The 288,358-nt window shown below is 41.2% G+C and overlaps 2 protein-coding genes across 5 annotated transcripts; one reads left to right on the top strand and one right to left on the bottom strand.

Moving 5' to 3' along the window:
• Positions 1 to 66,489: 66,489 nt before the first annotated feature.
• Positions 66,490 to 259,456, bottom strand: CWC27 (CWC27 spliceosome associated cyclophilin). Of its 2 annotated transcripts, none has more exons than XM_061619114.1 (14): positions 259,256 to 259,456; positions 254,396 to 254,492; positions 252,823 to 252,935; positions 251,788 to 251,931; positions 248,456 to 248,554; positions 246,708 to 246,811; positions 246,371 to 246,440; positions 244,440 to 244,519; positions 243,259 to 243,292; positions 238,405 to 238,565; positions 123,852 to 123,955; positions 104,551 to 104,660; positions 102,163 to 102,266; positions 66,490 to 66,892 (listed from the first exon to the last, which is right to left on the bottom strand). In XM_061619114.1, the coding sequence occupies exons 1-14, from the start codon at positions 259,295 to 259,297 to the stop codon at positions 66,730 to 66,732; spliced, it is 1,425 nt and encodes a 474-aa protein (XP_061475098.1). In that variant the 5' UTR covers positions 259,298 to 259,456; the 3' UTR covers positions 66,490 to 66,729. The 2 variants fall into 2 exon arrangements, with proteins under 2 accessions (XP_061475098.1, XP_061475107.1); XM_061619123.1 differs by lacking the exon at positions 259,256 to 259,456 and adding an exon at positions 258,885 to 258,970.
• On the top strand, positions 253,710 to 281,467 carry SREK1IP1 (SREK1 interacting protein 1). 3 transcript variants are annotated; one of them, XM_061619134.1, is made up of 6 exons: positions 253,710 to 253,735; positions 263,188 to 263,301; positions 269,493 to 269,540; positions 273,649 to 273,789; positions 274,374 to 274,452; positions 281,162 to 281,467. In XM_061619134.1, exons 2-6 carry the CDS (start codon positions 263,289 to 263,291, stop codon positions 281,346 to 281,348), a joined length of 468 nt encoding a protein of 155 aa, XP_061475118.1. In that variant the 5' UTR covers positions 253,710 to 253,735; positions 263,188 to 263,288; the 3' UTR covers positions 281,349 to 281,467. The 3 variants fall into 3 exon arrangements, with proteins under 3 accessions (XP_061475118.1, XP_061475126.1, XP_061475134.1); XM_061619142.1 differs by lacking the exon at positions 253,710 to 253,735 and adding an exon at positions 259,380 to 259,538; XM_061619150.1 differs by lacking the exon at positions 253,710 to 253,735 and adding an exon at positions 259,690 to 259,821.
• Positions 281,468 to 288,358: the final 6,891 nt, after the last annotated feature.

Below are 288,358 nucleotides of genomic sequence, written 5' to 3'. Positions count from 1 at the left end.
ATAAGATGCGATTTCACAATGAACCTTTATCAGATCAATTAGGCCATTCTTATCTTCCAGAATGCAACATAACAATACATTCATTTCAAGTTGAATGTTGAAACCCTTTCTTACAGGTCTGCTGCTCATTTTGTCATTAGATCTGTGGATTAATATTTTCTGCAAGTAGTGTTTTTTATTTGATTAACTGGGTTGTTAACATATGAAATATGTTCCCTGCTGTTACATTTCTAAGTACATATATGCTGTAGTTGTTACAGGATTCCTATGGATCTCCCAATCCTCAGGAATGGCTTTTTGGAGGACTGGGTATGTATGTGTGCAATGGGTTCTCTGTCTTGCTTGCATGAGCTGAAATGAATTTTACTAGCACAAAGCCACCACTGGGTACAACCCAATATATTTTGCATTAAGGAACCATAAACTTGCTCTTCCACCCTCTTTCCCTTGCGGGATTAGGGTGTAGGAATCGTAAATTGTAAACAAAAGTGTGTGTGTGTATATATATACACATATAAGGTTATAAATTGGTAAATTTTAATGAGTAACATTTGAAGGACCCAGTGGCTCCTCTTTTATATTGGTGTTTGTGAATATACATAGTAACTGATAAAACATTCAAAGAATAGTAATCTGGCATAGTAGAAAAGAAAAGAAAAGCCTGTACTTACAGCAACTTTGGCTGATCAGATAATCCACTCCTACTCCAGTGCACAAATCTGATTTACAGCACATTTCAAAATATTTATATTTTTTTCAGGGTTTCCATCATTCCCTCAGCCAGTATCCTGCTGTGTTTGAAAATGTCTGGACAGTAATTGTCATTGTTTGCAAAGCTATTTTGGAAAATAGTAAGCAGTGTGGCATTTAGCAGAGTCAGGAATGCAATTACCAAATTTGTATACATGATCCAAGTGACCTCCTGGCTTCAGAAGATCAAGACCCATAGGAAGAGAGTTTAACAGCAGGAAAAAATAAAACAAAAAACAAAAAAACTGTTTAATTTTTGTCTGTAGTTGTAGGTGACTTATGCTTTGGCCAAGTTGGCAAAAACACAATCAGTTTAATAATTCCTTATATGTACATAACAATGCTAAGACAACCATATACCCCAGGATTTCTCTGGAAGGATATTCTGTTCCATTTTTGTGCATCAATATATATGGAAACTCTCCAAATGCAAACATTTTTTTAAAATGCAAGACACTTTTTTAAAAAGTTGTAGAAAAGTTCATCCTTTACTGCTTTGGGAATTCTTTAAAGATTGCAACCAAGAACAGAATAACATCTGAATGTTTTTAAAGGGTTAACCTCCATCCACCCAAACCCATGTTTTTACCCAAAACATAATATATGTTTCATACGATGGCTAGGGTAGGACTAATACAAACTGCAGAACTGCAGCTTAACTTGGCAACAACTAGCCATTTTCAAGGATTCATTCCACAGGTAGATTGAAAACACATGGGAGTGGGGACAGACTCTGACACAGACCCATATGTGTTCTATCAACCACCTTAACAGAGCCTTGATGCTTACAGGTGTACATAACAAGTGGCTCTGCACAAATGGAATGCAAAGTCATGGGAAGAGAGAGCCCACAGTCAGCACAGCTGCCTGCATGGGGGCTCTGATCAAATAAATGCTTGTAAGCAGGTTGTAGAGTCTGCCCCTTCCCCCATTCATTAATTCTACATGTGGAATGTACTAAGGGACTACCTTCAGTCAAAGAACCGGGTGTGTACATGTAGGGAATCACAGTGTCATAGAATAGCCTGTAAGGCCATCGAATCCAACTCCTTGCTCAGTGCAGGAATCCAGCTCAAAGCATACCTGACAGGCGGCTGTCCAGCTGCCTCTTGAATGCCTCCATGTTGGAGAGCCCACCATCTCCCTCAGTAATTGATTTAATTGTTGTGCTGCTGTAACACTTAGGAAGTTTTCTCTGAGGCTCAACAGAGACCTGGCTTCCTGTAACTTGAGCCCATTATTCCGTGTTCTACACTCTGGGATGATTGAGAAGAGAGCCTGGCCCTCCTCTGTGTGACAATCTTTCAAGGTCTTGAAGAATATTGTCATATCTCCCCTCAGTCTTCTCTTCTCAGGGCTAAACATGCCCAGTTCTTTGAGTCTCGCCTCATAGGGTTTTGTTTCCAGTCCCCTGATCATCCTTGTTGCCTTCCTCTGAACCTGTTCCAGTTTGTCTGCACTCTTCTTAAAGTGCAGTCTCCAGGACTGGATGCGATGCTCAAGGTGAGGCTAACCAATGCCGAATGGAGAGAAACAGGTACTTCACGCCATTATACCTCTGTTAATGCAGCCTAAAATACAAATTGACTTATTTGTAGCCACCTTGCACAGTTGGCTCATATTCAACCAGCAGCTGAATACACCAGCGATGGAATATGCCCAGTAACAGAAGATGCTTGATGTACATTTGACGTACAATCCTCTGCAGCATTGGAAAAGTACATCTCTAGGATTGGGCAGCATCATGTGTTTGGAACCCTACAGGTGGAGGAAATGCTGATGGGGAGTGATCTAGCAGCAGGTAGCAAAGGGGTTAAACAAACCCAGCTTCCTCTCTGCTGCAAATTGCCCCTTTCTAAAGCAGCTTTTCTCTTCTGAAAACAGTTGTCTGGATTTTGTTATGCATACTTGCATATAACTTTTAGTTAGGTCCCAACCTGCTAAGATCCAGGCGATTTCACATTCCTAGGACTTTTCATTCTTCTCTTCCCCAGAGATGTCTCCAGATCCACCCATAAACAGTGAGAAATGTCCTCAGGAAGCAGCATGGAAACTGATGCTGTCCCAGCACCAACTATTGTCTGGCCAGTACCAGCACCAATGTTGGGGGTCTGCCCGATGGGTCAGGCTCCTGTGCTCTTACTTAGCTATGGTCAATTTCCAACTGCTTGATTTCACCCAAAATACATTATTTCCTTGTGCTTTCTCAATTTTCACCACTGTTGTATTCCTGCCCCCCCCCCTTAAACTCTGTGACAGAAGCAAACCAGTTAAAAGTCGGCTTGGAAACTAACAGTAACCTTGAGACATGTAATCAAGAACAATCTTTTAAAAGCTTGTGCTTTTTATTACGCAATGTTAAGTGCGGAGAGCATTATATCTGAAATCTCCTAGGGCTGTATAGATTAGATTGTCACTCAGCAGCATCATAAAAACATTACTTGGACTTGTTGACAGCAGGAAACTTGGTGTGTGCTTTGCAGCATTTCAGATGAGTCTTGTGCTTCTCCTTCATAACTTAGAAACATGGGAAGCTGCCTTATACTGAGTCAGATCGTTGGTCCATCTTGTACAGGATTGCCTACGCTGACTGGCAGCAACTTGTCGGGATTTCAGATAAGCAGCCTTCCCCAGTCCCAGTTAGAAATATGAGGGAATGAACGTGTGATGTTCTGCATCTGATCCAGATGTTCTTCCACTGAGCCACTGCCCTTCTCTTATGGCCCTTTACACAGATGTGAGTTAGATGTTGCAGAATTGACCTTCATTAGCCAATCTAATGGATTAAATAACCATTAAAATGATTATTTGTTCACTGGGGAGTGAGAGAACAATTAGTTGGAGGAGAAAAGGGTTCTGTTGGACATTTAGTCTAACTTTCTGCTTGACGCAGAAAATCCCAAACTAGAGAATCCCCAACATATGGTTATCTAGCCTCTGACTGAAGAAGCAAGGTATTTAGAGTCCACCCTTTCATGGTCCTGGGATGAAACCACAGGTCAGTAGCAGAGGAAATGCACTGCATGCACAGTGTCCCTGACTGATTCCCTGGAATTGCCTGCACCCTGCAGGTAACTATACAGACCTCCACCCAAGGCCTTGGACGGCTGTTGCTGCTAGTCAGAGTTGGGAACAGGAGGGGTAGCTTGACCAACGGCCTCATTTAAGATAAGGCAGGTTCATAGGCTCAAAGATCATAGATTGTATTATGTTCTGCCCCCTGGCTTTCTGAGCGTTTCCTAAATAGTCTGGGTTCTGGTTACCTGAAGAAATCCTCTTTCTGCATAGTTCCTGTCCTGTCTTAAGTTGTGCAGAAGACCCTGTGAAACAGGTGCCCTTGCTACCTGCTTCCTGGAACCTTTCATATATAGCAGCCTGGCTGGTTTCCCCCTTCCCCTGTCTTTTAAGTACGGAGCATATGGATCAGAAGCAGAACTTAAGAACAGCCCTTCGTATGTTAGATCAGACCAAAGGCTCAACTAGTTCAGCATTCTGTTCTCACAGTGGCCAACTACATGCCTATGGGAAGCCCACAATCAAGACTTGAGTGCAGTAGCACTCTCCCCACTTGCAATTCCCAGCACACAGTATTTAGAGGCATTCTGTCTCCAATAGTGAAGGTAGTACATAGCTGGTAAGTACTGATAGCCTTATCCTTCAATGAATTTGTCTAATCCCATTTTAAAATCATCCAAGTCTAATCTCTGTGCAAGCTTTCTACAAGCAAATCAGGATGAATGCTCAATAAATATGATCAGATTCATTCTCAGATATTCCAACTAAAACACCAACTGGCTAACTAAAAAGGGCCTGCAATCTCCCTCCCATTGGATCAAGGCTGTGATGCTGTGGGAAGGTTTTTAAAAATCCTTTCTCCTCATGCCATTTTCCCTGATTGAAACTACCTGCCTGCAAGGCGTCGGGGATGGGGTGGAGACACAAGGAAGATACCTGTATTTTTGTTTGCTCTGAGGCATTTGTGTGGGTGATATAGCTTGACAGGAAAAGTATGAAATCCTCTTCCTTAGTATAGTAGCCCCAATATTTAGATACATTTTAGTCTAAAAAAATTTAAACAAGCAGGAGATCCAATATCTCACATTGTGGGCAATTTGGTTCTGTGAACTGCTGCTCAAATTAATTCAGAAAACCAGAATTTTCATGTTTGCATATGAGAGAGTAGAAATGAGCGAATCTGTTAATTTCAGTTACTCTTAATTTCTCATTTTCTCAGTCTTAAATTCAGTTCTCTACATTTCCGCATCAGTTTGTGGTGTTTTTTTAAAAAGTCCTCATGAAAATGCACTAGCATTTTAATGCAAATTTCTCCTTATATACACATCTTCGTATTCCTAATATAAGCATTTTTTGCAAAGCATTTTTGTATGTTGTTTTCATTAATGTATGCATTTTTATATACACTTTACCCTATTATATACATGTTTTTATACATTAGTATTTCGGTTTTTCCATTGTTTCAAAACATGTAAGTTAGGTAGGTTTGCCTTTAAATGCAACCTGAATTGAATTTCTCCTCCATCGCTACAAGTGTGCAAAGTCTCTTGTACCTCATACAGAGGCCCCAGATTCTTTTACATACAATTGCCCATCCAAAGAGGCATATACCTCTTCTATAGTCCATAGCTGGATCTGGGCATCTACCTAATTCCTAGGTATGCACTTTCTTCTAAAAGCAGCACTTCCTTAATGGCATTGTCTAGGCAGAGTATCTGTGTTGAAAATTAAGCTAAACGTCATAAGAAAACTTTGCAAAAGCAGTAGAACCCACCAAGTGCTCTGGATGAGAGAGCTCTGCAGCCTCTAAGAAGCTGTTTGGCAAACTAGGTCTGCATAAGGATGTTTAGAAAGCGCAAAATTAAGTTGTCTCCTCTGTTTCCAATTATTTCTTTATCTCTCTTCTATCCTCCTAGTTACCTCAGTGTTTTCTTAGCTGACAGCCATTATGGTTTAGGCTTGTGAGGATAAATGCAAAACTTAACAAACTATAAATATTGTATTTCAAGATGTGTTATCACTCACTGAAAAGAAACCGACTGCAGCTTGAGATTTTTGACAGCAATTTTCTGCGTGTTGTCTGTTTGGAAGTTTGGTTTATTTTCAGGAAATATTACATGACCAAGAGTTAGAGATTATGTTGGCAAAGGCCGAAATTTCCTTTCAGGAACCCTGCCCTTCAGAGTGAAGTGAAAGCTGAAGTGGAAAGCCATCTGAAGAGGAGAATCTCACATGAATAACAGGAGGAAGGAAAGCAGAACCTGGAAACAGCAGATAACAACTGCCTACATGTTCCTTGGGTTTTGTTTGTTCTCTAGAGCAGTGGTTCCCAATCTTATGGGACCCCCTTTGTAAGCTCAAAAACTTTTGTGACACCCTCCCATGCTAATTGTAATTTTAGTCTCTGTTAATTGAAAAAATGGTGTGTGGCAAAATCTCCAAATATCCTTTTCCATAAAAAGCACCCTGCAGACAGGAAGGTGTTGCCTTCTTTTCTTAATGCAAAGGATCATCAAACTGATATCCCTCTCCCCACACACATAGTTTAAAGAAGTACAGTTCTGTCTCCCAACACAAGTGGGTGGGTGACAGTGTTGAACTAAGATCCAGGTTCAAATCCCCATCCAGCCGTGAAGCCCACTGGGTGACCTTGGACCAGACACAGTCTCTCAGCCTGACCTTTCTCACAGGGTTGGTGTAAGGATAAAATGGTAGGGGGGGATCCTATGCACCATCTTGAGCAACTTGGAGGAAAAGTGGGATATAAATGCAATAATTAAATAAATACATTTCAGCTGCAGTATGTGGACTCTAGCTTCAGCTAACCTGCTGAGCCTTTAAATCATCATCATCATCAAGAAGCAGCCATGTGATAGTGGTGGGGATGCTAGTTTGTGAAGACAAAAGGGTGGATAGATTGAGGAGGGGGGGGTTAGTGTTTTTAAGCCTTGGGATGATCATCAGAACTGATGACATGGTTAGCATGCACTTGGGGAATGAGAGTGGAGGAGAAGACAGATCACACACACACCTGCCCTCCTGCAAGCATCTGCAGGTGTGCATACATTTGGGCATGTAGGAGGGGGGAAGCCCTCAATTACTGCAGCATCTTGAAGAGAGAGTTTGGGGGGATGGAGTGTAGGTAGAAGAAAGAGGGAACGCTGGCACACACACATTGCCTCAGAGATGGGGAACAAGCAAGTCCTGAGCTTTCTCTCTTTCGCTCCACCTGGGCTGAAGGCGAGATCTAGATAGCCGCACAAATAATAATTTTTAAAAGGAGGTGGCAGCGAAACAGGAGCCAAAAATGGCAGGCAGGCTGGCTGCCATGAAGGAAGGGGTAAAGCAGCCTTTCCTTGCAACCTTGCTTCATGAAAAGCCCTCTCCTCTCGTTCTCAGTAAGGACATCAGCAGCAGCAGCAGTGCGAGGAGATGGGAGTCGGCAACAGTAATCCCCTCTTCTTCCTGGTGGCTCCACCCTCAGCCTTCTTTGGTGTCTGTCATGTGTTTTATAAGCAGATGCCTGCCCTCGGAGCACCTGAAAGATGCTCTGGAGCTTCACAAATGTCCTCCCCTCTCGTTTGTAGCAAGGGGGAGGTCTCATCTGCAGTGGCAGTGAGGAGCAGACGGCATCCAGGGAGTGAAGACTTTTTAAAAATTCATTTCTTTACTGTTAGTGGCCCCCTCTGGATTACTTCATCCCCCCCTGGGGATTACAGCCCCCAGGTTGGGAACCACTCCTCTGACTGACTGGCACAGGAGCGCATGCAGAATTAAGAGACAGAAGAACAGGGGTGTAGCTGTCCAGTGTGTGTGTCTTACACCTCTTACATTTTGGGGAGCCAGGTCCCAGCAGGGCTCTTATGTCTCCAGGATCCCACAAGCCAATCATAATGAAAGGGGAATGTGTTAGCCACTGAGAAGGGTCCCACTGAGTGTCATTTGCAAGCAAACCTTTATTAGTTCCTACTTCAAAAAGCCAAGACAAGTTGTGGAGAGTGAGAATTCTGTAACTGCAGAAGAAGAGACAGTGAATCATGATGATAGCATCCCATCTACATCATCAAGCTGTTTGGTAGCAGCAGGAGATAAATGTGTAGACACTGAATTCAGTAATTCAAGCAATTTCTATAACAGTGCAAGAGGACAGTCAAATGGTGGCAGTGTTAGAGAAGCCGAAAGCAGTATTCAAGCCTGGCCAGTTTATTCTATAATTTTAGAAGGTTGCATCATCTTAGAAGGGGTATGGCTGTGAGGGGCATGTGTGTGACTATCATGAAGGGACCCTGCACTTCTGAATTTGCCACTGCACTATTGCAGAAGGGAGCAAATAAACAGAACCTGAACTAAATCAAAAGTTAAGTCATACCATTTTTAAGACTTAAAAATGGTATCAAGCAAATTTAGATTGTATAAAAGACATAATCATGGAGCACTGAATTAAATTATATATAGAAAATTGTCACAGACTGCATTTATATCACTATTTCCAAGTAAAAGATGCATTCACATGTTTATTCCGGAAATACAGGCCACTAAGGGAAGAGACTGAGTTTGAAAATATGTTAAATTCAGGGAAAAACAAAGGTCTAATAGGAAACATTTATTCTATAATTATGAAACTTAATATGAAAGAAGCATTTATGAAGAAATAGGAAAAATGGGGAAAAGATATTCAACGAGAAATAAATCTGGTGGAATGGGCATGGATTAGGTAAAAAAAAACCTTCTTGATTAATATCAACTGATTTAAAAGAAAATTTCTATAAAGTACAATAACAATGGTACTTGACATCGTACAGGCTTTCAAGAATATATCCTGTGGTGCAGAGTCTATGTTGGAGATGTGATAATAATCAAGCAGATTGTCTACATGTATTTTGGAGCTGCCCTGTGATACAAGTATATTGGACCAATGTGTGCAATATAATCTCAGACATGACTGGATATTCTTTACCAAATGACTCTAAAGTATTATTGTTAAATTTTCTTGATAGTATAATTCTGGAATTATAATCAGGAAAGAATGCAAAAAGACAACACTTCTAATTAAAAAGAGAGAAAGACCTCAATGGATGACTGACGAAACTCTTAAAATGGTTAAAGACAGAAGGAAAGCAAAAGCAAAAGGAGAAACGCAGTTAGAACCCTAAATGCAATAATATAGTGACTAGTATGTAGGGACAAAGAGAACTACTACAATAATTATTGTACAGAAATAGAAGAGGATAATAAAAAAGGTGGAACAAGAGCCCTATTCAAAAAGATTACAGAAATCAAAGGGAAATTTAAAACAAGAGTAGGGATGTTGAATAATCAACAGGGGAACACACTGACTGACCGAGATGAAATAAAAGGAAAATGGAAGCAATACACTGCAGAACTCTATAAAAGAGATGCAAGCATGACAGATTCATTCACAGAGGAACCATATGAAGAAGAACCAGAAATTTTAGAATGTGAAAGCTGCACTTAAAATAATTGGAAGAAACAAACCACCAGGAATAGATGGCATACCAACAGAGTTGCTACAAGTTACTGAGATGGAGTCTTCCAAATTTTGACAAAAATTTGTCAACAAATATGGAAAATGAAACAATGGCCCACAGACTGGAAGTGCTCAATATACATCCCAATTCCAAAGAAAGGGAATCCCACGGAATGCCGTAATTATCAAACTATTGCCTTAATATCCCATGCAAGTAAAATAATGCTCAAGATTCTACAACAAAGGCTCTTACCATATATAGAACAAAAAATGCCAGATGTCCAAGATGGATTTAGAAAGGGGAGAGGCATCATATTGCAAACATACGTTGGATAATGGAATGGACCAAGGAATTTCAGAAGAAAATCACCCTGTGTTTTACAGATTACAGCAAAGTCTTTGATTGTGTAGATCATGAAAATTATGGAATGCTTTAAAAGAAATGGGGGTGCCACAGCGTCTGATTGTTCTGATGTGCAACCTATACTCTCGACAAGAGGCTACTATAAGGACAGAATATGGAGAAACCGACTGGTTCCTCATCGGAAAGGGTGTGAGACAGGGGTGTATTTTATCACCCTAATTGTTTAATTTATATGCAGAACATATACGGAAAGTGGGATTAGAGCAAGATGAAGGAGGTGTGAAAATTGGAGGGAGAAATATCAATAATTTAAGATATGCAGATGATACCATACTACTAGCAGAAACCAGTAATGATCTGAAACGAATGCTGATGAAGGTTAAAGAGTAAAGCACAAAAGGAGGACTACAGCTGAATGTCAAGACTAAAGTAATGACAACAGAAGATTTATGTAACTTCAAAGCTGATAATGAGGATATTGAACTTGTCAAGGATTATCAATACCTTGGCACAGTCATTAACCAAAATGGAGACAATCGTCAAGAAATTAGAAGAAGGCTAAGACTGGGGAGGGCAGCTATGAGAGAACTAGAAAAGGTTCTCAAATGCAAAGATGTATCACTAAACACCAAAGTCAGGACCATTCAGACCACGGTATTCCCAATCTTTATGTATGGATGTGAAAGTTGGACAGTGAAAAAAGTGGATAAGAGAAAAATCAACTCATTTGAAATGTGCTGGAGGAGAGTTTTGTGGATACCATGGACCGTGAAAAAGACAAATAATTGGGTGTTAGAACAAATTAAACCAGAACTATCACTTGAAGCTAAAATAATGAAACTGAGGTTAACATACCTTGGACACATAATGAGAATACATGATTCTCTAGAAAAGACAATAATGCTGAGAAAAACAGAAGGGAGTAGAAAAAGAGGAAGATGAAACAAGAGTTGGATTGATTTCATAAAGAAAGCCACAGACCTGAACTTACAAGATAGGAACAGGGTGTTTACAACAGATGCTATTGGAGGTCACTGGTTCATAGGGTCACCATAAGTCATAATAGCCTTGAAGGCACATAACACACATACATAATTCTAGAATCTGATTTGGAAATTATTTCAAATCTCTTGACAGTAACAAAGATAACTATTGCTAAGGTATGGAAAAAGAAAAATGCCCCATTAATTTTGGCCTGGTTTTAAAAAGTCTGGGAGTCAATATGAATGTTAAAACTGATATACCTTAAAAGAGAAAAAAATGGACAAGTAAATAGGTTTGTAGACCGATGGTATTTATTTATCATGCTTTGGAACAGCAAGATTTAAGACAATATTTACCCATATTCTTTATATACATTATTATAAGGGAATAGGAAAACTATATGAAAAGAGAAATACACTTTGCTCATTGATTGTACCTTTTAAGTACGTATTACACTATGGAAAATTATGTTAATTTTGTTAACTATATGTTAATAATAATAAATAAATAAATAAATAAATAAAAGGGTTCAAGTTAGGCTTGATTTAAGCTTTTCTCTCTCAAGGAACAGTAAAAAAAGGATACTGTGAGATGTGAAATATTGTTTAGATGATACATTTAGAGAGCTGCATTCAGAAAATGTGCCTCTACAAAAGCTATGATAGTAGTAAGTAACAGAATAGTGTTAATGGAGGGGGGAATAGTTCTCTAGGGCAGACAAGATTTGCTTGTGGTATTGCATAGAAAGGAAATATAATTGAGGATGAAGAGCATGCCCATGTCCATGAACATATGTGACAAGCTGACGTGTGTATTTTCCTGTGTGTTCATGATCTAGAAAGTTATGATTGCCTTCCAGGTACACATACAATATGTACAATTATTTTACACAGTATTTCCTACACTGACTTAAGGAATAATCGGTCTATAGAACAGTATTATGATGGAATTAAAGGATTGAAATGACCCTGAAGACCACCTAGTTCAAGCTTTTCTCTTAAGAAAGTGTCATCTAAGGTTAAGCACTGAAACATTTCAACACCATCCATCAACTGCCCTATGTACTGGCCGGCATCATCCTGAATATATTGTGCCACAAGTGGAAGGTAAGACCAAACAAAGTATCCAGGCCTGATGTACCACCAAATGCATTTTTATGTTGTTTTGCTTTTATGGCATGAGCTCATATGATGGGACTGCCTTCTCTCATTGAAGGTGATGATGGGACAACATTGAGTCAAATTAAAGTATTCTGGCTTAATTTTACTGATCACGCTTTAAGGAATAAACTCTAGCAAAGAGAAATAGATTGCTTCTACAAGTTTGAGCTATTTAGCTCAAGGGCTACTCCTTGATCCATCCTTTTTGTAACCAGTGTTTGTTTAAATACTGTGGTGATATTTTTGACAGCCAATGGGAGACACACAGACAGTTGTTTCATGAGCATTAATCACCTGTGGAACTGCAACCTCAGGGTATGTCCATCAAACTGGGCCACACAAGTTTAATCTTGACTTCCTGATTATGATCATCACACAGTAAACAGAGAAAGTTTGAAGAAGGTACATCAAGATCAAACGGGCCACTCACTGAATATTTGCATGTACTGCAATCCGCTCAATTTAATCTTTGGTTTTGCAAATAAAAGATTGATAAATTAAAAGATTGATAAATAAAACAATGAGCTTTTAACTGTAAAAGCAAAGTCAATGTTCCATCCCATGTCATCACCATATACCCTCCTTAAATCACATTAATCCCAAAGATATTGCCGTTTCTGATGGAAAAAGACATCCAGCACGTTTTTTAAAAGATCAAAATTGGTGTTGTCTTTTTTTTTTAATGTAAGCATCTTAGTTGTATTGAATTAAAATGAATTAAAATGGTAGCTCCCAGACTTCCACTCGGGGACCACTACGTGCTCATCTAAGGTAGGCAATTCTAGGGTCCAACAGCTGCCCAAAGATGCCACATGCTTACCCTGGGCTTGGGTAGACAGGACACCTACTTGAAACAAACAAAGTAGTGGTAGAACCTCAGTTCTCTTATGTTTTCCTTACTTGCCATGTTGTTAAAGGAAACGGTAAACCACTGTCTTTACCATATCAGCTAGTGAATGCAGGGTGTGTGTTTTAAAAAAAACAACAACACCCCTGGTCTATTTTCATCTTATTTCAGCTTAGGGATACTATATTGTACTACATCTAGAATGGGCATGGGAACCTTTGGCCTCCAGATGTTGATGGACTACAGCTCCAATCAACCCTGATCTAAAGGGAAAGATACAAATAGGATATGGATTCTTAAACACATAAAACCATTTTTCTAAAATAAAAAATAAAATAGCTACAGCTACCATATCATGTTAAAAGCTGACATTCCTGATATTTTAGCCCAGCTTGCACCAATATGGTACCCTCCAGATATTTTGAACTACAACTCCCATCAGCCCCAACCAGCATTTCCATGCTGGTTGGGACTGGTTTGAGTTGCAGATCAAACATCAGAAGGGCACCAAGTTGGTGAAGGCTGACTTAACCTTTCAAGTCCCATTCCCCACCTCTGTTTATATATGCAGCAAATAAATGGGGAATTTCTTCTGCTTTTGGAAAATGAACAGTTAGTCTGAAGTCATCCTCAGCACCTTTACACAAATCAATTCATTTTTTTTAGAAGTAGAAAACTATTCTTCAGCAATTGCCCCTTGATTTTTAATATGCAGGATTACTGCATTTGAAGCCCCAAGCAAAACATGATTGTAGGTTTATATATGGCATCACATATATAAAGCATTTTGCACCTGTGACTACCTATATACCCTCTTTCTTAAGTACAGCTTTGTTTTGAAGTTGCATTCCCTCCCCCTCCCCCCCCCCGCCGCTACCTTCTACCCCTAGGCTCAGATGACCCCTAGATGACATGGCCTGACCTTGGAGAATGTGAGAAGTCAAGAAACTGTGAGAAGTGAATAGATCAAAACAAAGAGTATTAGCAAAATGAATCTAAAGATAGGATCTAAATGAATACCTGTCTTAATAGTTATGCTAAAGTGCTGCTTACACCTGGATGCTGCCTTCGAAAACAATGGCATTGGTATCCGTTTGTTTAAGTCAGTGAAAGAGTTGCCTAAGTAAGAAACCAAAACACATGCTCAAAAGTTAACATAAACTTTATGTTATGTTTAATGCATCACTTCTTTTCTTTAATTAATTACAGCCGTGAGTCCCCCCAATTGTTATCATTATTGCAATGGGTGGAAAAAGAGGTTTATCCTTTTTGTCTACAAATACGTATAGAATACTTTACACTAATGCCAACCCTTTAAAAAACCTGTAAGGCTTACAGGCTTATTAAAGGGTTAGCATTAATATAAATTATTCTAAAATAAAATGTAGAGGGACTACTAATTCAAACTATTGTGAGTAGCAGAACACCAAATGTTGTGAAGAACTCACAGTAGATGGGACAATGGATATCTAGCAGATGCTCATATTAAAACACATAGGAAATGCTTTATTACCTCTCTCTCACACACACACCATTATTAAGATTCTCTTATTTCCTTTTGCAACATGGTCCTCTTGATGTGCATGTATCACAAAATAGGCCCAGATGTACTTATTTTTTATTTTTTCAAAAAATCTTTATTTCAACTGTTTATTTCTTGCATCATCTCAAACATATAAGGTCCCCAGTTCATCTTGATATTTCCCCCTACACCTCGGAGATGTATTTGGTGGCTCCTTCATTCTGTTTTTATTAAAGATCAAAAGCAGCATCGGTATCTCTCCAGCCATGTTTTATTAATAAGTTGTCACAAATATTTGGGGCAAGATGCACTTTGCTGTTCGCCTACTCTCATGATTTGGTGATTTAAATCTTCTGGCTGCAGTACTTTGTTAGCTTTCAGTAGTTCTAATTGCCTCCTTATCTGTTGTAGCATGAAGGGAAAGCCTTTCAACAATTCACTCCCTAAAGCTTAGGAAAACAAGCCAGAGTTACCAGGCCTCTTATCTTCTTTCCTTTTGTGTGTTCTGACATGAGGAAATCATTCAGACTCTCAACAAAATATCCATCTATCACTAAGTAAGTTCCCACTTTGATCTTTTCACTGCATCCTTGCTTTGGGGTCTTGTGTCTCTGCTTGATTCCGTCCTGAGCTATTTGTTCATTTTCCAAGCTACTCAGTTCTCTAAATGTGTGCCGTTGTCTGTTCGGATAGTATTGTTTTAGCTCTTTCTATGTGGAACCTTAGATTTTGTTTCAATTAGTTTCTTCCTTTCAGTTTTATTCCCAGTCCTAAACAGCTGGCTTTATCTTCATATTTGCATAATTACCAGCAGCTAACCAGTTAACATGAGGATTAATGATTCTGGCAAAAATCGCAGGTAGCTTGTCTTAGTCAGTAAGAGAAAATTGAAAAAGTAATAGTACAAGTAATGTCTCCATTAGGTCCAAGTAAAAGGTCACAAAGAAAAAGTAAAGGTTTCAAGTTCAACAAAACCATTCAACAAGCTGGATATTAACATAAACGTAACGTGGGAGTCAGCACGGGCCCATCACCATTTTAGTGCAATCTTTTCCTAATATACGCATCTTTGAATGCAATTTTGCTAAATGTACACATTTTTGCAAAGCATATTTCCATAATATTTATATTTTCCCTAATATAATGCATTTTTGCATGCTATCTTCACTAATATATGCATTTTCATACATATTTGCCTTACATACATTTTTGTGCATATTACTTGGCTGGGGAACTGCATTACAAAGTTCAGAGAAATGCAAATTTTGAAGGATGGCTGTGTTTCAGTTCACATACTGTTTCAGAAAGTGCAATTTTTATTTATTTATTTATATCCTGCCCTTCCTCCCAGCAGAAGCCCAGGGTGGCAAACAAAGCACTAAAACACTTTAACGTCATAAAAGCAGACATTAAAATACATTAAAACAAAACAACTTTAAAAACATTTTTTTAAAAAAAACTTTGAAGACTTTTTTTAAAAAGTTAAAAAACATACTGGTTTTCAAAAAAAAAGGTTTAAAAGCATATTAAAAAGCAATTCCAACACAGAAGCAGACTGGGATAGAAATTAGGGCAATTCACCTTTAAATGCCAACTGAATCAAATTTCTCCTGCATCCCTACTTTTCACTTTGTTTTTATTTCCTATCCACTGACATGCAATCTGGTCTTCCAGTAAGAGCAACCACTCTATTCAACCATTGGCTCCGTTACATACTGGCCTGGTATCTGTACTGCTAGACCACAGTATACACACTTTTGCATTTTAAACTTCCTTGAATCATAGCACCATCATAATTACAGGAATAAAAAGGGGTTTGTTTCTGCTGTCCTGATGCCAAACACACCTGTAATGATGCACATCTCTGTTTGTTTGTTTGTTTATTTAAACTAAATAAGCAGAAAGGATTCTATGGTGAGTAGCATCAGTCCCAGTGTACCCTAGCATGTTCATGCCACCTCAGGTGCTGACGCTGGTCCTGTTTGCCACTGGCTTGAACATCTGGAGCTCTCTGGGTCATCATTTGAGGGCACCCCTGGGCTGCAGGGCCTTCGATTTCAGTCCTAAGGTCCAGCCCTAACTACACTAATGAAAGCACATGTGAACCTGCAGGGATACTCTTATCTGGCTGCCCATTAGCTACCAGGCTAAGTTCAAGGTTCTGGTTTTAGTGTACAGAGCCTTATACAGGTTGGGACCAGGATACCTGAAAGACCATCTTATCCCTTATATACCCAGTCGATCACTGTGCTCTGCAGGTGAGGGCCTCCTGCAGATACCACCTTATCAGGAGGTCAGTTCCACACAACATAGGAAATGGACCTTTAGTGAAGTGGCACCTACCCTTTGGAATTCCCTCTCCTTGAATATTAGACAGGCTGTCTGTGTTATATTTTCAGTGCCTACTGAAGACCTTCCTCTTTCAACAAGCCTTTTAAGTAGAGACCTTATCCCAGTTTACCTCTGGGTTGGATTTGCTTTTCAAGATGTTCTTAAACCTTTTTTTTACAAAAATATGTTTTTAAAGATGTTTTGTTTTAGTATATCTTAATGTCTGTTTTTATGGTGTTTTATAGTATTTTTGTTTGCCGCCCTGGGCTTCTACTGAGAGGAAGGGTGGGATATTGTTGTTGTTGTTGTTGTTGTTAATCATCATCATCATCATCATCTCCAAACTAAGGGTTAGGGTTATGTGTGGGCTGAGCCACCCTTCCCTTGCAACTTTCCCCGAACTGATAGGATATGAACATGGACTTATTTGAAGATAAAAATGTGTTGGAGTTATACAAAAAGAAACTATATGGGCCTCCATCTGTGAATGCTTTCATGGTTAAAAGCAGCCTCTTGAACATGGTTGCACTTTCCCCCATTTCTCTGCTGTCACAGGGCATCCATCAGGGTAACCGAAGCTGTTTCAGTGCTCAAACCATGTCTGAAGCAAGGTTGAAATGGGTCAAGATAATCAGTTCCCTCCAAGTATGTCTGAAGTTGGAGAGCCACCACTCTATTAAGCACCTCACCCCAGAAGGGAATATTTGTGACTGGACAATAGTTGTTACAACCTTTGGGGTACGGAAAGGGTGTGTTGAGGAGAGGGACATACTACTACCTCTTTTAATGCATTTCATGCAATCCTCTCTTGCAAATAAGCATTCATCACTCCCTGGACCCACCCAGTCAACCCTTCCCACCATGGCCAAACTTACCAGCCAAGAAGGGCCAGGGATGAGAGCATAAATGGTAGCATAAACACCTTCCAAGCATCTTGTCCACAACCCCAGGCTTCATGAACTGAAAAAGATACCAAACCAAACTAGAGACCTGCACCGGACCTGCAATAATTAGGGTCTGCATAGATGTGAGTGACTATCCTCAAAGGTCTTTGCAAATTTGTCACAGCACGATTTCCAGGGCTCCAGCTATCCCCCTTAATGAGGTTCTGACAAACTTTCATCACTTAGAAAAGCTCGACTGAGCTGCTACTTGAGGATGTAATAGCAGCAGAGAAATATGCCTTCTTCACCACCATCACTGTCACATGGTAAGCACAATGATGCACTCTTAATTGTGCTTGGTCACATTCATGATGATTCTTTCACTACCTTTCCTCTAGCCATCATCTGGGGGTCCACATTGCCAGAGAGGGTGTTCAGGAGCAACCAAGTCTATGGTTCTTCTCATCTCGCTGTACCACATTGAGACTAGGGCCATGATGGGGGGTGGAGGTTAGATACGATAGTCAGAAAATCCTCAAGAGCATTTAGGAATCTTTCAGATCCTGTAAGTCTCCAGCATTGGACCATTTTAGGGCATTTCCATATTGTCGCTATTTTCAGGTGGGATTAAATCACATTCTTGCAAATTCAGGTCATGATATTAAAGTTGATTGACGATCTGGTGCAACAAACCCGTTTCTCCAAAAGAATGGATTTTTTGGCTACAAGGAAAGTGGCAGGGAAATGTACTGGAAATTGTGGGATAACCTTTGGTTTGATGCAACCGCCTCTAACCTTTCCGCAAACAAATCAGAATGAGTGCTCATTAAATAGCCAACATCATCTAATCTCCCTGCAAACAAATAAGGATGAATGCCCAATAAACAGGTGATCTGGAAGCACCCTTAGTCAACCACCCCTTGCAGGGGAAGCTGCCTCTGGTAGACCAAACATTACTAGGAAATAGTTGATCCATGACAATGATGTGATAACAGCCCCGCCCAGCAAACAATCAACCAATCACTCAGCGGAATAAAAAAACAGATCCAGGATCTGTCCCATCTTATGTGTCAGGGCAGTGATGAGCTGAATGTTGAAATCCCCAAGACCCCATCTTCAGGTTTCCCAACACTACCTAGAGACCATCATCTCTGCTAGCTCAGCGAGGGAGATTGTTGGGCAGCATGGTTGGTGGTACATCAGCAGAAACCCCACTCTGTCTCTCTGGCAGACCACCAGGTACAAACCCTCTGTTCCAGCTCCAAGGGAAACTGTTATCTTAGGAAGGGAAATCAAACCTATGGATGATGGCAATCTCCTCTGCTCTGCCCCACAGCCTGTGCTGCTAATGTTTAGGGTTGCCATATTGCCCGGTTAGCTGGGTTTTACCCGGATTGTATGCATGCCACCCGGTGCCCGGCTAGCCCCTTAGGTGGCCCGGATTCTCAGCTTTAGTTTTTTTAAAAAAATTAAGTTCCTAGGTGGTCCGGTTCTTGAGATATACATAAAAACGTCAGCCGCCCACCCGACTGTTAAATCTTTCTTTAAACAGTAGTACTATAGCACTTCGTAGCTTTAACCCCGCCCGTTCAGCATTGCAGCTAATCAGGGATTGTGTTTTAGTTTCATTCACCTGAGGCAGTGTCTAGGAAACAAAATGGTGGTTTCCCCCCCTGTTTATCTGAAATCTCATAAATTAGGTAAGTATATACATTTCAGTTTCTTTTCCTCTTGTGTGCAGGAGTCAGATCCTGGGCAGTGTTTTCAAAACCTTCCCAATACTTGCTTTTGTGGGGGTAAAACCATGCTAATCCCATATGCCCAGAGTAAATCCCATTGAATTCAATAGGACTTACTTTTGAGTAGACATGGTTATGAATGTGCTCAAAATCAATGGGACTTTGGAGTGAATGTAAAAAAGAATTGTGTTTGTGTTCTAACTCTTTCTGCCCCCTTCTCCAGTCCTATTTTAAAGCAAGTAGGTAGGGCTTACTTAGGTATTACAGTTTTTATTCTGTAGGAAAGTAATACTGATTTTTTAAAAAACTAATACTGATTTTTCTGCAATGACCAACTGGTTTGACAATAAACTATTATATGGGCTGTATGTATTTATACATCTGCAGTGTGTGCGTGTGCGTGTATGGAGTCTTTCCAACACCCCTGTGAGGTAGGGTTGGAAGCCAAGGCAGCTCACAACAAGAAATAAAGCCATTTAAAATCCAATAACCATAAAAACAAGTATAAACAGTTGCAAAACAGCGTAAAGTGGCATGATTCGGAATTTTGGGTTGTGTGAATGAAGTTGCTTATCACTTGAGGTGCACACTCTAGACCTTGTTTTTGCTACTGAGCATGGGGAAAGTGATCTGGATGTGGGGAGTTTTACAACACTCCCTTTGTCATGGACAGACCACTGCTTGCTGAAGTTTAGACTTTCAGTAACCTCTTCTCTCTGCGAGGGTGGGGGACTTATTAAAATGGTCCGCCCCCGGAGACTAATGGATCCTGAAGGTTTTCAAAGGGCTCTGGGGGATTTTCCGGCTGATAGGACTGGCGCTCCTGCTGAAGCCCTGGTCGCTCTGTGGAATACGGAGATGACCCGGGCTGTAAACACGATCGCTCCTGCACGCCCTGTCCTGTGTAGAGCTCATACAGCTCCATGGTATACTCCGGAGCTGAGAGCGATGAAGCAAGATAGGAGGAGGCTTGAGCGGAAATGGAGACGAACTCCCGATGGATACAATTATGCGCTGGTTAGTGCTTCGACTAAGCTCTATGTAGGAGCAGTGAAGGCAGCTAAAAAACATCATTTTGCTGCCACTATTAAATCATCTCTTTGCCGCCCAGCGGAGCTCTTTCGAGTTGTCCGGGGGCTTCTCCATTCAAACCCTCCGGACACGGTGGAATCATCGGAGGCCCGCTGTAATCAGTTTGCCGATCACTTCCAGAATAAGATCTCATGTATCCGCCGGGACCTAGACTCTCAAGTTATAGCAGTAGATCCTAGTGAGGTGTCCGGAGCACAGTCTTGTCCTGTTTTGTTGGATGAGCTTCAGTTGGTTCAACTCGAGGACGTGGACAAGGTGCTTGGACAGGTACGTGCAACCACTTCGGTACTGGATCCTTGCCCCTCCTGGCTGATAAAAACTAGCAGGAATGGAACAGGTAGCTGGGCCAAGGAAGTGATAAATGCCTCTTTACGAGAGGGAGTGGTCCCGGGCTGTCTGAAAGAGGCAGTGGTGAGACCACTCCTGAAAAAGCCTTCCTTGGACCCAGACAATTTTAACAGCTACAGGCCAGTGGCGAATGTTCCATTCCTGGGCAAGGTCTTGGAACGGGTGGTTGCTGGCCAGCTCCAGGCGCTATTGGATGAAACTGATTATCTAGATCCATTTCAATCGGGTTTTAGGCCCGGTTTTGGCACTGAGACAGCCTTGGTCGCCCTGTACGATGACCTATGTCGGGAAAGAGACAGAGGGAGTGTAACTCTGTTGATTCTCCTTGATCTCTCAGCGGCTTTTGATACCATCGACCATGGTATCCTTCTGGAGAGGCTCGCGGAGTTGGGAGTTGGAGGTACTGCTTGGCAGTGGTTCCGCTCCTACTTGGCGGGTCGTCTCCAGAAGGTAGTGCTTGGGGAACATTGCTCGACACCGCGGGCTCTCCAATATGGGGTCCCGCAGGGGTCAGTTTTGTCCCCCCTGCTTTTTAATATCTACATGAAGCCGTTGGGAGAGGTCATCAGGAGTTTTGGAGTGCGTTGTCATCAGTATGCTGATGACACGCAGCTCTACTTCTCCTTTTCATCTTCTTCAGGTGAGGCTGTCGATTTGCTGAACCGTTGCCTGGCCTCGACAATGGACTGGATGAGAGTTAACAAACTGAAGCTCAATCCAGACAAGACTGAGATGCTGTTGGTGGACGGGTTCTCTGATCGGATGGTGGATATATACCCTGTCCTGGACGGGGTTACACTCCCCCTAAAGGACCGGGTTCGTAGTCTGGGAGTCTTTTTAGACTCTTCCCTCTCACTTGAGGCTCAAGTAGCCTCGGTGGTTAGGAATGCGTTTTACCAACTTCGGTTGGTAGCCCAGCTACGTCCCTATTTGAGTAAAGAGGACCTTACATCAGTGGTACATGCTCTGGTAACCTCACGTTTGGATTACTGTAATGCGCTTTACGTAGGGCTACCTTTGAAGACAGTTCGGAAGCTACAACTAGTGCAAAATGCGGCGGCCAGATTGCTGACAAGGACCAAGCGGTCCGAGCATATAACACCTGTTCTGGCCAGCTTGCACTGGTTGCCAATATGTTTCCGGGCTAGATTCAAAGTGTTGGTATTAACCTATAAAGCCTTATACGGTGCGGGACCACGATACCTTGCGGAACGCCTCTTCCGATATGAACCGGCCCGTGCACTACGTTCTGCTACGAAGGCCCTCCTCCGGGTTCCAACTCACAGGGAGGCCCGGAGGGTGATGACAAGATCTAGGGCCTTCTCAGTGGTGGCCCCCGAACTATGGAACAGTCTCCCTGAGGAAGTACGCCTGGCGCCGACTCTGCTTTCCTTCCGGCGCCAGGTCAAAACCTTCCTATTCTCTGAAGCATTTTAAGTTACATTGATCTAATTTTAAAAATGTTTATTGTATTGTTGATTGTATTTTAATATTATTTTGTTATTCATTGTATTTTTATACTATTTTATGTTCACCGCCCAGAGAGCTATCGCTAGTCGGGCGGTATATAAATTTAATAAATAAATAATAATAAAATAAATAAATAAATAAATTGAGGTTGCATTTCTGTCCCTGTTTGAGTAAGCCCCACTGAATATGCTGGGATTTGCTTCTGAATAAATAAACCTAGGATTGCACTATAAATATCTTTACAGTTTGTGTAAATAATAAATATATTTGATAGTCATGCTTATATAAATATTTCTTCATTTATCATATTTTTGGTTTTTGGTTAGGAATCCTGACTGGTTGTGAGATGCTTAGTTTTTTGCCTTACTCATAGGAATCTTGTTGTGGTTGGTATGGTATTACATTTAGGAAAGTGTTACTGCCTTCTGTGTTTTTTTTTCCTATTTGCATTTCACTTATCTTTAACCTCACTCCGTTACAGCTATAGAAGCAACAGCAGCATATGCAAGATAATTAACTCCCATTAGTGATAAGAACAAGAATTTATAATTATTATTTCAATTAAAACAAGAGGCTTGTTTTACTTTGAAGAGGACCAGATATTTATTTTCTTTCTGAGCCCAGGACTGGGTCTTTCATGATGCCCGGGGGGGGGGGGGGAAGCAGGAGAGTAGTCGATAAGACAGACATCCTGGCATTGGTAATCTAATTAGCAAGGTATGTGTGGGGTTGTTGCACACTTCCAGGCCCAGTTTCATTTTGAGTATGGAGGTGGAACCTGTGTAGATGTGGTTGATCAAAGGGAAAAGAAATTTTGAGTTAAGCAAAGCTCTGCTTTTATAAAACCTAAGAAACATACAAATACTTTGAATGTCTGAGTGCCTGCACCAGTGGAATACTGGAGGAACTTGTAAAACTTGCTGCAACAGTATTTAGAACTGAGCATGTGGTGTGAAAGACTCCTTTTCCTAACATTTTGGCTTCTTGTTTTTCTCTACCCACCACATCTTTGAAATATATCGTATATGGTTAACCATACTGCTGCCCTGACTTACTTTATGTTTGTTGCTATTTTGTGTTTTTATTATGTTTTTATATTGATTGTGTATTTTTATTGTTTTTATTATATTTGTAAGCTGCGCTGAGCTCTGTTTTTAACAGCAAAAGGGCAGGATATAAATTCTCTTAATCAATCAATAAATACTCTCTAGTGTTGGAATCTAGAGTCTAGGCATTTAAGGCTGAAAATGTTGCTTTTAAAAAAAAGATTTCTCACATCTTTCCCCAGTTTTTGGTGGTAATTCCTAGGCACAAAAACAAAACAACTGGACAATCCAAATTTTAATATGCAAATAATATGCATAATATGCAAATAATATGCAAATACTTTGCATAATATGCAAATTAGCCTGCCCGGATTTGTGGAACTGGAATATGGCAACCCTACTAATGTTGCACCATACACCAAAGGGGATACAGCTGGGAGGTCATATCTGGCCCACCCAGGATGAAGTCCCATTGCCTCTGCTGAAAAGATTCAGCTGCCAATCTGGTTGACTCTGCATATGGAAAGGGGGAAGGACCGTCTTGTCCTTTGCCTCAGGCAGCAAAATGTTGTGGTTTGGCCCTACAAGATTCATAAAGAGGCAGCTGGCCATGTTCCCACTAGCTGAATGTTCTGCGTTATCTTCAAGTGCAGCCCTATATAGTGTATGTTTCAGTAGTCAGGCTTGGGAGTTATAAAAGCATGGCCAAAAAAAGATTATTCCCAGCTAGGGACATTTGCTCACACTGTGCACACTGAAAAGGTGAAGATGAATCTTTTTACTACTCTTTCAACATCTTTGTCGCTCTTATAAGAAGTAAATAAACCATGTATTTATTTGTTAAAATATTTCCATTTCCAACATTTTAGTAAATGTTCCAAAATATTTCCAATAACAAGCTGGTGGGCGTAAGGACAATAAAATTACAATTCAGAATAAAACGACAGCTGCTAGATCAGCAGCAGTTGAATTAAAAAAGAAGCCAGCTAGTATTAGGGGCAAGTAAAGGCCTCAAAAAATAAATGGGTTTTCAGCAACTGCTGAAATTGTATCAGTTTAATTCAGCATGGCCCACGTCAAGGCCTTGAGTCCTTTATTACACTATTTTCGTTTGTTTCAGACACGCCTCATGATATTTCAGCCAGGTCATGTTGAACTGCTGTTTGTCTGGGACTCTTACACGTTTGAACTATGTGTCCATCCTTCTTTCCAGCTTGTGAGGTCTCATCTTATGCTTCTGTTTATCCAAGTCCTGTTTGCAGTAGCCCAATAAATCTGCAGACATCAGGGTCACTTGGAAGCTAGATTCTGAAAGAATTCCCCTGAGAATAGTAACATCCGGTAGCATATGGGAGTGCTTTGCTGCTGTGTGGACATTGGAATCACCTTCACTTTAGTCACAGACTAAAATCCAGCTCCTTGTTCTTGGCTCAGAGCAAGAACCTTCTGCAACAGGGACCCGCATGTCTCCCATAATCAGTTAAACCAGCATCTTTAGTCAGTACTAGTAGCGAAACATATTTTTATTATGTCCTTTTAACAAATAAGATTTATAGTGTCTGCTGAACATTCATATGGAAAACAAATACTTGATTAATGTTGTTTCCTGAGCTAGGCTTTTACTTCTTGTCTACCTCAATTTTAAGACAGATTTTAAAATAAAGGATTATATATTTGGAGGGTAGCCTTACACCTACTGATCTTACACTGCAGACACTTCTAAAATGGATGACAGGCATGTTAATAAATGTGAAACATCATGTTTCTGTTTAATCTGTTTTTAGTGTATTTTTAATTCTTTGTAAGCTGCTCTGGAAACTTGTTGAAGGACAAGGTATTAACCCCAAATAAATAAATGCAAATGGTTTTGTAATTTTTTAATGAGGTGTTATTGTTTAATAGAAATGTTGCTAGTCTTCTGAACCAGCACAGAAAGTGTAAGATAAAAATATTTTAATCAAATCAATAATTTCATATTATATTTTCTGTGGGGGAAAAGAGGTAGGCCAAATAGCTCAAAATTAAGGTATACTGTGATTTAATAGGTAGGCCACATAGCTAAAAAGTTAAGGTAGACTTTCATCCATCACAGTGGTTCCCAACCTTTATGAGTATGGGACCCATTTTGTAAGCTCAAAAAATTCCATGACCCCCCTCCTAATTGTAATATTAGTCTCTTTAATTGAAAAAATGGTGTGTGGCAAAATCACATCTCCAAATATCCCTTTCCAAAAAAGCTCCCTGCAAACAGGGAGATGTTGCTTTCTTTTCTTAATGCAAAAGTCCAATCAAATTGGGATACCCCTCTTCCCCCACAGTCTGAAGATGTACAGTCCTGTCTCCCAACACCAGTGGGTTACAAACGTTGGGCTACGATCCAGGTTTAAGTCCCCACCCAGTCATGAAGCCCACTGGGTGACCTTGGACCAAACACAGTCTCTCAGCCTGACCTATCTCACAGGGTTGGTGTAAGGATAAAATGGAAAGGGGGAGGGGACCATGTGCACCACCATGAGCAACGTGGAGGAAAGGTGGGATATAAATGCAATAAAAAACAAACAAACAAATAAATAAATAAATGTATTTCAGCTGCAGTATGTGGACCCCAGCTGTAGCCAACTTTCTGAGCTTTTTTTAAAATCATCATCATTATCATCAAGAAGCAGAAATGTGGTAGTGGTGGGGATGCTAGATTGTGAAGACTGTGGAATTCCCTCCCCTTAAATATTAGGCAGGCGCCATCTCTGCTATCTTTTTGGTGCCTTTTGAAGACTTTCCTCTTTCAACAAGACTTTTAAGTTGAGACCTATCCTAGTCTGCATCTGTGTTAGAATTGCTTTTAATAATATTTTAGTAATATGTTTTAACCCTTTTTTGTTTGTTTTTAAATATGTTTTTAAAGCTTTTTAAAAATGTTTTTAACGTTGTTTTGTTTTAATGTATTTTAAGGTCTTTTTATGATGTTTTAAAGTGTTTTTAGCATTTCTGTTTGCCGCCCCGGGCTCCTGCTGGGAGGAAGGGCGGGATATAAATCAAATAATAAATAAAAATAAATAAGACAAAAGGGTGGATAAATTGAGGAGGGAGGTTAGTGCTTTTAAGCCTTGGGATGATCATCAAAACTGATATCTTGGTTACCATGCACTTGGGGAATGAGAGTGAAGCAGAAGACAGATCAGGGCACACACATACACAAACACAACTGCCGCAAGCATCTGTAGGCTTGCATGCATTTGGGCAGGTGGGAGGGGAGGAAACCCTAAATTCCTGCAGCATCTTAGAGAGAGAGGTTGGGGGGCGGAATGTAGGTGGAAGAAAGGGGGGACGCTGGCACACACACTTAGCCTCAGAGATGGGGGGCAAGCAAGTCCAGAGCATCCTCACTGCTCCTTGGCTCCATCTGAGCCAAAGGCAAGATTTGGGTGGCCTTCCAAATAAGAATAATTTTTAAAAGGAGGTGGTAGTGAAGCAGGAACCAAGAAAGGCAGGCAGACTGGCTGCCAGGAAGGAAGGGGGAAAGCAGCCTTTCCTTGCAGCCTTGCTTCTTTTTGCTTCACGAAAAGCCCTCTCCTCTCATTCTGAGCAAGGGTGTCCTCAGCAGCTGCCATGCAAGGAGATGGGAATCGGTGTTAGTAATCCCCTCTTCCTGGTAGCTCCACCCTCAGCCTCCTTTGGCATCTGCCATGTGTGATATAAGCAGATGCCTGCCCTCAGTGCGTCTGAAAGATATTCTGGCGCTTCAGCAAAATCCTCCCCTCTTGTTTGGAGCAAGGGGGAGGTGTCATCTGCAGTAGCAGTGGGGAGCAGACAATGTACAAGTAGCGAAGACTTAAAAAATAATAATAAATACTTCATTTCTTTACTGTTCATGGCCCCCTCTGGATTACTTCGCGGCCCCCCTGAGGCCCCCAGGTTGGGAACCACTGATCTATCACATAGGTCGTGTCTGCACATAAAGCTTTTACATGGGCAAAGGACTTTCACATTCATTGCAGTGATATCGGTATGAAGCTGCCCTCTCCATTGAAGTGACTGAAGAAGCTCACACTATCTAGGAACTCTGGAATAGCATACTGATGTACTACATTATCAGTTAGACCTACCATAGATTTAATCAACCAGCATAACTTTAATATTCTTTTGATATATTAGAAACATAGAAAACTGTCTTATATTGAGTCAGACCACAGATCCACCTGAGTATTGTTTACAATGACTGGCAGAAGCTCTCCAGAGTTTCAGATGGGAGTCTTTCCCAAGTCTGTCTAGTGATGCCAGAGACTGAACTTGTGTTTTTTTACATGTACAGCATGTGCTTTATCACTCAGCTATGGCTCTACCCTGCAGTCCACAGCACGTTCTTTAGGCTAAAGAAAAATCCAAACATATTGGGAAAATTGAAACAGTGCACACATACTAAAATTATGTAATTTCAAAATGTTAATGCACTTCATAATACATATGCTAAGTATAAATGATATCATTACATTTTTTTCAAGATGGATGAAAAAACATAGAAGGTAGCTCATGGAAATTTGGGAACAATATGTAAAGGCACTAATGAACCGGCGAACACTTCAAATGATTTGTGAAGCATCACCAGGTGCTGTCCAGATTATTTCCTACTTTTGACTAGAAAAGACTTAACAATGTGTATTTTTTAAAAAAGAGCTAAGTATTCCAGGATGCCAAACTTTGGACCACTTACCAGATTGCATGCTTATGTGGCAAAGCACACCACTCCAACCAGAGCATATGTTTGATAAGAAACTGCTCCAGAAAAGCATTATCTAGCTGGGTGGCCTTGGACAAGTCACTAGTTCTCAGTCTAACCTACTTTACAGGTGTGTAAAACTTTGTTCTGTGTTCCCTGGAGAAAAAATAATACACATATAAATATATATCTACACCACATGTACACACAGATCCTCTATTTTCTGTGGACTTATTTGAACAAGTCTGAGGTACAGCTGTATTTCATTCACAAGTGGTGCCCCTCAGCCACATTTTCCTGTGCTTCAACTTCAACAAAAATATAAGTGAATATAGAAGCACACCGGGAGTTGCTGAGTGAAGGATTGTAGCTCAATGGTAGAGCACATACTTTGCACGTAGAGGGTCCCAGAGTCAATACTTGAATCTTCTGGCGAAAAAAAGACTCCTATCTGTAGATAATATTGAGCTCAGACCATTGGATCTGATGCAGTAGAAGGCAGTATCTTATGTTCAGAATCAAATGCCTCATTTTCCCTGCCTCAGTCTCTTTCCTCATTTCCCATCCCACCCCAATTGGGCATCCTGTAATTTCTACAACTGAGCCCGTTCTCTGTAGAAGACACTGATTGTCGCAGGACAGAATCCTTGTTTGCAACTCCACTGTCTCGTCATGAACTGTCTCCCAAAGAGGCACCACCTACAGCACTTTTAGCAGAACAGGAGAAAGCCTGGACATGCTTGCCCTCCAGCCTCTGGTCTTTGTCCTACATACTTAATTCCCCACTTTCCTGGGCTGTGGAGTTGGGTGATGGAAGGATAAAGGTTTATCACCAATAGGTTGTATCCAGCTAAGCCCTACTCAGAGTAGACCTAATTAAATCAATTGACCTAAGTTAGCCATGGCCATTGATTTCAATTGGTCTAGTCTAAATAGGACTAACACTGGAGACAACCTGTTGTATGAAAACAGATTTGATGCCTGAAATATTGAGCAGATACCTTTGAGCCTCTTCCATAAAGGTCACTTTAAGGGCATCCAAGACAGGCGGAGAAGCAGCTTAAATAGGGTTGCCATATTGCCCGGTTAGCCGGATTTTACCCGGATTCTTTGCATGACACCCGGTGCCTGGTTAGCCCCTTAGGTGGCCCGGATTCTCAGCTTTAATTTAAAAAAAATATTAAGTTTCTAGTTGGTCCGGTTCTCGAGATATACATAAAAACGTCAGCCGCCCCCCCCTGTTAAATCTTTCTTTAAACAGTATTGTAGCACTTTGTAGCTTTAACCCCACCCGTTCAGCATTGCAGCCAATCAGGGATTGTGTTTCAGTTTCATTGACCTGAGGCAGTGTCTAGAAAACAAAATGGTGCCCCCCCATTTATCTGAAAATCTCATAAATTGGGTAAGTATATACATTTCAGTTTCTTTTCCTCTTGTGTGCAGGAGTCAGACCTTGGGCAGTGTTTTGAAAACCTTCCCAATACTTGCTTTTTGTAAAAGCAATGCTAATCCCATATGCCCAGAGTAAATCCCATTGAATTCAATAGGACTTTTGAGTAGACATGGTTTTGAATGTGCTGAAAATCAATGGGACTTTGGAGTGAATGTAAAAAAGAATTGTGTTTGTGTTCTAACTCTTTCTGTTCTACCCCCCTCTCCAGTCCTATTTTAAAGCAAGTAGGCAGGGCTTACATAGGTATTACAGTTTTTATTCTGTAGGAAAGTAATACTAACTTTTTAAAAACTAATACTGATTTTTCTGCAATGACCAACTGGTTTGACAATAAACTATTATTATATGGGCTATATGTATTTATACATCTGCAGTGTGTGCGTGTGCGTGTATGGAGTCTTTCTAACAACCCTGTAAGGTAGGGTTGGAAACCAAGGCAGCTCACAACAAGAAATAAAGCCATTTAAAATCCAATAACCATAAAAACAAGTATAAACAGTTGCAAAACAGCATAAAGTGGCATGATTCGGAATTTTGGGTTGTGTGAATGAAGTTGCTTATCACTTGAGGTTGCATTTCTGCCCCTGTTTGAGTTAGCCCCACTGAATACACTGGGACTTGCTTCTGAATAAATAAACCTAGGATTGCACTATAAATATCTTTACAGTTTGTGTGAATAATAAATATATTTGATAGTCATGCTTATATAAATATTTATTCATTTATCATATTTTTGGTTTTTGGTTAGGAATCCTGACTGGTTGTGAGATGCTTAGTTTTCTGCCTTACTCATAGGAATCTTGTTGTGGTTGATATGGTGTTGCATTTAAGAAATCATGGTACGAAATGGCCTGAATCAGTATAAGGCAGATTCCTTGGTTCCTAAAAGTGGGAAGAGACTCAAGGGCCACAGTGACTCCAACATTTATTTATTTTTATTTACAACATTTATATACCGCTTTATTGTAAAAAATCTCAAAGCGGTTTACAGAAAGAATTAAAACAATAAAATTATTGGCAAAAGCGTTAAGGACAGATACTTAAAAACATTCAAAATAATAAAACGAACAATGAATTAAAAACAGATTTTAAAACACAATAGCTTCCACATGCCTGGAGAGGCTTGCCTCAAGAAAACTGATTTTAGCAGGTGCTGAAAAGAGGCATCTGCCTAATGTCAATAGGCAAGGATTTCCAAAGCGTAGGTGCTGCCATTTAACAGGACTGATTTCTTTCAAGAGCAGAACAAGTACTATGTGGCACCCATTACATGGAAAGCACAGCTTGAACTTGGCCTGGTAGCAAATCAGCAACCAATGCAGATTTCAGAGCAGAGGTATTATGTGCTGATAGGGTCTCACTCACGTCAGCAATTGTGCTGCAACATTCTGCATTAACTGCAGTCCCCAGGTCAGGTTGTGGTGCATGGGGATTTCTGTGACCTTGGCTGACTGCTAGGATTTTTTTAGTTTGGGTTTTTTGGTTATGAATCCTGACTGGTTGTGGGATGCTGAGTTTTCTGCCTTACTCATAGGAATCTTGTTGTGGTTGGTATGGTGTTGCATTTAAGAAATCATGGTACGAAATGGCCTGAATCAGTATAAGGCAGATTCCTTGGTTCCTAAAAGTGGGAAGAGACTCAAGGGCCACAGTGACTCCAACATTTATTTATTTTTATTTACAACATTTATATACCGCTTTATTGTAAAAAATCTCAAAGCGGTTTACAGAAAGAATTAAAACAATAAAATTATTGGCAAAAGCGTTAAGGACAGATACTTAAAAACATTCAAAATAATAAAACGAACAATGAATTAAAAACAGATTTTAAAACACAATAGCTTCCACATGCCTGGAGAGGCTTGCCTCAAGAAAACTGATTTTAGCAGGTGCTGAAAAGAGGCATCTGCCTAATGTCAATAGGCAAGGATTTCCAAAGCGTAGGTGCTGCCATTTAACAGGACTGATTTCTTTCAAGAGCAGAACAAGTACTATGTGGCACCCATAACATGGAAAGCACAGCTTGAACTTCGCCTGGTAGCAAATCAGCAACCAATGCAGATTTCAGAGCAGAGGTATTATGTGCTGATAGGATCTCACTCATGTCAGCAATTGTACTGCAGCATTCCTCATTAACTGCAGTCCCCAGGTCAGGTTGTGGTGCATGGGGATTTCTGTGACCTTGGCTGACTGCTAGGATTTTTTTAGTTTGGGTTTTTTGGTTATGAATCCTGACTGGTTGTGGGATGCTGAGTTTTCTGCCTTACTCATAGGAATCTTGTTGTGGTTGGTATGGTATTACATTTAAGGAAGTGATACTGTCTTTTGTGTTGTTTTTTTCCTATTTGCATTTCACTTATCTTTAACCTCACTCTGTTACAGCCATAGAAGCAACAGCAGCATATGCAAGATAATTAACTCCCATTAGTGATAAGAGTAAGAATTTATAATTATTATTTCAATTAAACCAAGAGGCTTATGAGTACTTTGAAGAGCACCAGATATTTATTTTCTTTCTGAGCCCAGGACTGGGTCTTTCATGATGCCCGGGGGGGGTCAGGAGAGTAGTTGATAAGACAGACATCCTGGCATTGGTAATCTAATTAGCAGGTATGTGTGGGGTTGTTGCACACTTCCAGGCCCAGTTTCATTTTGAGTATGGAGGTGGAACCTGTGTAGATGTGGTTGATCAAAGGGAGAAGAAATTTTGAGTTAAGCAAAGCTCTGCTTTTATAAAACCTAAGAAACATACAGATACTTTGAATGTCTGAGTGCCTGCACCAGTGGAATAGTGGAGGAACTTATAAAACTTGCTGCAACAGTATTTAGAACTGAGCATGTGGTGTAAAAGACTCCTTTTCCTAACATTTTGGCGGCTTGTTTTTCTCCACCCACCACATCTTTGAAATATGTCATATATGGTTAACCATACTGCTGCCCTGACTTACTTTATGTTTGTTGCTATTTTGTGTTTTTATTATGTTTTTATATTGATTGTGTATTTTTATTGTTTTTATTATATTTGTAAGCTGCGCTGAGCTCTGTTTTTAACAGCAGAAGGGCAGGATATAAATCCTCTTAATCAATCAATCAATACTCCATAGTGTTGGAAACTAGAGTCTAGGCATTTAAGGCTGAAAATGTTGCTTTTAAAAAAAAGATTTCTCACATCTTTCCCCAGTTTTTGGTGGTAATTCCTAGGCACAAAAACAAAACAACTGGACAATCCAAATATTTATATGCAAATATTTGAATAACATGCAAATAATATGCATAATATGCAAATTAGCCTGCCCGGATTTGTGGGACTGGAATATGGCAATCCTAAGCTTAAAGCAATTTCAACCTCTTCATCAAAGGGAAATCTACCACCTCTTAGCCTCAGTCATCTCTTTTAGGAAAGCTGAGAGACTGAGGGAAGCTTTGTTTTTGTAAAATTTCTCATTGACCTAGGAAAATGCAAAAAAGTAGTCTAGAGAGAATATGGTTTTTATGACAAGAAGTTTAGTAGGAAACAATTATTTAAACTGAGGCCTACCAAAATCTTCCTTGGTTGCCTGGCTGGGTCTAGGTGTGTGTACTGTATAGTATGCTAGAAGTGGTAGGAAAACATGGAGTTAATGTCTGTGCTTCAACTCTGGGCAATATCAAAGTAGCCACCTTGCAGGTAACATTTTGCACATATCTGCATTTGTACCATGAGGCTATCTCAAGATCCTGCAAGTCATCTGTAACTATTACACACATCTTTAAAAAAGTTTTATGCATGACATCATAAAACCTTTTTCATCAGTGGCCATTCATCTAGCCTATAGCTATGCTCTGGTAACCTCTAGGTTAGACTACAGCAATACTCTGTCTGTGGGGCTGCCTCTGAAAACTTTTCAGAAACTGCAGTAAATGAAGAATGTGCCTGCTAGATTTTTAACAGGCATTTATGACCATATGGTGCCTGTGCTATGCTATTTTCACCAGTTCCCACTCCATTTCAGGGCCTAATTCAAAGTGAGTTGATGTTTAAAGCCCTTAACGCTTAGGACCAGGAATGTGAAGAACCTGGGTACTTAATAGGTTACATTAAACTTTCAGTGGCCTGCGGTTGTTCCCACCATTTGACGTGAGGCAGGTGGCTACTACAGAAAGGGCTTTTTCAGTGGTAGCACCCCAGTCATGGCACACTCTCTTTTTGCACCATGCAAAAAGCTTTTAATTTTCCTGAGCTTTGTAGATGCAATTTTGCTGTTTGATGCTGCTGTTATAACCTTTGGCTTTTACTCACATTTTAAGTGTTTTGCTCTTTTTGTGCATGACCCTTGGAATGTGATTAAAGGCCAGTGTAAAAATGCTTGATAAATACTTTTTTAAAAAAAAAATAATAACACTTGTAAGATCCTCTCTCCTTCAGTCTTCCAGTCACAAGTGCGCAGAGTGGCTCAGGTCCCATAATTCTGTCTAGTTCAATTTGGAGAATGGGATGGGGTGGAGTGGACACACAGGGGCCAAGCTACACATTACACATTAATGCAGGGGTAGCCAAGGTGGTGCCCTCCAAATGCCATGCAGTACAACTCTCATCAGTCCTAACAGCGTGAACACTGATCAGGGATGATGGGAGATGTAGTCCAAAACACCTGGAGGATACTAGATTGTCTACCCTTGCATCAATGTGTCTAACTGCACCCTGACAGACCACTTTTCTAGTAAAAGACATTTCAGGTGAGGGCAATTTGGACCAGAGAAGCGGGAGGGGTGCTTTCTCTCACCAGTCACTTCTCCAGTCTGTTGTTCCCCCCTTTCCCCTTTTTGCTTTTCCCTTTCCAAACACATGTTTGTGAGGCATAGGAGGCCAGGAAGTCTGAGAGAGCGACAGGCTGAACAGCTGAATTTCACATACTGATTCGAAATAGCCAGTTACATCTTTGGCTGCCAGCCTCTGTCCTTTAATATTCAGATAACCATCATATTCAGAAGTGTTTCTAAGCTGTGCATTCATATTTCTGGTTAAGATTAAATCTTCCAAAAATAATACTGGATAGAGAAACTCAGAAACTCATTGCTTTTGTGGCTTTTCTAGCTGGGGCCTGTGTTAGGCCACGTTTCCAATAATCAGTCTGTGGTCCTTAATTATGCACTATATATATAACAGTTTCTGCTACAAATTATGTTTTCTTAGCCAGACCATTTCGCCCATTAAACTGCACAGTAGCTGGAATATTTCCATCTCAAAAGAGAAACCTTTGGCTTAAAAAATATTGTCATTTGGGTAAGCTAGACATACTTCTGCAAAGTGACCTTATAAAAATATTATCTGAGGTATGACTGAGGCTAAATTATATGACAGTAAGCTGGTCCCCTCCAGCAAATGAATTCTTGGAGCAATGGGATAATTTGAAAGCAAACACATAATGCACGAAGGAATGCAATGAACTCTCCAGCCTGCGCAATATAAATCTCTTACTGTAATGCCTATACAGAGCTCATTAACTTTTCGGTTTTGGTGAGTTCTTGAGGTCAAAGTATTTGAAGTGGCAGAAAGTTGCTTAATTGTGCAGTTTAAATTGCTTGTTTAGACCTTTCAGACTGAAAAAAACAAAGATTGGGGAAAAGTGGGAAATCATAGCTGAATTACTTACTCCATTTTCCTCCCTCTCCCCAGATATATAACGCAGGGAATTAATTGTACATATCTGTCGGGTGGGTGAGTGGAGAAGCAAACGTCTGTTATTTTATTTATTTACTTATTTAGAAAATTATTTATATACCACACTCTCACAAGATATCAGGGTGGTGTACAGCAAATAAAAAAAACTAAAAGCAGTTCAGAATAATCTTTAAAATGACTGGCTACTCAAGAAAATTTTAAACAAACTGCATAGGCCTGTTAACATAAAAAAAGTCTTCAAGAGACACCTGAAAGTCAAAAGTGAGAATGCCTGCCAAATCTCTGCTGGAAGAAAGTTCCACAGTATGGGACCAGAAACACTAAATGCCTGGCCTCTCGTCGAGGCCAGTCAGGCCTCTGTGACACAGGGGAGAGCTAACTAAACAGCACTCTCCTTGATGATCTCAGTGATTGGAATGGGATATAAGGGGTCAGGCGGTCCTTAAGGTATCCTGGACCCAAGTTGTTCAGGACTTTGTATATCAACACGAGAACCTTGAACATGGCCTGGGAACATATGGGTAGCCAGTAGATGTCTTAGCAAAGGTGTCACATGCTGTCATCTGTCTGCCCCCATCAGCAGTCTAGCTGCTGCATTCTGCACCAGCTGGAGCTTCCGGACCAGGCCCAAGGGCAGCCCCACATAGGACACATTGCAGTTAGTCTCAAAGTTACCAGTGCATGGACTACAGTGGCTAAGTTATCCTGATCCAGATATGGCTGTAGCTGGTGTACCAGAAGAAGCTGGTAAAAGACATTTTAGCATTATTCCATTAAAACAAGTTGTAGTTTGGGGGGAGGTGTTGAAGGAAATGGCTCATTTGTTACCTTGATGCAAGGGTGACATTTAAAGGGGGATAGTTGTCCCCTCTCTGTTGCAGCATGGACTAGAGTCTGCTTCATCTGTGAAGTGCAATCCTGTGTTGCAGACACACACACACACATGCGGGGGCAGAGAGAATTGGAAGCGGTAGGGTCAGAGGCAAATGAAATGCAAAAAGTACAGACAACAACCCTTTACACCAGCAGAGATAAGTGATAAACAGCTTGGTAATGTTGAGTTAATTGATATTTGCAGTGGGACAGGAAAGCATTGTCTCTATTCAGACCCAAATTAATAGAAGTGAACTTGATGATGAATTGTGATTCAGTATTTTAATATTGGACACACACACACCCAATTGCTTTGCTCAAGTATGGGCACCATCAGATGAGTAGCATGGTATTCTGATAGGCTGAAATGTTCTCTTGCTCAATATTGCCATGTCTGATATTAAGATTTGCGCCAATTCACTCCTTTTTGTATGGACCGGCCTGTTTATAGCTATCCCTCTATAAATCTAACAGTAGGCTGTAAACGTGCTATGACTCAGGCTTCCTCTCTTCAAAATCTGTCCCTCTGCAGAAATCTGCCAAACTGTTTCTGGCTTGATCATGGGAAGCAAAACTATGGCTTACTGTTGGGGTTGCCAATTTGGTGCCCATGAAGGCCTTCATTCACACCCGCAGAAAGGGGACCCAGATTCTGAGTTTGTTTTTTTAAGTAAGTCTCTACCCCTCCTAGAAAAAAGAGTTATGAAGCAAAATGTGAAGGTACCATTCTAAGCAATTTTTTGTGAAATGAGACACCCTGGCTGCTCCCGCCTGTCAATGTTTTCATCCAATGAGTGAAGTCAGAGCTGTGATTGCTAAGTGAGTTGTTTGGACACCAGCCAATAAGAATCCATGGGGTCCTAAAGAGCTTCTGTTTTTCCCTTCCCTTTAGTGCACTTTTCCTGCTTCTGTTGTATTTTGCAGCAGTCCTTGGAATCTCCATAGTTTGCCCTTGCTATTTTCCTAGCAACCAGGATGCATCTTTCCTGTGGTGGGTTATTCTGAGGTCAGGTACTCCCTAGAAGTTATTTTCTGCAAATACTATTTTACAATAAGTGCAGATAGATGTTAAAGAATCTGCTCCCCAAATGGCAAACGCAAAATGTGAAAACTTTATAGAGGCTTAAGCATGTTTCCTGCTGTGTAAAAGCTGATGTCCAGGCACCCTTTAAGAATTCAGTGTATAATTAACTTACAGTACAATGGTATACATGTCTACTTCAGAGGTAAGTCTCTTTGTGTGTAGATGGGGTTTACTCCCAGATAAGTGGGTAGAGGATGACAGCCTAGGCTTTAGTTTAGGACTGGCATTGGGGAAAATAGGGTTTTTGTGTTTTTATTATTTATTTATTTGATTTATACCTCTCCTTCCTCCCAGTAGGAGCCCAGGGCAGCAAACAAAAGCACTAAAAACACCCTAAAACATCATAAAAACAGACTTTAAAATATATTACAACAAAACATTCTTAAAAACGTATTAAAACAAAACATATCTTAAAATATATTTTTAAAAGGTTTGAAAACATCTTAAAAAAAACTTTAAAAATATATTAAAAAGCAGTTTCAGCACAGATGCAGACTGGGATAAGGTCTTTACTTAAAAGGCTTGTTGAAAGAGGAAGGTCTTCAGTAGGTGCCGAAAAGATAACAGAGATGATGCCTGTCTTATATTTAGGGAGAGGGAATTCCAGAGGGTAGGTGCCATTACACTAAAAGTCTGCTTCCTATGTTGTGCAGAACAGAGCACCTGATAAGATGGTATTTGCAGGAGGCCCTCACAGCACAGTGATCGACTGGGTATATAAGGGTATCTTGATCCCAAGCTGTATAGTGCTTTGTACACCAAAACCAGCACCTTAAACTTAGCCCAGTAGCTAACAGGTAGCCTTCAGCAGCAGGGTGACATGTTAGCGATACCCTGCCCCAGTGAGCAGTCTTGCTGCTGCATTTTGCACCAGCTGCAGCTTTCAGACCAAACCTCAAGGGCAGCGCCACATAGGGTGCATTACTGTAATCCAGCCTGCAGGTTACCAGTGCATGGACAACAGTGATCAGGCTATCATTGTCCAGAAATGGCCACAGCTGTCTTACCAGCCAAAGCTGGTAAAAGGCACTCCTAGCCACTGATGTCACCTGGGCCTCCAGTGACAAAGATGGATCCAGGAGCACACCCAGACTACGGCCCTGCTGAGTACGATCCCATCCAAAGCAGGCAACTGACCAATTATCCGAACTCGGGAACCCACACCGCCTTTGTCTTGCTAGGATACAGAGTTAGTTTATTGGCCCTCATCCAGCCCACCACTGTCCAGGCAGCAGTCCAGGGCAGTCCAAGGCTTTCACAGCCTCTCCCAATTCAGATGTTACAGAGAAATAGAGCTGGGTATCATCAGCATACTGCTGACACCTCACCCCAAATCTCCTGATGACCGCTCCCAAGGGCTTCATATAGATGTTAAACAGCATGGAGGACAAGATGGTACCCTGCAGCACCCCACAGCACAACTGCTAGAGGGCTGAGAGACAATAACCCAATGCTATTGTCTGAAAATGACCCTGGAGATAGTATCAGAACTGCTCTAAAACAGTGCCTCCGATACCTATGCCACCAAGTCAGCCCAGAAGGATATAATGGTCAATGGTATCAAAAGCCACCAAGTGATCAAGTAAGAGTAACAGGGTCGCACTCCCCCTGTCCTCCTGATAAAGGTAGTAGAGAAATGTGCCTTCTTCACCTTCCTCATCGCCACACAGTAGGTATGGTTATGATGTTTTACTTGTGCCCAATCAGCTTCACAGCACGTCTTTCTCCACTTGTGCTCTAGCCGTCATCCAGCCTGTTTCATTGCCCTTAGCTCATTGGTGTACCAAGGTGCAAACCAGGCTCCACAATGCCGGAGAGGGCACTCAGGAACAACCGTGTCAAGAGCCTGACACACCTTGCATGACAAGGGCTTCAATAGGGTCACCTGCTCTATCTACTGGGAGCTCCCCAGGACATTCAGGAATCCTATGGATTCCATTAGTTTCCGGGGCAGACCATCTTAATCTGTCCACCACCCTTGCAGGGGAGGATCGGAGCCATAAGTCTAAACTTCACCAGGAAGTGGTCTGACCATGACAATGAGATAACATTCATCCCCCTATCTCCAGATCACCCCTTCCTCCAACTGGAGCAAAACCAAAATTAAGGGTGTGCCCTGCCATATGCATCTGGCTGGTGACAACTTGAGACAGCCCCATGGTCGTCATGGAGGCCATGAAGTCCCGAGCCAGAACACTAGAGGGAGCCTCAGCATGGACATAGAAATTTACCAGGACTATTGTTTCTGGGCTCCTCCAATACCACAGCTGAGACGGCTTCCAGCAGCTCAGTCAGAGAAGCTGCTGGGCAGCAGGGTGGACATTATACCAGTGGCAACCCTAGACAGAGATGAAAGTTCTGTAGACCACAACAACTCCTGCCCTACATCCCTGCATCCTATGCTGGTGTCGCACTGAATATCCAGGTGGGCAAAGCTGGGTCAGCTCAGCTCCTCCCAGCTCACCCACCCAGGTCTTTTAACAGCTGTATCTCCACAATCAGGACATAGCTGATTTCCCATGGTAAACATGAGGTTGTTTGGAGTGAGAGGGGAAGCAGCAATGACTGTAACCTCTTTAATTGTGTGTTATGCCCTCTAATGACAGCCATTTTGTGACTGGTGCCTTCGGTACTCTCAAAATTTGAAATGGTCCAAAAAGGTTGGTGACCCTATGGTGCTTCTTATTTTAAAAGGCAATACCGTGTCCTTCCAGGCCTTTACCATAACAGGCAATAGCTTCTAACCCATACTGTATTTTGCAGCCACTTACACACTTCAAGATGTGATGATATGTGAGAACATTAATGTTATACTGTATAACTCTCACTCTCTTCAATAACTGAGCATTAAACATGGAATGATGAAAACAAGATTTTTTAAAAAACATTTGATAAATATAACACAATAAGTCACAATTCTAACTGAACTTAACTCTACACAGCCATGTTGACAGTATTCCTGATGAGGTGGGGCAACCACATTTCTAGGTGGGATTTTTTTGGGGGGGGGGAGGCACATAGCACCAGCCAATCCCCTCTCTTAAACACACTCACTGGGGGAGAGGATGTGATGGCCAGGCCAAGGGAAGGGAAAGGCACTGACCTTCCTCCTCACTCCTCCTCCTTCATGCAGAGTGTTTTAACTTACATAATGGGCTATGTAAAAGTCAAGTTAACAGAAAAGTTAGTAAGAACAGGCATATTATTTGTTTCATAAGAAAAAAAGGATGTTAAGGATGCAGTGCAAGCGTTTACAAAAGGAGTTAACTTCTTCTTGAGAATCTGTCCTTCTAGTCTTGTACTTGATCTTTAGATTTTCCTTCCTGTTATACAATCAAGGGAAAACCTTTTAACTGGTTGCTAACTAAATGTCTGGAAACTAATTGTGGGAAACAATTGGATATTTTTTTTACTGGTTACTGGATTGATTTTTTCTGTCCAGAAACCCTAAAAAGGCCTTATGCTGAAATGCACACATTGGAAAAATGAGAAATTAGGCCTGAGTTGCAGCCTATGTGGCTAGCCAGTCAGCTAACTATAGAGTGCACAGCAGTTTTTCTACTCCTCTAGGGCTGTTATCATCCTTTGCCATCAAGTACTCAAGAAAACAAAGAAAAAATAGCCACCATGATTGTGACTATAGTGAGAGCTTTAAAAGAGTAACTTAAGGTAGGTATATTTTTCAGATCACTTTAAGTTATCTCTTTATTTCATCCTTTAGCAGTAAGCACCCAGTCCTGCTCTATTCATCATAATTGCAGAATAAACAAACTCTTACATGTTACTGCAGGCAAACAAACATGCTTCTTTATTGTTGGCTGGGTAGAGAACACAACTGAAACTGAAAAACAGAGCAAAGAAAAGTCCAAGGGATGGAGTCTAACTCTAGCACATAATACAAAATTCTAATATTTTGAATCTTCAAGGATCATGTTACTATACCTGCTGTTTTTTCAGAATCACTGAAGAAATTATAGGGGGATTGTGATCATGAATAATCCACCCTCAGTTAAGGAAAGTCTTAAGTAAGTAGACTTTTGGAGACTCTTCCAGATGAGGCTTTTGTTGTGCACTCACCCTGCCTTATTCACTAAATTTTTCAGAGTCCTATTTTTAAATTGCTTCTGTTCTTAAAACAATCTATTATTATTTAAATGGAGGCTGTCGTATTCTGTTGTGACACAAATTAAAGACAATTTCCCCCCTTCCCAAACCTTGTGGTGGGTGGGTGGGTGAAGCACAGCTCTAGAGGGGGCGGTACGCCCAAATGTCCCACCCTCATTAGACCCTGGCTACATTAACTCAATCTATCTCTGTCCACCAATCTCTAAACCAGACCCTAGCTTTCTCTTACTGTCACTAAGCTCTTTCATTAAGACCGTCCTTATCTCCTGTCAAATCCTAAATCTAAACCTTATTTCTCTCTAAATCCTGTCTGAATCCTTATGTGCACACACACTCTCTCTCTATATCACACTGTTCCTCCACCCCACTTTCCATTCATATGCAAATACTCACTCCCTCACTCCCTCAGTCAACCAAACATTACTTACCCCTCCCCCATCTCTTTTAGTCCTACACTACATTGAGCTAAACCAGGGCTGCATTCAGATAGCATTGTATTTCATGTCTCCGTTTCCTTTCCTGATAATTTCCGCATTTCATTTTATCTTCCACATGATGTAAAAGCAGCTTATGGAAATCTAGTGGAATATAATGGAAGTTCAGAGCTTGGAAAAGTTACTTTTTTAAACTACAACTCCCATCAGCCCCAGCCAGCATGGCCACTGGATTGGGCTGATGGGAGCTGTAGTTCAAAAAAGTAACTTTTCCAAGCTCTGTGAAGTTTAGCACTCATTTCCATGTTAATTGCTTCCAGAAAAAAATCCATTGGCAACCACATTAACCCAGAAAATTGTGGGAGTAAAGACACAAAATTTGGGGCGTTATACTGGCATACAGTTCTTTCCCACCATTTTCATGGGGGAATCATGGTATGCATGTGTCGAAAGGGTGGGGGAGTAACAACATGTCCAGTCAAGTTCACTTGTTGTGTCACACCACGCCCATTGGGGTGAATGAAATTTAGCACAACATGGCAGTATATTGGTCAAAAAGCCACATAATGCAACAGGTACTGCCATGTGAAAGGAATGTTAGAAATTGGGACAGAATACTACCATTACAATCAGTAAATCTAATGCAATAAACCTCATATGTTAATGCAGCCCAAGATTTGACTTAACATGTCGTCCAAATCTGGGCTTGTGGTTAAGATCTTTTCTTGCTTTAAGTATAGATGGAGCCCACACATTTATGTGGTCCTGGAAAGCCATAGTTTGGCTTACTGTGATGTCTAAACCAGGCCTCTGGCGTGGGTTACATAAGGCAGTAAAAAATGAGTGCAAGATGCTATCTGGATCATGCAGCTACTTCCCATACCAGCGCTGCACTTTCACCAGGGGCCATTGAAGCTGGTACAAGAACTTCCCATGTGATCCAGGTGACCCACTAGGTTGCTGCTTACATATGTCAATCACCATGACTCTGTGATTTTGTGTGTTTGGGAAGGGGTAAATATCTGCCTTACTTTTCAGCCATTCCAAACTCAGTTTACAGAGACAACTGTTAAGTCACATCTGTGCTATACATTTAAAGTCGTATCATATCACTTTAAACAGTCATGGTTCCCCCCCCCAAAAAAAAATCCTGGGACATGTAGTTTGCTAAGGGTAAGGATACTGAGAGTTATGAAGAAACCCTGTTCCCCCCCTCACAGAGCTACAATTCCAGGTATGGTTTAATGATCTCCCTCTTCCCAGAGAACTGTGGGAATTGTAGATCTGTGAGGGGAATAGGGGTCTCCTAATAACTGTCAGTGAGACCCAGTGTGGTGTAGTGGTTTAAGGTGTTGGACTATGACCTGGGAGACCAGAGTCTTATCCCCACACAGCCATGAAGCTCACTGGGTGACCTTGGGCCAGTCACTGCCTCTCAGCCTCAGAGGAAGGCAATGGTAAACCACCTCTGAATACCTCTTACCATGAAAACCCTAAGAAACAACTTGAAGGCAGTCCAGGATTCTTTGGGGGAAGCCATGACTGTTTAAAGTGGTATAATACTGCTTTAAATGTATAGCTTGGATGGGGCTTCAGTTTCTCCCCCCACCTTGACCCTCTCCTAATAGAGGCTCTTGATACACAGCTAAGCCTCAGAGTCCCAATAATGAGTTCGCATCTCTACTGCGAGTCCATGCATTGTTGGTTGCAGGTTTTGGAGGGCTCTTCAGCAAGGCACCCTCCATGGATTGCCCCCCCCAAGTGATTTTACCTCCTCATTGCAGCAGGTCTGCACTCCAGGACTGTTGGATATAACCACTTTATGCTGCTCTGAGTCCTTGGAGGAAAGTTGGGAAATGAATGTGTGATGTTCCTATATTAATGTATATATGGTAAGTGTTGGTTGTTTAGAAGATACATGGTAAGTGGAGTGAAAGAGGAGGGGGAGTGAATGGGCAGTAGAATGCTAGATGATTGGCTGAGTGTTTAAAATGGCTGAACGTATAAAAGGAAGAGTGAGAGTGGAATCTAGGTGGTGGATGAGGTGAAACTGAGTGGGTTGCTTGGTGGGGTTTAGAGAGTTGTTTGCCAGGAGAGAGTGGAGAAGGAGGGGGGTGGAGTTCGGATTAGTATTGAGTAAAACCATATGCTTATGTGCCTTAAGAAGAAATCTTGTTAATCTTGTTAGCTTTGTTATCTGTAATAAATACTTAATTTGGTTTACCAAAGGCCTGATCCTTGGCTGGGGTTTCACAGACCAGAAGGGAGGGTAAGGTAATGACCAAGGCTGAAGGGAAACTGTAACAAATGGTAGCAGCGGTGAAGAGAATAACAATACCAGTATTCAGAGTCTCTGGGAATACTAGTATTAGGACGTGACTGGTGGCTGCCTAGCAGGGGGATCTGTTGAGATCTGTGCTAGAGCGGGGAGAGAAACCATAAAAAAGGACAGTCCGGACTGGTGGAGTCCCTGGTGGTGCCTAGTGACAGGCAGTAGCCACGCGCAGGTAGGAACCTGACAGGGAGAGCCAGGGAAGGGCGTCACAGAGTGCAATAAATAAATAAAACAATACAATAGCAGGCAGTGTAACGAGGAGGACTGGAGTGCTGAAAACTGAAATTCTACATCTATTTTTTCACAAAACACTAAAAAGACCTTTGAACCGCTCTTGTGCCATGTGTTAATGTTAATGTAGGAAGAAATATGAAATTCAATGTGTTCTCTTGCCAATGCAGGTTTTATATTAATATTACAGATTGCTTTAAGAAAATCCAATAGGAGCTTCATGTATTGCTGAAGATCTCTTGTTCATTAAAAAAAACCCCAAAATAGTTCTCATGCACACTAAAATTCCTATCGAGGCTAAAGGAAACTGAGCCAAGCACCTCGGATAGGAACATAAAAGGTGTTGAAAACTCACAGCGCTACATCAAAGAAGAGGTTTATGATTGAAACTACACGTCTGTGGTGTACCATGTATGTCTTATCTCTGACTCCTTCCCTCTGTAGTTCAGTATGATAATTATGCTTTGCCAAATGCCTGGTTTCTCCGTGACACACACTTCATAAATTGACTTATCAAAAACAATGCTGTTTGAAGAGTTTAAAATAATCCCATCTGATTGTTCTTTTCAAGAAAGAAGAGAAATACAATGAAGAACAAACTTCGAATGGAAACTGCTTCTTTGTTTAATGTTGGATTCCAACATGAATTTCATAGGGTATGTCCATGATGGGTGATTACATATATTTTTTGATTATTTTACTGGGATTTATATTACATTTGTAATTTATTCCAGTCAGATGAAAACAAGGTTACTATTTCAGTATTAAATCTGTTCATTTTCTCTCTCTCTACCCCCACTGCCATAATTAGTGTGTCTGAAAAGGGAATCTTTCATTTTTATGTTAATTTGATAGGCTATACAGTGTTTCTTGCCCTGTGTTTTTATTGGCTTAGCAAAAAACTCTGCACTTATCACCCATCAAACAGTCACTAATTTTTATTACTGCCTTAAGGGACCCTAGTCCTCTTCAGGAAAACTTATTTTCAACTGATAGTGACTTTCATTTTGTCAGCCTCCCAGATTAAAGGCCCCTACAGACTCTGTGTATTTTATTGTGGGCATATTCTGCAACATATTCTTCTTGACACAATAACAGTGGTAGATTTATTCTGCTTTAGTTTATTCTCTGATGCTTCCCCAATGCCACCATGTTATTGCTGTCCAGAGGATCTATAGCGCAACAAAAGCAGAACAAAAATAAGCCAGACATTTGTAGTATAAATTTTTACAGGATTTCAGCAGGAAGTTAAGGATGTGGACTGATTGGAAATGAAGCAGTAGAACCACTTCAGATCTTTTGCAGGTGCAAACAGTATTGAAAGCGGAATCCATGTGACCACCCTGATAGCCTCATGCACAAATAATTATGAGTGTGCAATAAAAAGGGCTTCTGGAGGGGCCCTAAATGCATAGCTAGCTAAGTTATCGGAACATCCCATTGTGAGCCCAGATTTATTTAGCTTATTTTATTCATTTATTGCAACAATTATATCCTAACTTTCCATGTTTACACAAATCCTCAAGGTAGCAAACAGTAATCAACAGACAAAATATAAAAATAAGAGATAAAAATATTCCAGTACGAGGGGGACTCTGCCCCCCAAAAGGACCCTCTAGGCACTCGCAAATGCCCTCCCAGACACCCCATTCCCCTTGCCTCTGTGCACTGCCCCAGTGCCTCTGTGCACTGCCATGCACCGGCTGCCATGGGCCTGCTAACACTCCTTGAATGTTCCTGCACAGTGTTGCTGCCCACCGCTTCCCCACACCCACTCAACAAATGGCCCTGCCATGCAGCTCCATGCAGTGCACCTAGGCCACCTCCACACCTAGGCCATTTACCTGCATACCAGCCAGGCTGCCGCTGCTGCCTCTTGCCTCCTGGCCGCTCACCCCCTCCGGCCACTTGCCTGTTCACTCCCCACCCACCCATTTGCCTTGCTTGCTTGCCCGCCCCACAGCTTCCCACTTGCCTCACTTTCCCTACACCCAGCCACCCAGCTTGCTCAGTCGCCCTATCCTCCGCCAGCCATCCTTGCTTCCCTTATGCCCTTGCCTTGCTTACACCCTGCCACCCGACTGCACCCCAAGCCCACGTAACTCTGTGTGATGGCATGATGGCTTGGGAAAATATGATATAGTTAGATAGATATAAAAATAGCAATGAGTGGCCAGATTTTACACTCCTGCCAGGTTCATACCAGATTCAGTGTTGTGTCAGACAAGAGCTCCTTGGCACAGCACAATGTTAGCTATTGAACTTAGACCTGTTGGGGAAAGAATGAAGTGCAGGTCTCTGAGGAGAAAGTGCTGTAGGAAATTGCACCAAAAGCTTCCAAAGATCACATGTGGTAGGAAAGTGGTAAAATAAGGGCCCTCAATTCCTGGCCAAGTCCTCAGATGTCTGAAAGTGGTGAAGAAGTGGAGATAGTTCTCCTCTATGAATTGGTCAGCCAAAGGAATAAAGGTGCTTACCTGGAAGAGCTTTCACTAGTAATTTCGCTGATTTAATAAATCTTTCAGTGTTTTAAGATTAGCGAGAAGGACTCTGAAAATTGTAGCTTTGTGAGGGTAACAGGGGGGTGTCCTAACAAATTTCAGCACCTTTAAGAAACTACAGTTCCCAGGATTATTTGGGGGAAGTCATGACTGTTTAAAGTGGTATGATACTGCTTTAAATGTATAGTGAGATGGAACCTAAGAGTTGTCTCTGTAAACTGAGTTGGAATGGCTGAAGACGTAAGGAAGATATTTACAAACCACCAAATAAAGTTGTTTTTTCAAAGTATTACAGTAATTAGATAAAAGTACTTTGCATTAGACTATGCTGCTAATTTTTTTAAAATGTTGCATCCTGAAAGGATCTAGAAAAACCACAGTTCAAACAGAAATCATGAACAATCAAATAGCTAAAACATTAAATATACAAAAAATGTTTGGTAAGTTTATCCTGTTTTGCCCAGTCTAAGTTTACAGATTTACCATATTGGGCAGCAAGAGGATTTTTAGGATATTTAGATTAGGGACTTTGGGAAATAAGGATTTTAGGCTTTGGCTTTGGCAAAGAGATATATATGTCTGATGGTTATTAGTATAAGCTAAGAGCATAATGGTTTGACCTTTTCCCCATGTTAACCTGTTTTTTTTAAGAGAGTGTTAAATCCTAACAGTACGTACTTTTCAGAAATTTAGACTGGTGGGCAACAGTGGTGTAGTCTGGGGTCTCAGGGGGTCTTAGACCCCTTACTTTTTTGGGAGCAGGGTCACAGCAGGGTCCGTATGTCTCCAGCATCATAAGAGTCAGCATGAAAGGAAGTGTGTTAGCCATGTCCATCTTTCATATAGATTTCCAGCTAGAACCTACTAGGTTACATTTTAGAGGTTCCATATTTGCTTAGAGGTTTTATTTACAATTAAGCAGCATATAAAGTTTGCATGTATATTCCTGTCTGCATGGCAATTTCCATTGAGATCCCAGCAACCTATGGGATGTACCTGTGAGGTCCTAACAACCTGTGGTACTGAAAAGATATCAAAGAAGGGACAAGATGAGCCTCTTTGGGGAGGGTATTCCAGAATCGGAGCACCATCACTGAAAAGGCCCTACTAATGGTAGGGAGCCAGTGTGGTCAGAGTTCTGGACTAGGACCAACAAGATTCAGGTTCAAATCTTCATTCAGCCATGAAGCTCACTGGGTAATGTTGGAATTCCCTCCCCTTAAATATTAGACAGATATCATCTCTTTTATTTTTTTGGTGCCTCTTTCAACAAGCCTTTTAAGTAGAGAGCTTATCCCACTCTGCATCTGAATTACTTTTTTTGAAGTTTTTAAAGCTTTTTTAAAAAATATGTTTTTGAAGCTGCTTTGTTTTAATGTTATAAAGTCTTTTGTTTTTAAGATGTTTTAGAGTGTTTTTGGTGGTTTTTTTTGCTGCCCTGGGCTCTTTCTAGGAGGAAGGGTGTAATATAAATGAAATAAATATATAAATAAATAAAAGTTGGGTCAGTTACTATCAGTTGCTGTCTCTTAGCCTAACCTACCTCATAGGCTTGTTGGTTAAAAGAGGTGGATGAGAAACATTATGCCTAATTGTGGGATGAAAATTTCTTAAATAAGTAATAGCAAATTATGTAATTGATCTCATCTTTGTATTCATATCTGCGGTCCTCTAAAATTTCTTCTTGCCCATTACAGAAGGACTTTCCCCAGTCTCTGGCAATCTAATTTTTGTTTCCTACTCCAAGTTTGTCAATGAAGCTTACACCCCCCCCCCGGCCTGAAGAGGAATTCTTCCCAAGCATATACTATGCTTTTGTGAAAGTGTACCACAGCTTTGTGATGCAATGGCTTCTGCCATTATTCTGAAAATAGTTATAAAAAAAAGTGTTCCCTCGGCTGGAATGTAGTTCTTTGGCAGATATTTTTCTATGCCACCCTTCCCTAAACTGGTGATTTTGAGATGTAGTTGTGACTCCAACTCCCATCAGCCCAAGCCAGCATGGCCAATGGTCAAGGATAATGGGAATTGTAGTCCAAGGCATCTAGAGGGCACCAAGTTATGGAAGAATGCTGTACACTCTCTTAGGGAGGCTCTATTGGAATATATTAGATTATTGGGAGTGGGGGTTTAATCTGAATGATGCTGGTTTAGGAGAAGCTACTAGAGAAAGGTCAGGCCTTTTGCTAGTACAATAATGGTAAATGAAAAGCCAAGCAGCAAAATACAGTATGGTTTATTTTTATTTGCAGCATTTCATACCCTGTCTCTAAGGTCTCCCAAGACAGCTTACAAACAAACAAAATATAAAATGTAGAAAAAATAGCAGTATCAAAAAGCAGGTGAGTTGCACGAACATAAAAAATGTATAGCAGTGGCAACATAAGATCAACTTGCCCCAAGGCCTTCATAAAAAAGCCATGTTTTTACCATTCGTCAAATGCAAGCAGTGTTTGAGCCATATGGACCTCCATCACAAATGCATTGTGGTGCTATGTCCCCGCCTCTTCTATAGTAGGAGAACATCGAGCAGGGCCTGCCTGAGCACATGGGGAGAGATGAACAGGTTGAGGCACATGGTCATTCTCTAAGTCGCAGACTAACAGTACAATCCTATACACATTGGCTTAGAAGTAAGTTCTATTTTATACTCACTCATCTGGCTGCAATTCCAATTTAATGGGGCTTACTTTTGAGCAGACATGTATAGCATTACACCATTAGTCAATGAATAGAACTTTTTCTGGGATTGTGAAATGGTACATTTTATATATATTAAATAGGGTGAAACAGGGAGGGAGAAGGGAAAAACCAAGGAGTTATGGTAGTGGAATTCCATGCTTCAGGACACCTTATATTCATCTTGCTGTTGTGGTTAAAGTGGCAGGTAAGGTGCTTCCTGCAAAACATCATTCTGATGTCATGTCCTTTTCCAGAAAAGGGTTTAGTCAATGGCACCTCATTTAAGATATCCACATGCCAATTACATACACTGTGCTGTCAGACCTGTCTTGCATATTTAAAATGAAGCACTCTGCAGATGTTCCTGGTTAGTTTAACTTTCTATACAGTGATAAGAAAGTTAAAGAAACATAAAGAAACAATAGGATCAGGTCAGGAAACACAGTCAATGGTTTCAAGGGACTTTTTCTGTGCTGTAGCTTTTTCACAGCAAGGAAGTATGTAAATAAACAGACACTGGATAGCTAGTCAGTCATGAACAATAATACATTGGGTTTTATCCAACTAAGTTATAGTCAGAGCAGACCTATTGAAATTAATGAACCAAAGTTAGTCATGTCCATTAATATCAATGGATCTACTTTGAGTAAGACTAGCATCGCACACAGCCCATCTTTGGACTGATGAATACTGTGCATGTTTACATGTGTGCAGGAATATACACATGGAGGCAGAGAAGAGGTAGCCAATGTGTTGCTCTGCAGGTGTTGTTTCAGCAGCCCCAGAATGTGTGATCGATAGTTAGGGATAATGGGAGTTGGAGTCCAACATCTGCAGGGTACCACTTTGGCTTACTCCTAGATACCCACATTCCTTTTTGTCCTCAGGTTCTGAAGGCACACACCACTTTGTTAACGCTAAGCTGGTCTGGATCTGTCAATGCCTGGATGGATAAATGCTGGCTCAGCTGATGGGAGTTGTAGTTGAACAACATTTGGAGGGCACCAGGTTCATGAAGCTGATCTAGCTAGAGTCATCTTCCCCAACCTGGTACCCTTCAGATGGCTGATGGGAACTGGAGTCCAACAACATACAGAGGGCACCCTATTGGCTACCCTTGAATAGAGACTGATTCAAATATATAAAAGAATGCTGCAGAGTGATAGTAAGAGTATCACGGCTGAGTGATTGCTAATATACTGACCTCCTAAGAAACTACTGTCTGAAAAGCTGAGGCAAGGTAGATAGCAATTTTGGCTATAAAGATCATTTCCTCTTCAAATTGCTTATCACGGAGGTCCCCCAGTAAAGCAAACCATGACTTTCACATTATTCTTTATTCATTTGGTGCCAAATTGTCTGGAGTTCCTACTTTTATTTCCTCCCTCAAAAATCTGCAGCATATTAAGAAAATGAGAACTTTTACTACAGGACTGTCAGACTAGTTTCAAAGATCACAAATATTCCATTATGCTGCCAGAATTCGGGGCCACTGAGCAAAGGAGAAACAATGAGCACTCGTTTTTATCACTCGGTCTTGGGAGTGTGCAACTCTCCTGCCAGACTATAACATATTTTCTCCAATTCAGACAGTAGTAAGTAGCACCAGTATACATTATGAATGGCAAAAGAAAGCAAAGATTTAAAAGTCCTGCTATTTCTCCCTGCCATTCCAGAACAGCTACTGTATGTATTGCCAAGCCGTCTGGAAAAACATATTTCTTTCTATAAGAGGACCGAGAAGTTAGCCCAAAAATCTATTTTATTTTTCATCTTGTCCCTGACTATCCTGGCTGTAGTTACAGACCACATTTTAGGCTTCTAGTGTGATCCTAAAACTGATGGAGTAAATGTACATTATACCCAAAACCCCAATAAACAATTTTTATTTGTCAGATGTAATAGAAGAATCCCTTCAACTGTGCTTCTGCTAGACTGCTTTTTGGAAGAGATCATTCCACACTTAGCAGGGAATCAGGCATAATGCCAGATCCCTTGAGCTATGCTTCATTGAAACATAAAAGACGGTGGCGGCGATGAGTGCAATTCTGCATGCATATTTGATGGCCTCAACAAGGTAAACTTCATAGGGTGTCACTTTCCATGGATATAAGGAACCACCTTACTCTGGGTCAGGCTATGGTTCATACAGCTGCCTACTCTCACTGGTAGCATCTCTCAAGCAAATGCCCTGTTGCCAGAGTCTTTAATTAGAAATGCCACAGACTACCGATAGAGTGTTCTGTATGCAAGCCTGTTCTGCCATGGAGCTCTAGCCCCTTTACTTGATCCAAGCAATCAGCAGGGGATGGCTATGCTGGTATCCCTCAGTTGCAATCTCCAAGAGGCACCTGGATGGCAGTTGGAACAGAACAGTAGACAAGAAGGTGCTTCACTTCATCCAGGAAGCAGTGGCAGCCAGTGGATCCATGTCAATGGAGCAATGGAATCCACTCCAGATTTTAGTCCAAACTTTCAAGGACCTGTCCAAGGTGCTCCTGTTCTGCATAATGTTTGTTTAATGCTGCCTTTCCCAGCCTGGTGCCCTCCAGATGTTTTGGACTATAACTCCCATCAGCCTGTGGTTTGTATAGTTGTCAATGTGTTTTCTGTAGTCAATGTACAAAAACACATCAACCACTAAACAAATTCTATCGTGGTTTCTTTGGTTCACAAACTAGTTTCCTGTTCTGAAGGAATGTTATAGGGGCAAAACATAGCACTTTAATTCCAATATATCCAAGGTCAATGATGTGAGGGGCAAGACACTTTGGAAGCATTGCAAAAGCATGATGTGTGTCAGCCTTCTTAAACGTAAAACTTGAACGTTTGTTCCAGCTTAGTTAGCTGTGAAGGCCATGCCATAGTTACCTAGCATAAAGATGCCGCTAATATAATTACTCCCTTTATCTTTCCTTTTATTCCTTGGGGAGAAATGGGTTTAAGAGGGAGAAAGCCAAATATAAGGGGATGAACATATAAGCCTGACATTAAAAAAACCCAACACACCCACTTAGACCTGTACCAGAACAGAAATGCAGAAAAAGTTGTAAAAAGTAATTAGCTATGTAGGCTCCGATCCTGAGAATCGCTGGTGGAAGGGGCAGGGTGGAAGGGGACTTTTCCACCCTTTTGTTACCCTCAAAAAGCCTCTTTGGATGGTTGAGGGAGTCTCTGGAATGGAGCGGACCGTAGCATTGGGAACTGAGAGGGATCCCTGTGCACACATCATTCAGGGGAGTCCCCCAACCATTTGGAGAGGCTTTCCGGGAGGCTTGGGTGCTGCAAGGGGGAGGTGGGGAGGAAAACCATTTTCTTACCAACCCCCTGCTACATTGGCTTCTTTGGATTCAAACCATTATACTTAGGCACTGGCAGAGATTCATGTTATAAATGCAAAACAATGTCCGTATTATGCCGAAGAAGAAAACCAGGTTGTTGTTAAATTTATATCCTGTCCTTCCTCCCAAGGGATCCCAGGGCAGCAAGTGACGAATCAATGTAAACATATTTAAAACAATTCCAATACAGATGCAGACTAGGATGAAGGTTCACCTGAACAGAACATATACAAGCTTATACTACAAGCTTTTCATTTGCTATTCAGGTTCCATTTTGGCATGAAGAGGTTGGTACTGATAAATGTGATGCTTACAAGACTTCTTGAAAGGCCAACACAGTGAATTTATGGAATATTTCCTTCAGGGTGTCTCTCCACTAAACGTGCATGGCTTTTGTTAAGGGAGATCTGGGAAGATAGGTTTTAGTAAACAGGGCTGGCACCAGAGGGCGGCCAGGTGGGGCTCTGGCTGATGGCCCCTGTGGCCAGAGGCCCCCTGAAGGGCCCCTCCTTAGGGTGGGAGGGTGGTGCTCCCATTCCATGATCCGCAGTGTTGGGTCCTGGAACCCGACCCTGCTGCACATCGCGGAGAGGGAGCTCCCAGGCAGTCCCCCAATACAGACACCCACACGCCCCATCTACCTCTCCTGTCAATGTGAATGTTATGCACACTGTGCATGCCTGCCTGCCATCACCCAAGATGGTGGCGGGGGCTTCCTTAAGGCGCTGACGCCCCTGCTACCATCTGGTTTATGGCAAGCATGCATGCTATGCATGCACATCATTCATACAACATGAGAGGTAGGTGGGGTGCGTGGGCAGGCTTATTAGCCCTGTGACACCTTGTATGGGAGATGCTGGGCTACGGTGCTGCAGGCCTGAGGCAGGCTAGTGTCCAAAGGCCCAGTCATGCCTGGGGCCGGCCCTGTTAGTAAAGGCAGGTAAATGTCAACTAGGGGTGTGCATGTTTTGTTGGTGGGTCTGCCTCTGAAATGATAGAAAGGCATTGCTTCTATTCCTTGCAAGATGTGAACATGTTGAAACTGCATTGTTTGCAGCAGCTACCAATCCTGTTATGAGAGTTGACAGAGCATCTTATGAGGATTTTTGTCCCATTGAGCCTTAACAGCTTCCACCAGCCTTATCTTAAAACACGCACAACTTTTAGGAGAGACGTGTGTGTGTGTGTTGGAGGGAGGTCCCTGGTAGTGAGCAGAATAGTGCTCTGTCTACCTGCTTGGGAAAATGCCATAGCGCATCTGCTGTGCATTGAGAAGGTCCCAGGTTCAGTTCCTAGCACTCCAGGTAGGGCTGGAAGAGACCTTTGTCTGAAACTCTGGAGAGCCACTGCCAGCTTCTTCTTCTTTTTAAAACAACTGTATATCTCATCTTTCCTCTCAAAGGAGCCCAGGGCAGTTTGCATGGTACTGAACTGGATAGATCAATAATCTGACTTCATATAAAGCACCTTATTCCTAAATCAGAGATGGCCTATAGCATTGTTACATCCAGAGCTTGGAAAAGTTACTTTTTTAAACTACAACTCCCATCAGCCCCAGCCAGCGTGGCCATTGGATTCGGCTGATGGGAGTTGTAGTTAAAAAAAGTAACTTTTCCAAGCTCTGTCCATCTAAGAAACTGTTCATGGCCATAGCCCGTAAGAGCAGCAATTGAATTTATCTTTAGGCAAATTAATGTCACTGAATTTATCTCTAGCAGATAGAGATTACTATCTCTATCTATTAGACTACTGCAATGCGCTTTACGTAGGGCTACCTTTGAAGACGATTCGGAAGCTACAGCTAGTGCAAAATGCGGCAGCCAGACTGCTAACAAGAACTAAGCGGTCTGAGCATATAACACCTGTGCTAGCCCGTTTGCACTGGCTTCCAATATGCTTCCGGGCCAGATTCAAAGTGTTAGTACTTACCTATAAAGCCTTATACGGCGCGGGACCACGATATCTGTCGGAACGCCTCTCCCGATATGAACCGGCCCGTACACTACGGTCTACTACGAAGGCCCTCCTCCGGGTTCCGACTCATAGGGAAGCCCGGAGAGTGGTGACAAGATCTAGGGCCTTCTCAGTGGTGGTCCCCGAACTATGGAATGGTCTGCCCGAGGAGGTGCGCCTGGCGCCGACACTATCATCTTTTCGGCGCCAGGTTAAAACCTTTCTCTTCTCTGAGGCATTTTAATTCCTGTTAATTGTAAATTATTATATTTTGATTTTAGACTGTACAGTTTTGTGTACAGTTTTGTGTTATTTTTATTGTATTTTTAATGTTCACCGCCCAGAGAGCTGTTGCTAGTCGGGCGGTATATAAGCTTAATTAATTAATTAAATAAATAAATAAATCTTTACAACTGCAGTGTTATGGATTTGTATTTTTGTGTGATTAAGTGTTTTGTGGGGGTGGAATTATTCAATAATATTTCTAGAAAATTGTTCTTTTATATTTGTAAGGAAGAAAATACATTAAAGGTGTGCCAGCTTGTGGATGGAAAGCTGTTTTTAAAAGAGTTTTTATATAAACAGAAAGCAAATAGTAAATTAGAACATGATTTTTGTCTACTTGTGAAAGACAATTCAAGAACACACTTCCTGTTAACTCCTTTGTATCCTCACATATAAGATGGGGACAGTGACAACCTCTTACAAGGACTCTCTTCACACCTCAATTTCTCTTTCTTGTTATCTTAGAGAGATTACATAGTACATTTAAATAATATTCAGCACTAAACTAACCCACACCACTTGGACCGTATTAACATGATGAGACAGTTTTATGTACATCACACGTCAGACCCTATCAAGAAACATAGTTGTCTTAGCTTGATAAGGATACGATACCTCATTGAACTCACTCTAAAAACAACATCAGCAAAGTTGTACTTCAGCTTTTAAAATGACCTTGGTTGATGCATCTTAATAAATAAGCATTAATGACTATTGGACTTTATGCATGTGCAATTTATGTTGGGCACAATCCATCAGGATATTTTTCTGCACAAGCCCCATTAACAAGAACCGGAAATACAACACACAAGGACTCTACCAAGTTCTTGCTCAGCTACCATTAATTTCATTGGAAAATTTCTGATAGACTATGTCCATGGTAAAACAATAAAAAATTATAACTCTGTGTTAATTATAGAAAAGACTATCAGCTGAAAACTATATATCTGTTTGGTTTATGTTGAACTCAGAACATGGGGCAGTACCCATTGTCCTTGTTCCATTATGCAAGAATTTACGCTTTCACCATGGAACTTTCTACTCTCTCCTCCCCTTGCATGTGCTCTGTGTCCTCCCCAAATTTGCTCTGGGGGGTTGGGCGAAACCCCAGAAGAGATTTAGGGGATGTGCAGGAAGACAAGGGGGGGGGGTTGCTGCACAAACGTAAATCCTTGTACAGATGGAATGAGATTTGTAGCGCTACTTTGGATACAAGCTGTGGTCTGAAGGCACATGGTGCAGCAACCTTGCTGAAGTTAGCTATTCCAGGTCTAATTAGTGGAGATTATCTGCTGACCCTCAGCACAGCCACTGTGACTTCCACAGAAGATTAAACAGGATATAACATGCAATTAAGTGGTAAAAGCAGTAGTGCTAAGCAATAAAAAGATTTACAGCTGAAATGATGTCCATAAAACAGGTTCCATTTATTATTATTATTATTATTATTAATATTATTATTAATATTAATATTACTTTACCATATATTTCTGGGATGATAGTAGAGTAGTAGTAGTAGTAGTAATAATAAAATTATTTTAGTAAAGGTACCTAAATTCCAGTGCAGGGAATGTATATTGTGTCTTGTGCCTTCATCTATAGATGTGTGGACATTAGGACGTAAGGATGAATTGAACAGTTAATTTTGCCATGTTTCAGTCCTACTGGCACCAAACACAGGACTGTTCTGTCCCTTTTTGTGTAGATTTTTTGAAAGAATGCAAAAAAAAATGCATTTAAATTGTATGCATTTCTGTACACACTTTTTACATAAAATCCAGTTTTTAAGATATAAAATATACACTTTTCATTGCATTTATCTGCTCTGGAGGTCAGGAGAAGGAGAGGAAGGTGAAATCCTGTTATAGTGGAAGTCTGCTTGAGTGAAGTTGGATTCTGGCTACTGTTTCTAAGGTTGTTGTTTTATTTTACTGTCTAGGGCAGTAGACCAAGTGGCTCCGAAACGTCCTCTCCCCCTGAATAGAACTCAGATAGCTCCCTGGTATACACCACGGTTGCGAGGTCTGAGACAGGAGGTGAGACGACTAGAGCGCCGGTGGCAGAAATCTCGCTCTGAAGATGATCGGACACTGGTTACAGCAGCAATAGCTACCTACCAAGTGGCAACAAAGGCAACAAAGAGGGAATTCTTTGCTGCCTCTATTGCGTCTGCAGAGTGTTGTCCCAGGAGGTTGTTCCAAGTGGTCCGAAGCCTGGTCGGTCCAGTTGCCCAGGAACCGATGGAGCATTCTAAAGCCTCCTGTGACGTATTTGCAAAACACTTTGCTGATAAAATCGAGCATCTGAAGAGCACGATTCCGTGCGCCGTGGATACAGGAAGTGAGCCAAAGTTGGGCAGTTGCATTCTGGTTCAATGGGATCGGTTTCAGCCTCTTCCTTCTGAGGAAGTGGACAAGGTGCTCTCTACTGTGAAGCCAACCACCTGTCTACTGGATCCTTGCCCATCATGGCTCATTATGAGCTGTAAAGAGAGGCTGAACGAAAGGATCAAGGCAGTGGTAAATGCATCCTTGGAAGAGGGTGCATTGCCATTAGCCCTCAAGGAGGCAGTAATAAAGCCTATTCTGAAAAAGCCCTCCTTGGATCCACAAGAACTAAATAATTTTCGTCCAGTCTCTAATTTACCATTCTTGGGCAAGGTGATCGAGCGAGTGGTGGCCAAACAGTTACAGACACACTTGGAGGAAGAAGATTATCTAGACCCATTCCGATCGGGCTTCAGGACTGGACATGGAACTGAAACAGCCTTGGTCGCCCTGGTGGATGATATGAGGAGGGCGTTGGATAGGGGAGAACACACCTTCCTCGTCCTCCTGGATCTCTCAGCGGCTTTTGATACCGTCGACCACGGTATCCTTTTAGATCGCCTGGAGGGATTAGGAATAGGGGGCACTGTTTTACGGTGGCTCCGTTCCTATCTCTCAGACAGGCACCAACAGGTGGCATTGGGGGATGAGGTTTCAGACCCTTGGCCTCTCAATTGTGGAGTACCACAGGGTTCTATCCTCTCCCCCATGCTATTCAACATCTATGTAAAGCCGCTGGGGGCTATCATCAGGAGGTTTGGGCTGCAGTGTCACCAATATGCAGATGATACTCAGCTCTACCTCTCGTTTAAATCTTCACCAGAGTTGGCTGTAGATACTGTGTCCAAGTGCCTGGAGGCCGTTAGTGGATGGATGGGACGGAATAGGCTGAAACTGAACCCTGATAAGACCGAGGTGTTGCTCGTGGGAGATAAGAGAAGGCTGGGAGATATAAACCTGGTGTTTAATGGGGTAAGATTGCCCCTGAAGGACCAGGTCTGCAGCCTCGGGGTCATTCTTGACTCACAGCTGTCTATGGAGGCTCAAATATCAGCAGTGAGCCGGGCAGCTTGGTATCAACTCCATCTGATACGGAGGCTGCAACCCTACCTTCCTGTCCATCTTCTCCCACGAGTGATACATGCCCTGGTCTCTTCTCGCTTAGACTACTGTAATGCGCTCTACGTGGGGCTGCCCTTGAAAACGGTCCGGAAACTACAGCTGGTACAGAATGCGGCGGCACGTTTGATAAAGAACAGCCGTCACCATGATCACATCACTCCAGTATTAGTAGATCTTCACTGGTTACCAGTTGTTTACCGGGCCCAATTCAAAGTGCTGGTATTAACCTTTAAAGCCCTATACGATTTTGGCCCAGTTTATCTGAAGGAGCGCCTCCAGCATCACCAATTATGCCGCCTGACAAGATCAGCCATACAAGACCTTCTCTCGGTCCCACCAGTTAAAATAGCTAGGCTGGTGCAGACCAGAGAGAGGGCATTTTCGATTGTGGCCCCCACCCTCTGGAATTCCCTTCCTTTAGATCTCCGCCATGCCCCTTCCTTGATGGCTTTCCGCCGATCTTTGAAGACCTGGCTGTTCAGGCAGGCCTATGGGATCTCTGGGGTAATTAGCTTTTAATGCTGTTATTAACTGGAAGGGTGGTGTTTAGATTAATTATTGATTGTGGTCTTCATTGGTTTTATATTGTATTTTATTGTGCTGTTGTACGTCGCCTAGAGTGGCCTTTAATTCGGCCAGATAGGCGACTCAAAAATAAAATTTTATTATTATTATTATTATTATTTTATTGTAACATTTGTTGGACTATAAATAGTTTTGAGAGCCTAACAGTAAAACAGGGCATACATTTTTAAATGCACTTAGAAAACTGAATCATGATTGGCATTTTGTAATCTGTAAACATTCTAAAATAGATTCTAGTGATATGCTGATTTTTTCACCCTTAAGAAATTGCTATTGCTTGTTTTTTCCTCCACAGAATGCCGTTCTTAAAATTTCTCTTGAAAAATATTAGTTATTATCATGTCCTTCCAATTAGTTTGGACCTTCACTTAAATTTAACCACGCCCTCACATTTTGATTTGAGTTTTGATTGACTTTCAAGAGCTGGGAATAAGTTAAACTTTGCGCTTAGAAGTTTGGCATGTTGCATGTAGATGTTCTTAATAATAATAATAATTTAATTTATGTGTCGCCTATCTGGCCAATAGCCACTCTAGGCGACGTACAAATCAGTTGCAGTAAATGCAGCACAATAAAATACACATAAAATACAATATAACAAGGAAACTATAAATAGGAATGATAACAGTTCAGAGTAATAGGCAGTTAGTCCTGAAAATTAACCCTCCCCGGAAGTCCCAAAGGCCTGTCTGAAAAGCCAGGTCTTCAAGGCTTTGCGGAATACATTCAGGGAAGGGGCATGCCGAAGATCGTATGGGAGGGAGTTCCAGAGAGTGGGGGCCGCCACTGAAAATGCCCTCTCTCTAGTCCCCACCAACCTAGCTGTTTTAGTTGGTGGGACTGAGAGAAGGCCCTGAGTGGCTGATCTTGTCGGGCGGCATAATTGGTGATGCTGGAGGCGCTCCATCAGGTAAACTGGTCCGAAACCGTGTAGGGATTTAAAGGTTAGTACCAACACCTTGAATTGAGCCCGGAAAATAACTGGAAGCCAGTGTAGATCAAATAACACTGGAGTGATGTGTTCCCGGCGCCGACAATTTGTAAGTAGTCGAGCCGCAGCATTTTGTATAAGTTGTAATTTCCGGACCGTTTTCAAGGGTAACCCCACGTAGAGCGCATTGCAGTAGTCTAAACAAGAGGTGACCAGGGCATGTACTACCAGTGGGAGCTGATGAGCAGGGAGGTAGGGTTGCAACCTACGAATGAGGTGTAATTGATACCAGGCTGCCCGGCTCACTGCCGAAATCTGAGCCTCCATGGACAGCCTGGAATCAAGAACAACCCCAAGGCTGCGGACCTGGTCTTTTAGGGGCAATCTTACCCCATTGAACATCAGGTCAACATCTCCCAACCTTCCCTTGTCTCCCACAAGCAGCACCTCAGTCTTATCGGGATTCAACTTCAACCTGTTCCTTCCCATCCATCCACTCACGGATTCCAGGCACTTGGACATGGCCTCCACAGCCAACTCTGGCGAAGATTTAAATGAGAGATAGAGCTGAGTGTCATCCGCATATTGGTGACACTGCAGCCCAAATCTCCTAATGATTGTCCCCAGCGGCTTCATATAGATATTAAATAGCATGGGAGAGAGGATAGAGCCCTGTGGCACACCACAATTGAGAGGCCAAGGGTCTGAAACCTCCTCCCCCAATGCTACCTGTTGATGCCTATCGGAGAGAAAGGAACGGAACCACCGTAATACAGTGCCTCCTATTCCCAATCCCTCCAGGCGATGTAAAAGGATACTGTGGTCAACAGTATCAAAAGCCACTGAAAGATCGAGGAGGACAAGAAAGGTGAATTCTCCCCTATCTATCTGGATCCATCAGGCGTCTGGGGCGGACCATTCTAATAGGTCTTTTTCCCCTGCAGAGGGTGTGAGGCATCGAGAAGTCTATATTTACCAGGTAGTGATTTGACCATGACACAGGGGTGGAAGAAGCAACCCCCAACTTCAGAGCACTTCCCTCCCCTCTCAGGACAAACATAAGGTCGAGACCATGACCGGCTACATGGGTGGGCCCAGTATTACTAAGGTGCAGTTCCCAGGAAGCCATGGTTTCCAGGAAATCCCGAGGGGCCCCAGTGAGAGTGGTCTCGGCATGCACGTTGAAGTCACCCAGCACCAATAATTCTGGGGACAACGCCCGTACAGCCGAGACCACCTCAAGCACCTCGGCCAGGGAGTCTGCTGTGCAGCAGGGTGGGCGGTACACCAGCAGGATCCCCAAACTGCCCTTCGGGCCCAACCTCCAGTACATGCAATCAACAAACTTAGTCCTATGTAGAGGAGGTCTGGTAAAAACTAAAGACTCTCGGTAGATGACTGCCACACCCCCTCCCCACCTTCCCACCCTCGGCTGCTGTGCATAACGGAAACCCGGTGGACACATGGCCTCAAGAATGGGAGCTGCGGCCTCATCCAACCAGGTCTCCGTAATACATGCCAGGTCTGCCTGTCCATCCAAGATTGTATCATGGATGTGTGATGTTTTTTGTACTACAGACCTGGCATTACACAACAACAGTCGAAGGTTGGTAGGAAACCTGCATCCCCCAGTTATCGTCTGGTTTTGGACAGACCCGGAACATGGGATGGGTACTAAGCATCTATCCCGCGTTCCCCTAATCTGGCATGGTCTGCCCTCAGTACCACTCCGGCGTCTGCCGCCCACTCTTTCTATAATTTGGCCCCTCACCCTCCCTGTCACATCCCCCCCTGACTTACACATGCCCCTATCCCAGACCGCCAGTCAGACAGGCCACCCACCCCAAAGCAATAGTAAACCGGAGACCCGCCTCTAAACACTCTGATAACTGTTAAATTAATTAAAATTAAAATTAAAAATTAAAATCAATATCAATACAATATCCATCACATCCATACATCTACACATCCATGCATCCCCACAGTCACAGTTAGATGATGATGATGATCTGCCCTTTACCTAAAGGTTCCAGGGTGGGTCAAAACAGGGTCAAATGTCAGGGTGAAGAGATGTGCCTTCGGCATAGACAGAAGCTGTATAATGAAGGCGCAAGAAGAACCTCTGTAGGGAGGGAATTCCATAAGACAGTGGCTGCTATGAAAAATATCCTCTCCTGGGCCGACACCACCCTGATCAGTAGAACGGTAGAACTATCATGAGGGTCCTCTCTGTTGATCTCATCACCCAAGAGATCTATAGGGAACGGGGCAGTGTTTCAGATATTTGGGACCCAAATCTCGTTTAGGGCTTTAAACACTAATGTGAGCAACCTTGAATTGGGCCCAGAAATGAACTGGCAACTAATTCAGCTGCCTCTGGGGTGCCTGGCAGGCTTGGCTTATATCCTCCCATTCCCCAGCACCAACACAAGGTATGCTGATTTGGGGAGTGCCCTGGGCAGCTGCAGCCACTAAGGGAGATAGTATACAGCCTTAGTGGTGCCTAATTCTGATGTTAAACGTCTTATAAAAACAACAGCCTCTTGACAACATTCTGTACCTCTCCCCACATTCCCTATCTCTCAGCTACCTGCCCCTTCCCACTCATCTTCTGCCGCTGACTGCAACTCCTATCAGTTCCGGCCAGTATGGCCAACGGCCAGAGATGATGGGAGTTGTAGTCCAGCACCATCTGGAGGGTATCACGTTGCTGTTGTTATTTGACTTACTTCTTGCCTTAAGGCTCAAGGCAACTTACAATAAAAAGTATGAAAATACGATTTGGCAACAGTACATTATGTATAACATTTATAAAAGATAAAATTTATAATAATGTATATTGATAAAAGCTGGCTACAATCAGCTAAATCACTACAAGTGACCACACAACCATCAAAACCCCATCTCCCCCAATGATTCAAGCATTTCACCATAAATGGTTTTGGGGAAAGAATTCCATAAACAGGGGGCACTGCTGAGAAGGCTCTTTACCTCTTAATGTGTATGTAGTAAATTTTGAAGGCTGTTATGCCGTGTTGCTTGTAATCATTAATGAGGTAATGTATGCAAAGGATTACAGCCTTCAAAATTAACCATATGCACACTAAGGACATTTAAACTAAGGATATTTAATGCACATCCCATGCACATGTCAAGCAGATGACTTTCCCCAGAGAATCGGAGGAACTATGGTTTCCCCCTAACAGAGCTACTAATTCCCAGCACCCTTAACAAACAACAGTCCCCATGTTTCTTGGGGGGAAGTCATGAGCTTTACATGCACGTGGGATGCACTTTAAATGTATGGTGTGGATCTTTAATTATGAATTATCACAACTGAAATGCTCAACCATCATGGGAACGTGCATAGAGTAGCAATGCTGGATGTTGTGCACCTCTGGATATACACATTAATTCTTGACTGCTTGCTTCTCAGAGCATTAAGGATAGCAACCTTTTCCTCAGTGTAAGGTGTGTTGGTTTCTAGGCATGTAAACAGATCTGAGATGAGAGCAGGTAGTATTGTCTATTGATGTCATAAGTGTTTATCACTAAAGCAGCAGAAAATGGTAATATCTCCCTGTGCTGTTTGAAAGGGAGGGCATGGTGGGCACTTCTCTCCTAGATGAATGGTTAAAACAGCTTTTATGAACCTGGTCCCCTGCAGATGTTTTAGATGACAACTTCCATCAGCCCCAGCTAGCGTGGCTGTGCTGGCTGCGATTTTTGGGAATTGTAGTCCAAGGTTCGCGAAAGATGGGTTAAAGGTTTCCCAAGCACAGTCCTGCCCAAACTGGCAAATGGGTTCAGAAAGAGAACATGGAACAGCAAACATACAGGACACTATTATAATTTATTATTATCGATGTGACTTACTTCTAAGTAAGTGTGATTAAGAACACAGAATGACTAAACTGAGAAATGATCAAGAACAAACATAACTTTAGATTACAAATTCTAGCAAACAGAATGTGAAAATCTAATAGTAAACGAACACAACTTTTGAGTAAAACATATGATATTATTAGGAGCTTGGATACAATGAGAAAAACTTACCGAATTACTAGGATAAAGAACTGAGACAAATATTCCAAAGGAAGTGTGAAAATGAATTTGCAACATAATCAATGACAGGTTATTGGCACAAATCTAAAAGAAAGGTCTTATAAATTAATTATTTTGCTGGTATTTAATATTTACAGTAGAGCTGTTAATTTTAATAATTTTAATAATTAATAATTTTAGAGATGTGGAACACTGAATTCTGACATGCTCATAGTTTTTGGCCCTGCTCAAAAGTAATGACATTTTTGAAGATTATAATAAATGAAATCAAACTATACTATAGTATACTAACTATACTATTTAGATATGTCAAGGATCTCATTTTACCAGTGGACAGAAAATTGATAAAACATTTGTTAACAGCCCCTCGTATAGCAATATGTTATTATTGGGGGAAAACATATTTATACCTATGTTAGAACATTGGATAGCAAGAGTATGGTAACTGACTAATATAGCAAAAATCACTAATATTGTAAGAGTGAAGGCAGGCAGACAACTTGATCATTTAAGTTATTGAAATGTATAACAGCTTTGTCATTTATTCGTGTAATAAGACTCATAGGATCATAGAATCGTAGAGTGGGGACCTTTAAGGCCATCAAGCCCAACCCCCCTGCTCAATGCAGGAATACAAATTAAAAAACATACCAAAGAGGTGCCTGTCCAGCTGCTTCTTGAATGCCTCCAGTGTTGGAGAGCCCACCACCTCCCTAGGTGATTGGTTCCATTAACTGCTAACAGCTAGGAAGTTTTTCCTGATGTTCAGTCAAAATCTGGCTTTCTGCAATTTAAGCCCATTATTCCATGTCCTGTGCTCTGGGATGATTGAGAAGAGATCCTGACCTCCTCTTTGTGGCAACCTTTCAAGTACTTGAAGGCTGCTATCATATCTCCCCAGTCTTCTCTTCTCAGAGCTAAACATGCCCAGTTCTTTCCATCTCTCCTCACAGGGCTTTGTTTCTAGTCCCCTGACAATCCTTGTTGCCCTCCTCTGAACCTGTTCTACTTTGTCTGCATCCTTCTTAAAGTACAGTATCCAGAACTGGATGCAGTACTCAAGATGAAGCCTAACCAGCGCCAAATAGAGGGGAACCAATACTTCATGCGATTTGGAAACTATACTTCTATTAATACAGCCTAAAATAGTATTTGCCTTTTTTGCAGCCACATCACACTATTTGCTCATATTCAGCTTGTGATCAACAACAATTCCAAGATCCTTCTCACATGTAGTATCGCTGAGCCAAGTATCCCCCATCTTATAACTGCATTTGGTTTCTTTTTCCTAGGTGTAGAACTTTATACTTATCCCTGTTGAATTTCATTCTGTTGTTTTCAGCCCAATGCTCCAGCCTATCAAGATCACTTTGACTTTTGTTTCTGGCCTCCTGGGTATTTTTTTATTTATTTCTCCAGGGTATTAGCTATCCCTCCCAATTTTGTATATCTGCAATTCCCTGCACCTCCTCATCCAAGTCATTAATAAAAATGTTGAAGAGCACTGGGCCAAGGACTGAGCTCTGTGACAACCTGCTTGTAACTTCCCCCGTTTGAGAAGGAAGCATTGATAAGCACTCTTTGAGTATGATTCTGTAGCCAATTGTGGATCCACCTGATAGTTGTTCCATCCAACTTTGCTGAAGTCGAGATATGTTATGTCCACAGCCTATGAGGGAGGTTACCCGATCAAAACATGAGATAAGATTAGTCTGCCAGGATTTGTTCTTGATAAATCTATGTTGCCTTTTAGTACTCACTGTTTTCAAGGTGCTTACAGGCTGTTTTATAATCCGCTCCAGAATTCTACCAGGGATTGATGTCAGGCTGACTGGTCTGTAATTCTCAGGTTCCTCCTTTTTGAAGATAGGGACAATGTTAGCCCTCCTCCAGTCATCCGGCACTTCACCCATCCTCCACGATTTCGTGAAGATAATAGACAGTGGTTCCGAGAGTTCTTCAGCCAGTTCCTTCAACACTCTAGGATGCAGTTCATCGGGCCCTGTGGATTTGAACTCATTCAAAGTGATTAGAATGTTTGACCACATGTATTATTGGCAACAAATTAAATAATAATTGGTATACTTATAGGTTGTGTGTGTGTGAGAGAGAGAGAGCAAGAGCGAGAGCTGCTAATTCTTTTTATTATGTATTTTTATGTGGTAAAAATAGAAAAAAGCCTACTATGAGAACAGGATGCTGGACTAGATATGCCATTGGCCTGATCCAACAGGCTGTTCTTAAATTGCAGTGTATTCTCATCTCCCAACAGGGGTGCTTCTGTTCCGAGTGCCATCCAGCTATGCCCTTCTCCAGGATACTATGAGCTAAAAGGAGCTCAACAAAGGCATTGCATTCCCTCCTCCATTTTTCTTTTACAACTGATACTCAATCTTCTGTGGCTATAGAGCATGGCCAATCCTCATTGGGCTTTTTTTGGGGGGGGGAGAGGGGGGAGTAATGTTAATTTTTATTTTATTTTATTTTGTACTTCTGCAAACTTCAAAGTTTCCCTGAGCATGCCTTACTTCCCTCTCATTTCTCAGTTGTCCAGTTTTGGCTCCATTTCTGTTTGCACTCACCTCCTGAGTTTGTTATTAGAGTGAGCTATAACAACATTATCCCCATCTAGTACTGGCAAAACCTTTTGTTCCATATTCTGAAAAGAGACTTTTCAGTATGCTAGAGATCATAAATGTAGAACTCTTTACTCCAACAGTACAAATATATAAAAAGAAACTGAGAATGAAAAATGAATTATTTATTAACAATCATGGTTAAGAATGGTTTCAGGGGGTTTGCTGAGAACACATGCTTGTTTTACATCAGAATTCACAAAACAAAGCAGATAGCACTGTTTCCAAATTAGACACTAGATTCCTTTTCACACCTTGTAAGTGATATATTTTGGGACACCAGCTATTACAGAGCCAGAACATTTGTGCAGTCATTTTCCAAGTTGGCTCTGGCTAGTTTTACATTCATTTCATCTCCGTGCCTTTTTTTCTCTCAGAATCTTTTTGCTTTCTTCTCTTCTTCTCTTATTAACTGGGTTCCGAGGATCATAAATTTCAAAAGTATCTTCATCTTGCACACTTGCATCTTTTACCTTTCTGGTTTTATCTTCAAAATGGAGAATATGTGACATCCTGTTAGGAAAAATAGACACACTCAAAATAGTTGGCTAGGTGGATCTTACATTTTCTTTGTTCTCAGAATAGGCCTTTAAAAAAAAAAGGAATGATTCCAAAATAAGCAGCAATAAACAATTTGCACAGTCATGAAGCTCACTGGGTGAGCTTGGGCCAGTCAGTCTCTCAGCCTGACAGGATTGTTATAAGGATAAAACGGAGAGGGAGGAGAACCATGTACGCCGCCTTGAGCTCCTTGGAGAAAAGGTGGGATATAAACATAATAAATAAATACATTCTTTACCTTAACTATAGTGAAATTGTTAAATTCACATGTACAAATAAATGGGCTTGGAAAATAAAACACTGCTAGCAATAGAAAAGGTCATTGGCTAGTGTCAATCAAGTTTTAGCAGCAATGTTGCTTTACTAGAAATATTTAATGAAATTAATTCTTGTGCTCTTGAGGAAGATTTCCACCAAAATAACCTGAGCATTTTTTCATTTTGAGACTGGCGCCTTGTTTTTTGCCCAATAAGCAGCCATACTACTTCACAAATAAAGCCCATGTTTTATTGTCATATATGAACATACAAGATTACAAAAGGCATTCACATTAAAGACATGACTAACTTAAGTCCCATTCATTGCAAAAGGCCTACTTTAAGCATGACTAAGTCCAGATCCAACCCAAGGTTTAAATTAATGTATACACCATTTAAAAAGCACAATAAAATGAACTAGAACTGTTATGGTAGGCCATCATATCTATTATTTTCCTCAGTCATAATAGATTCTCAGTCTTTGACCTTTGACTTGACATCTGAACATCCTTCTGGGTGTATTCTTGCTTACAGTCAGACCCCTGTGTTCTGATTCTTCCTGCACTTGTGTCTGCCCATGACCTATTTACAGCATACGGCAGTCAGGTTGTTGAGGGTTAAGGCCCAGGCCACCAAAGCCTGCTTGGATAGGTAAAAAATATGCCCAGTGACTAAATCACCTCTGGCACACTTCCTGCTCCTTGAATTGGACCAAGGAGTTCCTCTGCACTACTACTGTTTCAGATCTTATGGCCACGTTTGCCACTGCATATGCAAAAGAGAAGACAGCCACAATGGAGTCTTGATTCCCTTGTGTATGTAACCTGTGCAAGTAGATTTAACTCTGTTGGACTCTTGCCATAACATTATTAGGAGTGAAAATAAAATGCTTTGATCTGCCTTCCCTTGAATTTTCTCCCAAAAATCTCAGAAATAGTGACACACTTTTATCAACTGGGAATGTTTATTAACTTTCCTATTAATCACATAGTGATACCCCGATATCCCTGAAGACTTGGCTAATTATATCTCCCACTCCATTCTTTACTGTTAATAATGCTTCCTGCAGTAACTCTCCATTGTTAATTAATGGGACACTTTGCATAAATTCTGGTGACTGATTGCTTCACGTGGGATCTGTTTGGCTGTGGAAGCCATGATTCAGCAAATAGCGCACTGACTATGGGTTCACTTGTAATTGCCTAGCTAATGGATAGAAGGATTTTGCTTTTTTCCCATGGATCCTCTAGATTGTATTATTAACCTAAACCAGTGATTCCCAAACATTTTTTCTTACAGACCACTTGAAAATTGCTGATGGTCTTGGTGGACCACTTAATGACTTTTCTGCCTGTTGTAGCAATTGTAATGTGTTGTGCTAGATGCTATATGAGGGTTTTTTTTTGCTTCTTTTATATCCAATATTGCATTTTATTTTATTACAATTTGCATTCCATAGAATAAACAACAATATAGGAAGTAAAAGAAGCAAAAATACAGTTTAAAATCGATGTGAATATTTAATGTGGGCATGCTGCGGAACACCTGAATGAAGCTTCTAGAACACTGGTAGTCCACGGACCACAGTTTGGGAACCCCTGCCCTAAACTAAACAGCTCAAGATCTAAGCTAAGTCAGTAAACTAGGGTAGAATTCTACTTTATGGGGTTTTTTAATGTATGTAAACATGTCTGAATTTATATTGTTTTCCTAAATACATTTATTTTTGTTTTATGATTCTTTATTTCAATGTGGATTTTCAGAAGCACTTACTTAACCTTACAAAAAACTTCAAGTTACCTGAAAAGATATTACTTTTGATATAATATAAAGATGAATAATACAGTTAGAAATCCAATAAAGTATCAGAGGCAAGGTGTATGCTGCATGCAGACTGGTTACAATTACCCAGGAATCTGTTTGCCTGGGTATTACAAAAGATGTGTGGTGCGGAATGGCAATCATTCACATTCAGGATACATTTGTTTTAAAGGGACCCTAAGGCACTGAGAGTGACAAGACACCAAGTCTCCCAAAAATCTCAGAAATAGGAACATCCTTTTATCAATTGGGAACGCTTATTACTTTCCTATTAATCACACTGTACTTTTCCAAGAGTTATGTATTCAGTATGGGTGGTACAGTAAAAACTCCGCTAACTCTGAAAATTCCTCTTGTTGGCAGAAAGGAGCTTTTATGATCAATCTGAATGAATAAGCCCAGGTTGTTCCAAAAACATATTTTATTCTATGAATATGATTAAGCACTAACACTGTCTCTGACAATTCTTTCTTTCTTGCATTATTTACTTATCCTTTACCATGTTGTATTAACTCCAATTAATCAAATTCCCAATGATATGGAGACTATCAACATGGGCGGGAGTTTTAACTATCTTGTTTGGCTTTAAGTGGCAGGAAAGCCTGGAATGGATCAACATATCAACTCTGGCCTTATTAGAAGGTGAAACGCATATACTGGGCAGAACGTTCCATTCTTTTACCCCACTGAAAAGGATACTCCTCCCCTTCCCCTTGCACACTAATGACAGGTTTAAGAATGGCATGTCAGGGTTTTTTCCTGATTGAGAAATCAAACACTTTCCCACAACACAGCAAGTTGAACTGGATGTGGCTTTCCTTAATGCCTCCAGGATTAATAGTTTTCACCAGAGTAATATAATTTATATTTTAAAAACTCACTTTATTTCTGCCCTTTGGAAGAGATATTTTTTTCCTTCTTTGCAGTTCTTTTCAGCAGCTATTTCTGAATTGGTAAACATAAAACCAGAGTTGTTTGGTGCTTTAGTTGTTTCCTGCTGTGTATTTGTGTGTTTTTAAAATTATGAATGGATTACATTGCTACGTTTCAATATTGTAAGCTGTCTTGAAGATAGTGGAAAAACAGGGCACAAATGTTTGAATGAATGAATGAAATCCTGCCGTTCCCTAGGGATAGGATTATATTAGCTACCTGACTGATGTTACTAGGCCAGCCTTACCCCTGTGTGAGTGCCCTCCAGATGTTTTGGCCTACAGTGCCTATCAACCCCAGCCAGGACATTAACCCTTCCAGGGTTAGGCTCTTCTAATGTACCAGAAGTTGAATGATGGCATGCCAGGTTCTGGGGAGCTGATGGGAGTTGTAGCCCCAAACATCTGGAGGGCATCGGCTTCAGGAAGTCTGCACTAGACTATTCTGTCAACTCAAAAAAGACTAGGGTGCAAACAGAGAGCATTTGTGATGCTGTATTACATGTTATTTTCCTCAACATCCCTAACCAAGAACAATGAAATCGTACATGAAATATTAAGACACGCTGTATACAAATTTTGATTTTTGTTCTGATTTCTGCAGCTTCCACGTTTGTAATTTTTGTTTTTGGTAGTATGATTTACTAATGACTACTAATGACTGTTTTTATTATGATTTTATTATTCTAGTGTAAGCCATTCTGAACACCTTTTGTAAGACAGAAAAAGAGCCTATATATTTAAATATAATTTTAAAGACATAATAGGGCTTGGAGTCTGATCCTCTGCAAGGTTACTTAGAGGAAAGTCCTACTGTGAAGAATGAGGCTTTCTACCAAGTAACCGTGCGTTAGTAAAATAGGGAAGAACACGCAAGATAATGGAACAATTAACAAGTATGGCAGCTCTGTGATCACGTAAATTTCTTGTTTTATCTGAAAGCAAAAGTACAGTACAAATGATTACAAAAATACTTCCATCTGTTTTTCTTTCATCCTTCTTAAATCTCCTTTCCTAGAGAACAGTAAGAGATCTGAACAACAGGCCTCTTGTGATTCCCAGCACCATAAATTCCTGAGCCATGTGCTTCCATAAATCACTAATTGTAGTGAACTGAAAGCATGCTGAAATTTTACAATCTCCTATGAGATTACATATCCAGATTTGTTATAGAGTTGTTTCCAGTATATAAAGCCTGAATATTTTAGTATATTGATTATTGGTGGATGAACAGTTTTAGTACCATGTATTGAATTATTGCTTTGGTCTATTTTATGGTATCTTTGCATTTTTACCTTGTTGTAAGTCACTTTGAGCCTTTTTTATATGTAAAAAGTGATGGATAATTAAATAAATAAAAAGTGATGGATAAATAAATAATACACCAGTTTCCTAAATATTTTATTTTATCAATTACATCCAACATTCAGTAACCATTTTGTGCACTGTGTTTGATCTATTGTGACTTAGAAAGGCATACAAAATATATAAAAAAGTGTACTGGTGCAATGCCACAATAAACCTGAACCTCTTTTAAGTTCCCCAGGTAAGCAAAACTGCTCAGACAAGGAAGAAAATGATTTCACTGAGGAAAGAATCAGCTCCCTCTGTCACTTTGGTTACAATACGGGGGAAAGCAGAAATTCCATCTTCTGCATCCTAACCCAACGAGGGGTCAACAAATCTAGGATCTGGGAGATGAAAATGTACATGCCTTCCTTAGCAAATTCCTGGGCTTCATGTTTTGGGAACCTTGCCTTAAATTAAACTGATCTAATAAGCAAAAGATTAGTTCAGAATGAAAGCAGGCTTCTAATACTGATTTAATTCTCCGTAACCATGGGGCGGGGGAGGGAGGAGATGTCATTATCAGATTGCTTTATAGTTGTGCTTTATTAATGGATTATTTAAAACAGAGATGGGAAATCTCTGCCCTGCAGACCCTTCCCTCCACCACACAGGTCAGCTTTGACAGATGGGTGGGACTGATGATTGACTGATGGGTGGCCCCATAAGGTGGAGGGAGATCAAGACCTGGTCTGCCAGGCCACAAAATGTTTCCCAATCCTGATTTAAAACAAAAACAGCAACAGTTGCCTTGATCCAGAGAACTGGAAAATGGGCTCTATATGCCCAAGGGAGCTTTGCGCTTGGGTCACCTGAAGAGCAACTCTGTTCCGAAACTGAGAGGAATTTCAAAAATAGTTTATGATAGTGTGCATGGATCTGCCAAAATAAAAACAAAAGCAAACTTATGGGACCACTTGGATACACCTAAGGTAGCTCTTTGGATTCTGGACAGTACATATTCCATTAAAACTGTTTGAGATTAAGCAAATGCTTAGAAGCATGGGCAAACTTTTTAAAAAGTGGGGGGAGAGTTCTCCAGCTTGCCTGTCCTTTTTCAGGGTTTTTAATGCAACTTTACACTATTCATAAAATTCGTTTGTTGTTAGTGTGCTGATAGTTCCACATTTTCCTCTACAGAATTTTTAAAAAACCCTGCCGTGCAACTTGTACTTGACAGTTCATGCTTCAATTTTACAACATACAAAATTCTGAACTATAAAGTATGCTAGGTATTTTGTTTTGTGCTTCAGTAGAGGAAGGGTCTGCTTCTGTAGAGCAGGGGTGGGGAATATTTGGCCTGCCAGACTCCAATCATCCCTGATTATTTGTTATGCTGCTTATTAGCTGATTTGAATTGGAGTCCAACAATATCTGGAGGACCACCAGGGCCAGCCCTATCAGTAGGCACAGTGAGGCAGCAGCCTCATGGAACAGATGCTCCAGGGCAGGGAGCGGACGCAGCTGTGTGTGCCAAATGGCTTGAGCTGTCCCCCTGTGCTAGCCTGTTGCTTTCAGAATAGTACAGTAGAGGATGCTGTTCCAATGTCAGTGTCGAAGTAGGATCCAATTGCCAGTTTGATCAGCTTTTGTACATGGAATGGAGGAAGGCAGCATCTTGTTCTTTGCCTTTGGTAGCAAAATGTTTTGGTCCAGCCCCGTTTCCCTTCCCTACTCTAGAAGTTCTTATGAAACAGCGATCCACAGTTGACTCTTGAGCTTTCATGGATGTCTCGCTCAAACAATTTAAAAAACTGTTAAGAGCCCAGATGCTAGCATTTTTTATTCAAATAATTTATATCCTGACTTTAAACATATTTTTCTAAGCAGCTTAAAAGTAAAAAGAAAAGAAAAGAAAAGAAAAGAAAAAGACAATTAAAAACCAAACCTCAGGTTGGTAGACCTTCCTAGGACCCACCACTGAAAAGGTCCTGTTCCTGGGACCTGCCAATTGGATCTAATGACAGGCCAGAGAGCAGGGCCTTTGATATCAATTTTAAGGCTTGAGTAGGTCTATATGGCTGCATGTGTTCTTAAGATAGTGTTGACAATTCTTGGCTAGATTGACTATTGAAATAAGCTCAGAATCACAGAGGCAGAATGGGCAGCCGGATGGGAGGGAGAGGGCATAATAAGGAAAGCAACACAACAATTCATTCCAGTGATTTGGCACAATCAGTACAAGTGATAGAGCCCCAAGTTATCTACATTGTCTGTATGTAGAGATGGATCATTCTTAAGTTACCGTCCCAAATAGAGATACTGAGAGCAGACAGGATGAATTAATACCTCCCTGAGCATTTGTCAATGAATTTCATAACTTATTCTGTTGTATGCTTTGAGAATGACTGTTGTATACCACCCCTCCTTTATGTTTTTAAATATACAGGAGAGACAGGTTGCTTAAGGCTTCACAGAAATCAGTTATGGATATAGCTGCCGAGGCTTTAGATCTGGTCACCCTCAGGATATTCATGACCTCAGCTTGCACTCGCTTACTTATTCCTGGGCTCTGCCTCAACATTAAGCACACATGGATGACAGCACAGAATCCAGTGCAGTCTTGCATATCTGAGGCCCTTAAAAAGGAAATTAATTAGCTGCCCTCCATCGTCTAATTTTGAAATATTTCAGAAAAGACATCAACAAAGCCCTTCAATTTCAGTAGAACCCTGTTTCCTGACCCCAGGCCAGGCCAGTCTAAGCATGTGAGAGCCCTCCCCTTGCCGGATACTATTGTGATCATAGCACCAGGAGGAGGCAGAACCTTAGCCAACTGACTGCTCTATGGAAACTACAAAGAGGGTCTACAACTGAAGAACAAAAGTTTTGCCCCATTCTATTTTGTTTGCCCTCAAAGTGTATTAAAGCTGAAGGCACAACTGCAAGTGTTGCCTAAACAAACTGACACATGCACAAAGCAAAGGCTGGTTAGAAATATGCCCCTTGTACAATGCCAGGATAAACATCACAGGACAAAGAGATAGTGAAGAAAACTTACAAATCACTTCCATATTTGAAATCAAATTAGTTAAGAATGATTAATCATATTGCAAAGCACACCAAAGACATGACTATTGTAAATAATCACCACTGTATTTTATATGGTATGTGGGGTTCACCCAGTCAGTATAGCTGAAAGAGGAAACAGCTGGCTTTTTAAACTTTCTGACAGCTGTTGCAGTGACTTCCAAAATACATTAGAAGGATTTCCAAGAGTTGACTTTCAAAGCTTTATTTGTAAGGTAGAGCTTAACTATGTCACAGGGGCTTTCATTTTTTTCCCACTACTAACGTTTCATCTGTACAACGTGGATTGTAAGTAATGTGTTACTTTCTTTACAAATTCTGAGCATTACACCCCAATTCTATACATCTATTATTGGGACTGAGTCCCAGTCATTTCAGAGAAATCTATTTTCCAATAAGCAAAAGGTGACAATCTATAACCCTAAGTCTAGGAAAGGAACTTATTTCTAACGGAGGCAGTTCTCTCCTTGTTTCTCAGACAAATTTTTGGCGTTCCCAGGTGCGTTCCTGCGGCGGTCCTTAGGTTAGAATCTGGCCTAGTCTCACTTGAGTCTCAAGCGTGGTTGGCCGCCCTAAATTTCTGGTTTAAAATGTCTTATGAAAAATCTACTGGCTATCTCCCTTTACTCTGGGAAGACTCTTTTACCTCGAAATGGGCCCGTACGTTTACAAATTACCTTGCAAGTATTGGCCTCTCAATTGAACATCTGATGTCCCTCGCTCCAGAGACAGTTAAACATTCTATCCGGACTCGTATCAACGATATGGACTTCCAACGCTCCATAACTGCAGCCACCTCGACCTGCTCTCCTATACACTTTGGTCTGAGCTTTGTGCCTATGCTCAGTGCCCCTTATCTGGAAACTCTTACGATCCCCAAATATCGTCTAGCCTTTACAAAGGCTAGATTTAACTGTCTTATCTCTGCCTTACTTGAAGGGAGATTTAAACGTATCCCGTATGCAAACCGATTATGCCTTTGTGGTGTCAGCGCCATAGAAACTCTCTCTCATGTCATCTTTGAGTGCGCCCTATATGACGATATTCGCTCCAAATTCATAACCCCCATCATAAATAAATACCCCTACAAACCGCTTAACTGTTTACTTTTACATCTTTTGTCAGCAGCTAATAAGGATACTATCTTGTCAGTTGCTAAATTTATTTTTGCGGCTCAATCAATTCGGAAGGCATCTATCCTTTCAGAAGCTTCCGCCACCCAACTGTAACTGTTTTCCTTGTTGTTTTATTGTTTTACTGTTTTAACATGACTGCAACTTTGTAACCTTTTATTATAAATGTATGTAGTTTTATTTATAAATGTCTTTTGGTCTATGACCGTATCAATAAAGATTGATTGATTGATTGATTGACTTATTTCTAACTGTGCATAAACTGAAGTGTGTCTGTTTCCTATGCACCCTCACCCATGACAATTTTAAAAATCTGGATGAATTTAAAACTGTTTTGGATATTTGGTGCATGTACATCAGAGCTTCGAAGATTACTTTTAAAAAGTACAGTTATAATTACATGGCCCAAAAAAGTAGTAATTACTGTTACAATTACAATTGCTCTGAAAGTAACTGATTACTTTACTTTTTCTCAAAAGCAATCTCTACATTTCAGTTACTTAAAAAAACCCGCCTACAAGGTGCTGGCCTTGGCTGCTGAACATCTAAATAGCCTAAAACAACATTAAAAGTAAACACACATACAGAGGTAGTAGAATAATTCATTTTATCCGTAAGATAGCAATGGTGGTCTCTCTGCTGGTAAAGGAGATGGAGAGGGAGCAGAGCCTGGAAAAGTTACTTTTTTGAACTACAACTCCCATCAGCCCAATCCAGTGGCCATGCTGGCTAGGGCTGATGGGAGTTGTAGTTCAAAAAAAGTAACTTTTCTAAGCTTTGAGAGGGAGGCAGAGGCCACTACTCAGATCTTTGCACGTCAAACCAAGTGCAACCCCCCCTCTCTGCCAGCAAGCATAATCTCTCTCACTTAACCACCTCTCGGACCCTGCCCTGCCACCAACTAAGGGACACTCACCCAAGCAAACATTTTTGTTAGTTAAAATAAAGTTAAAAAACTGCAAATACAGCACAATAGCCAGAGAGGGTGGTGGAGGCCACTTTGTGTACCAAGTGCAAAGACAGTATTTTCATTCTCTCTCTCTCTCTCTCTCTCTCTCTCTCTCTCACACACACACACACACACACACACACACACACACACACACACACACACACACACACAGAGCATCTTTCACCTCCAGTTCTTTATCTCCATTTTGCTGCTGCCTCCTTCTCCTTCTTTATCCATGTTCTTGCCCTCTGCCTCCTTTTTCCCTTCACTCCATTCTTCACCATCACCATCCATTTTTTAAAACAATTGTTTTCTCCACTCCACCCTGCCTCACTCTCCACCTCCTCCCTCGTTGCCTCCTATCCACCCACAGAGCATGAGGGAAGAGCGACGCTGCACAGAAGCCCAGTTTGAGGCACATGATTTTCATCCATAAATCAGAGCAGCAGAAGACTTCCTCTGCTTCCCCCCCCCCAAAGTAAAGCCCCAAAGTAATGCTGGAAACATTACAATTACTCCACAAAAGTAATAAAATTACTCCTAGTTCTATCACAATCAAAATGTTAAGGAATTACCCATTCGTTCCTCAAAAAAGTAATGAATTACAAGTAATATGTTACTTGTAACGAAATACTTCCAAGATCTGATGTACATTATTGCAGAGTGTCAGATGCCATGGGGATCTAATAAGGAGCTTTGTGGATCAAGCATCAATGTTCCTTCATCCAGCATCGGCAGGGCTGCCTAGTCAGAGGAGGGAACTTTAGGTCAGCCTTCCCCAGCCTGAAGCTCTTCGCATGCATTGGACTACAAATGCAGTCTACATTTGCATTTGCTCTTCGCATGCATTGGACTACAAATCCTAACAGTCCCAGCTAGCATGGCCAATGGACAGGAATGATGGGAGTTCTAAGTCCAAAATATCTGCAGGACACCAGGCTGAGGAAGGTTGCTCTTAGTTCTTGCCATTGCTTAGACTTGATCACTTGACATAGTCATTGCGTTTAACACTGTGGGACATGTAAATACATAAAGGGAGCAATGCAAGTGAGTTCTTTGTTTTATACAGTAGGGCCCCACTTCTAGGCGTCCCGCTTTTCAGCGTTCCACTAATACAATGCCAGTGGGGCGATCAGCTGGAGGGGGGGCTGGAGCTCCCAGCACTCTAGCTGATCTCACAGGAAGAGGGGAAGATCTACAGCTGATTTTCTCCTCCTCAAGGGCAATCAGACTCCCGCACTCCAGCTGATTGTGCCCAAGGAGGGGAAGATCAGCTGTAGTACAGCTGATCTTCTCCTCCTCTGGCGCGACCAGCGGGTTAGGTTCCAGCCCCCCGTGCTACAGCTGATCCACTTTTCGGTGGTTTTCGCTTTTTGGCGGGGGTCTGGAACCTAACTTGCTGTATGAGTGGGGCCCTACTGTAATGCCCTTAATCTGGGGCATATTGCCCGAAAAGGGGCAAGAAAAGGAGGAAAGTGTGCCTTTAAACCATAAAACATTCCAGCAAATACTGTGAATCATATTTTTGAAAACTCAGCACCACAAACAACAGAGAGAAAATGTTGCAACCACTTCTCCATTTGTCCTAGAACTGTAGCACACACAGAGGGCAGGCAGACAAAACAGATGAGTGAATCTACAGATCAAAGCAATGAAGGTCTCCTTCCCCAGGAAAAGAAGTGTTAGCTGTTCTGGAAGAATGAACTCACTGGCACTCTTTTCATTTCCAGCAGAGTAGCGGGTGGCACAGGAAGAGGAGAAAGAGAGACAGATGAGAAACAGAAGAATCCAAGAAGAAAAATAAATTGAGGAAGAAATGCAAAGAATGGAAAATGAGAGCGAGAAATGACCAAACAGCAAATAAAAGATGTACAGAAAATAAAAACAAGAAAATGTCTGATCTTATACTAAGTTAGGCATGTCTAAACCTGCTAAAATTGGCTTCGTTTGCCCTGCTCTGCATAGTATCAGGTTGCAAAAGGCACCCCAAAAACCAAGAGAATGTAGTAAGTCAGCAACATCTGGAGTCCAAGAGAACCATTATGAATTACCAATAAAAGGTTAGTCTTAATTACATCCTTCACTTTTATCCATTTACCCTGTTCTGTGCACATTAGAAAAACAACTATGATCTTTCTGTTGAATGAATTAGTAGGTTTGGATTAAACTCCAGTAAAAACTATATTGAGTGAGATTGCTACTACCTCGGCTGCTTCAAAATGCAGCTGCTTCATAGGGAAGAGGAATCCAAGGTATTGGCACTCCTACTGGATTTGACTGAAATCTTGAAATCCAGATCCTCGTTTGCCACTGACTTACTTACTTAGTGGAGCAGCTCATAGGATTGGGTCTGGAAAGTACTAGGGTACAATTCAGCAATGTTGTTGTAGTGTAGCACCTCTACTGCCACTGCACTTCCTCCTTTCCATTTCAGTTGGCTTCCTAAAGGGCGCCTCACTGAAATTAAAGACGGCTTTGCAATGGCAGTGTTTGGTGGCTTCCAACTGTAATCTCCAAGTGCAAGCCTTGCAAATCTTAAAGTGTACTTTAAAAGCCTAGTGGGAATATTTAATCAATCACAAGAGAGGGAGACTTTGGAACAAAACTGCGATAAAAAAGGCTAATTAGTAGAAGCAATGGAAGAAAGATGGATGTACTGTCTCCAAATTCCAAACAATAAAACTAATTACTGGAGAGAATTTATAAACAAATCTTTCAAGCTCTAAATGAGGTCCGCCATAAGGTAAGAGATGTCATTAACTCTGAAGCAATGGAAGTAGATAAATACACTACTGATTTACAAATGTATTAAAATACTGCACTGTAGACTAGAAAGGAGGTTCCAGATGGGAAAACGATGGACCACCTGAGGGGAAAGAAGTGCTACATCCTTGATGAACCGTTTATAACGAAGATGGGATGAAAGAGTATTTTCCCCTAAGGCTCGAGAAGATACTACTCAGTGCAGCCACATGCCTCTTGATAGTATGTGTGCTCAGGCCCTTGTCTAGTCCGACCTGCAAAAAACCAAGTAAGTCAGACACCTCCTGAGACAAGGGGTCGACTTGTTCCCTGGAACACCATGTCAGAAATGCTCTCCATGTGGAACAATACACTGTTCGTGGATGCCCACCTGAGAGTAGTGTTTCCAGAACTTTACCAGAGAACCCCAACTGGGTTAGCCATAGCCTTTCACCAGCCAGGCTGTCAACTGGAAGAGCTCCAACTTCGGATGCACGACTGGGCCCTGAATCAAGAGATCTGGGCATACTGGCAGACTCCATGGTTCTTCCTCCGACAAATGGAGATTGAGGAACCACGGCCTCTGAGACCAATATGGAGCTACCAGAACCACCCTCGCCCTGTTCTGAGTGACCCTCTGCAAGGTTTGTTGAATCAGCCTGAAGGGAGGAAAGGCATCAAGGAGGCTTGGAGGCCAAGCTGCCTCCAGGGCATCCATACCCCAGGCAGCCGGACAGAGAAGTCGGGACAAGAACACCAGTAACTGCGCATTGACCACTGAGGTGAACGGGTCCAATCTTGGCTTGCCAAAACGGTCCACAATCATCCTGAACACCCGTGGATTCAACCACCATTCCACCTCCTATATGGCTGTCTGACTCAACCAGTCTGCTGTTACATTCTCCAGACCCGCTAAGTGTTCGGCCTTCAGTGAATGCAAGTTGAACTATGTCCAGTGAAGGAGTCTGCCCTTTTTCTTTTTAATTACTCCCAAAGAGAAGGGGAAATAATGCGTGCTCTCCACTCAAGAACAATGAGGGAGTCTGCTCTTTGTTTTATTTATTTACTCCCTGGGCACAGAGCCAAGGAAACAGGGAAAAACTGGGTAAACAGATGAATCCCCTGGTTTCCAGAGGGTGCAGAAAAACCTGCCCCCACACTGGCCAGTCTAAGGAGAAAAAACAGCTGCAGCTGCTAGAGGGTGTTCAGGCTGCTAAACATAAAATGGCACTCCCACTTTTTTCAGTGGGGACTAATAGTGATCCGCTCAGCACTACAGACCAAATGAAGGGAAAAAAACCACACATTCTAAACACCTAGAAGTGGCTGGAACCACCAGAGCGAGCGCCCTCTGTAAAACAAAGCCCGATCTTTTTAGCCCTCTTGCCAGTGTTGAAATAAGTTCGCGCGCCAGCAAACTTAAACTTGACAGGCCGGCCACTCGCCTAGCACAGGGCGGATCCTGGTGGGAAGTGCGTCAGTCAGATGACTCTGCCTCAGGGAAAAAATACTTGGCAGTTCCGCAGCCACAAAAACTGCCCAGACAAACAGTAAAATTGAGCAAAAAAAACCCAGGGCGAACCCCGGCAACCGCTCTCTTCTCCCTTCACAACTCTCTATTAGGTAATATAACCAACATAAAAAAAGAGAGAGAGACATGAATAGAGAGAAACACATGTGCCAAGGAAAAAGGAAAACAAACACATGAAAAGGAGAATGGCAAAGAGGGATCTAAGGGTAATTTAGAAGAATAAAGGACCCTACTGTCCACAACCACAGGCACGGTCGAAACTGGGGGGCGGTATGACTCCTCTTCCTGGAAGAGGAGGCAAAGGATTCTGGACCCTGCCTGTCAGTCTAGTGGGAGGAGTCATCCCTACAAGAGAAAGTCCTCCACTGCCAAAAGGTAAACAAAGGTTATGTGAGTTTTAAATGGAATCCCAACCAGTAATTAGCATGTAAGCTAAGTGTGGGGAAATTCAAGCTTGCCTGAAAGTTTCCAGTTTGTGGAAGAAGCATCTGACTCAAGCTAGCACCAGAAAGACAGATGACCCTCCCTGACACAGCACTACCTCTGCAGGGGAAGTGAGTCAGCAGCGGTTGTCAACATTGGTCACATCCACATCATACATTTAAAGCACTATTATGCCACTTTACTAGTCATGGAGAATCCTGGGAACTGTAGTTTATTAAGGGTGCTGAGTACTGTAGGTCTGTGAGGTCAGCATTCTTTACAGACTACAGTTCCCAGGATTCTCCATGTCTGTTAAAGTGGTGTAACAGGTCCTTAACTAAACATATGGTGTGGATGTGACCAATGTAGAATGACAATGACTGGGTACTTTAAATGAAGCCCAGCACCATCAACCACATCTTTTGCACCCCTCATATGGCCCAGTTAATTAATGACCCCCTTGCATTCCCCCCCCCGATCATCAGCATATACCTACATAAACGTATAGAAAATATATCCCAAAAGCAGTTGGCTATATACAGAATTCTGCAGTAAGAGATGCAATCCATACTGTCATCAGATTAAAGCATGAAAGTTCTTTCAGTCTCACACTGGCAAGCCAAATCAGTTATAATTCACATTGATGCAGTTAGGTGCCAAGTGCCATCACCGAAAAAGACAAAGGCCTTTGGCGAATGTCAGCTTGAAAAACCAACACAAAAGGGGCATGAAAGCATGACTTCCAAAAGTAATGAAGTTTTCTCACAAATCTGGCATATCTTCCCCAGATTGTTTGGAATGTCAATTCTAAGCTTCCTAAAAAACAGGCCTATTATAATTAAGCATACAGATTCCATTAACAAAGAGAGTAGGTTTGAAAGCAGAAACATACATCTCACTCACGAAGGTGTGGCCACTGGAATTCACAGAAAGCTTTTTTCAGCCACTACTAGGAGGAACAGAACCACCAATTAAATTGATCAAAGACTTTCTTGGCAGGGAGGAACATTCTGAGAGGTGCATAAAGCTTTGAAGATTACATTTCTATAAGAAGGACTTGGTTAGAAGATGCATTCTGGAGAGCAGGACTTGTAATTTGCATGATACAAGGACCTCTCTGCAATTTAATGGAGTAGCTGGCCATTTAGAATAGACTGGAATGTACTTACAGTGAAGCTCCACAGGTCAGACAGGATTGCAAAACACACTTTTGAAACAGTCACTGACTACAACTCTGTGTCTGACTAGAGCAAAGGAAAGGGCCAGTCTGGAGGCAGAATATGTGCTCTTACTATTTAACAGTAGTGCCATCCTTTTCTGAAATATGCATATGTGAAGGAGCAGCAGAAGTATATTTTAATACTCTCACCATATTCAGCTGAGCAGGGTTGATGAGTGAACTTCAGAATGCAGCAACACTAATTCTTCTGCCTGTCTTTTCTGATGTAAACACCCACACATGCACTCTCTGCTGCATTATTACACCCTATGGGCTAAGGGGATAAGCAGCTGAGCCCTCGATTCATCTATAATCTCCAGGGAGTTGCTCCATTTGTTGCAGAAATCAGGTTGATGATAACTTAAAATTTTCCTTTGTAAAGCTGTTTCCATGTATTTATCTCCCCCCTCCCTGAAAAAAATCTTTAAGAAGGCCTAATATGGCCTTAAAACTTTCTGAACAACTTGTCTAGTGGGATATTAATGTGTCTATGAAAAGCCAGGCTATCAGAACTCACAGCACAGTGCTACTTAAAGAAAAGGTGACTGGGTTTTGCAATAGCATGAGAACCACAGATATATAAAATTGTTATGATTTATGCTTCCAGTGTTTCCACGGTGCAAGGCAAAGGAACGATGCCTTTGTTCTATTGTTTACAGGAACATTTCTCACATACACTGTATTTAAAACAATTCCCAAAACTGTTTCAGAAACATACTTCAAATGTTTTGATAAAGACGATTGACCAAGTGCTTTAAAAAGAGAACATACCACTAGTGCAAATGGATATGAGACATGATAATGTGAAGGCCAGATGTCATCCCAGACAGCATAATGATGTACACAATGTTACAAAGGAGGCCTTATAAGATAAAGAAACTTTCTTACCAAAGCAGATCAGTAATTCAATTAGTCAACCATCCTAGCTGTGGCTCACATTGCTAAGGTACTCTGAGCACTACAGATCTCTTACTAGGTTTACACAGTAGGTGAGCACACAGAGGATCAGAGTAGCTCGCAAAACCTAAATATTATAAAGGATACATTGAAAGCCCCTTCTCACAGACCCAGACAATTATGAAGACACCCAAAGTCCTTCAATCAAACCTTACCTAGTGTAGTCTGCTCTGGCTTTTATGTCTACGTTGGGAAAATCCTAGATGCCTCGCAGAGCTTGGAAAAGTTACTTTTTTGAACTACAGCTCCCATCAGCCCAATCTAGTGGTCATGCTGGCTGGGGCTGATGGGAGCTGTAGTTCAAAAAAGTAACTTTTCCGAGCTCTGGATGCCTGCATATGTGATGCTGAGGCCTACAGTTTTAAATTATTTTTCCAGTTCTGTTACTACCCAAAGGATTTCTTAGAGAACACCCACATTACTGTATAAGGATCAAGTCACATTTCTTGCATGTCACAGAGGGGACTCGGCACAAAGGCATATCGTACCTGACAAGAGCTCAAAAACCAGGGGTGTAATCTGACAACCACTGCTTTCATTCCAGTCTTATTTATTTCATAGAATCTGTACAAGAGAAATGCTTGGTCAATTTTCCTCTAGAGGTACTTCCCAGTGATGCAGTGGGGACTGGAAGCACTACTCCAGCGATTCATGAAGTGGAAGTCCTTTGTGGGATAATATGACTGATAGGAATGAGTGCAGGTCTGGCATGGCCACTGTAGTCTACATGTGGGGTGTGGAACTTGTGGTCCTCCAAATGTTGTTGGTCTCCCACAGCCAGCATGGCCAATGGTCAGGGATGATGGGAAATGTAGTCCAGCAACATCAGGAGGGCCATTAATTCCCCATGCCCAGCCTGTACAGTTAACTTCCTAAAATGTGAAGGTGTACGTGCCCATGTAAAAAAGGCTAATTGCCCAAGTCTGGCCTATTTTCCACAATCCCACTTTGAGCATTTCTTTGCACAACTGGGACGTTGCTTTCTGGATTCACCTTGAGAGACAAAGCCAATATTCCTTCATTATTACCTCAAAGACATTAAGATTTCTACTTAGTATACAAACTGTTACACATTTCTAGATTATCTAGAGCTTGATCTCCGCATGTGCTAAGCAGAGAAATAGCAGAACCCAAAAGTTCAGTTGTCTGGCTCAAACAAACACAGACCAAGAAAAATTTAAGGGGAACACCACTTCTTCTGACACATGAAACTTCTCAACATTTTAACAATAACAATTACAACTCTGACAGAAGCTACTGCCATTCCCTCTCCCTCCATCCCCCGGGAGAAGAATTAGCCAATCAAGGCTTGACTACGGCACAGAAATGTGATCAAGAAAGTTACTTATTGCGTACTTTTAATTAACCTGAGTGGCACGACCAAGACCTAAAACATAGTGCCAAAATGCTAAAAAGAAAAAAAAACAATGAAGGTGTTTCACTTCAATTTTTGTTCTTGGAGCTTGGTCTGGGAAATCTTAGCCTTGACCCTCCAGGTCTCTCTATTTGGGCCTGGGGACTCTGCCCAGGCCACACCCTTTGCTGGCCCTGCTGTGCACCCTTCTCTAGTGATTTTACTTGTCTGGAATGTATCCTTGAACTGTGATAATATATCTTGCTTACTTGGATGGAGGATAAAGAGTGCTGTGTGTCTGGCGCTCCCACCACTGGTATGTGACTACTGGAAAGTTGTCTATGAGGAAATGTGGTCCTTAGGCTGGAAAAGGTTCCCACCCCTGACATTCAGTCAAACACATGGTGACAGCCTGTGTCTCATCATGAGGCAGAAAACTCATAGCCAACCTCCTGCTCTTGTGTGTGTGTGTGTATGGGGAGACTGCCTTTCCATTTGTTCAAATTCTTAACTGTTTGTGCAACCAGAAGAGAAATAAAAAACATGGGGAGGATATGGCTCACTCTTGGAGAAGAACAGTTGACTTCTTCAAGCGAGCCTGTACTGCAATCATGCCCATTGAAAATAGATGGCAAAAGGCAAGATGGGAAGGATCAATATGTTCCTTATTCTAACTCTACAGCATACATTAGATCAGCAAGACAACAATTCACAATGTAGACCTGATCCGTGCTGTTTGATAACATGTCGTCCCCAGAACTAAGAATAGAAATTAAGAACAGAAGAATAGAAATGAAGTTAATAATTAAATGTACAAAACTGATTTGAAAGTAGAGATAACACATTTGCACAACTGTCACAACATGAGAAAACTGGGGGAAGGGGGAGAGAATGCCTTACTGCAAAAGAGTTGTTGTAGGTATAGGAATAATGATTGTCTAATTATGAGAAGTTCTTCCAATCCTATTTGTTTCAATAGGGGAAATTCTAAGCAAGGGGGACAATGAAGAAAAGAAAGTTTGTGGCAGAGTGCTCTGTTAGAAGCCTCGCTTCGGTATGTGGAAATAGCAGAAGGTGAAGCTCTCCCAGCATAAAAGCAAAATTACATACAAGAAGATGTAATTTATCTTGGGTAAATGTAACCTCATTCATTCATTCATTCATTCATTCATTCATTTATTTAAAACATTTCTATGCCGCTCTATCTTCCTGGAAAGCTCAGAGCGGCGGACAACTCTATAATAAAAGAACATAGACAGAGAATACTTTATAAAAACAAGACATACACCATAGATACAAACTTATAAGATAAGATTAAAATAGTAAAAACTGTATACAATACAATAAACACATAATTACTCCATAATCTCTCATGGTCAAGAGATTTCCTATTCCTCAGTCCAGGTTAAATGCAAGACGGAAAAGGAACGTCTTGACCTGGCGACGGAATGCCGGAAGCGAGGAGGCCGACCGGACCTCTATTGGCAGGGAATTCCAGAGTCTAGGGGCAATAACAGAGAACGCCCTATCTCTGGTTCCTGAAAGATGAACTTGTGAGGTTGAAGGTATCCTAAGGAGCGAATTATCGGAGGACCTGAGAGAACGGGGGGGTTCATAAGAAGACAACCGATCGGACAGATAGACAGGGCCAGGCCGTGAAGGGCTTTAAAGGACAACACCAGCACCTTGAATTGAGTCCGGAAGCAAATCGGCAACCAGTGGAGCTGTTGCAACAGGGGGGTTGTATGGGCACGAATGTCAGCCCCTGTCAGCATTCTTACTGCTGCACGTTGAACCAATTTAAGCTTCCGAACTGTCTTCAAAGGCAGCCCCACGTAGAGTGCGTTGCAGTAGTCAAGCCGGGATGTAACTAGGGCGTGAGTTACCTTCGTCAGATCAGACATCTCTAAAAACGGGCGCAGCTGGCGAACCAGTCTTAACTGGGCAAAAGCGCTCCTGGACACAGCAGAAACCTGAGCTTCCAGGTTCAAAGCCGAGTCCAGAAGCACACCCAAGCTGCGGACTTGAGTCTTCAGGGGGAGTTCTAGTGCATTGAGGAAATGCATCCATTAGTATGCATGGTTGGGAGTACCTTCTGTTCTCTAAAGCTGCAGTGTCATGGTCGGGACTGTCCCAAGACACTTTGCTGCCCAGAATAGCAGTTGAATCTTGCTTCAGCACTGCCAGTGGGACAGCATCCATCACTATGCCTGAGGGAAGCAGGCTTGCTTAGGGGGTGCAGGGCAGGCTATGCAGCACATATAGTTCTGTCCTCCAACACCTCCCTGCCCCTAGCATCTGCTGCCTAAGGTAGTTGCTTCATACTACCCAATGGTAGGGTTGGCTCTGCCGAGAGTTGTGACCAGGTGTGAGAGGACAGAGGATCAAACACACAAGGTGAGAGCTAATTAGTAAAATTGTAGCACTACTGAAGATTATCAGGCATTTATAATGTATCAGAGTAACTTTCAGTAAATTGTGTGATGTACAAAAATGGTATTCAAATCCAGTTTGGGATCTTGGATAGAACATTATATTTGGACAGGAAGACCTGCATTCAAATCCCACTTCAGATATAGATGCATTAGGTGGACTTGGGAAATCACAATTTTTCCTTGTCAGTTTTCTTCATCTTCTTTAAAAAGGTGAATAACAGTAATCATACTGCAGATGAAATGTTATTTGTTTCCATGCCTGTAGATATTTTTTACTGTCATTTTATTAATCTTTTATAGCGCCTACTCCTATTTCAACCTGTCTCAATTCTGCTGAGGCCCTTTTCTATGTACCTCTTCTATCAGAGATAAGAAGATCATCTAAAACATTGGTCTTCAACTGGTGGGTTGGAAGGAACCCACTACTGGGTTGCAGCCTGATCTAACATGGGTTGCAACAGCACCACCATCACCATACAATTACATGGTAATTTTTTTTAAAGGGTTCTCAAATGAATGTTTGGATTAAAGGTGGATCCCAGGTCTGAAAAGGCTGAAGAATTCTGATCCAAAAGACTTCTGACTTCCTCACCACTGGTGTCCTAGTTATGGAATGTTCTCTCCACATTGAATGCCTGGTGCCAACACTATCATTTAGGTGCCAGGCAAAAACATTTTTATTTAACTCAGGCATTCTGATATATGTCATTAATTTAACAGAGCTAGATTTAGTTTATTTTAAAGTTTATCTGCTGTTTTCATGTCTTAAAGTTTTTTTGTTTTGTTTTATGCTGTACACAATCTGGGAATCTGATATAAAGAAGCATGGTATAAAAATGTTTTAAATCAACCAAATAATAAAGAAAATTGTGCCCACCCAAGGCAGCATAAAAATCGGTATGAATGAAGTAGTTAGACTGTTCCTACTTATTATCCATTTTAAAGAAGACTGACACACTGGAGAAATGTTCATAAAGCAGCTAAGAAGAAGACTGAAGATTTGGAATGCCAGACTTATGAGGCAAGGATGAAGGTATGAGCGATGTTTAGTCTATAGGGAAGAAGGGAAAGGAAAAAGAAACAGAAAAACTTAATTATACTAGAAAATAATGGTCAAGATTATTATTCATGATGAAATTCAAATACAGTGTGTTAATCAGTTTCATCAATTGCTAAAGTGTGCACATAGAAAGGTAACTTTGTAGCAAAATTGCTGGCAGAGTAGTTTAGTTTATATCACGGAACACTAAAGTCAGGATCATTCAGACTATGGTATTCCTGATCTCTATGTATGGATGTGAAAGGTGACGATGTATGGACAATGAAAAAAGCAGATAAGAGAAAAATCAACTCATTTGAAATATGGTGTTGGAGGAGAGCTTTGTGCATACCACAGACTGTGAAAAAGACAAATAATTGGGTGACAGAACAAATTAAACCAGAATCAATATATTAAAATTAGTTAAAAACAAACACAACAAATCAATTATCTCTCTGGGCTGCCAAATTCTCATGGACTCACATGCTTGTATGTTCAATATCCAATGACTTTTCATTAGTTGTTATGCTTGTACCCCATTCTTCCAAGGAATTCAGATCAGTATGCATGGGATCTATTTTATTATTTGCTCATGTAACAGAGCCATCAGTTTTGTTGCCCTCTTTCTGAATCATGTTTTGATGCCTTGAAAATGAAATGGACTGCCTTCAAGTTGATCCGGAGACCCTATGAATAGGGTTTTCATGGTAAGCGGTATTCAGAGGGGGTTTACCATTGCCTCCCTCTGAGGCTGAGAGGCAGTGACTGGCCAAGGTCACCCAGTGAGCTTCATGGCTGTGTGGGGATTCGAACCCTGGTCTCCCAGGACATAGTCCAACACCTTAACCACTACACACTAAGTGATGCCTTAGTGGGGAATAAAATTTTTAGTTTGTCACCACTTCTCCAAGATTTTGTCAGAACTGAAAATATATTCTTAATCTGACGTTTCATGCACAGTTTACCTTATAATTATTATAACATTTATGAGCCCTTGAAAAATTTCATTCTAGCCAGAAGCAAGGTTCTTAGCATGTAAATGCTTTAGGAAGCATTCAAAACTCAAGCACTTCTAGGTTTGGAATGCTGACATTGAACAGCCTGATGTTATACACTGGAAGAATGGCAAGGGAATGCATTTTACTATCTTGCTTTAAATATTAACTCAGGTTGTGCAAGCCTTTGTAATTGCTGGAGTAATCACTTCCAGAGTAGAATATGTTTATATAACAATCACCCAAACCAACTTAATCTGGCTCTAAACATAAAATTAATCCCCATAATCAAAAATATTTAACCACCTAGCAGACAAGAACTAAATCCATTGCATTAAATTGTCAAATTGGGGTAAGGCTGTGCTGGATGAAAGCTGTGCTCTCTCCTCATAATGGAGAAAGAAGGAATGTTGATATTCACCAACTGCATATATTTTTTTCTTTGCAAAAAGGCAAGGAAGATATATATAAGGAACAGAGCTTGGAAGTAACTCGTTAGAATTAACGAGTTACTTGTAATTTATTACTTTTTTGCATAACGACTGGGTAACTTCGTTACAATTTGCTTGTAAGAGAACGAGTGGTAATTTCATTACTTTTCAGCTGCAACTCTAACGTTTTCCGCGTTACTTTGGACGTTACTGGGAGGGGGGAAGTCTGCTGCTGTGATTGGTGGACAAATACATGTGCCTTATACTGCGCTTCTGCGCAGAGCTACTCTTCCCTCCTGCTCTGTGTTAGAGGCACGAGGGAGGAAGTGGAGAAAAAGAGAAAAAATTCTTCAAGACTGGATGATGTTGGAGAAGAAAGGAGCAGAGGGAGAAAGCCTGAGGGCAAGGATGGAGGAGGCAGCAGCGGAATGGAGGTGAGGAGCTCTGTGTGTGTGTGAGGGTTATGATAACGTCCCTACCCCCACTCTCTTGCCCACGCTCACTCAGCTGCCTCCTCTTGCACACTCTGTCACTCATCCCAACACCCTCACCCTCATCCCCATTCTCTTCCCCTCACTTGCTCTGCCATCCCCTCTTGATGGCATTGGGCCGATATGGCCCAGAAGAGCTGGTTTAAAAAATTTTTTTTGCCTGCGCTGGCAGAGAAGGGGTTAATTTTTCACCAGCCGGCTTTTTTTTGCTATCGCTGAGAGGTAAGGAGGGGCAAGCGCACAAGCTGGCTTGCCCGCCGCATGGAATCCTGAGTGCGAGCTGGGTCCCCTCCCCTCCAAGAAACGTCCAAAAGCCGCCTCAGCCTTGCTCGTGCTTTCCCCAGAGCGTTCCATCTCTATTCTATTTCTGTTGCGTTTGTCTTCGCCTTTAAATTTGACTCTGTTTCTTCGCATCTAACAAAGGGTTAAACCAGAGTCTTCCTGAAACATTTAAAACACGCGGACACATACACACACACACACACACACCTGTTCTTCCCTTTTACTTTAACTGCTGCATTTTAAGGAGGGCGCGATGTGATGGTAGATCTTCAAGATGATTTGGATTTGGGAGAGGAAACGTTTACAAAGAATAGATTTGGTCGGTGAGAGAAGGTGGCAATGTTGGTTGTTGCAGAGGTTCCTGTGTGTGCAAGCAGTAAGTGCCTAGTCCCAGTGGCTGCCAAAAGAGAGCAGTAGTAAAGGTCCTGGTTTGACTTTAAAGGCAAGCAATTTGCAAATTTAAGGTATGCCAGAGCCATGGGTTCCTGTAGTTCTCTCCACTGTGCTCCAGGGCAGAGTTGCCCTCCTCTGCTTCCTAGATTTGGCTGCTTTTTGCATATTTCTATGTCAGCCTACCTAAAATATTTGTCTGTGGGCAGCATGTTTTTATGTCAAATCTATAGTGAAGCAAAGGTTAAATTCTATTAATCTGTGTTAATTTTTGAACACAGGAAGCTGAGAGGTTTGTCTTCTAGGGAGACACTGGATTCATTTCATGGAAAACATCAATTCTAACCTGGTGTTCTCAAAATTATGAAACAAAATCACAAATTGTTTCCAAAGTGGTGAATAAAGTTTGGTGTTGCCAACCCTGCAGTCTTTTGATCAAAACAGCTCAGCAGTTTTTTTGCTTCATTTCAGGAAATAAATAACAGCACATGTTTGGGAATTACTGTAAACCGCCCAGAGAGCTTTGGCTATGGGGTGGTATATAAATACAATAAATAAATAAATAAATCCTAACACCCCCACCCCATTCTCTTGCCCGCACTTGCTCAGCCATCCCCTCTTGCACACTCTGTCACTCTCTCTACCACCCCCTCACCCCCTGCTTGCTCACTTTATATATATTTTTAAAAAATATGTGGTCTTTTGTTGTAGTTGCGTTGCAAGAGTGCTTAGAGAGGGCTACTGTTGCAAACTCAGGGAAGTAATTTTCATATCTATCTCACCCTTTTTAGTGTGTTGCATAGATCGTCAAATGTATGTCAGTATTTATTTGGCTGCTGTAGAGATGGGGGGGTGTGTGGAAATGGAACCAGAGGAACAGTACCCTTTATGGTACTAATTTGAAGGGTCAGATCTCTTTGAGAGCCTGTAATTACAAAGAGCTTTGTTTGATCTTCCATCAGAAGCGAAGCTGACCACTTAACAAAGTGAGAGAACTGTAGCCAGAGCTGGTCAGTTTTGGATTTAGTTGGCTTGATTTATTTATTTCATTAAACTTCATTAAACTTGATCTTGTACGCAGAGCTAGCTTCTTTTGCTTTAATTTCCACTTTCTTCTCTAATCATTTATTTCCCTTCTTGGAAAGTCAGTGTTGATGCTGCTGTGTTTTCTGCACATTTTTGTTTAACTTAAAAAAAAGAACATTTTTTGTTTTGTTCTACAAGGATGTAATGATGCTGTATAAGCTGTCTCGCTCCCTTTAAGAAGGAAAGATTTTGTGTGTGTGTAAAATAACTGGGCATTTATCAGTCTTGCTGTAGAGGAATGAAAGGTAGCATAATACCCCAAACCATAATATGTCCTTGGCAGCAAACTCTTGAATTACAGAAAATTTATTTATTTATTTATTTGATTTATATCCTGCCCTTCCTCCCAGCAAGAGCCCAAACGGCAGAGACAGGGTTTTTTTTCTCTCTGTTTTTATATCATGGTGGCATAAAACCTCCCTGGCAAAACATTATTGGATTGTAGGCCTTGAAATGACTTTTTCTGGATTTTTTTATGACTTCATATAACATGAGAAACAATAACTCCTGAAAGACTGCATGTGTATTTCCTTTTGTCCTCATTTATATCCATCCCTCTTCAGAGACCTGTGGTGAATGCTTTAATAATTATGTTAAAATAACAGATGATGTACTAATTTCAAGTGTTTGGAAACATAGTTCAGTTTAAACAGGATTACTTTTATCTAACATTAATTTAAAGTGTTTTCTGATCTGAAATATTTAACATGAAATTATTAAATTCATATAGTTTATTAGTTTACCATTAGATAGGCATAAGGTTACTTCACATAGCTAGGCTATCACTAAATAGTAACTGTCATAGGCAGCGTGAACAGATGTACTCATCAATGAAGCTTTTCAAGGTTTAAGCTGGCAGCATGGGCCTGTAGGTAGTAAAACAGATCCAGATCTTCAGGGGATGCTACCTTATAATAAGTCAGGCTATTAGTCAGCTATCATATCACACTGACTACCAGTGTATCTCCAGGATCTTAGGCAGAGGTCTTTCTCAATCCTACCTGGAGATGCTGGGTATTGAACCTAGGACCTTTCATATGCAAAACATGTGCTTGACCACTGAGCTATAGTCCAGACAGTGCTCTTGTTAGAGAGCTTCAGAAGTCATTATTCAAGATTTAACAGACAAAGTAGTTCCTAAGTACAAAGAACATATTCTGTCTGTGTCACATTTGAATTGTATAGGTACATATAGTTCAACCACCTTTCTCTGGGCTGGTAATGGTTGTGGTAATCAACATCTGCTGCACCTCAAGAGCAGCAGCCTGTTGGAGAAGCCAACATTCCATCTTTTACTGGTAAGTCTGGCTAGTTCTCATTCCGCTGCCCCTCTCCAATCTCTCAGCTAGGAGCAAATTCATCCACAGCCAATGATCCACATGAGGTTCCCTCACTCTCATCACACCCTCAAGGAACAAATCAAAGGAGTGACACTCTCCTTTGGTGTTTCCCTGGGCTGGGGCTGACCTGCTGGCTACTGCCAAATAGGCTTGCCCCTTGGAAACCAGCTATAGCTGCGGCAACAGGTTGCTGTTCTTGAGATGCAACAGAAAAAGGTTAGGGAGGTTACGGTTGGTGTCTACCTCCCAGCCAGCAGTAGTCCTATAGATGTTTATGTTGTGAGTGACATTGTTAGGTCCTGCAATAGTGTTGCTAGATAAAACACCACTGAGGTCACAACTCGCATCTGGGTCTGTCACAGGATCTGATCCCTCCATTTGTATCTCTGTTATATGGCCTGTTGTTGCTGGTAAGTAGCTGTTTAAGGTTACAGGGCTGTTTCTAAGCAAGGACAGGTGTAGCACCCAGGGCCTGCAGGAGGGGTGTATTGTTGTCCAGAATAGGCTGTAAATCATTGATGATATGTAGAAGTGGTTTTATGGTCATGCTGACTTCTAGCTGCCTTTAGTAAGAGGGGAACATTTTACTGTGAAGTGCTGAAGGGATTACATTCACTACTCTTCTAATTTTCTGACTGATGAGCTGTACATAAAAGCAATAATAAAAAATAATGTTCTGAAAGTAAATATTTGTCTTTGGTTTTAGCTTGTGTTTAAAGAGGTTTGATCCTAACTAAAGTTGTGTGTGCCTCCACATTCTTTGCAACATTTTGAATTAATTGTAAGAGCACACTGAGCAATGCAAATTCATATGTGTATAGTATAGAGCTCTGAAGTTAGGTCAGGAATGACCTATGATTCCATAGCTGAGATTAATTGGCTATTTTTTGCTTAGCATCTTAGTTATTACCCCTGAACTACTGATAAGTTAATATAGGACACTGTCGGAATTAACAGGCTTTGTTCTGCGTTTGGGCAGTAAAGACATAGTAGCTGCCTAAAAACTTTAAATAAGAGTTTAAAGAGTCATCTTTCTGAATATAACCTTTACACAAGGACATACAGTTCTGTTAGACTGTGACAAAGTTCCCTTCATTAATTGTCAGCTTAAGCTCAGACTTGCCAGCACTAATACTTTGGGCCTGGTTTAGAATAAAATGGGAGCTGCAAATGTTCTAGGATACCATGAAATTGAGTTTTGAAGAATTTGTAAAAGTATTATTGTACTACCTTCTGTGTGTGTGTTTATTTTTAATGTTGTTTTAGGCTACTAGATGTGCAGCAGCCAAGGTCAGCACCTTCTAGGCATTTTTTTAAAAAAGTAACTGAAATGTAACTGTAGTGATTACTTTTGAGAAAAAGTAATCAGTTACTTTCAGAGCAATTGCAATTGTAACAGTAATTACTACTTTTTGGGGCCAAGTAATTGTAACTGTAATTTATTACTTTTTAAAAGTAATCTTCCAAGCTCTGATAAGGAATCTTTCTGGCCTTCTTTATGCAATGGATCTTAGGTGAGCAGAGTAGCGCGTTTTGGTTTAATGTATGCTATCAGGCATTATTTTCTATGTGCCATTTGTAGAATAGGCTTTTCACTCCATGTCTATATAGATAACCACTTTCTCCTGTAGGTTTCCTTGGAATTTCCAATTTCTTTCTATTTACTCATCTCTGCTAAACACATCATAAAGCAGCAGCAGAAATCTGCAGCCTACAAGAAATGTTTTTTTGTCCTGTAAGTCAGAATTTGAATACAAGCTGATATGATTTCAAAACTGAAATACACATGCAATGCTATTAATTACTGTTCTGTGCTGCTGTTTGTTATTCTGATATCGGTTGCTTTGTAGTTTTTATTTTATTATTTTAATTGTATGGTGTTTTAATTGTGATATTGCTGTAATCTCCGCCCTTGGAACCATTAATTATTCCAAATACTAAAGAAATAAATATATTAAAAATGTCTTTATGACAGACAGGGCATCCCTAATGCCAGTGTGGTGTAGTGGTTAGAGTGTTGGACTACAACCTGGGAGACCAGGGTTCAAATCCCCACACAGCCATGAAGCTCACTGGGTGACCTTGGGCCAGTCACTGCCTCTCAGCCTCAGAGGAGGGCAATGGTAAACCCCCTCTGAATACCGCTTACCACGAAAACCCTATTCATAGGGTCACTATAAGTCGGAATCAACTTGAAGACAGTACATTTACATTTAATGATTGAGGAAGAGTGACCAGCTAGCAAGGATGATGGATTATAACACTGCCCTCAAGTGCAGTGTAGTACTTTCCTGAATACAGATATACGGAATTCAGCTTTTGGACACTATTGGGATAAAGGTTAAATATCTAATTCTGCTCTTGGTGACTCCAGTGTCTGGGATGAAGGATAGGACAAATGTGCCTGCTTGCTTTGTTCCACAGAACTCAATGTGGGGCTTTGAACACTGAGCCAGATTCTATCTGGATAAAATCAACCGCCCTGGGTTGGACAGAATTCAGGGAACTGACTTATGATACATATGGCTATGCCAAAGCAGAGGATTTCAAAAATCACAGCAAGCGAGTTCTAGTGAAGGAATAAATGGGCCTCATCCTCCTCAGTAGGAGGAGAAACCAGCAGTGAAGTGAAAGGCAGGAGTTTGCTCCTGGATGCTCTCTGTCCCTGCATAAATGCACGTCTACCACCACCATCACCTATGACACATATGTGAGTCTGCAATGCTCTTTGGTCTGTACTTTTTCACTGAATCTGCCAAACCATGAAACATGCTGTTCAGGAGCCAATGAAATGGAACCTCAAAAGCACACACACACACACACACACCCCGCTGGAAGCTATTTGGGAAACTGAGCAACTGTCCTTACTTTATCCCCTGGGATGTGTCAAAAAAGAAAAGAAAACAATTGAAGCTTTGAAACAAAAATCCAAAGGCAAGTCAAGAGCACCTCATTAATAACGGTCATGAAAATAGTTGGTGTCAAATTTATCAACAGTGAACACCTCAACTTCAGCTGCTGCCAAGAAAAGATGAGTAAATGTGGTAACTGCCATTTCTGTGCCAGATCTAGGTTTGTCATGTAGAAGTGGGTTGTGTAGGTTTGCATGGGGCTCCATCAAGAGCCCTACAAGTGTCCCGTCAGCATTTATGACCTGCTTTGTATATGAACTCTACATTCTATAGCTCTGTATTGTGGAGGCAAGAGGACAGACGGAACTGTTGCTGAGTTTCAGACAACAGAAGTATGTCCCAAGAAGAGTTTCTAAACTTTAAAATGAAACTCTATACTATCATGCGCACTTTAGATCTTTTAACCATGCTTCCCCAAATGCCTTGTAAAACAGTAAAATCTGGTAGTAATTATCAAACACCATACACACACTGTTTACAGTAGAGTTGTAATATTTTAAAAATGTTTTTGCACAGAGAAGTAAAATACTTCTGAAAAGTACCCAAATGTCTGCTGTATTCCATGCCAGCAGGGCAATTCAGCCAAAAATGCAGAGGGAAGAGACTGCCAAATAAAAGAAAATATAACAAATTGGTAATAGCTTCTATCTTGACAAAAAATGAAAATTATATCTCAATGTGTGGCCACTCATGTGGACACATAAGGATGTCCTACAGGCAATCATTTTACTTCAGATAACACACCCTGACAGTAGCGGACGGCATCCTGGCTGGCTTTCACTTTCCATAAAAGTAGTAACCGTAACCTACAAAATGGTCTAGAAATCATATAATTTAAGCATATCACACATGCATGCACACTCACACAATATTTATAATACATCATCTCAAGCGCACTGCTGTATTTTGAGGAGTGGGTTGGAAGTCAGCACTAAAAATTCCTTCCAAGTTGCCACAATTGGATCCAGCCACCCAATCTAGTTGCGGGCATTGAAAAAGGGGAAAAAAGGAATTTGAATACAAAAATATTTTTTTATCCTCCAAACCAATCCCACAACCATAAGATTATTTGCACTTTTTGTAGTCTTATGGTTATTGAGATTGTGAATGTTATAGTCTGCAAGCCACTTACTCCAATGTAGTCAGCATGAAGTTGAAGAATGGTTTCTACTTTTACCATTTATACATAAAATTGCTGTGGTTTATATCAGGCTCCGGGCTGGTTCAGACTACCCTTGAACACAGTTTTGGTGCTACATGAATGAGCCTTTAAAAATGATCCTCAGTCTTTCATCCTGACCATCCCTCCAACTGTGATTGAATTTCTACCTTTTTTGGTCAGCTGAAACTATTAATGTGTTTGCCCTGCTAAACCAGTATTGGAAATTATGGTTGATCCTGGTTTCCAAGATAAGGCTAAACCATTGGTCTGGTGGTTTGGACAAAGGGAGGGAACTGTGGTGTGTTAACTGAGAGTTCGTCAATTAAGGTCCTCCAAAACGTATCTTCAAAAGTTTCATCTCATGGGAAAGTGCAGCAATAACAAAGGACAGATGTGTGCCCTCCAGGGTGATTGGAGACTGCAGTTTATGGATCATTTTATCTACATTGCACCATGGAAATCAGTGATAAACTCCTGCAGTCTTAATAGCATATGGAAAAGTCCCACGCTATTACAAATGTTCTAGAGTTAATATTCTTGAAAAATAACCATGGTCTTTACACATTAACTGCCCTGACCTAACCTAAACAAACATACAACTTTATAACTAATGCAGGACCTCCAAGAAAGTAACAAAATGCTATCGTGGTTTCCAGAATAGTATATAATCTAGGATTCTTAACACTGTAGATCAAAAGCTTAGCTAACTAACCACGCTGCTGTTTTACCTAGCTCAAGTAAAAAAGCGGCAACAATATAATTGGGGAAACATGCAAAATCTGTCTTTAGTGTCTGTAGTTTAACAACTGTTGCGTATTGTTAATGGCAGAACTTTAAAGGGAAAGAATAAAAGGTCCATGGTTCAAATACAGAATAGGTGTGCACACATTATCTGTTTAAGAGATGGATTGATTCCATAAAGGAAGCCACAGACCTGAACTTACAAGATCTGAACAGGGTGGTTTATAACAGATGCTATTGGAGGTCACTGACTCATAGGGTCGCCATAAGTCGTAATCAACTTGAAGGCATATAACAACAACAAATGATGACGGCTGAGGAATGCTCTCCAGCCCTCAAATTTTCTGCTTACTGCTTTCATTTTAACCATTTGAAAACCACATTTGTTAAAGAAAGGAGAAAAGTAATTCATATTAAAAATGAGGTATCATTGTACTATTCATGGGAGAGCAAATGTTGGTTCAGCAACAAGCAGCCTTGTGACCTTCCTTTTCTTTATCATCACAGAGTAAAAACAGAACATGAGATGAAGTCTGCTATATAACCCCAGGATCCTTAACAGCAGAAAATGCAAACACAGTGAAGATTTCCACAGTAGCTGCAAATAATTTATTCTCTTCCTTACTGTTACCTCAAAAAAATGTTACAACTCAAGTATTTAACAAAAAAAGATACAAGTTGAGTAGAACATTTAGCTCCATACCTATTTACATTAAGTTTTCTCATTTCTCTCACCAGCCAGTAATGTAGGCATCAGCTGGCAAGCAAAGTCTTGAGAACTGGGAGGAATTCTGTGTCCTTTACACATGGAAGAGGACAAAGAGGCAAGAATTGTTATTCTTAATGTGTCAGCTCAAGGCCTTATGTCTCCAGCATCACCTACATGTTTTTGTCTTCCAATAAATATTTAACACTATTTTCTTTTGACTTTTAAGTAAGATTGGGGGAGGATCTTGTTAGCACAAACTGTAGCCCATTAAACTAGCAAACAGACATTTCTCATGTTACAGTACATGATTATGAAGAATGAGTTATTTGTTATATATTTATTCCTGAAATTAGGAGTCTTGACTTTCCAGTGATAGGAACAACTCCCTTGCTTGGTTCGCATGTAGCAGTCCACCCATTGTTTTGTTATCATGGCTGTTTGTCTAGACTGGATTCTTTACTCTGGATACTCCAATTCCCTCCCTTATTTCTGGTTCAGGCTAACCATAATTTGCTGTGACTCTGGAATGGACAAACTGGTTCATGCAAGCCACAGCATGCCTCCAAACCAGTACTGAAAACCCACTTCAAACAGTAGGAGAAGGGATTACAGTTCAATGATAGAGGACATGTCTGTCATGCAGGAGGTCCCTGTTCAATCCCTTGCATCTCCAGTTAAAACAGAATCAAATAGCAGATGATTTGAAAGACCTCTGTCTGAGACCCTTGAAAGGCACTGCTAGTCAGAGTAGCCAGTTCTGGGCAAGATGGACAAACAATCTGACCTGATATAATTTATGAGGAATATTTGAATGCAGGTTCATATATTCCTAGTAATTTCAAATTCTAATTTGAAAGTAAACTATGGTTTATCCAGTCTGAACATCATGGAAACTACAGTTTGTCCAAATCAGAAAGTGAGGAGGGAATCAGAGTATTTATGGAGGAAGAGGGATGGGAAGGTTGATCAACACAGCACACAATCCCAAGGCATAGCCTTGATGGGCAGCCCCTTATTTCATTCTATGTACACTGAGCCACAGTGTCAGAAAAGACTACAGTAAGAAAGAAGGCTATCACTTAAACTGCAGACTACACCCCGGTTGAACTTGGGTATTTTGGGATTAAGATGACTAACATCTTAATCAAACACAAGGGCTTGGATTCAGACGAAGTTGGTTACATTTTATTCCCATTGATTTCATTGACTGACCTTTCCCACTGATTTAATGGGACCTAACTGCAAGTAATTTAGTCTGGATTCAGCTTGCATACTTGCAAGTTGACTTCTACTAACGTCAATGATCCCCCCCCCCAAATTTAGGATGAAAGTTTTATTATCTCAGTCTGAACCTATCTAAATAAAGTAAGCAATTGAAACCCAATGGGATGTGCATTTTAGTCACTGGTTATTGCACTTCATTTGCAAGTGCGTTTTAGTAATTACTTGTTTATCAATTTACAGAATCCCCAAACTGCTTTTAAAACTGATGCTGGGAATTTTATTTGGGAAAAAACAGCATGATGTGGAAGAACTACTGCTTGTAGCACATGCATGCATGTCACCTTGCTGGAGTGTGGGAGTCTTCTGAAACAAAGTTCCCCAGAAACGCATGTAACTTATTTCCAAGCTTATTTCTTATTTTAAAGGCCTGCTGCAGCAAAAAGAAAAGGCAACCCAAACCCCTCGGCTAGTAAACCTCTTCCATTAATAAATCCTAAGAAGAGATGTACCTCTCTTTTATCAGATTTGGGTGGAAGTGCCTGGAATCAGTAAATGGGCTGGATGAGGTCCGAATCCTGACAAGACAGAGGTGCAGTATATAGATGGTCTGTTCTGAGGGATGGGTTTACATTCCCCCAAAAGAATCAAGTTTGTAGTTTGGGGGTTATTCCTGAGTCAGCTTTGTCACCTGAGGCACTGGTCCTGGACTTGAACAGCCTCTCCTGATTCAGATGGTACAGAGAAACAGCAGTGTGTCATCAGCATACTGATGACATCTCGCCACAAATCTCCTAATGACCTCTCCCAATGGCTTCATGTAGTATTAAATAGCATTGGGGACAGGAAGGTAAACTGTGGCACCACACAGCTCAAGTGCCAGGGTGCCAAGAGATAATCACTCAGTGCTATTCTCTGAACCCGACCCTGAAGATAGGATTGGAAACACTGTAAACAGTGCCACCAATACCCATCTCACAGAGCCGGTTAAGGAGATTACCATGATCAATGGTATCTGAAGCTGCTGAGAGATCAATTAAGAATAACAAGGTTATACTCCCCCTGTCCTTTTCTTGATAAAGTTCATCTAACAGAGTGACCAACGCCAATTCAGGCCCATAACGGGTCCTGAATCCCAACTGGAAAAGGTCAAAATAATTGGTTTTATCCCAGAGTCCTCGCAACTGTTGTACCACAACCCTCTCTATCACCTTTCCCAGAAAGGGGGTATTTGCGACTGGGCGGTAGTTGTCACAAACCAGTAAGTCCAGGGTGGGCTTTTCCAGGACTGGTCAAATCACCACTTATTTCAGGATGACTGGGGCCACTCCTTCCTGCAAGGATGTGTTGACCACACCCTGGATCCACCCAGTCATATTCCCTCGGCAACCTTTAATCAGGCAAGAAAGAAGGGTTGAGGGAACATGTGGCTGTCTGCATTGTCGCTGGTACCTTGCCCACAACATCAGGCTGCAACAACTGAAAACTGATCTTATCATGTTACGGCAGACATTGAGCTGGACATCTCACTAGAGACTGCAGTAAATGTGGATGTGGTGTCACAAAGGTGAGTGACTTTATCTTCAAAGTGCCTTGCAAACAAGTCACAGTGGGAGTGGATCTTAACAAACCCTGGACAAAACAGAAAAGCTCTGGTAGGTGGCTACTTGAGGATGCAATAGAAGCAGAGAAGTGGGGCTTCTTCGCTACACTCACTGCCACACACTAGGCACAATTATGCATGCTCACTTGTGTTCGGCTGGCTTCGCAATAGGTCTTTTGCCACTTGCAATTTAGCCATCCTCCAGCCTGTTTCATTGACTGTAAGTCTCTGATATACCAAGGTGCAGAATGGATTCCACAATGCCAGAGGGGGTGCTTGGGGTGACTGTGTCAAGAGCCCAATGCATCTCACTATTCCATAGTGTAGCAAGGGCTTCAACGGGGTCACCTGCTCTACCCACTGAACCCCCACCCCCAGGACATTCAGGAATCCTCCACCAGCTTGGTCAGAGAAGCTGCTGGGCAACAGGCTGGACGGTACACCAGCAGCAACCCTAGCTTACTGTTTCCTCGACCAAACACCAGGTGCAGGCTCTCACAGCCAGCTCTAAGATGATTTAAAAGATGATTTAGCAGCTGAAACTGTTAATCAGAAATGACACTCTACCAGAATCTTGTACACAAGTCTCTAGACAGTGACCATTGAAGTGTACTGTTTTTAAAGATGGATAACCCCTTTGATCATATTTTCCCCTAAGCAAACATTTCAAGTCAAAAAGTTTCTTACCATCCTTCATCATCCTCCACTTCAGGTTCAGACACCTCATTTTCAGGAGTTTCTGCAATTGCCTGGTTCAGCTTTGATTTGAATCTGTCCAGCAGTGCCAATGTCTGGAATTAAAACGTGATTGCTGAAAACTTGCACAGTTCACCATACCTTTTGGTCCTAATTACACAACTACTCAAAGTGATCAAGCATACAATTGCATTGGTAATGACATATATTGTGAAATATGCTGAGCAGATGCATTGTGCATGTGTTTTTAAAGTTGTACTTATAAATATATGTAGCAAACCATAAACTAATTATCTAAATTGTGTAAAAGATCAAATATGCCAGCTCATTTGCCTCAATCCAATTCCATGTGCCTCAATTCATGCAGCTTCAGTGAACCTGCCTGTCCTCTAACGGGCAGAGAGATCTCTGTGCAAGTGGAACTGCCTTGTTATCTTCTAAGCTGGAAAATGCTTCTCATTCCCATTGAAGGGAATGGAGCAGCTCACCTTCTTGCAAAGGTCTGTGTGCAATTCAAATCTCTTCAGTACTTTATGCTGCAGTTATACATCCACTAGAAAGTTACAAACATATGTAATAAAACATATGCCATTATCACAGGCCTTTCAGCAGGCACTGAAATCATATTTGTTTATTGCTGCCTTTTCATAATTATAAGATTTTTAATTAGGCTACTTTGATTGTGGTGGTGCTTTATTTTGTGCTCTCTGATATTTTATTTAGTTTATTCATTATTTGGTTTATATCCTGCCTTTCCTCCCAGCAGGAGCCCTCAGTCGTTATTAATGGACTGAGTGCTACTTTAAAGTTATTGCTGGCTGTGGCTGTTTAATTTTACTGTGTTTGTGTGTTTTAATTTTAACTATTATGTTTTTATATTGTAATAAGTTAGTTTAATTTATGTTATTGTATGTCACCTTGTAAGGAAGCTTTTCTAAAAGATGGGATATTAATTTATTAAATAAAAAGCTCACACACATAAATGCACGGAGATAATTCTATATATTATGCCTTCAGGGAACTCTTTCCTCACTGACTTGTTTGCCACATGCCTCTTGTACGAGGCAGAGGATTATGGAACATGGATGAGGGTGCACGGCCAATTCATCTAGTCGCTGCTTGTCATAGGATTACTACGCCTCAAAACAGGTTGCTCATCTGTAAGCTCTAGATTTTTAGAGTTTAGAAAGCTCTCAGTGTTGCTCTGTGCAGTTGCAGAATCCCTATGTGGGACTGCACAGAACTCCAGCATTTTCCCCTAAACCATTTGAAGACCACTGGTTTATTGGAACACTTTCAAATTAAGCAAAACTTTCAGCCCATGACTAGTATGCACAATTAAACATTAATAAAATTAAAGATAAACCTTATGAACCTAAGAAGAGTCCGGCTGGATCAGGCCAATGGCCAATCTAGTCCAGCATTCTGTTCTCACAGTGGCCGATCAGATGCCTATGGGAAACCTGCAAGCGGGACCTGAGTGCAATAGCATTCTCTCCACTCATGATTTCCAGCAACTGATATTTAGAGGCTTAGTGCCTCCGACAGTGAAAATAGGCATAACTATTGCAGCTAGTACCAGGGCTGGCACCTTAGTTAGTTGGCTATACCAATGAGACAGCAGAGAAAGACTTCCATTAGATTGCCCTTGATAAAAGGTTCTTTCCACCTGAAATGTGTCAGGCAGCAATAAAAACACTTTTGTTTCCACCTTTGGCTTTTCACTGGCAAGGTACTTTGAGGGTTCCCCCTCTCCTTGTTTGTGGTACCCTTGGGCACCAGCCTGCCCTGGATCCACAGCACCCCACCTAATTCTCCACCCACACACCCCACCTACCTTTCAGTTGGTCCTTAGGAAGGATCCCTGCACAAGGCTGCCATCAACCAAGATGGTAGCGGGGGCTTCCCTAAGGGGCTGATGCCCCTGCCTCCATCTTGGTTGATGGCATGCATGCAAGCTACACTACGCATGCGCACATACGTTCCATCAACGAAGAAGACGGTGGGGCATCAGCTCCTTAGAGAAGCTTCCACTGCTGTCTTGGTTGATGGCAGGTATGCTTGCACAGCATGCATAGCATTCATGGCAAGGGAGAGGTAAGTGGAGCATGAGGACAGGTGTTGTGGGCCCATGCAGTCTGCAGGGGGGGCTGGGAGCTCCCTCTCTGCGATCTGCAGCAGGGTCAGCAGTCGACCCTGCCTTGGATTGTGGAAGGGGAGCGCTACCCTCCCACCCTAAGGAGGGGTCCTTAGCCAGGGCCTGACCTGGCCGCCCTCTGCCACCGGCCCTGCTAGTAGCCATTGATACTTGAACTTTCTAGCTTCCTTAATTACAGTTCCAACAAGAAGATCCTGGTTTCATCACCTTCAATTATTTACCTGATCTTCACGGGAGGGCCCTTTCTTTGGCTGCTGCTTCCTCAATTGTTCATATTTCTTTTTCTCTTCCAGATACTCTGCAACAATGCTGTTTGGGGCAGCTTCAACCTCTGTATTAAGAAACCAATGAAACATGCATTTAGCTCAAGGACGACTATGATACCATCATAAGGCAAGAAAGACAAACAGACTACATAAACCATCTCTAATGCCTCATACTGTCTAATTAGGCTTTTGCCTAATTAAAATTAATTAAAGTGGGATTGGACCAAGATGAAGGACGTGTGAAAACTGGAGGGAGAAATATCGATAATTTAAGATATGCAGACTTTACCATACTCTTGGCAGAAACCAGTAATGATTTGAAACAAATGCTGATGAAAGTTAAAGAGCAAAGCACAAAAGCAGGACTACAGCTGAACGTCAAAAAGACTAAAGTAGTAACAGAAGATTTATGTAACTTTAAAGTTGACAATGAGGACCTTGAACTTGTCAAGGATTATCAATACCCTGGCACAGACATTAACCAAAATGGAGACAATAGTCAAGAAATTAGAAGAAGGCTAAGACTGGAGAGGGCAGCTATGAAAGAATTAGAAAAGGTTCTCAAGTGCAAAGTCAGGATCATTCAGACTATGGTATTCCCAATTTCTATGTATGGATGTGAAAGTTGGACAGTGAAAAAAGCAGATAAGAGAAAATCAACTCATTTGAAATGTGGTGTTGGAGGAGAGCTTTGCGCATACCATGGACTGTGAAAAAGACAAATAATTGGGTGTTAGAACAAATTAAACCAGAATTATCATTAGAAGCTAAAATGACGAAACTGAGGTTATCATACTTTGGACACATCATGAGAAGACATAATTCACTAGAAAAGACCATAATGCTGGGAAAAACAGAAGGGAGTAGAAAAAGAGGAAGGCCAAACAAGAGATGGATTGATTCCATAAAGGGAGCCACAGACCTGACCTTACAAGTTCTGAACAGGGTGGTTTACGACAGATGCTACTTGAGGTCACTGATTCATAGGGTTGCCATAAGTCGAAATTGACTTGAAGGCACATAACAACAGGCATTTGAAGTCATTGGAAAATACAATTCGCTGAGATAACTTAGAGTGTAATCCTCTACAGCAGTGGTTCCCAAACCTCCCCCCCCCCCATGGGCCACTTGAAAATTGCTATGGGTTTTGGCGGGCCACTGAATGATTTTTCTGCCTGTTGTAGCAACTGTCATGCGCTGTGCTAGACATTGTATGTTTTTTAATTGCATCCTTATTGCTTCTTTGGTTTCTTATTTTGTATTTTATCATATTACAATCTACATTCCACTGAATTCAAATTGTAATACAATAAAATGCAAACTAAGAAATAAAAGAAACAATAAAAATACAGTTAAAAATCAAAATGACTACTTAATGCAGTCATGTTGTGGACCCCCTGAATAAAGCTTGTGGACCACTGGTGGTCCACGGACCACAGTTCTGGAACCCCTGCTCTACATGTCTGGTTAGAAATAAGGCCTATAGAGTTCAGTGTGTATGTCTTGTTCCAAAAGTAAGTGAGTATATGACTGCAGCCTTAGTTTGGCAAATTAAAAATTCATTGAATGAAGACTTGGTAAACTATGGTTGATATCCAAACTCCGTGGATTTCAATTGGTCTACTCTGAGTATGGCTGACATTACATATTATTCGGTATCAGCTTTTCTTGTTGCAAAGGAAATGGAAATAGTTTGAGAATAGTAATTTGTACCTGGATTTGGAATAATATCCCAAGAAAAAATAAAATCTATAACAGTCAAGAAAGCTTTGTTAAAAATACAATTTCAACGGCACCTGACTCAATACAGACCCAAGACATATATATGGTAAGCTTTAAGTTAACTGCTGGTGGTACAGTGGTTTGGCCCTGGGGTGAGCGACAATATGAATAGTTGTATAATAATCAGCAATGGGTTGAATCCAGACTAAGGGTGCAATCCAATCCCAGCTCAGCCAGAGATACACTGGCTTAAGTTCTCCAACCTGGCTGAACTGAGGAAATTCCCCCCCAAAAGGGACATTCCGGGGGAGTGGTGGGGCAGGGGGAGATTTACCCCTATTCCAAACTCCGTCCAGCTCAGTCCTGTGAACTACCAACTCAGTGGAAGTTACACTGGAAAAAGGGATGGTGTACGTCAAACTCTATTTTAAAGGCTTGACTTCCCTCTGCCAGGCTTATGCCAGCAGTAGCTCTGCTCCTGAGTGGAGTTTGGAACAGGTGTGAGTTACATCGGAATCATTTATCCTGGCATAAATTACGCTGGCTTCCTATACTTTGGATTGCTTGGCTAGTCATGCATAGAGTGGTAAACCCACTGATTTCAAAGGGTCTACTTTAAACAAGACTAAGTCCAGATTTAGTTGAATGTGTTTTCTATGAGTTTTGCATTTTGAGACTGGCTTTGCTGTCCATCAGCCATGTGTAATTGGCACTGGTAGTGGAGCCTGGGCCTATAATGGGGGGAAAAAAAGTAACCCCAGCAAGTATGGTCTGCTTTGCTGTCACTGCACAGGACATGCATCTACTATATATTTTGAAGAGATGTTTGTTTGCTATTCATCTGAACATCTTTTAAGATATCGTGCGTGATGGTTCCTGAAATCAAGGAGCAGTTTTTTGTTTATGTTTGGATACAACTGGACAGCATTTTGAATCAAGCTGAACGTTTCAAAACTGCCCTGATTTTAACAACATTTTGCATGATGGTTCATGAAATTAGATTTTCATCTATGTTTGGATACATCTGGATGCTGTTTTGAATCAAGACAGTGGAGAACCTTTCAAAATTGCCCTGATTTTAACCACTGATTCCAGTCTGCACTGATTTTTTGGTTTCTTAGAATGCCTTAGCATCACCAGATATAAGGCTGCTAGTTCTTAGACAAAAGTTAATATTAGATTTCCACAGCGCCAAGTAGACAAGAAATGGTGTACTCCCATTTTTATCCTATGCCACTGTAGCACTAGCATATGTAGAGGATAAAACACTGGAAGAAACGGAGATGTTCAGCCAATTTGGTTCATCTATCCTTGTTATGTTGCATCTGTGCAACTGCATGCAATATTCTTTGTTTCCAACATTTATTACAGTCTGAATAATGATTACATGGAAATAGAATGCTATCCATGTTTTGTTTTGGGTGGGTTCAAGTATTCTTAAGTATTATTATTTAAGTATTGGGTGCTTAAGTATTCTACCTTATAATATCATGCCCCATTGCACTGTACAAAAAGTATGATAGGCTGCAAAAATACGTGTTTGGGATTCAGTTTTTACTTTGACCTGTATCAGTTTTGTTTTTAAATATTTTGCAGCGAGTCACTGCCAAAAATAGCACCATCATCTAAAATAATTTCCTCAGGTTAAAACTTGTACACCTAATAATTACAAACTTAGTCCTGCATTATAAAGAATTTAACATCAATAATTTACTATAAATGCATTTGTGTTCGAAGATGAACCACCAGTTTTTGTTATTCAAGTAATCAAGTCTGAAGACAAATTTTGGTTTTTTTGGTACCCTCAATTATAGCATATTAATATTTAACAATATTGAACCTCATCCATCGAAATTTTGGTGAAACTCCTTCTAAAAAACAGTTATATCCCCAAACCTGGAACCAAAATCATCCCTGAGATCCATACCCTGCAACGTAAAATTTGTTGAAAATGCATTAAAAGCATTACAATTTATCAAATTTTAATATGGCTGTATCTCCAGGTTTTGGCACATCCAAGATCTTCTAGAAATTGTACTCACTACAGCTGAAAACTTACCTGCCACTTCATATCTAGGTTTTTCAATTCTTGACATTAATATTTGTAGATGAACTATAAACATGAGAAGTTCTGCTGCTTTCCATTTATACAACAAATTTTAATATGCAAGATACTACACAATCCTATTATTCATACTCAAATTGTCTGGCAACAGAGGATACTTGCCATTCCCATTTGAAGATAGTTGTAAAAGTGAGGGCTAATAGCGACTTACTGTGGGCCTTTGTCTTCTTAGCAGTGAGCTAAGATTTCAGGCCACATCTCCTAGAATCATGCTCCTAGAGCCAATACTGACAGACAATGCTATTTTATGTATTTTATTCAGACATACGTCCTTAGTATGTATTTGATGGGGTTAACTCCTAGTATGGGATAGGTATGACTATGTCAAATAGGCAAACTGTTAGCCAATCTGATCAGGGAGGACATATACATGTTTCTACATCTGAATCTGCTCTTTGAGTAGTGGTAGCCATGTTAGAGATGCTTTTAACAGCTGCATTTGGTGCAGAGACTGCATCTTTCCAAAACAAGGCTGACCTTGCCATGCTTGACTATTGTACACACTCTATTTGGGGCTGCCCTTGAAGGAAGCAATCTGCTCACCTTCTGAAGGGAAGAACCCTCGTATATAACCTGTGCTGTATCAATCCCAGTTGCTTGCTGTGTGCTTCTGGGTTAAATTCAAGGTCTTGATTTTTTACCTTTAAAGGACTATGCCGGACTGGATTTCCCTACCATCAGTTGTGGTTGAGAAGTCAGCCCCTATCCCGTATGCTTACTTTATAAATTAGAATGGCAGGTCCTTTACCTCTGAAGGCCCTGGGCTCTGGAATGCTCTGTTCATTCAAGTGAAAATATATTCTTCTTTGCCCATTTTTCACAAGGGCTATCAAAAATTTTATTTCAAATGGTGTTTGCCTGATTTTTCTGGTACACGTGGTTGTTTTCACCATTTTAATGACATTTTATTTGCTTTTATTTGAATTATATTTTTCATTTTGTTTTTCTAAAAGTAACCTGCTGTGAGCATTTTGGGAAAGCACCTTAGATATTTCCCCTCAAACTAATATCCATGAATAACATTGTATGCAACAGAGTGATTTTTCCCCTGTAAGTGCATACATATGGAATTACTGACTAGAAATTAGGAGATGCTAAACAAACAAACAAACAAACAAAAGGTAGCCCCTGGTTTTCAAGTGAAGTTTTCTAGTGATGCAACTGATGCTACTACTCAATACATGCATGGCACTGAGTAAACATTAGGAGTGTATTCAATGTAGCATTAAGCAGATTGTTCTGTTAATGCAAGGATTTGTCCTTGCGCAATGAAATGTTCTCACCTTCTCCTACCCTCACGTACGTACCCCCTAAATCTGTTCTGGGTTTTCCTCCAACTTTCTGGAGCAGATTTTGGGATGGCATGCAGGGGGAGAAATCTCATTATGTTAGTGCTGCTAATCCTTGATGCTACTGCAACTATTTAGTTGAATATCACTCTAGTTATAGACCCCAAACTAAATGTTAAATGAGAATCTGGGGGTGATTAATGTATTTTTTTCATCTGCTTGACTGTGTGCTTAAGAGTTCACAGAAGCAAACTACACTACAGTGTGATTGAGTCCCCTTCCTATGGAGGGTGAATTATGGTATTGTGCAAATCCCTTCATCCACCATTAGTACTACTCACCCTAGGAGAGATTATTTACATACCAAGTAAGAGAGCAATCCAACGTACCCTTCCGCTGGGCTGGGGTGCGTTGGATGCTGCAGGCCCCTGGCAATGCTGGGAAGCTCCCGGCTGCACTGGCCTCTGCTGGCAACAGCTCTCTGCCGTGGCGGAGATGGGAATCTGCCAGGAGCCTCCTGGTGCTGTCAGGGATGGCCAGCCCAGCAAATGGAGGCCAGGGGGAAGCTGGCGAAAGGCCTGAAAATGGGGCATTCTGGAGGCGTGGTGAGGGAACTTACACGAGATCCTTCTCACGTTCAGACTCCTCCCCTGGGTCCTAAATCCCCTTTTGAACTCTGCCAGAGGGGAAAAAAATTAAATCCCATTCAGGTCTATGGAGAGTGCTTACTCCCTGGGAGGCATGTTGGCCAAACCTAGTGCCTTCCGGCCAGCTCTTGTGTACGGCTCCTAATGGAGCCATCATTCAACCGGGCCGGTGTCTCCCAAACAGGAGGAGGATCCTGCTGAGCTTTCCGCCAGCTCCTCTGCCGCTGCCCCCACTCTGCCGGCTGCCTGGCAGCTGCATTGCTCCCTAAGTGTCTAAAAACACACACAAGGAATTGGCCAGCTGCTTTGATTTTATCATGGAAAGGCAAGTTAAAAATGGCAAAAATCAATCATGCTATCAAACATTCTTCTTGCAAACATGCAGTCATCTGCCAACTTAAAAGGAAGGGTTGTAACCCAGTGGTAGAGCATCTGATTTGCATGAAGAAGGTCCCTAGTTCAATCCCTGGCATCTCCAGGTATGGCTAGCAGACAATCCTGCCTGGAATCCTTGACGGCCACTGCCATTCAGTGAGGACAATACTGAGCTAGCTGGATCAATGGTCTGATTTGGTATAAGGCAGCTTCCTATGTTCCTAACTTTAGCCTTGTTCTTCAGTCCTCAGACTTTGCCCCTCACATAGCTTCACTTTGGCCAACCAATCCAGGTCATCCTCGCTATACAATCCCATTCTTTGCTGCCCTCCCTCTCCAAGACTCAGCGCTGCCACCCAGCTGACTGGAAGATAAGAAAATGTGACAAATTACTCTGCCTAGTGTTAGTAAAATAAATTGAAAAAATAAAAATGTAATACAGGAGTACAATGCACTCACCAAAGGTGAAAAGTAATTGAAAATAATTAGGGTTAAAATCATATGGTTCAGACTAGCACAGGATCAGGAGATTATGTAAACTACTGGTGAGACTATAACAGAGAATTGTTTCCTTCATTTGCAAGGATGGATTCAGGTTTCCAGCAGCTTTCAGCAATACTTTGTCTTAATCTATTTTGCTCTTTTATTTAGTGCCCAAGACTAGCCATACAGGATACTGAATGATGCTGCCTCCAGGCACAAGCCTCTCCAGCTGTTATAACTGGCTGCTGTTCTTACATTTAATGGTAACTATTGACAGCTTCCTTGTTTTGTCCTGTCTTTTTGGCTAAGGAAACCACAAATCACTGCAACATGGAAAAGCTAAAAAACTGTAAACAGATTTCACCTTGCTAATAAGAAAAAAAGTGTAACAAAATAGGAAAAACACATTTAAGTATTTGTTGTACCAGTGTCAAATATGGTGGAGTTGTTCATCCACTCAGTTAATTTGGATGCAAATAGTTCAGGTCATATTATGAATAACAGGCCAAATACAGATGTGGACCTTTATTATTTTTAGATGTTTTGAGAGATCCTTGGAGTTATGAGTTTATTTATTATGGAATATTCTAATTGCAGCAAAAATGGTTTGTGATTGGCCCTGGTAGCTTTTTTTTTTTTTTTGGTATTCCAACAAATGTGGAATGACTTCTTAGCTTTAGGAACGGCTGAGATGGACAAACTGAAGTTCATCAATGTAATGGAATATTTGCCTCAGAAAACTAAGGGGATAAATGGACACCTTTTATTTCATATCAAAACTCTTGGGTCTAGACAGACCAGTTCATACATAACAATTGTTTCAATAAACCATGGTCTGATATTCTGGTTTGTAAGAAGTCCTTAAAGTGGTACAAGTTTTGCTACAAAGCTGACCAAACACTTGTAAGCGCACACAATCATGTCTACCATGTGGCAGCACAGGCTGCAAAAAAGACAATTTCACAGCTTGCATTGTATTCTCCAGTAGCCAGCCAGCTGAGTTATAATAATAATAATAATAAAAAATCTTTATTTTTACCCCGCCCTTTTTCCAAAACGGGAACTCAGGGCGGCTTACAAATAAAAACTACACATAGGTAAACATACAAAAATATACAATTAAAATAGAATTAAACTATTTGTGACATTAAAACCATGAAACATACACTTAAGATACTAAGACAATTTAAAACATTAAGAATAGGACCATAGAACCATACAACAGACCTTATGAGGCCCTATCTTAAACATCTTCTAGTCCAAAAGCCTGTCGGAATAAAAAAGTCTTTGCCTGCCGACAGAAGGATAGCAAGGAAGGGGCCATTCGTGCTTCCCTAGGAAGAAAGTTATTGCAAATGGTCTGGAGGTTATTGACCTCCACTTGTTGCAGTTTCACAAGTACCCAGTGCTTGAGTCGGTGATGTGTTGTGGGATCAGTTTCATCTTATGCAGTCAGCTAGGTGCTGGCAGCTACACATCTGACCACATGCCCTCTAGACCCCTGTCCCTCCTGGCTTATTAAATCTTGCAGAGGGAGTTTGACTGGTTGGGTTCAGAATGTGGTTAATGCTTCATTGTGTGAGAGGGTAGTCCCTGCGGCCTTGAAAGAGGTGGTGGTGAGGCCACTCCTAAAGAAACCAGCCCTGGGCCTCTTGGACTGGAGTAACTATTGACCAGTTGCAAATACCCCCTTTTGGGGAAAGGTAGTGCAGACAACAGTGGTGGGGCAGCTGCAAGCATTCTTGGATGACATGGATTATTTAGATTCGTTCTAATCTGGGTTCAGGCCAGGGCACTGGACTGAATCAGCCTTGGTTGCCCTGATGGATGAGAGCGGGACAGGGGGAGTGCAATCTTGCTCCTGCTTCTCAATCTCTCTGTGGCTTTCGATACCATGGACCACAGTATCCTCCTGGAGTCCAGAGAGTAGCATTGGGTGATTGTTTTTCAGCCCTCTGGCAGTTGTGCTGTGGGGTGCTGCAGAGTACCATCTTACTCCTGATGCTATTTCATATCTATATGAAGCCACTGAGAGCAGTCATTAGGGGTTTTCGGACAAGGTGTCATCAATATGCTGATGACAGTCAGCTCTACTTTTCCATAGCATCTGAAACAGGAGAGGTTGTGCAGGCCCTGGACCAGTGCCTGGATGCAGTGGTGGGATGAATGACGGAAAATATACTGAGCTTGAATCCTGGCAAGACGGAGGCATTGTGGGTGAGTGGTTACTTTGAGAAACTGATCAACTGCCTGCCCTAGACAGGGTTGTACTCCCCCTGAAGGAGCAGGTACACAATTTGGGCGTGCTTCTGGACCCAGCTCTGTCACTGGTGGCCCAGGTAGTTTCAGTGGTTAGAAGTGCCTTTTATCAGCTGCACCTGGTAAGACAACTATAACCATTCCTGGACCAGGAGAATCTGGCCACTGTATTTCAGGTACTGATGACTTCAGTATTGGATTATTGCAATGCATTCTATACGGTGCTTCAATTGCACTTGACCCAGAAACCGCAATTAGTGCAGAATGCTGCAGCCAGAATGCTGATGGAAGTGAGACCTGTCAGCAGATAACACCTTTGCTCAGGGATCTGCACTGGTTGCTAATTTGCTACCGCACCAAGTTCAAGATGTTACTTTAAAAAAATGTTTTTAAAAATGTTTTGTTTTAATGTATTTTAAAGTCTGTTTTTATGATGTTTTAAAGTGTTTTTAGTGCTTTTGTTTGCCGCCCTAGTCTACTGCTGGGAGGAAGGGTGGGATATAAATCAAATAATACATACATACATACATACTATTGGTATATAAAGCCCTTGACAGCTTGGGACCAGTTTACTTGTGGGACGGCCTTACTCCACAGGTGCCTGCTCAAGCACTTCAATCTGCAGAACAGGCACTGTTACAAGTGCCACATAATACTCATTCTGCACTTGCAAGAAATCATTCTTTGACTGTAGCAGCACCTCTTCTTTCTGCCAACTGACATCAAGCAGGAGCCTTCATTGTATTCCTTTCCACACCTGTTTAAAACCTTTTTTGTTTAAGCAAGCCTATCAAGACACATAGATACTGATGTGTTGTAATTTTTTTAGCTAGTTGTTGTTTTAATTGTTTTTTAAATGTTTTTAATTATTTGCTTTTAACGGTTTTATTGATGATTTCTAATGTTTTTTATAAATTACTTAAGCCTTTTTTTTACCATCGAGCAGCATATAAATGTTGTTAAATAGATAAATAAAATAAATAAAATGACAGTTCCCAGTTCAGATGTCATCAGAAACTGGTTTAAGAAATCAGGAAGACTTCAGGAAAGTTGGGTGTACAAAGGGAGAAAGGAAGGGACAGGGAAGAGTGTACTTGCATATGGCTCATTCCCAATCCAACAAACCATGTTCATTATGTCTAAACCAGGCTTTATTGTACAAATATAACATTGGGAAGACATTTGCTTTTGTGATTTGTATCTCTGAAAAAAAATTGCAAAAAATATATATCACAATCTTGAATTAATGTTTAATCAGAGAGTTATAATATTGAATAATAAATGCTTTCATAGTGTGATAATCAATTTTCTCAATTTTGTAACCCGCTAATCTACATTTTAAAAAGAAAACTAATTATTCTGAGACGGAAGACATACAATGCCTTTGAAATATCTATAACGTAGACAAGGATACTTCAGGTATGGTGTTTAAATGATTATGGGGCACAGAAAGTTGAAGAGCAAAATTACACTAGCGGAAGATCAAACAACAGATAATTATGGGGGAAAGCAATGCACCAAGTTTTAGATTAGTAAATATATACTGAGCCCAGATCTCAGTTCTGTTTTTAAATGGCTAGCACAAGACTTAAGGCTGACAGGACTTTGGAGAGAAAACTGCTTGCCCCAAATAGAAAAGGTAAGAAAACACACAAATACACAGAGCTCTATTTCATATTTACAAAGTCTCCACTGACATGTGCTATAATGAAGCAGACCTTTTCCCCTTGGGACAGCAAGGGCGAAAAAAGTCTTAACTGAGAATCTAACAAAAAAAAAGCCGTAAAAATTAAGACACTTTACATTGCACACTGAAAAAACTCTAGAGTGTCTCATATAATAAAACTCAACAGTCATTTCAAGCATGATAAGAATAAACTAGATTTTAGACAAAGTGGAGAAAACTTTTCTATTTATATATAGAAAACTGTCCATCACTGCTTAAAAAAAATCACACTGAAATTATTTGTCAAAACCTAGATGAAATGACAAAAACTGTTTTTAAAAAATCAGGTGCTATTCAATCCATACGTATCCAAATACTATGAACTATCAGGGCCTAAAACAACTGCGCTATGGAGAAAGGAAGCAGAAGCAACTGGGACAAACTGCGTATTTATTACCTAATTTCTATAAAAGATTACCACAACGTGTTTTGAGGATCTTTATTTCTTGAGGAGTAATCTAAAACAACTGCTACATAATGCCATTAAAAGTGGGTGCAAGTGTTATTTAATAAAAAAATCCCTATCTTCCTGTGAACTATGGTATAATCCTAGGCTTTAACTATGCTGACTGGAACACTTCAGGCTTGAATGTCGATTAAGACCAGGGAGACATAGATTCAAATTCCTATTCAGACATGAAACCCACTGGGTGACCTTGAGCCAGTCACTGTTTCTCAGCCTAACTTACAGGATAAAAGGAGGGACCAGGAAAAACCATTTATGTCCCCTTGAATTCCTGTGAGGAAAAGCAATATACACACATGATAAATAAATAAATAATATATAAAGGGACAGAACAGATCACAAAAACCTTGTATCCTGACTACTGGTCCTATAAGGGCACTCAAGGTTGCTCAAAATAGGATTTAGTATCAGAAGACCATCAGTATCAGAAGACGAACCCTATTAAGGTGCTTCTCATTAAAAAAAGAAGAAACGACTAGGACAGCCAATCAACAATCAAAGCAACTACCAGGAACAGGTCTGATAATTAATCAAAGGCCTGTCTAACCAAAAAGATCTAAGCAACTTACAAGGGATAGTGAGTGGGCAAATCTGGTGGGATCTCCTTAGGCAAGGAGTTAGATAAAGGTGCTGCCACTAAAATGGCCCTATCTAAACTCAAAAGGAGTAGGCATTCTGAAAAGGACCTCCTCATATAACCTCAGAGTTCATAGAGTTCTCGAAAACAGTTAAGACCAATATTTATAATGCTTCTTACTGTTCTAGGGGATGAAGAGGGGGTCCATGTTCTATGCAACAGACATGTATTTGCCAGGAAGAGCATTGTTGCTGGGATTAAGGTGGATCAAGAATGATGAAAAAGTAGTGGCATGAACATGTAAACTGGCACCAACTACAGAACAATGATTCTGATCAGCCCCACAGCATTTGGTTTCCTCATATACACATCCCATTCTGTTGTAATCTGATGGAACAGCGTTGACAAACCTTGAAACAATGCCAGTCCCTTTTTACAAGAACGTGAAATCATTGTTGGCCCCCAGGGTATTTTCTTTCTTTAAAAGAAGGAAGAGATGTAGTGTAATGCGCAAAGCAGTTGCTGGAAAAAACTACCACCATAGGTACTTTCAAGGTAAACATCAGAGGTTTTGATTTCAAGAGACTGGCATAAAACTCAACATAAATGGACCAACCTTTAGAAGGTGTGGAAGAATATAGCCATAAAAAACCAGGGGCTGGAAACAACCAGTCCACTGATGGACTTGATGGCTTGAAGAATTTGATTTCTGTGAATTCCAGTGAGAATTCACCTCATCTACACTTCCTGGACTTGTGTGTGGCTCAGAATATAATTATCCTTCAGACCTCATGCTTCTAATCTGGTAGGACATTTCTTGGCTAAAAAAAGCCCCTACCAACATTCTTTAAAAATGTTTATTTTGGAATAAAATACATTTTGAAATATGTACACTGAAATAAAATTATTTAAATACAAATTTTCATGCTGATAAAAAAGATGTAATTTTCAGATTAATATGGAAATTGAACAAACATCTGAATGAAGTCATGTAAAATTGATGCAGTCAGAAATAGACTGATCTGTACATGCCTACCTTCTGATTATATTAAAAGAAGATAATCCAGGTGATCATGCAGTCCAGCTAAATCTCCAAACATGAGACGAGCACATATAAACCAGATGACAGCATTGTGCCACAATAGGAAGCCATGAGAAAGCAAACTCCATCACACCAAGGCTCCAGCTGTGCAATTAGTATCAGCAGACTCAAGCAAATATGTAGCTTGCAGGTGGATTTGGGTCCAGACACCTATCGTTTTAGCTTTGGCTATATTGGTATTAGGAATCCACTCTAAGATTCTGCTGCTACTGCTCTGAAACATAGCAGAGGCGTTGCTACTCCTTGCCAACAAGTAAACCCTTGAGGGCCTTGTTAGGGAGAACGGTGACATTAAAATATCTAATAAATATTAGTAAAGAGTAAGGAGAAAGAAATAATTTTCCTGTCTTTCTCTTTTAATGAATCTTCCTGGCCAGTAGTCATCCTTTTTTGCACTGATTAGGACAGCCTTCATCAACCTGGCACTCTCCGGGTTTCTTGGACTAACAGCTCCCAACAACCCCAGCTTCCTAGGGCCATGCTGTCTGCAGCTAATGGGAGTTGTAGACCAAAACATCTGCTGGGCATCATGTTGGCGAAGGCTACATCAAGGTAAGACAAATCAACCAAAAGTACTGCTCAGAGAAAATTCAAATATAAGAATAGGACTTATATCTTGTTTCTACAGATTATTTCTTTAAAAAAAAAAAAAACAGCTGTGAAGGCAAGAGGGAACACAGCAGTTCCTAACTTCAACTTGCCTAAATTTAACAAGTCTACAGTTGAAAGGCATCCCATTATTCCAGCCTGCAATAGTTTATGAAATTGAGTCCCAAGAGATGTCAAGTGGGTATTCAGTTTGTGCACTCCAACAAAAAGAAGGAACTGCAGGGTAATCAAACAGACCAGCCAGATATTTCAGACGGCAGCTCCTATAAGCCCCAGCCAGCATGGCCATTAGTCAGAGATGATGAGACAGTAGCCCCAAACATCTGCAAGGCACCAGGTTGGGGAAGGCTGAGGCAAACCACCAAGGAAGCTTCTTTGCAGCAGTAGGAGAAAAACAGTCAGGTTTTAAAAGGTTTTCTATGCCAGCCTTGCTTACTAGGTATGAGCAGCTAAGTATCTTGTTGTTTCTTCTGGCTACAGACTGATTCCCCATTCTTGTTTTAATTTTAATCTTGTTCTTCCATGAATGCGTTCTGGACAGCTATAATACTCTCCCTCCCTCATCCTCTATTATCTTCACAGCAAGTCTGTGAGGAAAGTTAGGCCGAGTGAAAATGATGGGCCCAAGATAATTCAGTGCATTTCATTGCTGAGCAGGGATTTGATCTCCTCAGATCTTCCCAGTCCTAGTCCAACACATTAACCCAGGGGCAGCCAATTTGGTGCCCTCCAGATGCTGCTGGACCACGACTACCATCATACCAAACCATTGGCTGTGTTTGCTGAGGCTGATAGGAGTAGGTGCCCTCCAGATGTGTTGGATTCCAAGTTAGCTACCTCTGCTCTAACCGCTACACCATACTGTTTTCTTCATCTCTCGCTCTACCTACCCACAACTTGATAGGAACTGGGATTGACACTTAGTCCCGTACAGTACTATCTTAGTTAATGGATCCTCCATGAACAAAGCTTCTTTTAATGAAGGCTTTTCTATAAAGAAACTTTCAAACCTGTAAGTTTGCTTTCAGGTGAAACTGACCAGCCTGTGTCTTTGCTTTGCTATGGATACACTTTCAAGCCTATGCCTTTGCTTTAAGGTGAAACTGACCAGCTTGTGTCTTTGCTTTGTTATCAATAAACTGATAAGCCTCTGCCTTTGCTTTGCTAGGGTGAAACTGACATGCCAGTGTGTTTGAGTTGCATTCAAGAGTCCTCTTGCTTTCTCCCAGAGCTGGAGAGGGAGAGAGAAGAATATAGTATGATTCAGAGGGAGAGTGGGAGGGTGTCACGTAGGAACCCTTTAAAGCCCATGTTGAAGCTGCACCTACTGTCCATGAGCGGGTGTAGGAACCTATTCCTATTCTTTCCACGTTATTCCTTCCTCTGGTAGCAAAGTTTTTATTAAAGAAGCAATGTCCAGGAACACATCTACTTTGTTAATTGAGGTATTACTGTAATCTATATCGATATTACGCTGCTGGCAGGGATGGACATACTGATTGATCACTCACACTCACACACGCACACCATTTATTTGTAAAAGTATTTATATACCAATGTCTTGTCTTGGTAATGGACTGGATGACAGCCAATAAACTGAAGCTTAATTCAAATGAATCTGAGGAGCTGTTATTGGGTGGTTCCTTAGATCAGATGAATCGGATCTGGCCTACTCTGAATGTGGTTACACTCCCTCTGAAGGAGCAGGTGCACAGCTTGGGGGTACTTACAGATCCATTACTGCTGCTGGAGACTCAAGCGCCTTGATGGTAGCTTCGAGGTCCAGCTGTGCCCCTATCTGGACAGAGATAACCTAGCTTCTGTTGTCTATGTGCTGGTAACCTCTAGATCAGGTTACTGCAATGTATTATATGTGGGGCTACTTTTAAAAATGGTTTGAAAAGTGCAGCTGGTGCAGAATTCAGTAACCAGATTGCTGACCGGGGTAAGAGGGTCTGAACATACAAAACCAATTCTGGCACAACTGCACCAGCTACCATATGTTTCTGGGCATTTTCAAAGTGCTGATTTGGACCTATAAACCCCTTATGTGCCTCAGCCCCTCAAGGACTGTCTCTCCCCATATGAACCAATCTGGGCCCAGTGTTCAGCATCTGAGGCTCTCCTCCATGTACTCTCTCTGAGGGTGGCAACACAAGAACAAACCTTTTCTGCAGTGGCTCCCTGCGTGTGGAACACTCACCCACAGAGGCATGCCTGGCACCATTGTTATCCACTTTTAGGTGCTGGAAAACACAGCTGATATAGCACAGTGGGGAAGAGAGCCTGGCGCTAGGCAAAAATATTTCCATTTACCCAAGCTTTTGGTCCTTAATCAACTGGTTATGAAGTATATTTGTGGCCTATTTTTCTCACCTTTGCGGTAAGGTGCGTTAAGTTAGATCTGCCCTTTCAAATATGTTACAGGTGTGTTTTTTAGGTATTTATTTTATTCTGGTTTTTATATTTGGTTTTAATGTTTGTTTCACTTTGTATGTCGGGGCACTTTCTGTGAAAAAGTGACTAATAAATGTGAATAATAATAATATACTGTCTCATAACATAGCAGGGCGGCCTACAGCAATATATGTATACAATAAAACACCATTAAAACAGTACAAAATTAAAATTAAAAAAAAAATAAAAAGTAAAAAAGTAAAAATTAAAGTGACTGGTTAATAAAAACTGCAAAGGCCTGTCAGCATAAAAAAGACATAGCTGAAGGCTATCAGTGAAGATAACTGCTGCATCTCTGCTGGAAGAGTGTTCCACAGCATTCAAGTTGCATCACTAAATGCCCGAATTCTAGTTTGAAGGCAACTGAGCCACTGTAACACAAGAGGCAAAGAACAGAGCTCCTCTGGATCATCTTAGTGATTGAGCTGGGATATAAGGGCTTAATGTGGAGCCAGGTTGTTCAGGGCTTTGCAAATTAACACAAGAGCCTCGAACCTGGCTTGGGAGCCTATGGACAGCCAGTGCAAATGTTTTAGCAGAAGGGTCATAAGCTGTCGGCCATCGGCCTCCATCAGCAGTTGAGCCCCTGCACTGTGCACTAGCTGGAGCTTCTGGACCAGGCCCGACAGCAGCCCCACATAGAGTGCATTGAGTTTAATATCTGAGGTAGTGACCAGATAGAAGGAAATTACTGCTAATTTGTAAAAAGCCATATCCTTTTGCTCAAGCATATTTCCACCCACTTGACAGTACCTGAAATATATATTACCTTTAACAGATGTGATAACACATCTTTTAAGACTTAAAATTAACTTTTCATTTCAATTTTCTAATTAAAAACATGCATTTTTTAAAAAAATAGTGGTCCATTAAATGCATAAATATGGGTGAAGGCATCTTAATTTATCCATATTATCATAGCACTGTTATTGATTTCATCCAATCTTAAAATGGCTCTTTAAAACTTCTAAATGATTGAATGTGACCTCCAAGTTGCTTTGGGTGTATCTCAAATAACCACTGTTTTTAATTCTCTCTTTATTTTCAAAGCTCAGGTTGCCTTTTCTAGTCAGTTGTCAGTTCACAACTGAGGCATTGTTTTGATAATGCACCAGAAAGAAACTGACACCTTATCTTTCTAAAGCAGATTAGAAGATTTGCCTAAACCTACCTCTGTATAGGGCTCACCTTTATTGGCTGCCAATTTGAAGGGAAAAAATTCAAAGACACTAGAGAGGGATTTAGAAATATAATGTATGCAACAGAAAACAAAAACAAAACAAAAGGAAGACAGACAGCCTACATAACACTGGATAAATCAGACCTGGAAAGAGATGAAAACCTTTACGGGGTGGGGAGGTGGGTATGCCATCACCACTGTCCTTTAATGGTAAAAAAAGATGAGCTGTTGAATGTCAGTCGGACAATATCACTTGATATCTTCCTAGTTGAAATGTATGCATGAGGCTGTTAATATTTCAGCTGAGGAGCCAAAACTATTAGTGCCATCCACACACTCAGGGACTTTCCTCTTCTATCTTGCCTGCTCTTGTAGTGAAATGGTGATCCTTTCCCATTGCTTCACCTGACAGCTATCTCATTCCTCAGCCCCCTACTTTAGATTCTGAGAGTTCAGTCATGAATGGGTTCCTGCTCATGCCCTTTCCTTTTTACCTCCATTGGCCATCACAGACTCTGCCTACATTTACTGGAATCCTTTGTCAGCTGCCTGCCTCTTCTTTGACTCCCTATAGTGCAGTGGCTCTCTAGATACTGCTGGATTACTCCCCTGATCATCCTTGACGACTGGCCATACTGGCTAGGGCTGGTGAAATCTGGAGTCCAACAATATCTGAAGAGCCATAGGGACCCAACTCCTGCTACAGTGTAAGCGCTCCCATCTCCCCCCCCCCATTTTCCACCACATTAGGCAGCGTGTTGGCTGTGCTATGGCAAGTATCTTCTTTCCTCCTTAGAATAAGTATTACTGATACAGCTGACAAAGGATGTTCTGGCCCACAAAAGCTTATGACACAATATGTTTGTTAGTCTCTAATATTCCACAAGGCTCTTTGTTGTTTTTATTTCAGATGGAATAGCATCAGCAATAATGCCATTGTTTAAAATAGGTTTATGAAGTCTGGCTCTTGCAAGCTTTCCACACCATGCAGCCAAAGGTATTTTAATGCATTTTTAAATCCTGGGCTGTTTTAGCAGCCAGACAACAAAAGAAAGATTGAAAGAGGGATGACAGTTGTATTTTGGTGGCTTTTGTTGCTTCAGCAGAAGAAGATGCTGGCAGGGAGCACAGGAGTTAACACAATGGGGTCAAATTACAAGGAACAAAGAAGTTATCAATTAAGTCCTACCGTTTCTGTAAGCGCAATACACTAAATCAGAATTTAATGCTCACCTGAGGGGTTGAGAGCCTACCTATGTCAATGAGCACTGATCCAGTGAACTGATACCGGTTTTAGATGCTGCTTAGCAAACTGAGATTGAACCACGGTTTCCTGATTTGGGTGTAATGACAAACTGTAGTTTAAACTAACCATGACAGAAAGACCCAAGAGAAGGGTGTGCATTCATAGCTCTGACCAGGTTCTTGCCTTAATAAATCTATGGTTTATTAAGCCAAGTTTCTTACATCTGAATCAGCCCTATATAAGACAGCTGATCTAAACTTGATATGAAATCTATCAGTAGCTGCTAAAATATGTACAGCAACTTACTGCTACAAATCACACATGCTGCCCAGCTTTGAAAAAAATTGGTACATTGCTTTCTTAATGAAGGTGGCATTTTTCAAGATGCTATTTTAGGAATCAGAATGATAAGTGTGTTGAAATATGGTCTGCCTTTATTATGTTTTGGAACAAATATTGTCAAGATAAATTTACAGCCTTACTTCCCTTGCTCCACCCCAATGCTGTACTTTTTTGGGGGGGGAGAGATGTTCTATGTTTATTACAAAAAAAAAATACTGAAGAAAGAAATGTAACCCAGAGCAGATCATGTAGATGAAGAGGGGAAGCTACACAGGTGGGCTTGATTCTTAATTATCCTTAATTCTTACATATAAGTGGACTTGATTCTAAATGCCTCCCCTTACCTTTTGTTGGACAAAGAAAATGGGATGCAATCAGCAAAACTTCAGGGAAGGAATAAAAATTTAAGAAATGTTTCTGTAAAAGGTATTAGGAAAAACACCATAAATTTAAATCAGCAGACTATCAAGGGAAGGTTAAATATGGGATGATAACTGGCTGGGGAATTAGCATCAAGTTTTCTTTTCTAAACAAAGGCTGAACCAAGTATTTGGATATTTTGAGGATATCTGGTGCCATGTCCTCCTGAGAAAGTTATCCTATTGCTTTGGTATATATGTGTAAACCCATGTTACCTTTATTAACACTTACCTTCAATTTTATTCTCCTCTAGTGTGGAGGCATTTTCTTCTTTCCTTTGCTTCGCTGCTAAGAGTTCACGTTTCAGCTGGCGCACTTCCTTCCGTAGCTCCTCACTGCAGAGAACAATGTTTAGATAAATTTGATCTTCTTAGAAAGTAAAGCCACCCAGAGACAAAGATAAGAGCCAGTCTGCATCTGTGTTGGAATTGCTTTTTAATATGTTCTTAAACCTTTTTTAAAAATGTTTTTAATCTTAGATGTTTTGAAAGCTTTTTTAAAGTAACGTTTTGAAGAAGTTTGTTTTAATGTGTTTTAAAGTTTGTTTTAATGTTTTAATGTTTTTAGTGCTTTTGTTTGCTGTCCTGGGCTCCTGCGGGGAGGAAGGGCAGGATATAATAATAATAATAATAATAATAATAATAAAAACTGTGATAAAACATACAGAGTACAGTGATTCATTTCTGCCAATTTTGGCCTAATAGTTTCTGTTCATTTTAACATTTTCTATCATGCCTAATTTCAAAACTCTTGATTCAGCTAACAAAATAACATGCACACCAGTTGAATTACAAGTGAAAACTCAAGTTAAAACAAGCATCCTAACCAGATATTCTAACAAGAAGTTCTGAAACTGTATTAAGAAACCTAAGCAGTAAGGCTTTGCAGCCTTATTTCTAGGTCTAACCCTCAACAATTGAAGCACTGGGTTCAGACAGGAATGAACAGGCAACTATTCTAGCAGGTAGAGGTCATGACCAGAAGACCTCCCACACTGTGTTCCCAACCAACATGTGCTCACATGGGGACCATTTCACACATTACTCAGAGGCAAACTTAAGGTCATCATCAAATGAATTCCCAACGGACAGATACAGCTCCCTGCTGAATGTACTGGTTTACAGACATGTACATGTTTACAGACATGCCTCTTCACATGCATCTTGTGTTTTGAGGTGTATACATACCCATGAGTTCCCTCCTCTTCCTTAGCACAAACTCACCTTCCCTTCCCTTGTTGCCTCTTAACCAAGATTTAGTGTTATATCAGCACCAAATGCTACAGAATGTTAATACCAATCACATTCCCTCTTTGTTTGTTACCAGGTCTCTTACAGTACCAGTGCACACATTCCCATGAACACATGGAGATCTTAAAGGTAAAGGTGTCCCCACACTTGTAGTGCGAGTCGTTTCCGACTCTTAGGGTGATGTCTTGCGACGTTTACTAGGCAGACCGTATATATGGGGTTGGATTGCAAGTTCCTTCCCCGGCCTTTCTTTACCCCCAGCATATGCTGGGTACTCATTTTACTGACCACGGATGGATGGAAGGCTGAGTGGACCTCAACCCCTTTTACCGGAGATTCGACTTCCTCCTTCCGTTGGAATCGAACTCCGGCCGTGAGCAGAGCTTCAGCTGCGTTACCGCTGCTTACCACTCTGCGCCACGGAGGGTCATATTACATCTTACATACTGAGAATTAGCAATGCTTGTCTTGGGATTTTTACAAGAGACAATTGTGAGCACACAAACAGAACTGTATTGGCTTTGATTACCTTGCTGATTTGGGAGGAATTTAGCCTTGACCAATATTAGTGTGCTTGCTCCAAATTATACAGCCACAAGAGTGGTTGTGTACTATAGTCAGCATGGATTTTTCACATTCCGCAATGTTAAATTGAAAATACCCTCCATGCCATTCTGATGCTTCCCATAAGCTCATTTTAAAACAAAACCTTACAAAACTTATCATCCTGAACTCAGAAACACTTGCTTAACAACCCTCTAAATGTTCATGGCGATACACAAAACAGTCAGAGAGAAATGAGAGTTCAAAGTGTAAAAAGAGAGAAAAATCCACACCCGTTTTGGACTTTTTTCTGTCAGAGTTCTCATAATTTGTTGAAATAAATTAAAAATCAGCTATGTTCACAGAGTACCTGTAATTCCATTATTGACCTTGCCCCATACTCTGACCTTTATCTTCTGCAGTTTAAAAGTTTAAAAAAATGTCTGGTTGATTTTTAATTAATTTAAGATATTTAGCATTGAACTCAATGATAAGGCCGGGCATGCTCAGTAAGAACCAACCGTCAGTGTTCTAAAAGACAGACTCACAGCTGCTGGGCTTGCCTAATCAGGGGGCTACACCCATACCAGACCTTTATTTCACTTTAGACAGTCTAAGCCCAACCCAAATTGTGTTTGCATTTTGACAAATTTGTAGGGCAGTACAATTTCTCAGAGAGGCGGTCAGGTCTCCTGCTCCCCTGGTGCATTCACTATAGTTGCCCAATTTCCCTGCTTTTTAAAGTTTGATAGAAATATCTGTTGGCTATAGGTATGTTCTTAAACAACAAGGTTTTTTGCCTATTAGTGAATACTCTCATATATACACAAATACTATCATATATGAGTATTTGGAGCAAGCATACTAATATATATGAAGGTTTAAGGATGATATGCCACTACAAAATGGTTTAGAGGCAACAAAATGGCTTTACGGTTTCAAAATGCTACTACAGAAACATACAGAATAGAGAGGGTTAATAATGCATTATACAGGCAAGCCCACCTAATTCTAGCCTGGATCATATAGTTTTGCAGAGATAGAGGGGAGAGACTGGGACTTTTAAAGACCCAGCTCTGGTTCTGATGCAAGTAAGAAATCCAGGAAATGTTAGATGCAAAGCTGTAGTTTCCCTCTCTCATGAGGGACAGATTACAGAGTTACTTGGAAATGAGAAAAATAGAGAGAAGTAGGAAAATTGCAAACAATGCCTGTCCTGCCATAAAAGGAAACTGGGAAGGAAAAAAGCTGGGTTTCTTCACTGTAGCTTAAAAGCACACCACCATAAACAGGTTAGTGGTTAACAATGGAGCTCGTTATATTTATAAAACCAGAGAACATAGTCTGTTGTTCTATAGTTAGGATGGCGAGTTATCGAACACTTCCTCTACCACCTAGAGTCTCCAGGTTCCTTCTGAACCCACAAAAATGTTGTATTAAAAATAGTAAGATTCGCTCCTTAGAAGGGCACTGTTGAGTGCTTCTCTACAATGGAGTCCTCACTAGTCCTGAATCAAAATATCTAATACATGCCAGTGGCAAGGAGACAGGAGGATAGTGAAGGTAAGGAAGGGGTCTAGCTAAAGTTTATGTGGATAAAAGAAAGAAGCAAACTCCTGCTGTCACAGGGTACATCATTTGAAAGAGTGGTGTGGAACAGTTTCCTGGTAGTACCCTCAGAAGTTGAACAAATTGGGTAAGCATGGCACACTCAGTTACAGGAAAAATTTCTCATACCATCCCACCCTGAATTTGAAAGTGCTTTTTCACAAAGGGTCTGGGTTTAAACATGAATAACATTACATAATAAATGATACCAGGGAGTTCCTGAGACATCCTGAGTTGAGTTAATTGTCATACCACAGAGTGAAATCCAAGCCATAGGAGTGTCTCCATCTGTTATTGTTGTTATATGCTTTCAAATCGATTACGATTTATGGCGACCCTATGAATCTTTTGGATATATTCATAGGGTTTTCATGGTATTCAGAACCAGGCCTGACTCTGCTTAGCTTCCGAGATCAGACGAGATCGGGCGTGTTCGGGGTAGTATGGCTGTAGAAGTCTCCATCTGTACAAAGTGATTTTTAGCAAGCAGTTCTTGCCTTTGATAAAAGGAGTGAACTTGGAAATTCTCAGGAAATGCAAAAAGGGGCACTTAATTAATGTAGCACGTGCTTGCTGGTTGGGAACCATTTACTCACAATGGGAGATCATGGCCTGAATTGTAGGTGTTGGCCAGATTCCTGAGTTAATTGGGTCAAAGTACAACCCCCTGAATGTGACTTCATGTGCTGGAATCAGTGCTAACTCATGCAATGAAGGCTTTCCATTATGACAACAATGATGCTCTCATTGCTCAAAGTAAAGCCAAATCACACATATACTCTAAGGCAGCCTTTCCCAACCAGTGTGCCTCCAGATGTTGCTGGACTACAATTCCCATCTTTCCTGACCATTGGCAATGCTGGCTGAGGCTGATGGGAGTTGTGGTCCAACAACATCTGGAGGCACACTGGTTGGGAAAGGCTGCTCTAAGGAAATGTACAAAGTTCTAGCTGAACTGAGCTTTTGGGTAATATCTTAATGTGCCACCTGTGATAGAAACTGATTTGGTGAGTGTGATGCCATCAGCCTACTCAGAGCAACCCAGAGCCTATTTGGTCCATTCCCTTGCCAACTGAAGGGAGGATGTTTTGCCTGTGGAAGAAGGGGAGGGAGACAAGGCAAGAACTGCTCTAGGTGGGGTCCAATTTGCTCAAGGGAGGCCTCCTCAGCGGAAACAAGCTCCAGGTGGTAAAGGAACAGATTTCATGCATACCTGGAGAAAGTGGGAGGAACAATGATCAGAGTGTTGGATTAGGGAATCACAAGTTCCAATCTCCACTCAGCCATCTTGTGGAACGCCTCTCCCGCTATGAACCGACCCGGTCACTTCGCTCAGCATCTAAGGCCCTCCTCCGGGTACCAACCCATCAGGAAGCCCGGAGGACAGTTACTCGATCTAGGGCCTTTTCTGTAGTGGCTCCCGAACTGTGGAACAGCCTCCCCGAAGAAGTACGCCTGGCGCCGACGCTTCTATCTTTTTGGCGCCAGGTTAAGACCTGGATATGCTCCCAGGCATTTTAAGCGTTTAATGTTATAATTTTAAATCTTTTTTTGTTTGCTGTTTATGTTTACTGTTGGTAGGTTGATTTTATTGTGATATTCTGTATTTTAATCTTTTGTACACCGCCCAGAGAGCCACTCGCTATGGGCGGTTTAAAAATGAAACAAATAAATAAAATAAATAAAAATGGACTTTGCTGAGTGGACTTGGGTCTTGCTATCTCTCAGCCTAACAGAAGGATAACAGAGGTGGGGGCAGCCTGCATGTCACTTTGAGCTACTTGGAGAAAAGCAGGATATACATGTGAATTGATGATAATAATAATGCTGAAACATGCACTACTAGGTACAACTCAGGACAATGGGACGTCACTGGAATCATGCAAATAGCACTTTATCATAGAAAATCAATTTGATTCTCATTGCAGAACTTTGGCATCTTCTGATAGGGCAAACTATGCTTTCCAATAGAAGTGAAGGATTATACAGGCAGAGGGAGGGAAAGCTTTCTGTCAACCCCAAGTTATTTTGTTGGATAGTGTGGGGAGGTTTCAGTATGGCTGTCTACTGAGTACCTGTGTATTATAGGGATAAAGCCAATGACTTCATATTCCAGGATTATCAGTCTGGCACTTTTCATAAGTACCCCATTCACAGTTCACCACCACAGAGTTAAAGATCATCAGTCAAGAGCAAGCAGCCAAGTCCAGAATAATAGACGAATTAAAGGGCATTGACAGAGCTGTGGGGTGATGCTTGCACAGCACATTCCTGCATTATGTCCAACTGTAGCTATTTTCTCCAAACGTTCATCACAGTAATTCAGCGTCGTGTTAACACACAAGAAAGCAGGGTGACAAAAGGAGCCTCAAGCAAAGGAGACTTTTTTTTTCCAGTTGGAAAGGAATGTTCTTATTTCTTGTAGTGGAGCAACTAGTCTATATTATTCTTATGTGACATTTGTATCAAATTTTTATTAATGGTGAACAAGACAAAAGAATAACTTGTTGACATAAAAACAAATCACTGACTTGTCTTGGCGGGAATTGCAGGAGAGCAATCTAAGGCTGCAATCCTGTAGATACCTACCTACCTGGGAGTAAGTTCCATTGAACTCAGTTGGATTTACTTTAGAGTAAACAAGCATGTGACTGCATATACATGACTGCAGTGCATATTTCTTTGCACAGATGTGAAAAAGCACACAGACTTAAATGATCATCACATCACCCTAAGAAACCATGGAAACTATTTCTATAAGGAAGCGCAGAAGTATCCTCTGAACTACAAATCCCCAAGATTCGTTTAGAGATGTAAGATAGTTAATTTGGTATAAATTTCATAAGTTGGATATAATATTAGCAAGTACATTAGTCTAAATCATATGGAAAAGATTTGGGCAAAAGTTTATCAATATCCAAGGACCCACCCCAACCAGAGTTTATCCAATCTACAGCTAACAGCATCGGGCAGAAAGTAGACACTGGCCAGTTTTCAGTGGACCACATAACAATAACAACAGCTCCCAGGGCAGGTTACAACAATTTAAAATTCAATATTAAAAACAATTAAAACAAATTAAAATCACAGGAATATGATGGGTCCTGAAAACACATATCTCAGGTATCAAAGGCCAGGGCAAAGAGGCATGTCTTCAGCCTATGTCAGAAACTATACAATGAAGGTGCCACATGGACCTCTGTGGGGAGGGAATTCTACAACCTAGAAGCTGCCCCAGAGAATGCTCTCTCCCTGGCCATGAGCCCTCAAATTTTTGAGGGTACTGGAACTACCAAGAGGGCCCCCTCTACCGATCTTAACACTTGAGAAGGTCTGGAAGAAAGGAGACGGTCTTTCAGATATTTGGGGCCTAAGCTGTTTAGGGGTTTAAACACTGATGTGAGTGCCTTGACCTGGGCAACCAAAGAAGCCATTTTAAAACAGGGCCTATATGAGTTCTAAAGGGAACCCCAGCTGGAAATCTGGCTGCTGGATTTTGGACCAGTTGACGTTCCCGCATTGTCTTCAATAACAGCCCCATGTGTAGTGCTTTGCAATAATTCAGTCTAGAAGTTACCAGAGCATGGAGTACCATGGTCAAGTAATCTCCGTCCAAAAGGGACCATAGATGGGAAACCAGCCAGGGCTGGAAATAAGTACTCCTAGCCACCAAGGCCATCAGAGTCTCAAATGACAATGGTAAATTCAGCAGTACCTCCAAACTACAAATTTACTCTTTCCAGGACAGTGCAACTCTGTCCAGGGCAGGCAGTTTCCCCACCTCCTGGACTCAAGACAAGTCCTCTGTCTTTTCAGGACTCAGCTTCAATTTGATGGCCCACATCCAGCCCATCTCTGCTTCCAAACACCTGTCCAGCACCTCAGCAACCTCTCCTGATTCAGATTAAACTGAGAGGTAGAACTGGGTGCCATCCACATATTAGTGACACTTCACTCCAAAGCTCCTGATGACAACTTCCAGTGGCTTCATATAGATGCTTAATAGCATGGGGAACAAGATGGAACCCTGAGGGACACCACAGGAAAGCTCCCACTGTGTCAAACAGTGGGTCCCCACCACTATTTTCAGGTAACAGCCCTGGAAGTAGGTGCAGAACCACTAAGCACAGTGCCCCCAACCCCCACCTCCCTGAGCTGCTCCAGAAGGATACCATGGTTAATGGAGGCCCTGGGCTCCTGCTGGGAGGAAGGGCGGGATATAAATCAAATAATAAATCAAATGTTATCAAAAGCCACTGACAAGTCAAGGAGAATGAACAGTGTTGCATTCCTCCCTCCGACAAATGTCATCAGTCGAGGCAACCAAAGCAGTTTCACTGCCATGACCAGGCCTGAAGCCAGATTGAAATGAATCAGATATTCAGTTTCCTGCAAGCATGCCTGAAGCTGCACTGCCACCACCTTCTCGAACACTTTGCCCCCAAAGGGGATATTTGCCACAGGACGATAGCTGTTTAACACTTCTCGGTCCAGTAAGGTCCTCTTAAGAAGGGGGCCTTCAAAGCAGATGGTACCTCCCGCTCCTCCAGTGAAACATTAATCACTCCATGGATCCTCCCAGTCAATCCCCTATAGCTAGTTTTAAGAAGCCAAGATGGCCAAGGCTCAAGGGGGCAGGTGGCCACACTTCCTCAAACAGCATATCTACATCCTCAGGACACAATACAAGCTGAGGCACGAGCTGAATGTGAAACCAAAACATCAACAGAACTAGAAAACAACTGTATGTACAAATACATAATTTATGAAATATGGAGATCACAGAACAAACGATGAATTAATACTTAGAAAAAGCTGATGAAATACACACGTACAAAAATTAAAATATGTTGTATACAATTGTGTTGAACACCTTATTCATAAACATGCTGTACACAGAGATGTATATGTGAATCCTGATATGAATGTAGATCTTTGCAGGACCCTGGTATAATCCTGTTTCACAACACACCTTCTTCAGAAATTTCTTTATAATACAATCTCAATAACTTTAAAGAGATAATATATGCCCCATATGAGGTTACACATTTCCAGTACACCGTAGTATAGTTCAGAAGTGCAGGGTCCCTTCATGATAGTCACAGCCCCACCCCGCCTTTTTGCTGCTGGGTTGAGAATGAGATCCTTGTTAGTGGTTTCTCCCATAACAACCAATAAGCCAATAAGCATGAAAGCGAGGAGTGTAAGCTACTGAAAAGAGTCTTCTCACTGGCTGACTCACCTCCTTCCACACTGATTAGCTCCAATCAGCAGAAAAAGACAAGGAAGCACGTCAGAAGACTCTTCTCAGTGGCTAACACACTCCCCTTTCATGCTGATTGGTTCATAGGATGCTGGATGCTGGAGACATAGGGACTCTGCTGGGACCCTGCTCCCAAAACATTAAGGGGTCTAAGACCCCCCAAGACCCCCGGCAATTACATCCCTGCCAATACAACCCTGTCTTATAACATTTAGACTTTTACACCACCTGCGCTCTGGCTGTCTACCCTCCTGTTTCATTAAACACAGGTCACTAGAGTACCAAGGGAACCTATGTGCTCCACAGCGATGGCAAGGACACCCACGAGCGATCATGCTGATGTCCCTACACATCTCACCACTCCAGTGTGATGAGTGCTTCAATAGAAGCGCCAGCCATGTCAGCTGGAAAATCCCCCAGAGCATTCAGGAATACCTGAATGGACAAATGGAATAACTATTTAAAAGTTTTGTAAACATTTTGTTTGTATTGGAAATAATGAAAACTGATCTAGTACAGATGAAACAGACAGTGCACTGGATGCCTTCATTGGCTCTAACTATGGCATCCATCTCTGTCCAAATCTGAATGATTTTGTCCTTAAAGTGCCTTACAAAGTGTTAACAGTAGGCTGCTGAAGGTGTCAGAGCAATGCTCTCTTGGCCAGATAACAAAAGCCCATTCACCACTTGGAAAAGCTCTTCCAGACGGCTACTTGTGGACGCAGTGGTGGAGGAAAAGTAAGCTTTCTTTCCTGCTGCCACCACCACATGGCACACGCGGTAATGCCACTCCACACACATTTAGTTAGGCTTAGATTTTTACACTACCTGCACTCTGGCTGTCAAATTGTGGATTACAGATGTTTTATTCTGGACAGAACTGACATTTAGCAGCAGCACTACCAGGCCAGGAAGGCTGGCAGACTAGCATCTCCAGATTCTGAGATATGATGGGCAAAGCAAAGGGGGCAAGACCTTTGATGTAACTAGCCCTCCCCCCCCCTGTATACTTTCGGCCACCTTTATACCTTCCCCTACCTACCATCACAGGGATAGCAGCCTCACTCCCCTCCTCCTCCTGTCCGTGGCCCATTCAGATAATTCCTTTAACCTACCTCTGATCACAGTGAAAGAACAAGACAAACAGATCCAACCATCCCTAGCCAGAAACCATGGTGTTAGGATTCATGCAGAGAATGTTAGGCAGACCTTAAGTCTGATCAATCAAGTCACTCATGTTCATAAGCAAGAATGCGTACTCATGATAAGTTAACACAGCTAGATGGGCCATTGGGCTGATTCTGCAGTCTCTTGTTATGTTCTTCATTATGCCTTAAAACAAAGATGGGGGAAGCTGTAGCCTTCTGGATGTAGGACTACAACCTCCATCATCCCTAACAATTGGCTATGCTGCTTGGGGCTGATGGGAGGTGGAGTCCGACAATATCTGGAGGACCATAAGTTCCCTATCCTTGCCTTAAGAGCTTGATCTTGGGAATGTACTCTTAATTGTTAAAATACACTGCTAGACTACAGCAATTCTACTATAAAAGAAAAAGTAGGCCATGCAAGACTGAAGTTAACCCACCCCATGTTAAAGTTAGCTGGAGAGCTTTCAAATCTTTGGCTCCAAAGAAGTTATAAATATCTTTTGGCTCCAAAGAAGTAATAAATATCTTATCTCACATTAGAGAAGTTGGGGAATTACATTCCTGAGTCATTCTTGCCAAATAGAGTGCAATCAAACCAGATTGCAACTGACTTCTAGAACCCTTGCACTGCTCCCATCCTGAGACTTGTTTCAGCCAGATCTACGATGGCTGACAAATTAGCCATCACTTCCTCCTTGGCCTGCCACATGATTGCTTCCATCACTAATGCATTAGGAGACAAATGCATTAAGTCCTCTTTTCTTTTCCTGTATGGTTGTTCTGTAGATGCTGTTGTAGCTCAGTGGTAGAGCATACGCTTCATATAAAAAAATCCTGTCATCTCCAGGTAGGGCTGGGAAAGACCTGAAACCCTGGAGAGCTGCTGACAGTGTCGACAATACTGAGCTAGGTGGATCAGTGGTCTGACTCAATATAAGCCAGCTTCCTGTGTTCCTCCCTCCTTCCCTTTCCCACAATTAAACACATGGCAAGGCCAAACTTGTTCTGTTTCCCTGATCCTACCACCCAAGAAGACTGTTGTACCATGAAAATGGGGCAATGTGATCTGAATGCGTCAGGAACAAAATACCTATTTATCTCTTAATATATTAATCTGTTTAAACAAGTTGTGATTAAGAGAAATACCTTTTCCCCTTGCTTCTTCAAAAGAAAATTTGACATCAAGCTATTTTTTACACCTTCTAAATATGTGTGGGAAAGGAATTATCTTGTTGGCATAAATGAATGCCTCATGGACTATTGGATGCCTCAGAGGCAATGGGAAAAGGTCTCTCACATACACTGGTAGCCATCTTGCATAGTCATGATGATCAACAGCAAGGAAGTAGCGAATGAAATGCCTGTGTCTCAACACACCATTCATAGTCTGCTAGACCACGTACGCAGACACAGAAAAGCACCAGGATTTGGAGACTGAGGCAAATGCTCCAGTATTTGAATATGCACACTTCTGAGAGAATTCTGTACTTTATGTGGGCGTGATATGAGTTTTCCTTTGATGTTCCTGGAAAAGCCTGAATATGGAAAATATCTCATCCTCAGAAAGACATACCAGTACTCTGACTGGTGGAACCTTTTGTTTTCCTCTGTTACTCTGCAACAGGTAACTCAATGATTGTGAATGAAGCACAAAAAGAACTTCCATAGGTCAGTGAATATAGGAAGATGCCTTATACTGAGTCTGAGCATTGTTTCATCTTGCTTAGCATTGTCTACACTGACTGGCAGTGCTTCTCCGAGGTTTCAGGCTCCCTGCCCTACCTGAAGATACCAGGGACTGAATCTGGGACCTTCTGCATGCAAAGCGGATGCTCTACCACAGAGACATGCCCTTCTCCATTTGAACAGCCTCTACTAAGAAAGTGGCCACATGTGGGTCAAGTTATTTCACCTCACACTGAATACTCAGTGGTCTTTAACGGAGGAGACATGTCTTCCAGTCAGTGGTATAGTTGTCTGGGGTCTCAAATCCCTTATTTTGGGGAGCAGGGTCCCTATGTCTCCAGAACTCTATGAGTCAATCAGCATGAAAGGGGAGTGTGTTACCCACTGAGAAGAATCTTCTAACAGGCTTCATATTCCTGCTGATTGGAGCCAATCAGAATGAAAGGAGGTGAGTCAGCTGCTGAGAAGACTTTCTCCAGTAGCTAACACTCTCCCCTTTCATGCTTATTGGCTCCTACAGGCATCTGCTGTTGTGGGAGAAGGCATTAACAAGAAACCAGGCATTCTCGACAAGATGGCGGAGGTGCAACAGCTACGGACGAGGGAGCTCCACCACTGACGGCTTCTATGGGGTAATTTTCTACTTAAATTCCCCTTGCCAGAGGCTACAACATATTGGAAATACGGGGCAACCTCCCCCCTCTTTATGCCGTCTCCCTCGTACCTGACCGGGATGCAGCTTGGTGCTTACATCTGCACCAGGCTGCCGCTGCCGCTACCTTCACAGGTCTGATGCCCTGGCCTGTCCCTGGGAACACCACACTGTTGCGATGATCTTTCGGTGAATGCTGAGGGCGGGGGAACGCCCCTGCAGCCGCCACTATCTTACCATCTGACCTCTGTCTGCTTGCCCTTAATATCGGCCGTGCTTACATCTTAGTACCTTTGTTTTTGGCTTCTGAAGAGAACTTCCCTGTTAGTCGCGACTTTAAGGGGTTTGTTTGCTGCCCCCCCCGCTGAATGTACTGGATGCTGGATGCTGAGATCAAGAGGAAGTGTTGTTTTTCGGTCTAGCATATGGACTATCACCCACACCGGTCTTTGTGCTAGGGTGGGAAGATTCACATCAGGAGTTTCCATCTGAAGGCGCACTTTTTGGACTATACAGACGAGAAGCCTTATTGTAACTGAGTTAGTCTCTATGTTATTGTTTAGCTTTCTTGCTTAGTGTTTTGGTGTTTTTGATGTTTTATATGTTTTTTGCTTTGTACGTCACTCAGAGTGGCTGGATAGCCAGCCAGATGAGCGACTAAGAAATTGAATAAATAAATAAATAAATCTCATTCTCAACCCACAGCAAAAAAAGAGGGGTCATGGCTGTGACTATTATGAAAGGACCCTGCATTTCTGAATTTGCCACTACACTGCTGCTTCCAGTGGTGTCACATGCTGTTCAACGGGGGAACAGCAAAAGTCTGGGGCAGGCGAAGTACACAGAACAGATCTTACAGAGTGATAAATCTAAGATAATTCTGCACTACAGGAGCACAAGAAGCTTTAGGCAAGGTCCAAAAAATGCCAGCAATATAGATGTGCTATGCCTGTATGTGTTAAGTGTCCACTGTTCTTAAAATAAAGTTGGCAGCAGGGCTATGCCTTGGGGTTGGCCCCAGCAAGCAGAGGCAGGAAACCTCTCCATGACCCAACCCTCCCTACATTCATAGTTTCCGTCTATATCACCTCTACCAGCTGCACACTGACAGAATGTCTTACTCAACAGGTCTCGACTCTGACTAGTTTAGATTCATTTGGCAGGCTAAGGAAGATGAGTTACTTACAACCTGGAACACAGCCAAACCTTTGCTCTTTGTCAAGTACTTAGTATTTATTTTGTCCTTTTCATCGTCAAGTGCTTTACAAATATTACCTAAGACTTATAACAACCCTTGGAGGCAGGCATTCTTCCCACTTAAATTAGGAAACGGATACATATGTAAAGTTAAATTATTTTTACAAACATTGCCTATGACAATGATGGTGTAGGTTTAAATATGTCATGTGGGTCATGGCAATTTTATTGATTTTTGCCACGATATTAAGTCCAGGGAACAGTTACTTTGAAAATGCATCTGTCCAGATTATTGAGCAGGAATTTCTGGCTCGGTATGTGGACTAGTTGGGGGCAGGGAGGATGTACCTCTCCAGAGCCTTGTCTCTGCTTATTGATAAAAGACAAAGCATTCAATATGAGAAACAAAAATTATCTGGATTAAAAGAAAATGTATTGACCAACTGTAACTTTTCCTATATTCCTTATGAGACAAATTTTATCTGAATTTGCACGAAATGTTTCTGCCTTAAAATGTAAATGAGAAACAGCAAATTGAAGCCAAAACTGAAAAGCTCTTCTGAAAAGGTATTCTGCTCTTCATCCTGGATTTGCCATGGAAAGTCATTTCACTTTTATGCATCTAAGTTTCCCTATTTGTAAATTAAGAAGGTTGCTGTCTGGATTAGTTAATATTAGTACTCTCAAGATGTAAAAATACTTTTAGTACTAATAGCTTAGGGTGGGTCAATCATTAGGCACTGTAGCTTACATGTTGTACTTGGCAGACTGAAGTCACTTCCATTTAGGATAAAAACCTTCCTTGTTAGGATCCTGAGCTCACAAAAACCCAAATGATTCAAAAGGAAGTTTCATCAGCTTCGTAAGGAATAACATATTAATATCCCATGACATGCTGGATGTGCATTTGTGGGACACTTAGCCAGTCTCAGTTTGGGAGTGAAGTTGGTGTAACCTTGCCTGAGAAACCTGGACAGTGTGGCTGTTGAAAATCATCAGTGCGTGAAAACTAATGAAATACTAAGCTAAAGTAATAGAAGCTCATCCATCACCATTTTAATTTTACCTGAATACTGGAGATCACATCCCATTAATTTTTTTTCCTGGAGCATTTTTATGTCTTAGAAATGCAACATCAATTGCTATGATGCTTTTACTAACGTAGCATCTATAAAATATACTATGGTGTTTTCAGACGTAAGGCTTGCAGTTAAGGTATGACAGCATCTTCCAATTATCAGAGGTAAAGTTTTAATAGTTTATGTATGTGCCTTGTGATTTCTCATGTTGTATATCTCATCACCTAAACCTGAGAACATCACACACTTAATTCAATTTAGGCTACAATCTTTAAACATTCTCATTTACTTTTAGTCACACTGAACATAGGAAGCTGCCTTATTGTACCAGGTCAAACATATTCTCTATCTAGTCCAGTATTGTCTGACTTGCAGTGACTCTCCAGGGTCTCAGGGATAGGCCTTTCACATTACCTGCTACCATCCTTTTCACCTGGAAATGGCGGATACTGGACCTGGGCCTTTCTGCATGCAAAGTATGTACTCTAACATGGAACGATGGTTCCTTCTGACCAACTGCTCTCTCTCTGTATTTTTAATCTGTTGATACAATTCCTGCTTCACCATTTAACCTAAAGTTTAGTAGGTTATTTTGAAGGCTACTGTATGCATACAAGAGCTTAATACACACTGAGAGTTATGGGAAATGTGTGATTTTTAAATTTCGGAGATAACCCCTGAAGAAGGTGTTTCTCAAGATATAGAATGCGTCACTGTGTTTTTCTCTCATGATGTCTTTCTTTACCATTTTGAGGGCCACTTTACACTTGCAATACAGCCAATTTATCTCCAAGACGATTTTTCTCCTGTGTACAGAACTACACACTGTGAACTGGGCTGTAAACAGGGAGACATTTCCATAACTGGTTCACACTGAATGTTCTCCATACAATCCTATACATAGAAGGGATAAAATGAACACAGTGGTGCAAGTTAGGTAGTTTTAGACTTTTAGACTTAATATTCTTACAAGGGCCCCTGCTCTTTTGATAGTAATGTGCATTACTTCACTTTCTTCTGTTTGGGGTAAGCCAGGCCTGCCATGTTTGGAGAGCTTTGCTAATAGTTCTGCTGAATAGAGCCCTGGACTTCTGCTCTGACACCAACATTGGATGGAGAAAAAAGCAGCCAGATCACACATTGTTCTTAGAATTAGCAAAAAAACCCAACAAACAAAAAAACAGAGCCCCCCCCAAATAAAAGTAATGAAAAGACAAAGTCACAGAAACCCAGGTGACAATAAAATGATATCAAAAATAGTGATTATTTAACCATGAACAACTATGCATGTAAACATATGTGAGTATATGTGTGCAGAATGCAGAATTACAAAATACAAGTTATCTAAGTGATAGCCACTAAAATCTATATATAAATATATAAAAGTGTCTGTATATATATATATGTACTGTACACACATACACATACACACACACACTGAAGTTCTCCAAATAATAATACAAATATGGGACGAAGGGTGGGATATAAAATAAATAAATAAATAAATGAATGAATGAATGACAAGATATCCAAGCTTATATCTCATTTCATGCTTTATTATTATTATTATTATTTCAATTTATATCCCACCCTTCCTCCCAAAGGGAGTCCAGGGTGGCAAACAAGTGATGAAACACTAAAACCATATTTTAAGAAACATCTTCACATAAAAAATCTTTAAAAGCATCTTAAAAACAAAACCATTCTTCAGAATCAAATTGAAGAATCCCCATATCACTTCAGTTCTTTCCTTTCTTTCAGGAATATGTTGTTCCTGTTAATTTAAATTATTTTATATGCTCTTAGTCATTTGAGTTTAACCTAAACGGTCTTTACACCAAGAACTGTAATCCAAAAGTGAAATTTTCAGATTGTAAGCAAAGAGTGAGTATGCTGATACGCATGTCCTACTTATCTAGGGTTGCCAGCAGAGAGGCCTACTATGGAGACAAGGGAAGGCATGAAGGCACTTCCACGTGTGCTTGAAACACCTCTGACAGACCACCTACAAAAGTCCAACCACAAAAATATGCACAATAACAACACACATGCAAAAGCAGCTGTAGAGATGCAACAAAGATCAGGAAAACCATCACAAGAAGAGCAGAAGCGTTACATATAATTTAACCCAGGATCTCCTGGGCTGGCTTTGCAAGCACTGTGCATGATGTTTTGCATGTGCTGACTGTCAGGGCTTTGCCTGCTTGGTTTGATTTCAAACCAGGGAGGCAAAAATGGCTCATCTGGTGTCATTATGATGCCAGGTGACTGACAGGTGGATAGCTCTACTTGTCATATTTGGCCTGCGGGGTGGCGGCGGTGCCATAATGGGTGCTGTTGTATTCTGAACTGTAATTTTATTGTGCTTCTTTTTCTGTGTGTACCACCCTGATATTGTCTATGAAACTGTGGCATAGACATATTTTAATAAATAAATAAACTTAAACCATAGGTTGAAACTAGAGTTGAAAGCATATTGGCAAACCCAGGTGAAGAAGTTAGTGCTAATGCTTGCTAAGCCATGGTTAAAGGCAGGGAAGGGCAACTGACAGGAAACATGATCTTGTGTGAACTGTTCCCAGTTTATAAATAATAATTCCCCCCTCCATTTCTGTTGTTATCTGCCCCTACTGAAAGGTGGGGATAGAAATGTTTTCAAATAAACAAGCAAATACACTGCAGTAATAATAGCAGTTCTACAATGACCACACAGATAAGTATTCAGACTCACAAACATTAGAACCTCAAACTTCCTTGGTGAAACAGAAAAATATTACTATACTAAACTTAGCTTATAAAAAGCTGGATCATACAGAAGCGGCTGGCTCAACATCCCAAAAATAAGATCTCTGAAAATAAGACCATAAATGGCTTATTCATAAAAGTGTTCAAAATAAAGTATAAATGGAAGTTTGTGACACAAGCAGAATGGAAACCAAGCCTTTGACTGATGGTAACAGACTTCACAGACACAAGTGCATCCTTCCTGTCTACTGTTTCCACCCTCTGCAAGGGTTTTGCAGCATACTGTGTTTCTGAAAAACAAAGTTATTTCCACCCTGACAGCTGGAGCCTTTCCCCCTCAGAGCTCTACGCAAATATCAACAAGAGTGTAAGCATCGCTGTAAGCTCAAAGGAAGTCCTCTATGCATTGTGCAGCAACAGCAAATAACTAATTAGGAAGGAAATATCAGAATGAAAAACAACGATCATGGCTGTATAAACTGCTTGGACACTCAAATGCCTAACAACCCCTCCCCCTTGCAAATCCTTATGCTGGGACCCAGGAATTTGAGTAACTTTTCTAGACCTGGATAATAAAGAAATTAGTGGAACATCATGCTTGTGCTTCATCCCTGCAATGTACAAACATGTTACCAGTCTGTTCTTCTGTTCTTGCCTGTATGTCATAGGGCTGTTGCAAATTGGACCAAGCAAAGATTGAAAGGAACAATTATTCACCTGGATAGAAAGTAACTTAACAGGAACTTTGTTTGCACACCATCTGAGGAGTACTTTACATGTGATGATATGCTTCACAATACCCTCCAAGTAAGCAAAAGCCTATGCACTTGTCACTGAGGAAGTGCTGTGTGAGTACTCAGATACGCCTTCCCAATCCATGATATCACATGGCAAAATAAACCCTTGTGACCCAATTCTGAAGTGACAATTTATATAATTTGTTCCTATGCACAGATTTTCTTGGTGTAGGAAGAATGAACCTTGATGTAACCACGTACATTTTCACAGTTCCCAAAGATGGCAGCGATATGTCCAGCTGGTACTTGCCCAAATTAATACCTGATCAGCACAGTCAATATTTTACTTTCTCTGCTACTTCACTAGATTTATTTATTTTATTTATTAGAGTTATATCCTGCCCTTCCTCCCGGTAGGAGCCCAGATGTACAGAGATGGAGTTCCAAAGGAAATGCTGGCTTTGAGGCTCAGAACAAAGAGAGCACATGTTCTTCTCAGTGGTGAAAACTAACCCTAAGGAGCCAAGGGGAGGGACTGTGGCTCAGTGGTTGAACACATGTTTTCATACAGACCATCCTAGGTTCAAACTCTGGCATTTTTAGTTAAAAGAAACAGGTAGCAGGTAATGTGAAATATCATTTTTCCTAAGCCTCTGATAGAATAGAATTTATTGGATTAGCTGGACAAATAAGAGAGCTTCATATAAAAGAGATAACCCATGGAACATTGTTTTTCTTCCCAGAGATTTGGGGAGACAGTAATTTATTTATTATAACAGTTATGCCCCAGATTTCCTCTAAAGAGCTCAAGGTGGCGTAGATGGCTCTCTTCCCTCTCCATTTTAACCCCATAACAACTTTGTAAGTTAGGCTGAAAGACAGTGACTGGCCCAAGGTCACCCAGCAAGCTTCATGGCTGAGTGGGGATTTGAACCCTGGTCTCTCAGGTTGTAGTCCAACACTCTAGCCACTACACCACACTGGCTCTTGACAGGACTTACACTGCTTTTAAACCACAGTGGTAGGCTACGTACTGTAGTTTTATGTTTTTCTTTCCAATCAATATTCCTTCATCTCTTAGGAAGCTGCCTTACACCAATTCATCCTTGCTTCACTTAGCTCAGTATTGTCAGTGCTGACTGGCAGTTGCTTTCAAGGGTTTCAGACAGGAATATTTCCTAGCCCTAGCTGGGGATGCCAGGGTATCAAACCTGGGACCTTTTGTATGCAAAGTATCTGCTTGAGCACTGAGCAGTGGCCTTTCTGCTTCTCTATAATTAGTTTAAAACATTTAGGGAGCAATCCAAACCCGGATCTACTAGGATGAGCACAATATGGAATAGGCAGATCTCCAGCTGAGCTCTGCCGACTGAAGTTCCTCTCCATGCCTCCACCAGAGGTACGCTGGCCTAAATCCTTCATTCCAGCTGAGCGAAGGCTGGGGTGAGTCCCCAAAAAGGGGTGTTCTGGAGGAGTGGCAGGGGTGTGACAGAGCAGGAGACTTATTCCTATTCCATACTCTGTTCAGTAACCCAGTGAAAGTTACACTGGCAAAAAGGGTGGTGTAAGTCAAGCTCTATTTTCAAGGCTTGTTTTCCTCTGTCAGCCTCAGGCTGGCTCAGCCAGCCATAGTCCCATTCCTGAACAGAGTTTGGAATAAGGGTAAATTACACTGGCATAATTTCCTCCAGCATAAATTACATTGGCTTCCTGCTGGTTCGATTGGTCTGCCAGCTGCTTGTTCTGTCATTTTGATTCTATGAACCGAGTGCTTTAAAACAGGAGCAGTCAAAATGGTGCCCTCCAGATACTGTTCTACAAATCCCAACAGCCTCAGCCAGCATGGCCAATGATCAGGGATGGTGTGAACTGCTGTAGAGAGAACAGCCATGGCTTCCTCTACTTTAAGGAATCCCTGAATGAGGTGTATTAGTACTCCCAAGTACCTTGGATCCAAAGAGTCAATAAATCTGGACATATTTCTGACAGATCCCCATGATCTTGGAATTTGTGCTCTGCTTTGGTGGGAAATTGAGGCACAGATGCTGTTAGACGGAAGAAAGTGTATATGAAGTCCAGGAAAAATGCAAGTGGGATTTGCACATGCTAGTTTCAGATGTTCAGATGCTGGGGAACGTGTTGCAACAACATTCATGTGAGGAATTTATGGTGGCCAATCACTAGGTTCCTAGGATGTGGAAACAAAATGTATCTGAACTTTATGGAAACTTGTTAATCTGAGGACAGAATTCTTAGAATAGGGCAACAGTTGGCCAAATCTCACTCCCTAAGGAATACCATCTGGTCCTACAGTTGCCAATGAAAACAGATACATTCAGCAAATTGTTTGACAAAATTATATCCTTGGGCATAAATACGAGAATGACAGTTCAAATCTCCAATGTGTATAATGAATGATCATTCTCATTGCCAAATGCATTTCAGCCTTATGGTCTTCTTCAGTGACACGGATGTTAAAAATGATAAATTAGCTTCTCAAGAGTTTGATGAGGCAATTCAGACTTGCAATGTTTATGTATTTATTTATTGTTTATTTATTGAATTTATATCCTGCCCTTCCTCCCAAGGGAGTCCAGATTTGCAAACATAAAAACCAACCAATTTAAGAAGGGGGGGAAAGCATTTAAAGCATTCTGAAATCATTTTAAACACAGTTACAATTAAAAATATTCTAAACATTCTAAAACACAGTTAAAGCACGCTTTAAAAAGTTTAAAATATTCTCAAAGCACAGTTAAAAACATTCTTCCACCAGAGACCTCCAAATTGCCAGGAGTAGTCCTTGACAGCCATCAAATGCTTGGACAAACAGGAATAGTTTCAAATTCCTTCTAAAAGTCAAAAGTCATGGAGACAGACACACCTCACTGGGGAAGGCATGCCACCAATGGGGAGCCACCAATGAGGAAGCTCTGTCATGAGTCAACACCAACCAGGCACTGCTTGGTGGTGGTACCACCAAGGCTTCTCCTGCCAATCATACGGTCCAAAATGGTGGATACTGGGGGAGGCACTCTTTTAGATACTTGGATCCCAAAACCATTTAGGGCTTTGTTTGCTAAAACTAACACCTTGAAATGGACCCGGTAGCTCACTAGCAACCAGTGCATTGATCTATGATCCCATCAGGCAACCCCACTTACCAGCCGAGTAGCCACATACTGTACCAGCTGCAGCCTCTGCACCATCTTCAAAGGGAGACTCATATACAGCACATTATGATAGTCTTGACAGAAGGTCATGACATCATGGACAACTGAGGCCAGGTTATCCTGGTCCACGAACAGCCATAACTGGCAGAGCAGACTAAGCTGGGCATAATCACTCCCAGGCACCAAAGCTACTTGGGATTTTAGTGACAAGTTAGAATCCAGGAATACTCTCAGACTATGAATCTATTCCTTCAGAGGGAATGTAACCCCTCCCTGAAAAGGTCATAATCTAATTCCTGGACACAGGAACCACCCACCCACAGCACTTCTGTCTCATCAGGATTCAGCCTCAGTTTGTTGCCCCCCATCCAGACCATCACTGCCTCCAGACACTGGTCCAACACCTTCACAGCCTCTCCTCATTCAGATGGAATGGAGAGACAGATCTGCACATCATCAGCATACTGATGATACCATGCTTCAAATCCCCAGATGACAGCTCCCAACAGCTTCATATATATGTTAAATAGCATAAAAGAATGCACCCTTGTGGGACCCCACAGACCCAAAGCCACAGACCCAAGCAATAGTCTAGCACTACTTTCTGGAAGCAGTCCTGCAGGTAGGAGCAGAACCACTGCAATACAGTACCTCCAACTTCCACCCCCTTGAGCCACTCCAAAAGGACACCATGGTCAATAGAGTTAAATAGAGTTAAAAGTGTCTGAGAGATCAAGAGGGACCAACAGGGTTGCATTGCCCGTCTCTCTTCCGATAAAGGTCATAAATCAGGGCCACCAAGGCTGTTTTTGTGCGTTAAAAGTCATGTTCATATACAAATATATTACATTTCCGTTACTGATACAGAGTGCTCCCAGATCTTCTCAGGACGCATCCTGCGGAGGGTCAGGGAGACAGCTGGTATAAAAACATCCTAATATGCACATGTATGAACAAATAATCAGCAACAGTACAAAAGACTTTCCACTTGCTTGTGCAAATGTTTAGTGTAAGAGATTGTAATTCCATATGCTTTTGGTTGCTGCACTGAAAAATTAATTCCAAGAATAAGGCACCACTAGCTTTACAGTTCTTTTTTAGAACCCACAGTACTTCTATCATCACCTTTTGCTGGAACTCTTTGCCTCCAGCTCTATGTCTTCTCCCATGTCATTCTCTATAACAATACTTAGTATTACGTTCTGAATGTTCCAAGCGCTTCACATACAGGCACAGTTCAATGGTAATAGGAAACCATGATTTTCCATTATGCAAAAACCATGCCAAACCTTGGACTCATACACTCCCCTTGCCTCCTCATTTGCGCCATAAAGAGAAGATTGAAAGCTTTAATCTCTGATTTTAAATAAACTACAGTGCCCCATGATGTTCAAACTCAGGTGTACAGTGTACAGTTCTGCTCACCTCACCCCCAAAAGGATATTGTAGGGCTAGAAAAAGTTCAGGAAAGGGCAAGCAAAATGATCAAGGGGATGGAGCAACTCCCCTGTGAGAAAAAGGTGCAACATTTAGGGTTTTTTCTAGTTTAGAGAAAAGGCAGAACATGATAGAGTCGTATAAAATTATGCATGGGGTAGAGAAAGTGGATAGCCAAAAGTGCTTCTCCTCACATAATATGAGAACCTGTAGACACTGAATGAAACTAAATGTTGGAAGATTCAGGACAGACAAAAGACAATACTTCTTCACACAGCACACAGTGAAATTATGGAATTTGCTCGCAACAAGAGACAGTGATGGCCACCAACTTAGATGGCTTTAAAAGAGGATTAGACAAATTCACGGGGGATACGGCTATCAATGCTACATGATGGCTAGGTTCTATCTCTACTGTTGGTGGCAGTAAGCTTCTGAATTCCACTTGCTGGGAATCACAAGTGGAAACAGCGCTGTTGTGTTCAACTTCTGCTTGTTAGCTTCCCATAGGGATCTGGTTGGCCACTTCCCATAGACCACTATGACTGGCCCATAAATTCCATTGGCTTGATCCAGCAGGTTCTTATGTTTGTTCAATAACTAGAGTTTTAAACAATCCACTATTGTTTTCACTTACCATAACTTAAGTAAACCATGGTTTTGATGTTATAGGAAACTATGAAAATGGACTGCCTTCAAGTCGATTCCGACTTATGGCGACCCTATGAATAGGGTTTTCATGGTAAGCGGTATTCAGAGGGGGTTTACCATTGCCTTCCTCTGAGGCTGAGAGGCAGTGACTGGCCCAAGGTCACCCAGTGAGCTTCATGGCTGTGTGGGGATTCAAACTCTGGTCTACCAGGTTGTAGTCCAACACACTAACCACTACTCCACACTAGCTCTCACAGGAAACTATGGTTAGCCTAAAATTCAAAGTGGATACTTCCAATCACCTTCTCTGGGTTGAGAAAGAAAAAAAGAGGGGAGGGGAGAGGGCATAAGATTGAGGCTTGCTGCAATTCATACATGGTTTCTTGCTACATCTGAACTGGGCCACATTATCTCAGTAATCCTTTCGACAACTCTGTAAATTAGGTCAGCGTTATCACTGGAAACAAAAGCAACAATTCATGGGGCAGACAAGAAAAAGGTTTGCTAATCCAACAATTAATTAAAGATCAATTAAAAAATACAAAGTTACAGAACTGAATGTTATATTATATAGAAATGATAAAAAATCTCTTTAAAGAAAATTGCAAACTAGAAAAAGAGCAGTTTGTTCCCTGCACTCAAAACACAATTTGAGAATAAAATATATATCTTTCAAATATGAGATCTTAAGTAAAACCTTTATAATAGAACAATAAAAAACTCCAGTTCTTAAAACGTCTGTACTCAATTATTATCTTACTTATTATCATTCATAATAATGCACTCATAATACAGACAATGGGGGGAGGGGAAGACAAAGAGATAATGGAAGAAGTGAGATTTCAACTGGGGAACTAAGTTCACAACTGAATCTCTGCCCCACCACACTACACCCCACCACACTACACTAGGTCTTTATAGGTATGGAGCTGGTTTACCAGATATTGGGACACAATGGGTGAAATGCAACATCATGCCAGAAGAGGTGATGAGAAGTTCCATTTTCCTCCTTTCGCCTGCGAATGCATGTGCCCCTCAGTCTGCTCCAGAGGGTTTCCCCAGCCCTCCATAGATTATTGGGTACACAGGGAAGAAGAGAGAAAGGCAAAGCTCCATTTACATTAGTGGAAGTCCATTGTGCAGGGCGGATGCATCAGCTGGATATCATCCCATGGCCTCAATCAGCCATAATGGTAAACCACGGCTTAATGTTATGGGAATGGAGCTGCAGTGTGTCTTGGGCTCACATGCTCCGCTCTTTCTCCTCCAGTGCAGCCAGTAGGAGATGAGCAGTGTTCACTTCCATTTTAGACTAACTACAACTGATATGTTTGAATCTCAACAAGCAATAATTAACCTATGGTGAGTTAAAACAAACCAATAAGCCATAAAACTATTATTTTATTACTCTGGTGGCTTATTTCAACTACCCATAGTGAAGATTAACCACTGTCTAGGGTTGGGATACAATGCTAAACTGTGATTAATTGAAATCAGAAACAGAAACTTCTACTTCTCTTCTTGTGACTGCATCAAGAGCACATGAACCCAAGGACTGTGCACATCCAAGCTGAGCCAATGTGGATGAGCAAAATTTCACAAGTTTTGGTTCCACGGGGTGCTTCTCTTCTGAAACTTATAATGAATGCTGTTTTTCCTTCACAATCTTTTTGGAATTCAACTCTAGTCACACACAAAAACTAAATCCCACTCCACCAGCCTTTAAAAAGAATGTTCCTAATATGCAACTTGAGTCTATACTTATTTTAGTGCTAATACTGTATCCTGATAGTAGGAGATAGCAGTAGCCACATAAGGGTGGGGAATAAACAAATAATAATATAAATATAGATCTTCCTTTTCTGGGATCTCTCTTTCTTTTATAGTCATCTGCCCTTCCTTTACTGAGGGGATTGTCGCAATTTGCATTGTTCTGTGTTTGAGTTCCAAAATGGAAAATGCTTTAAAAAGGCTTCTTTAGAAGCTACTCCAATTATTTTAGCTTTAATTACTGTTAGTATCTAGTCATTTGAAGCAGTATCTCCAGCCCTCCCTTTAGGTGCACTTAGTGGTCCTTTTGAGTTCTTCCTTTGCAGGGCAGCCCCACAGCCACAAAGCAGCATTGTAAGCTGCTTTTCGAAACTCTCCAAATTTAAAAATGGCTTGCTGGGAGCCATTGCGGGAAGCTGCTGTTCGGCAAGACACAAGCCCAAAGCTCTGCTGGATGCACAGCTAGTTGTGCAGTTAGTTCTCCAGATTGTGGCCCAAATAAATGAGCACAATGAAAAACAAGAAAATACATTAACTTAATTAAGAGCAGAATATAAGCCGATACAACTCCTTGGAACATGGATGGAACACTTGCTATTAGCTTTTGCCTGCTGTTTTCCCAACATCTGACAAGAATTTACAACAGATGGAAGTGATTCTACACTGAACAGCACACCCTTCATGTTCGCCAGTCAGCGGACTTAATCACAAACATACCGAATCTGCTGAAACAATAGCCTTGGAAAAGGTATAGGCTCAGCCTTTTTGTGGTCCCGAAATACTGGAAAAGACACTACATCTTCACTACCAGCATGAACATCTTGGTTTAATGTCAAGCCACATTACAGTCTAATTCCAGATATTCTGTAATACGAGGGACAAAAAGGGGCAAGGCATCTGTCCTTCCCACTGCTTTATTCAGCTTGAAGTCCTACTGTGAGAGTTTCTTATGTATAATTCTTATGTTTTACAATATTAGTCAGCTGGCAGTAGAGAGCCTGCTTTTTGCTGTTTTAACTGTAGTTTTAGATGTTGCTATTGTTTAAAGGGGTTTTATGTATATTGTATGTTTATGTAATTGTATGTTTTTGTGCCTTAGACCCTGCAACTAGGATCTACTGGGATGATAGGCAGATGATGATGATGATGATGATGATTAGTAGTAGTAGTAGTAATGATGATAACAATACTATCTGATCTTTTACTAGATAAATTGTGGTAAGACAAACTACTACTACTACTACTTATTTATTATTAAAATCTATGTTCTGCTTGATTGTAAAAAAACTGTAAGTGGTTTACAAAAGTTGTTTGCTGCTGCTGTTGCTACTACTACTACTACTACTACATCATGGGGGTAAGACAAGCCTATGACATACAAAATAAGATAAAGCACAAATTAAGCACACACAATTATTGGAAATCCAACACAGAAGTGCCTTACCTCACACCTCAACACATACACCAAATGCAACAGTTTTTACAATGAAGTTCAAATCCCAGCAAAGTTCACTGAATGGCCTTGGGCTGGTCACCATTTCTCAGACTCATACCTCAAAAAGGTGTTGGGAGATGGAAATGAGAGGATGGGGCAAGGCAGGATAAAATGTGCTTTTAAAAATGAATAAAATCACAGACATATGATCTGACACTTTAAAATATCATTTGTCTCAAGATTCACACATTGAATCTTGAAAGTCATCTCCCATTAAACATAATGGAAAAATCAATTGGAGCTCTTCTGCATCCATTGAGATTTGGTATTCATTTGAGTGCTGGGTGTATGTCTTGAAACTATTTTGCTTATCTTGCTGTAGTAACGTATTCTTTAAAGCCAACAGCACATGCTTTGTTCATACTGGACAGTAAATGAGATACAAGTAACTGAGTAAGATTTGCCATACATTTTCAAAGCTGCAGTTATATAAAGGAAGCGATATTTTGGACTTCTATGCCTAAATATTGTCTCCTATAAAGATGCTTTATGAGATACTCTTATTGCAATTTTGGTTCTTATTTTCTTTTGGCTTGGATACATAAATACTATCACCAGATTTTGTAACACTGAGGACCATACAACAAAATAAAGCACACACTGCATCATCAAAACTTTTGTTATGGAATATGTGATCAGATTCACTCCCTAATTAGACCATTTCCTACCCTATCAGAGTAACTACAACATTCTTGTCTTTATCTGTTTTACATTCCATTACTATCTGGAAAAAGAACACCATTAACATGCACCTTGTTTCTCATCATGTCACTGCAATACATCAAGACAACATAGTTTACTTGTGACCTAGAACATGATGACCCTATCCAAAACCCACATGTTCTCCAGAAAACACAATTAATAAATATTTCTGTTTCATTAACTTTCTTTTCTAAGTGGCCTTTCCCTTGACTGGGCTGCAACTACCTTCCCCTGAAGCAGGCAGAGTGCAAAGCCCCATCCAAGCATGCTTCATGGGATGCATATATGCAGTACCTCTGATTTAGCCCTCACTTGTCCTTTTCTTACTCATTGCTAAAGCTGCAGCAACAACATGGGACAAAAACCAGAAGGAAAGTATGACCATGGCAATGTGGCAGAAAGAACACGGTTCCAAGGCGGTATAAGGAGGGGCTGTGGGACAGGGTTCACAGTTGTGCAGTATACCCATTGAGCACCTCCAAAGTATAGTGCAGTGCAACTGCCGGGGACAATCCCCCGCTCAGGTGAAAATGCCAGGAGGGAGACCGGGGTTTGTGATGCTCGTTAGAAGATGTAATACTCATAATGCCAGGTGCATTTAGCATTGATTCATAAACGCATGAATACATTTAGAATGGAATTGCAAAAGTCACAAGTTAATTGGCTGAAGGGTGATCTTTGTTTTATTTTTTAAAACTAAGTATCACAAGGATACACATTTTGTCAGGCTGCTAGGAAGGCAGATGTCATTGAAGTTGTTCTTCCTGTTTATTTATCTGTAATATTTATATACTGCCCCATTAACAAAACGTTCTCAGGGTTTACCGTAAAAATTAAAAAGTGTGAAGTATACAAATAAAATATAAACAGCATGACAACAGCAGCAGAATAAAACCAAAGTAAAGCCAGGAAAAAAGGCAAAATATAAAGAGTGCAACACCTTCCAAAACAGGTTGAATGGCACTCAGTTGGACAGACAAACCATTCACTAATGGTACCACCTGATTTGTTGGACTAGCTTATTTGCAAGACTAAAAGACAAATTTGCATCAAGGAAGCATTCTTCCTTCTTTGGGTTGTGTGTTGATGAGAATGGAATATGGTTTTAAGCGGGAGACTTGTCTTGTAACTATAGTAATTATTATGGAATATATTCACTAATAGGCAAAAAACCTTGCAGTTTAAGAACGTACCTATAGCCCACAGATATTTCTTTCAAACTCTGAAAAGCAGGGAAATTGGGCAGCTATAGTTAATGTACCAGGGGAGCAGGAGATCTGACCTCCTCTCTGAGATATTGGACTGCCCTACAAATTTGTCAAAATGCAAACACCATTTGGGTTGGTCTTTCACAGTCCAATCCACTTGCTGTGTAGCTTCGAAAAATTTGGTAACATGTCCCTCTGAGCATATGGTGAGTGGTGGCAACACCTGCAATCAGCCCAAATAATAGAAAGAAGACATGTGCTGTGCTGATCTTGTTTTAGCAGGGAGAAAGCAACATTATTAAGACAGTTGATATAGTTCAGATGGTCACTTTGAATGTGTCTGATTTCAATTGCAATTTTAGTGAAGTTTCCTATAGGAAATCATTTTTTTCTATTTCTGTGTATATGTGAAGTACAGCAACACTTTGCAAAATTTACACTAAAAAAACTCCAAACATAATTGTGGAATAATGGCACTTACTTCTGCAGAATAGTCTCGGACCTCAGGAGTGTCTCAATTTGCACAAGATAGAACAGTGGGAGGTGAAATATATTCTAGCAAAATGCTAGGTGTGCTCTATGTTTTTAATTGATTGCGCCCACCTTGCCTTAAATAAAGTGGTTTAAACATAGCAGGCTGAAAACATGCATCCTCTTTTTTCCAACAGCTAGAGTCGTTGCTGAAGTAGCAACATATCGGAATCAGTCTGATTTTACATCAAGCTGCAGTTTCAGATTCCACTGTTAATGCACCCAAAATAGAAATAAAACATAATCTCCAAATTGAAACACAAAAAATGCTGTCTTCACCATCATATGACACTGACCAATAAAAAGGCTTTGAACTGAGCATGCCCCACGTTATCATAGGCTGCCAGCCAAAATTTATTAAATTAATTAAAAATCAGCCAGGCATTTTTTAAAACTTTTAAGCTGAAGAAGATGAAGGTGAGAGTATGGGGCAAGGTCAGCATTAGGATTACAGGTACAATCAATCAATCATTTATTACGGTCAATGACCAGCACTCCAGGCGCTATTGGATGAAACCGATTATCTAGATCCATTTCAATCGGGTTTCAGGCCTGGTTTCGGCACTGAGACGGCCTTGGTCGCCCTGTTTGATGACCTATGTCGGGAGAGAGACAGAGGGAGTGTAACTCTGTTGATTCTCCTCGATCTCTCAGCGGCTTTTGATACCATCGACCATGGTATCCTTCTGGAGAGCCTCGCGGAGTTGGGAGTTGGAGGCACTGCTTGGCAGTGGTTCTGCTCCTACTTGGCGGGTCGTCTCCAGAAGGTAGTGCTTGGGGAACACTGCTCGACACCATGGGCTCTCCAATGTGGGGTCCCGCAGGGTTCAGTTTTGTCTCCCATGCTTTTTAACATCTACATGAAGCCGTTAGGCGCGGTCATCAGGAGTTTTGGAGTGCATTGTCATCAGTACGCTGATGACACGCAACTCTACTTCTCCTTTTCATCTTCTTCAGGTGAGGCTGTTGATGTGCTGAACCGGTGCCTGGCCGCGACAATGGACTGGATGAGAACTAACAAACTGAGGCTCAATCCTGACAAGACCGAGATGCTGTTGGTGGATGGTTTCTCTGATCGGATGGTGGATATATATCCTGTCCTGGATGGGGTTACACTCCCCCTAAAGGAGCAGGTTTGTAGTCTGGGAGTCGTTTTAGACTCGTCCCTCTCACTTGAGGCTCATGTAGCCTCGGTGGCACGGAATGCGTTCTACCAACTTCGGTTGGTAGCCCAACTACGTCCCTATTTGAGTAATGAGGACCTCACATCAGTGGTACATGCTCTGGTAACCTTGCGTTTGGACTACTGCAACGCGCTCTACGTAGAGCTACCTTTGAAGACAGTTCGGAAGCTTCAGCTAGTGCAAAATGCGGCGGCCAGATTGCTAACAAGGACCAAGCGGTCCGAGCATATAACACCTGTTCTGGCTCGCCTGCACTGGCTTCCAATATGCTTCCGGGCCAGATTCAAAGTGTTGGTATTAACCTATAAAGCCTTATACGGCACGGGACCACAATACCTGTTGGATCGCCTCTCCCGATATGAACCCGCCCGTACACTACGGTCTACTACGAAGGCCCTCCTCCGGGTTCCGACTCATAGGGAGGCCCAGAGGGTGGCAACAAGATCTAGGGCCTCAGTGGTGGCCCCCGAACTGTGGAATAGTCTCCCCGAGGAGGTGTGCTTGGCGCCGACATTATTATCTTTCCGGCGCCAAGTTAAAACCTTCCTCTTCTCCGAGGCATTTTAATTTAAGTTAATTTAATTTTAAATGTGTTGAATTTTGATTTTAGATTTTGTACTTTTTATATGCTCTGTTATATTACTGTGTAATTTTATTGTATTTTTTTGTTGTTCACCGCCCAGAGAGCTATTGCTAGTCGGGCGGTATATAAGTTTAATAAATAATAATAAAATGTTAAAACAGCAAACAATAAAACATGTCAATATTATACAATGAAGGAAACAAACGGCAACAGCCTGAGATAATATGGAACTGTGGTATTAAAATTAGGGCAGCAATGGGGAATGGCCCACCCGAGGTTATCCATTATTGTTGTTTGCCGTCATCACTCTCCTACAGGTAACAGCCGAAGCACAAAATCTTGCCACATTGGCTGTCACTTGCTGGCTCCTATCTGAGAGTAAATGATCTAAATAGAATGCATCAGACCTCCCTGGGATTTTTTGGAGAATTGGGTTGATGAAATCAGACCGGGAGTCTCAATAGAACGGACAGTACAACAATACATGTGCAGCAGTTTCCACACTTCCCATATCACAGGGGCATAAGCAGTCCTGTACTGACACCTTATTACAGGTACTCTGTGAATATGGCTGATTTTTAATGAATTTCAACAGATTATGAAAACTCTCAGAGAAAAAAGTCCAAAAGGGCTCTGGGTTTTTTCTCTCTCTTTTTAGACTTTGAACTCTCTATTCTCTCTGTTTTGTGTATCACCATGAAAATTAAGAAGGTTGTTAAGCAAGCGTTTCTGAGTTCAGGACTATAAGTTTTGTAAGGTTTTGTTTTGAAATGAGCTTATGGGAAGCATCAGAATGGCATGGGGGGTATTTTCAATTTAACATTGCGGAATGTGAAAAACCCACGCTGGCTATAGTATACAGCCACTCTCATGGCTGTATAATTATGAGTAAATGTATTTTCATTGTTTTGTCTATTTCCTTTTAAATTGTACTGTGAGTTTTTTATCTTAAACATTTAGAACCCATATTCATGAGAAACGACAAGAAAAAAATCACTACTATTATGCCACTGTCATAATGATCTCCAGTTACTTGATCATAGTTATACTAACACCAAATCTTACTACAGTTGCATTTTGGTCTCATTTTTAAGGACATTTTATTGAATGCTGTTTTTAAATTGTTTTTATGTAAACTGCTTAGAGCAGAGGTTCCTAAACTTTCCCCGCACAGACTAGTTGAAAACTGCTGATGGACTTGGTGGACCACTTAACGTTTTTTCTGTCTGTTGCAATAATTGCAATGTGCTGTACTAGATGCTGTATGATTTTAAATTACTTTTATTACTTCTTTCATTTCTTATATTGTATCTACAATTTGCATTCCATAGAATTAAAATACAGTAGGGCCCCACTCATACAGTGGGTTATGTTCCGGACCCCCGCTGTAAAGTGAAAACCGCTGTAAAGCGGATCCCATTGACTTACATTGACCAAAATGGCGCCCAGCAGCAAAAAACCGCCGTAAAAGCAGAACAAGCACTGTAAAGCGGGGCCTTTCTACAATTCACAACCGCTGTATTAGCGGAACGCTGTAAAGCGAAGCGCTGTAAAGCGGGGCCCTACTGTACCTATAAAATAAAATACAAGAAACAAAAGAAGCAATAAAAATACAATTAAAATCAATATGAATATTCAGTATGGACATACTGTGGACTACCTGGATGAAGTTTGCAGACCACTGGTGGTCCATGAGCCACAGTTTGGGAATTTCTGGCTTAGAGATTTTTTTTATTATATTAAGTGGTATAAAAAAACATACTATCAGACCAGATACATCGGCACTGAAAATAAATCCATAAAAGTAACTAGACCACAAATGCTCTTATTTGCCAGCATGCACACTCATGCCAAACTTAATTATTTGTGGCCTAAATATACCTGCCTGTTGCCACAAGCAGGCTTGACAAGCAGCAATCTACTTGCCTGATTTACACAGGAACATAATCCTATAGCAAGAGCCTGCTATTTCTAATAGTAATATATTTCTATTACCATTATCAGTGTGATGGCATTCATGCTGAGTTAGTAGATATTTTGAGAGAATAAGAAAAACTTCACATTTCACTTCTCAAGAACTACTGGATTTTTTTTATTTTAAAGAGGGGCATTAAAATAAATAAGGCAAATATACTAACTTTCCTTATAAGGGCTCAGAGAAAATTGGTATTCTACACCTCCTTTTAGTGTTATGGTAAATTTTCACAAAACTTTAGATTCTACTAAAAGGGGGGGGGGAGCTGTGGAAAACCACAAAATGTTTCCAAATACTTGCAATGTTTTTGTATTATGAGGCTGTTATGATTTCTTAATCCAGGAACTTTGAGCCACATTATCTGTGTATTTAATCAAAAGGTGCAAGTGGCTCATTTTACAGGAAGGATGCCCAAAAAACTGTTCAAAGTGACAAAAAAATACTGAGGGGAGGGGAACTATCCAATTTTGTTAATTTAACATGGCTTAATCATTCCTTCTCTTTTGCTAAATATATTACAAAAATATGTTTATATATAGACTGACAAACTTATTTTCACTGTTTTTGTTACTGCCTGGTCGTATCCTACAGGTAAGTGGCCAAGTCTCGGCCACATGCCCAGAACTTCTGAAGAATTTTGCCATGAAACAATCCAGTCTTTGTTGAATGCAGCAGCCTGCTAGCAGAATTCTTTAAAATCAAATCATTGTGTTGGTTTATTGAACTTGTAGAATTGCACTGAACTTCTACAAAGAGAATTTCATTTCAGGACAGACTAAATAAGAGTTATGTAAAATGGGTTTCATTCCATATCATGACTTCGCTGTAGGATATTGGTCAGCCACAGAAAACCAGACAGGAGCTTTTGTATCCCCAAAGGTGCTATAAATCACACAGCTAACCATTTTCTGTGGTTTGGTTTTGTTCTTTCAATGTTGCTACACTGAACTCATCAGCACATCTTAAGAGTGCAAGCCAAATTTTAAAGTGCCTTTAAACAGCCTGACTATTTGTGCCTTAGGGATCTTTGGGCAAGTGATATAAGCAGAAAAAAACTCCTAAAACTATAGCTGGTCTTGTTGGCATCCCATGGATTCCTGCATTGAGCAGGTGGTTGGACTCAGTGGCCTTATAGGCTCCTTCCAACTCTACAGTTCTACGATTCTGTTATCCTGTAGCAAGGGTGACTAACTTGGAGCCCTCCAGAAGTTGTTGGACTACAATTCCCATCATCGCTGACCAGTGGCCATACTGGCTTGGAATTGTAGTCCAGAAGTATCTGGAAGGCCACATCCGGTTAGCCATTCCTATCTTATAGCCATTCCCATTTAGCACCACTCTTTTCATCTATGGCTGAGCCATTTTTAAGAAGAAACAGATATGAACTAATATTATATTAAAAATAATATAGTGGTCCGAAATCCAGCACCTCTACTTTTAGATAATAAGCACTACTGGCACGAATCACAACATAGAGAACAACATCCATTCATTTGAGTCAAAATTAGTTTATTAGGGTACTTCCATTCCACAGTTAAAAAAAACATTATTTTGCTGACTGAACCTGCTCACTTTTACCACTAGCTCAAGCCAGTCACCGACAAGAGAAAGATGGTTCTGAATTATAAGTAAAAGCGGATGAAGAGCTGTGCACACTGGTGAGTCCAACAAAGGAAGAGGGATTCATCACTGGTGACATGTAAGCTATGTCAAGTCCAATTTTATCTGGGATCTACAGCCCCAGATTTTTTACAAAATTTCCACAGAAGGGAAGATTTCTATCATGGCTACTTGTCCTGGGCAATGTGCTCAACACTTGGCACAGTACACTAAGCATTCTGTTCTTTCTGCACTGACTGAGAGGAAGGACAACCAAGAACTTGGAAGGGGAAGTTTTAGGATGGTGTGTTTCTTTGCCTCTGTTCTTCCTTCCTGTTCAATCTGTCATTTACATATGGGGGGACAGAGAGGTAAAGAGAATAGACAGCTGAAGACACTTGGGTACACACAGTCATTTCAGTGTTGCATGAGGAGAAATATACAACACAATGAGAGAAAAATAGAAAAAATAGAAACATTTGCTTAATGAAAAAAGAAACCTGCTCTAACTGACATTAGGCTAACATTGCAATAGCGGTTTAAAAGTCAACAGGCATACAACTTCAAAACCTTATTATGCCAACTCTAAAGTTAAACTTTTTTTTTAAATGCAAGAGTTTATATAATATGTTGTGTAGGAAGTATCAGCACTCCATTGACATTTTCTTGTCATTCCCTCTGCGGCTACTTCTTGCACACCTCCAAATACTGATGCTGAAATAAAAACATGTTAACCTTCAATGGTTGCACCCCCCCATGGTTGTTTTCTAGATCTTACTACATGATGGCATTTTTCAAAGACCTACTAACTGCAGCAGAATGATGCCTTCTTATGATGCCATTTTCCCAGTCCAATCCAATCCAATCCGACTATATTATAATTTTTGGTTCACTGAGATATAAGAATGTACAAGAATATTTCACACTTCCTCAAACAATTCTTTCAAATTAATTCCTAAACTTTGGACATGGGAAGCAAATTGAATAGATCTTCCCAAATGTATTTCTAATTGCATAAGATGTAGTTCTAATTGCTTACTTTGTTTCCACTCTCTTTTGAGAATTTAGTCCAAGGTGTTCTGAACGTACCAAACAGAACTTCCAGCATTTCCGCCCAGACATTTTACAACATATGAATACAATTATAATTAAGAAGGTTATGGTATCTAGCTTCAGTTTCCTGCTTTCTTAATTTTGATTTCTTAAATGATATTTAATATAAGTACCATAATAAACACATTCCTTGTAAAGGTTTGTTAACAGTGAAAACTCTGGGGAATTCACTCAAGACCCTTAAAACTTTGTTCAGTTAGTATTAAAAGAGGCTCAATCACTCCCTCCCTCCACCCCGAAGTATCAAGATGCTGTCTGAGACACAAAATTTGGCTGTAACTACCTTTTGGCTCAAAGTAAAGTACATTGAGCATACAGCAGACAGACAGTATAAGCAGAGCCCTGGACACTCTCGGAAAAAAAAATCAGAACCTCTTTTTTTCTTTTCCTTTTAGTGGGACTTACACGTGCCTAATTTTCTCTTGGCTATGCTCACTAAATGCAATCCAGCACAGTTCAGCATGCTAAAGAACTACTGAAATAAAATCTTAAGCATGCACATGATTGTGTTCACTACACTTACTGGAGTCTAGAGAAAAATGAAGATAATTCACAGGTACTCAGTTCTCCTTCATTTCTTTGATATTTTCAAAAATATTGTCCAAAAAAAGAAAAGGGGGTCAGTGGTAATCCTTTATATTCCTGAACTGACCCAAAGCAGGAAGTATTGCAAATCACATGAGAAATATTTCTGCCCAATATCTAGACCAAATGTTTTGGCTAGATTTTGAACATTCATTCAAAATTAAACACTGGACTTTTGAAGTTCATGCAGGAGAAATTGCTGTGATGTTTTAAGAATATAAAAATAGAGTAGTCAGAACCTCACACTATATTTTGTTACTGGAAATTTTTGTATGCGAGTTGTTCTTTTTGTGGCAGAATAAAATTACTGCCATTTTTATAGTAAATAAATATAGCAGGAAAAGTTCATGAAGCCACTATAATGAAACAGCAGTAAATGCCTCAAAGATATATTTAACAATTCCAAAAATTAGCAGCCTAAACATCAGGCATTCAGGAAACAACTTCAACTCCAATTTAACCAAAGGCTGCAATCCAATGCACACTCATCTGGAAGAAAGCCCCACCAAATATACTAGACTTACTTCCAATAAAACATACATAGAACTGTGCTGCAAATGTTCAGACTGATCAGGCAAGGCAAACTAATCTAAAGCTACAATCCTATACAAGTAATGACAACAGAAGATTTATGTAACTTTAAAGTTGACAACGAGGACATTGAACTTGTCAAGGATTATCAATACCTTGGCACAATCATTAACCAAAATGGAGACAACAGTCAAGAAATCAGAAGAAGGCTAGGACTGGGGAGGGCAGCTGTGAGAGAACTAGAAAAGGTCCTCAAATGTAAAGATGTATCACTGAACACTAAAGTCAGGATCATTCAGACCATGGTATTCCCAATCTCTATGTATGGATGTGAAAGTTGGACAATGAAAAAAATGGATAAGAGAAAAATCAACTCCTTTGAAATGTGGTGTTGGAGGAGAGCTTTGCGGATACCATGGACTGTGAAAAAGACAAATAATTGGGTGTTAGAACAAATCAAACCAGAACTGTCACTAGAAGCTAAAATGATGAAACTGAGGTTATCATACTTTGGACACATCATGAGAAGACTTGATTCGTTAGCAAAGACAATAATGGTGGGAAAAACAGAAGGGAGTAGAAAAAGAGGAAGGCCAAACAAGACATGGATTGATTCCATAAAGGAAGCCACAGACCTGAATATACAAGATCTGAGCAGGGTGGTTCATGACAGATGCTCTTGGAGGTCGCTGATTCATACGGTCGCCATAAGTCATAGTCGACTTGAAGGCACATACCAACAACAAGAAGTAACTTGTGTAAATAGATTTCCAAGGCTGTATTCACTTCCTTTCTTTTCTTTTTTTTTAGTTTGAATCGCTTTTGCCTAAATGCAAATGTCAGGGCTTGTACATGTTAGAGAGGCTTCTATGCACAAGTTATTTAAATAAAAAAATGGACACCCAGTAACAATTCCTTAAAAAATGTCCTGACCTGCTCTGGTCTATTGCAATCCCAGAGACATTTTTGTTCATTACTTGCTGCAAAGGCTGAATCCCAGGTTGACATCTCTCAGGTTTAAACTACCCAGAGCAAAACTAAAATACCATTGTGCGGCACCTGCTTATATTCTTACTGTGCAAGGAGCAGCATCCACTTGGGAAGCCAGTCATCTGAGGTGACTGTCTGCTCACTAAGAATATAAGCACCACCACACACTTTTGCATTGTTGGATGGTATCTGGAGATTGGCCTGCTAGCTTCTTAAGAGGCCTGTGCATATGTCATTTTCTGAAAGAAAAGAAAAAGCCACTCCAACCAACCAATTATGGATTTTGAACTGAAAACCTGACTTCCAAAAGTACAGAAGCCTCACCCGAAGATCTTGGAAAACTTTATGGAAATTGGCAACACTTGTTCCATACATGTCAATGGAGTATGTATGAGAAAAGGGAATCATCTGTTCACTTATGTGGGAGGGGTGGGGCTCACATGGCCTTCCAACCTCTATTGCCTCTGAGGACAATACGGCCGGCTAGAGCAAGGAGCCAGTGTGTTCTTTTCCATTATGGGTATTTCAGATTACATTATTTATTTATTTATTATTTGATTTATATCCTGCTCTTCCTCCCAGCAGGAGCCCAGGGCGGCATACATACCTTTTCTTTGTTCACATAAGTCAATGGAGAATATATAAATAAATGACTACAGGCAAAAAAGGTCCACACTGTACATTTAAAGCACATCCAATGTACATTTAAACCACATGACTTCCTCCAAAGAATCACAGGAACTGGAGCTTGTTAAGGGTGCTGGGAATTTGTAGCTCTGTTAAGGGAAAACCACAGTTCCCAGGATGCTCTGGGGGAAGGCATGTGCTTTAAATGTGCATTGGACGTGTTTTAAATGTATGGTGTGGATCTGCCCTGTATCTGGTGGAAAATGTGCCCCCTGCCAAGTTTTCCAGATTGCTACCCCATAAGCTAATTCCTAATAAATTTCCGCTTAGAATTTCTGGGAAAACAAACAGACAAACTAAGTTTTTCTCAGAGGAATTTCTGCAACTCTATTTTAGCATTGAATACAATGCCACCGGTCTCTCAAACAACTTGTACTTGTTAAAAACCAATAAAAATATAATTTTTAAAAATAAAATAAAAAAACAGGCAAGAGTGAAGTGTGCAAGAGCAGTCTTCCCCAAGATGGTACCTTCCAGATGTTTTGGACTACAGCTTTCAGTAGTCCCAGCCAGCATGGCCAATGGCCAAGGATGCTGGAGAATGTAGTCCAAAACATCTGGAGAACACCAGGTTGGGGAAGTACAATGAAACTGTTTATTTACTAGAAGGTTCCAGGGACTATCCTATTGATTGGTTGTGACTAATAGAATCCAGGATCAAGCTGGTAAGGATTGTGGAACCTGGACTAGGAAATGGACCAAGAATGTTTCAGACATGCAAATTGGATCAAAACCACACAAACTCTAAAAGGTCTGCAGTAGTCTGTACCTAGGGGGCCAGGACCATGAGAGTGAACTGCCCTCGAGAGACAAAGTTTTGGCATCAAGTCACGTCTTTAAGCTACGTGTATGTAATTTCAGAATTCATCAACAGTCCAGAGCCATAATAGAATTTGGTTTAAAATAAATACATCTGGAATAAAACACAGAAAAAAAGGGAGTTGTTATTGTTGGCATTTAATCTGGAGGGAAAATTCTGGTGCAGGATAAATATTACCTGAAAAAAATCTATTTTAATTCACTGTTGCAAATATTTCAGTATAGGTAATGAGTGACCACTGCAAGTATTAAAGACTGCCAAAGGCTACACCCTTGCAATTTGATAAAACACTAGAGAGTGCTCACAGTAGGTCTGGTAGCGTTCTTATACTAAAATTAAAAAACACACAAAAGCAGGCAATGCAAACTGCACTAGTACAGGTATAAGGATCTGCAAAAGCAGTAATCATACAATAGCATATTATTATCTATTACAGAAAAATAAGCTTCTGATTTGAGCAAAACCTCTGATAGTTTGGCAAAGGAATTGATTTCCTAAAATGTTTAAAGTTCACACCAGAATATATGAGTCTTCTTCCATGCCTGTACTGTGGCCACATGTCAATGGCCACAGCATTACTTTCCAGCATATTCCAACGTCATTTTTTATCTCCAAAATGCATTCCCCCCCCCCCAATAAAACCTTTACTGTGATTGTTGTGGGCCTTCTCTTCTTCTGAGAAAATAAAATGCCTTTTTCCACTTAAAGAGAAATCTTGATTCTCCTGAGCAAGTCTTGACCCAGCCTGTCTCCAAGTCAGCTTGCTTGAACATGGGCCTTCCTATTTTCTAGACTGGTAATTCACTTTCCTTACCAGCATTTGGTTCAACTGCTGAACAGTTGGCGCTGTCTGTGGTAGTATTTTGGCACGGAGAATCAGCAGCAAATAAATCAATAAAGCCATTGCCTCCCACTCCTATGGGTAAACCAGACCATGCTGATTGCAATCCTGAACTTGCCCAATCCCATTTGAGGCATCCTCTCTCAAACACAATAACCATCCTAACTTGGATGGTTTTAAAAGAAGATCACAGCACAATCCAAACCCAAGATCCACCAGGATGAGCAAGTTTGGGCTGTTAGGGGCTCAGCCTGGCCTACACTGGCATAACTCCCACATCCTGCCTCAGCCAGGGATACATCAGCATAACTCCCTTAACTTGCCTGAGCCAGGGCTATGCTGGCTTGGCTGCATCTCAACGGGTGGAACTTAAGTCAGCATTTAGTCCCCAAAAAGGGGTGTTGCAGTGGTGTGGTGGGGGCAGCACAGGACAAGAAGAGACTTACACCTCTTCCAAATCACCTTGAGCCAAGTCACGTACACTGGAAACTTGGGGGAGCACTATTTGAAAGGCTTGTTTTTCCTCTGCCAGGTTCAAATTGCATCAGCTCAGCTCAGCTAGCAGTAGCCCTGCTCTGAACAGAGTTTGGAATAGGGGTAACTTACACCAGCATAAGTTCTACTGGCTTCCTATACTTAGGTTTGCTCTGTCTGACTCTTATCCATGGAGGACAAGGTTATCAATGGCTATGTTCTACCTCTGTTGTCTGAGGCAGTATGCCTTTGAATACCAGTTGCCGAGAAACTCAGTGAGGTTCTGCTAGCGGGCTTCCCATAGGCATCTGGTTGGCCACTGTGAGAACAGTATGCTGGACTAGATGGGCCTTTGGGGAAGGGCCATCACTCAGTGGTAGAGTATGTGCTTTGCATGCAGAAGGTCCCAGGTTCAATCCTTGGCATCTCCAGGTAGGGCTGCCCTCTCTAAAGCCCTGCAGATCCATCAGTGTAGACAATATTGAGCTAGATGGACCAAGGGTCTGACTCAGTATAAGGCAGCTGCTTATGTTCCTATGATCCAGCAGGACTCTTTTTATGATAACCTTGAGCAAAATTTCCTTACAGTCAATTTCTCACATACAAACGAAAAGGTGGAATCCTGGAGGACAGCTCTCTCTCTTTTGTACCAAATTGTTACTAAGCTATTTATGTTAAAACACCCATTTGAGGGAGCTACCTGCAGCTGAAAGTGGTGTAGCCCAGACAGAGGTTTACCCTCTCATCTTCTTGTGGGGAAACCAGGCCTTTGTTAACGGTTATTTGCTGTAAAACTTGTCTCCTGGTTGCACTAGGCTCACAATAAACATGGCTTTGTCTGCTTTGGATAAAATGCTGTCTAATGTCATACATAGCAATATGGAATTCTTTCTATAGCACAAGCACATATATTTATTTATTTTATTTATTACATTTATATCCCACTGTATATATATACAGTATATACCTGGCAGGTAGTGAGCTTGTTGGACAAATGGTTTGAGCAGCCACTTTTGCAAAGAAATGCAAAAGGGAGTCTGAAACAGGAGGCTGTGGGCCACCATACAGGAAAAAACTCCTATCCCTGTCTTTTAGAGGAATGGCACAGTGGAAACTCCTGTTATGACTAGCACTAACAAAAACCCAAAAAACAAAACCAGAACAGAACAGAACAGAAGTAGTAGTATTTCAGATCCTCCCCTCCTGCCAAATAGTGGTTCAATGTGTGCAGCAGGACATAAAACAGCAGAAGTAGTCAGCAGCTCTCCTAAAATATAGTCACTGATCTTTCTGCCAGGCCCTTTTCTTCCTTTTCTTGAAAACTAAGCAGACATTTTGTAAATCTCTAGTGAGAAAAAAGAATGTCTGTAACTGGGAAGGGGGAGTGATGAGGAGCAATAGTAACATTGCTTTAGATTGCAACAGGGACAATACAAATTATGTAAGAGACATTGATGTTTCAAGGAGGTGTGTGTGTGTGTGTTGGGAAGTCTTCAAGGAACAAAAGTAGCACAAGAATTTACCAGAGCAGTATTTATTTATTGTATTTATTGTATTTGTATACCGCCCCATAGCCGAAGCTCTCTGGGCGGTTTACAGCAACTAAAAACATCAAAAACAAACATACAAATTTAAAACACATCTTTTAACAACAATTTAAAACACACTTTAAATTTTTTTAAACAATTTAAAAAACATATGCTAAAATGCCTGGGAGAAGAGGAAAGTCTTGACCTGGTGCCGAAAAGATAACAGTGATGGTGCTAGGTGCAGCTCGTCAAAAAGATCATTCCATAATTTGGGGGCCACCACTGAGAAGGCCCTCTCCCTTGTTGCCACCCACCAAGCTTCCCTCGGAGTAGGCACCCGGAGGAGGGCCTTAGATGTTGAGTGTAGTGTACGGGTGGGTTCGTATTGGGAGAGGCGTTCCATCAGGTATTGTGGTCCCAAGCCATGTAAGGCTTTATAGGTTAAAACCAGCACCTTGAATCGAGCTCGGAAACATACAGGCAGCCAATGCAAGCGGGCCAGAATCGGTTATATATGTTCGGACCATCTGGTCCCTGTGACCAATCTGGCTGCTGCATTTTGCACAAGCTGCAGTTTCCGAACCATCTTCAAAGGCAGCCCCACGTAGAGTGCATTGCAGTAATCTAATCTGGAGGTTACCAGAGCATGGACAACTGAAGCCAGGTTATCCCTGTCCAGATAGGGACGTAGTTGGGCCACCAACTGAAGTTGGTAGAAGGAACTCCGTGCCACTGAGGCTACCTGAGCCTCAAGTGACAGAGATGGTTCTAGGAGAACCACCAAGCTATGAACCTGCTCCTTCAGGGGAAGTGCAACCCCATCTAGGACAGGTTGGACATCCACCATCCGGTCAGAAGAACCACCCACTAGCAGCATCTCAGTCTTGTCTGGATTGAGCCTCAGTTTATTAGCCCTCATCCAGTCCATTGTCGCAGCCAGGCACCGGTTCAGCACATTGACAGCCTCACCTGAAGAAGATGAAAAGGAGAAATAGAGCTTCGTGTCATCAGCATACTGATGGCAACGCACTCCAAAGCTCCGGATGACAGAACCCAACGGTTTCATATAGATGTTGAACAGCATGGGGGACAGAACTGACCTGTGGAACCCCAATAGCAAAAGAAAGAATATTTCTTGCCCCAGATACGATGTTGTTGTTTTAAACTATCCATCTGAATTTCGGCCCATATACAGAGCTCCTGTAAACATCAAGGTCCTATTCATTTCAAAGGATGGAGCCAAACTATGTACACAAAACAATGTGCAGATCAGTTATCACCTTTGAAGCTCTGGGAGAGCTGATTTAGGCTGGGGAGCTCCAAGCATGCATCTATTTGCTCGCACCAGAACAGGTAAGTGATTCAGGATGCAGGTATGCAACCTTGCTATTGTCAGCTTATGGCAGACAGCTGTCTGTAAGTGAATGTGGCACTGCTTTGAAAGATTCAAGATGGAGGTTCCAAGGATGCCAAGAACTTTGTAGAACCGACTCTAACAGCTGCCATCACCTACTGATTCCCAGGATCCTAGAATATTAATTGCTTATATGTTGATTATTTATGTGTTTGCCACCCTGGGCTCCTATGGGGAAGAAAGGCAGGATATAAATCAAATAAATAAATAAATAAATCCCACTTTTACTTCTAAAGGTACCCAAGGGTAGCAAAAACAAACATTCAAACAATTAAAACTTCTAAAAGCAATTCTAGTATAGATGCACACTGGGAAATATCTCTTAAAATACCTTCTATGAAAGAGAGAAAATAAGCACCCAAACTACAGGGAGGCCAGAGCCCTTGGGGACAGTTCAAACCTCTCAGTCACATCAGCCAAGCAAAAGTGGCATGTATGAATGAACCCTGGGCACAAAATATAATGTTACACTTGCCCTACTTTCCCAAAAGATGAGATGTTACAGAGGTACAGTGCTTACCTGAGTTTGGTTTCCCTCAGAAGGATCAATGAAAAAACTTAAGGAATTCTACAATATTTGCAATTATTTATTTAAAGCATTTAGATCCAGCCCTTTAGCACAAAAGGCTCCCACAACAGTTTACAAGATTAGGAGTCAGACAGTCCTTGCTCTATCATGCTTACAGTCCAAAAGGCATAACGCACAAGAAAAAAGGGAGGGAGGAAGCAACTTCAGGCACTAGTTCTTGAAGTTACAATAATTAGAATGACCAGTTATGATGGAAACAGTTTGGGTAACCTGATATCTACAAACATACAGGCTGAGAAAAGGTGGAGGCAAACTTAACTCCAACAAATGGCAAATGCCACTGCCTAAATATCTGAAAGATATCTGAAAGACCATCTCCATCCCTACCAACCTTCTCAGTTGGAAAGATCTGCACAGGGATACATATCTTGCCCTCCCTCCCAGCAGGAGCCCAGGGCTGGAATTAAGCATGCAGGTGTAGAAGTTACTGTCCTTCATGTCAATACATGACCTAACATGCGGACAATGGTTTCATGCATTTCTTGTAGATTCCTCTTCTACAAGAAAAAGGGCATGCTTGCACACCTACTAGGTGACAAGCAGCTACCAGTAGGAAAAGGATTTGGCATTAATGTTAATTCATACAGGGGGGGAAATCAAGCATGCACACAATCCAGGAAACTAGGCTGTTTCCAAATAAGATCTTGGGCCACAGATATGGAGTGACCAAGCTTTAAAAATACAGTGAATTTCTGTCACAACCATGGAGACATAGCAGAAGTCATTTTCCCTTGAAAGTGTGCAAAGAGGACTTTGATATTTTGACAAAATGATGTGCTGTAAAGAGCAGTGTACTTAAGTAAGCAAAAACTATGTGGGCTCTGAAACTTTTATATCAAAAGCACCTTAAACATCTATTCAAAAAAGGGAAATTAACACACTTGCCTTAAAACAAGGAGGGAGGAAGAGGAATCTTATTTCAATGTTTGGAAAAGTTTAATCAAGACAAGTATTTTTCTTTATGTCTAATGATACATATACATTCAGTTTTATGTTTCAGCTGCCTCAATTGGCAGAAATATTTAAACAAAATAATAATGGAAGTGCTTTGTCATATGCAAGAGAACCAATTATATTAGCTCACATCCATTTTTCACTAAAACATTTCCTGAAATCATTCAGGATAATGGACTTCCAATCAAAAAGAAAAACTGAGACTTCATTCATTTTCCTGCTTATAAATCTTTATACATATGTCTTTATACTTCAGCTAACCAGTACAATTTGGTTCCAAATTAACACAGAACAAAGAAAGAACTTAGAACTAGGTGCCCACACCTGTACCTATACATGCCACCGCATTATTTAGTGCTTTGACAGCATTATATCATTGCTTAAATTAATGTTCCATTTCCAGGAAGGTACTAACTTCTCTTTATAAAAACATTCTGCCTTCAGGGCAGGTAATACATGCCATTTGCTCAAAATAATGTGACAGCAGCATGCCAGTTTTTCTTAAATCAAAACTGGCATATATATTCACTATATATTTGTTTGCCCAATAGATTATCAGTACTATGTCAAATATACCAGTCAGAGAAGGGCTGATGCCCAATCAGACAACGCAGCCAAAACTGGTCTTTTTAAAATAAAACAACTGATTTCAGATGCGATTGTATATATTAGGGGTTGCCAACCTTTTTGGACCAGTGGGCAAATTTTGAGAGAGTACCTCGGGGGCATGGCATAACACACAATTTGAGAGAATACAGTCACTGCTGCTCTCTCTCTCCCCTGGCAACAACCTCATGTTTACCATGGGAAGGCAGCTGTGTCCCCCTGGTCCTGACTGAGGAGATGTAGCTGTTAAAGGCACAAGAACTGTGTTTCCCTCAAAGCCAATTGTAAACCAAAAACAAAATTTGAGCAGTCCTGGAGTACTATAAATATGTGCAAGAATAAGAAGAGCATAAAATGTTTATATTCAGTATACAGTATATTAATTTCTTTCCCAAGTAAAGACTTTTATAGACATTAGTAGACTATTCATCCATCCATCCATCCACCCAGATTATACTCAAATATCCATCCATCCATCCATCCATCCATCCATCCATCCATCCAGATTATACTCAAATAACCATGCAATCTTCAGTTGTTTGCTTCACTCCAGAGTAAAAGTAGGAGAGGATGGATTGGATATTCAAGTGCATAAACCCAAGGCCCATTCCCAGTATCTCCCTGGGAAGACCTGTTTCGAACCTCCTTAAAAAAAATGGTCCAAAAGACTGCCTTTAAACAAAACCTTTCCCACTAGATAAAAATAATTGCTTATCTATATTATGGAAATCTTTTGCAGCTGATGGTTCACTCATGAGTGCTCATCACTTGCTGACTGTAGCAGAAGGAGATAACCTGTAACAGCTCAGTTCTGTGTTCAAATCAAATGCCACAAGATAATGCTTTCACATTACGTGACAACAAGTCAAACAGAATGCTTTTCGGCGGAGCCAGCTGATGCATTCAGCTGCAAGTCATCAACGTTGAGTAATCAAGTGATGTGCATGTGTGGGTGTGTACCATTACAAAGTGTTCCAATATTATGTATAAAACTAAATGCAGCACATAGCACAGCTGTGAAAGAAGCCAGGATTCAGTGGCAAGGATGAACACTTGGCTTCAAACTGCTGCATCCTCTTCCAGTTACGTTCACCTAGAATAATCTTAAGAGTTGCAGTTCAGCATAATTTATTAGAAAATAAAGTATTCCAAGTCTTGCAGCTGCTACACAGTAATCAAAGTTCCCTCTTGTAAGTTAACAGTGATTGCTTTACCAATTCCATAGCAAATGAGATGTATACATTGGGAACCTGTGGCATTCCAGATATTGTTGGACTATCTGCCATCATGTCTAACTATTAACCATGCTGGCTCGAGCTGACGGGAGATGTAGCCCAACAACACTAGGACAGCCACAGGTTCCCTATCCCTGGCCTATAGAGTATTGTATCTGTTATACTCCAGGGAGTGCCTTCAGGGGCTAGGGTCTCAGTCCAAGAAGGTAAGATCCCTTTGGCAAAACAGCTGCCCAAGAGAGTTGGGGTCATGGTGCAGAATAGATTCAACAAGCCAAGGTCAATATCACAGGGAGTTCAGCAAATAGCAGGAACTAGAATCATAAGGAAGGATCCAAAGAACAAGGAGCCAGATACCTCTATTATCTGCAGCAACTGGAAGGTGCAAGAGAAAGACCTTATATACAACAGCCTTGTAGACCATACCCTAACCCCAGCTACTGGTAGTAAAGGAGCTCCAGGGATTTCCTAGTAATGAGTAGTAGACCCCTTACTCATGAGCCACATGATGATTCCGGGCCCACAGACGCTTTGTCATTGCTCTTTAGCCAGGGCTTGGGCGTTTTGACACTGACATTTGCAAGGGCTAGGGGGTGGCCCTACTTCCTCCTCTGAGAGCTCCAAGGGCTCTTCAGCAAGCTCCCACCAGAGGGCCCCTCAGCACTGGTTCTAGGAGACCGTGCCTGCTTTCCAAGGTCCTTGACTTGTGGAGCATCTGGTTCATTTTGTGAGGACTCAGTGTCTGACACTGGGTGTAGGCTAGGCAGGACAGTATCTTACTTGTCCAGTGCCTATATAGCAGTGGTAGTAACATGTGACACTCCAGATGTTGTGGGACTCAGCTCCCATCAACCAATGCAGCATAGCCAATGGTCAGGGATGATAGTAGCTAAAGTACACTGGAGGGTAGCAGGTTGGCCATGCCAGTTGTATAGGCAACTACCATGGCAAGGTGATCAAAAGGGTAGTATTTGACCAACTGCAGTGTTCTTGGATGAAACAGATTATCTAGGCTGCTTTCAGTCTGGCTTCAGGCCCAGGTAAGGCACTGAAACAGCCTTGGTCACCCTCATTGATGACCTTTTTTGGGAAAGAGATCAGAATGAGATCAGATTCCCCTGCACTATGTTCATTCAGCTGGCAGCTTAAAGCATATTTGTTCCAGTAGGCCTTTGGAACATAACAGGAGCAATACCATTTGTGTAATGTAATGTTGATGATTATTGTCTGTTATATTTAATAATTTATCATTTATTGTCTCCCTAAAGAGGAATTAAGCTAAAATCCAAGTTGTAGCCCTTTTTGTCTTACTGTGTAACACAATGCTTTCGACAGATTTCCAAGAATGATCAAAACCAAAATTATTTTTATTTACTGTAATTTGATTTACCAAATAACCCATATATCCTAAAACCAAGGCAACTAAAAACTCCTTATTTAAATAGTATCAAATCTTTATTTAGTCAACTGATCACAAATACAGAACATAATATTAGATGTTATGAAATAAAAGACTACATAATAACACAAACTGCAGCATACAAGATTATAAAATTAGATTATTTTAAAATAGTTCCAAGTAGCATTTTGCCACACCGATAAAAACTGCTATGCAGTTATACAGCGTGTAACTAGTGATCATTGTGATGTGCCTTTTGGTCCTTTATTCATCCAAGGACCCCAAAACATTTAAGAACACTGAAGGTAGACTGTATACACATGGGAAAGATAACAGCAGCACTTTGCCAGTGTCACGGGGCATTAAGTTTAAACTTCTGTATCTCACCCTGAACAAACAGTTAACATCAATAACTATAAATGTATTCACTGTTCTTAACGGCTATCAAATATCAGAACCATGCATTTTAAAGATGAAGGTAGAGTTTACAGTCAATGTAGAACTGACTGACATATCTTATTTCTGAATATATTTTAAGTACAACATTCTGTAGTATACATGTTATGAGAAAGTCACTATTGAGAGTCAAGAATCTACTATGGCCTTCCCCCACTTGACACCTCCAGATGTTGCTGGGCTCCAATTCCCATCAGCCCCAGCCAGCATAGAATAATGAGAGCTGTGGTCCAAAACATCTTGAGAGCACCATACAGAGGAAAGGCTAGTCTAATATTTAAGCCACATATAATGTTATATATGAAAACAAACAGTGAGGTGTAGAAATGGAGTGGCCAGTCCTCCAGATGTTCTTGGACTACAATTCCCATCATCTGTGACCAGTGGCTGTGTTGGCTGTGGCTGATGCGAGTTAAGATTCCAACAATATCTTGAAGGCACCACATTGGTTACGTTGGTGTTGAACGTCCTGAGAATTTCATCTTTGGAATATTCAGGGTAAAATAGGGATAGGCAACTGATAGTTCAATCCAACTGAAATCTTCCAGCTGACCCAAACATAGTGCCTAATCTCAAAAGGATGTACCCTTTTATTATAAACCTCAGGTGCTTTCTCTACTGAACTAAAAAGAAAGCAAAGGGACACCTCATGAATCAGAGGCTTTGTCTGAAGCAAACAGGAATCTAAGCAAACAGGTAGCCTCGGTGGCACGGAATGCTTTTTACCAACTCCGGTTGGTGGCCCAGCTACACCCCTATCTGGATAGAGAGAACCTCACTTCGGTTGTCCATGCTCTGGTAACCTCAAAGTTGGATTACTGCAATGCGCTCTACGTGGGGCTGCCTTTGAAGACGGTCTGGAAACTGCAGCTTGTACAAAATGCAGCGGCCAGATTGATAACAGGGACTAGGCATTCCGATCATATAACACCGATCCTGGCTCACTTGCATTGGCTGCCTATTTGTTTCCGGGCCAGGTTCAAAGTGCTGGTTTTAACCTATAAACCCTTATACGGCGCGGGACCACAATACCTGGTGGAACGCCTCCCCCGATATGAACCTACCCATACACTACGCTCTACCTCGAAGACCCTCCTCCGGGTACCTACCCATAGGGAAGCTCGGAGGGTGACAACAAGAAAAAGGGCCTTCTCAGTGGTGGCCCGCGAATTATGGAACAATCTCCCAGATGAGGTACGCCTGGCGCCAACATTACTATCTTTTCGGCGCCAGGTTAAAACTTTCCTCTTTTCCCAGGCATTTTAATATTTTAGTATGTGTTGAAAACTGTCCTGATTCTTCTGGAGAATTTTTATAATTTTAAAGTTTTAAAAAGTTTTTAAATTTGTTTATATGTGGCTTATTGTATTTTGATGTTTGATTGTTGTACACCGCCCAGAGAGCTTCGGCTATGGGGCGGTATAGAAATTTAATAAAATAAATAAATAAATAAATAATAAATAACGAGGTATGTAATTAGAGAACTCCTTAAAAATTTCCATGCTAGGGATTATTAGGAAAAGGATTGGAAATAAAACTGTCAATACCATACCATTATAAAAATCTATGGCACAACCACACTTGGGATACTGTGTACAGGCCTAGTAGCCTCACCATAAGAAGGATATTATAGAGCTGGACCCAAAATGATCAACAGGTTGGAGCAACTCCCCTGTGTGGAATTATTAAAACATTTGCGGCCTTTTAGTTTGGATAAAAGGGAGGTAAGAGGAGATATGACAGAGTATAAAACTACGCATGGTGAGGAGAAAGCAGTTAGAAAGAAGTTTTTCTGTCTCTCTCATAATACTAGAACCCGGGGCCATTCAGTAAAGCTGAATGTTGGAATATTCAGGACAAGTGAAAGTACTTCACACAGTGCATAGTGAAACTGGGATTCACTCCCAAGAGATGTTGTGATGGCGACTTCCGGGAAGGGTGACTTAGCCTGTGCCTGCTTTTGAGACGGGCTCCTGCCTCAAAAGAAGCTTATTCAGATATATCAGTCAGTTTTTTCTTTTTTTTTTGACTGATTAAACTTCTCCCGGGTAGGGAGAAACGAAGAGATTAACCTCAAAGCCTATTTTTGTTGGGACGACCAGATCTCATTAATTTATGGGACGAGGTCCAGCCGACGAAGGTGGGACGGATTTTTAACAGCAAGCTCTATCTGATAAAGCGAACGTTCACCTTATCTTCTAAGAGAGAACGCACTAACAGGCAAGCACCCTTCTTTCTATATTTTTCTTTTACTTGACTTAAATTGTTGCTGTTTAAAAGAGATTTGCCAGATTGATCAGTTTTTGACATCTCACTGGGGAGCCATAACTTCTCTCTGCTACGCACTAATTAATAGCTTATCTCTGTTTTTGTTGCAAAAAGCTGTCCTGGATTTGCATTCTAAAGATATACACAGAAGAGGGATTTCTATTCCAGATTTTTATTTTGAAAAATATTATACTGTTTTGAGACTACTCTCTTTTTGGTCTATTTTATTTTGACGAATCTGTTTCTTGACGATTGCCATTAATTGTTTCGATCCTGGGAACTGCATTTTGTTTACTTAACTATTGGAGAGATAAGGCTGTCTGCTCTGTTTATACTGTGATGTCACCAAGTTTGGAGTATTAACCCAATTGTTGCTGAAATAAGAAGTGGTTTTCCTATATTTTTCTTTTAAAATGGCAATTAAGAAAGTGGCTGAAAATCTGGAAATAACTATGTTTCAGAAAATAATGGATGAGATTGAGATAATGAAAATTGAATTGAGTAAAATGAAGCAGGAGATTAAAGATATAAGGGTCCCTGTGAGAGAGGTGACCCTGGAAGGGGTCCCTGTGAGAGAGGAGATCCCGGAGATTGGAACAGGGGTCCCTGTGAGAGAGGTGACCCTGGAGACTGGAATAGGGGTCCCTGTGAGAGAGGAGATCCCGGAGATTGGAACCAACATGGAACAGGAACAAGATTTGGAGTCTATGGACTTTAGAAATAAAATCTATTGTTTGGAACTCAATGTTATCTCTGAAGAAATGAATGAAGATTCTAGAGATAAAGTTATCAATGGCATGGATAATCTTCTGGACTGGAATGATGTGATGGAGCCCAATATAGAGAAAATCTATGGAATTAACTGCAGCCATGTGACAATGGAAAAACTTTTAAGAGATGACCCAGTGTATTTTGAAAAAAAGAACAGAGATATGATTTTACAGCAGTATTTCAGCAACCTATTCAGAATGGATGGCAAGAAAATATTTGGGATAGAGGTAATCCCCATCAGACTCTTACTATATGACTATGGCTTTGACAGCAAGATTATTATGGAATACTGATAATGGAAGATTGGATATTGAAATTACTGGACTTAACAAGACTACTGAAGATGGAAGATGGAAAATGGAACTAATAGAGATAATAGAACAATGGCTACTGAAATTATTGAACCTAACAGATTCTGATGTGATGGATTAATTGAAATGTTTATTTTGACTATGGTTATGACAATAAGATTATCATAATTAGTAATGAGATGGATTAATCGATATGCTTATCTGGAAAAAAAAATTGATAGATATATTTCTTAAAGAATTGAAACCTCTCTTTGACTTTTTGTGGAAAGAATAAAGTAATGTTTATGAGATTTGATGATTAAGTAAGATAACTACTGGAGGAAAGTGATTTTATAATATGACTTAAGAGACAGGATTGTTATATATTATAGACTTATAACTGATTTGATCTTTGACAAATGGGAAGTCAATATTTTACTCTTTATTTTTTATTTTTGTTTTTTTTTTCTTTTTTTCTTTTTGTTTAACTATTTTTGATTTTGTTTTTTGTCTTTGAATGTTTTATGATTTTGTCTTGTATGTTTTATGAAAATCTGAATAAAAATTATTGAAAAAAAAAAAAAAAGAGATGTTGTGATGGCCACCAACTTGACTTTAAAAGAGGATTAGATAATTCAAAGTGCTGGTGATGACCTGTAAAGCCCTACACAGCTTAGGTCCAGGCTACCTGCCAGACCGTATCTCCCTATATGAGCCTGCCCAGGCCCTGAGATCCTCAGAAGAGGCCCTTCTCTCAATACCCATGTCCTCACAAGCACGACTAGTGTGGACGCGAGATAGGGCCTTTTTGGTGGCTGCCCTGAGGCTTTGGAATTCCCTTCCTAGGGAGGCAAGAATGGCCCCCTACTTGCAGTCCTTCCGTCGGCAAGCAAAGACTTTTTTATTCCAACAAGCCTTTGGAACTGAAGGCTGTTAAGGACAGGGCTTGAAGGGTGCTGCATTGCCATTGTCTAATTGTATTATTTTAAACTGAGTTTGACTTATTTTAACTGTATGTATGAATGGTTTTAATACTGTAAATAGTTTAATTCTATTTTAATCTAGACTTTTGTATGTTTTTAATTATATGTGTTCTTTTATCTGGAAGCCGCCGTGAGTTCCAGTTATGGAAAAAGGGCGGGGTAAAAATAATGATAATAAATAAATAAATAAATAAATTCGTAGAGGATAGGACTACCAATGCTACCAGCCATGAAGACTATGTCCTACCTTCACTGTTGGAGAAAATGTTCCTCTGAATACCAATTGCTGTGATTCACCAGTGGGAAGAGTGCTATCACACTCATGTCCTGCATGCAGACTTCCCAGAGGCATCTGACTGACTAGTGTGAGAAAATGGTGCTGGACTAGATGGGCTAATGGCCTGATCCAGCAAAGCTCTTTTTAAGTTTGTAACAGACCTCTGTTGCTCTTTGCAGAAAAGGAAAGAGGAAATTAATAAGCCTTGCCTGTATCCTGGGGTTAAACTGGACATGATGTGGGAGAAATTGTGCAGTGCCTTTTTCTTCTATAAACAGCAGGAGGATTTGGATTGGCCAGAGAAGTTGGATTGGGGTCACTGCATTGTGAGAGAGGTGCTGCAACCTTCCCCCACTCTGTTCACACCTCCGCTCTAAAACTATATTAGCTAATGAGGATATAAAAGGAAGGTCCTTCAGGCAGCTGGTTAAGAACATTTCTGATCTGCCAGGCCCCTCATATTTAATTCATGATTCCTGTTCTATTGTCTGTGTTATTGCTGCAATGTTTATCTTGATGCTTAAATGTCTGGAAGGGAAAGGCATGCTCATGATTGCACTCAGGCTCTGAAAATTGTCTGCTACTTCTCACTTTTCACTGTTGTAACACTATTGTTGTTGTTTCGTTTTATATTGATTTGTGCACGGTTCTTTCATGAAAAAATAGTATATATCCTTTTTTTTAACAACAACAAACCCCCTAACCCTTCTATTGCTGGATGTTTTTGAAACTCTCCAAACTTTAAATGTGATTCTTTACTTTCATTACTCACAGCACATACTTGACTGTACTTGAATATTTATAATTAAAACCAACTGTAGACGTTAACATGTTGATTGGGGCTTTTTTGCTGTTTATAAAGTCATAAGCTTGTATAAAAAGGTCAGAAATTCTGGCTGCCTTGAAAAAATACAAATCCACCAACTAAATTTTGTATGCAGAGAAATCTATTTATGTATTTAACATGAAAAATAAGGGAATGTATTTTGCTGATCGTAGACTGATTAGAATGAATTAGTTGTCATAAAAATATTCATGAACTACACACTCCATCTTTTAAATTTTACAACCCAAGAAGAAGGAAAAACATTAATTATTCCCTGAAGAAAAAAAGTAGTCAGGAAACCTGGTCCTGATTTTCAGTTAAGTGCATTTGCTGAACCCATGCAGCTCTGGTCATGACAGCTAGGAAATTTCTTAAGAATGATTTGAACTGTTTGGTATCATATCTTACCATTCAAAACACACCAAAATGCCACAAGTTTTTTCTTTAAAAGAAAACTAAATGAATGTATAAAAATGCTGACTTAGCTGTGAATTACTAGAAGTTAGGCACTGAATTGAAGGATGCAACATTCTTCTCTCATTTTAGAAATTAAGGATACAAAACTTTTGAAGGATGTCCTCTTTAAATGGGGGAAAATAAAAATCATAATTAAGTATCTTTGTGGATTATGACCGTAGGTAGTAGTTATTGGCTGAATCATTATCTAATGCAGCGTGTGCCAACCTAGTACCCTCCAGATGCTTTGGACTGCTGCTCCCATCACCCCAGGCAACACAACTGGGACTGATGGGAACTGTACTCCAGAACTTCTGGGTGGCACCAGGTTGCCAAAACCTGCTCTAATGTAACATCCGGTCTTGATGTATCCTATATCACATAGACAATTGTGTGTGTGGGTACATCACCAGAACCACTCTCAGGAGCATCTACAAAAATGGCTTGGATAATGTTCATTTGTTCAACAGACGGATGCTATGCCTCTGCAGATTGACAGTACCGAGGTTATGCTGATGCAGGCTGGCAGTACAGAGTCCTAAATCAATCTTGAAAAATGAAGGTATGTTAAGTTTCCAAATGTGGCTTCAGTAATGAGGCAGGATCAATTCCTAGCTAGACATTCTAGTGTAACTTTGCAGAGAACTCTACAAAATAGTTACAAGCCTGTCTATCCACCAATACCAGTGCTGTGTCATCAGTGGCATTTACATGTGCCATTCTGAAGCCATTTTGAGAATCTGGTTTCTTTATAAAGCAAAGCAAAGGAAAAAGTTCTAGTTATTTCATCTTAAGATTGATCCTTGAGGTACTCCATGTGAGGCTCCAACAGGGCAGGGCCCACGCATGAGGAATTGGATAATGTCTGAGCATGCTGCCCTCTGGGAGGCTGGTGCTATCTCTGGGCTCACCAGACATATTGTTCATGTAAGCCTATCAATGGCTAGTAGCTATGATGGCTATATTTTAACTTCCACTGTCAGAGAAGTATGCCTCTGTATACCAGTTGCTTGGAATCACACGTAAAGAGAGTATTCCTGATTGTGGGCTTTCCATAGGCATTTGGTTGGCCACTGTGATAGCAAGATGCTGGACTAGATGGACCGTTGGCCTAATGCAGCAGGGCTCTTCTTATGCCTATTCATATGGAGTCCAGTGAGTATAGGAGTGATTGACACAAGCATTAACCCTTGGAAAAAATGTAAGTAACAATTAAGTGATTCAGGCCTAGGCATACAAGACTATTAAGCAAACACTGCATCTCCTGGGCATATGCCTGATGAGCCAGGAGGTGGCACAGTCACGGTTGATGGATGAGCACAACCCCACATCTACATAAAGCATAACTCTGCATGGCCAGAGCCTTATGCGAACAGCCCTGCAACGTGAACAGAACCTCTCATAGATGAGGCAACTTGCTCCATTATCATGAAAAAAAGAGAGGAAGAGTAGCAGTTGGGATTCTAGTTCTGCTCTTGGCCTTTTTATTTCTTTTAGTAAAACAGGAAACATGTTGTAAGGTTGAGTGGAAATTTCCACTTTTTTGCCTGAGGTAATGAGGGAGAAAAGTGCATTCTTTTCAGTGACAAAGGCAGTCAACCAAGTAGGGTAGATAACTAACTTATTTTGTAATACACTGTCAGGAAACCTCCAACCCGTATGGTAGTTAATTTTACCATTTGCTATAAATGTTATACAGAAATATAAATTTTATTTAATATTTGAAAAGAGAGGGAAGTGTGGCTCAAAATGTTCTCACAGTGTAGAATGGTTGTGAAGAAGAAAGTGCATTTGTGACTCACTCACAAAGAAATTTTAAAATTTTTTGAGAAACTAATGGGACTTGCACCTGTAAATCTGTATCAGCTAGGAGTTTTAAATAATGTTTGTTCCAGCTATTGAAAACTGACATCAGCATCCCAAGGGTGGTTTATGTTCCTTCTGTTTAGAGTAAAATATGGTATCTTTATCTGATTAAATGGCCCTCCGTGGCGCAGAGTGGTAAGTGGCGGTTATGCAGCCGAAGCTCTGCTCACGGCCGGAGTTTGATTCCAACGGAAGGAGGAAGTCGAATCTCGGGTAAAAGGGGTCGAGGTCCACTCAGCCTTCCATCCATCCGTGGTCAGTAAAATGAGTACCCGGCATATGCTGGGGGGTAAAGAAAGGCCGGGGAAGGAACTGGCAATCCCACCCCATATATACGGTCTGCCTAGTAAACATCTCAAGACATCACCCTAAGAGTCAGAAACGACTCACACTACAAGTGCGGGGACACCTTTACCTTTATCTGATTAAAGATAGCAATCATACACACTATATCCTTTGAAAGTAAACATATAGACAATTTAGAGTTCTAATTACAAACTTAGTTGCATTACGTTTCAAAAATACAGTTGATGCCAGAACTTGAGGAGAGGAACTTTTAATGGAATAAAAATATACAGATTATATATTTTTCCCTTCAAACATAGGATATATTCACTAATAGGCAAAAAATCTTGTGGTTTAAGAACATACCTACAGCCCACAGATATTTCTTTCCAACTTTGAAAAGCAGGGAAATTGGGCAGCTATAGTGAATGCACCAGGGGAGCAGGAGACCTGACCTCCTACCTGAGATATTGGACTGCCCTACAAAGTTGTCAAAATGCAAACACAATTTGGGTTGGTCTTTCACAGTCCAATCCACTTCCTGTGTAGCTTGGAAGAAGTGGGTAACATGTGCCTCTGAGCATATGGTGAGTGGTGGCAACACTTGCCATCTCCAAAGATGGAGAATTATATTTTTGTATGTTTGTTGTTCTTGTTACTTTGCTTCTTTCCTGTGTTACTAATGTTTCTACAGAGAATCTAAACTAGAAAATTTTATTTCCCTCATTATTCATCCCAGAAAACTGTGTCAAATTTATTTTTATTAATTTCAAAGTATTTTTATTGGTCAATGTCATATGATGGTGAAGACAGCCTTCTGTGTTTCAAATTGGAGGTTCTATTTCTATTTTGGGTGCATTAACAGTGGAATCTGAAACTGCAGTTTGATGTAAAATCAGATAGATTACAATATGTTGCTACTTAAGCAATGACTCTAGCTGTTGGGGAAAAAAGGATGCATGTTTTTAGCCTGCTATGTTTAAACCATTTAAGGCAAGGTGGACACGGTCAATTAAAAACATAAGGCACACCTAGCATTTTACTAGAATATATTTCACCTCCCACTGTTTTATCTTGTGCAAACTGAGACACTCCTGAGGTCCACTGGAGACGATTCTGCAGAATAATCAGTGCCATTATTCCACAGTTATTTTTGCATTTTTTTTAGTGTAAATTTTGCAAAGTGTTGCTGTACTTCACATATTCACAGAAATAGAAGCAAAAGAAAATAATTTTCTACAGGAAACTACGCTAAAATTGCAAAGTAAATCAGACATATCTAAATTGACCATCTGAACTATGTCAACTGTCTTAATAATGTTGCTTCTTCCTTCCTGCTAAAACAAGATCAGCATGGCACATGTCTTGTTTCTATTAGTTGGACTGACTGCAGGTGCTCAGAGGCACATGTTACCAAATTCTTCCAAGCTACACAGGAAATGGATTGGACTGTGAAAGACCAACCCAAATTGTGTTTGCATTTTGACAAATTTGTAGGGCAGTCCAATATCTCAGAGAGGAGGTCAGGTCTCCCACTCCCCTGGTACATTCACTATAGCTGCCCAATTTCCCTGCTTTTCAAAGTTTGATAGAAATACTTGTGGGCTATAGGTATGTTCTGCAAGGTTATTTGCCTATTAGTAAATTTCTCTGCTTTTTAATCCGGGAGGTAAGAAATGGGTTCCTGTGCAAGTTTGCTGAGAATAGATTGATCATTTGCATGCTTATTGAGTCCAGTGGGATTTACTCCCCTGCAATCATGCTTAAGATAGGTGAAACTGACCACAGAGGATGGGGAGGGGAGGAGGGGCAGAGGGGAGAAGAGGGATGGGAGCAGGCAGGAGGGGGAGGAGAAGGACAGGTTTGCTCATTTGCATGTTTATTGAGTTCAGTGGGATTTACTTCTGTGCAATCATGCTTAGCAGGGCCGGCTCCAGGCATGCAGGGGCCCTTGGGCATCAGCTTGCCCTGGCCGCCTGGTGGGTGGTTGTACACGTGCGCGTGCCCTCCCAGCCTCCTACCTGTCTAGTCTTTACCATTGCCCTTAATGAAGATGGCGGCCGCGGTTTCCCTAAGGGGAATGGAGCCTCCGCCACCATCTTTGTTGATGGCACACATGCGTGCTATGCGCGCACATCTCTGCCATCAACTAAGATGGCAGCAGTGGCTTCAGTACCTTAGGGAAGCTGCAGCCACCATCTTCATTAAGGGCAATGCTAAAAAGCTGGCTGACAGGTAAGTGGGGGGCATGGGGGGGCGGATCACGGAAGGGGAGCGGAGGGTCCCTCAGGGGCCCTTCAGGGGCTCTTGTAGCTCTGGGGCCCTCGGGCCAGTGCCCAACCTGGCCGCCCTTTAGAAACGGCCCTGATGCTTAGGATATGTAAAACTGACCGGGGGAGGGAGGGAGGGCTGGAATGGGCAGGGAAGAGGGGAGGGGAGGAGGGAGAGGAGAGGAGGGAGAGGAGAGGGGGAGGAGGGAGAGGAGAGGGGGAGGAGGGAGAGGAGAGGGGGAGGAGGGGAAAGGCAGGTCTGATCATTTGCATGCTTATTGAATTCAATGGGATTTACTCCTATGCAATCATGGTTAGGATAGATAAAACTGGCCATGGGGGAGGAGGAGGGGGAGGGGAAACAGGAAGGAGCAGATTGGAGGGGGCAAAGGAAGAGGGAGGGGAGTGCAGGTATGATCATTTGCATGCTTATAGAGTTCAGTGGTATTTACTCCCATGCTATCATGCTTTAGGTAAAACTGACCATGGGGAGGGGGAAGGAGGGGATTGGAAGGGGATGGGGATGGGGAGGGAGGGGCAAAGCAAGGGGAAGGGGCAAGAGGGAGGGAATAGGAGGGAGAAGAAGGGAGGGTGGGTTTGATCATTTGCGTACTTTTTGAGTTCAATAGGATTTATTTCTGTGCAATCATGTTTGAATATGGAAATGGACTGCCTTCAAGTTGATCCTGACTTATGGCAACCCTATGAATAGGGTTTTCATGGTAAACGGTATTGAGGTGGTTTTACCATTGCCTTCCTGTAAGGCTGAGAGGCAGTGACCTGCGCAAGGTTCCCCAGTGAGCTTCATGGCTGTGTGGGGATTTGAACCCTGGTCTCCCAGGTTGTAGTCCAACACTGACCCAGGGGACGGGCAGGGAGAGTAGGAGGAGGGGAAGAGATTGGGTGGGTGGGCACTGGGCAGAGGGGAAGCCCCTTTCCTTTCCAAAAGGAAAACATTATGAACAGTATCATTGCTTTTCAGTGTTTTCCCCACCTTTTTGTTCTACAGCAGGTACATGTAGCCGCCCACCCAAATGTAAACCAAAACTGTCCCTGGCCACATCCACACCAGACCTTTATTTCACTTTAGACAGCCCAAAGAATCCTGGAAAGTGTAGTTAGTGAAGGGTGCAGAGTTGCTAGGAGACTCCCTGTTCCCCTCACAGACCTTCAGTCAGAGTGGCTGACTGTTAAACCAGTCTGGCCACTGGAGCTTTGTCAGTGGAATAGGAGTCTCCTCTCAGCACCCTTCACAAACTACACTTCCTTGGATTCTCTGGGGGAAGCCACGGCTGTCTCAAGTGAAATCAAAGCCGGGTGTGGGTGTGGGCTCCTGATTAACCAAGCCAAGCAGCTGTGAGTCTGGATTTTAGAACACTGACAGTTGGTTCTTACTGAGCATGCCCAACACTATCATTCAGTTCAATGCAAAATTTCTTAAATTAATTAAAAATCAGCCAGGCATTTTTTTAACTTTTAAACTGCAGAAGATGAAGGTCAGCGTATGGGACAAGGTCAGTAATAGGATTACAGGTACTCTGTGAACATGGCTGATTTTTAGTGAATTTTAACAGATTATGAGAACTCTGACAGAAAAGAGTCCAAAAGGGCTCTGGGGTTTTTCTCTCTCTTTTTATACTTTGAACTCTCAAATCTGTCTGTTTTGTGTATCGCCATGAAAACTGAAGAGGGTTGTTAAGCAAGCGTTTCTGAGTTCAGGACTATAAGTTTTGTAAGGTTTTGTTTTGAAACAAGCTTATGGGAAGCATCAGAATGGCATGGGGGTATTTTCAATTTAACATTGCGGAATGTGAAAAATCCACACTGGCTATAGTATACAGCCACTCTTGTGGCTGTATAATTTCCTCTATCATACTTTTTCGCCCCTCCCCATCACTCCACATAAAGCCTGGACCATCGGTGTCATGGCCACAGCAGGGCATTTTTTAGACAGGGCTGGCGTCAGGCATGATTGGGTCCCTGAGCACAAGCCTGCCTCGGGTTTGTGATGCAATAGACCAACTCCCCCTACAGGCAGCGTAGGGCTAATATGCCTGCCTCCACATCCCATCTACCTCTCCTGTACCTGTGAATGACGTGCGCGCTGTGTGTGTATGCCTGCCACCAATCAAGATGGGGGGGGAATCAGCCCCTTAGGGAAGCCCCTGCTGCTATCTTGCTTCATGGTAGGCATGTGCATGCAGTGTGCATGTCATTCACAGGATAGGAGAGGTAGGTATGGTGTGCATGTGGGCTCATTGAAGCCCATGCTGACTATATGGGTGTGTGTGTCTGGGAACTCCCTCTCTGCGATCCATGGCAGGGTCAGGTGTGGTACCCTTCCACCCTAAGGAGGGCCCTGACCTGTCCATCCTCTGGCATCAGCCCTGAAGCCAGAGGTTAAAGACAAAAGAAATGCTTGGTCACCCTTGTATGGCTGGAAACCAACAAAGTTTGATTTGTGACAATTTGATGACTTAGCACCACAAAAGAACAAGAAGAGGAACTCTGCTCAGTGTCATAGCACTTGGCACATATGTGAGTCAAAGATATGTCTCTAGGAACTATGTCAATTTTTGTTACTAATACCGAACTGTAGGAATCTAGCATTTGTATTTATGCTTTACTTGATGTGACCTTTATTAGCATATGTGTAAGGCTCTTTTTAAACCACAGGACCACATAGTGCTAGTTCCAAATATTCTTATTTTGAGTCTTCCAGAACTCAACAGTGAATAAATGCACTTTGGATTGCAATTCAGGAAATACTTATTGGATGATATAGATTAGCTATAATATGAACATCAAAGAAGAATACATTCTTAAACAAAATTATGTACTTTAGATTTTGAAGTAACATTTATTGACTAATGTGCCATTGTACCTGTAAATGTTACTAACAGACACAGAACCTTCAAAGCCTCCCATAATAGCTCTATGCTGGATTTAAACTCACAAAATCAGACATTTTGACCACATGTACTATTAAACGATTCTGTCTTTGAGCAAGCATCATACTTTAATCATGACAGCAATAACAAGCAACACAATGAATGCAACACTGGATTACAATGTAAATGAAGGCAGAACTACCATGTGTCAAAATAGCCTTGCTATGCTTGAGGGTAAAAGAACACAATTTCCTGTGGAGAAAAAGTAGTAGGCACTTAACCCTTCTGCTTTCCCCAGTTCCAGGGGTGCAGCTGTCTGGGGTCCTGGGAGGGTCTTAGATCCCTTACGTTTTTGGGAGCCAGGTCCCAGCAGGGTCTCTAAGTCTCTAGTGTCCTATAAGCCAATCAGCATGAAAGGGGAGCGTATTAGCCTCTGGGAAGAGTCCCAATGACTGTCCATTGCAAGCAAGCCTTTATTAGTTCCTACTCTGAAAAGCCAAGACTAGTTGTGGAGAATGAGAATTCTGTAACTGCAGAAGAGACAGTGAATCCTAATGATAACATCCCATCTACATCATCAAGCAGTGTGCTAGCAGCAGGAAACACTGCATTCAGTAATTCAAGCAATATTTCTGACAGTAAGAGAAGACAGTCAAATGGAAATGGTGACAGAAATGCAGAAAACAGAATTCAAGCCTGGCCAGATTATTCTATAATTTTAGAAGGCTGTATAATCTTAGAAGAGGTGTGGCTGTGAGGGGGAATGTGACTATCATGAAGGAACCATGCACTACTGAATTTGCCACTACACTACTGGTCAGCTCCCCAGATATTTCCCCCCTTGCCTGGATTCCAGACCCATGCTTGTGATGAAAACATGAGTCTGGAATACCAGTTGGGAGGAGGGGTGTGGAGCTGGAGCAAAAAAGTGTCAGGTGAGGGAAAGTTCAAGCACCCACTTTTTTCTGCCAATTCTTTGCCAGAAATTGAACTTTTCTGGTCCCCATTTTGCAAAGAAGTGTCAGCAAGGCAATAGAGACACATGGTAGTAGCAGCAAAGACTGAGTTTAAAGACACATAGTAGAAGAGTCATGTGCAGTTCTACCCTGAAGAGTGTCATATGATTATAAGAAAGTCCAGTTAACATGTTGCAACCATTTCTAAAAACAAGGGCAAGAAGAATGAAGGCCGGGGTGGGGGGAGGAGAAGGAAAATTATTTTGCTTGCTCAGTGGTAAATAGACAAACATTCTCCAGGAACGCTCCAATATTTCCATACCATGAACACGCTAGCAGGGTGTTATTTTCATCCACATGAAACTTCATTCTGAGTTTGATGAATTTTCAAAAGTCACACTGCGCATGCTCTTTACAGAAAGGTGGTTAAATTAAAATATATAAATAGAATGGCAAACCTCAATATGAAGGAAATTCAATGAAATAGACTGTTTGCATGGACTTTGTTTTTATGGACTACAGACACTGAGAAACAAATGTTTGCCAATACATTTATTAATTACAGTCACATCAAATGTATTATATGAACTTGTAAACTCTTGCCTATCTGTTGGTTTGGGGATTATAGGGTTAACTTGCTATAACTGCCCTGTGCTGGGGTCAAATGGGAAGTGGGAACTCTGTTGAGAATGTGAAAGAATGTCATGTCTTTTGTCTGAGTGCTGGGAATTAAAAGCTCCAATACTTCTTGGTGCCTGTAACCAGCTCCAGCAGAGTTTGTCACCTTATGTCAGGGCTTTAAAAGACATCTAGAAATGTAAATAGAGTTTCCCTCTAGAGTTCATTTGTTGAATAATGGCGACCTTCAAGTCAGCAGCCTTGGAAGAACCTATTCTGGAAATCTCCTGCCACCTAAATAATGAAAGACTTTCCCCCTTCGTGATTCAGGCTGGTCATCATTTTAACAAAGTACAATGAGAAAATAATGCATGTTTAGAATCAGTGATATTTCCTAAAAGTTTTTGGGAAGAGTGAAGCTACTTCCTGATTTAAAATTAGGAATACACCAAGGAGTAACATGGTTCCCCCACAACACCCCTCCCCCCACGTCCCACCCCTGCCTTCTGGCTTTTTTTATAGCTATAATTTAGGAGCTAGCTATTCCCATTATCGAAAGACAACATTAACACTTTGTATTAACAGGCATTCTTGCTGATTCTGTAGCATCGAGAGAACAATAGCCACCATTCAAAACTGTTCTTCTCTGCCAACAGACAGGAACTATCATTTCAGCAATCGCTGAAGAAAAAACAATGCAGTAAAGCCAAAGGGATTGGAACAGTGAATTTGTAAATATATACTCTGAATGAGCACAGCGACAAAGAAACAAATGTTTGCCAATACATTTATTAATTACAGTCACATCAAATCAGCTACTTAACCTTCAGAACTCTGCAGGAAGAAACAGTAGTTACAACTTTAAAAGGTCCCTTAGGCCAATCCTGTATTTCATTGGCTGCAGCACTCTTAAGAGCCATATGCACAATAATAATCCTCCATTTATGTAAAGCAGTTGTGTAAACCTTTCCCAAAGGATTCTCAGCAGTTCAGGATTACAACACAAAATACAACCAAGCCATAGTACATAAGCATATAAACAATAGTCTATCATGTAAACAAAATGTTAAATTAATTAACTCAACTGATTGAAGATCTATGGCTTGAATAAAAATAAGAGTGCTGATTAAATCAGGAACTACTCCCAAAGCCCACCTTCTGTTGCTCTGGAATATTTTGAGAGTTGACTATACTCATACACAAGTTTATGTAAATTTAACTATTAAATTGACAGATATTTGATGACTGATTTTGAGATACAGAATTGTCATGAAAGAGCAATTAAACCAAGTACCTCCACAGGGAGCAAATTCCATAATTGTGATGCCACCACTAAGAAGGTCCTGCCCTGGACAGTTATCATCCTTACCCCTATAGTGAAGGCATATAGATTTTAATAAGTGGGCGTGGTTCATAAAAGAGCAAATGCATGAGATATGAAAAATGCAGAAGAAGGTATCCTTAAGCCTGGCTGGAACCAGACATTCCTAGCTTTATATGACAGAAGTTCTCCTACTAAATGTTCTTCAACTTGAAGGAAAGGAAGAACATGATGATCACTAAGTATTAGTATATCAGTAGCAAAGAGAAACAAAATGATGCCATAAGAACACTGACTATATATTTTCTAGAAATGGGTAGGGAACCCTTCTAGCCCTGCAGACCAGACTGTTCTCTTCCTCAACCCTCATAGGCCAAGTATGGCAGGTGGACAGAGCTGCCCAACTGTCAATTGCCTGGCATCATGATGTCAGGTGATCTTTTTTTGCCTACTATGTTCCACAATGCTTCTGGGGCTTCTGAAGATCTGACAATCAGCTTGTGGAAAACAGCATTCTGAGAGGGGCTTCTGAAGACTTCTTCAGAAGCCTCTCTCAAAGCACTACTTTGTCTTACACTTTGAAAGAGGCTTTGCAGGTACCGCCAGTCAGCTGATTGGCAGCGCCTGCAAGCACCCTTTCGGTTAAGGCTTGCCCTTAGCTGTCCCAAACCTGATGTCATATATGACAAAATGGCTTTGCGGGCCTAATTTGGCCCTCAGGCTGGAGGTTCCCCACCCCTGTTCTATGAGTATCTAATTCATAGATTAGAATTAAAAAGTCACACTTTATCAGAAAAGAGTTGTTATAAATAACAGAAGAAGTTGCTTTCTACTAGGCCAGACCATTTGTCCATATAGCCCAATATTCTGCCTGGCAGTAAGTCTCTAGGGGTCTCAGGAGGATCAGCTACTCAGCTACCAGAGTGGCAAGAAGATCCATCTACTGGTTCTGTACTGAGGACCAACCCAGCTTCCGTCTTCAAAATATTTCAAATCTAAATTATTTTAAGAATAATGTGAAAAATTAAGATTTAAAATGTAAATTGTAAGAGTAATAAATACTGTGAACTGGGGAGGAAAATCAGTATAACTAACTTAATCTTTATTATCTCCAATGCTTTTGTGTGGGAAGTAGACATTATGATTTAAAAATGACAATTTGAACCTAACAAGCACAACAGGCAGCCAAGCTAGAACACCTAATAATTTTCCCTGAGTAAACTGAGCTCTTTCCTGATCCTTCTGACCTTTCAACAAGTGGTTTAGAGACTATTGGATTATGGCAGTTAACAAGTGACAGGTGCAGTCAATTAGCCAAGCAATGACGTAGCTGTGACTTTGTCTTAACAAGAGTTTCCTTGAGAAAATGATGCTTTACCATCCATGAGCTCAGTATGGCTGCTTATCAGTACAATCCTAAGAACTTCAAAAGCTCTGTACTGCTGATATACTTCTCATTAAAAAGTTATTTTGTTGTAAAATTATCCAACTGTGACTGCTTTGCTATTCCTTAATTTGAAAAGTTGTCAAAACAGTATGATTTAACTCATTTGGTACCAGGACATCCAAATCAAAAGCAGTAAGTGCCTACAACCTTGTTCCATAAAGCAACCCTGTGGCAAAATGGCACAGAGGAGGAGGCTTGAGTGCAGATGGAGGCGAACTCCTGACGAATGCAATTATGCCTTGGTGAGTGCCTCTTCTAAGCGGTATATAGTAGCGGTGAGGGCAGCCAAAAAGAGATATTTTGCTGCCACAATTAAGGCATCTCTCTCCCGCCCGGCGGAGCTCTTTAAAATCGTACAAGGGCTTTTACATTCTGGCCCTCGGGACATTATAGATTCATCTGTAGCCCGCTGTGATGAGTTCACGAGGCACTTCCAGGATAACATCGCATGCATTCGCCGAAACTTAGACTCCAATATTATGGCAGTGGGATCTAATGAAGCATCCAGAACACGGTCTTGTCCTTGTTTATTGGATGAGTTTCAGTCTGTACAGCTTGAGGATGTTGACAAGATCCTTGGACTGGTGCGGGCAACCACATCTGTGCTGGACCCTTGCCCCTCTTGGCTGGTGAAAGCTGGCAGGACCGGAACCGCTGGCTGGGCCAAGGAGATAATAAATGCCTCTTTGAGAGAGGGAGTGGTCCCTGACTGCCTAAAACAGGCGGTTGTGAGACCGCTCCTGAAGAAACCCTCTTTGGACCCAGATAATCTGAACAACTATAGACCTGTGGCGAATGTTCCGTTCCTGGGCAAGGTGCTGGAACGGGTGGTTGCCGGCCAGCTCCAGGGGCTCTTGGATGACACTGATTATCTTGATCCATTTCAATCCGGTTTTAGGCCCGGTTTTGGCACTGAAACAGCCTTGGTCGCCCTGTATGATGACCTTTGTCGGGAGAGGGACAGGGGGAGTGTGACTCTGTTGATTCTCCTTGATCTCTCAGCTGCTTTTGATACCATCAACCATGGTATCCTTCTGGGAAGACTCACGGAGTTGGGAGTTGGGGGTACTGCTTGGCAGTGGCTCCACTCCTACTTGGTGGGTCGCCACCAGAAGGTAGTGCTTGGGGAACATTGCTCGATGCCCTGGACTCTCCATTGTGGAGTCCCGCAGGGATCGGTACTGTCCCCCATGCTTTTCAACATCTACATGAAGCCGCTGGGTGCGGTCATCAGGAGTTTTGGGGTGCGTTGCCATCAGTACGCTGATGACACGCAGCTCTATTTCTCCTTTTCATCCTCTTCAGGTGAGGCTGTTAACATGCTAAACCGTTGCCTGGCCGCGATAATGGACTGGATGGGAGCTAACAGACTGAAGCTCAATCCAGACAAGACCGAGACGTTGTTGGTGAGTGCCTTCTCTGCCCAGATGGAGGATGTTCATCCTGTTCTTGATGGGGTTACACTCCCCTTGAAGGAACAGGTGCGTAGCTTGGGGGTTCTTTTTGATCCTTCCTTGTCACTTGAGGCCCAGGTGGCCTCGGTGGCACAGAATGCTTTCTACCATCTTCGCTTGGTAGCCCAGCTACGTCCCTATCTGGACAGTGACAACCTCGCCTCAGTTGTTCATGCTCTGGTAACTTCTAGACTGGACTACTGCAATGCGCTCTACGTTGGGCTGCCCTTGAAGACTGTTCGGAAACTACAACTAGTCCAGAATGCAGCGGCCAGATTGCTGACGCGGACCAGAAGGTCTGCTCATATAACACCTGTTCTGGCCCGTCTGCACTGGCTTCCTGTTTGTTTCCGGGCTAGATTCAAAGTGCTGGTTTTGACCTATAAAGCCCTACACGGCATGGGACCGCAATACCTGGTGGAACGCCTCTCCCAATATGAACCTACCCGGACACTGCGCTCAACATCTAAGGCCCTCCTCCGAGTGCCATCCCATCGAGAAGCTCGGAGGGTGGTGACTAGAACCAGGGCCTTTTCCGTGGTGGCCCCCGAACTGTGGAACAGCCTCCCCGATGAGGTGTGCCTGGCGCCGACGTTACTATCTTTTCGGCACCAGGTGAAAACCTTTTTATACTCCCAGGCATTTTAAAGTGTGTTTTAATAGCATTTTCATCATTATTTTGTATTTTGGATGTTGTTTGGTTCTTTTATTGTTTGTTTGTTTTGTTTTCTTGATTTATTGTATTTATTGTATTTATACATTGCTTGTTTTTATCTTTTTGTACACCGCCCAGAGAGCCTTCGGGCTTAGGGCGGTATATAAATTAAATTAAATAAATAAAAATAAATAAATAAAGGAGAAATAACAACTCTCAACAATTATTCAGATTAGGAATTTGTGAAGGAAAAGAGTCATTCATGCAAACCTGTCATGCAACCATCCTGTGCAATATGGATGGCAGTTTATTTGAAGGGGTCCAGGGTCAGGTTAGCTGAACCCATAGGAACCCGAGGAAGGGCTGTAGACCAGTGGCATCTGCTTTGCATGCATAATGTTTCAGGCTCAATCCCCTGCATCTCCAGGAAAGGCTGGGACAGGCTCCCTGTCTAAACCCCAGGGAGCTGCTACCAGTCAGTGTGGACAATACTGAGCTAGATGGACCAATAATGCAGCTTCCTAAGTTCCTAACCTATGCAGGCCCCATAATTGGCACTGGTGGTCCTGTTCTCTGGCCCATCAATAGCTAAGATCAGATTGTTGTGTACCAAGAATAAGGCCTTCTCACTGGTGGCACCTTGACTGTGGCTGGGGAAATCTGCCAACCCTCCTGTTTTCAAGTTGGCTTTGAAAGCCTTTTTATCCCATCAGAGTTTTTATGATGGATTTTATTATTCTAGCTGGATCTTAGATTTTTGCTTATATTATATTTAGTATTACAAGGATGAGCTGTAATGGCTTGGGCTTATGTAATCCTTCCTACCTATCATCCTCTGGTGTAGCTTTGAGCAGGTTGTTATGGCATCAAAACCTGGTTTATTTTAACTAATGTTTGTTGAAACAAGCTAGCTTCATAACTCAATGTCTGCATCTGCATGTAGTGGTAATCCATGGTTTAGTACTACATTCAAACTGGAACAAGTCAGAGCAAAGTCTCGTGCTTATATAGTCCCTGCCCTTTGCTACTTCCTGCATAGCTACGAGGCCTTGCTAGAAATTTAGTTGTTACATTCAAACCAAGATCATGGTTTAAAACAAACTCTGGTTAATTTAAACAAGCCAATTTCATAATCCATGGCTTAAAGTTGGCTTATTTAGAAACTAACCAGAGTTTGTTTTAAACTATGACTTCTGGTTTATATGTAACAGGAAGCCAGGATTTTGTGAAATCAAAAGTAAAAGCTAGTGAAGCCCTTCTCCTGGCCATGCAGAAGGACAGGAGCTAAGAGTGCAAGCTTGGTCTCATTCCAGCTCATGTAAGTAGTCCTAAAACCACAGTTTAGTGTTACACACAAAGTAGGCCAATATGAAGGGGTTATATTGTTTCACTTTCTCCTTTTCTTGTGAGATACCTTGGAAATGTTTTATTCTTAATATGTAAAATAAATGTTTTTGCACACCTCTGACCACTTTAACTTCAAGCACCACTTTTACAACAACCTATCACTGGACTATGAACTGGGAGACCAGGGTTCAAACCCACACACAGCCACGAAGCTCACTGGGTGACCTTCGGCCAGTCACTGCCTCTCAGCCTCAGAGGAAGGCAATGGTAACCCCCTTCTGAATACCACTTACCATTAAAACCCTATTCATAGGGTCACCATAAGTTGGGATCAACTTGAAGACAGTACAACCAACCAATCACTGCCAGAGCTTGCTACAAAATTGGGCACAACTACAACAGAATGATGCTGCTGTCCCCCCAGAGAAAGCATTTCAGAATTTAATTTAGCTTTTGTCACAGCTAGAGTTGGCTACAGGGCTATTCAAAATAAGGTGAATTTATATCAGAGTGCCTTCTCCTACTCCATCCTTTGCCTGGATGGAAGATGGAGTCTTCTTCCAAGTCTCAGTTTGTGTGTTTGTCTAAGACTGCAATCCTATACATACGTACTTTGGAGTAATTCCTATTAACTCAACAGGAGTTTCCAATTTGTCAGTATGTTTTGGAGTTACAACAGTATGTGAGTTCTGTGTCTGAGCTTGTATGCATGTTTGTATGAGTTGCTGGCTAGCTAATGGTCTCCAAAGTTACCTGAACATTCTATCTGCCACTCAATTTGTCAATATGAATGCTAGATCGTGGCAAATTGCATTGGACTGCAGCTCAATGGCATAGCATATGCTTTGCGTGCAGTACACCCCTAATTCAATTCCTTTAAAAAAAAAACCCTGGAGATGCCAGATCAGATATCAGGTGACGGAGAAATCCTTTGTCCAAAAGCTGCAGCCAGTCAGAGTAGACAGCATTAGTTTAGATGGACAAATAAACTGACATATATGGCAACGTCATTGGCTTAGTTTAGGTTTATTTACAGTTTTATCCCTGTCACTCACCTGAAAGCAGGCTTGAACCAAAAGTTTGTATTTGTACAACATTTGGCTACAGTCAGTTATTGAGTGCCAAGTCTAACTTGCACTCCTTGGAGCTCTTGCACCTAATGGTTATTTTCCGTTCCCAAAATAATAAGTGAAGTAAAGTTTCCCTGTTACATGGCTTTCCTTTGGGCTATTTGGCTGAGCAATACCCATTCAAAGTAATTTCAACCTGGCAGCAACACAGTGCTCCGAGTCTGAGAGCAGTTAGAAACACTTGGTCACTTTCAAGCTTCCTAGTTACCCAATCATGGTGCAAGAAGTATGGGGGGAAATACTGAAAAATGATCAGCCTACAACAGAGGAAAAAGGCACACATTTGCTTGCCGAGACAGAGAAAAGAGGATAGGACCCTGCCCCCAAGGTGCTTGCAATCTATGCTTTGAGACAGGAGAGGCAGAGGAAGGGGAGGGAAATGGAAGCACATGGTAAACAGGAAAAGTATGAGCATTTTATTCAGTTACACATACTCAGGTGCTGGTAGGTAAGCTCAGTCCCTGCTTGTCACCTTCTCTTTCAAATATGGGTCAGGGGCTTCAACCATTTGCTAGACTGAATTATTTTGAGGTACGTGCCCTTAGGGACTGGCATGAATGGGGAGAGAGATAAAATGTGTGTGTATTGCCTGGTGATCAGACCGTGTGTAGTGATGATGCCTTAGTGACCAGCTAATCTCTGCCTCCTTTAAACTCCCAAGTTTCAGTTAGATTTCACCTTCTTGACATCTAGTCTAGGGGGTAGAAGAAGCAATGATATGTGGACTCACTATCCCTTTTCATTAAAAATATCTGAGGTTTGGACTCGATGACCTCATTGGCCCCTTCCAACTCTGCTATGCTATGATTTTGCTGCTCCACTGTCTTGGTGTACCCTCAGACAGTAAAATCTATCTGTTGGCTAAATTTTGACCTTAAGCTGAAGCCCAAACACCACTCCTGTAGTCCAGCCAGCATCCCTTAAATTGGGTTGGGAACCGTGGTCTTCCAGATGTTGTTGGAACACAACTCCCATCATCCCTGATCATTGGCCTGTCTGCTTGGGCTGATGGGAACTGGAGTCCAACAACATCTGGAAAGCCACAGGCCCCCCACCCATGTCTTAACTACTGAATTCTGCCTGCTATACTGATTAAAAGCTAATTACAGCCTCTGCCATCTTCCCTGTATTTTCAACCAGAGCTGACTATGAATTCTGCCAAGTCCTAAATTTCATCCTGTAAAGGTATTTTCTAGCCCTACTTATGATTATGAGCCTGACCAGTAACTGATATCATTCCCCCCTCAAACAATTGTGCTGACAACTGGAACAGATATATATTTAGGCTATTATCCTGTAGCCGTACTAATCTGCAGTGCAAAAAGCACAATAGCAAAACTAAGGGAGGAGACAACTCATTAGAACAGTCATAAGCTTTTGACGGTCAGAATGAATATACAATACTTTGCATCTTGGCACAGATAAAGATTAACTAAATCAAAAAGCACTGTCCACATTTCTGGAGCTCTATCCATAACTAGAGCTGTAGAAACCCAAACATGCATACTTCCCATAATGAAACACTGAAACAGGCGCACGAAAGAGAATATAAGTTTGGTACTTAAGTAGTGCACGGCAACACTCCTGCTAAATCCTTCCAGCTATACTACAGAAACTGAGTATACAGCTAAACAATCAAGAGGGTTGTAGTGCTTTGGAATGATATATTTCCCCTCCATACCGTGTTAACAATCTACTGTGTAAAAAGGATTACACATTCTCACCTTCCACCACACTAGCTGCGTTTTCACGGGTCAGCTAAGTATCCTTTTTTCCAGGTGACAAGTACACACACAAATTTCACTTGAAAAGTACACTGGCTTTTGCCAAGTAGCAGCGGGATGAAATATACCCCTGTAACAATCGAGCCTTTGTCTCAGGCCAAGACTATACCTATTAACATGCTTTGAAGCTGAGCCAATAAAAATCTCAGTGCTGGGATACAGTTTTTGCGCCTAAACAATCTGTGCTTGTGTTTAATATACTATAGTCTATTTTCAAGGCCCTGCCAATCATGCACTCTACATGAAGAGCATAGCTGAGATTTGTTTTATAATAATGGAGGGGAAAGAGATTTAGAAAAATGTATAGCACTGTGAAAGTATACATCATGCACTTAAGTTCATATTCAAGTACAAAGTATAGTCATGTATTTTAGCTAGCAGCTAAACTGAAACAAATTGTTCTTCTAAACTTCTTGACAATATGTTTTCGGTATAAGGGATTCCTGGAACAATATGATGTTTTAAAGGGAACAGACTCAGCAGCTAAAAAGGTAGAGCATGTCTAAAGAGCAACAATGACCATTGGAAACTAACTCGCTCCGTCTCCCAGGTCACTCCTACTCTCCCAGATGTTCAGCAACACAGGCCACTCATGTTAATTTGTAGCAGACCTTAGAGCCTTAACAAGGGGAAGTGGATGTGTTTTGGAGGGTAAAGCAAACATCACAACTGTTTCGTTTTCATAATGAAATAAGCTTCGCAGTAAAACACAGGTGTTCCTTCTGCACGCCATCATCAAACCAAAACTCTTTTTAAAAAGTAAGCTTAATGGCAACATCATTAGGACATACTAGAAAGGTCTCGGAAGAAGTAAAGATTGGGGGGAATCAGCTTGCGGAAAACCAGCTGGATGGCTAAATATTTGTAACACAGTATAGTTACTTCATTTATTGAATCCACTTGTACCCTACTCTTCTTTTAAAGAGTGCAGAATGACTTGCATGTGGTTTCTAGGTTGTCACTCATCTAGGCAATACCCAGGGGCAGACTCACTTAATTTCAGTAGCAGAATGGCACATTTATCAGCAGCAATGGCAATCCCCAAGTCTTTATATCTGTTTCTACTAGTGAGTCAGTCACAAATATTCTGAACTACTTCCAGCTTTGTACAATACTAATATCTATTTCTTCAATGAACAAACCTTTCTAACATTATGATCAAAAGAGTTATGTGAGCAAGCAAATTAACTTTGGAAGCAATCCTCTTCTTTTTTTTTTGTTCCATCAGTTTTCATCCCATCTTTTGACAGTCTTCAGGTGGCTTACAACATTAAAACCAACAATACAATCAAAGCTGTAGTATCCAAAAACCAACCCAGTAAAACTTAGCAACACCTCAGCTGACCCCAAATCTTTGAAAAAGAGAGGCACTGCTTTTTTTAAAAAAATAAAGGAATAAAACTGTATCTCCTCCAGGTCATTCTACAGTCTTGAGACAACCATAAGTAAATTACTCATCTTTGGCTCTTTCCAAACATTTGTTAGTTTCCCAAGAACTACCATCGGCACACCCAATGAAGATTTATTTACTTTTTCTGAGGGATTATCAAGAAACATTGAAAATGAAACTGACAGTATTACATTACCCTAAAACAAATTATGGTGTAGTGGTGTACTGTTGCAGTTGCTCCTTCTAGAGCTGGAAAAGGTGCAGAAGGAGGAAGCCAGATTGATAAAGGCTGAATTCAATACATGTCTACTCAGAGTAAGCTGCACTGGATTCAATAGGACTTACTCCCATGTAAATGTGTATTGGATTGCAGCCAAAGGCACTTGAACAATTAAAAGAAAATGGATAGAGAAGAAAAAGCACTTTTTTCTTTTTTTTACAATAATTTTTTATTCAAATTTTCATAAAACAAACAAAACAAAATCAAAAACATAACACAATAAAAATAAAAATAAAAAAATTTGACTTCCGACTTGTCACAGATCAGCTATAAATATATAACATATATCAAACCTGTCCCTTAATACATACAAAATCATTTTTCTCCATAGTCTATCTTAATTAATCGTCAAATCCCATTATCATCATTTCATTTTTATCTTTCAACAAAAAGTCTAAGAGAGGCTTCCATTCCTTGAGAAATGTATCTGTCGATTTTTCTCTAAGTAAACATGTCAATTTATCCATCTCTACTAAGTCCATTAATTTCAATAGCCATTCTTCCATTGTTGGTGTTGATTCCATTTTCCACTTTGTGCATATAGTAATCTTGCTGCCGTAATCATATATAATATTATTCTTCCATATTTCTTTTTGAAAGTCAATATCACTGGATTGTGACCCGAAAAGGTTTTTGGTAATATATCCATTTTGGAAATGTCTTTCACTAGGTTTTTAGACATCCAAATCATATCAATCCTCGAGAATGTTTTATGTCTTTCTGAAAAATAAGTAAATTCCTTTGCATTGTCATTTATATAACTCCAAGCATCCACCAATTCTAGATTTTCCATCAACTCAAAACAAATCTTCGGTAATTTACCCTGTGTTTCTACCACTATCGTCCAATAATATCAATTTGGGAAACAATTGTGGATTAATATAAAGAACAACACCATTTTTTTTTTGATCCAGCCGAAATAAATTCTTCACCCAAATTTTTACAAATCAAATATTTGGAATCTTTCTTCTTGATATGAGTTTCTTGTAAACAAATTATATCCAATTTTAATTTTTTCAAATAATGAAACACTCCCTTTAATCCATCATCTTCCTTTCCCTCCTCTTCATGTTCCTGTTGACTTTGTTTCTCAGGAATTATATCCATGTCTTTGAATTTATCTTCTTCCATGTCTTTTGATGCTTTTCTCAGAAAGTCCCTTGCTTTTTGAACAGTATTCAATCAATATTTTTGTTGTCTGAATGTAAAAATCACTCCTTCTGGAACATCCCACCTAAATTGAATTTTACATTAAGTTTTTCTGTAAAGAAAGCATATTTCTTTCATCACCAGTATTTCCTTGCCATCAATTTTAAAGATATTATTGAAGTGTTGTTGTAATACCATATCTCTGGTTCTCTTTTTTACAAAATGCACAAGCACATCTCGTGGGATTTTTTTCATTGTTGCATATCTTGAATTAATTCTATAAACTTTATCTATTTCAAATTCCATCAGATCTTCATTCCAATCCAAAACTTTTAACCATTTTATCTCTGATATCTTCACCTGTTTCTTCAGGAATTGCATGAAATCTCAAACAATATTCTTTATCTCTCAATTCCATCACAGCGATATGGTCCAAGTTTTTTTCCAATTCCAGATTTAATATATCTGTTCTATTCTCCAAGATTTCCAATTCTGTTTTGATATAATCTTTTGTATCATTCAATTCCATCTTCATTTTATCAAATTCATCTTTTATTTCTTGTCTATCCTGTTTCATCTCTTGTTTGAGATCTTGTTTAAGATCATTAATCCCATCCATTATTTTCTGGAACATGTCTGGGGAGACAGCCCCTTCCTGTGCATCAGTTGAACCTCTTCGCTCCAGGGCCTTAGCTGCTTTCCTAGTTGTCATTCTTGAAAAAAAACCCCTTTAGTTTCTGCTATTAACCAATGTTCCCAAACCTAGAGGCAGTCTGTTTCTTTTTTTCCCCCAACAACAAAAGAGTTAATATTCCAGGCCTGTTAATATGATCTAGCCAGCAACAGTTCTTATCTCCTGCACGTCCAGGAATGCAAAACAAGTTTGGTTCACAGCGTCCAGCCGTCAGTAACATACACGAACAGCAGATTCATCCAAAGAGAATAGTCCAAAAAAAAAAAATAGTCCCAGATATATTTCCTTCAAATAATCAAATCATCTTATCGGATAAGTTGCCTCTCATCCGTTGTAATCTTTATAATTCCAAATTCAAGCCAGCTTTTTGTCATTAAGCTAAAAATTAAGTTCTTTAAATTTTCTTTCTTTAATTTTATATAAAAGGAAAAAAGTGTGACTCACCCAGGCTTCTCAATTGCTGATTCGTAGACAAGTCTCTTTTACTGTAGTAATTTAAACCAAATGATAAGCCCCAGCTGATAGCCATCAGCCTCAAGTAACACATCATTGGCTGGCAGCAGTAGCTGGGAGGAACCAGCCACACATATAAAGTCAGAGCACCCTAGCGAGGGAGCCTGCTCCACGAGCTAGAGGTAGCCCCAGCTGACAAAGCATCAAGGCGAGTTAAGCAGCAGAGCGAGTTCGGCAGCAGGGCGAGGAGGCCAGGGCCCCCCACTCTGCCCGTCTGTTCCCTGACCTCAACTAAACCGCAGTCTCCAACCCATTGACGTAATAAACCTTAAACAAAACTATGCAGGTAAGAAGCCAGCAGGGGTGTGGGGGCTTTCCAGTGTTTTGCACAGCCTGCAGCATGTACGACTATCTGCCTGTTGGACAGAAGTTGTGGGTGTGCTCTCGGTGCAATGAGCTCCTGGCTCGCCGGGAACGACTTCATTTCCTTGAGGCCAAGGTGGCGGACCTGGAAAAGCTGAGAGAGGCAGAGAGGTGTGTGGAGGAGGCCTTCAGGGACGTTATAGCAGTGTCCCACTCCAACGATGATAGCTCTCCTGCTATCATGGACAACGATGGTCTCGGGGAAGGAGAGCATCCAGCTGAGGAAGAGGGAAACGATCCCTTAGAAGGGACCCATTCCTTGGGGGATGAGCAGCTATCCTCTCGTGCCGAGGATATATCTCCAGGGGGTGGAGGGATCCTTGTAGTGGGTGATTCGATCATTAGGAACATAGACAGTGGGGTGTGTGATGGGCGTGTAGACCGCAAGGTGATTTGCCTGCCTGGTGCGAAGGTTGCGGATATCGCCCGTCATTTAGATAGTTTGGTAGACAGTGCTGGGAAGGAGTCAGTGGTCGTGGTGCACGTTGGCACCAACGACATGGGGAAATGCAGCCGTGAGGTCCTGGAAGCAAAATTTAGGTTGCTAGGTAGGATGCTGAAAGCCAGGACCTCCAAGGTGGCTTTCTCTGAAATGCTACCGGTTCCACGCGCAGGACCAGCCAGACAGGCCCAGCTTCGCAGTCTCAATGCGTGGATGAGACAATGGTGTCGGGTGGAAGGGTTTGGATTTGTTAGGCACTGGGGAACATTTTGGGACAAGCCGGGCCTGTACAAAAGGGACGGGCTCCACTTGAACCAGAATGGAACCAGACTGCTGGCACTTAAAATTAAAAAGGTGGCAGAGCAGCTTTTAAACTGAGGGGGGAAACCCGACAGGAGCTGAGAAAGGTCCGGTTCGGAATAAACCTCCCCCCTGGGATAAAAACCAAAGAAATGATGAAATTTTAAAAGGGGTAGGCCTAGAAGTAGGCATTGTGAGAGCAGGGGCACAGGATATAAATTCAGAAGAGCAAAATTACCACAGGCCTAACCACAAGTGCCAAAGACACTTGAAGAGAGACACTGCTTACAAGTGCCTGTACTCTAATGCTAGGAGCCTGCGAACCAAGATGGGAGAACTGGAGTGCTTGGTCTTAGAGGAGAGCATTGATATAGTGAGCATAACGGAGACCTGGTGGAATGGAGAAAACCAGTGGGATACGGTTATCCCTGGATATAAACTATATCGGAAGGACAGGGAAGGATGTATTGGTGGCGGAGTCGCTCTATACGTGAAAGAAGGCATTGAATCCAGTAAGCTCGAAACCCCAAAAGAGGCAGACTCCTCCACAGAATCGTTGTGGGTGGTGATACCATGCCCCAGGAGGGACTTAATACTGGGAACGATCTATGATCCCCCTGATCAAAATGCTCAGGGAGACCTGGAGATGAGATATGAAATTGAGGAAGCATCCAAACTAGGAAATGTGGTAGTAACGGGTGACTTCAACTACCCGGACATAGACTGGCTGCATATGTGTTCCAGTCATGACAAAGAAGCAAAGTTTCTAGATATTCTAAATGACTATTCCCTAGACCAGTTGGTCATGGAACCGACCAGAGGGACGGCAACCCTGGACTTAATCCTCAGTGGCGACCGGGACCTGGTGTGAGATGTAAGTGTTGTTGAACCGATTGGGAGCAGTGACCACAGTGCTATTAAATTAAACATACATGTAAATGGCCAATTGCCAAGAAAATCCAACACGGTCACATTTGACTTCAAAAGAGGAAACTTCACAAAAATGAGGGGATTGGTAAAAAGAAAGCTGAAAAACAAAGTCCAGAGGGTCACATCACTCGAAAATGCTTGGAAGTTGTTTAAAAACACTATATTAGAAGCTCAACTGGAGTGCATACCGCAGATCAGAAAAGGTACCGCCAGGGCCAAGAAGATGCCAGCATGGTTAACGAGCAAAGTCAAGGAAGCTCTTAGAGGCAAAAAGTCTTCCTTCAAAAAATGGAAGTCTTGTCCAAATGAAGAAAATAAAAACACAAACTCTGGCAAAAGAAATGCAAGAAGACAATAAGGGATGCTAAAAAAGAATTTGAGGAGCACATTGCTAAGAACATAAAAACCAACAACAAAAAATTCTATAAATACATTCAAAGCAGGAGAACATCTAGGGAGACAATTGGACCCTTGGATGATAAGGGAGTCAAAGGTGTCCTAAAGAACGATAAGGAGATTGCAGAGAAGCTAAATGAATTCTTTGCATCTGTCTTCACAGTGGAAGATATAGGGCAGATCCCTGAACCTGAACTAACATTTGCAGGAAGGGATTCTGAGGAACTGAGACAAATAGTGGTAACGAGAGAGGAAGTTCTAAGCTTAATGGACAATATAAAAACTGACAAATCACCGGGCCCGGATGCCATCCACCCGAGAGTTCTCAAAGAACTCAAAGGTGAAATTGCTGATCTGCTAACTAAAATATGTAACTTGTCCCTTGGGTCCTCCTCCGTGCCTGAGGACTGGAAAGTGGCAAATGTAACGCCAATCTTCAAAAAGGGATCCAGAGGGGATCCCGGAAATTACAGGGCAGTTAGCTTAACTTCTGTCCCTGGAAAACTGGTAGAAAGGATTATTAAAGCTAGATTAACTAAGCACATAGAAGAACAAGCCTTGCTGAAGCAGAGCCAGCATGGCTTCTGCAAGGGAAAGTCCTGTCTCAGTAACCTATTAGAATTCTTTGAGAGGGTCAACAAGCATATAGATAGAGGTGATCCAGTGGACATAGTGTACTTAGACTTTCAAAAAGCGTTTGACAAGGTACCTCACCAAAGGCTTGTGAGGAAGCTTAGCAGTCATGGAATAAGAGGAGAGGTCCTCTTGTGGATAAGGAATTGGTTAAGAAGCAGAAAGCAGAGAGTAGGAATCAACGGACAGTTCTCCCAATGGAGGGCTGTAGAAAGTGGAGTCCCTCAAGGATCGGTATCGGGACCTGTACTTTTCAACTTGTTCATTAATGACCTAGAATTAGGAGTGAGCAGTGAAGTGGCCAAGTTTGCTGATGACACTAAATTGTTCAGGGTTGTTAAAACAAAAAGGGATTGCGAAGAGCTCCAAAAAGACCTCTCCAAACTGAGTGAATGGGCGGAAAAATGGCAAATGCAATTCAATATAAACAAGTGTAAAATTATGCATATTGGAGCAAAAAATCTGAATTTCACATATACGCTCATGGGGTCTGAACTGGCGGTGACCGACCAGGAGAGAGACCTCGAGGTTGTAGTGGACAGCACGATGAAAATGTCGACCCAGTGTGCGGCAGCTGTGAAAAAGGCAAATTCCATGCTAGCCATAATTAGGAAAGGTATTGAAAATAAAACAGCCGATATCATAATGCCGTTGTATAAATCTATGGTGCGGCCGCATTTGGAATACTGTGTACAGTTCTGGTCGCCTCATCTCAAAAAGGATATTGTAGAGTTGGAAAAGGTTCAGAAGAGGGCAACCAGAATGATCAAGGGGATGGAGCGACTCCCTTACGAGGAAAGGTTGCAGCATTTGGGGCTTTTTAGTTTAGAGAAAAGGCGGGTCAGAGGAGACATGATAGAAGTGTATAAAATTATGCACGGCATTGAGAAAGTGGATAGAGAAAAGTTCTTCTCCCTCTCTCATAATACTAGAACTCGTGGACATTCAAAGAAGCTGAATGTTGGAAGATTCAGGACAGACAAAAGGAAGTACTTCTTTACTCAGCGCATAGTTAAACTATGGAATTTGCTCCCACAAGATGCAGTAATGGCCACCAGCTTGGACGGCTTTAAAAGAAGATTAGACAAATTCATGGAGGACAGGGCTATCAGTGGCTACTAGCCATGATGGCTGTGCTCTGCCACCCTAGTCAGAGGCAGCATGCTTCTGAAAACCAGTTGCCGGAAGCCTCAGGAGGGGAGAGTGTTCTTGCACTCGGGTCCTGCTTGCGGGCTTCCCCCAGGCACCTGGTTGGCCACTGTGAGAACAGGATGCTGGACTAGATGGGCCACTGGCCTGATCCAGCAGGCTCTTCTTATGTTCTTATTTAGACAGAAGGAGGCTCGCTCGTTATAGAACGTTTTTAAGGGGAAAAAAGTATCGCTTTTTTTTCAGCACAGCTTGCTGGAAGTCCTGACTTCGTCTTCCGCTGCTAGATAAGCTTTCTTATCTCAGGGGATTCCTGATCAATTCCAGCTATCTACAGCTCAACGAAGTTCCATGGATAATCTCTTCGGTTCACCTTTGTCTTGGAGAACATTTACGCCAGTCAAAAATTCCTCTTGACTGGTTTTTAACTGAAAAAAGCTTCCTCTGAGACAGAGCTCACTCAGAGGCAACACCAGCAGAGCACTCACTTCCGGGAAGTCCGAAAAAGCACTTTTTCCCCCAAAAAACACATAATTTATTTCACTGCTACCAGAAGTAGTGACGGACACTACCCTGGATGGCCTTAAAAGGGGATGAGACAAATTCGTGGAGACTGTGGGTTGTATTTAACATAGCGCTAAACAGATTGTTCTGTCAGCACAAGGATTTGTCTTTATGCAATGGAGCAGTCTCCGCCTGTCATCCCCCAATGTGCCCTCAAAATCTGTTCTGGGTTTTCTTCCAACCCTCCAGAGAAGATTTGGGGACAGTGCAGGGCATACACTGGGGAGACAGGAGGGGGAAAATCCTCTTATGCTAGCGAAACAATGTAGCTGAATAGTGCTAAGGCTATTAATGACTCTTAGAGTGCAATACTAAACACGGAGAGGGGCAGAGGATGATGGAACCTAGCAGAGCTGAGCACTCAGTTCACCACCCTACCCAAGCGTAAAGGCGGTTTGGGTTGCTTTGTCAGCCTTGTTGGCTATATGCAACATTTGCCAGGAAGCAACAGCAGGAAAGGACTTCTACTTTAAAGCTCTACTTGTGGGCTTCCTGGTAGCATCTGGTTGTTTCCTTAGGAAACAAGATGCCAGACTAGATGGATATTCGGGCTCATTCTTTTGTTGCTCTCTGAACAACAGGACTACTTGTTATATCAAAAAATTTTGAGACCTATCCTCAGTTTCAAAAATGGCTTGCCATATGGGTAACTATTGGAGAAGTAAAAGTCCAAAAGTCCCCTCAGGGCCTAGAACTAGTTGCATAGCTTGAATTCCAGCTATAAAGGATAAATGGTTACTTATTCGCAGTTTGATAAGGTAAGCGAGGTGCGTGGTGACCTAGTGAATAAAACAGAGCCTGTTAGATGTCTGAAGCGTTGGACTGCTGTTTTAATGTGCCACTAGCATACTCCAGAAGCCCGTTATTTTTGTTATTGTTTTATTCTGTTCTCACATCTAAAAAATTCCCCAAGACATCGGATGTCTCATTGGCTGATTTGAGAGCTTTGGGCTGAAAGTCTCAAAATAACAGGCTGAACGTCAACACTGAAATAATGAAAGAAAAGGGTTAAAAAGAAACGGAGGGGGAAGAGCAAAAGACAATCTGGAACTCAAATAACATTTGAGAGCATCCCTCTCTTTTTATTTACTCTAGTTGTATGTTAATCTTTTCCCCTTTCTCCTTTTGTCTATCTTATTTGTTAGTGCTTTAGGTCAGGGATTATCCTCCTGTCCTGTATTTATACAGTGGGTAGCAAAACAATGTGGTCTTCAACCCCTTGGTGCCATCACAATACGATAATGAATACTGCATCTAATTGATTCTGGAGGACAACACAAGAAACATGACCCAGAGCAAAGCATGTTTCTCTCTCCCACCCTCCACACCCACCCCAATATAATAACAAGCAACCTGTTACTACAGAGTATCACAATCTTAATCTTCTCAGGCAACTTTGAGCCAAACAATTCAGAGTTCAAAGAGCACTTAAATCTCACTTTACAGATTACCTTGCAGTGTAAACATACAATGCGTATATTAAATGTAATAGGTACTTTCTAGATAATAAAACAATAATTCTATCAGGAATGAAACACAGCATTCCAAGTGATCTAGAAACACTGAAGAGAAAAGCATCATCACTTAGAGATGCACAATGTGAGACCATTTTGCCATAAATCATGAGAGGTCTATTGCACTCAGGTGCACCTTCCATGGATATCTGGGTAACCATGGCAAGAACAGAATACTGAGTAGATACGCCTTTGCTTTGATCCAACAAGACTCCTACAATGTTCTAATAGTCATAACAAATATTCCTAGACAGTATTTAAATGCAGGATACATGCAATATCCTGTACTTCACGGCTCGCCAACCTTCAAATTTTGAGAGAGTGCTCGGGGCACCAGTCACAAAAAGGCTGCCACAGATGCATGGCATAACACAAAATGGCTGCTATGGGGGGCATGGCATAATAAAAAATTAGAGGAGGTGTGGTGAAGCTTTTCCCATAATTGTATTTCCAAAATAGAAAAGGCTTGACCTATTGAATTTTTGCCTGCTCTACAGCTATTAAAGGCACAAGAACTCTTTCCCCCCAATGCTAACTCTAAGCCGCAAGCCTCTTTGTTGATAACCGATTAAAATCTCTTGAGGTCGCACCCACACTGTACATTTAAAGCATGTGGCTTTCCCCAAAGAACCCTGGAAACTGTAGTTCATCCCCCACAGAGCTACAATTCTCTGCACTCTTAACAAATGACAGTTCCCATTATTCTTTTGGGGAAGCTATGTGCTTTATATATAGAGTGTGAATGTGGCCTAAATCTAAATCAGTCCTAAATAACTAGTTTTCAAAGGAGCACGTATTTTCAGGAACAGTGTTTTCTGAAACGTAATGGGTTTTCCAGTGTCAGATAAAACAAAGATGAAATTGTGGATGCAGTCTTATGCACATTTACCTGGAAGTAAGTTCTATTGAACACAATGGGTCTTGTTTCTGAGTAAATACATACAGGGTTACACTGCACAATTTCTTTTAGATGTTCTCTTATTAGCAAGGTTGCTGCATCTCATTTGGCTGTTACCGTAAGGATAAACAAAAGTATAAAGGGGATCTAAATGCAAACAAAATCAGTTTTTTTAGCAGTTTTGACAATATGCTTTGATGCAGAAAGTCAGTCAAACAAACAAAAGACAAATCTTTTCAAAATTAAGACTATTTGGAGAAGTTTGAAATGCTGAAAGTTAGTTATGAAGTGATTTACATACCCTGAAACAAAGTAATGCTTCTTCACGCAAAATGTTCCTCTTCTTCTGTATTGGAAAAATATATCTGAACGCTCTAACAGTCAACTCACTGTGCTATTGTGCTGCACGTTCATGATGCTGCCAGCCATATTTTCCTGATGCATGCAGGAGTGTCTAAATGTACATGTGTGCATTTGTCACCTTGCAAGTTATATGTGGATTTTCCTACACACAAAAAAGTTATATCTGCCTAGAAAATTGTCTTGCATGAGACAGCTTATTTAAGGAATAATTTCCTAGAATCTCTGGAAGGTTGCAGAATAATACCATTAAAAATAGGGCATTATGGTCATTATAAGGTACTTCTCTGAAGCAGCAATTGATATGAGGTGTGTTCTCTTCAAGTACCACTCTCAGGGCCCATCTATACATTTAAAGCAATACTATAGTACTTTAACAGTCATCGCTTCTCCCAAAGAATCCTGGGAACTCTAGTTTGTTAAGGATGTATTCCCCTCACAGAGCTACAATTCCCAGAGCGGTTTCACAATGAATACCTCTTCCCAGGGAACTCTGGGAATTGTAATTCAGAAAAGTCTGAAATTGCTGAACAATTAATCCACCAGCAAGCCTCCAGCAAAAGAAGGTTATGTGCGACAACAACAAAATACCACAAACAGATTCAGTAATGGCCACATGTTTCAAGTTTTGAAAGAAATAGAAATAATAAACATTTGGAAAGTGCAGCACCTGACTTCACACAGAGTAAACCAGGGAAAACAATGTCATATTTTATAAATATAATTATATTATATTCCTCATAATTATATGAGGAAGGTGAAATACAAATTGGGTGACACAGGATAATCCTTACTAACAAGATTAAGTATGTTGGTCTATTGTTTTTCCACTTATGCTCATGCTTTATCAAACGTAGAAAGAAAAAATGTATTACTTCATTGACTACTGGAAATTAACAATGTAAGAACTTTTTTTTAAAAAAGAACCCAAACCGGTAATGTATTGATGTAGCCTCCTTTAGTGCTGTTCAGATATTATCCTCCCCTCCCATACCATTCTCCCCACTCTCTCTACACAATGGTGAGATCAAGAATTATTTTGTGCATTTCACTACTTGCTTGCCTCTCCACTGTGCATAGAAGCAAATGCCCAAACTGAGAGTTGCAGTTGAGGGGTGAAATAAAACACAGAGACGTCAGCTTGGGTTGAACAAGGGCCACTTTATTTACATTATAGAACAAAACCCAATTTAAAGTGACCTGCAGAGGGAAACCTAGGTGCGGGAACTGTCTATAAGCAAGTAGCTTGCCATACAGCTCTCGGGCGACCAGCCCCTGCTGGGGCAAGGGCAAGCCCATCTGCTTACCCTTTACCCCAGCCACACCCTGCAGGTGAGTAGGGGGGCCTTCCCACATCATCCCCACCCAAGGCCGTATAACCCCTGGGTAGATGAGGATAAGTTGGCCCCAGAAGCAGCCCATATCCTGCCCTAGAGCCGTAAAGCCCTGAGAGACAGGCCTCTGGAACCGCCAATCACCTCCAAAGGTGCCTAAGGGGGCCACCTAGCTGTCCTTACCTATTTCCCTTCCCACACCTTCCCGCCACAAAAGGGGGACAAATCTCTATTTAGTCCCCCTTTACCCCACTGCTGAGAAACATCTCTCGCAGACACCCCTGCAGGTCGCCCAAAATAAGTCGTTACCTGCATGAGACAGGTGAACGCCATCGGCCCTGTACAGTTCACCCTTCCAGTGCTGAATGCGGGGATGCGGAATGGCCAACCCCCCCTGCCCAAGAAGAGCCCACCGAATTTGCCGGTTGACCTTCTTCCATGCATGATCAATTCCAGCTGGATCCCATATGCCGCGCCATGTCTGACCACATCAGACGCACCAAAGGCCAACGCTGCCTTATCACTTGCATGTCCTTACATGCCTGTATGCTGAGGGCCTTGCCCTGCTTCACGCTGCGGTCATTAACACCGAGGTGGATGACCATTGCCTGCAGAAATATCTGCACCACACCTTGCTGGAACAGAGCGGGTAGGAGCCACTCCCCATGCATTCCTTGCCGGTCCAGCCACTGCACAACAGCCCCTCTACTGAGGCCCAACTGCGAGCCCATGCTCGAATTCGCTGCCCTCCAGGGTGCCCGGAAGACCATGCTGTGGCCGCATATTATGATGTGCATCTGCTCCATCCCTGTCCAGCAACCTGTCAAAACAATGAAGATTGTGAGGCCGCTACATTCCCTTGCCCTCTAAAAGTGGGGAATATAGCCCTTGTACGCATCAGAGGACCAAAGTCCCACGCCCTGTACCAGTGCCTGTGGGAAACTAAAACCTGCTGCCGTAAAAGCAGCCCCAATTCGAGATGAATAGGTTCCAACTGTAAGGTGTCGTACCCCAGCCCTTACAATGCTCGTTCGTGAGGCTGCCGCATCCCCCTGCCCTCTAAAAGGGGGGAATATAGCCATTATATGCATCAGAGGCCCAAAGTCCCACATCCTGTACCAGTGCCGGGAGGAAACCAAAAACATGCTGCCATAGAAGCAGCTCCCATTTTAATTGCATAGGTTCCAGACTGGAAGGGGTCATACCCCAGCCCCCGCAATGCTTGTTTTGTTAACGCCAAAACTGGTATTGTTGACCCAGACAGGCATATATGGCCTATAGCTAGGGGGTCCAGATTAGCCTGGGTGAATAAATATCCTTCGGCAGAGGTACACCTCTGGTCCGTTCTAGACCTTCCACGTTGAGCAAGCATAACCCCCCCTCCCTGGAAACTTCAAAACTGGAGGGCATGGCCTATAGCTAAGGGGTCCAGATTAGCCTGGGTGAATAAATATCCTTCGGCAGAGGTACACCTCTGGTCCGTTCTAGACCTTCCACGTTGAGCAAGCATAACCCCCCCTCCCTGGAAACATCAAAACTGGAGGGCATGTCGAGAGAGGTCTCACGTAGAGCCAGCCACCACCTCTTTTCTCCTGAAAGCCTCAAAACAGTGTATGAGCCACTGCCTGGAATAGCTTGGGTCTTCACTGAAGGAACAGACCGTTTCCCACTGGTCCACTACACCCATAAAATGTCCAGCGAGAAGGGTCGATGGGGATAGGGAAAAAAACGCCAGCCTGGCTAAGAAAGCTTACCTCTAAGTGTTCCCACTGCCATGCCCCTTCTCATGCCGTGCTGTCTATCAGGAATATCAGCAGGTGAGTCACCGGAAAGGCCACTCTGGCATATAGCCCTTGCCGGCCCAGAATTCCTGAATACCTGTTTCTGGAAGCTGGCGAGCATGCTGGGGGCAATGTAACCCATTGAATCCAAGGGAATTCCAGCGCGCAGCTCACAGGATTAGCCCCCCTTCACACTGCCCCTGCTGCCCTATTCTGCATTCTGATAGCTGGTGATCATGCTAGGGCAATAGATAGGCTTATGGCCTTCTCTGACTCCCTGCATAAACTTCTCCCAGAACAACGGGACAGGCAAGGGCCATGAATTCTAGTGTTCCTAATTATAAGAGAGTTATGAGACCCGACCCCAGGCCATGAGCTCTTCTGTCCAAAAGTCGCCTTTCAACCCCGGAAAAGAGTTAATGAAAGGTAACATTCATAGTTAAAACCCCTTCCCGAATCCAGGCTTGCAACCGCAGGAAAGGGAACCACACGGCCAGGTCGGTGCATAAGGCAGCCATAACCCTGAATTCGTAGTATGGGTGTTCAAGCCCCATCATAGCATAATAACCCCATTAAAAGACCCCTAACATCAAGAGGGCCGAAAGGAAACACTTCATGGTCCCAATCCAGGATCTCATCTGGGACGGTTCAAGCTTGCCCCTGTGCAGCTTTCAGCCCTGGGCAAGAGTCAATCTTGTTACAGAAATGTGAACACCGGGGCAGGATCTTCATACTATAAGCTGAAACCTCAGGTGCTAACATGCCTCCCACAAGCTGCCATACCTATGAACATCCACTCAGACAGATAGTGCCCCACTGCTTAGGAGCCCACTTGTCTCCTGACTGCCCCCTCACGGAAGGCTCTGAAGCACTCCATGCGAGAATTATAGCATTCCGTAGGTAATGTTCTGCCACTACAAATGCATAAGGCATATGCGCGCACTATGATGATGGAGTGCAGCTCACTGATCCTAGACTAACTAGTGTGGACCCCTCACTGCCTGCCCCTTTGAATAAGACTGGCGTGACCAAGTGTACTTCTGTACATTCTGACCACAGCTGTTATTGCCATGACTAAACGGGGTGAAGATTGTAGGCCATGAGGGCCAGCCATGAGTTGGAGGCCATGAAGGCCAGCCAGGAGTTGGGGTATGAGACTGGGAAACAAAAGGCAAACCATAACATAACAAACCTCCCCTTAAACCGGGTAGCCTGCTAACCTAGTTCATAGTACCCGGAGTCTAACTGGGGAAGGGACACCTGTCCCTAAGCAGCCGGTGGCTCCTTCTTACCCTTTTGAAGGCCTCTTGCCTCCTATCTCCCTGTTGCACGTATCCGTTGAACATGACCCAGCAGTGTGATGCTGCAGCAAAAAGGGCAAACGCGGTTTTGGGCTGCACAAACAGAGCTATAGCTTCCAGGTCGAGGGAAGCAATAGTCCCACTATATTCTGCATTAGTCAGGCCTCATCTGGGACACTGCGTTCAGTTCTGGGCGCCTCATTTTAAGAAAGATATAGACAAGTTAGAGCGGGTTCAGAAGAGGGCAACAAGGATGAAGAGAAGGCTGAGGGGTGACATGATTGCACTCTTTAAGTACCTGAAGGGCTGTCACATAGAGGAGGGTACAGATTTGTTCTCTGCTGCCCCAGAGGGTAGGGCTAGGTCTAATGGTTTTAAGTTGCAGGAGCGTAGATTCAGATTGGACAGTAGAAGGAACTTCATGACAGTAAAGGCAGTTCGGCAATGGAACCGACTGCCTAGGGAGGTGGCGGGATCCCCTTCGCTGGATGTCTTCAAGCAGAGGCTGGACAGCTATCTGCGGGAGATGCTCTAGCTGTGTATTTCCTGCTGTGAGCAGGGGGTTGGACTCGATGGCCTATAAGGCCCCTTCCAACTCTATGATTCTATGGTGCTAGCATCAACCCTTTTTTCCCAGGGATTGGCACTGTAAGGCAGCTGCTAAGATCTCACTGCCTCAGGTAAACTCACAGACACTACTTGGGAGCAGCAGTTCCTTGGAGTTACAAGCCCTATTGCGTGGGTGGGTGGTTGTCTGCTATGCCTCCCCCCCACTTTGTGCCATGCACAGCAACACCTCCTTCTCAGAAGTCCGGTGGCACAGGGCAATTGCTGCTCTCGCACCTCAGAAAGTGAGTAGTGTTGCAAGGAGCAGTTGCCACTGCCTCCAGTGCCACGCCTGCCCTCTTGCTCTAGGCCTGGCTGTGTAACAGCAAGGATGAGGAGCACTGAACTGCCACAGAAGACAATGCAAATGAGGAAGAGGAGGTGGCAACTGCTCTTGCCTCTGCCCCCCCCTCTAATTGGCATGGCAAAGAGAACTTGGAACAAAGGGGCATCTAGAGAGAAAGGAGGCAGGGGAAAAGAGTATAACCCCAGACAGCACATGCTGAGGACTAGGCCCTATGCTGCTGCCAGAGATCAGCCTCTGCCTGTTCACTTGTTTTCCCTTGTACGTTTTGTCTCAGGTTCTACAAATGCTAGAAACGTACTATTTTTATTTTTTAAATGAAAGCTGGGAGCATTATTCACTCAGGAAGGAACAAGTGCCCCCTTGGCCTCTCCGTTGGGGACGCCCATGGCTCACGACCTGCTTGCGAGCTTCCCATACAGGGCATTTGGTTGGCCATTTTGAGAACAGAGCCCTGGACTAGGTAGGCCTCTGGCCTGATCCAGCAGGGCTCCTGTTATACCCACTCTGTCGCCCTGGATGGCGCCTCTGCCACTCTCTACTTATGGCAGCCCCTGGTGGCCCCTCCCCGCTCCTTGCCATCTCCCCCCCGCTTTGGGGGCCTTTCCTTTCCCTTTTGGCCCCCCTTTGTCCTTTCTTGGGTGGCATATCTAGTTGATTTGGGTCTCCCTGGCCCAACCCTGTCTAGAGAGGGAGATTGGGGCCCCGCTTACAAACGACGTGATTACAAAACGTTGTGAAGGGGCCCGCCTGCTTATTCTATACCCCCTCCCGGCACCCAATTATCCAGGGGGGGAGCCTAATTGGCCTGCACGCGGCAAGGGTTGATGGTTGGGGTCATGCACCACCTACCCCCGCGTTAATTAAAATTAAAATTTAAAAATTTCCGGCCAAAGGCCGTCTCGCCTGTGGTCCTCGCCGCTGCTGGCTCCGATCCTGCGCTGCTGCCTCGTAGTGACTGCACTGCCGCTGCCGCCGCAGGGCCTCCCAAGGCCAGAAGCCTCGCCGCGTAGGCCTTGGTGCCAGCCACCAAGCCTCGCTATGCGCCACCTCGCCGCCGCTGCCTCCCTGTCTCCCGATGAGGCTGGTGGGGGGGGCTCGCCGCCGCACAGTCAGCCTGGCCTCAGAAAGCCTCCGGAGGCACACGTGCGCCGGCAAAGGAGCCGCGCCGCGCCGATTTGAAGATGGGAGCTCACTCAACCCTAAACACTGGAATTACTCTCCTGATCTTTACAAAATCTCAAACTGCCTTTGATGTATTAAGAAATATTTGTTTTCTTCATACCATCCAAAGGAATAATCAATTCATTGCAAATTATGAGTTCTACTAATTAGCAAGAACAGGTGAAAAAGCAGCAGTATATCCAAATAGGCTCCAAGTACACACCATTTTTTGACTTCTGACAACTCTGTAGGTCTGTTTGAATCACTTTGTTCCAGTAAGCAATTGCTCCTTACAACTGTCTGATATCAGATACAGCTCACATGAGCTCAGCTGACAATCAAGCGTGTTTTCAGAACTATTTTCTCACCAAAGTTTCCGCACCAGTCCTTCACTCCAAATGACATGGAACACTGTTTCTTTAAAGAGGACATCAAAATTATTATTTGAAATTATTTGAAACAGATTTCATTGCTAAATATGGTAACACTGTTGGTATGAGAATATTCTCTTGGATTGCAAAGGTGCAGACTGGTATGTTCATAAAATCCTATAACATGAACAACACTGGTCAGTAAAGAAGAATGCAAAAAGAGGCATGTCGTCTGGGTAAACAGATCAAGAAAGGAAGATAAGAAGTCACAGAAGGCATCACTGATTGAGACCCTGCTATCAGATGGTAAACAGAACTGGAAATAAAAGCTGCTCTGGCCAAGAGACTTGATAACGACATATAAACAACTCAAACCTTACAGAAGAACAGCCATTTAAAAAATTTAAAATTTAAATAAACCATGTATAGACGATGGACTTGCCATGGGGGATTGTCTTGTCATGTAAAAGCAGGACATCACTATGCATTTTCGGAAGCATAAATGCATAAGCAATTGAAATATACTGAACACAATCCATCCAATGTTTTCCAGCTTATGACCCACTAAAAATGAAGGAGAGCTGTACAAGAGCTCTCCCCTGCATGGCTACAATTGAATTCAATGGGACACATACAAGAAAGCTTCCTGTGTACATAGAGGGGAAGTGTGAGAACCTTTGGCCCTCCAGATGTTGCTGAAAGACAACTCCCATCATCCCTGGCCATTGGCCATGCTTACTGGAGCTGACAGGAGTTGTAGTTCAGCAACATCTGGAGGGCCAAAGGTTCCCCATATCTGATGTAGGGGAAGAAACAGGGTGATGTGAAAACCCTCAGCTTCTCATCATATCACAAAATAACTTCACCTTAAGAACAGTGAATTTGTAAAACTGGGAGGACCAGACTTGCAAGGACAAGGGACAGCTTTATCAGTGGTAGCCACACATATGTTGAACTCTTTCCCTGGGGAACTCTGTCATATTCCATTTTCTCCATGTTTTTAAAAGGGCATCAAAGTCTTTTCTTTTTCAAAGGCTTTTAAAGAATAATTTCTTCTTGTTTTATTGACAAATAAATTCTTCTTTCTAAATTAAGCTAAAAGAGTTGGCTTTCCACTACGGTGAATAACAAAAGAATTCTGTGATAACTTGTCTCACACTTTAGACTATTTGTGTTATCTATTCTGCTTAAATAGTTTTGTAATCATGATTATATATCCAATTGTATGAGAACAAAAATAACAATTATAATAAAACAATAGCAACAACATGAGATCAGAATCAAAATAATGACATTTTTTGTGGGAAGGTTTTTACAAGGGACTATACCTATAAGGATTTGTGTTCTCCACAAGCAGTATGTTTTAGCACTATGAGGCATAGTTGTATTCAAATAGTGAAACAATATTTTTAAAAAACTCCCTCTCTTCCCCACATCTGCAGCATTTGTTTACTGGTGATTCATGCTTTCAGTTTCCAAAAAACTCCACCATGAACCAATTAAAGAATGTTGTTTTAAAGGTTGTGTTACAGAAGCTCCAAGGTCACTCATAGAATTTCACTGGTTAATTAGCCAATGAGTCAGATATCATTCCATGTCTTAAACAAAATCAAAAGGCATCTAGTCTAGAGGTAAAACATTTTTAAAAATGTATTAATAATTTATAGAAATATTTAGCTATGCATCTAGAACTGGATAGCATGTACTGTTGAGTGCATTTAATTTCAATTTAATATATACCACCACGGAGAACTGACCATTACGAATACAGAAGCCTTCTTTACAGAAAATTTACAAGGTTTCATGTCCTAGTTCTGTCAAAGTGCCAGACATCTCATTTTTCTTTTTACTGGAGATATTTGACATTTTCAAGTTTCTAGAACTTGAACTCATTAATTCTACACATCCCATTCTTACAAAGCTATCTATCTGAACACACTTTGGAGAAACACAGATGCAGTCAAAAGTTTCGAGTGTGGTCACTCACAGATCTCCACAGGAAAGTTGCTTTTCACTTTGAAATCAGGTTGCCTTTCAGCTTTGCAAATGGCCAAGGGAAAAACATCCAGCCTTCCTGACTGCGCTTGCAACCCTGTACACATTTACCTGGAAGCAAGTCTCACTGAACTGCATAGTGCTTTCTTCTGAGCAGACATGTAGAGGATTGGACTATGCATGTACAGTTCTCTCTACATGTGCACATCACTCTGAATGACAAGGTGTTAAGGCAAATTTGTTTGGAAAGATCAACTTCCACTAAACTTGGCAGCAATGGCAGGCTCTGTGGGAGGGGTCAGAATATAGTATAGTAATACCTCAATTAACGAAGTACATATATTCCTGGACATAACTTCTTTAACAGAAACTTTAGTACCAGAGGTAGGAATAACATGGAAGGAGTAGGGGTAGGTTTCTACACCACAAAAAAGAAGAGCAGTTCAACGTATTTCAGCAAACTTTTTATTCAAAACTAACAGTACACATATCTGAAACGAAACAACCAGGTCAAGTAAGCCTTGCATACAGACCACTTGAAGGCTTCTTCCAAAATGCATCCAGGGATGCCGGCCTTGCCTTGCCTTGCCTTTTTTCTTTTGTTATGTAGCATCTTGCTATAGCAATCTAAAGCTTTGAGCACAGTTCTCCTCTCCCTACCCACGAGCAGGCAGACAAGGGACAGCCACCACCACCACCCTGTGCTTGGTCTCTCTCTCTGCCATTCTCCCCTACACTCAGGTCAATGCATCTGCAGTACACAGTGCTTCCAGGGCACCTGAGGGCACTGTTTACTGTGGAGGTGCCTGCACCACCTGGCAATGAGCATCATTCCAGCCATGTGTGAGAGAGCTGCCTGCTACAGCCGCAAGCCAGTAGATAAGAAGCCACACTCTGACTGTGTTAGAGTGTACACCCCGCAAAAAAAGACTTTGTTAAAATGAGCTTCTTTCCTGGAGGATTTGTTCACTGAGATGTTACTGTATTCATCAGCTGCTGCCACTGAACAGCAGTAGAGGGAGACAGAGCCCCATGTTTTTCATCAGAGTGAATTGCTTGGAAGCAACAGAGACAAGGGATATTGGACCCATCCAAGACACAACAGCTTTGTGCTGCTTTTTAATTAATTTGAAACAAGATACAAGTAAATGTGCATTTTACTAAACCATATAGGTGCCTTTCGGAGATACTGAAGGAAGTGTGTGAGATAAAAAAAAAAGCTAAGGTGACAGTCATTGTTAAACAGGAAAGCCATTTTGATTTTTAAAAAATTCCTTAATACACAATTCAAACCAAAATAGCCTAAAAACAGACAAACAAAAACTGTGTAATTAACTTACCATCCCACTTTCAATCAGTAAGGGCAACTTTTTAAAAAAATAGTGCCCACCTATTAATCATCTAAAGCTTGTTGATTAATCTACTTATTAAAGTGATGCAATCTTTGCTTTACAAACCTTTGAAAAAATGCAACTTCTTATTCCTCAGACTGGTTAGAACCTTGCAAAATATGCTATTTTATTTTATACACTATTGTTACCAATCAGCACATCCCTGCTCTTACATACTTTAACTGAGCTTTGGGACTGCTATATCAACAAACAGCAGAAGGGTCTGTCCATAAATTTGCAGAATGCGAGCTCCACCTACAGGACAAAGACTTGAATGAAAGTTTTAATAGACCATTAAAATAGGTGTTCTAATTTCAGTTACAGCTCAAGTGACCCAGTGCCTGCAGGAAGAAGGAGAACATTGCCACCCAGGGAAGGAGAGCCTGCTGTTGCTGCTGCTGTTGGAACACCATTTCCACCACCAGTGGGACTGCTGCCTGGCAGACGTGCCTCCTGCAGGACCAGGTCCCAGGTACCCAGCCAGCTGTGACTAATTTCCATCACCTGTCCCTCTTTGGAGGGATACATAAGCTGGCTGGCTGAGGTGGCCTGGGGTTTTGTCTTTTGTTTTGTTTTTGTTTTCTTTTGGGTGCCATTGGTTTTAGCTATGGGTGGGTTCGGTTTCGTTTTATATTGTAGTTCTTGGGTTTTTATGTAGTTTGTATGTTGTATTTTACTTTATCTTGTACGCCGCCTAGAGTGGCCACTTGTGCGGCCAGATAGGCGGCCTAGAAATAAAATTTATTATTATTATTACTCATGCCCTTAGCAAACCCTCAACATTTTAAAGGTCCACCTGATGAAATTTCTTGTCGCTTCTGGGAGATAAACAACTCCACAATGAGGTTTTTCCTCTACAGCTACCATTCTGAATTTAAGAAATGAAAAAAAAAATATTCCCAGTAATGGAGGGCAAATGACCCAAATTACAGTAAGATCCTTTGGGTTTATTATTCAATACAGGACCACCAATATAAACTGGATGATTGCCATATGCACATGGAAGAGCAAAGGAAGACGCAGGTCTTAAGCAGGTGCTAAGAAGAGTCATTTGTTTTGTGAAGATTGCCCAAAGCATTTCGGCCAAAGGTCTTCACTGGGGACAGTTTGTATGATGAAATAATTTCTATTTGAAGGTCAGATATTAATAATTGGTTTTAGTATTTTACATTTGTTTCCATGCTCTTTTTTAAAAAAAGATGTGTCATTTGCTTTAATTATCCCTGGAAAGACCTTTATTGAAATGCATTGGGCAAACGTCACAAGATGAATTACTGCCTTCTAGCACCAACTTGAGGTTTGCCTCCTCTTTTACTCTCCTGGGGTTTTGGTGCTACCTCCTGTTCTTGCCATCCTAAACAACTGATCTCTTTTATCAGTGCTTCTTTATTCCATCCCCCTCACCTTTCTTCCAAAGAGCTCACAGTGGCACACATGTTCCCCACCGAGTTTAATCATCACAATATTCCTGTAAGGTAGGCTATCCTAAGGTGGTGACAACTGGTCCAACACTACCCAGCGAGCTTCATGGTTGAGTAGGGATATTATTATTATTAAAATGAGAATCAATTACCTGCCCTTCACCCAGAGACTCCAGGGCAGGTTACAACAATTTTAAAACACATAATTAAAACAGTTAAAAACAACTTAAACAACATCACAGAAAATAGGGTGGCCCCTAAAACTATACATCTCAGGTGTCGAAGGCCAGGGTAAAGAGATATGAACCCAGATGTCCCTGATTCTAATCTAGCACTCTAACCATTGTGCTGCACTAGCTCTCAAGACTGTTTACAAAGGCCGTCTTCAGACACAATGTTGGCTTAGCAGCAAGTCTGAGCCATCACCAGTTCTTTTCTCTTTTTTGTCTCAAACAAACATGATTTGGAACAAAAATTAACTTCAGATTGTAGCTTGATTGGAGTGCAACAAACCACAAGTGCTAATTCAGATATAAATGCTAAGCAAACAGAAGTCTAAATGTTTACTTTCCCTGTGAACAATGCATGGAAGCAAGGGCCAGATCCTTGGTGATCACTGCTTCCATGTGCTCCAGAGAGAAAACTAGTAATTTATATAGTCATGAGCCCTTCACAGATATGGAGTGCATCTTTTTGGTATAAGAACAAAATGTACGACAGGCAATTGCTGTCAGACTCACAATTCTTAGAAATGTAGAAAGGTTCTCTCGTGAGAGTCAGAACCAAATACTTAAAAAAATTTTTTGTTGTATTTGAAACATACAATTTAGCCCAATGCGCCAGACTTGCTGTTAAGTGTTGTCTTAAATGTAAGCTGTTATTTCAAATAAAGTACTTCATTTTCAGATAAAATGAAAAATTTGATAGCTATCAGATGTTCCACAAAACATTCCCAGAACCTCTGACTGAGGTCATACACTATGGATTCCATTCTGTGACTGTTGACACCCAAGACCCATGAATCACTGTATGCTTTGATCAACACAAGCTTGAATCAGCATCCTTGAAAATTCTCTGTGGAGAATGTGCCATATCACCCACGTCCAGCACATCTGTATAAAGCAAGAGTCATCTTGAAATAAGATGACACAACGTTCAGTTGCCAGTATGAAGCCTCTAGTAAGGTGTGATAGGCTTTTAATTCCAAGCATTAACAGAGACTTCAGTGGCTTGCAAAATTAACTATACACTGATAGATACTGTTTAATTGACTAACCCACAGTATTTCACAAAAAGCTAAATTTTGAAGGCACTGGGGAAAAGAGGGCACATTAACCAATTACATAAATATAAGAGAAAAGCTTTAGAGCAGATGTGGGGAACTTCCCCCCAGATGTTGCTGAACTACAACTCCCATCAGTCCCAGCAAACATGCCCAATGGTGAGGGATGATGGGAGTTGTGGTTCAGCAGCATTTGGAGAGCCAAAGGTTCTCCACACCCACTTTGGAAGATGATTTGAGTGTTGCTAGTTTAAAATCAGGTCCCATGCAGCCAGGAGTGGACTCTTTATTTAACTTGAAGAATGGTTAAGCACTTTGGCAAAACAGATGGAAAAAATGTGTTTCATGGAATCACCAGATCCTGAATTTATAATAGTCTGCCTTTGGGCTCAGTGAAGGGAGTGGGAGACCTGAGGCTCAAACGTTGTTGAAGCTAAGCAGAGGAGAGAACATGATCAGATTCTTGAATAGGAAACCACTGTCAATGCTGTTAGAACAGGATAATACATAAATATTTATATTTCTTCTATGTGTCTTATTTTAAAGATTTGTTTGCTTTTGAACTATATCTAGAGGAAAAAAGCACTTTAGAAGTTTAAGGGGAAAGGATAAATATTTTGAATTTCTCAGCCTATGTCAATGTGATTTCACTTTTAGCAGAAAAGCTATTGCCTCCCTATAAATTACAAATCTTTTGATTTTTACATCTTTGATTTCACATATATGCCTCCAACATACACATAGCTGCCTAAGCTGCAGCAGTGTAATACCATTTTCAAATTCAACAACTCCCTGCTAACATCCTGAATGCCCTGGGGGAGTTCCCAGTAGATAGAGCAGGTGACCCTGCTGAAGCCCTTGTCATGCTGTGGAACAGCGAGGCACATTGGGCTCTCGACACAGTTGCCCCCGAGCGCCCTCTCCAGCACTGTGGAGCCTGGCTTGCACCTTGGTACACCAGTGAGCTAAGGGCAATGAAACAAGCTGGATAATGGCTAGAGCGCAAGTGGCGAAAGATGTGCTGTGAAGCTGATTGAGCATGAGAAAAATATCATAACTGTGCCTACTGTGTGGCGGTGAGGGTGGCGAAGAAGGCCCACTTCTCTGCCTCCATTGCATCCTCAAGTAGCTGTCCAGTGGAGCTTTTCCAGGGTCTGTTGACATCAACTCCAGGAAATGGAGTCTTGGACCCTTCGGAGGCCCACTGTGAATTGTTTGCAAGGCATTTTGAGGGTAAAGCTGCTCGCCTCCGTAGCAGTCTTGATGCCCCATCCACATCTACTGTAGTCCCCAATGAGGTGTTCAGTGCAACGTCTGCTGTAACTTCTTGGGAACGGTTTCAGTTGATCCGGCTTGATGACGTGGACAAGCGGCTTTTGATACCATTGACCATGGTATTCTTCTGGGCCGTCTTGGTGAGATGGGTATTGGAGGCACTATTTTACAGTGGTTCCAATCCTATCTCTAGGGTCGTTCTCAGATAGCATTGGGTGACTGTCTTTTTGCCCCCTGGCAGTTGTGCTGTGGGGTGCCACAGGGTACCATCTTGTCCCCCATGCTGTTTAACATCTATATGAAGCCCTTGGGAGCAGTCATCAGGAGTTTTGGGGCGAGGTGTCAGCAGTATACTGATGATACCCAGCTCTATTTCTGCATAACATCTGAATCGGGAGAGGTCGTGCAAGCCCTGGACCACTGCCTGGAGTTGGTTGTGGGCTGGATGAAGGCCAATAAACTGAGTCTGAATCCTAGCAAGACGGAGGTGCTGTGGGTTGGTGGTTCTCAAGTTCAGATAATTGGTCAGTTGCCTGCTTTGGGAGGGATCGTACCCCCTCTGAAAGAGTAGGTCCGTAGACTGGGGGTACTCCTGGATCCATCTTTGTCGCTAGAGGCACAGGTGACCTCAGTGGCTAGGAGTGCCTTTTACCAGCTTCGGCTGGTGAGACAGCTGTGGTCGTTTCTGGACCGGGATAGCCTGACCACAGTTGTCCACGCACTGATAACCTCCAGGATGGATTACTGTAATGCTTTATGTTCACCGCCCAGAGAGCTATTGCTAGTCGGGCGGTATATAAATTTAATAAATAAATAAATAAAATAAATAAATAATGCGCTCTATGTGGGGCTGCCCTTGAGGTTGGTCTGGAAGCTGCAGCTGGTGCAAAATGCGGCGGCGAGACTGCTCACTGGGGCAGGGTATCACCAACATGTCACCCCGCTGCTGAAAGAATTGCACTGGCTGCCCATTTTCTACTGGGCCAAGTTCAAGGTTCTAGTTTTGGTGTACACAGCGTATACAGCTCGGGACCAGGATACCTGAAAGACCGTCTTATCCCTTATATGCCCAGTCGATGACTGCGCTCTGCAGGTGAGGGCCTCCTGCAGATACCATCTTATCAGGAGGTATGTTCTGCACAATATAAGAAACGGACCTTTAGTGTGGCAGCACCTACCCTGTGGAATTCCCTCCCTTTGAATATTAGGTAGGCACCATCTCTGCTATCTTTTCAATGACTTTTGAAGACTTTCCTCTTCCAACAAGCCTTTTAGGTTGAGACCTATCCCAATCTGCGTTAGAATTACTTAATATGTTTTTTTAATAATGTTTTTAACCCTTTTTAAAAGTTGTTTTTTAAATGTTTTTAACACTGTTATGTTTTAATGTATTTTAAGATCTGTTTTTATGATGTTTTAAAGTGTTTTTAGCGCTTTGTTTGCCGCCCTGGGCTCCTGCTGGGAGGGCGGGCGGGATACAAATAAAATAATAAATAAATAAATAAATAAATAAACATCTAACAAGTAACATGAAGAACTGCAGTCGGGTGTGTTGCAGACGATTGCTTTTAGCATTCAAAAAGGTATGACATCACCACAAACGTTCATTTTCAAAATTTAGGTGTCTCTAAGATTTAGCTGAGACACCAGACTAAGATGCATACAAACTCAGAGGAAGGCAATGGTAAACCTCCTCTGAATACCTCTTACCATGAAAACCCTATGAACAGAGTATCCAAAATGCAACACGAGATAGTGCTGGAAGATGAGACCCCCAGGTCAGAAGGCACTCACCGAGTTACTGGGGAAGAACAAAGGACAAGTACGAGTAGTGCTGTGACTAATGACGCAGCTGGGTCAAAGCCGAAAGGAAGCCCAGAGGCTGATGCACACAGATGCGAAAGGAGAGTCCGGAGTTGTACGACGCACACAATAGGAACATGGAATGTGAGAAGCATGAACCAGGGAAAGTTAGAAATTGTCAAGCAAGAAATGGAGCGTATCAACATGACAATACTTGGCGTGAGTGAATTAAAATGGACTGGAATGGGACATTTTCAATCAGGCAACTACAAAATATTTTATGCAGGAAATGAGAAATCAAGAAGAAACGGGGTTGCTTTAATAGTGAGAAGTGATGTAGCAAAAGCAATTAGGAGCTACAATGCAAGGTCTGAGCGAATGATATCAATGAGATTAAACGGGAAACCTATTAACATAACCATCATCCAACTCTACACTCCAACATTAAACGCAGAAAAAGAAGAATTGGAGAGATTTTATGCAGAAGTACAGGAGGAAATTGATCACACACCAAAACAAGATATGATGATAATCATGGGGGACTGGAATGCAAAAGTAGGGAACAGAGAAGAACTAGGAATTGTGGGGAAATGTGGCTTAGGTGACAGAAATGAAGCAGGAGAAAAACTTACTGAATTCTGTGAAGCCAATAATTTGTTTCTTGCCAACACATTTTTTGAGCAACCAAAAAGACGACTGTACATGTAGACATCACCAGATGGTCAATATAGGAATCAAATTGATTATATAATTGGAAACAGAAGATGGAGAAGTTCCATACTTTCTGCAAAAACAAGACCAGGAGCAGACTGCGGTACAGTTCATGAACTGATCATATCGAAAATCAGAGTAAAGCTAAAGAACAACAACAAAGCACTCATAATGCCAAAATACAATTTAAATAACATCCCAGAAGAATATAAAGATCAAATAAGGAACAGATTTGAGGCTTTAAACTTAGTTGACAGAGAACCAGAAGAACTATGGACTAAAGTCAGGGACATTATCAGGAAAGAATGCAAAAAGACAATACCTCTTGTTAAAAAGAGAGAAAGACCTCAATGGATGACTGAAGAAACTCTTAATATGGTTAAAGAGAGAAGGAAAGCAAAAGCAAGAGAAGATAGAAACATGGTCAGAACCCTAAATGCAACTATATAATGACTAGTACGTAGGGATAAAGAAAACTATTACAATAGTTATTGTATAGAAATAGAAGAGGACAACAAAAAGGGTAGAACAAGAGCCCTGTTCCAAAAGATTAGAGAAATGAAAGGGAAATTTAAACCAAGAGGAGGGATGTTGAATAATCAACAGGGAAACACACTGACTGACCAAGATGAAATAAAAGGAAGATGGAAGCAATACACTGAAGAACTCTACAAAAGAGATGCCAGGATGACAGATTCATTCATGGAGGAACCGTATGATGAAGAACCAGAAATTTTAGAATGTGAGGTGAAAGCTGCTCTTAAAATTCTTGGAAGAAACAAATCACCAGGAATAGATGGCATACCAATAGAGTTGCTACAAGCTACTGAGACTGAATCTGTCCAAATTTTGACAAAAATTTGTCAACAACTATGGAAAGCTAAACAATGGCCCACAGACTGGAAGCGTTCAATATATATCCCACTTCCAAAGAAAGGGGATCCCAGAGAATGCAGTAATTACCGAACTATTGCCTTAATATCCCATGCAAAGTAAAGTAATGCTCAAGATTCTACAACAAAGGCTCTTACCATATATGGAGCGAGAAATGCCAGAAATCCAAACTGGATTTAGAAAGGGGAAGAGGCACCAGAAATCATATCGCAAACATACGTTGGATAATGGAACGGAGCAAGGAATTTCAGAAGAAAATCACCCTGTGCTTTATAGACAACAGCAAAGCCTTTGACTGTGTAGATCATGAAAAACTATGGAATGCTTTAAAAGAAATGGGGGTGCCACAGCATCTGATTGTCCTGATGCGCAACCTATACTCTGGACAAGAGACTACTGTAAGGACAGAATATGGAGAAACCGATTGGTTCTCCATCGGAAAGGGTGTGAGACAGGGTTGTATTTTATCACCCTATTTGTTTAATCTGTACGCAGAACATATCATACAGAAAGCGGGATTGGACCAAGATGAAGGAGGTGTGAAAATGAGAGGTAGAAACATCAATTAAGATATGCAGACGATACCATACTCTTAGCAGAAACCAGTAATGATTTGAAATGAATGCTGATGAAAGTGAAAGAGGAAAGCACAAAAGCAGGACTACAGCTGAACGTCAAGAAGACTAAAGTAATGACAACTGAAGATTTATGTAACTTTACAGTTGACAATGAGGACATTGAACTTGTCAAGGATTATCAATACCTCGGCACAGTCATTAACCAAAATGGAGACAATAGTCAAGAAATCAGAAGAAGACTAGGACTGGGTAGGGCAGCTGTGAGAGAACTAGAAAAGGTCCTCAAATGCAAAGATGTATCACTGAACACCAAAGTCAGGATCATTCAGACCATGGTATTCCCAATCTCTGTGTATGGATGTGAAAGTTGGACAGTGAAAAAGGCGGATAAGAGAAAAATCAACTCATATGAAATGTGGTGTTGGAGGAGAGCTTTGCGCATACCGTGGACTGCAAAAAAGACAAATGATTGGGTGTTAGAACAAATTAAACCAGAACTGTCACTAGAAGCTAAAATGATGAAACTGAGGTTATCATACTTTGGACACATCATGATTCACTAGAAAAGACAATAATGCTGGGAAAAACAGCAGGGAGTAGAAAAAGAGGAAGGCCAAACAAGACATGGATTGATTCCATAAAGGAAGCCACAGACCTGAACTTACAAGATTTGAGCAGGGTGGTTCATGACAGATGCTCTTGGAGGTCGCTGATTCATAGGGTCGCCATAAGTCGTAATCGACTTGACAGCACATAACAACAACAAGATTTAGGGAAGTGATATGCAGGTCATATCATACTAAATTCTGAAATTATACTCCTAGGAAGAACTAGACTAGGAAAACCTAGACAGAGACAGTGGCTTGGGGACATAAGGTATCTTTTAATAAACTGTGTGGCTTTACAACAGATCCCTTAAGTATAAAAGCCAAATCGGCATTGAGAACACATCTAAATGTTGACCCTTAGGCAATACTACCTCTGGTTATTTTTCATCAAGTCTGAAAGCCTGGAGCAAGGAAGAGTTTTTGTTATGTCTTTGTAGGAACTTGCAGGCTGTCAAGGTCAACTGGTTCCTAGGCAACGGGAGATAAGGGCTGGAGCACAGCAGCCAGCTTCTCTGTGGGGGTTATGTTCTTGAAGAAGCAGCAGCTTTCTGTATGTGCTCTTGCTATGAGGGAAAACGAAACTGCTTACATGCCTTAATGTCCTGAGTAAATGGACTCTTAACATTATGTCGTGTTCTTGGATTTCTTGACCACTTATACTTAGTGTAACAGCGCTTACAACGCAAACACCACACACATCAACAGAGTTATGGGCCCAGATCCAGTGCACGTTACAACGAAGTAAGTGGTCTGAGCTGCAGACTGAGTTCCAGAGAGCAGCATGATTGATTGTGCCAGACAGAGGTGAGCGAAGATTGCTGTAAACATGTCTGGAGGCATGCCCATGGAAAAACTTATGGAAAATAATTACGCCAGCTGGAAGATGAGAATGTGGGCTTTCCTGATAAAAGAGGATTTATTTGATGTGATTGAAGGGACCCCACCGGTACCACCAACAGCGGCCTGGAAGCGCAAAGATGAGAAGGCGCAGGCTTTTATTACCTTGGCTCTATCCGACTCTCAACTGCTGCACGTGAGAGATGAACCCACAGCCAGACGTATGTGGGACGCGTTGCAGGCTTTGTCCCAGGAGTGGCAGCGGAGACAGGAGGCGAAAAAGGCCGAGCCGAAGGAAGCTGTCAGAAGCAAGCAGGCAAACTACCAGGAGCAGCAACGGCTGAAAACTTGTTATTTTTGCGGAGCGCGTGGGCATATTCAAAGAGACTGTACAGTCAAGCGAAACACCAGGGACAGAGGCTGGAAGCAGAGCAGTGTGAACTTTGTCAGTGCAGAAAAGCCTCGAGTTGATACAGACTGGATTTTGGATAGTGGAGCGTCCCATCCACTTGTTAAAGACTTGAGTTTATTCCATACATCAAAAGAAGTGCAGGACTCTGTTTTACTGGCTGATGGATCGAGACGAATTGTCAAGGCGCGAGGAACGGTGAGATTGGATAAGATTGGCATAATTTCTGATGTATTGTATGTCCCTGAATTGTCTAATAATATCATGTCTGTCCGAAAATTGTTGAATATTGGGTTTACGGTGGTGTTTGAAAGAGACAAATGTTTTGTGAAAAGAGGGGGTGAAGTGTGCATGCAAGGGAGCCTGAAGGATTTACAGTTCGTAATAAAGAGCACTCAAGCAGGGTGTGCTGTGTTAAATACTGAAGCACAGACACATAAAGGCTGTGTGCATGATTGGCACAAAAGGCTGGGGCATGCAAATTACGAAACAATTAAGAAAACCCCAAGTCTTAGTGAAAACATGAAATTGACTGAGTGTGGGCAGATAATGGATTGTGATGCCTGCCATAAAGCTAAAATGACTATTGCACCAATAAACCGGGAGGCGGAAAGCTCGACAACCGCTCCTTACCAGCTCATTCATGTTGATTTATCAGGGCCAATAAACAGTTCACGAGGAGGTGCAAGGTATTTTATGGTCATAGTAGATGACTTTTCGAGATTCACTCATGTTTATTTGCTCAAAAGGAACGATGAGGCAGAGCAGAAGTTGCGTCTGTTCCTCAAGAAAATTCAAACGCAGCATAATGTCACTGTGAGGGCGATATGATCAGACCGGGGGGGGGGGAGTTTACAAGCAAAGCATTACATGCATACCTTGAAAGTGAAGGTATAGAACAACATTTAACAGCTCCATTTTCTCCGTTTTCTAACGGGATAGCGGAGAGAAAAAACAGAGTGCTTCAGGAAGCTTTGAGAGCCATGTTGGAGGATTCTAGTCTCACACACTCTTTTTGGGGAGAATGTATTCTGTATGCGAATTACATACACAACAGGGTGTTACATAGTGCCATTGGAATGTCACCCTACAAGAAACTCACTCGGAGAAAGCCTAGGGTGCAGCACATTGAAAGGTTCGGAGCCAGATGTTGGGTTCACATTCCACAGGGAAAAAGACATGGCAAACTGGCACCCAGAGCACAGGAAGGATTTGTGCTGGGTTTCCAGAATGCATATTACAGAGTGTGGATCCCACAAATGCAGCAGGTTGTTCTGAGCAGAAGCATTAAAGTCTCAGACAAGCCTTGGAATCAAAAGCAAACAGTTATTCTCAATGGTTCAGATGAAACTCCAACATCAACACCTACACAAGGGGTGAAAGTGGAAGGAACAGATATTTCACTGAAGGATGCATTAAATGAACTGATATGGGGCAAACGTAAAACAAAGAAACGTAAGGCTGACGATATGACATATCCTGAGCAAGCCATGCCAGGAACAAGTTCAGGAGGGGGTGCAGTGGGAGCCGAAGCTCCAGTTCTTTTAAGGCGCTCTGAGAGAGCTAACATTGGGAAACCTCCTGACAGATTTACTGTAGGTGTAGTCAGCAGCCCAGGTATGCACCAAGTCGTGGAGATGGATGCAGAAACGTTATACCTGACCTGTGTACAACCAAAGTTTGATTATAAAGTGTGAGCTTGGTAAATTGAACTGTGATGTATGATGCAATGAATTGAAATGTATTACTGGATGCAAATGTATAACCATGTATTGTAGAACTGTACTGCTGAAATTGAAATGTTATAGTTGCAAATGTTATAGATGCAGTCTTGATGAAAAAGGTGGGAGCTGTTGACCCTTAGGCAATACTACCTCTGGTTATTTTTCATCAAGTCTGAAAGCCTGGAGCAAGGAAGAGTTTTTGTTATGTCTTTGTAGGAACTTGCAGGCTGTCAAGGTCAACTGGTTCCTAGGCAACGGGAGATAAGGGCTGGAGCACAGCAGCCAGCTTCTCTGTGGGGGTTATGTTCTTGAAGAAGAAGCAGCTTTCTGTATGTGCTCTTGCTATGAGGGAAAACGAAACTGCTTACATGCCTTAATGTCCTGAGTAAATGGACTCTTAACACTATGTCGTGTTCTTGGATTTCTTGACCACTTATACTCTAGTGTAACAGCGCTTACAACGCAAACACCGCACACATCAACACTAAATAGATTGCATATGGTCAAACAGAGCAAACAGACATTAGAATAGTTTTTTTTAAAAGAAAGTTTCCTAGGGCAAAACTATATATGACACTGCAGTTGCAGGTATCTTGATTCTGACTAAAAAAAACCCACACCAAACTGAAACACTGCAGGCTTTTTCCCAGTCAAAAAATATCTTACCAAAGCTGCAGAAAATATACAGATATCTGTATTTTCCCTCCACCATGGGCAAAAGGTGGGGTGGGGTATGTAGTCTGGATGCGTGGGACAATTTTGAGCAGAAAAACGGCGAGTGGGAAAAAAGTACCTCCTTCATATCCACTTGTTCCTCCGCTTCCAATGGCAGTATCTAAAGCTCCTTTTCATTAAAACACCCACACACAAAAATCAGGAGGAAGTTATATGAATGGATTTGGAACTTCTAGTTATCCTTAAAGGCAGCTGGCTGTTTAGTTAGAGAGATGATCAGAAAAATAAAAGTTCTAACCATCACAGGAATAAAATTCTGGAATAATCTAGCTAAAGCACCCATGCTAATTTAAGAACTTAATTGAATTAATGAGTTGCTTAATGGCACTGCATGGTTCTCTTCAAACCGTCCCCAAACTGTCCATCAGAATCAGGACAAGGATTTTCTTCCTCCAATATTTGAGAAGTCACGTATTCCTTCCTTGAAAGTGAACACATGTCAATAACTAGAGGTGTCTAGCAAGTGGGCAAGGCTAAAGAGCTAAGAAAACCTGCACTTTCATGTCCAAATAGAATTACAATAGTTGAAACCAAGGAGGGATTTTCCAGCTGATCAGATTTGTTGTCAATTTCGGAAGAGCAGCACTGTCCCTTCCAGCAGAGGGTTGTATAGGTAACTTACTACAAGAGCATCTGGAGAGTTTTCATGTACAGTAACATGTAATTCGTACATAGCACCTACACCTAACCAGGACTTGACTAGAAAAAGCAACCTTCCACAATGGATATTTGAGAAATCAAATGCATTTCTGGTACATGCAACACTAGAATGAAGACTATAGATTCACTAACAGGCAAAAACCCTTTGTGGTTTGAAAACATACCTATAGCCAACAGATATTTCTATCAAACTTTAAAAACCAGGGAAATTGGGCAGCTATAGTGAATGCACCAGGGGAGTAGGAGACCTGACCTCCTCCATGGTGAGTGATAGCAACACCTGCAATCAGGACTACATCTCCAAAGATGAAGGATTGCATTTTATTGTATGTTTGTTGGTGGTGTTCTTCCATTGCTTCTTTCCTGTGTACTAATGTTTCTAGAGAGCATGTAACCTAGAAAATTATATTTCTCTCATTATTCATCCTAGAAATCTGTGTCAAATTTATTTTTTATTAATTTCAAAGACATTTTATTGGTCAATGTCACATGATGGTGGAGACAGGCTTTTGTGTTTCAAACTGGAGCTTACATTCTATTCTGGGTGCATTAACAGCAGAATCTGAAACTGCAGTTTGATGTAAAAGCAGACGGATTACAATACGTTGCTACTTAAGCAATGAATCTGCTGGGAAAACACAAACTTGGCGTGCCCAACACGCATGTGTTCAGCCTGCTATGCTTAAACCACTCCACTTAGGAAAGGTGGGCATGGTCAATTAAAAACATAGAGCACACCTAGAAATTTGCCAGAATATATTTCACCTTCCACTGTTTTATCTTGTGCAAATTGAGACGCTCTTCATGTCCACTGGAGACTATTCTGCAGAACAGTCAGTGCCATTATTCCAGTTGTTTTTGAAGCTTTTTTAGTGTTGCTATATATTCACAAAAAGAAAATGCTTCACTAAAATTGCAAAGTAAATCAAACATATTTAAAGTGACTATCCGAACTATATCATCTGTCTTAATATTGTTGCTTCCTCCCTGCTAAAACAAGATCAGCACAGCACATGTCTTGTTTCTGTTTTTTGGGCTGATTGCAGGTGTTGCCACCACTCAGCATGTGCTCAGAGACAGATGTTATCAAATTCTTCCAAGCTAAACAGGAGGTGCATTGGACTGTGAAAGACCAACCCAAATTGTGTTTGTATTTTTACAAATTTGTAAGCCCGGACAATATCTGAGAGGAGCTCAGGTCTCCTGCTCCCCTGGTGCATTCAAAGCAAGTTTTTTTTGCCTATGAGTGAATTTCTCTGCTTTTTAATCCAGGAGATAAGAAATGGGATCCTGTGCACATTTGCTGAGAATTGATTGATAATTTGCATACTTACTGAGTTCAATGGGATTTACTCCTCTGCAATCATGCTTAGCATAGGTGAAACCGGCCACAGGGGAGGAGGAGAAGAGGGAGGGAGAGCTGGAGTGAGCAGGGAAACAGGAAGAAGGGAGAAGGAGAGAAGGAGAGGGGAAGAAGGGGAAGGGAGTGTAAGGAGAGAGAGGGAAGGAGAGAGGGGAGAGGAAAGGCACGTCTGAGTTTATTTATTTATTTATTTGTTTGATTTATATCCCATCCTTTCTCCCAGTAGAAGGAGCAGTAGGGCAGTAAACAAAAGCACTAAAAACATTAAAAACACTTTAAAACATCATAAAAACAAACTTCAAAATTTATTAAAACACAACAACCATTAAAAATGTTAAAACAAAATATATTTTAAAACATTTTTAAAAAAGCTTTAAAAACATTTTAAAAAGATTTAAAAATAAGGAATTTCAGAAGGAAATCACCCTGTACTTTATAGATTACAGCGAAGCCTTTGATTGTGTAGATCATGAAAAACTATGGAATGCTTTAAAAGAAATGGGGGTGCCACAGCATCCAATTGTCCTGATGTGCAACCTATACTCTGGACAAGAGGCTACTGTAAGGACAGAAAATGGAGAAACCAATTGGTACCCCATCGGAAATGATGTGAGACAAGGCTGTATTTCATCACCCTATTTGTTTAATCTATATGCAGAACAAAGGTCCTCAAATGCAGAGATGTATCACTGAACACTAAAGTCAGGATCATTCAGACCATGGCATTCCAGATCTCTATGTATGGATGTGAAAGTTGGACAGTGAAAAAAGCTGATAAGAGAAAAATCAACTCCTTTGAAATGTGGGGTTGGAAGAGAGCTTTGCGCATAACATGGACTGCAAAAAAGACAAATAATTCAGTGTTAGAACAAATTAAACCAGAACTATCACTAGAAGCTAAAATGATGAAACTGAGGTTATCATACTTTGGACGCATCATAAGAAGACATGATTCAATAGAAAAGACAATAATACTGGGGAAAACAGAAGGGAGTAGAAAAAGAGGAAGACCAAACAAGAGATGGATTGATTCTATAAAGGAAGCCACAGACCTGAATATACAAGATCTGAGCAGGGTGGTTCATGACAGATGCTATTGGAGGTCGCTGACTCTTAGGGTTGCCATAAGTCGTAATCGACTGGAAGGCACATAACAACAACAATATATTAAAAAGCAATTTCAGCACAGATGCAGACTGGGATAAGGTCTCTACTTAAAAGGCTTGTTGAAAGAGAAAGGTCTTCAGTAGGCCCTGAAAAGATAACAGAGACAGTGCCTGTCTAATATTTAAGGGGAGGGAATTCCACAGGGTAGACGCCACTACACTAAAGGTCCATTTCCTATGTTGTGTGGAATGGACCTCCTAAGCTGTATATGGTTTTATACACCAAAACCAGAACCTTGAACTTAGCCCGGTAGCTAACCGGTAGCCAGTGCAATTATTTCAGCAGCGGGGTGACATGTTGGTGATAACCTGCTCCAGTGAGCTGTCTCGCTGCCACATTTTGCACCAGTTGCAGCTTCTGGATCAACCTCAAGGTTAGCCCCACACAGAGTGCATTACAGTAATTCAATCTGGAGGTTACCAGTGCATGGACAACAGTGGTCAGGCTATCACTGTCCAGAAACGGCCACAACTGTCTTACCAGCCAAAGCTGGTAAAAGGCACTCCTAGCCACTGAGGTCACCTGGGCCTCTAGCAACAAAGATGGATCTAGGAGCACCCCCAGACTACGGACCTGCTCTTTCAGAGGGAGTACGACTCCATCCAAAGCAGGCAACTGACCAATTATCCGAACTTGAGAACCACCAACTCACAGCATCTCCATCTTGCTAGGATTCAGACTCAGTTTATTTGCCCTCAATCAGCCCACCACAGAGTCCAGGCAGAGGTTGGCCTCTCCTGATTCAGATGTTACAGAGCAATAGAGCTGGGTATCATCAGTATACTGTTGATACCTTGCACCAAATCTCCTTTTGATTGCTCCCAAGAGCTTCGTATAGATGGTAAACATAGATGGACATCGAAATCACCCAGCACTATCGTTCCAGCTCCTCCAATACCACAGCTGAGACGGTCTCCACCAGAAGGGGGGAAGGAGGAAGAAAGGATTGGAAAGGGAGAGGGGTAGGGGCAGGAGGGAGGGGATAGGAGGGAGGAGGAGGGAAGGGTAGGTTTGATCATTTGCATGCTTATTGAGTTCAGTGGGATTTACTCCTGTGCAATCATGCTTAGGATACGTAAAAGCAAGCCTGGGGGAGGGAAGAGGAGAGGGAAGGAGGAAGGAAGGGGAGAGGGGAGGGGAAAGAAGGTGAGGAAGGGGGAGGGGGAGGAAATTGGGTGTGTGGGCACTGGGCAGGAGGAAAGCCCTTTCTTTTCCAAAGAGAAAACATTGCGAACAATATCATTGTTTTTCAGAGTTTCCCCCACCTTTTTATTCTACAGCAGGCACATGTAGTCTCCCACTCAAATTTAAACCAAAGCTGTCCGTGGCCATGTCCACATCAGACCTTTTTTTCACTTTAGACAGTCATGGCTTCTCCAAAGAATCCTGGGAAGTGTAGTTTGTGAAGGATGCTGAGAATTGCTAGGAGATGCCCTATTCACCTCACAGCGCTACAATCCCCAGAAGAGGGGCTGACTGTTAAACCACTCTGGCCACTGGAGCTCTGTCAGGGAAACAGGAGTCTCCTAACAACTCTCAGCGCCCTTCACAAACTACACTTCCGAGGATTCTTTGGGGGAAGTCAGGACTGTCTGAAGTGAAATAAATGTCTGGCATGGGTGTGGCCACCTGTGCTTATCATTGACTTCAACGTTAAATTTCTTCAATTAAAACAAATCAGCCAGGCATTTTTAAAAGTTTTAAACTGCAGAAGATGAAGATCAGAGTATGGGGCAAGGTCAGTAATAAGATTACAGATATTCTGTGAACATGGCTGGTTTTATTAATTTCAACAAATTATGAGCCCACAGACAGACAAAAGCCCAACAAGGATCTGGATTTTTTTCTCATTTTACACTTTGAACTCTCAATTCTCTCTGAGTGTTTTGTGTATCACCATGAAAACTGAGACGGTTGTTAAGCAAGGGTTTCTGAGTTCAGGACTATAAGTTTTGTAAGGTTTTGTTTTGAAATGAGCTTATGGGAAGCAGCAGAATGGCATGGATGGTATTTTCAATTTAACATTGCAAAATGAGAAAAATCCATGGTGACTATATAAAAAGAACCTTACGTTTCCTACTATGAGTGTTAATAATGTAATCCCTACTAGGCAGCACCAGCAGTATATTTCGTACACTCTAGAAGTGAGGGGAACCTTTGGCCCTCCAGATGTTGTTAAATACAGCTGCCATCATCCCCAGATGTGAGTTGTAGTTCAGCAACATCTGGAGGGTCAAAGGTTCCCCACCACACTCTACTATATGATGTATCGACCCAAACTGTGGGATGCCTTGCCAAGTGAGGTGGGTCAGGTGCCAACACTGTATTGTTTCAGGTGGCTGCTGAAACCATGGCTGTTTAGAAAGGTCTCTGGCACATTGTTTTTCTAGTGTACTTCTGATGTAATTGCTTTAATAACTGTTTTGGAAGTAATAATAGTGATTTATGGTTTTTTTATGTTAATCATGCCGGCTTTCTGATCGGGTAAGGAATAGAGATGGTGATATTTGGATCTGTTAACCACCCCAAGTTTCTTTTGAAAACTAGGTTGGATATAAGTTCTTTAAAAATAAAAAAACATTCACCAAAGAAACTAAAGTTATAAACACAGAACTAACTCTTCAGTAGACTTGTTTATAAATAGCAGATGTAGGCTTCTTTCCACAGGAGCCATGGATACAATATACTTCATAAAGCAATGTACAAGTCAATTTTTTTGTCTAGTCAGTGGTCTATTGTCTGGTTCTGAAAGCCATTCACCAGAACAACATGGAAGATCTTAGTAGAGCTGGAACATGTAAAGGGATATCTATAATTTGGGGGCCTTTTCATTCTTTGATTCATCTCAGTGAACCAAAGGTTGGAAGCCTAAAGGTTGTAAAGAATACTGGGAAACAGCCCTTCTGTGGAATCGTGAGTTATCTGTAAATGCCAGAAGCCAAGGGGCACAGATGTCCTGACTCCCACAGGAAGAAACCAAAATTTATTAGTTTCTATATCATTAGAAAAAGATGCTTCCAAAAACAATGGGAACATCTGGATAAAGGTCGCAATATTCTTTTGAACTTTAGGTAATAAGAGATCAATCATCCAAAACCAGGAATTTAAGTAACACTCCTCAGGAGACAGGAGTCTTATCAGGAAACACATCTGGTAAAGCCAGAATTCCTATTGGCAATTCCAAATTTTAATATTGTTTTCCACTTGCCATGTCTGCATTCCCCCTCCCGATTTACATGCAGTCCGATGGAGACCCAAAATTGTACTTAACCCTAGTAATTTTGGGAATTTGTAGCTTCTCTCCCAGGGCTCCAATGATCTCCTCACTCTACAGAACACACCCTAGGAACAACATTGGGGCTGCCCAGAACCACGAGAACTAAGGAAGAGTGAGATCTTTTGGGTCTAGCGCAGGTTACTGTAAGGGCAGAGCTTAGCTCATGGGCCAGACAAAGAAGTTCCCTTCTGACTTTACACTCTTGGGGCAATCTTCAGGAAAGGAATATTCTCTCATCTCTTGAACTCCTCTCTCTTCTTTTTCTCGCTGTGTGATTTGAAGCAATTCTGAATGTACCATAGGTTTAGGGTCTTTCTCTTATTCTATCTAGAGCATTAGTGAACAAATGACTATGGCAAAATTAGATACTGCTTGCATTGCCTGTAATTGTAAAATGCAGTATTTTTCCTGTTTCTTCTTTTAATAAACCAATCTTTATTTTACTTTCTGTGTGTTTTATTAAGGGTAAGAGTGATGTGTGGGTTTAATTCCAGCAAAAGGTTCCACTACACTTGCAGGGGTGGCGTTTGAATTTCCAGTCAGTATACATGCATGTGGGGATTGAAATGTACACGTGTAACACACACACAGAGAGAAAGCACAGTGTATATTCTGTGAATGAGAGACAAAAAATCATCAACTCATAACCATTTACACATATAAAAACCAAAAAAAGTGCTATCCTCCCTTTACAAAATTTTGCAAAGAGAAATCTGTGCTAGGAAGTGTTTTAAGTAAATAAAATATGATTGGTGAGCATAAGATACTGCACTAAGTATTATGGTCATGCTAAAAGGGCTTGGCTTGTTTCATAGAATGCTGTACATTTCTCCCAACTATAAGCTACAAGGTTGTGAAGGTTTTCAACAGACAGTGATATGGACAGGCACAGACGCAGATAGGCTTATGCAAACACTATTCTGGCTTCCTGTGCAAGGCAAATGGATTAAATCTATCCTGTTGTGCATAAGCAGGTACCCCAGTAAAACATGTTAGTATTACCATGTCCAGTTTTGCACTGAGATAACATAATGGTGGCCCCATTCAACCCCACTCTGTGCAAACGTTTTGCACACTACACACATGATGTTGGTAGCTGTTACTAATTAAATAGTACCATCCCACCCTGTTGAACCAATAGGATATCCTGGGTCGGTGTACTTCTCTACTGAAAATGGTACATCTAAAGCATACCCTGGAAGGTGGCTTTTTTTTTCCTGGCAGTAACTCAGATCAGAGCATGAAGCCTCACTCCTATAATCAGGGAACAGCTTATAAAGATAAGGTAGACATAAGCAAAGGGGTTGATATGATGATAATACTCTTAACACACACAAGGAAAATAAGCATTTTGTTACTGAGGTCAGAGAAGCCCAGATGCTTGCTTATTATTTTATCATCCATAACTATTGCCTAGAAAACTAAAAGTGTGGATCTACAGGTAAGACCTGAAACAACATGTTGCAGTGTTGTGGAATGCTCCCTGTTCAGGATTCGAGGCTGAGTCTTCATTAGCTCCTGGTTAGGGTTTTTTCTCCTAAAGATATTTTGTATATCTGTAAACCTTGAGGTTGCCCCAAGGCTGCTGACATGTCATTTTTGTGCATGGTCAACTATATCAGCAACAGGACTCACAGCCTGAACATTGTCAATAGAGAAAATGATATAAATACATGCAGTGGTTATCTAGAAGCCATATCCGGTGGCCAGACAGAAGAATGAAAATATGAAGAGATGCTCCTCTAAACACCGTAACAAAACTCATTTGAGGAACTAACTTAAGAACAAGCCACTCATCTTATTTAGGAACCAACAATGGAATACTTGAAAAAGTTACTTTACTACAGTCCAGTTAAGTCCAACATAACGCATTACTCACCTGCGGCTACTTTTCTTCTCTGTTTCTTCCTCTTTGGCTGTTTTTTTAGCAGCAGTTAGGTTGGTACCTTTCTTTAACTTCTTCACAATGCGTTCTTTCATTTGATGTTTCTCATCACTATCAATATCTTCATCTTCATCACAGTATCCACCTTCTTTCTCCTAAGCAAACAGGTTGTTGTGTTAAAATATCCATTCATTGTTTTTCAAATATTTGAAAACTTCATTTCATTACAAGAGTATTTCCAGAGACAACAGGCAGTTATATATTGGGGGCTTTCTAAAACAATGAGATATTTACATGAAGAAAAGAAAGATATTTCCTATCATTTTAAGCCCTCCTCAAGAAGATGTTAAAACTCCTGTCCCAATATTTCATTTATTATTATATTTATATCCCACCTTTCCTCCAGGGAGCTCAAGGCGATATATTGTATACATACATGGTTTCTCCACCAGTCCATAACCCTGTGAGGTAGGTTAGGATGACAGACAGTGACTGGCTCAAGGCCACCCGGTGAGCTTCATGGCTGAGTGAGGATATGACCCCTGTTCTTCCTCATCCAAGTCTAACCAGTACACCACAATGTTATATTGTGACTGAATACTGATGCTTTGTCTCCATTGTTTTCAACATGTATATGCATTCGAGCTGAATTGATTCAAAGTAGTATTTTTATTTGATTTTTCTCATCACCATCTTATTCCTCAACACTGTGTTGATAGTTAAATTACACACATGGTTGGAGATTGGGATTCTGTTGTTTCACCATTGCATTACCTGTATTTAATTTTAAGGTGTACTTTATGCCTATAGGTCCCTATGCTTAACGTTCAAAGGCCAAATCCTCATAACCTGTACACTACAAGATCTACAAGATGTGCAGATCATACAGATGGGACCTACTTGCACAGGACCCCTCCAGACTGGGTTGGGGTTTTTTTGCGAGTGATTTCTGTATGTCACTGATGCAACAATAGTGCATTAAATAACATTCTTGAGACTCGCCCTGTTGTTGTTATGTGCCTTAAAGTCGATTACGAATTATGGTGACCCTATGAATCAGTGACCTCCAATAGCATCTGTCGTGAACCACCCTGTTCAGATCTTGTAAGTTCAGGTCTGTGGCTTCCTTTATGGAATCAATCCATCTCTTCTTGAGCCTTCCTCTTTTTCCACTCCCTTGTTTTTCCCAGCATTATTGTTCTTTCTAGTGAATCATGTCTTCTCATTATGTATCCAAAGTATGATAACCTCAGTTTCATCATTTTAGCTTCTAGTGATAGTTCCGGTTTAATTTGTTCTAACACCCAATTATCTGTCTTTTTTGCAGTCCATGGTATGCACAAAGCTCCAACACATTTCAAAGGAGTTGATTTTTCTCTTACCCACTTTTTTCACTGTCCAACTTTCACATCCATATACAGAGATCGGGAATACCTGAATGATCCTGACTTTAGTGTTCAGTGATTCATCTTTGCATTTGAGGACCTTTTCCCGTTCTCTCATAGTTGCCCACCCCAACCCTAGCCTTCTTCTGATTTCATGACTATTGTCTCCATTTTAGTTAATCACTGTGCCATGGTATTGATAATCCTTGACAAGTTCAGTGTCCTCGTTGTCAACTTTAAAGTTACATAAAACTTCTGTTGTCATTACTTTAGTTTTCTTGATGTTCAGCTGTAGTCCTGCTTTTGTGCTTTTCTCTTTAACTTTCATCAGTATTCGTTTCTAATCATTACTGGTTTCTGCTAAGGCTATGGTATTGTCTGCATATCTTAAATTATTGATATTTCTCCCTCCAGTTTTCATACCTCCTTCATCTTGGTCCAATCCTGCTTTCTGTATGATATGTTCTGCGTACAGATTAAACAAATAGGGTGATAAAATACAACCCTGTCTCACACCCTTTCCAATTGGGAACCAATCTGTTTCTCCGTATTCTGTCCTTACAGCAGCCTCTTGACAATCAGATGCTATGGCACCCCCATTTCTTCTTTTAAAGCATTCCATAGTTTTTCATGATCTACACAGTCAAAGGCTTTGCTGTTGTCTATAAAGCACAGGGTGATTTTCTTCTGAAATTCCTTGCTCCGTTCCATTATCCAACGTATGTTTGCAATATGATCTCTGGTGCCTCTTCCCTTTCTAAATCCAGCTTGGTAACAGCCTTTGTTGTAGAATCTTGAGCATTACTTTGCTTGCATGGGATATTAAAGCAATAGTTTCATAATTACTGCATTCCCTGGGATCCCCTTTCTTTGGAACTGAGATGTGTATTGAACACTTCCCGTCTGTGGGCCATTGTTTAGTTTTCCATATTTGTTGACAAATTTTTGTCAAAGTTTGGACAGATTCAGTCTCAGTAGCTTGTAGCAACTCTATTGGTATGTCATCTGTTCCTGGTGAATTGTTTCTTTCAAGTATTTTAAGAGCAGCTTTCACCTCACTTTCTAAAATTTCTGGTTCTTCATCATATGATTCCTCCATGAATGCATCTGTCATCTTTGCATCTCTTATATATAGTTCTTCAGTGTACTGCTTTCATCTTCCTTTTATTTCATCTTAGTCAGTCAGTGTGTTCCCCTGTTGATATTATTCAGCATCCCTACTCTTGGCTTAAATTTTCCTTTAATTCCTCTAATCTTTTGGAATAGGGTTCTTGTTCCACACTTTCTGTTGGCCTCTTCTATTTCTATACAATAACTATTGTAATAGCTCTCTTTGTCCCTACATACTAGATGCTGTATTGTTGCATTTAGGGTTCTGACCATGTTTCTATTTCCTTTTGCTTTTGCTTTCCTTCTCTCTTTAACCATTTTAAGTTTTATCAGTCATCCACTTTAGTCTTTCTCTCTTTTAAACAAGAGGTATTGCCTCTTTGCATTCTTCCCTGATAATGTCTCTTACTTCAATCCATAAGTTTAAAGTCTCAAACCTGTTCCTTATTTGATCTTTATATGCTTCTGGGATGTTATTTAAATTGTATTTTGGCATTTATGATTGCTTTGTTGTTCTTCTTTAGCTTTACTCTGATTTTCGATATGACTAGTTCATGATCTGTACCGCAGTCTGCTCCTGGTCTTGTTTTCGCAGAAAATATGGAACTTCTCCATCTTCTGCTACCAATTATATAATCAATTTGATTCCTATATTGACCATTTGGTGATGTCCACATGTACAGTGTTCTTTTTGGTTGCTCAAAAAATGTGTTGGCAAGAAACACATGATGGGCTTCACAGTATTCACTAAGTCTTTCTGCTGCTTCATTTCTATCTCCTAAGCCCCATTTCCCCACAATTCCTAGTTCTTCTCTGTTCACTGCTTTTTCATTCCAATCCCCACATCTTGTTTTGGTGTGTGATCAATTTCTTCCTGTACTTCTGTGTAAAATTTCTCCAATTCCTCTTCTTCTGTGCTTGCTGTTGGAATGTAGAGTTGGATGATGGTTATGTTAATAGGTTTCCTGTTAAATCTCACTGACATAACTCACTCACACCTCGCGTTATAGCTCCGAATTGTTTTTGCTACATCACTTCTCACTATTAAAGCAACCCCATTTCTTCTTAATTTCTCATTTCCTGCATAAGATATACTAGCCCTGTAAAGGAAGGTAAATGTAAGTTTTGGTGTCTAGATAAAAATAATAGGGAGAGTTTCCAAGGACATCTCTTTATCTAATTGCTTCTATACTCTTAGTTCATGAAATAATTGACTAGGCTCACAAGATGACTCCTAAGTGTATGCTAGTATGTTGTACTGTACTTTATTTTTATTTTTTATACTGTTTTAAGATTTATTTATTTTGTGTTTAGTTTTTTTGAGTTCTGTTCGGCGTATTGCATTGTATGATATTGTGTCTGACCACTTTTGTATATGTTTTTGTGATTCCTTTATATCGTATCTGATTTCCGTAGTTTATATTGTATATTGAATTGAGGTTTTTTTCTTTTTTGGTATTGATTTGTATTTTTTTATATGGTTCTGTTATTCTTTTGCATGGTACTGGACCTTTACTTTGCACAATGTTTTGAAATTATGTTTGACTATATTTGACTTTTATTTTCTGTACACTGCTTTGAGATTCCTTGAATATACAGTGATTAAGAAATGTAATAATGATGATGATCATAATAATGATAAGAAGTAGTGGCAGATTTATACAGGACTGTATACGCATAATTCTGCTTTATTAGTTGTTCTGTAAAGCTTCCACAATGTTTTTGCACAACTGCTGTCTGGAAGACCACTCTTGTGCTAAAGGGCAACAAAAGCTGAACTACCCTTCTCCTCTCCCAGGACATTTGTGGTATGAGAAGTTATAGGATTGCAGCAGGAAGTGACGGGACATGCACTGATTGGAAACGAAGCAGTATGTCCACCCCAAAACTTTTGCAGGTGTAAGCAGTATTGAAAGCGGAACTGTGTATAACCACTCCAATATCATCATGAACACAAATCACCATGAATGTACAATAAAAAGGATGTCTGGAGAAGCCTATGTCCTTCTCATTAGGGTGGGTGGGGCAAGGAAAGCAGAACATTTCAGGGGTAGGACAGCGCAGTCCCTACTCCTCCCTATGTGTAGGATTTGAACATCTGTGTACGACTCTTCTTCACTGGGTATTTTTAATCATTCTTCCCCATGAATTTCATGTCAGCTCAAAGCAGCAAACTTTAGTTCAAGGTTCTTGTTTTGATCTTTGAATGAATCACCTCCATGCACATGCTTTTATTCAACAGAGAATAACCAGCCTGGTGGCAACACGTATCAGCTTTAATGCAGGACTTTCCTGCAAATATTTGAACTTTACAGCAAAAAGGGTTCCATACTGATGGAGAAATGCTACTCACCTCATCAGAGTTATCATTTTCATCTGCTTTTTCACTGAAAGGCAAGACAACTTATGTAAGTAGATTCCTCTGTAATGTTACTTAAATTATCTGAATGAAATCAAAACAGAATTTAAAACTACAGGAGAAATATAAACATACATAACAGAATTCCATCACAGGGATTCCACCTATCTATATATGTACGTTGCATACAAAGCAAAGGTGGAAAACAGGGTTAGCTCTTTTTAGTAGTGTTTAGTGTTCTTCCAGGGACAACCTGCATTTGAATATTTACACATGCATGTTGCTGCAACAATGTGCATAGTACAACCTGTAAGAACAACTCCATAAAGAACAATCTAATCTGGACTTCAGAGAAATGTCATAGGAATGGGGGAAGAGAAGGAACCAGTTACTACTTAAAGAGAGAGAAGTGGGATGGCCATAAGTCGTAATCGACCTTAAGGCACATAGCTCACACACAAGGGGAATGGAAGACAATGTAGGCAAAAATGGGAAGGGGAGGAAACAGAGAGAGAAGGGTAGCAAAATGAGCAATAGAGAAGATATACAGTATGAGTCTGCCCTATATTACAAGTTGGACGTGACAGTGAACCAGCACTTACTGGATTTTCTGAGGTACGTTAAAATCAGGCTAATACAGTTCTGAAGATGTCTACAGTAAGCTTTCTCCATTGCCTATTTTTATTTTCATTTTGTATTTCAAATGGGAAATTCAACTGATTGATGGTATTACGACAAGATAGGGGAGGGGGAGGGAAATGGATTAGAGAGGGACGTTCACTTACAGAAAAAGACACTGTCTCCCTAGGATGTGTTTGTGTGCATTCGAAGTGGTGGTGGCAGGAAAATGACACAAGGAATTCACGCATGTACGTTTGTTTGCATTAAGACAAACACAGGACCGAGGTACAGGAGACACCATTTCATTCCCTCCCCTAGCTAGTATTCTTACAACAGTGCTGGGAGGCTCAATTTGCAGTTCTCACTCCTGCTTTGCTTAAGAACTGCAGGAGTTGCTATAGGATAGTCCTAGACCCAAAGAGCAAGAGGTAGGCCTGTGGACAGGTAGTTATTCGTTTATGGTGCAGCAGCAAGTGCACCAGACATACAGACCACAATAGAAATCCAGCTGTCCCAAGCTGACACAGCTGCTGATTAACAAGTAGCATATTAACCTTTCAATGGCAGGAACTGAGCTCAGATGTGGATCATCTTTCAATAAGTCATGACTGCTTTTGCTTTTCCCTTTCATATTCTAAAACAGAAGGAAAGAAACAGAAGAATGAGTATGAAGAATGGGGGGAAATCCTTATTTTAACCTCACACATCATTGAAAAAAATACATCCTCTCTCTCCTATACATTTATTTATTTTAATAAATTTGTAACCCTGCATTTCAATCCTAAGAAGTCCATAAAGCTGCTTAATAAAAAAAAGCCATTTCATAAACAAAGAACTAAATATCGGCAGTTACATAAATTGCTAACATTGTTGATTGCAAATATCCCCTGAAATAAAACAATTGTGACTTGCTGCTTAAAAATTTGCAGCAAACTAGTAATGCAGTCTCCCTCCCTCCTGCCCTTTGGCAGCACGTTCCACAACCTTGGTACCATCACCAAGGAAGTCCTATCACATCTAGTCACCCACTGCACCTCAGATAGAGGGAGAGGGAGAGGCATAAAGCATGACCTTAGGTCCTACATGACCTAAGGCAGGGATGCGGAACCTATAGCCTTCCAGAGGCAGTTGGACTCCAATTCCCATCAATCCCAGTCAACATGGCCAATGGTCAAGGATGATGGCATTTAATTATTTGATTTATATCCCGCCCTTCCTCCCAGCAGCAGCCCAACAACAACAGGATGGCCACCAAGCTAAATATATGGGTAAATTCATGTAGTAAAAGGTGGTTCTTAAGGTATCAGGTATCAGACCATGTACTGCTTTAAGGGGTCATAATCAGCACTTTGAATTGTGACAGAAACCAGTCAGGAGCCAGGTGTATGCTCTATGGGAATTGCCCCCATTTAACAGCTTGACAGCCACATCTTGGACCAAATGTAGTTTTGCAGGGGCTTTTTAAGGGCAGCCCCACATATGGCATATTAGAATAATCTAACCTGGAAGACATGAAGGTATATATGAAACAAAGCGCTCTTTGACTACCTGCATTTTCTGGAGCAAGACTGGGTCTCAGAGGATACCAAAGCTGTGCCAAGTCTTTAGTGGAAGCGCAAACACAACACAGGATATACAACTACTCCTAGTTCAGCATCACTGCCCCCGCCCATAATCTTTTTTATCTGACTGAAGTTAGTTATTCCACAAACTGAGAGATAGGTTTAATGCCTCCAACAAAGCACTTAGAGAATGAAATCAACATTTCAAAAATAAAATTAATAAATGCAAGTTCAGATAGGAATTCACAATGCTAGATACCAAGAAGGTACCTGTTGCTCAGCCATGAGTTGGCTAGGAAACTCTTATAGCAAGCCAGGATCACTAGGAGCCAATGGGAAGCTGGGGGATGGAGCTAATAACAAAGACAGCCTACACCTAATGACTTTAATAAACTGAACTAGATCTCTGCACCCTAAACTGTGGTAATTTTAACTATGATTCATGGAAGCAAGCCCATAAATCATGGTTTAGAGTGTGGATATATCAATAAACTGTAGTTAGTTAAAAACAGAAGTGAAAGCTTCTGCCTTCTTACAGCCATGCTGGAGAAGGGAGGGAACAGCACCTCCATCCATTCATGCAATACAGTTTATTGTTACATCCAAATGAGGCCAATGGCATGGTACCCTAAAAATACTACTGGCCTGAATGAAGGACTCTTACACTGTGCAGTCTAAATTTGAAAGGGACCAATTCTCTAGCAGCAAAATATTACATTACCACAATATTTATAAGGATACATGTGAAGTAGATCCTTCTGTATATTCATGTTTTATCTGAACTTGGCCATGTCCTGTATTTAGCATAATACATTGGCTTACAAAGCTCTGTAAGGTGAAGGTTCTGAAAGCAAAGCAGTTATTCACAAAACTAAGGAAGTGAATAAGCGTCACAGAAATATACAGTTGGCCTGGAACTATACCTGGCTAACTCTGTTGACTTCTACTTCTTCTTCTTCAGCTTCTTCTCCAAATGAAAGCAAGCTAAAATTCCTTCACACACAAAAAGGAAAAAAACTTAAGTTTTGTTCTATATAGATTATTTTACTGGAAACAACATTTCAGAATAGTTTTGAATAGAATAGCCAGTTCAAAGGACTACAATGTATAGAAATGTATTACTCTTATATGGTATAGACAAGCTATTTTATAGGGATCCTATCATTCTGCAGTGATACATGAATCACATCTTAGTGTTTGCATGCAATGTTAATACTGAGTTTTGTCGAAAAGAAATAGCCCATCACAGGGTATAATTACTTTGTGCCCTTGGATTTTGCCTTTTTTACTTCTTCCACTGGTTTCTCATTCTTCATCTTTTTACTGGCTCTTGGAATTATGTCATCAAATGGATTAAACAAAACCTACAAGAAAAATATTTTAGAAAACCTCTTTTAGGACTTTCCATTGTGTAAAGTAATAAGATTTTAAAGCCATTCAATCACTGCAGTAAAATAGTCACAGAAGAGTGACAACTGGGAGAGTCACAACAGAAGAGTGCCTATTTCCAGCTCTTGCGGGTTCACCAGCTGCAGCCCCTTTTAGATGGAGATGGCTTAGCCCCAGTACTCCATGCTCTGGTAACTTTCTGCCAGGATTATTGCAATATATTCTATGTGGGGCTGCCCCTAAAGAAGAAACTTCAACTGATCCAAAATGCAGCGGCCAGATTACTGGCTGGGATTGCTTTTAGAATTCATATAACCCCTGTCCTAAAACAGTTACATTGGTTGCCAGTTCATTTCTTGGCTCAGTTTAACGTGTTCATGCTGCTGTTTAAAGCCCTAAACACCGGACCCCTCAGGTGTTAAAATCAACAGAGAGGGGCCTTCTTGGTCGTTCCGCCACCCACAGAAATTTGGGGGATGGTGACCTGGGAGAGGGCATTCTCTGTGGCAACCCTTAAGTTGTGGAATTGCTTGCTTACAGAGGTGTGCGTGGCACCTTCACTGTACAGCTTTTGGTGAATGCTAAAGGTGCACTTCTTGAGATGTATGTTTTCAGGACCCACCATATTCCTGTGATTGTAATTTGTTTTAATTGTTTTTAATACTGCATTTTAAACTGCTGTAACCCACCCCAGGACCTGCTGGTGAAGAGCTGGTAATAAATATAACAACAATTATAAAATATAATAACAACATGAAACTGCCACACACCAAGGTTCAGCTCACATTAAGACTCAGCTCGCACATGCATGGGCTGGAATGAGCCTAAATAAAACTCACACTGGAGCTGATGTAGAATGCTGTGGCATGAGAGAGATGAGAACACACACACACAGTTATGATGCAACTGAATTTGCTGCCTGCAAGCTTTGAGGCCCAATTCAATTCATTGCTGGTGCTTATCTTCAAAACCCTTCACAACCTGGTTAGCTTAGGGACCACTGCTCTGTATTAGCCATAATAATCAGTTCAGGCCCTGCCCTGTAGGGCTTTTATCAATTGTTCCACAATTCTTGCACAACCTCCTGAATGAGGTCAGAAATTATATCTCCCTGATGGCATTCCAGAAGGGTTACTAGACCCTATTTAGCATGGCCTCTGGCAGTAAAATGAAGAGCGTGGCCATGGGCTATACTCTGTATTAGTAGGCTATGATTTTTTGTGGAATTATGTTGAAATTGATTTCTTAATTATTGTTTTTTATGCATTATGTGATTTTAAGTATTTTATTTGTATGCAAGCTATTTTAGCTTAAGCAAAAGCTGCAAAGAGCTTAAATAAATGCGTCAGTCTAATGACATTTGGCTACTGAGGGTTTGTTGAACTAACACAGTCAATTCTGAAACTGCTGACATTAAATATAAATCTTTTAAAATGGTATCACAACTGACAGACATTCATGCATATGCATCAGTTTAAGAGTTTAAGGGTATCTTCATGACTCATTCTGGCCACTAATTTTACAAACACAGATAAGAATACATATCCCATTTAATTTTAATAGTGTGAAAACAAGGAAACTGTATATTTTAACCCATTTCAGATAACCTTAATACCTACCTCGGTATTTTTTATTTTATGCGGATTGACTGGTCTTTCATTCGCGTCTGTTTCAACTTCTGAAAGTCGTAACATGTTGTATATGGTATCTCCAGTAGTCTGCCAAATTAGAAGAGCTTTTCTAAAGCTACCATAAATCATAAATTATTTGCAAAGTACATTCTAGATAGTTTTAGAAGTCGATACATTTTCTGTGAAAAAGCAGTATTGGTTTAACAGCATATAAAGTGCGCTTATACTTTACATCAAGACAGCCTTTTTCCACAGTAAGAATTGCAATTTGAAAAGATACACAATCTACAGGATTCCTATGCCTGACCTAAGACATATATCCTGGGGCCGAGCCATACAGATCCATTTAGTCTTACAGCTATGTCTGCAGACTGCATTGTTGGAACCCTCTTTCATTGATTCTTCAAGGAGGTTGTCCCAAGACATTCATTTACTGCATGAACTATGTTTCTTGCAGCACAGCATGGTAAAATAAGGAGCCATCTTTTTCTCTTGGCAACTCTCCCTGTCTTCCAACATTGTGCTAAGCACTGGAAGACAGGGACAGTTGTCCACCTGCTGAAGGACAGTGGGAAGCTTTCCTGTGTATCAATGCTCTAGCTGGAGGAACAAAATGACACTATTATCATAGCTGTGAACAGCCACAGAAGAAACAAATGTAAGGTCCATGCCCCACAAACCACTCATTTTACCCTACAATTTTTCTCATGAGCTGAGCCATTGGCTAAGTCTTAATTTAGACATATTTGACAGCATCGTTACTTTTGTTTGCTTGATCAAGAGTTTATTTTATTGTTTACTTCTGAAGTCAGCCATTTCAATAAAATGAAATTTGAAGACAGTATAAAAAATACTTTTGCAACAATAAATCATCATTTCCAGAGAAAATCAGGAGGATCACTCAGTTTGGATACAGACTATTTGGAGGTGTGTGTGTGACGTGTGTGTGTGTGTGTGTGTGTGTGTGAGTGAGAGAGAGAGGGAGAGAGAGAGAGAGAGAGAGAGAGAGAGAGAGAGAGATCTAAGCTCCCATTAGCTGGTCACACTGGAAAATAACCCTGATCAAATATGCAATCACAGACAGAAAACTGTGTGTACATTTTGTTTTGCTGTGACTGTTCCATTTGCATTTGTTTGTTTGTTTACACTATCCTTAATATACTCCTTTTTTCATTTACTATAATTGGAATTATAGTATATTACTCATAGTATACTATATTCTACTATACCTGAATTACAGTTTCTGGTAATTGCAGGTGGGAAGAGTGCTGTTGCATTCAGGTCCTGCTTGTGAGCTTCTCATGGGCATCAGGTTGGCCACTGTGAAAACAGGAAGCTGGCCTAGATAGGCCTTTGGCCTGATCCAACAGGGTTCTTCTTATGTGTTTACAAGTAGTGTATGTGATTACCGGGTAGGAAACTGAGGTAACCTGGTCAACTCTGGGATATTGATTCTATAGGAGCACTGCTCTCACTCTCTCTTTTAAAAATGTATTCTAGAGAACAAAAACAAAGTTGGTAAGAACCTAACCACTATTGTCCATGCACTTGTAACCTCCAGGCTAGATTATTGTAATCTGCTCTACCTGGGGCTGCCCTTGAGGTTGATCTGGAAGCTGCAGCTGGTGCAAAATGCAGTGGTGCGACTGCTCAGTGGGGCAGGGTATCGCCAGCATGTCACCTCGCTGCTGAAAGAATTGCACTGGCTTCCCATTAACTACCAGGCTAAGTTCAAGCTTCTGGTTTTGGTATACAAAGCCCTATACAAAGCTTGGGACCAGGATACCTGAAAGATTGTCTTAACCCTTATATAGCCAGTTGATCACTACATTCTGCAGGTGAGGGCCTCCTGCAGATACCATCTTATCAGGAGGTCTGCTCCGCACAACATAGAAAGCCTACCTTTAGTGTAGTGGTACCTACCCTTTGGAATTCCCTCCCCTTAAATATTAGGCAGGTACCATCTCTGTTATCTTTTCAGTGTCTACTGAAGACCTTCCTCTTTCAACAAGCCTTTTAAGTAGAGACCTTATCCCAGTCTGCACCTGTGTTGGAATTACTTTTTAAGATGTTTTTAAAGCTTTTTAAAAGAATATGTTTAAAAGATGTTTTGTTTTAACATGTTTTAAAGATGATTTGCTTTAATATATTTTAAAGTCTGTTTTTATTATTTTTTAGAATGTTTTTAGTGTTTTTGTTTGCTGCTGTGGGCTCCTACTGGGAGGAATGGAGGGATATAAATTTAATAAATAATAAATAAATAAACTTCCTTACAGCTTAGAGTGGCAGAGGTCAGAGTGTTGAAGCTCAAGTGAGAGCAAGAGGCAGCTTACAGCACAAATCTAATTGTGCCTACTCAGAAGGAAGTCCTATTGAATTCAGTGGGACTTTGGCCACATCTGTGCTACACATTCAGAACAGCGTCATACCACTTTGAACAATCATGGCTTCCCCCAAATAATCTTGGGAACTGTAGTTTGTCAAGTGTGCTGAGATTGCCAGAAGTCTCCAATTCTCCTCACAGAGCTTTATTTCCCAGAGTTCCCTGGGAAGGCAGAGTGATTGTAAAACCACTCTGGGAATTGTAGCTCTGTGAGAAGAATAGGGGTTTCCTAACAACTCTCAGTATCCTTAACAAACTACAGTTCCAAGGCTTCTCTGGGGGAAGCCCTGGCTGTCTAAACTCCCAGGGAAATGAGGTTAAGATTCTTAGGGAAACAAGAAGACTGATCTGGACCTTATATCAAAAAGGGTGACTCCAAAATCCTACATACTGCACCTTTAAGATGTCAATAAACACACTTCATTTTTTTCGCTGCAGGCAACTAACATGGCTACCCTTGCAAGAGACTAACATATATACTGCATCTGTGTTCAAGTCTTGCAAAAGAATGAATATGGAGTTCTTCCTCTTAGTGAGCAGCTTGGTTTGATTTCTTGAGTCGCTATTTGCCCTGCAATAAACCTTTCTCTGCTTACATGGCACACCATGCTTTGGCATAAACAAGTGTTCTCTAAAGGACTAGTAGAATGATTCTTGCTCTTTACTAATTTTTATAAACAGTCAATTTGCCTTTTCTTCCTTTTCACTACCTTCTTTCATGCTTCAATTCCCATTCATGCTGAATAAATATAATATAGTGTTTGCGGGGGTGGGGGTTAGGTTGATCTAGCCCTCTATTTGTGAGAGACTGTTTTCAAGATGTTTTGACAGCTCTTGTTGGATTTTATTATCCAAGGTTTTTGAGCAAACCCCCCCAAATCTGAACACAAATTCAGCCAGAAAAAATAATGGAGTTTGGGACAGAAGCCTTTCAAACCTTTCCAAAGATGGTGTGTTTGTTGTTAAGTTCATCTGCCCGACCCATAGTAAAGAAGAACTGGCTGCCATTATCATGAAGCCCAGCATTTGCCATGGCAACCAGGCCTCGACGATTAAAACGCAATCGTGAGTGGAATTCATCCTGTGAATTAAAGAGGAAGAACAATTAGTGGACAAGTTTAATTGGCTCTTGTTCATTCAACAGATTGCCCATTGATACACATAAGATGACCTCTGGAACACTACTTCAAAAACACTATTTGCAGCCATCTCCTAAAGCAACAATTGTCTTCATTATCAACCCCAGCTTATTTCTCTTACGCTATTACAAACCAGCTTATATTTTCCATGGAAAAACTAGAAGTAATTAATTTATGCAGAAAAAATGTCCCAGTTTTAAGGACTTGCAATATAAAGTGATGCCTTTGGAAGCCTGCAAATATAGAAAGTTACATCAGAAGCAACAGGTTAAAGTGGGTCTTTTCTCTCAGCTATCCTAGCTAGCAAATAGCAGTCATTAATTCCAAAGGCACAAAGTAATTGCATGCTTTTAGAAAAGTAACTTTTTTTAAAGCTTTCTCATGATCACTACCACTTAAAGACAGGAAATCTTGAAAGATCAGGGTCTGTTCTTCCTTCCAGGCTTGGCAATCATGCCAACTCATTCCAAATCTTAAGATTCCCCCATCCCACCCTGCAAACCTATGAACAGCCTACATTTCATAACAATGGACAAGAGTAAAAATACTGAAAACTTTGAGCTAGATCTAGCCACGGGTTAGCCCTTTAAGGTCCACCAATTGCAGTGAGACTCAAATCGCATTTGCTGAAACCACTCCCATTGAAATCAATGTGCAACACATTTTTGCTCAGAAGTAAGTCCCACTGAGATATTCCCTACTGTGAGCTGTGCATTTATAGGATTAGAGTCTAACTGTAGTGGGATCACCTACTGTATTTTAAGCCACCTAAACCAAAATTACACAAGAGTAGAATAAATGGAAAATAAAACCCAATGAAAACAGAGATTTACCTTAAAAGGGGCCCCATAGACAGACTCTCCTCCTGACCCAGTACCAGTTGGATCTCCTCCTTGCACTATAAACTCAGGAACAACCCTGTGAAATATTGTATTGTCATAATAACCTGTAAAGAAAAATAGCCATTAGGGTAGTTTGCACTGGCTGTATACTTTTCATTCATAGCAGAATTCTGGGTTAAAACTTAAATTTTAGTCCTAGAAAGAAATCTCCTCTTAAAATTAGCAAATTTTGAAGAAGGTAAAGAAACTAGACTACCAAAACCACATATGGAATTTAAAAGGGTTTTTAAAGGATTGTTAACAATAAACACTGTTGTTCACAAACACTGACTTGGCTTGGCTTACTAGCCAGCCTCTCTCAGTCCTCACTATCAACCTTCTTCTAAGTTCTCTAGCATTTGAAGCAGACTTTGCAAAGAGCCCGGGGTTACTCCATACTGCAGCTTCTCCTGCTGCTTTGTCTCTTCTCCAAATTGTGTCTCACGTGAGAGAAACTCCAAGTTCCCTCCCAAGCCATCTGGCAATCTCAGAGGACCTGAAAATAGAGGCAGAGTCTTGTCTCTGTTGCATTTGGACAAGAAACAGTGAGGGTGATTTCTGGGGTTTTCTTAGCCTTGAAACTCAGAAAAATCCTCACAGCCAAGCCCTTGGAGCTCATCAGTGAGCTCAACGGAAAAGTGAGGTCTCCTTTTCCTTACATCAACTTTTGGAGAAGGGAAGAAACACCAAGAGTTTCTCCCATTATCTATTCAAACCTTCTCCACAAGGGAAACAAAACTCCATCTCTCTGCTCAGTGTTCTTACATGTGAAGAGGGCTTGGGAAAAAGATGGACTTTTCTTTTACTTCTGATGCATTTTTGAAGAGGAGCAAACAGCAGGATAAACTCCAAACCGCAACACAAGGTTTGTCAAATGTTTTTAGGTGTCCTCCTTACCATAGGGCCAGAGACACTTACCTGTGGGGAGTGGCCTCGCAGATGCTTGCTGTTATCTTAAAATACTGTTTTCCTTTGTTTTTTTTAACTATGCCTCTTGGCTTCCAATCAATACGTCAGTGGCTGCATTTGGACATCATGATAAATTATGGTTTATTGTCCTGGGAATGAGTCAAGCCTCCTCCTCCTCCACTTTGCATGCTTGCTCTTCCCATCTCCTCCTCCAGAACACCTATGAGGAGTTTGGATGCTTTTCCTTCTGTTTTCAATTAACCACAATTTACTGTTACATTCAAACATTGACTATGGTTTGTTGGAATAAGCCAGTTTCATAAAGTTGACTTATTTCAAACAAACCATAGTTAACATAGTGTACTGGGTTCAGAGGACTTGGCAAGCTGTGGCTAATTGAAAATGGAACTGAAAGCTTCCAAACGCCTTCTCATTGCCACACCAGAGGAGGAGCTATAAGTCTGGGGGGAAGCTAGACTAGTTCCTATCATGATAAATCATGGTAAACTGCAACACATTCCACAGAAGTTCTTTAAGGACTAGGCATTCTTGTAGAAATTTGGTACCTTAAATTCCATGCAAAATATAATTAGGTACTATCCTTCTTAATCATTACCTTCCATGCATAGCTGAATAAAGTTCCGACATGCTTTGGGGGCTTCCTTTGACCATAATTCAATATCAATATCTCCAGCTGTTGTTTTCAGTAAAACCTGTAGAAGAACATGAAGTCTATTTTACAAATATATACATACTTCTAGAAAGTGCAGCTTGCATTCTGCAGGCATAACTACTCTCTTGAATGCCACTAGGAACTCCTCTTGCCTCAGAGCACTATCTTTAAAACATGAAAAGCAGACAGTCCCACGCTACTGTAAGGAGTAGCAACAGCACTCTCCCAAAAATGGTGGCACTGCATTGATCAGGATGTGGTGAGGACAGGGGAACTCCACGTTGGTGGAACTGGCATCCCACAGGTGCATGCACACTTGTGAAAAACAACTTGGAGCTCTCCCAACCACACCCTCACCTCAACCCACCCTGTTCCAGCAAGAACACTCCTGCCGCTCCTCTCCTCAAAATGCCACTGCACCTTGACTTACTTTGTGCTACAATGCAGCCTGCTGTTATGAGTTACACTTTGTGTAAAACATCCCATTTGGAGACTTTTCTAATAGCCACTATGTATGTGGTAAATGTAAATGTATTGCCTTCAAGTAGATTCCGACTTATGGTGACCCTATGAATAGGGTTTTCAAGAGGCTGAGAGGCAGTGACTGGCCCAAGGTCACCCAGTGAGCTTCATGGCTGTGTGGGAATTGGAACCCTGGGCTCCCAGGTCGTAGTCCAACACCTTAACCACTACACCACACTGGCTCTCATGTATGTGGCACACTAATTAATTTTCGTTTTCTGTCTGTTTCTTAAGAATGTTCATGCGCTACCACTGAATGAGTCCACAAGGCCAAAGCAGTTTGGGTGGAAGATTTTTCAAGAGTTACATTTTCTGCAGAAAATGTTTGACTTCTGAAAATGCATATTTTCATAAAATAAAGTGGTAACATAATGAGATGCAGCTAATGGTCTAGCATTATATCCAAACAAAGGAAATGAATGAACACAATCCCAATCATTCAAAGCTGTAATCAACTTTTTTCCAAGTGACCATCCCTAGGAAGCATCCATGCATGTATAATAAATATGAATGCATAACTTCTTTGGTGCACCAAAATTAGCATGTTAACAGTTTTCAATGCCTTCATTTTATATTTAAAATATAAACATTATAAGGGAAGTGTGTACTTTTGAGTTGTCATACTTTAAAATATTTAGAAGCATTTGCGTAAAAATAATTTCCAATGAAGTCTCTGAATTTGTCAGAATATAACATTTCAACAATATTAACAGTGCAATCCTATGTCTACTCAGCAGGAAGTCTTGTTGAGTTCAGTGGGATTTACACAGCAGTAAGCAGGGTTAGAATTTTCAGCTAAAGGTTGCAATCCAGTACACACTTCCCTGGGAATAAGTCCATAGAACTCAATGGAGCTTACTTTGAGTAGACATGTACTTGATTGCAGCCTAAACTGGCAATCCTATACCCAATTACCTGTGAGTATGCCCTGCTGAATTCCAATGTAAGCATTCTTTATTGATTTCCCCCCATAATCAAATATATCAGTTCAGATTCTTTTGCTATAAGGATAAACTGAAATATTTCTATAGCACTTAATAAGGCATCTTTAAAAAAAAAGTTATATTTACTAAATATAGTATAAATAGTATAAATATAAATTTGCCAGCCTGGGCTCCTGCTAGGAGGAAGCGTGGGATATAAACAAAATAATAAATAAATAAATAACTATACATACATGAAACTTGCTAAGTCAGATCCCAGTTGATTAGGATATCAGAACATTTTGTGGAATATTATCCGGAAAAGAGTTTCCCATTCAAATTTTCCAGAAACCCACAACACTGGGCCTAAGCATGCACATGCTACTCAGTTTTATTATAATCTACATCAAGTCTGATGAGCAGGGAGGATCAATGGATAATTCCAGAATTCTCCTTAACTACAGTTACCCACCCATTGCTCAATGTCTTCCACTAATCTCCTACACTGCAAGGAGGGGAGAAGCACCTGATCTTTACATTTTCTCCACCAGCTACAATGGCAACAGCCAATCTCTGATAACCTCCCATCAGCACTGCTATCTTGAGGCTTCAGAAGCTGGCTCACAGTCAGAAGACCCTTTCCAATATTAGCAGACACGTAGCTTCAACTTTTCAATTGAAATTACAGGGGAAGGAGGAAAAGAAGCTGAGTTCAAATTGGTCTGGTGCTTGGGGGGACAGCCACAGGCAGTCCAGAATTCTAATAGCTGCATTTTGGTCAGACGCTGGAAATAGCTTATCTCTTGATTTTCAGCTCTATGATGGTTCCAGAGAAGCTGGAATTCCTTGAAAATTATCATTAAAAGAAAGGAAGGAGAGCAGTCTAAGAATCTCTTGGGCACACCTAGTCTAGGACAGAGTCTGGTTCCCAATTTCTTTAATCTAACACACTGGACATAGTATGTACTCAGGACAATCAGCACTACATAAATATCCCAGAATATAATACATTACATGAATTTACCCTCACAAGTTGAATGTAAGTTGTTATAGTTTACCTACCTTTCAATATGAGTGGATAATTGTCCATGTTATAACATACACACAGTAAATGTCTTTTCAAGTGTAACATAACACATGAAACGGTACTCACATGCGAGGTTGGCAAAGGCAACTGCAAAGAACTAGCTAGCAGAAATAATGTAAGCATTCAACTATTCACACAAGAACACACATTAAAATGAGTACAAAACAGAAACATACATCAAAATTACGCCTTAAGTAACCAAATCAAGATATAATCAAGCAGGATGCTATTTTATTCATTGGTTGTATAAATGCTTCATCAACTAGCAGATCAAAATTTCACCAAAAATATATATTTCAGGCAATAATGTATTTTCTATGAAGATGTGGAGGAATATAGTAGGGTTGCCAACCTTTTTTCTTTGAAGAACTCATGTGTTTTGAACAGCTGTTTGACAGGCAGAAATTTAGCAAGTAACGCTTTCCCCAACATGCAAATGCAGAGAAAGAAAAAGCTTCCATTACTAAAGTTTTGCTTGCCATTAAAAGCAGAGCAGTTTTTGCAGTAAAACTTGGACAATCCAAGCCATAAGCGACACATCAAAGCAAAAGAGCAGAGTTTAAGGTAGTACATGAAAATACTGCAACATTTACCCTTTGGGCCTAGTTCATACAATTCTTTTGACATAATCAAAAAGTCCTCAGACAAGCATTCACATAAATAAGTTTAATGTGCATTCCAGACAATAACTAGGTTACCACAAGGATAGCTAGTAGAACTTCCTGTTGGCGCAAAGGCTGAACAAGATGGCTGAAAAAGATGCAGTTGAAATCACAGGAATTTCTGCTGATTATAACTGGGATCATTGGTCCACACATTTGCCACATGTGTGTGTGCCAGACAAGGATCAGGACAAGCGATGGAGTATGAAAACAGGATCCGAGCCTATTCTACTCCAGATAAAATCTTTTGATATTTTGCTACTTTGAAAGTAATACATGAGCCTGGAGAATCAGAAGTGTTTATGACCCCACAAGATTTTGTGCAATCTATATCACCAAGTGAAAAACAACCAGAAAATCTTGGCCTGGATCAGTTTGTGGTGAAACACTATGATAGGAAGACAGAGAGAATTTCTCAGGAACGTGAAAAGTTTGCAGATTAAGATATTTTATGCACTTGGAGAATGCAGTCTGATCTCCTTTTCTGACTGTATCTTCCTCACTACAGTCCTTTCCAGCAAGTAGTTTCTACCTACGCTGCCTCAGCAACAACAGCATTCTTGTCGACAGTGCCTTCCAGTGCAACGGTGGCCTGGGACTCCAGCTACCCTCACATCCTTCTGTTCACTATTTTTGGGATCCCCTGCAAAGCTTGTGAGACTTTGGGGCAATTTGTGTGTGTTGGATCTTGGGTGAGAGCCAGAGTGGATGGGTGGAGTCCTGGGGGAGACCAAGGAACTTGAGGGATGTTGAGCGGAGAAGTGCAAGGCAATTGTTTTAATATTTATTTGTTAATTTGTATTGCATATGCTTTTGTATTGTGGCTTTATTATATATTTTTATAATATTTGCTGTTGTTTTATCTTCTGTAAACCACTTAGAGATTTTTATATATATTAAGTGGTATAGAAACGGCTTAAATAAATAAATAAGTCTTAAAATGTTTATGTGGAGCAATTGAAGTATAAAAAACTACCCTAGTCCCATGCACGTTTAGTTAGATACAAATCACAATGAGTTCAAATGAGCCTATCCCCAAGTAAGTACAGCAGAATTGCACCCTGTCAGCAGCACCTATGCATGTGCACTCATGAGTAACAGTGCAAACCCTATTTAATTCAGTAGGGCATACTCCCAGGGAAGAGGGGTTAGCATAGCAGCCTAAGTCCCATTGAATTCAGTAGCATTTTATTCTCAAAAAATTCATTGTTCAACGCAATTTATTCCCAAGTAAGTACCAATGCAGCGTTAGTCCCGTACACATTCTATTATAATCTGGCTGTTTAATCTGCTCACGGCCGGAGTTCGATTCCAACGGAAGGAGGAAGTCGAATCTCCGCTAAAAGGGGTCGAGGTCCACTCAGCCTTCCATCCATCCGTGGTCGGTAAAATGAGTACCCGGCATATGCTGGGGGGTAAAGAAAGGCCGGGGAAGGAACTGGCAATCCCACCCCATATACATGGTCTGCCTAGTAAACGTCTCAAGACGTCACCCTAAGAGTCGGAAACGACTCGCACTACAAGTGCAGGGACACCTTTACCTTTTACAGCAATCTTAGCTATACTGTGCATTTATTTCATGATGGACACAAACAAGCTCCTCCCTAACCTTGCCATTCGTCGGCGGTTCCTGGATGTAGATGTTGCTCATGGTGTGTACTTGGATACAACTGCTTCACTGCGCGATTGTCCCTGGATAGACTGGGGAGAAATCGTACAAACACTTCCTTAGTCTATACGGGACATCAGAGCAGACCTCCCGACATGTTGGAAACTGGGAGCCACCACTTCTAGCGCGGGGGGAGACCCGCACAGAGTAAAGATAAGGCCTCTAATCCCTCTACCGAACGTTAGTAAGAACTCTCCTCCAACATCTTCGAAGACAGTCGGAGGTAAAACAGCCGTTTAGCGAATGGAGTTAGACGGCTTCCTCCAGGTTCTTCATCGCTGAGGCGAGACTCCCCCCTCAGCCCTGGGCTAGTGGTACAACCCCTATGTTTTGTACAAAGTCTTCCGACCGAGAAGCATCGCTGTAACTATTTCTATGCGTGCTAGAGATTTGGTGCTTGCCGGAGACAGAAGGTGGACAGGGGTTGCGTCCCATTGCTCTCACTGAGCTAGTGTGGAGGAAATATCTCCAGTGTGAGAACGTGATACTAAACAGCCTGGTTTTGTGTATGTTTATTTAGAAACAAGTTCTATTGGTCTCAATGGGATTTGCTCCTTGCTAAAGGTTTAATTTATTTGAAATACTTGTATCCAACAAACACAAAAGATAAAAATAAAATCAACTAGAATATACTCAAAAATAAAATACAAGTATTTTGATTGCCACTCCTTCCATCTAAAAGCATGGGTGGGGAATCTGGCTGGCTAGATGTCGTTGGGCTCCCAATTTCCATCAGCCCTAGCCAGCCAATGGGCAGGGGTGATAGGAGTCCCCATCACTGATACAAAAGATGCCACATTTTCTTTTCTACACCTTTAACTGTTGCCTTTTAACTTCTGGCAAATAAAATAAAATCCCTAGTGTATCTTGTCCAGGATGGAGTGGTGTGCTTGCCCTGTGGCGCTACTGCATGTCAACAGGGGAGAGGACAGGGACCTGCTGAGGTGAGGGCATAAGAAGTCCACTAGTGGATCTGCTCCATTTAGCACTGTATCCAGTTTCCAACAGTAGCCAACCAGATTATTATTATTCCTTTTTTTATTCATTGCTTTATGCCACAAAGGTCTCAAGGCAGCTTACTTTAATACAGCAAAAATACACAGAGAACATACACTAAAATTCAAACATATTAAAGGCAGTCATACTAAATATTCAAAAGTAAAAATAAAAAAAATTCCATGATACAGTAGTACAACTCACCATTAAAAACAACAAATTACACAATAGTAGATTAAAATCCTGTAACAATCAAATGCCTGGCAGTAAAGAAAAGCCTTGGCCTGGCACCAAAAATGATGTTAGCATCCAATGGGCCTCACTGGGAACACCATTCCATAATCGGGGCTGCTACTAAAAAGGTCCTCCTGCAGACACCATGCATCCTTGTTCTGCAGGGAAGATGACAGAGACAAAAACTCTCTCCAGTAACTGGTGTTAATATCTGCATATGAATATGGAGAATTCATTTACCCATAATGACTGTTGATATTTTCCAAGGAATGGCAACACAGTTTCCAAATAGGATGGCCACATATAAGAGACAACATGGCTCCTACACAGGGGGAATTTCATCAGGTGCATAGTTCTGTCTTCAGCAAAGCCTTTGACTGTGTAGATCACAAAAAACTATGCAATGCTTTAAAAGAAATGGGGGTGCCATAGCATCTGATTGTCCTGATGTGTAACCTATACTCTGGACAACAGGCTACTGTACGGACAGAATATGGAGAAACCGATTGGTTCCTAATTGGAAAGGGTGTGAGACAGGGCTGTATTTTATCACCCTATTTGTTTAATCTATATGCAGAACATATACGGAAAGCGGGATTGGACCAAGATTAAGGAGGTATGAAAACTGGAGGGAGAAATATCAATAATTTAAGATATGCAGACGATACCATACTCTTAGCAGAAACCAGTAATGATTTGAAACGAATGCTACTGAAAGTTAAAGAGGAAAGCACAAAAGCAGGACTACAGCTGAACGTCAAGAAGACTAAAGTAATGACAATATAAGATTTATGTAACCTTAAAGTTGACAATGAGGACATTTAACTTGTCAAGGATAATCAATACCTTGGCACAGTGATTAACCAAAATGGAGACAATAGTCAAGAAATCAGAAGAAGGCTAGGACTGGGGAGGGCAGCTATGAGAGAACTAGAAAAGGTCCTCAAGTGCAAAGATGTATCACTGAACACTAAAGTCAGGGTCATTCAGACCATGGTATTCCCAATCTCTATGTACAGATGTGAAAGTTGGACAGTGTAAAAAGCGGATAAGAGAAATATCAACTCATTTGAAATGTGGTGTTGGAGGAGAGCTTTGCACATACCATGGACTGTGAAAAAGACAAATAATTGGGTGTAGAACAAATTAAACCAGAACTATCACTAGAAGCTAAAATGATGAAACTGAGGTTATCATACTTCGGACACATCATGAGAAGATGCGATTCACTAGAAAAGACAATATTTATTTATTTATTTTGTTAAATTTTTATACCGCCCCACTAGCATTAGCTCTCTGGGCTAATTATTCCCAATAATGCTGGGGAAAACAGAAGGGAGTAGAAAAAGATCAAGGCCAAACAAGAAATGGGACCATAAGTCATAACTGATTTGAAGGTGTATTACAACAAAAACACAAGCATATTATTTGCTTCTTCTGGCCTCAATTCAAAGAAGTGATACCTTTAAAGCCCTAATGGCTTGGGACCCATATACTTGTAGGAGAACCTCTCTCCACACCAAGTTTCTAGTGCCTTAAGATCATTGCACGGGACTCTTCTTAAAGGCCCATTGTCTCTCTTCTTTTTTATAAAAAAAATCCACTATGTGGTGGAGAGAGCCTTCTTTGTAATGATAGCCTGGTTGTGGAGTAGAGATGTGATTGACGCTGATATTGTTGTTTCAGCGCCAGGTTAAGACATATTAGTCTGCCTATGTTATTTATTTATTTGGAAATTTATATACTGTTTATATTTAAGCAAAACCCTAAGCAATTTACAACATAAGTTAAAGCATCTTAATCAGCAAGTAAACCCCCCCCAGAGAATTTCTACATTCTAGAAAACAGTTAACAACTAAACAGAACATCCTCTTTAGTATCAACATAAACGTTACACATAAAAATCAGCTATGAGAAAAATTCATAATAAACATGCTAAACATTTTAAGGTTTAGCCTTGACTGCTTTACCGACTCTGCTATTCGTTGTTTTTAACTGCCTTAATTTGTTGCTGTTGTTGTAAGGTTATTTTATTTGTTGTGACCCCTCCTGGTATTCCATATAAAGCGTGGGTGATAAATATTTTTAATAAATGATCATATTGAAGTTGTAGGAGCCGTACACCCAACCCACAAAGCAACGATCCTATGCAGGTGTACATGAAGTTTTATTGAACTCAAGAGGGACTTTTGAATAACGATGCTATTTGAGGTCACTGATTCATAGGGTCCCCGTAAGTCGTGATCGACTTGAAGGCACATAATAACAAAAAAAAATTATGAACAACAATAATCATAATTAGTAGTAGTAGTAGTATCATGAAGTCTCTACGGGACAACTTTATACGGTTTTCCAGAAAACAAACTTCACTGCATTCACGCCAATTGACCTGACCTGGAGTACTACTAGGCAAGCCGCCTCCTTTTAGAAGCGGACGATCCCACTATTGGAGAGGGTTTGTGTATTGAACAGTTGAGTGGCCTAAGAAACCTTCCTGGGAGCAGCGAAGGAAGTCTCACGTGCTCGTAACACTCCTTTCCTAGCGAAGCAGGAATGTATTGGCTACCTCCAGTTCCTTTGCTTTTCTTGCTATCAGTGTCCAATCTCTCTCTTCCACCCCTCTACTCTGTCTAATGGTACAGCCCTTCGTGCTCGGGTCAAAGTTTTCCGGCGGAGAAGCGTTGCCATCGCTAACTCGTCCGGCCAAGAAGAGGACCTCTTGAGGGCTGAGTTCGAAGGCTGCATGGCGTTGCCAGGTGAGCTGCTAAAATGGAGTTGGATGTGAAATGGCCACGTACAGGGTTGTGATACCATGGAGAGTGACTGCCGCCGCATTTTTTTCCTCATTCAAACAGGGAATGAGGGAAAGATAGAGATATATTGAAAGGAGCGATGGGGACTAGCTACAATACTTTGCATATCTGCTCAGAAGTAAATCCTATTGAATTCAGGGGATTTACTGTGAAGTAAGAGTGATTGGGATTGCGCCATTGAGGAACAAACCCTTCCGAATTCAGTGGGACTTACTTTTGAGGAGATATGTATAGGGTTGTATCGTGAAGGGCTTAGCTCTTGCTTGGGGCGGGGTAGAAAGTCTGACAAAATGCGGAACTTCTTACGTCTCATAATCTTGGTTTGCTTTGTATTCTTTACACATACAACAACTGTAAATGCAAGCTTTCAGTTGTGTAATTTTACTGAATTTACCTAAAATAAAAATTAATCATTGGAATTGTTTTATGATATTGATATACTCTTGCGGTAGTGATTTTTTTTTTAATGTGAAGTTTCGATCTTCCTATTGTTCACCAGAAATCTAGTCTGAGCTCCAAGTGTTAAAGCGGTGTAAAAATTGGGTTTGGCAGAGAAGGAAAGGTAATAAAGATTTTAAGAAGTTTAAATGGGCAGGTCACACTTGGAGCAGTGGTCTAGAAGTGGCATCAAACCTGTATGTCTCCAAGCTTCGCTGTGTAAATCCTGCTGGAAGAATGGAGCTGTGCCATTTGCAGATCTCTTGGTGCAGAATAACGTGTTTGTTTGTCTGTGTGCCAATCACTTTGTGCGTGGTTTGACCATGCCTGCTTGTCTGTGTGCCTTGCATGTGAATATATGCAAGACACTCTACATGTATTTGTCTTTGTTTGACTGAATGTTGCCTTTGTTTGACTGAATTTTGACAAGGTATATACGCTGGGTTCCTACTGGGAGGAAGGGCAGGATATAAATCTAATAAATAAATAAATAAATATTTGGACATGGAGGTCAAAGGCTAGCTGTGTGGCCGTGTACTTGCTCTACGTAGTTTTAAGAATATAATATTGATTGGTGTAGTATACATTTTTGTCAGTTGGCAATCCAGCTGGTGGTGAGTGCCTCAGGCTTCTGCCTAGCTCAGTGGTGGAGCACATGCTTTGCATGCAGAAGGTCTCAGGTTCAATCCCTGCTGGCATCTCCAGATAAAATGGTCTGGTTCAACCCCTGGTATCCACAGCTAAATGCAAAAGATTGGCCAGAGGCTCATTAGAGCCTTTGCCAGTCAGAGAGAGAGCAGCATACTGAGCAAAATGGAGAAAATAGTCTGACCTGGGATAAGGCAGCTTACTATTTCTATATACAGTAGACCCCTCCTGCACCGCACTGGCCATATAAAATTGCACTATGTGCGGGAGTCAAATGTCTGTTGGACTGATCCCTCTCATGCTGCAGTGGCCAGGGAACTTCAAGTAGCCTATGTCACAGTGATGGGTGAGTAGGCAAGTGGCCCAAACATAGAAGGGAATTGACTTTAAGCAAAGAAAACTCTTGATAAATGAACTTAGAGGTGTCAGCAAGTATGTTCTATTATAGCTACTAATACAGGGGTTCCCAAACTATGGTTCTTGAACCGCCAATGCTCCGTGAGCTTCATTCAGGTGGTTGTAGTATATTTTTAAACAATGTTTAAAATCATACAGCATCTAGCGTAGAGAAAAACTCTCGGAAGAGAAAAATCATTAAGTGGTCCACCAAGACTCTCAGCAATTTTCAAGTAGTCAGGGTGTGTGTGTTTGGGAACCATTGTACAGCGAGTACAAGAAGTTCTTTCCCACAGTGAAGAGCTGTTTGGTGCTTGAAATTCACTGGGACAATTTTATTGTATTGCCACATGAAATCAACTCACCTTCTGTGAATTTTTACCAAATTGTATTGGTGGGCTAAAAGTTGCTCCTCCTGGTACTTCCCCCTCCCAGCTCCCATCTTTTGAGAGTGTAATTATTGTTCTTTTAATGATTTTTGGTTGCTATTAGTATTTGAAAAGTTTGTCTTGTTTTGCCCCCCTTACCCTCCTCTTTCTGGATCCAGTTATGTAGTCTTTAAAAAAAAAGCATTATCTTGAGCTGTGGATGCAATTCACAGCAGTTGTTAATTAGTCTGAGACTATGGATAGAGTAAAATGAAAACTGAAATAAACAAATATCAGGTGGATGTGGTCAACACATATGAGTATAATACGATACATAATAGAAGTTGTGTATCATTAAAAGATGTACAGTGGCGTGGCATCGTACCCACCATCATTTGAAATTGAATATGTTCTGTCAGTATCATAGGATGGCTTGCACCTACTACTGTGGAGGAAGTGAAGGTGCTGAAGTCACTGGGGAAGGTGGAAGGTTTTGCATTGATCTTGGAAACTGTGTGGATTGGGTATGATTTGTATTCCTATAAAATTGTCCTGTAGAAGTAAATGGGAGACATTCACTTCTATAGCAGAACCACCACCGGTGCCAAAAGTTTGCTTCCTGATGGGGGAGAAGGTTGCACTGCACTGGAAGCTCAGTATGATGAGAAAAGATAGACATAAAACAACTAGTAAAGAGAGGCAGTTTGGCTTCCAGACCTCTACTCTGAGCACAGGCCTCTTGCTTCTGCTTGACTATGATGGGGAAGAGTTGTTGCTGAGTTCCCTAGGCCTGACTGTCCAGTACAAAGTAAGAGCATATTCAAACAAGAATGCAGAGTATTTAATGGCTTAGATATCACTTGGGAACTGCAGAACAAGGTTCACCTGCTGTGTATAGAGATGCCCACAGATTCAAAGGCTAAAAACAACATGCTAAAAACGTTATGTTCAGGAACCAGACAACACTTGATCCTGCCGTGTTCCTATATTTGAAGGTGGCACTAATGAAGACAGTATTAATACAGCTGAATAGCCCAGCACATTTCAGCCAGTAGGTTCATCAAAAGGTCATTGGGGCAACAAGTGCAAGTTTTCCTATATCAAAAGGTACTTCCAGAGACTTTGGAGGTTCATGCTGTATCCATTAAGACTTTGGAAGCAACTTTTCATATAGAAAAACCTGGAATGGTTTCTCCTGGTGAAGATACTTATTGGAACTTAACAGTATTAATTCTGCTGCTTGAAGTTCACCTCTTTTGTTTGTGTTTTTTAAGAAAGTATTGTTATGCTCCCTTTCTTTCTTTCTGCTGTTGCCCTATACCACCCCCCCAGTAATCTTACTGCTGAACCTTCTAACAGCCACTTGCTATTGCAGCCTCTCCTTATCTTCAAGCACCAAAAGTCCTTTTCCCTCAAATCCTGCTTCTCCCTCTGTTCCAAACTCTTACCCCAACCAGGCCTGCACTTCTCTTACTCACCTTTACTCACGATCCCTGGAGATTTCGTAGGGGTTTTTGTTACTTTCCTCCACCTTTGGTTTCCCTGAATCCTAATAACTGACCTGGAAAAGCTATGAGGAAAAAGCAAAAGCTTTCACTGAAACCCTTGCAGCAAATTTCTGCATTTGTCATATCTCTTTTGGTCCACACATGATTGAGAAACCACCCTTGACTTAGTAATATTTATCCCCTTGACTTAGTAATATTTATTCTTCATTGTGTGCCATCGGTATTAATTCACTCAAGTATTTCCGTGCATATGTATAAGAAAGGAAGCAGAAGGATTGTGCTTGGGGTCCAGATTGTTGGAATACATTTGCCACTTCCTTCCCCTTTGGTTCCCTTCTCTCTTCCCCTCCCCTAAAAAAGGTGATTTCCTCCCAGCTATGCCAATCTGGGAACAACCCACCTGCCCCCTTTTTTTAAACATTGGGCTTCTGACCTCGCCTTTTATATGTAACTGGGGCAGGCCCAGTTTTAAATAAATGGGTCTACGGCTGGTGCATCAGATTTGAACCACAGCTGTCCAGAATGCCATAACAGACAGCATGGCCACCCACTTCTTGGGAGTTGCTAATGGTTGCATGTTTCCCCCTGGTGGCACTGTTTACCAAAAAAGGCACCTTAATAGCATAATGATGATTTTGATAATACCATATTATCAAAGCAAAATATAATTAGAGTTCCTTCATATTATTAAGTGGGTGGAGACCTTGAATAAACTGTGACATAATGGATTTTACAACTGCACAAGGTTTTAAAAACAGGGCTGCGCAGTTGTTAGAAGCTCAATGCTCTGCAGTTTGGCCTTAAGTTGTTCTAAAGAAGTTCAATGGTCACTATACATTTTATCTCAGAAGTGGGCAGTGTACTATCCTCTAGAAGTTGAACTCCAGCTCCCATCTGCTGCAGCCAGAGTGGCCAATGGTTGGGATGATGGGGATAGGAGTTCAGCAGTATCTGGAGGCGCTACATTGGTTATCCCACATTATCTGTATTTTGTTAGTTGGTTTATTTAATTATTATTTATTTAATTATTTAATTAATTTATTAGTCGCCCATCTGGCTGGTTGTCCAGCCACTCTGGGCGACGTACAAGATAAAATAATACATTAAAACATTAAAATTTAAAACCATAACAGTAAGAAACCTAACCCACCCCAAAAGCCTGCCTGAAGAGCCAGGTCTTCAAGGCCCGGTGGAAGCTTATCATAGAAGGGGCATGGCAGAGATCATTTGGGAGAGAGTTCCACAGGGTGGGGGCCACTATTGAAAAAGCCCTCTCTCTAGTCCTCACCAGTCTAGCTGTTTTAACTGGTGGGATCGAGAGAAGGTCTTCTGAGGCTGATCTTGTTGAGCGGCATCCCTGACGATGCTGGAGGCGCTCCTTCAGATAGACTGGGCTAAAACCGTATAGGGTTTTAAAGGTCAAAACGAACACCTTGAATTGGGCCCGGTAAATAACCGGTAGCCAGTGCAACTCCTTCAGCACTGGAGTGATGTGATCTTGCCAGCGGCTGCCTTTAATCAGACGAGCTGCCGCATTCTGTACCAGTTGCAGCTTCCGGACCATTTTCAAGGGTAACCCCACGTAGAGCGCATTACAGTAGTCTAGGCGAGAGGTGACCAGGGCATGTACTACCGGTGGGAGCAGATGGTTGGGAAGGTAGGGGCGCAGCCTCCATATCAGATGGAGTCTGATAAGGGATTTATGCCCCCCCTTTGGAAAATCCTCCACAAAGCAGATTACATTATATAAATCCTATACAATGCCTTCTGCTTCCAAGAGAATCAGGTCGTCTTTTCTCTCTCTCTGGATGGTCTACCATTCAAAATGATCTGTCAAATCTTCATCAGTTCATCAGATAGAAACATGGAGAGAATTTTTGAACTGAATAATCTTTTAGGTGATGGGCTACTTATGTACCTACCATTAGGAAAATGCTGTTAATTTTATTTTGGGCACTGCAGTTTCTATGGAAATGAATTTATTCCGCTGAGCTTTTTCATGCAAACTAGAGTGGTGCCTAGTTTATATGCTAATTAGCCTGTTCGCTATTATATTATTTTGTCTCAGTGCCCTCAGGTTAACCTCTACAATGTTACTAATCATTAAAAGTAAAAACAAAAAGGAATCTAAAATTCTTATATAGTCCAAATGGATTTTTAAAAAATAAAAATAAATAAATCCTGCTTCTACATGCGTAAGAGAACTTGTATGAATATGTGTTAATACTGGTTTTGCACCTTTAGAAGCAGTAATGTCAGGCAGAGGTTAACTATGTTAACTTTCTGCCAAATTTCCTTGAATCTTATGGCAGTTCTTGGGTTACCATCAGGTTCCCTAGCTTCATATACTATTCTGTTGCTGCCATTAGTCCATGTATGCGGGAAACAATAATGTATGTAAACATGACCATATTTGGCCTGCAGAAGTAGCACTGATGACTTGTGAGCTATAAAGAAAAATGGCAGCTTAGTTCCAGCAAACATCCAACCCTGCAAAAATGACTTGCCAGGGCTTGATGTAAAGTGCACAGGGCTACAGCCAGCGTGATGTGTTGAGAATCTCTCTGGCTGTGAAACTAGGCTATGTTATATATATATAGGAGACAGTGTAACATACAGTTCCCCAAAATTATGTGGCTGGTATAGTTACTGTTATTCTATATGTGAGAAAATTGTCAATATTGATGTGCCTGGGAGATCAAGGAGTAACAATTGTAAAACAAGGAGTTTTTATCCACCTTCTCAAATTAATATGAAATGTATTTGGCTTTTTCAGGTGGAAATAAAGATAACATCAGAGCAGGGTGCAAGAAATGTGGCTATCGTAAGTATCTACAAAAATGAAAATATAATTAAGCATTGCCTAACACTTACCACAAATATTGCTAGGTTGATAATGGCCTTATCTGGATACAACAATGTATAAATGAGTTGGAGCATATATAATGGACAGCAAAACACTGTGGCTTAGATCCTAAGAAAAGTGAACAGAAGGAAGTTTGTGGAAGGAAAGTTTCCTGTCCCCTATTTGCCCACTTGTTGCTGCCTGAACTCCCACACCACATGGTCTGTGAGCCCTCCTGAACAATGTGGGATGGTGCATAGGAACCTGGTGGGGGAGGGGAACAGGAATTGTCTGAAACTGAGTCAGCTGCTGCCTAGTTATGGATTATTCCCCAGCACCCCTGTGCCCCATCCTGCGTTGCTCAGGAAGGGTTTCCCACTCTCTGGAGAGGATTTTGCAGTGGGGCAGGCAGCTGTAGGGTAAGAGAGGGAAACTTTTTATTCCCTTAATTTAGGATCCAGACTTAGTTTTAGGGTGGAAGCACACGTGTGCTTGAAAGGTTTTCAGTGTGTCCTCAGCTCTGGATTTTGAAAACAGGAACACACAGTGTTAGTCAACCCTGCCCATTTTTAATCTGCAATCTGTGATTTTGGGTTTTGGATGTGTATTTTCTTGAACCATGCTTCACAATGATTTCAACACTTTTTGTTGGATTAAACCATCCTTATCTGTTGTGCGTCTAGTGGAAACACTTTGCTGTGGGCGGTGCACAATGTTCTGATGTCAGCAGTTGGGTGGTGTGTACTGCACTTTGTGATCTACAGAAACCTTCTCCCTGTTTACCTGCTTCATTTTATTTCCGGTTCTCTAGCTCTTCTTTCCATTTTCTATATTGCCTCTCTCCACTCTCACCACTTTCCTTGGCCAAACTGATATAGCAGTGGAGCAAAGTTTTCTGCATTGCTGGTGCTCAGGGTCTTCATAATTTTTAAAAATATTTTGCATGTGTATTGTGTAACACTGTACTTTCTAAAGTCTTCAATATTTCGAGAGTGCATTAGCAGTAGATGCTCTGGGGGGGGGGAAGGCAGTGGAGTTGTGTTTGCAATGTTAGTAACCTATCCGCAGAACTCCCAACAGAATACACACTCTGGGGGAAAAAGGCAGTGGAGTAATGTTTGCAATGTTACTAGCTTATTCAGAGAACAGGAAGAGGGAACATGCTCTGGGCCAAAAAAGAGCAGCACTATTAGTTCTTGTAGAAATAGCAGAAATGATTGTATTTTATATTTGCAAATATAAAATACATTAGGGAAAGGTAACCCCCAAATTAGTAAATGCCCTTCTACTGAACCAAAATACAACTTCCTAAACCTTGAGAATGAACATCTGAGTGTTACTTAACTTGGGTGTTTATATGAAAATGCAAAATAGTTCTTTCACATATAAACACATTTTTGCATGAGTGCAAAATGGAAGAAAATCAGCAAAACCAAAACTTTTTTCAAGGGCTTTCCCCCCATACATGAGCTGCCACTGAGGCAGTGGCAGTGTGGGCGGGCAGAGAAGGGAAGCGAATCACTCTCTTCCCTTTCACATCTCCCCTGTCCCCTTCACCCTTCCTGTAATCACCTTCCTCTGGGAGAGCAGCATGATGAAAGCAGATGTTTAATGTAGAATGAACCTAACAATAACTGATAAATATGTATGCAGATTGGTAATTAAATACAAGTTGATGAGGGAAATAAAGCTTCCACATAAGCTTTAACACACACACCCCAAAAAAAGGAAAAAGGAAAAAAGGGGGGCATGGGTGCAGGTAGAAAACACTGCACACGTGCACAATGGTTGATGTATTGATGATGACATTAAGGGCAGGGCGGCAATCAGTAACAAATGTGCACCAGGACACAGCTTAATCATCTGTTCTGCTTGCTGGTGTGCATGTGGATTCATTAGGATCCAAAGAGAAATAAATTATAAACATTCATTTTGAATCGCACAGAGAAAAAATGGACTGGAAACTTTTTAAGCAGCTGGTGTACACATACCCTTAATCTTGATGCAAGATTAGCTTGTATATACCAGGCCAGTGTTTAAAGGGGTTTTGGGATAAAGAGTCCAATGTTATCCTGGTTCCCTTCTCTCACACACAATGTGGATTTTTTCATAAACTGATGAAAGTAATATTGAAATAGTTGAGGGCAGAGGCCTTTAAACTGCCTCAGATTTATATTAGGGCAGTATTTCTTCACAATTTTTGTGCCCTGTCATGTTAAACCTGTATCCATGTGTCTTTTGGTTAAACAAGAATTCTTCCACTAGTCTTACTCATTCATCAACCTGCTTGCCAGAAAAACCATCTTACAAAAAGAATCATTTCATGAAAGAAACCCATTTTTCTAAGAAATGGCTAAATATTGGAGAACTGGTGAAATACCAACAATGAAAGACTGGAGAGAAAAAATGTTAAGACTATAGCTAAAATGACAGACTTCTTGAGCATACAGGAAGGAAGAAGGAGAAATGATAGTTTTCTGGATAAGTGGCAAAAGTGTATTGAATATATTCAAAACTAGAACAAATTAAACCAGAACTATCATTAGAAGCTAAAATGATGAAACTGAGGTTATCATACTTTGGACACATCACGAGAAGACATGATTCACTAGAAAAGACAATAATACTGGGAAAAACAGAAGGGAGTAGAAAAAGAGGAAGGCCAAACAAGAGAGAGATCGATTTCATAAAGGAAGCCACAGACCTGAACTTACAAGATCTGAACAGGGTGGCTCATGACAGATGCTCTTGGAGGTCACTGATTCATAGGGTCGCCATAAGTTGTAATCGACTTGAAGGCACATAACAAACAACACAGGCAACATAAATATAGTTTGGTTCTTAGTTAGCTTCTCAATGAATACGGTGAAATTTTTTTATCCTGTTTGGATAATTTTGTACATTTTTACATGTAGTATGGTTACAACTTTTCTCTCTTGTTGTTAAAATAAAAAACCCTAAAGATCAAGTCTCAACATAAAAAAATAAACATCCATTTTTTAAAAATGTTTTTAAAGATGTCTTGTTTTAATATGTTTTCACGAATGTTTTGTTTTAATATATTTTAAAGTCTGTTTTTATGATGATTCAGAGTGTTTTTAGTGCTTTTGTTTGCTGCCCTGGGCTCCTACTGGGAGGAAGGGCAGGATAGAAATCTAATAAATAAATAAATAACAACATAAGAAGAGCTTTCTTAGATCAGCTTCCAGTGCCGCTTTGGTATTTATCAACGCCTTCTATGGCTAATGACATTTAAATTATTGAAATGTGCACTAATGAGGCTTCCCAAAATGAAATAGAAATGTGGTTAAGCATATAAAAGTTAATTGTTTGTATTCTTTACTGTTTATATTATAGGAAAACCTTTTTTCGATATGAACAATCTCTTTGACATCTGTGAAGGCTTTTGACACTATTTAATTTTTCTGTTTGACAGCTACACAGTTGTTGGTCTGCTCCTTTTTCACTCTTTTCCTTTCCATTAGTAGAACTTCCATTAAAAGATTATTCTGGCCTGGTGCTTAGGTATGAACGTAAATTGGCCATGTTCATAGATAAACGCTGTTCGCAGATGAACGCTTTTCAAATGAACTAGGTTTCCTGAGCAGGGCTGGATCAAGGCCCGAACCCTATTGCATCCCTACATTGTAGGTACAATATAATATAATAGTAGACTTTGTTTGTATTGGCAAATTTGGGTGGCACAAGGTGGGGGGATGCACTGTTGTGCTTGCAGAAGTCATTCTGCATGCACAATGACTTAGTTTGATACAACCTTTGCCTTTTCTTTTAAATGAAAGCTTAGAATCTGGAACAACAAATGGTGCAAATAGACACTGAATGGCATGGCGAGAATTCTGGTAGAATCTGGACAACCAGGGAATATGCCCCTTCATCCATGCCTTAAGTTAGGCCATGTTACTGAGAAGAGTCACTAGAACAAAATTACCAATTGTGTTGCCTTCTGACACTAAAATGTTTATTACACATCATAGGAGGAAGAGTGTAATACAATCCCAGATAACCTCTTGCTAATTATTTTGTTGACTTCCCCTGGCCTGTTCCCTTATTGCTCACTTTTACTCAGCGGGTCACTTGACGTTTGAATGCCGAAACTTTCTTCGGGTGGACCCTAAAAGAGACATAGTTTTGGATGTCAGCAGCACAAGCAGTGAAGACAGCGAAGAAGAGGAGCTGGGAAAGCTTCAGACCATTCCAGAAAAAAAGGGTAATTTTTTTTCTTTTTAACAGAATAAATTGGTGTCCTCCCACTCCTACCACAACTCAACCCCACCCCACTCTCCACACAAAGTTTTTTACTCTTAATGCATTTCTAGAATAGTCAAACCGAAGAATGATCGTTTTTTAATTTTGCACTTGGGCATATGTAAGAAAAAGCTACCCAGGTCTAGGTATAAGTAACATTTTGAGACCTTCCTCTCTGAGCTTAGAGTTTTATTCTTGCTCTTGTGGGAGAGGACCTTCTCAATAGTGATGCTCTGCTTGTGGAATGCCCTGCCAGGAGATCTACCTGCTGACAATATTTTTATTGCATCAGGTTAAAAACTGGTTATTTTCTCAAGCTTTTAGTCATTGTTGATCTCACTGCTGAGTTTGCAATGACTGTTGATTGTGTTTTTTCATTGTTTTATCATTTTCTTCTCCTGATAGATGGATTTGTTTAATGATTGGTGCACCCTGTCCTGTAATTTTGCACTGGGGCTTATAACTATTAAAGGGTTACAACTATCAAAGTAATGATAAATTTTCTTTCTCTCCCCCCCCCCAACATCTTACATTGTTAATTCACAGGTATTGCAAAGGAAGAAGAAAAGAAAAAGACCAAAAAGAAAAGAAAAGAGAAATCAAAATTAAAGAAAGCAAGAAAAAGGTATAATTTTGAAAATTTTGTGTCTGCGAAGTGTGAATACAGGGAATTTTGTTTTTTATATCGCACATGATGTCACCATTTACAAACTGGTGAAACACCAGTTTGATTTTTTTAACCAAACTTTTAAAATAATCTCCCCTTGGAAATTAGGCAAGCATCGACAGTAATGTGTTTCTGGCATTTGTTGAGAATTTATTTATTTACTCAGACTTTTGGGGCCCATTAATTTAAGTTGCTGAATTTTAATTAGATATAGATGCTGCTGTATTTATTGTGTTGTTTGTAGTGACCTTGTATTTTAGTTGGCTGTAAAAGAACTTAATATTTTTTGAGTGGTAGGTGGTACATAAATGGTTTTTAAAGAATGAAATAAAAAGGAGAGGTATGAAATGGAAGGCACAACACGAAGGGAGGGAGACAGTCAACACCTGAGTTGACTGATGGAGTAAGTGAAGTAAATTGGTCAGGAATGAGGGTTTGTGTGGGGCACCAAACTGTTTTAATTAGTCCAAGCAACCTTTGTTATGGTCTCCGCTTTATTAGAATTCAAACTTTATTCCCTTCTCCATTCAAAGGATCAAAGCAGCTTACACTGTAAATGCATTGCAAAGTGATTAAGCAAGATCAATGCATGGCTATTAGGTCAACTGGTCATAATAGTCTGCTTTTGTGGAAGTTTTTTGTATTTTACATTTCTTCTGAAAATGCCTTAGCTTGGACTATGCTGGACCTCCAAAAGAAGAGAGTTCTAAAACTCAGGAGCATCCACAGGGGATACTTCTCCACGTTCCTTGAAAGAGGATATACTATGGAAACTGTAGAGATCACAGGAGGACTCTGGAAATTTTATATGAGCCTATATTATACCACTTGGGTCTTTCTAGATTAAAATTCACATTGTCTGTATGAGGAACGAGCACAGAGGCTGGAATACTAATGTTCTTGTTATAATATCCTCATAGTCTTTGGTGGCCAATTTCCCTGGTACTTTCTAGTATTCATTGTTTAGAATGTCTGAATGTCTTCAGGCTCTTATCTATTAATTGTTTCTGAACAGGATTTGCTAACCTGTGGCCCTCCAGATGTTGTTGAACTCCAACTCCCCTCAGCCCCAGCCAGGATGATCAATGGTCAGGGATGATGGGAACTGTAGTTCAGCCATGTATGGAGGACTAAAGGTTCCCCATGCCTGTTAAAGAAATATGTGCGGGACCCTGCAACAAAATGTAGAGGTAAACGTAATTGTATAAAAGTTGGCATAAAAACAGGAGCCCATGCATTAACTTAGGTCTGTCTTCATGTACATTTTTTGAAGTTTTTAGGCATTTTAAAGATGTAGCTAGTCTGCCTGAAAATCAGTGAAGTGTGCAACTAAGCATGAAAGTTTGGGGAGGCAAATTAAGTAAATTGACCTTTGCTGCATCTTGAGAGAGGCATTGGGAATCTGAACCAGCCTCAGTCCCATACCTGACCTACAATAGTTAACAGTGGACTACATTACGTGGCTGCTGTAAGCTACTCTCGCTCAGAACAGCCCCATACGCCTCAGCTGCAATAGGGATATAACAGTGAACTACACTACATTGTATACTATTAATTTATTTATTTATTAAAATCATGTATAAACTGTTTAATATTAATAATATATTAATAATGTCTAGGTAGCGTACAATATAAAGGCAAGCAATACCATTAAAACAAAAATGCAACACAAAAACCAAACAGTAGTATAAAAGCATATAAAAACAAATAAAACAGGAATTCCAACACATAAAGAAGTCTGGTCTTACATGTCGGGGAAAGGCTGTGATAGTGTCTAATACTTCTGGACAACACTGCAATTTTGTTATAAACCACTCAGATCCTGTTTTATAGTATTAGTGTGAACTACACTGTACAGGACTGTCATAAGCCATTCCGCACCTTTTAACCTGCAATATATGGTCAATGAACTGCATTGGCCTCAGAATTTTCATTATTTTTATTTTTTTAAATGTCACAGTAAATAACCTGAAAAGAGCAGAGACTCTTCTCCTTGCTGCTACTTTTTTGTTTTTTAGTGTTTTATTAATATTTTATTCTTATTATCATCATAACATACATTTCTCAAAAGAAATAAGATTAATAGCTGAATACACAACAAAACCATAATCACATAATTCAGAAACATTAATGTTGCAAGCCATATTCTTAACAGAAGGATCAAAGCCTTTTTCTGTCAAGATTGTGTGTTGATTGTGGTGCACCGATCTCCCCACATAAAACAAATTCACGCACAGGCATCTTCCAACCAAACCAAACCAAAAGTCCCATGGCAATTGGTGAATGGCAATGGGGGCAGGACTGTGAAATCCAGAAGCCCCTAGTCATAAACCGGCACATGGGCAGTGGATACAGACTCATTTCTCAAGGCAGCTGTCATTTCCGTCCCTGGGGGCTTCTAGTAGTTTCTCTGTCTGAACCAAGAAGTGACTTATCCAAATAACTAGACAACTCTCTTTTCCCTTTTATATCTATGTTTCTCTTCTTCCCTCCTGTTTTGCTTGTTTCCCATGGAGGTGGAAAGAAAAAAAGAGGAATAGAGCAAGGGACAACAGGGGCACTGATGTCTGTATACTAATGCGCAGAGCATGGGAAACAAGCAGGACGAACTTGAACTCTTAATACAGGAGGGCAATTATGACTTGATAGGTATAACTGAAACCTGGTGGGATGACTCCCATGACTGGAATACAGCAATTGAAGGATATTACTTGTCAAAAAGAACAGAAGGAATACAAAGGGAGGTGGAGTTGCGCTATATGTTAAAAATATATATCCCTGCACAGAAATACAGGAAGATTAGCTTGGTAGCTCCACCAAGAGTGTCTGGATTAAAATTAATGGGGCAAGTAATAAAAGGAATGTGGTGCTTGGAGTCTACTACCGACCACCTAATCAAGGAGAAGACGAGAATGTAACTTTTGAAAAGCAAATTGCCAACATTTCGAGGAGGCATGATGTAGTAGTAATGGGGGATTTCAATTATCCCGATATCTGTCAGGAGACAAATTCTGCCAAACACGGCCCCTCCAAGAAATTTCTGACTTGTGTTGGATATAACTTTCTCCTACAGAAAGTGGACGAAGCAACCAGAGGATCAGCTATCCTGGACTTGATTCTAACCAGTAGAGATGATTTGGTGGATGAAGTGGCAGTTACGGGAACTCTGGGGGAAAGTGACCACACCATACTTGAATTCTTGATTTTAACAGAAGCAAAAGCTGAGAGTAGCCATATGCGCACCCTGGACTCCAGGAAAGCTGATTTTAATAAACTCAGAACAATTGTAAGTACCATTCCATGGCAAGTGACCCTAATCAGAAAAGGAGTCCAAGATGGGTGGGAGTTTCTAAACAAGGGAATTCTAAAAGTGCAATGGCAAGCAATTCCAACAAGGAAAAAAGGGAGGAAACAGCAGAAGAAGCCAAAGTGGCTTCACAAAAAGCTTAGAGATGACCTGAAAACAAAAAAAGACACAGGAAGTGGAAAGAAGGCCAGGCCACAAAGGAAGAGTACAGGCAGGTATCACGGAATTGCAGGGATGGTGTCAAGAAGGCTAAAGCTGAGAATGAGCTGAGGTTAGCGAAAGATGCCAAAAGCAACAAAAAAGCTTCAGATATGTCCATAGTGAAAGACAGAGAAAAGAAATGGTGGCACAGCTACTCAATGAGGATGGCAAAATGATAACAGATGACAAAGAAAAGGCAGAAGTGCTCAATTCCTGCTTTGGCTCAGTCTTCTCCCAAAAAAGGGTCTATGATCCTCCCGGGAAACATGAAGTGGAAGGGGCAGGATTGGACCTTGAGATTGATAGACAAACGGTCAAGGAATACCTAATCGCTTTGAACGAGTTCAAATCAGCAGGGCCTGATAAACTGCATCCTAGAGTATTGAAGGAACTGGCTTAAGAACTCTCAGAACTGCTGTCTATTATCTTTGCGAAATTGTGGAGGACTGGTGAAGTGCCGGATGACTGGAGGAGAGCTAATGTTGTCCCTATCTTCAATAAAGGCAAAAAGGAGAAACCAAGGAACTACAGACCAGTCAGCCTAACATCAATCCCTGGAAAAACTCTGGTGCAGATTGTAAAGCAGTCAGTCTCTAAGCACCTTGAAAGCAATGCAGTGATTACTAGGAGCCAACATGGATTTATGAAGAAAAAATCCTGCCAAGCTAATCTTAATCTCATTTTTTGATTGGGTAACCTCCCTTGTAGACTGTGGGAATGTTGTGGACGTAATATATCTCAACTTCAGCAAAGCTTTTGACAAAGTGCCCCATGATATTCTGATTAGCAAGCTAGCTAAATGTGGGCTGGGTGGAACAACTATCAGGTAGATCCACAGTTGGCTCCAGAATCGTACTCAAAGAGTGCTTATCAACAGTTCCTTCTCAAACTGGGCGGAAGTAATGAGTGGGGTACCACAAGGCTCGGTCCTGGGCCCAGTGCTCTTCAACCTTTTTGTTAACGACTTGGATGAGGAGGTACAGAGCATGCTTATCAAATTTGCAGATGATACAAAATTGGGGGGCATAGCTAATACCATGGAAGACAGAAAGAAAATTCAAAGGGAACTTGATAGGCTGGAACATTGGGCTGAAAACAACAGAATGAAATTCAACAGGGATAAATGCAAAGTTCTACACTTAGGAAAAAGAAACCAAATGCACAGTTATAAGATGGGGGATACTTGGCTCAGTGATACGACGTATGAGAAGGATTTGGAATTGTCGTTGATCATAAGCTGAATATGAGGCTACAGTGTGATGTGGCTGCAAAAAAGGCAAATGCAACATTGGGTTGCATTAAAAGAAGTACAGTTTCCAAATCATGTGAAGTATTAGTTCCCCTGTATTCGACACTGGCTAGGCCTCATCCTGAATACTGAGTCCAGTTCTGGTCTCCACACTTCAAGAAAGATGCAGACAAACTGGAACGGGTTCAGAGGAGGGCAACAAGGATGACCAGGGGACTGGAAATAAAGCCCTATGAGGAGAGACTGAAAGAACTGGGCATGTTTAGCCTGGAGAAGAGAAGACTGAAGGGAGATATGATAGCACTCTTCAAGTACATGAAAGGTTGTCACATAGAGGAGGGCCAGATCTCTTCTCGATTGTCCCAGAGTGCAGGACACAGAATAATGGGCTCAAGTTGCAGGAAGCCAGATTTTGACTGGACAGCAGGAAAAACTTCCTAACTGTTAGAGCCATACGACAATGGAACCAATCACCTAGAAAGGTAGTGGGCTCTCTGACACTGGAGGCATTCAAGAGTTAGCTGGACAGCCATCTGTCGGGAATGCTTTGATTTGGATTCCTGCATTGAGCAGGGGGTTGGACTTGATGGCCTTATAGGCTCCTTCCAACTCTGCTATTCTATGATTCTATGAACTATGACCACCCTCCTTTCCGTTCTGCTGCTTATTCCCCTCTGCGTTCCTTGCCTTCTCTCTTGGCTAACTCTCTTCCCAGCTGACCATCAGTGCTTTTGAAGGCTCCTGGGGAGCTGCAGCCATACTCTCCTCTTCACTGGCCAATTCCACTTAGCCCATTCTATCCCCCCCTCCATTTTCTTTTCTGACTGACTCATGTGTTCTGTGATTATTGAGCAAGTTTGGTCCTCTTTGAGCTGTTTTGGGAATCCCCACCACCATTTTTGTACTTCTGCAAATCTTGGGGTTCCTCCAAGCTTGCTAGCATGTCCCTCTTGTGCATGGATTTATTTATAAATATATTTGTGTACTAATGTTTCATTTAAAAACATCAAAGTGGTTTACAACAAATTTAAAAAGACCATACAACAAAAACATTAAAATACAATAAAAACAAAGGCCAACTATTGCAAAACATCTTTTTAATTGCCTGCATAAGCCTGGTACAACAGAAAGGTTTTCAGCAGGCGCTTAAAAGTTGAAATAGAAGGCACCTTCTAAATCACTGTTGGCAGAGCGTTCCAGACAACTGGGCCAATGATGCTGAAAGCTGACAGCTAGCCCAATCTGTGCCTTTGACAGTTGCCCTTCTCAGAGGGAGAGAGATATTAGCTAATAGAACTACTTCCTGGCCAGTGCTCCTGATGTTCTGTATGGAAAGGAGTCCCATCCAGGAAGATCAGCAGAAAGCTCATCTCTTTGCCCTGCAAGCCTTATCTAGGGTGGGTGGCAGCATGGGACATTTCTCTGTGCTTTCTCTGAGCCAGAAGCAGTATGAGGAAATATCCAGGCTGGCAGAGTTGGGGCAGGCTGGTCAGCAGCGAGAGGCTGAAGCTTAATCATGATGGAGTGTTGGGACTGTTCTTTCCTGCACCTTCCCCATTCTACTGTGCAGCTGCACATGTGCGCAGTAATTGTTTATTGTGTTTTGGGGGTTGGATTTCTTGTTTAGAAAACAAAGTTTTTTTTAGGTATTTTTGAAAATCTCCGTTCCACCATGCCTGCTGAAAGCTCCCTTTTGTGTGTAGATGGGTGACATTTTGGTTACATAAAGACTGGCACTTGGAGAATGAATTTGCCATATGAATGTGCTACTTAAGACAAGAGTCGCTCTTTGGTGTGTTTGGCCAGGCTAATTCATGTTGACAAGAGATCTATCCATTTCCATTAGTGTAGTGTTCCACTGTCAGATATTAGTGTGTTACTAAATAAATCTATATTCTTGTGTTTTATAGATCTTGTTCCTCAAGTTCTACAGAAGAGGATGAGCCTAAATCAAAAAAACAGAAATCCCACAAAAAGGAAAAGGATAAAAAGAGTAAATCCAAGAAAAGAAAACATCACAAGAAGGGGAAAAAAAAGAGAAAAAAGGGGAAAGAGTCTTCATCTTCTGATAGCTCAGATTCTTCTAGCAGTGACTAAGCAAGCCTAGGATGATGTAGATCCCTCCTGATTATAATGATGCCCAGATAACATATATTTTTATGGAAAAAGTCTGTTATTTATAATGCCTCCTTGTATTAAAAGTAATTTTTTGGAAAGTTTAGAGACTTATTTTCCCCATAGCATTAAGACTGTTTTATCTGTTCTTCATATTTGAAAGGGAACTAGTTTTCCTTCCTAAGGTTTTAAACTCTTGACAATTGGTTTAAAATGCTTGAATGAATATATGGGACATTGTGGTTAATTTGAAAGTGGTATAATATACATCAGTGCTGTTCAGCTTCTGTTAGAACTTTAAACCCACTTATGTTATAAAATTTTCAAATTAACCATAATGTTCCATACATTCACTAACAAAAAAGGATTGGCATTCCTGAAATGCAGCTCTCCCCCCATTATTTAAACATGCACCTAAAATAATCTGCGTAGAAGGAAGGAGAACTTTTTTTAAAAAAGCATTATACAGCCTGTGGTGTGGGACAGGTCAGCTGTGCATCTAAGTCATGGATGGTATTTGAATCAGGAGTTATGCTTGTGCATTAATACGGGAATTGCTCTTGAGAGGGTGGAATTATGTGAGCAATATAGAAATAGGGAACATATATTCTACATTTTATCAAAGAGTATGCTTTTAAGTACACAGTGATGTTTTTCTACTGCAGGAGTAGCCAATGTGGTGCCCTCCAGATGTTGAACTACACCTTCTACTATCCCTGGCCATATGTCACACTAGTTGGGGCTGATGGGACTTATAGTCCAATAACATCTGGAGGGCACCATGCCTGCCCTGCAAAGAAAGAGGTACTGGGCATCTGAAGTGAGATAAAAGCTATCATTCTGTGATACTGCTTCTTGTTATTGCAGCTAATTAATAGTTCATATGAAAAAGGAGTTTCTGGCTCTTTAAAAATATTTAAATGATTAATCTGACAAAGATTTTGAGGAGTCAAAATTCTCAATCCTAACACTACATTGCATCAGATGCTTCTTGCATTGGGTAGGCAGAATGGCAAAATAGCTTTTATAAAGTGATAAACAGTCTTATTATTTAAAAAAAATTATAAACTGCCCATGATTATAATGAATTTACAACAGTATTAATATTCAGAAACTGCCTTGGTTGCCCTGTATGACGACCTCTGTTGGGAGATGGGAGAGGGTGATCCTGTTGATTCTCCTTGATCTCTCAGCAGCTTTCAGAACCATTGACCATGGTATCTTCCTGGAGCAACTGTCTGAATTGGGACCAAGTAGCACTGCTTTGCAGGGGTTCCAGGCTTTTTTGAATCGGTGCCTCCAGAGTGATGCTTTGGGGGATGCTACTCAACTCTGTGGAGCCTTCAGTATGGAGTTCCACAGGGGGCTATCTTATCCTCCATGCTGTTTTAACATCTATATCAGCCTTTCCCAAACTTTGGATTCCCAGATGCTGTTGGACTACAACTCCCATCAGTCTAAGCCAGCTTGGCCAGTGGTCAGAATGATGGAAATTGTAGTTCAACAACATCTGGGGACCCAAAGGTTGGGAAAGGCTGATCTATATGAAACTGCTGAGTGAAGTCATCCAGATATTTGAAGTGTGTTGTCATCAATATGCTGATGACACGCAGCTCTATTTTGCAATCCAGATAAGACTCAGGCATTGTTAGTGGACAATTCCCCAGACTGGATGAATGGGATTCATCCTATTCTGGAAGGGGTTGCACTCCCTTTCAAGGAGCAGATACGCAGCTTGGGGGGTTCTTCTGGATCCACAAGTGGCCTTGGTGGTGCGAAGTGCCTTCCATCAGCTTTGGCTGGTGGCCCAGTTGTGACCCTATCTGAAGCTAGGGATAACCTAGCTTCAGTTGTCTATATTCTGGTGATTGCTAGGTTAGACTACAGTAACGGGTTAAATGTAGGGCTGCCTTTGAAGACAGTCTGGAAACTACATCTAGTGTAGAATTCAGCAGCCAGATTATTGACTGAGACCAGAAGGTCTGAACATATTACACAGATTCTGGCCCAACTGCACTGGCTACCAATTAGTTTCTGGGCTCAATTCAAAGTGCTGGTTTTGGCATTTAAAGCCACATATGGCCCACAACTGGAATACCTCAAGGACCACCTCTCTCTGTATGAACCAGTCCGGACCCTGCAGTCTTCATCAGAGGCCCTTCTCAGTGTGCCCCATTCCAGGGAGGTGCAGAGAGTGAGTACCTGAGAACGGGACATTTCAGTGGTGGACCTGTCTCTGGAAAACTCTCCAAGGAAACATGCCTGGTGCCGTTATTGTCAGTCTTTAGGTGCCAGGCTAAGACCTTGGTAATTGTCTGCTATCATGGTGCTCATCTATTAGTGGGGGAGGATAAGTTTTCTGTTAATATTATGTTATTGGATGAGTATTTTATGTATTTTGTATTGTTCATTTTAAAATTTTCTAGTTTTAAATTACTTTTATCTTAAGTCAATTTGAGACTTTCTTTTGTATAAAATGACTGACAAATGTACAATAATACAAACAGCAACAATATATGGTCCCTAAACTAACAACTTGAATTTAAAGGGAGGGGGGTCATCAATACTTGAAGATCAATGAAAGGCTTCACGTGAGTAACAATTTAAATAAATAGTATAACTGAACTAATTCTATAAAAATGTAGAACATAATATTGCGACACTTGATCAAGTCTCAATGATTTCAATGGAAAGACTTAACGAGACTTAAAAAGTGCCTAACTTTGTTAGAATCATGCCCATAAATGCATTCAAAACTAGGGTTTAAATGCTTTACCTAGTGAGCAACCTGAAAACAACTTAATTCTCAAACTGTTGACAAGAATTCCGGTGATGGCTCTAACTTAATTTAAATGCAGATAATAGGCAGATGCCAAATCATATTTCAGAGTAAGCTTTTAGCCAGGTTTACTTGTATTAAGTGCAAATGTAAGCAACATTTATGAGCTATTGAACTGTAACTCACACTCTCCAAAAGTACTTCATCAGCACGATATTCCCTTGCATGCCAGTCAAATAAAGCCTGAAATGAAACCTCTCAGGTAACTTGAACAGTTCACAGGCAATGTGGAAATTCTCAATGCTTCCTCTGGGTAACATCGTTTGATCATTGTCCTTAAGGCTGGAAGCCTAAACGTATTTACTGGATGAAAGAGTGAGTCCCATTAAACTTAGCGGTATTTATTCCCATGTTTAAAATAGTCCTGCACATGTCTTTCCTATTAAAACCAGGGTTTTCCTTAGTTTTAATATTTTAGGTTTTAATCAATTTAATTTGAAACTTCCATAAAGGATATTGAAGGAAGTGGGAAGATTATTTACAACTTTATAAAGAAAAAGCTATACACTGCTAAAAGTAAAAGCCATCTTTAAATTTTGATCCCCAAAATGCCTTCAAAAATAAATAAGCTAGTGTCCCTTCAGTTTCAACCTTGATAGTTCAAACTTGTCCCACTTATTAACTTAAAGCCTTTTTGACTAATGTACTGATTACGTCGGCTGCACCTTGCAGCTCCATTTCAGTCTTGTGTAGTCCCATCCTCTGCATGTTTAGTCAGATCTAAGTCCCCGTATGTTCGGTGAAGATTTCTCCCAGGTAAGCATAGACAGGATTGCAGCCTTAAATTCATACACTGAACAGTTTAATGTTACATAAACCATTTAGTCCAGATCCTTAATTAATGCAACAATTTAAATTACTGGGAGATGTTTTGCATATATGTTGTGAACAATACAACATCCAACTATTATGAACATGTTATAAATACTATAAATATAAAACAAAATACATACTACAATAAAGAATTCTGTGGCATCAGTTGGAGACTAATCCAGGGGTGGAGGGAACCTTTGACTGTAGATCTTACTGACTTACAACTCCCATCCACCCTAGCAAGCATAGCCAATGCCCAGGGATTATACGAGTTATAGTTCAGCAACATCTGAAGGGCCAATGGTTCACCACCCCTGCTCTAATCCATGGAAGTTTGCAGCACAATTTTTTTTCCGTTCAGGGTACCATAGAACTCTTGTTTTAGGCTGTACTATAGTGTACATTCAGTGCACTGGGTGCTTTTTTTTAGCATTTTACACATTATTTATTTAATTTGTATACCACTTCATACTTGAAAAGAAGCCTCTAAGCGGATGTCAACCCCAGTCCAGAAATACCCTGTTGCTTTTGACGAGTGAATATATTTAATCACAAATCAATTTTGAAGTATAAAGAATTTAAAACTGAAGAAATTTGCACTTCAGTCCACGGATGTACAAATCAAAGTGTATACAAACAGAACATTTCTTGCAGGGGTGGTTCCCGTCCATGGTGCATCGCAGAGGGTGTGTACTACAGAGGAGCATTCCACTACCAAGGAGCAGCACCAGCATGCCATGTGCCCTCAAGCAGCAGCCCGCCACAGGTCCCAGCCTCCCTGTGTATATGTGCACACACACATAAATACACCCAGTTGAGCCACCTCGCGCATTAGCATGCATGCCTTCCATCACCCAAGATGCCCCTGCTGCCATTTTGGGTGATGTGCAAGGTGAAGCAACCGGGCATAATTAAAACACCTGTTGGGCACATGTGCGAGAGTGATGTTGGCTGGGAGAGTGGAGTTCCTGCACCATCATCTGGTTGTGGCCCGTGACCTGATGCTGCTGGGGATTGCAGAGTGGGAGTTCCACCCTTGGTCAGCAGCAGGGGGCCTCAGCCAGCACCCAACCTGGCCACCAGCTAGAGCCAGGCCTGCCCCTTTGGATTTAACACACTTCCATTTGTTCATTCACCTCTACCTTAACCTTAGCTATTGCTTAACTAGGCCTGAGGCTGGCTGGACACACTTTTTTTTAACCTGCTGTTTTTGTTAAAGTATGGTGTATCAGAAAACCTGTACAGTAGGATCCCACTTTCCAGCGCTTCGCTTTACGGCGCTTTGCTAAAGCGGTAGTCTCAATTAGACGCAATTAGACTAAAGCCCCACTCATACGGCGCTTGCTCCGCTTTTACAGCAGTTTTTGGGTGTCGAGCACCATTCTATTCAATGAGTTCTGCTTTTCAGCGGTTTTTGCTTTTCAGCGGGGGTCCGGAACGTAACCCGCCATATGAGTGGGGCTCTACTGTATCTCAAAAATAAAAAGCACAGGTAAACAAATGCCTGTAGGCATGCCCACAACAGACATTGGCTTTCGAGAAGTTGGGGTGGGTGGGCAACTGGTGGGACTAGGCCAGCCTTTCCCAACTAGTGGGCCACCAGGTGTTGCTGGACCATAACTCCCATCAGCCCCAGCCAGCATTGCCAATGGTCAGGAAAGATGGGAATTGTGGTCCAACAACATCTGGTGGCCCACTAGTTGGGAAAGGCTGGACTAGGTAGAAGGCACACATTTTTAAAAAACTTAAACCATTGTTTTATGAAAGTCTATTAGAAAGTATATCAGAAAACGCGAATCTCAATAATAAAAATAACGTGGCCATGACAGGTAAATAAATACCTGCAGGCATGCTCACAATGGGGCATAGAAACACTGAGGAGGGAACTAGTTAACTACGCTAACAATATACATGCCCACCTGTGTGTATATAGCTGCTGCTTCAACTATTGGTGTACCATGCAGGTATGGACAACTGCAAAGTCCCAGGGTATGGTCTAAGGCACGAGACCACCACCTGCTGAAGCTAAGCAGGCTTGGGTCTGGTCAATGCCTGGATGGGAGACTGCCTGGGAATTACATGTTTTCTGCCTTGGGTTCTATGATGAAGGTGGGATATGTCATGAACTGTTCCTGATTCAGTCCCAGGACTCAATTCCCATACCCAGGGCAATTGATCCTGGCAAGGCACAACCCGTGCCTCCCTCATCAGGGCTGAGTAAACCAACACCAACCCTGCAAGGTAGATAGACTGCCACCACCCCTACATCCTGGTCACCCACTCTGGGCCAAGGGGAAACCCAAAGTGCCAGAAAAAGACCTGCCAAGAAGACAAGAGCCAAAGGTGCACTCCTTGTCCGGGAGCCTTAGGCAAAATATCCAAATATACAGTAGTCCGTAGTTAAATGGCCAAGGTGCTGGATTTAGAGCCAAATCTCCCCTACAGTGAACACACACTGGTAAATAAGTAGTAGCTTTATTAAATGAAATATAAGTGCACAATTATAGTAGCAAAGTAGTTCCTTCAAACCCATACAGCTGAGGGCCAGGCAAAATACAGAGAGTTACAATCACAGACAAAAATAACAAAACTGTCTAGCCTAGTCTATACTTAGAGTAAACAGCAAAATAACTTCATGGTTCCACATTTCCCCAGAGATACACAGCCTGGATAGCAGATGGAATATGGAACCCCACATAGGTAGCATCAGCTACTGTAGAAGACCATTAGGAAACGAAGGCTAAGGTCTGAATCCTATTCTTATGGGAAAATGCCTAGCAACAGCCAGGAATTAATTAGCAAATCAGGGGGCTTTCTGATGATGAAACCTTCTAGAGCTTTCATGACTAACGGTCTCACACAAACACACACCAACCTAAGGCCAGTGGCCTTGAAGTACCAGTCTCCACTGATCAGCAGGTATTCTTGCTTATAGCCTAATTAACTAGCTTCAGCTGCAAGAACTGCAAACTCATGGCCTTCTCATAGGCCCCATTTCAGACAAGATGTTTCCTCCTACAATTCCTTGCCTCAGAACCATTTTAGTTTTTAACATTTCAAACCAGGCGTTCTTGACAGGATATAAATGTAAGAAATAAATAAATGTGTACAGAAGCACTCTTTAAAAAAGAGCCCCGTGCATTTCAAATGCTTAGTATGTACACAGCCTTAGTCACAATAGCAGACTAACATCTACCTGTCTGGAAAATAAATACTGTAATGTCATTGTCATTGCTGACGATTGGGCTCCATATGAAATCAATAGTATGTTAGCCTTCAGCAAAATCTGCTTGTTTGGTTCCTTGAAGCCTTTCTTATTTATTATTATTTATTATTTAAT

Source organism: Rhineura floridana, chromosome 1 (genome assembly GCF_030035675.1).
Source record: "Rhineura floridana isolate rRhiFlo1 chromosome 1, rRhiFlo1.hap2, whole genome shotgun sequence".
Taxonomy (NCBI): domain Eukaryota; kingdom Metazoa; phylum Chordata; class Lepidosauria; order Squamata; family Rhineuridae; genus Rhineura; species Rhineura floridana.
The sequence above is the reverse complement of the archived record's forward strand: the minus strand, read 5'-3'. Positions and strand labels throughout refer to the sequence as shown.

Bases quoted from the DNA above. Each gene is read 5' to 3' on its own strand.
- CWC27 (XM_061619114.1), bottom strand. From the start codon at position 259,297: ATGAGCAACATCTACATCCAGGAACCGCCGACGAATGGCAAG. The intron at 246,812-248,455 runs GTAGGTATTAAG...TTTTTCTTGTAG, and splicing joins ATAAAATAAAAAATACCGAG to GTTTTGTTTAATCCATTTGA. The intron at 66,893-102,162 runs GTAAGAAACTTT...TTTTCCTAACAG, and splicing joins GTGGAGGATGATGAAGGATG to GATGTCACATATTCTCCATT.
- SREK1IP1 (XM_061619134.1), top strand. The intron at 269,541-273,648 runs GTAAGTATCTAC...ACTTTTACTCAG, and splicing joins GTGCAAGAAATGTGGCTATC to CGGGTCACTTGACGTTTGAA. The intron at 274,453-281,161 runs GTATAATTTTGA...TGTGTTTTATAG, and splicing joins TTAAAGAAAGCAAGAAAAAG to ATCTTGTTCCTCAAGTTCTA.